This window comes from Rana temporaria, chromosome 12 (genome assembly GCF_905171775.1).
Source record: "Rana temporaria chromosome 12, aRanTem1.1, whole genome shotgun sequence".
In the NCBI taxonomy this organism is placed as follows: domain Eukaryota; kingdom Metazoa; phylum Chordata; class Amphibia; order Anura; family Ranidae; genus Rana; species Rana temporaria.
In genome coordinates, this window is record NC_053500.1 from 119875465 (window position 1) to 120163822 (window position 288358).

A 288358-nucleotide genomic window follows, 5' to 3' on the forward strand; every position below is an offset into this window, starting at 1 on the left:
TAAGGCGCGCTCCCGCGCCGATCGTAATGCGCATGCTCCGTCGGGTAAATTACCCGACGTGCATTGCGCTAAATGAAGTCTCACGGACGTCATTTGTTTTGACGGTAACGTAAATGGCGTCCATCGCCATTCACGGACGACTTACGCAAACGACGTTAAATTTTCAAATTTCGACGCGGGAATGACGGCCATACTTAACATTGAGTACGCCACCTAGGGGGCATCTTTATCTTTACACCGCGTATCGCTTACGAAAACGACGTAAAATCACTACGACGGGCAAGCGTACGTTAGAGAATCGGCGTGACTAGTCATTTGCATATTCTACGCTGACCGCAAAGGAAACGCCACCTAGCGGTCGGCGTAGATATTGCAGCCTAAGATACAACGGCGCAGGCCGTCGTATCTTAGGCATGTTTAAGTGTATCTCAGTTTGAGAATACACTTAAACATAGAACGGCCTTAGAATCGGACTTACGTCGGCGTATCTGCTGATACGCCGGCGTAAATTCTTTGAGAATATGGCCCTTGGAATCTAACAGCTTCAATCTGAGAATTTCTACTGGCCAGCCTCAGGACTGAAATAAGACTTATTTTTCCTCCTTGCAATCTAGCCATAGGATACATACTGACAAAACCAATAATTTTTTTACATCTTAAAACGGAACGAAACCCATTGAATTAACAGTTTAAAAAAACAGTTACATTCCCGACACGTGCCAGGAACCCGTGACACTCCTTGTGCTCTCAACCAAACCGTGAAACCATCAAATGGCTGATGCCATAACTGATCACATGTGCAGCATCATGAAGATCAAACAGAGGCCAAGATGGCAGCTTCCTTGGCTGAAAACATTAGGAGGGTTTAGTTCCACTTTAAACTCAACTATACGAGGATATTAATTCCACAATAGGTTTCAAATGTGTGTTTGTGCTCTAACAGGGGTATTCTAATTACGTATCTGAGGCTTCTATTCAATAAACAGTGCGAGGAGTAATGTGCCAAAACCTACAGTAACCAATCAGAGTTCGGCTTACTGAAGTTTTCATTCATACCAATTGGATTCTGGCCGGTTGCTCTGGGCACAGCACTTTGTAGTTACTGCATTGCTCCTTGCACAGCTGTAGTCAATAAACCCAAATTATTCAAACACATTAACCAACCAAAGATTGGCTTTCATTTTTAATCTCTTTGCAAGCCATTAGAAGTGGAAATTATTTCGTAGGGCAGCGAAGGGAGCAATTATGACTGCATAACTACAGCAACCACATTTTAATAGATTCTTCTGACCTATTGCTCTGAGTTAATGACCTTTGCTTCAAGGTGTCGAAGTCGAAACGACCTCATTTCCTGTCTTTAAAGGGGAGGTTCACCCTAAAAACCACTTTCTCTAATTACACTGGCCCCCCACATTACAATACGATTATGCCTGTTATATTTTTTTTGATGCTGTACATACCTTCGTACAGCTAATTCACCCGTGGCTTCGGGGTTGCGAGTCCCGCGGGAGTGGGCGTTCCTCACATGCTGGTGATTGACGTTTTGACAAAAAAACAGCTCCCCCCGTCGCGTAAGCTGCGTCGCGACTGGCGAAAGGAGCCGAACGGCGAGTCGGCGCTATACTGCGCCTGCGCATCACCGTTCGGCTCCTTTCGCCAATCGTGACGCGGCTTACGCAACGGGGGGAGCTGTTTTTTTGTCAAAACGTCAATCACCAGCATGTGAGGAACGCCCACATCCGCGGGACTCGCAACCCCGAAGCCACGGGTGAATTAGCTGTACGAAGGTATGTACAGCATCAAAAAAAAACATAACAGGCATAATCGTATTGTAATGTGGGGGGCCAGTGTAATTAGAGAAAGTGTTTTTTAGGGTGAACCTCCCCTTTAAGGAAGCCATTAGCTCAACTAAAAAAAAAAAAAAAAACTGTGACCGTTTTTTTAAATATATACTACAGTGAATTTAAATAAAAAAAAAAATCAAAGACAATTTTATTATCCCTAACATTCTTATTAAGTCTTTCCCTGGTATTAAATGGGCCGCAAAGGAAAAGACCTTAGGTAAAATGGGGGTGTGTAGGTAGTTTAAAATCTCAGTTCATTAAAATAAGAAAGAAAAACTAAGTTTCCCCAAAAGACAGGAAAACGACAATAAAAACTATGAGAACTGTACAAACATATTCACCTCCAGTTGATAAAAAAATAGAGATATATCACAGCTCACGAACATATACAGATCTGTCAGCAGATGTGCCAATAAAAAAAAAAAAAAGAAAAAAAAATGTCTACTTGGACTTCCTCCGTTTGGATTGGTTGGAACTGGCTCCAGGTTCTGCAAGGAAAAAACAGTGGTTGATTAACTTCTTCACTGCCAACAGAAAACAGAGCACTGCCACTGGCTGCCCCCCTCCGGCAGTCAAGGGGTTGGCGTTGTAATCATTAGTAGCTTTGTAGCTCACATTGGGGTCCCTTTGATGTTTTCTGAGGGTGCAGAGAGCGTTTTATTGTGCCAGTGACAACTTACTGTATCCTTGCAAATAAGAACCAGATAGTATGTACTCTGTAGGGGGAAGGTCATCATCATCTATGGACCCCAACAGCACAACACTGCACCATGGTCACATTATACTGCAATATAAGTTACCTGCAAGCCATCAGTAACATAAGCAGAGCAATTTAGTAGAATTATGAATTCTTTGAAACAAACATGAATGCATTACGCATATTGAAGCAGATCGCACGTGATCTGCGACTCATAACAACCAATCAGACTTCATCAGTCAGTGTGTTGAATCGTGTTCTCTCTATACTATACCTACCAAAACACAGGGCTTGTAGGAGGGGGAAGGGGGAGCAGAGGCGGCTCTTTAATTAGGCAAATTAGGCGGTCGCTTAACCACTTAAGCCCCGGACCAATATGCAGCCTAAAGACCCAAGGGGTTTTTACAGTTCGGGACTGCGTCGCTTTAACAGACAATTGCGCGGTCGTGCGACGTGGCTCCCAAACAAAATTGGCGTCCTTTTTTCCCCACAAATAGAGCTTTCTTTTGGTGGTATTTGATCACATCTGCGGTTTTTAGTTTTTGCGCTATAAACAAAAATAGAGCAACAATTTTGAAAAAAAAGCAATATTTTTTACTTTTTGCTGTAATAAATATCCCCCAAAAACATATATAAAAACATTTTTTTTCCTCAGTTTAGGCCGATACGTATTCTTCTACCTATTTTTAGTAAAAAAAATCGCAATAAGCGTTTATCGATTGGTTTGCGCAAAATTTATAGTGTTTACAAAATAGGGGATAGTTTTATTGCATTTTTATTTTTTTTTATTTTTTTACTACTAATGGCGGCGATCAGCAATTTTTTTCGTGACTGCGACATTATGGCGGACACTTCGGACAATTTTGACACATTTTTGGGACCATTGTCATTTTCACAGCAAAAAATGCATTTAAATTGCATTCTTTATTGTGAAAATGACAGTTGCAGTTTGGGAGTTAACCACAGGCGGCGCTGTAGGAGTTAGGGATCACTGTGTATGTGTTTACAACTGTTTGGGGGTGTGGCTGTAGGAATGACGTCATCGATCGTGTCTTCCCTATAAAGGGAATGACGCGATCGATGCGCCGCCATAGTGAAGGACGGGGAAGCCGTGTTTACACACGGCTCTCCTCGTTCTTCAGCTCCGGGGAGCGATCGCGACGGAGCGGCTATAAACAAATAGCCGCGCCGTGGTCCCGGATCGCTCCCCGAGCGGACCCGACCTCCGCATGTAGCGGGGGGGGTCCCGATCGGACCCCCCACCCGCTAATAGGGGAGGACGTACCCATACGCCCATGTGCCTGTACGTGCCATATTGTGGACGTATATGTACATGGGCTGGTCCTTAAGTGGTTAAAGGGTCACTAAAGGAAATTATTTTTTTTGCTGAAATGACTGTTTATTGGGTATAGAGACATAAAAGTTAACTGATTCCTTTTAAAAATAATTAAAAATTGAATTTAATCTATCATATAATGTGCATCTAGTTTCACTTTCGGTTTTAAAGGTACATACATGAAGTACCGGGTGAGAGGTGAGTCGGGAAGACTCACAGAACAAAAACAAACAAATCCAGGGCAGTGTTTTGTTTTTAAAATGAATCTAATTGGTTCTGAGGAGTTTTAGACACACAGTAATGACAGCTTAGACCACCGTGAAAATCTCCCAGTACTGTGGTTATAAGGAAACAGGCAACCAGGAAGTGTGGAGATCACAGCAGAATTACAGCTACTTCAAAGCAAAAATGAACAATGAGGACATGAAACCAGTACTGCAGTAAGGTAAAGGAAGCTATTTAGCTAAAAAAAAAAATTCCTTTAGTGACCCTTTAAGGCCTCACACTCACAGGGGCCTTGCGGCTGCCTAATTTGCCTCACCTCAATCACCGTGTGCTAGATCCATGCAACTTTTTGCAGCCATTTTTATTTGCTTGAATTTTTTTACCCATTATGGTCATGAGTGGGGCCCCCGTGTCGAAGTTTAGCTTAGGGCCTCAAAAAGCCTAGAGCCGTCTCTGAGGGGGAGCAATAGTGTACTTGGGAGCAGCACAACCAAAATAAGAATGCGCCTTCTTAGTACATACAATGCCTTGAAAAAGTATTAATTTCCCTTGAAATTTTCCACATTTTGACAGGTTACAACCAAAAACGTAAATGTATTTATTGGGATTTTATGTGATAGACCAACACAAAGTGGCACATAATTGTGAAGTGGAAGGAAAATGATAAATGGTTTTCAAAATAGTTTTACAAATAAAGTGTGGCGTACATTTGTATTCAATAAATCAATACTTTGTAGAACCGCCTTTCACTGCAATTACAGCTGCAAGTCTTTTTGGGAATGTCTCTACCAGCTTTGCACATTTAGAGAGTGACATTATTTCCCTCATTCTTCTTCACAAAATATCTCAAGCTCTGTCAGATTGGATGGAGAGTGTCTGTGAACAGCAATTTTCAAGTCTTGCCACAGATTCTCAATTGGATTTAGGTCTGGACTTTGACTGGGCCATTCTAACACATGAATATGCTTTGATCTAAACCATTCCATTGTAGCTCTGGCTGTATGTTTAGGGTCGTTGTCCTGCTGGAAGGTGAACCTCCTCCCCAGTCTCAAGTCTTTTGCAGACTCTAACAGGTTTTCTTCTGATTGCCCTGTATTTGGCTCCATCCATCTTCCCATCAACTCTGACAAGCTTCCCTGTCCCTGCTAAAGAAAAGCATCCCCACAACATGATGCTGCAACCACCATGTTTCACAGTGGGGATGGTGTGTTCAGGGTGATGTGCAGTGTTAGTTTTCCGCCACACACACCGTTTTGCTTTTAGGCCAAAAAGTTACATTTTGGTCTCATCTGACCAGAGCACCTTCTTCCACATGTTTTCTGTGTCCCCCACATGGCTTATTGCAAACAGGACTTCTTATGGCTTTCTTTCAACAATGGCTTTCTTCTTGCCACTCTTCCATAAAAGCCAGATTTGTGGAGTACATGACTAATAGTTGTCCTGTGGACAGATTCTCCCACCTGAGCTGTGGATCTCTGCAGCTCCTCCAGAGTTACCATGGGCTGCTTCTCTGATTAATGCTCTCCTTGCCCGGCCTGTCATTTAGGTGGACGGCCATGTCTTGGTAGGTTTGCAGTTGTGCCATACTCTTTCCATTTTCAGGTGATGGATTGAACAGTGTCCTGTGAGATGTTCAGAGCTTGGGATATTTTTTTTATAACCTAACCCTGCTTTAAACTTCTCAACAACGTTATCCCTGACCTGTCTGGTCTGTTCCTTGGCCTTCAGGATGCTATTTGTTCACCAAGGTTCTCTAACAAACCTCTGAGGGCTTCACAGAACGGCTGTATTTATACTAAGATTAAAATTACACACAAATGGATTCCATTTACTAAATAGGCAATTGATTCCACTAGATTTTAGTTAGGGGTATCAGAGTAAAGGATGCTGAATACAAATGCGCACCACAATTTTCAGATATTTATTTGTAAAATTAATTGAAAACCATTTATCATTTTCCTTTCACAATTTTGTGCCACTTTGTGTTGGTCTATCACATAAAATCCCAATAAAATACATATTTTTTCTGCCTCTAAACTCTCCTGACTGAAAACGCTGCTAAAAGCCTATGTGTGCATGGACACATAGGATAACATGCAGGAGAATTTAGAGGCAAGGGAATATAAAAACGCCTGATGCCCCTAGAAGAAGCTTCAATAACACCCAATGTGCATGAGGCCTTAATGTTTTACTGAATCATAAAAACATCAATAAAGCGAACATGCAGCCAAAAATCACAAACAAAAAAATCAGCACAAGGAACATAGCTTACAGTCAGTAGGATGTGTCCCTTGTGCCGATTTCTCTTCTGTTAGTGAAATTCTTCCTCGGTCCTGTCAACCCTCACCCACCTGCTCCTGCAATCTTCTGGAACGGTGGGGGTTAATACAACTAACTGGCTTTCACAGGTTCTCATCCAGAGAGCCCAACTATGCTTGTCTTTTCTGCCCAGCTGCTTCATTCATTGAAGCCGTACTACAGTTTCTATGAATAAAAACAGGATCTATGAATGGAGGGGGTGGAGCTAGCAATCATCCACCCATCCTCCAATCATAGATTGTGTTCCATTCACAGGAAGCTGTAGTACGGCTTTTACGAATGGAACAGCTGGGCACAAAGGGCAGGCTTAGTCAGGCTGCTTTAAAGTGGTTGTATAGTGTTTTTATTTTTTTACTTGTACCTACAGGTAAGCCTATAATAAGGCTTACCTGTAGGTAAAAATAATATCTCCTAAACCTTTACGGTTTAGGAGATATTCCCCTCGCAATGAGCTGCTGACTGCAGCGGCGCTTGCGCACAGGGCATTCTCGGCTAAAGGCCCGGCAGATGCTGGACCTTGCTGGAAAGAAGTCTCACGCGCATGCGCAGAATTGATGACATCGCGGCTCCAGCCAGTCACAGCGCTGTAACCGCGATACCAGAAGGCACGCCGATGCAACATGTCAACTACCTCGGCGTGGACCAGGTGAGTAACCGATGCCTCGTTCTAAAGGTAAGTATTTCATAATGCCGTTTACCTTACATGTGACAAAAAAAATAAAACATTTTGACTATACAACCACTTTAATGGCAGCCTCATTAGCTGCGCAAACCCCTGTCGCCCCGGAAGACTGAGGAGGTGGGGAGGCAGGACGAAAGAAGATTTCACTAACCGAAGAGGAATCAGCACAAGGGAAACATCCTACTGACTGTAAATTATGTCCCTTGTATTGATTTTTGGACCACTTAAAAATACTGATCCAGTGTTGGCGTCCTGGGGAGATCAGACCAATAGAATCTTCAGTGTTATTGAAGACTTTGATGCCAGTGTCTACAATCCAGAGCTGGTGTGGGTCAAGTGACCCATCATATGTGCTTTAAGTCACATGATCCAGAAGTGCTGATAGTTGAGTGTTTACAATTAAAGAACCCACATTCTGCCTTCCTAATTTCTCAGTAATTTTCCAAAGCAGAAATAAACTCAAGGTGCAAGTCTGCTGTAGGCCCCTTTCACACCAGTGGACCAATTGAGTCCACCTGTCAGTTTTTCAGGTGACCCGATGGAACACCCATTGTTCTCTAAGGGGCGGCGAATGTCAGCACCCGCTGGGCATCCGATAAAATTCACAAAAAAAAGGATTTTTGTACTCACCGTAAAATCCATTTCTCCGAGTTCATAGACGGACACAGCCTTCATTGACCTTAGGGTTATGCTTCTTCCTACCAGGAGATTCCTGGTAGGAAGAAGCATAACCCTAAGGTCAATGAAGGCTGTGTCCGTCTATGAACGAAAAAAAAAAAGGGACGCCATGAAAAACGTTGCCCATCCGTCCAGCGGATCGAATGACAATCGGATGAAAACGGATGTGCAGTCTGTTTCCATCTGGCTGCCCCATAGAGGAGAGCGGGCTGTGTCTGTGTCCGCTTTGCATAGCAGAGCGGACATGGACCTCACATCTGCCTACTCAACAGGTATTTGTGCTGAGATCCCCGCTGAGCAGGCGTTTTCCACTTGGACAGATCCGCTCCATCTGAAAGGGGCCTTACATACCAATAGGCTTAAGACATCGCATCAAGTACAGTTGCTTGCTACAGGTAACACACATGACTTTCTATGCCAGTGCTTTCCCACAAGTTCCCATTATTAAAAACAGAAAAACATTCAGGCTGTGTCCTCATCAGTCAGATTTGGTCCCATGCTGGCTCTCCAACACCCCTATTAAAACCAAGCATTGCATCGGTGCCATCATTTTCAACACACAACTTTTAAAGTGGATTAGTCACCAGTGTACCTATGCAGTCACAAAGCCAGAGGAGGTGCATATGCTGTCTGTGCAGCTTCTTCTGCTTCATACTAGCCCACAAAGTAGAAAAAGTTTCAACATGGACAATCAATGGGAAGATAAAGGGGCGAAGTATTGGTGGCCTAGACATGTGTGGGGGGGGGGCTGAGCCAGGCACTCCATCCACTGTCGGACCTTTTAAGTAGAGGAACTAGACCCCAATCAGGAAGCTGAGCTGCTCCAAAGTCATCCTGGTAAGGTCATGGTGGCGGTGACGTCACGGGAAGCTACTGGGTCGACCAGGTATGGCAATGTGAAAATCAGCCAAAAGAGAAGTCACCGGCGAGCGACTGTCAGAGACACATATTAGCCAGGTGGAAACAACACTGGCCTCAAATATTCTCTTTAAACAGGCCCTTTGAATTAATATTTGTGGAAACATGACGCTTGCAAGCCACAGAATGTGACGAGACCACTTTAAAGTTCTCCTTTCTCACAGTCTCTGGTAGATCTCCAGCAGTTTCTCCACAACCATCCATCATCCTAAACATGTTGACCTTGCAACAACCCGCTAAAACACATCTTGTATATCTACTGCATATCAGTTGGCTGGTTTCCTTCACCTTTCGCGGAATTCGATGCAGCGCTGGGACGGGGCGCGCGCTTTCGCTGTCCACTCTCCAAGATGTCTTGTGGGATGGGAAATTCTTCCATTCTGGAATTCCTACGACTTGGGGGCCTGGACTTTTCTTCTGGCTCACTAAATGGAATGAGATAATATCAGTGAGCCAAGGACACCTTTGTGCAACATGTCTGTTTTACTGTGTTCTTAATATGTGTTTTATATCAGTTTCTCAACCATTTTTTGAGTCAAATCACCATTTAAAACTCTGCACCAGTCTTGAAGCACCCAATTCAAAATTGTAAAAAGTGAACCTACAATTTAACACGTGGCAGAAGCATCTACACACATAGGACACCCCACATTGAGGGTAGTTTATACTTGCAAAGCAGCATTTGTCAAAGTGGAGGTTCACTCTAAAAAACAACTTTCTACCATGCCATCCAGCATACTAGCGTCAGCTACAGTATGCCTTTATTTTTTCCGCTGTACTCACAGTTTAATCCATTAGTTAAGTTTCAGACTCCTCTCGGGGAGTAGGCGTTCCTATGAAGAGGGGAACATGGATGACGGCCGGCTATGGCGCGTCACGCTTCCCGAAAATAGCCGGAGTAGGACTCGGCTCTTCACGGTGCCTGCGCACAGACTAGGAGCTGACTGTGCAGGCGCCGTGAAAAGCAAAGTCCTATTTCGCCTATTTTCGGGAAGCGTGACGCGCCATAGCCGGCCGTCATCCATGTTCCCCTCTTCATAGGAACGCCTACTCCCCGCGAGGAGTCTGAAACTTAACTAATGGATTAAACTGTGAGTACAGCGGAAAAAATAAAAAATAAAGGCATATTGTAGCTGACACTAATATGCTGGATGGCATGGTAGACAAAAAATGTTTTTTTGTAGGGTGAACCCCCGCTTTAAAGCTGAACTCTGGGAGCCCAAGGCAAAGGTAGTTTTAATTTTTCCCCATAGTTCAGCTTTAAAGAAACGCAAAACGCTTCATGTTAAATGCTTGCTTTTGCTTAGCGTAGCTTTAAATTAAGTTGTTACTGACATTATCCCTTTCTCCCCTGGCAGGCAGAGCTCATCTCCTCCCTCTGTATCAATCCAGCATTGTACCAGTCTGCAGTTTCCTCTCTCCTCTTCCTGTATTCACAGGACACAAAGGCAGCAGCAGTAGCTATTGGCTCCTGCTGCTGTCAATTAAATCATGCAAAGGAAGTGGGGGGGGCGTGGCTGAGCCATGTTGTGCGTGTCTATGTTATGGACAGGAGAAGGGGACAGTGCTGGGTGGGACCCAAAAACAGGAGTAAAGCCCCTGCTCTGTGCAATACTATTGCATTCACTCATGCAATGTGGCAGGAGCCCCGTTGCAAAGGAAGCATTAAAGGGGTTATAACCCCCCCCCCTTTTTTTGTAAAAAAAAAAAAAAAAAGATACTGGCCCAGATTCACAAAGGACTTACGGCGTAACTCCACGTATGCCGTCGTAAGTCCGAATGTGCGCCGTCGTATCTATGCGCCTGATTCTTAGAATCAGTTACGCATGAATTTTGCCTAGATACGAGCGCTGTAAGTCTCCTACGCCGTCGTATCTTGGAGTGCATATTTACGCTGGCCGCTAGGGGCGCTTCCGTAGATTTACGCGTAGAATATGCAAATTAGCTAGATACGCCGATTTAGAAACGTACGTGCGCCCGGCGCATTGATTTACGTTGTTTACGTAAGGCTTTTTCCAGCGTAAATTTACCCCTGCTATAGGAGGCGTAGCCAATGTTAAGTATGGACGTCGGGACAGCGTCGAATTTTGCGTCGTTTGCATAAGTCGTACGCGAATAGGGCTGTGCGTAAGTTATGTTCACGTCTAAAGCATTGACTATTTGCGGCGTAATTTGGAGCATGCGCACTGGGATACTTTCACGGACGGCGCATGTGCCGTTCGTTAGAAGCGTCAATTACGTGGGGTCACGATTAATTAGCATACAACACGCCCCCCTACCAGCCTCCTTTGAATTACGCGTGCTTACGCCGGCCCATTTACGCTACGCCACCGTAACTTAGGACGCAAGTGCTTTGTGAATACTGCACTTGCCTCTCTAAGTTGCGGCGGCGTAACGTAAAAAAGATACGCTACGCCCACACAAAGTTACGCCGCCCTACGTGAATCTGGGCCACTGTATTTATTGGCGTATAACACTCACTTTTTTACCCTGGAAATAGAGGGTAAACTGTGCCTGCGTGTTATATGCAGGGGGCTGTGGAAAGTTTTTTCCCTGAAACTTCCCTCTCAAAGTTAGGGTGCGTGTTATACACCTTGTTTTGCACAGAGTAGTCCCGGGTGCCCTGCTGGCGCGCCACAGACTCAGACTGTCGTGTCACCGGATTTGATTGACAGCAGTGGAAGCCAATGGCTCCCTCTGCTGTCAATCTATCCAATGAGGAGAAAGACAACGGCTGGAGCCGCTGTGCTCATGCACCTCACTGGATCAGATCGGGCTCAGGTAAGAAACGGGGGGGTCTTGGGGGAGCTGCAGCACAGAAGGTTTTTCACCTTAATGTATAGAATGCATTAAGGTGAAAAACCTTGAGGCTTTACAACCACTTTAACCATTTCCCAAAGTTGAGTTTGAATAAACAGAATGCTTAAGGTACCACTAAAGACTCCTTGTACTTGTTCTGTATAGTTACTAGATCATGCACAATTAAAAAAAAAAAAAAAACTTTCTTTATAAAGTTCTCCGTGTGCGTCTTACACACTCTCCTCCCAGACACTGCAACACACAGTGAGAGGATTGCAGCAACAAAGGCAGTGCTGTCAATCCAGAAAGCAGTGGGCAGGACTAGGTGTGGCTATAGGCTTGTGAATCAAATGTGACAAATGCAGATTACACTGTATTGCAGTCAGACACAGCCTACATGAGAGTGGCAACTCTGCTCTGAATTCAGGAGCAGTGCAGCATTGTTGCCACACCATCATAGGATGCCGCATTAGCTGGATTTCACTGGGAGGTTCTACTTGTATTTATAGAACTCTGCAGGGGATCAAAGAGAAAAAAAAAAACTTACAACAAAGTGCTGCAACTCCCTTTTGTATGGGAGGTTGCAGGTCTATTTTAAATTGACCCAGTTGCCGAGTGAAGAACTCCAACAGTCCCCTGGACAAGACGGTTGTTTAAACAACCCCTCTGGTGGACACAGTATCACTACAGGACACATTAGCGTGTCTGTGTCAAAACACCCCTTTTTATATACAATTGTCCTCCAATTCATTAACTGAGCTGCCCAAAAACCCCACTGGGGAAAACTCCCATGCTGTGTCAAAATTTGCCTTCCGGGTGGCCCTTCGGTACCCTCCCTTCTGACTTCTTTCATAAAAGCTGTCAATTAAAAAACTAACCGCCGAACAGCAGCTGCTTCCAATAAGATGAAGCTGTTGTTCTGGGTTTTCTGCAGTAGCTGGCACTGCAGATTTGTCAATCTAATGTGTAAATAATGTGTAAAGCATGCATGGAGGAATCTAAGATTTTTTTTCCCATTCAGCCTGCAAAAAAAAAAAACTATCAGTGTATGGACAAGTTTAACAAAATATCTAGACCGTGATGATGTGCCTTCTTATTAGGGGTCCTATGGGATGGGAAGTACCCTACTATATTACCATTACATTGTTCTAGGATTCTTTTTTGAAAACTCATTTAAACTCAACAAAGCACACAAAAAAATAGCATAAAAACTCACCACTCCATATTCTCTGGCATATCAGCATCTGAAAAGAAAAAAGATTTTTTTTTATAAAACGATGCATGGCAATGTTGCAGGAAGACAATATTATTTCTTCTTCAGGAAATAAACCCATTGCCGTAACATTTTACCTTTGTTCTCGGGTGCATTCTGATTGTCACTGCTGGTCCCTTCCTCTGGCCCGTTATTCTGAGGAAAAACTAATCAAGAGAAGACGGGTAAGAGGAACATGGAAAGCAAATGTTCGTAGAACTTTCGCTGATTAAATTCTTGTACTTGGGTTATGCTTCACCTTAAGGAGAAATGGACACTGGCAATCAGAAAAGTTGTAAGCCAGATGGAGTATAACCCCTCCTCTACACAGGGGCATAACACAGGAGGGGTGGTTGCTGTGTCCCTTAATGGACTCAAAGAAAAAGATTTCATTGGAAGTACAAAAATCTTATTATTTTCTCCATCATACATTAAGGGACTCAGGAATTCAGAAACGGTCAAAATGTTCAAAAGAAGTCCAACTGAGAGCTGAGCAACGGCCATTGCCGACACTATGGCGGAATCAGGAACCATCTGCTACAGAGGACAAACAGAAGGACCAACGGCCATTGCCGGCACTATGGCGGAATCAGGAACCATCTGCTACAGAGGACAAACAGAAGGACCAACGGCCATTGCCGGCACTATGGCGGAATCAGGAACCATCTGCTACAGAGGACAAACAGAAGGACCAACGGCCATTGCCGGCACTATGGCGGAATCAGGAACCATCTGCTACAGAGGACAAACAGAAGGACCAACGACCAACTCTAAGACGTGGTGAAGACCCCTACAGCAGGGGTCCTCAACCCCCAGGCTGCAGACCGATGCCAGTCCATGGCCTGTTAGGGCCAGGCCGCTCAGATGGGGGTGGGTGGCAGGAGAGCTAGCCGGCACAACCTGCACTGCCATCCTCCCACCACCAGGGGGTGCCTCCTCCGCTTATCATGGCACCACTACTCCCCTCGCTCTCTGTGGTGACCTTACCTATAGAGAGGAAGGGTGAAAAGAAGAGATGGTAGGAGAGCCAAGCTGGCCCAGAGGTGACAGGCTGCACAAGCCCAAACCCTCCTGAGGTGACAGGTTGCCCCAACACACGCCCTTCCTCCCAGTGACTGCACGCACACACACCTCCCCCTGAGGTGACAGGCAGCACACCACCCTGCAGAGGTGACAGGCAGCACACCACCCTGCAGAGGTGACAGGCAGGCACACCACCCTGCAGAGGTGACAGGCAGGCACACCACCCTGCAGAGGTGACAGGCAGGCACACCACCCTGCAGAGGTGACAGGCAGGCACACCACCCTGCAGAGGTAACAGGCAGCACATCACCCTGCAGAGGTAACAGGCAGCACACCACCCTGCAGAGGTGACAGGCAGCACACCACCCTGCAGAGGTAACAGGCAGCACATCACCCTGCAGAGGTAACAGGCAGCACATCACCCTGCAGAGGTGACAGGCAGCACACCACCCTGCAGAGGTAACAGGCAGCACATCACCCTGCAGAGGTGACAGGCAGCACACCACCCTGCAGAGGTAACAGGCAGCACACCACCCTGCAGAGGTGACAGGCAGCACATCACCCTGCAGAGGTGACAGGCAGCACATCACCCTGCAGAGGTGACAGGCAGCACATCACCCTGCAGAGGTAACAGGCAGCACACCACCCTGCAGAGGTAACAGGCAGCACACCACCCTGCAGAGGTAACAGGCAGCACACCACCCTGCAGAGGTAACAGGCAGCACACCACCCTGCAGAGGTAACAGGCAGAACACCACCCTGCAGAGGTAACAGGCAGCACCAACTCCATGCAGAGGTAACAGGCAGCACCAACACCCTGCAGAGGTAACAGGCAGCACACCCCCCTGCAGAGGTAACAGGCAGCACCAACTCCCTTCTCCTCGGTCCGTAAAGGTGTTGTCATCACTGGAGCTGGTCCCTGGTACCGGGGGGGTTAGGGACGGCTTCCCTACAGGACAGGGGAATCTGTCAATGCCCAAGGTGAGGTCACAGAGGATCAACTGGATGCTCAAACCAGGACAGAAAAACCACTGCCAAGGGGAATGGGGACACCAAACCTACACTAGCAACAGTTGTGAGCCAAAACTACCAATAGGTGGAGCAACAAATATATGCAATAGGAGAGAGACAAAATAGGGTCACAAAAGGAACAATGAGATTGTTCCCAGGATAAAAAAAAAAAAAAAAGATCCTTAAAGGGAACATTGGACAAACAGGTGAAAAAAAAGGATTTTTGTACTCACCGTAAAATCCATTTCTCTGAGTTCATAGACGGACACAGCCTTCATTGACCTTAGGGTTATGCTTCTTCCTACCAGGAGATTTAGGCAGAATTCTACAGCACTTAAGGTGTTAAAAACTTTCCTTCATGCTGCTCCTCCCAGGGGGCGTGGCTCCCCCAGGCATAACCCACACCCTGCTTTAGCAGCCTCAGTTCGTAACAAGCAGTACAAACCAAGGAGGGGTGGGTGCTGTGTCCGTCTATGAACTCAGAGAAATGGATTTTACGGTGAGTACAAAAATCCTTTTTTCTCTTTCGTTCATAGACGGACACAGCCTTCATTGACCTTAGGGACGTCCCCAAGCAGTGTCAAAAAAATTCGAGGGGTGGGAAAAATAACACAGCAAAAACAGGTTACACCCCAAACAAAAACCGGAGTTACTCAACGGAGGAACTCCAACCTTAAACTGCCGCCTGTAACACCCTGCGGCCAATGGAGGCATCCGAAGATGCACTCACATCCACCATATAAAACTTTGAAAAAGCGTGGACCGACGACCAGGTCGCAGCCTTACACACCAGTAACACAGAGGCTTGGTGTCGGAAAGCCCAAGAGGCCCCGATCGCCCTGGTCGAATGCGCCATGACCCGAAAGGGGGGCGCCCGCCCTTCAGGGCATAGGCCTGAAGCACAATCCGTCGGATCCACCTGGAAATGGTGGCCGACGAAACTGCCAGGCCCTTACTGGGACCGGACACAGACACGAACAGCGAGTCCGACATCCGGAACGGAGCTGTCGCCGACAAGTAAACTCGAAGGGCCCGAACCACATCCAAAGAATGTAAAGTGGCCTCCTTCGGGTTCTTCGGCTGAGGACACAAGGATGGAAGAACAATGTCCACATCCAAGTGAAAAGCCGAAACGACCTTAGGGAGAAAAACGGCTGCGGCCGCAGCACCACCTCATCCTTACGGATGACCAAGCAGGGAGCCTTGCAAGACAAGGCCACCAGAACAGACAGACACCCGTCTGATCGAGGTAATTGCTACCAGAAATAAAATCACCTTTTGTGACAATAAAACAAAAAACCTCCCGAATGTCCTCAAAGGGAGCATCCCGAAGCACTGAAAGGACTAAATTCAAGTCCCATGGGGGTAATGGAGGGCGCACCGGAGGGGCCACCTGCCAGACCCCGTGACCCAACGCACGCACCCAGGAGTGCTATGCCAAGGGTCGCTGCAAGTAAAAAACAGCCAGAGCAGAAATCTGGCTCCTAACCGTACGTAAGGCGAGAGCCTGAACCACTCCCTGCTGCAAAGACAGCAGAATCCTGTACACAACGCATGTACGAGTGTGCCAGTTCATCTCCCCACACACAGAGAAGTAGGCCTTCCATGTATGAGGAAAAAACCTACGTGAGGTAGACCTCCGTGCAGGCAGCACGGTAGAGACCACCGAGCCCAATAGGCCTCGGTCCTTAAGCCCCTGGCTCTCAACAGCCACGCCGCTAAGGCCGGTGGCTGTGAAACAGGGTGGAAGATTGCACCCTGTAACAGAAAATCAATTCCCAGGGGAAGACGCTAGGGGGCGTCTGCCAGCAGACGCACCTGGTCCGCGTACCAGAAGCGACGCGGCCAATCTGGGGCAATCAGGACCGATAGAATCCCTACAGCTTCTACTCTGCGCAGCAGGCGAGGAAGAAGCTTCCGAGGAGGGAAGGTGTAAAGTAGGCGACAGCGACCCCAAGGAGCCACCAACGCGCCTGACGCGTCCGCCCACGGGTCCTTAAACCTGGCCACGAACCGTGGCACCTACCGATATAGAGACGGAACGCTAGAAGGTCCACGTCCGGAGTGCCCCACTTTCGGCACAGACCCCGAAACACCTGCGGGTGGAGAGACCACTCTCCTTGGCCCAGTGCAGTGCGACTTAGGTAGTCGGCTAGCCAATTCCGTATTCCCGGAATGTACCCGGCCGATAGAGCCGGAACGGACCCTTCAGCCCACCGAAAGGATGCGCGCGACCCCCGTCGCTGCAACAGAACTCCGTGTGCCTCCCTGATGATCAACCTACGCCACGGACGTGGTGTTATCGGACAGGATCCTGACCGGTCGGCCCTGTAGATCCAGGGACCACCTGGTAAGGCAAAGCTTGATTGCTCGGAGCTCCAGAACGTTGATCAGTAGGCAGGACTCCACCTGAGTCCAGTGCCCCTGGGCTGACTGGGTGCCCCAAGCGCCCCTCCCCAACCGGAGAGGCTGGCATCCGTCGTGACCACTGTCCAGTGGCCTGCAGAAAAATGACTTTCCGGCCCGAAGCACCGGAAACGCCAGCCACCATACCAGGGGAGACATGATCAGATGACTCAACTGAATCTGGTAATCCAGAGATGACGGAAGCTAGTCCCATCGTGACAGCAGTTCCCTCCGTAGTACCCTGGCGTGGAATTGGGCATACGGAACCGCCTCGAAAGAGGCTACCAACTGACCCAGAACCTTCCTGCAGAATCGCAGAGATGACCGCTTCTGGGTCGGCAACTGCTGCACAGCAGATAGCAGAGTCTGAAGTTTTTCCGCTAGGAGAAAAAACACTCCCGCCCCGGAGGAATCCAGGACCAGTCTCAGGTATCCCTGAGACGGAATCAACCCTGATTTCAGGACAATCCAGAAACCAGCCGAACACTCGGAGAGCCTGACACGTGATAGACACGGCTCCACCAATGCAGAGCTCGAAGAAGCTCGTAGGAGAATGTCGTCCAGACATCCCATGATAACAAACCCCCGCTGTCACAGCCGGGCCAGTATCGGTACGAGCACCTTGGCGAAAACCCGCCGAATGGGAAGGACACCATTGAAAATGGTCCCCCCCGACCGCAAAGCACAGAATCTCTGGTGGTTTGAGGATATGCAGGTACACGTTCATGACATCCAAGGATGCCAGAAAAACCTGACAAAACAAAACGAGGGACTTGAGGCCCAGGATCGACCGGGCCCCATCCTCCATGGGGACACAAACAGAATGGAGTAAAACCCCGAGACCGTTCCAACGAGGGAACCGGCACAATCACTCCCCTGACCAGAAGATCCTGGACAGCCCCTGACGGAGTCAACCGGCGAACCGGAGGAGGCCAGAAGCCGGAGGGAAAAAACCTGTTTGGCAGACAAGAGAGAAACTCAATCTTGTACCCCAAGGAAAACACTTCGCAATGCGAAGCCAGTCTCCCACCCGAGACACGGGCGGGAGCAGACCTTCAGGCGGAAGCAGGTATGTCCGCAGACTTGTTAGGCATGCGGTATCCGGTGCGCTGCTACCCCGCAGCGGGGATTCAAGCACCATGTAGACCTACCCCCACCGCACAGGGCGAGCGAAAAAACGCTCGGAGGTAGGCAAGGAGGGTCCTTGCACAGGGCGAGGTCCCTAGCCCTTCCCAAACCGTGGGAACAGCATGCGCTTACCACCTGTGGCATCCTCAATGATGCCAGTCAGGGAAGACCCAAAAGGACCGTTCACCCTTAACGGTGATCACCAAGGCCACCTTAGAGGTCCTTCTTCCAGCTCCTGCAGCAGGAGCTTCGCCCTTTTAGTCGGGGCCTGCCAGGGCCCCGGCCAGAGCCGGCCTCACCGCCGAACCCACCACCGTGAATAGGGAGCGGGCCACGGCCTCCACTCTCCTATCAGCGGGATCCTGAAATGCAGGAGCCCCTTCCACAGGCAATGTGGTGGCCTTGCGCAGTCTGGACACAGGGGGGTCCACTGGCGGAGGAGAGACCTACTTTTTTTTTTTTTTTTTTTAAAGCCCCCCTCAAGGGGGTAACTGGTTGCAAAGTTTTTTGACAAACTTTTTGCGGTGCATCCCATTCCTTGTATAACATATAGTCCAAATAAGGAACACAAGGAAACACTTCAGCGATGCGTGGTAGTCTGCTGGTACTGACACGGAGGTGTCTCCGCCACATCCTCAATTTTTAGAGCCTCACGCACCGCAGAAACAAGAGCTCCAACAAATTCTTGCCAGCAACTGACTGCAGCAGAGTCATCCTCACTATCCATAAGGGTTAAAACCCGCAGCCTCTGACATAACAGAACCAGAAAAAAACAGCGATTCTGTGTCATCCCCAGAAGCAGGCTTCAGGGAGGGGGCGCTTTTTTACCCCCCATCCGGGCACTAGCTGCTTCAAACCTGGCAAGAAACCCAGGACAGCCAACATAACAGATGTGGCAGGGGGAGGGGCATTAAGGGTTAACTCAGGCATAGCTTGAGTTCCATAGTGTCAGCGCTGAGTCACCCACCCTGCAAGGCAGGACAAAAAAACCCACTGGTCACCTCCTTGCTGCTATTGCAGAGCATGGGGGCCCCCGGTATTCACCACCCCACCCAGCTGCAGAGGGAGCTGAAAAACCTCAGGTGTGCTCCGATGTGCTGACTGTGATGTGTATTCACCTCATGGAAGATTCACAGCACTAAAACTGACCAGAGGCTGTGTCTCAGGGAAGAATCACATCGTTACCAAGGAGATTTCCAAGATGGCCACCATCTGAGGTAAAAATTACCTCATAGAACACAGCAGCACTGACTGCTTTGTCTGTTACCTCAGAAAAGAATCACAGTGTTACCAAGGAGATTTCCAAGATGGCCACCATCTGAGGTAAAAATTACCTCATAGAACACAGCAGCACTGACTGCTTTGTTACCTCAGAAAAGAATCACAGCGTTACCAAGGAGATTTCCAAGACGGCCGCTGTCTGAGGTAAAAATTACCTCATAGAACACAGCAGCACTGGGGGAGTGGCCTAATGATGGCGGAGTAGAAGCAAGTTGACTCCAGAGCTCCTCTAAGCCCCCGCTTACCTCCGGATTTCAATGAGCACTTGAGTGATTCCCTATGGCCGGAAAAAGTGTATCTTACCCGCCTGGCTGGAGGGAGTAGTGACGAGGTGGCTCCAGGATCGTAGCCTAAGAGGTGGACTGGGGATGAAGCAGGAGGAGAGAACCTCCAGACCCTCCAGAGTGCGCGGGCAGGCTGACATCCAGCAGTTCTTCCCCCAGACACGGGCGGCGGTGAATCGGATACGCTCAGCTGAGTCACGTGGGTGTAAGGAAGCGTGCGTCCCGCCGGCGTCCTTGTTCACCCACAGAGAGATAGCAGACCAAAGTGAGCCCTCCCAGGTCGGCGGTGACACGGACAGCGGAGCAAAAGGAGCAAAAGGTGGAGAGAGAGAGAGGAGACAGCCTGAGATGGAGGCACTACAGGGACTGCAAGAGGGAGAGCTGAGGTCTCTGAAAGAGGTGTTGCAGACCTTACCAACGCGAGCTGACATACTGGCTCTCCCTACACGCGCAGAGATGGAGGCGCTGGTGACACGAATGGAGGAGTCCCACCGGAGAGAGATGGAGTCGGTGCACGGGGAGATACAACATCTGACAGATAAGTTAACACATGTTGTTACCGAGGGGGGAATGTTGGAAAAGCGAGTAGCTAAACTAGAACAAATACAGAATACACATTCCCTCCAAGTTGATCTACTCCAGTTAAAGATAGAAGAGATGGAGGACAGAAGTAGACGCAAAAATTTGAGGTTCAGGGGGGTCCCCGAGACAGTGGGGTCTGAGGCGCTGCAGCAGTGCATAATAGCAATTTGTCAACAATTGGTGGGCCAGGGCCTCTCTCAACCCTTGGAATTTGAGCGTCTCCATAGAGCACTGGGCCCCCCCTCACTGAACCCCAATAAGCCAAGAGACGTGATTGGTTGCTTCTTGAACTTTTCACATAAAGAACTTGTGAGCCGGAAAGCTTGGGATGCAGGAGGTGTGATGTATGAAGGGTCTAAGATACAAATACTGCCAGATCTCTCCCGTGCTACCTTACAAAGGAGAGCAATGCTGCGCTTGGTTTTAGATAGGGTTAAACAAGCAGGTGGAACTTACCGTTGGGGGTACCCCATAGCGGTCATTATCAAGAAGAACACACAGTCATTTCATCTACAACAGCCTATAGATTTACCTGAGTTGTTTAGGTTTATGGAGATGGAGGAGATGGAGGTTCCAAACTGGCTACAACATCTACCAAACCGAGCCTACAATACAACAAACTTCACTGGGCCTAAGAAACCAGAGAGAATAGAAAGAGACCAGGGAAGAGCCGTGCCTACATAGGATATTCATAGGATATAAAGTCCCTATAACGCGATAGGACCAGTGACTATTAGAGGAAAGATGGGCTATTATTATTTTTTTTTTTTTGTGGTTTTTTTTTTATTTTTATGGACCAAAGTCAGGGGAATGATGGGCTAAAACTTTGTTGCATTTTTTCTCTGTCTTTTGGGGTTCAACCCCCTTTTTTTTTTTTTTACGTTTTTGTTGACGGGTCATAAGCTCAAAGCTTTCCTCACGGTAATTAGGGGGTACCTGAGCCATAGAGAGAGGGGTGGATTTTCTCCACTTCCACTAGACCACCGGCCACCGGCCACCTGCGTACCGTCCCCCCCCCTCCCCCCTCCCCTTTTTTTTTCTAAGGCACCTCCCTTTTTTTTCCTTTTTGTTTGTATGTTTATGTTAGCCTCTAGCCTGGGGGTATGTACCTCCTTGGAGACCCCCCACATGGCCTCCAGTAGTTCAACTGGTTTGTGGATGTCTGTGGACGGAGGTAGGGACACCATGAGGGGCTCATGGGAGAGACCGATGGACTCCGGGGCTGGTTCTAAGCTAATGCGGGTGGCTCCCCCCCCCCTCCGCGCCTCCTGTGGAAGGGGAACCAGAGGGAACCCCAACACTATCACATAGGAAACACTGTTTTTATTTATTTTTTATTGCGGATTAACGCTATGTTATAATGTCTCACTTTATTTAGATGTGTTTACCGGAGAGCTCAGGCCATATTAGGAGCTTGAGGAGCTTGAGGAGTTTGAATTTTCATTTATCAATAAGTCTCCCCTTAAGGTATTTTTTTTTTTTTTTGGGAGACCTTAAAGATGGGAGATGTTGTCCCTAGAGGATATACAACCTTAAGAGTGATATGAAAGAAATATCACGAGCGTGTTAGCACAGGAGTTTACGCGACACTCTGTTTGCCTTTTTTTTTTTTTTTTTTTTGGTTCTTGAAATTGTATTATATATGCACAATAATTATCCTGGTCCCCTCGAACGAGGAGACGAGAATACAACACAGTAGACCCTTGAGGTCAAACACAGATAACACAAGTAACATTTATGTAAATCACGATGTGGGTGTGTAAACACTGGGAAGGAGGAGAGGAGAGATGGGGAGAGGTGGGGGAGCCGCCACCTAAACCCCCTGAAATAGTTTGGGAGCACAGTATAGTGCTTCATATAATGGTCGGTAGATGGAGGGGGGCGGGCGAGAGGGTGAGATGCTTGAGGTCCTCCCTCGCTCTCGAGGGGCGTGTTCCCCCCTTCCCCCTGCCCCCTCCCCCCCAGTAGATCTGGGGGGGGGGGGCAGGGGATGAGGGGGAAGAGGAGGTGAGAAGTGGAATATTGGGAGGTTAGGGGGGTGGGGAGAGTTGACTAGGGGGGGTGGGGGGGGGCGGAAGGTTTAAGATGGGGGCTCGGGAAAGGAGGGAGGGAATTGAGGCTGGTAGGAAAATGGGACGAATCTATAGGGTATCAGTAAAATGGAGGGGCGGGGGGCGGAGTAGCTGGGAGTACAAAGTTTTGTGGGTTTGTATATAGTACTCTTGGGACTTGATTTTTTTTGTTTTTTTCTCTTTTTTTTTTTTTTTTTTTTGCTTTGTATATCTAAACTACTCTTAAGTGGGAATAATTAGACAAATAGATATAGTACTCTGCCGAATTGGTCCAATCCCCGGAATAGGAAATATCCACTGACCAATAGGGGTTGGGGGTCATAAGTGGGTTCTTTCTCCAGGTGAGACATAAGGGAAGGGGAGGGAGGTGGGAGGGAGGGTAGTAGGTGTGGGATCTAACCTAAAATATAAGGTGTCTTGTTTTTTGTTTTTTTTTTTTTTTTTTTTTTTTTTTGGCCATTCCTCTCTCTCGGTTCTTCACCTACCCTGCATCACTAGCGCATTTTTTTTTTTTTTTTTTTTTCCTCTCTTTTTTTGGTTGTCCTCTTGGTGTTCAGATGGAGGGAATACAAATTACATCTTTAAATGTCAGGGGACTTAATACCCCTGAGAAACGCAGGATGCTAATGAGGGATATGAGGTCCATGGGAACAGATATCGGGTATATACAGGAGACGCACTTTAGATCAGGTGGGCTCCCTATATTACAAAATAAGTATTACCCATATGTGTATCATGCGGAAAACCAAGAAGCAAAATCTAAAGGGGTTTCCATCCTGATATCAAATAGGATCCCATGGATCCTAGAAAATATATATCAGGATCCAAAAGGGAGATATCTCTTCCTAAAGGGGACAATAAGAGGGATCAAGGTGACTCTAGCTACAGTGTATCTACCAAATGTACAACAAGATGCATCTCTGAGGAAAATTCTGAGGGCCCTGATGGCAGTCTCAGAAGGTAAATTAATATTGGGGGGCGATTTTAATATCCCACTAAATCCAAAAATGGATTGCTCCCGGGGGACCTCGTCTGTTGCAGATGGAATCAGAAGGGGGGTGCTGGGTAGACTTTATGAGGCCCAGCTGGTGGACGTATGGAGAACGTTACACGGAGAGGAGAAGGACTACACTTTCTACTCCAACCCACATCAGGTATACTCTAGGATTGACCTGTTTATGGTACCCCAGTATCTGGTTTCATCTGTAACAGAGGTCTCCATAGGGAATATAACGTGGTCTGACCACGCGCCGGTGAGTTTATGTATCTCGTTGGCAGGGACGGAGTTGGCCCAGGAAAGAAGGTGGCGTCTTAATGAGAGCCTCCTACAGAATGAAGAAGTGAGAGAGGAAGTTGCCCGGGATATTACAGATTACTTCCAACTGAATGATACCCCTGGGAGTAACCCTGGGATGGTCTGGCAAGCCCACAAGGCAGTAATTAGAGGGACACTGATGAAACATGGAGCGAAAATAAAAAAGAAACGTGACCAACAAGTAAAGAATTTATTAACAGAGATTCAAACACTAGAACTCCAGCATAAAAAGACATTGACCCCTCAAATAGGTAGAGAACTGAGCCATCTGCGGAGGCAGATTACAGAACTGCTACGATATAAGGCAAAGGCAATTATACAAAGGGGCAAAAAAATAAACTACGAATTCGGGGACAAGTGTAGCAAACTGTTAGCGGGGAAGCTGAAAGAAAAGAATCAAGCAACGTATATCCCACAAATTAAGGGGCAGGAGGGGCACTTAAAGCGGAAACCTAAGGAGATAGTGGAGGAATTTGGTAGATACTATTCCAACTTGTACAATCTGGCTCAGACATCGGTGCCCCAAACAGAGATAGATGAGTATCTTTCAACAGCGGATTTAGTTAGATTGCCCCCTATTGCCCAGGCCAGCCTAGATATCCCCATCTCAATAGAGGAACTAGAGTCAACACTAAAAACTATGAAAGAAGGGAAAGCCCCGGGACCTGATGGTTATACGATTAGATACTACAAGGAGTTTTTACCATATCTGAGTGAGCAAATGACAAAAGTTTTCAACGAGATGGGCCGTTCTGCCGCATTCCCGCCGGAGGCCTTACTAGCTCATATTACAGTGATCCCTAAGGAGGGGAAGGATCCGGCGGAGTGCGGCAGTTACAGACCAATCTCGTTGTTAAACTCTGACCTGAAATTGTTCACAAAGATATTAGCCAGTAGGTTGCAGGTGTGGCTTCCGGATCTGATAGATAGGGATCAGGTAGGATTTATTCCTATGAGAGAGGCAAGAGATGGTACGATAAGGGCTCTGAATCTGATCCAGGGGGCATCTGGGGGGGGCATCCCTGCCGTGTTCCTAAATACTGATGCCGAAAAGGCTTTTGATAGAGTTAGTTGGAGGTTCCTGTTCTCGGTGCTGCGTCACGTGGGCCTAGGAGAAAATATGCTGGGATGGATTAGAAGCGTGTATACTGACCCACGTGCCGCGGTGAGGGTAAATGGGATATACTCTAAAATATTTACAACTTCAAATGGAACACGGCAGGGATGCCCCCTGTCACCATTGCTCTTTGTCCTGTCCTTGGAACCCCTTTTAAACAGAATCCGGCAAAATCCAGACATTCAGGGCATTCAGATAGGGGAGGGGAGTCATAAGGTAATAGCGTTTGCGGACGACCTGCTGTTTGCCATTTCAAAACCACATGTTTCTCTACCTATTTTGGTTCAAGAAATTGTAAGATTTGGAGAACTATCTAATTTAAAAGTAAATCAGACTAAATCTGAAGCATTAACTGTAGCAGTACCATCACAGATACGGATTACAATACAACAAAACTTCAGATTTAAATGGAAGACGGCGCTAAAATTTTTAGGTACCCTAATTCCGGCAAACATAAAAGAAACGTTTAAAATAAACTTTCCACCCCTCCTTAACTCTGTCAGAAAGCTTATGGAGAAATGGAAGATGGGAATACACTCATGGTTTGGCAGAAACAATATAGTGAAAATGAGTATACTGCCTAAAATAACGTATTTGTTTCAGACCCTACCGATTAAAATACCCATGACCTTTCTCCGGCAAATAGACACGACTTTAATGAGTTTTGTTTGGAACGGGAAAAGGCCAAGGATAAAAAAAGAGGTGTTGAAACTTCCAAAGAGCTGGGGAGGGATGGCAATCCCGGATATAGCTAAATATTATCAAGCAGCCCACCTGACGAGGTTGGTAGATTGGTGTAGAAATAGACAATATAAAAGGTGGGTTGAGGTAGAACAGCAGATCTCCCCAGTGGCACTAGGTAGGGCACCCTGGTGCTATAAATTACTACCAAGTAAGTTGAAGCAACACCCCTTGATAGGAGCGACCTTGTCCGTCGTTGCTAAAATATGCAAAAACTCTAAATTTTCATCTACATACTCACCCCTATGCCCGGTACTGGGGAATCCAGGATTTATACCGGGGCTGTCCGGAGCAATATATAACAAATTGAAAGGGAGGGGTAAAGTCCAGGTATCACATTTTTTGAAAACAGATAGGTGGCCATCAATGGTCGACCTGATGAGGGTAGGGGGAGAGTATGAGTTAAGTTTTTGGCAGGCGCTCCAAACTAGACATTTTCTAAGTACTTTGGGACACCCTTCCAATTTCCAGCGGCCACTGACAAAATTCGAGAAATATTGTGATGAGGAAGAACCAATACAGCGTGTGGGATCTAAAATGTATAAAATATTGAATGCTCCCCGGGAGGATTTTGTCCTTCCAGGAATCATTAAATGGGAAAGAGATCTGGAGATAACCTTCTCACAGGCCCAACGGAAACAAATAGTATTTCTGGCATTATATTCATCTGTATCAACACGTATCCAGGAATGCAATTACAAATTACTGTCGCAGTGGTACTACACTCCAGTAAAGTTGCATAAACTTTCCAACGAGAATTCAGAGAACTGCTGGAGATGTGGGCTGGAGCAGGGGACCCTGCGACATATATTTTGGGACTGCGTAAAGGTGAAGGATTACTGGAAGGAGGTGCGTAGAATAGGACAAAAATTTACGGAATTTCAGATTCCAGATGACCCAGCCTTCTTCCTCCTCCATAGCTCACAGATTCCAGTGGGGGAGTATCAAAAGTCGGTTCTCCGACATCTGATAAATACAGCAAAAATGGGAATAAGTCTCCAGTGGAGAGATAGCAGACCTCCCTCCGTAGCGAGATGGCTTAATAGGGTCAGGGAAACTGGAGCTATGGAGGACTTGATGCTTTCGTCTAGGAACAGAAGGGAACAGTACGTAGAAACATGGGCAAGTTGGAATAAGTTTATATATACAGAAGAGGGGAGGAGACTATCAGAAGAGGGACGAGAGGCGAGAGAGCCCAACTGATTAGAAGTTAGTCGAAGATGGGGAAGACTGGACGCGGGAGAGGATATATGAGTCGGGTGGAGGGGGAAGGAGAGAGAGAGGAATTTGGGTCTTTTTTTTTTTTTTTTTTTTTTTTTTTTTTTTTGTTGTTGTTGTGTTTGTTTGTTTATGTTTTTGTTGCTTGGTTTGTGATGGTGCTGTGTAGCTTGGGAGATCCCCACCTAAGGGGTTAGATATATAAGGGCATACTGATAACGGGGAAACAGATGGGAGGAGATGTTTGAAGTACATACACTTTGATCTAGAGGAGCAGACAAAGTAGGGCAAATTGATAATGAAGGTATTTAAGAGTAGGGTGGAAAATTAAGTGGTTATAATTATGTTTTTGGACTTGTGTTTGTTTACCTTCTGAAGAGATATTATGTCTAGACTAATGTAATGTATGGTTGTATTTGATTGAATGATAATCTCATGTGACCTTGTTATAAAAGAAAAAAGAAAAATAAAAGGAAAATGTGTAAAAAAAAGAACACAGCAGCACTGACTGCTTTGTCTGTTACCTCAGAAAAGAATCACAGCGTTACCAAGGAGATTTCCAAGACGGCCGCTGTCTGAGGTAAAAATTACCTCATAGAACACAGCAGCACACAGCAGCACCCCCCAGAGTAACAACACAGTCCCCCTAACAACACACGGGCCCCGGTGGTAACAAAGAAACCCAGGAGGCCCCCCTTCACAGCCACTACCCAGTCAGGGGAAGGAGGGAGAGGAAGGGGAGAGAGGAAAGCAGGGCGGACCCTCAGTCGACCTCCCCAGGGAAACCACCAGCCAGACCACTTACCTGAGTAAGGGGCCACTACTTACCTGTCCTGCGACTACCCGGCTGGAGGTATTCCAGACAGAACCAACGTCCGTAAACGGCATGGCTGTCGGCCAGACACACTGTGACAAAGCCATAGAGACCGGTCATATGTGTGCCCTAGAACCAAAGTTCCCCGGCCGCCCCTGGAGCAATGGGGCCTGTCGTGGACGTCCCAAAGCTGAGCTGAGGGCCGGCACACGCTCGAAGGCCGAACATGGGGGGACTACAAGAGTCGAGGACCCAGCCTGTCACCCAGTCGGCTGTTGATAGAAGAATCGCAGGATTCAAAAATGCAGGAACAAAATAATAAAAAAAAGCGAGAAAAATCGCCAGAAAAAAACTCCAGAGTCCAGGAACTCCAGAGATGGCCTTGACCTCCTGTCGTTAGGCAGAAAACAAACTGAGGCTGCTAAAGCAGGGTGTGGGTTATGCCTGGGGGAGCCACGCCCCCTGGGAGGAGCAGCATGAAGGAAAGTTTTTAACACCTTAAGTGCTGTAGAATTCTGCCTAAATCTCCTGGTAGGAAGAAGCATAACCCTAAGGTCAATGAAGGCTGTGTCCGTCTATGAACGAAAGAGAAAAGGCCTAAGCTTTATATCTACGGCCCCTGTAACTAGGAAAGGAAGGTTCCCTGAAGGAATAAGGCTGCCTGACAAGACACCCAATCCCGGTAGGAAATATTGAAGATGGAAAGAACTTTCAGGAACATATCCCAAAGAGATAACCAATAGACCTTAGGAACTGGAGATATCGCCAAGGGTACCAACCCCAAGGTCAGATAGCCTGAATAAGAGAAGTATTCTGGGGATATTCCCAACAGGGAGAACGTGCAGCAGGATTTCAACAATGGCTTTCTGCGGAGAGTCTATGGGAACACAGGTTCTTACAATGCCGGTTTCTTCCCATCATGCAGGAATGGGTTCCCCAGAATGGGGACTATAGGTTAAAGAGCAATAGTAAAAGGCAATACAGTGTCTTTTGGGAGACTGTGCGGTTGCGGCCCTCCAGCATAGAGCCAGGTCTTACAGCATTAAAGGGATATCCAACATAGTCCAAGTCAAGGGACCTACTCACAATAGCATTCCTTGAAGAAACTGGGACCAACTGCTCAGGGGAATCAAACTCAATTCCCAGAATGAAGACAACCCTACAAAAGGCGTCCTCCCAGGGTTGGGGGCACTCCATTATACATAAGCGACTGAAGGTTCATGCCAGAAACATGTTAGTCCATAGGGACCATCTGAATGTCTCATTTCAAGACCAGGCTCACAGAACAGCGAGGATAAATATTATTATAATATAAAAATCTACACATGTAGCTGTGACTTTTTAGAGTGGAACTTTAGTCAGAAAATAAAGTCCCGCTAGATCACTTCATGCTGAACCCTTTTGCAGGCATAGCTATGTAAAACATTAAAAATAAGTGCCTAGACTGTTTAAAATCCAGTAATCTGTCTCACCCTGCTCTGCACATGCTCAGTTGCTCTCCATTTTTAGGCAGTGACAAGTTTGTAGAGGCCGATTTACTGAAACTTAAAGCGGGGGTTCACCCTATCGACGGGAACATTTTTTTTTTTTTTATTTTACCTTAAAATCAGGCATTGTAGCGCGAGCTACAGTATGCCTGTCACAAATTTTTTACCGCCGTACTCACCTTGTAGTCGTCCATCGAAGATTCCGGGGAATGGGCGTGCCTATCGAGACGGAGGATGATTGACGGCCGGCTCTGGCGCGTCACGCTTCTCCGGAAATAGCCGAAATAGGCTCGGTCTTCACGACGCGTGCGCATAGCCTGTGCGCAGGCGCCGTGAAGAGCCGAGACCTACTCCGGCTGTCTTCGGGGAGAGTGACGTGCCAGGGCCGGCCGTCAATCATCCTCCCTCTCCATAGGCACGCCCATTCCCCGCGGGAGCCGGAATCTACGATGGACGACTACAAGGTGAGTACGGGGTTAAAAAAATCGGGACAGGCATACTGTAGCTCGCGCTACAATGCCTGTCTCGATGGTAAAATGTGTCGGGGGGGGGGGGGGGGGGGGTGAACTACCGCTTTAAAGCAAAATTAAACCCTCCTATCATTTACAGCCCAAAGGAAGCTGCTTCTGTTTGATCTGCAACTGCCATGGTGCTACACGTGATCAGTTATGACACCAACCATTTGATGGTTCGACAGTTTGGCTAAGGACACAAGCAAATGCAACAGCATTCCGGGCAAACTTTTTTGAAACGGTTAAAGAGAAGTTCCAGCCTGTAAAAACAAATACTGTAGCGGCTGACATTTAATATAATAAGGACACTTACCTGTCCAGGTATTCCACAATGTTGGCGCCCCTAACTGATTTGTTAATCGGCTTTGGGTGCAGGTAGGGGTGCAACGGATCGTCACCGATCCGTGATCCGAACGGGTCACCCCGTTCGGATCGACACACCATGCGATCCGCGGAGCGCTCCGGGGCATCGGCCGTAGGAAAGTCCCCGGCTTCGGCCTAGCTCCGGAGCGGCGGCCATCTTGCTCCACCCCAACCAATCACAGATCGGCAATAACAAATAACAGCTCAAAGCTATTAACTCCCTATAGCTATGCATGTCTGCTTTACCATCTGTCAAAATTCAGCAACTCCCCCTAGTGTCTGAAATATAAACTGCAATTTCACACTGACTACAAAAATGACAAAGAGGGTTTTGCTTTGCAATAGTATGTTGCTTCAAAATGCGTCTACACATGTTCACTCAGGTTTTTGTTCTGGTTTATTGAAAATCTAGATTATATCAATTTAGCGGAATATTATCTTTTACGCAAGTGGCCCGCCATTGGCCCAGCTAGAGCCCAGACTTGAATTCGACTTTTTTTCATAAATAATTTTTTTTTTTTTGCTGAGCCGAAAATGATCCGATCCGTGACTCCTGATCCGAGGATCGATCCGATCGGTGAGTTTTTTGATCCGTTGCACCCCTAGGTGCAGGTACAGGCATCTTCACCAAGGGAAACAGGAAGTGAAGCCTTGTAACTTCACAGTCTGTTTCCTACTGCACATGCATGAGGCATCACGCTGCGCTTTCTGAATGGTCTCGCTGTCTTCTGGGACCTGTGTGTCCAAGAAGGCAGCGGGGGTTGCCGTAAATTTCAAAGAATGCTGCGATCGTTGGCGCTATATAAATCCTGTATAATAATGCTCAACTGAAGGTACAGTAAATATCTCCTAAACCTGAACAGTTTAGGAGACATTCACACTGCATGCAGCCGGTGATGTTACCGACGCATTCGGTCTGAAGGGAAAGCATACCTGTGCCGTCCCTTCAGAGCTTTGTGCCGCGGTCCACGACCTTCCCAGGAGTGACATCATCGTGCCGCACCCAATAAGATGCCTGGAGGACGCGACCACGGAAATACGACCAGGTTAGATGGAAGCCCTGTCAGCTCGTCACTGGAGGGCTTTGGTCTAAGGTAAGTATTTCATAATGTGCTAGTATGCAATGCACACATTATGCAACTGTCTTGCAGAGTTAAAAAAATGTGCAGTTTACTACCACTTTAAATCAAAGCGTTTAGTTCCACTTTATGATTTACTGCTGTTCAGGGGCTCTGGGCTTTGGCAAAATGTCAGCCTCCAGCAAGCACAAACAGGAGCAATGCTGGAGGCAATTTAAAGCACACATTTACTTTGATATAACAAATGTCTGGAACAGCAGACTGATCCTCCAGATGCAAAGGGATATGCACTGCTTCACTAAGGTTTGAAACAACCCACTGAATATCAAGAGACTACAGTGACCTAAAAACAGTCTCTCCCAATGTAGACTGTTGGGACTTTGAATCGGAGACAATGACAGGAACTGCAGGACCAAAATATTTTATGAGCTCAAGAGTGTCAGGGACAGGCTCTGCAGGGGATGTTGTCGGAGCACACTTAGAGCCTGTGTCAGCAGAATGCTCCAGTAACCATGTAAAAACAGTTAAATACCAGTGGGCATGGGGAAAAGCCAGGGCACCATCTGACAGATGGCAACGATATAATAGGGGTTTCAGATTACTAGTGTCGGTCCCATTTGGAGATCATGGGAAAATGCCCCTCAGAACCACTAGGGGAGTGTGGGTTAATGTCACCCATGACAGCACAACTGTCCTTTGTCTTCAGGAAGATATGTTGTGCCACATAAAGTAACTAGGCCCAAAGTTAGACAAGGCCTCCCATATACAGGCAGCTGCTGCCAATGAGGGCTTCATGTGGCCTGAGGTGACCAACTCAATGTAGGCGACAGTGGAGTCCAGAGACTGGAGGCCCAAGTGGTGTTTCTGGAGCAGGAATAGTAGCGGCATAGTGCCTCCCTCAGGCTGAAAAGCTGAATGGCAAGCACTTGATCCCTTACCATGGTAAAACCAGCAGTAGGGGGTATTTAAAAATGTACCTAGTGGCACAAACAGTGAGGTAGCTCTTGGCGTTTCAGCCTGATCAGCCTTACTGGCCGAGTGAGTCGTCGAAGACACGTCACACCAGAGGCTGTGCCATGTCTCTGGAGCCATAAAGCACTCCACGGCTACCACAAATCACAAAGGTTTGGAAAGTGCCACAATGCAGAGCCCACTGTCCAAAGGTCACAAGTCAGAGAAGGCTTGTAGTGTCCAGAGGCCTACTCACGGTGCAAATCTTTGGAAAAAGGGTCATACCCGAGTCTGTGCCATGGCTCTGGACCCAGAAAGCGATCTGTGGCTAACTTAACCATTACAGTCAGGTATGCAAAGTGTCACAATGCAGAACCAAGTGCCTGAAGGTTGCATTCCAGGTTAGCTCTGCAATCACCCAGTCCAGCAAGGTGTGGGTATTGCCTCCAAAGCTATTGCCGAGGAAACGCAGACCCGAATATTTGCATATAGAGACCAGCTGAAGCGGCTCAAATCAAGAGGTCAACTTGATTGCAAGAGCAAAATGGCAAGCAAATGAGGTTAGACTTTTCTTTGCAGAGCAAAGAAACAACATTTGTCCTTCTGGAAACTAGCAGAAAAAACATGCTGGGTAAAGAAGGGGTTATACTGGGGCTGGCTTACAAACGTGTTTGCCAGTGTCCAACCATCCTGAAGAATGCAGCATTACCGGACTGTATTCAATGGACAATGGAGAACTACACATTTTGCACATCGCTGTGCACTCTGCATTCAGGGCACCCCTCAGTGTGCCGTCAATGCAGAGAGTGCTGTGCCGCGACTGACTTCCACGTGCATGCGTAGGAATGACAGTTGTAGCCTGGCCAATCAAACGTCTGGACAGCGAGAACAAGGAAGAAAGACCGGGTGAAAATAAAAGTGCCTGGTGCGAAGACAGTGCGCCACTGGAGGGCGCCGATTGACAATGCAAACTAGCACAGCACTGCCCCCCTCGGCTTATACTCGAGTCACCTTTTGCGCCCGATCTCCTGGACTTTCTGGACCCGGTACAGGCACACACGTAGCCCCACTCTTCCTCTACAAGTGTGCAAAGTTTGTTATCCGGGGGACCTATGGCTGGGGAGCACCGATTTTTTCAAAGCCGGGCACCCCTTCCTCAGACTCCCATGTTAAAACGGTCATTTCTCCAGTGACTTTGAGGGCCCAGTACCGGCCGGTCGTAGGTCCCCTGGACCCCAATCTTGGCACACATGTAGCCCCATTTCTCCTCTACAAGTGGGCAAAGTTTGTTGTCTGGGGGACCTACGGCTGGGGAGCATCGATTTTCCAAAGCCGGGCACCCCTTCCATAGACTCCCATGTTAAATGTCAGTCTAGTCATGGACACAGTGAGGCATGCACATGGACACCCTAGGCTTATACTTATAGTCAATACTTTTTCACAGTTTTTTGTGGTAAAATTAGGTGCCTCGGCTTATATTCGGGTCGGCTTATACTCGAGTATATACGGTAATCAAGTTTTGTTAGCAGAGTTTTCTACTGCTTTACTTTACATAAACTAATTTGCAATGACCTTTAGATATTGAAAAGTAAACAGCTGACATATTAGAATATTAAAAAAAAAAAAAAACACAGGCTTGGACCCGCCTCCTGATCTTTTCTATTGGCTCTTTACATGATGGGAGATCACTGACCAATAAACATAAGACATAAAATGGTCAAAAACGACTTTTGTACGGAAACGTTAGATATTAATTCCAGCTCCCTATATCACAACCTTTTTTTTTGATGTGCAGCTTTCAGTAAGGAAACAATCTGTCTGGGTATTCTTGTGTTCAGTTTGAATTGCTCAGGCTTGTGGCAAGTTTACTTCAAGCCGAACTTCATCATATATGTTATATGACCACGCTACATGAGCTAATAAAATATGTACTTACAGTGTTTGTCAACTTTTGCAGCCAAATTTGGGTAATATCTACTTTAGATTCATTACATGTTCCATTTAAATATAATAACAACTAAATATATTTTTAAAATCACTGCTTAACATTTTTATTTATTTATAAACCCTGCTTGGTTTTCCCCTTTAAGCTGAGGAGTTATCTTTACCATAATTAACCCTGTCGTACTGTGCTGGCGGGTCTCATCATCATTTGTAAACTAGTTGTGCACACTGTTCTGACAAAGGGTTAAAAGATCTCAATGCTTGAAGGTAATGCAGTAAAAGACAACTTTCCCTTATGCTGGGTACACAATAAATATATATATATATATATATATATATATTTTTTTTTGTTCAATCCAGCGGGCTGAACAAAAAAACTAACATACAGGTCGCAGTTATAACACATCCAATGTTAGTGCGGCAATCTCCTCGCTGAGCTATTGCGTTCTGACATGGGGACTGTCCCCTGCCAAAACACGTTGTGAGCGCTGAGCAGATGCTGGTTTTCCAGTTCGCTCGTTCCAGACGAGGAGCTGTACATACAGGCCAAAAGTCGACCAGTTCCTGCGTTTTTGGCGCGTGTGTACCCAGCTTGAGCCCAGGTTCACACTGAAAGCGGGAATGAAATTGTGCGAGTTCAGCTGAACTCGCACAATTTCATACCCATATGTCAATCCCGACTTCGGGGGCGATTTCAGAGACACCTGTGTGGGTTGTTGCACAAATGTCAATGAAAATCGCACGTCGATGTCGCCAAAAGTAGTACAGATACTATTTTTGTGAATCGATGCAGCGCTGATTGTTTGGAATGCGATTTGACATGTCAAATCACTCCAATATGAACCAGGGCTTAGTCTGTCCCATAATTACACATTTCGTTTTCGAAAGCACAATAGAAGCTGCCTATAGAATCCTATGTATAATTATTTTAGGTACTTTTTGTGAAAGTGAACACATAACATTTAGGGGTTGATTTCTAAAACTGGAGAGTGACAAATCTGGTGCATCTCTGCATACAAACCAATCAGCTTACAGGTTTTATTGTCAAAGCTTAAAGGGGTTGTAAAGGAATTTTTTCCCCCCTAAATAGCTTCCTTTACCTTAGTGCAGTCCTTCTTCACTTACCTCATCCTTCCATTTTGCTTTTAAATGTCCTTACTTCTTCTGAGAAATCCTCACTTCCTGTTCTTCTGTCTGTAACTACATACAGTAATGCCAGGCTTTCTCCCTGGTGTGGAGTGTCGTGCTCGCCCCCTCCCTTGGACTACAGGAGAGTCAGGACACTCTCTACTTTGCAGATAGAGAAAGGAGCTGTGTGTTAGTGGGCTTCCTGACTCTCCTGTAGTCCAATGGAGGGGGCGAGCACGACACTCCACACCAGGGAGAAAGCCTTGCATTACTGTGTGGAGTTACATACAGAAGAACAGTAAGACCCCTTTCACATTGAGGAGTTTTTCAGGCGGTACAGCGCTAAAAATAGCGCTGCTATCCCGCTTGAAAAACTCCTTCACTGCAGACTCAATGTGAAAGCCAGAGGGCTTTCACACTAAGGCGATGCGCTGGCAGGAGACAAAAAAAATCTCCTGTCAGCATCATCTTTGGAGCGGTGAGAGGAGCGGCATGTATACCGCTCCTTCCCATTGAAAACAATGGGAAACCGCGGCAATACCGCCCGCAATGCGCCTCTATAGAGGCGCATTGCGGGCGGTATTAACCCTTTATCGGCCGCTAGCGGGGGTTAATACTGCACCGCTAGCGGCTGATTCCCACGGCAATCCCGGCGGTATATCGCCACTATTTTCAGCGCCGTTGTACCGCCACCGCGGCTCCCGCCCCAGTCTTAAAGGGGCCGAAGTAAGGATTTATCATAAGAAATAAGGACATTTAAAAGCAAAATCAAATGATGAGGTATGTGAAAGGAGGACTGCACTAAGGTAAAGGAAGCCATTTAGGAAAAAAAAAAAAAATTGTACTTTTACAACCCCTTTAAATTGAACAAGCTGAAGTTAGAAGCGGATTGGCTACCATGCACAGCTGCTCCAGATTTAAGAAATCTCCTCCATAGTGTCAACTTTTCAAATTTGACTGCAAATGTGGAAATACACTTTAATTCCTTACAATGTAAGTAACTGAGCAGATCATTTTCCAAACAAAAGTGATTTGTGGCTCTTTGCCAGGGTGACAACACCGCTTCTCCATAGATACAGTATGTTGAGTTGGCATTGTCACCCTAAAACAGGACTTTATTGACAGATCACCATAAATAATAATTTAAAAAAAAAATTAAACAAAAGAAAACCAATGTAGCCACCGCACCTGACCAGTAATCTGCAATAAAGTACATTTTTTGTTTTGGGGGTTTAAATATTCTTTAACATTACAGAACATACCAAAATGTGAATGATTTTTTTTACTTTAATATATAAAATAGATAGCATACCTGTTTCTAAAATTTGTTCTGGAACAGTGTCATCGAAGGTGGCGCTAATTTGCTCAGCTAATGTGCCTGCGCTACTTTTTTCAGCCAATAGCATCATTGGTGGATTTGGAGACGGAAACGGCAGAAGGTCAATGGGACTGCTGGATGCATGGACGATTGGTTCCATGGACAGTGTAGAAGTGCTGTTACTCTCTGTACTGGTCAGGGATGGTGACCTTCCTGGTCCACCCACACCAGAGCAGCTGGCTTCAGAGCTTTCCATATGGTCTTGATTGGCAACTTTGCCTTGAACCACGGAAGGTGCGGGTAGGAACTTGCTGCCAGATGGGTCCATATTGCTGCCAACTGTTGGTGACAAAGTGGGCTTCATATTAACAGGTGAAGATAAATCAGAAGCAGAGCCAAGTTGAGTGCCAAGGTCATCTGAGCCGTACTGCATTTTGGCTGATGGTTGTGGGAGTGGGGAAGGAGACTGAGATGGTGCACGTTGGGCAGTCATTTGTACCGGGCTTGTGAGGGCTGGTCGGGTTGTAGGTAAACTGTTGGTGCTACTGGAAGGAACAGTAGATGTTGATGGTCCAGGGAACTGAACATTTTGAGGGATATGCAAAGGTCCAACAACTGCAACAGACTGAGGCATTATGTTAGTGTTGGGAGATGGCATGTTATTTTGCTGTGATCCTTTCATTACTTGGATAATAGAAGAGGAATTAAAAAAGACTGGAGTGATAAATTGTGGGCGTGTACTAGACTGTACAGGAGGCTGTCCTTCAGACACGATCACTTTGTTTCCAACATTGGCCATAGTGACTACAGTTGGTACCAAAGTGGGCTGCATCTGAGAAGACATCGAGGCTGACACGCTGGATGAAGGGGTTATAGGATTTGATGTTACAAAAACAGTTATTTGATTTGGTGTCATCGAACTGGAAGCAGCAGGGGGACCACCAGGCCTCTTCAAACTGTTACCTGGTAGGTTCAAGGGCACATTAGTGTTATTCTCCGCTGTGTCAGTCCTTGACTGGACATTGGATGCCTCTGCATAAGGATGGGTATTAGGCACACAAGCTGTATCTTTTAGCGTGTCCCCTGGCAAAGAAGTAACATCCATTGTTTTTGAGTCTTCTGTTGGTGGCAACATAATAGATGTTTCAGGAAGTGGACCCGATGGCTTGATATTAACATTGGGAGCACCAGAGTGGTCCAGTAGTTGACTTAGGGATGTTGGGGCATCTCTCATGGCTGGTGAAATGGCAGACAGATCTTCGGGGCGTTGAAGTTTTGATGCTTCTAGGAATAGGGCTTCCTTCTTAGCTAGCTCCTCTGGGGACACCATTTTCATTTCTTGGTGAACATCTGTTTTATGGTCTGCTACTGAGTGCTCCCTGTGGATCATCTGCATGGTTTGGTTCTCATTTTCTTGAATCAAGCTTGAACTTTCTTTGATTTCCTCAGAGGTAACAGCTGCACTTGGTATAGATTGTGTTGAGTATTGTCCCATTAAGGATGCTGTTTGAGGTGGTGGTGCAGATGGTTGGCCTGCCAACATGTTTCTCTGCATCTCCATATTATGTAATATTCCAGGGGTCTGCCCCCCAAGTACCATCTTAGGAGTCTTAGAGTTCTGCCTACCAGGACTTGGTGTTGTTTTGCGACTTGATGCGGGACTTGAGCGCCTACTATTGCTTGGACTTGCTCGTTTGCTAGCGCCACCAGTTGGCGGCTTTCCTGCTCCATTATCCATCTTATTCATGTGTGAAGCAAAATTAGACTGGTTGTTCACAGTCAACCCTAGAGGAGCTTGTCCAATTGCTTTTAGAGTAGTTGGATTCAGCCCTTGCTGATCAAAACCTCGATTGAGGGTGGGCCGAGGAGGTAATGGAATATTGATCTGAGGAGGAAAAAGACCAGCAATGGAGGCATTGAGTCTTTCTGGAGAAAGGCTAATTTCTGATGGCTCAGTACTAGGAGGGCGATTATTGGGTGTCTGAGGGTAGTAAGGTCTCGGACTTGCTCTGTTGGGTGTCTTCGGCCTTGAAGACTGAGATGGAGTCTGGACATTTTGGTAATGGTGCCCATGGGATCCACCCATAGTATTGGAGTGCTGCTGTTGAGGGCTTGTGCCTTGTGAAAGAGAGGAGGCAGTCCCTGGTTTAGATCCAGCCATCATCATTGGATTTTGAGGCATAAGCATATGTTGGGCCATATTGTTTTGAGATCCAGGAGCTGGGGGGAGCTCAGGAATGTCACCAAGTGAAGCAGCTGAGGATCCATCTCCCAGAGGTGACCCTGTTGGATTTTGCCCACTCTCTGGAAAGCCCATTTTTCTACCACTGCCTCCAAATGATGCACCAGATAGCATTGCCATTCTCTGCTTGTCAGGTGAAGGTGGTATGGAACCAGTACTTTGCAAATTCACCATAGCTTGCATGCTGCCTCCTTGCTGCATGGGCATTCTCTGAGCATCTGTGTTCATAGCAGCCCGGGGGTTAAAGATGTTCTGTTGCAAAGGAAGCCGAACTGTTTTCTGTTCCTGCTGCTGCTGATGCTGCTGCTGTTGCTGTTGCTGCATCATCAACATCATCATCATCTGCTGAGAAGGGGTAGGCTGTTGATTCTGCCCGCTTTGACCCTGTTGCTGTCCAAGCTGCATTAACTGAGAAGGAATCTGCTGAAGCTGTCTCTGCTCAAGTCCTTGTGTTGGGTAGCCTGAAATTAGAATTTAAACATAATTTATATTAATATAATTGTGTTTCTAGAACAAGCAAATGCATGAAACCTAGGAAAACAGGTTATTACGTATTAGTGAAGCAAAAATAAACAGAACTGCCCTGGAGCATGCACCTTCAAATTAGGTCAGCAATGGTAACTCCCAAATTTCTTTGCTGACAGGTCCCCTTAAAAAAAAAAAAAAAAGGCCACACCAACAGTGAGTTTGAATTTAATATTTCGGTGTAACTAAAGCTGGACACCCACAGACTATAAACATTTTGCCCACTAATCGGTGCCCATGGAGGACAGAGCAACAGGTTCAATTTAACCCCCAACCAGCACATTCACCTTCATTTCTCGCAGTTCTATTCAGCTTCTGGGAGCAGGACTATTATATTGGATATTGACCCTGTGCTGTCACAGAGCAGGTCACATGCTTCTCCATACCTTAAATACTGGGTATTTTCTTTATTCTAGGCAGCCAAACAGAATGGCAGCAATAGGCAGGCCAAGATTATTTTTGGACAGAAAAGGGAACTGGAAGGATATTTTCAAATTCTGTATATCAATTTCTTAATAACAAGCATTTTTGAAGAGCTCATTAACCACAAGCCTACCGCCTGCCGTCATATGACAGCAGGATGATAAGCCTCTCATTCTGAGTAAACGTCATATGATGTCTTCACCTTCCCGAGCCACTAGATGGCGCGCGCACCCGCCGAGTCACTGGGGACGCGATGTCCGCCGGGCACCTGCGATTGCCCAGTAACTGAGCAGGACCATGGATCTGTGTGTGTAAACACACAGATCCACGTCCTGTCAGGGAGAGGAGACCGATAACGTGTCCCTTGTACATAGGGACAACCATCGGTCACCTCCCCCAGTCAGTCCCCTCCCCCTACAGTTAGAGTCACTCCCTAGGGTACACATTTAACTCCTTGATCGCCCCCTAGTGTTAACCCCTTCCCTGCCAGTCACATTTACACAGTAATCAGTGCATATTTATAACACTAATCGCTGTATAAATGACAATGGTCCCAAAATAGTGTCAAAAGTGTCCGATATGTCTGCCACAATATCGCAGTCACAATAAAAATCACTGATCGCCGCCATTACTAGTAAAAAAGAAATAATAAAAATGCTATAAATCTATCCCCTATTTTGTAGCCGCTATAACTTTTGCGCAAACCAATCAATATACGCTTATTGCGTTTTATTTTAACCAAAAATATGTAGAAGAATACGTATCGGCCAAAACTGAGGGAAATATTTATATATATATATATATATATATATATAATATTTATTTTGGGGGATATTTATTATAGTAAAAAGTAAAAAATATTGAATTTTTTTTTTTTTTCCATAATTGTCGCTCTTCTTTTTATAGCGCAAAAAAATAAAATAAGATAAAAACCGCAGAGGTGATCAAATACAACTAAAAGAAAGCTCTATTTGTGGGGGGAAAAAAATATAAAAATTTGGATACATGTTGCATGACCGCGCAATTGGCATTCAAAGTGTGACAGCGCTGAAAGCTGAAAAATGGCTTGGGCAGGAAGGGGGTGAAAGTGCCCTGTATTGAGGCGGTTAAAGTGGCAGTAAAGTCTATGATGTTTTTTTAACAAATGAGTCCCCTGGCAGCTTTAAGTCATAATGTACTAGTATGCAAACTAGTACCTGCAAATAGCCCTCCAGCGCTGCGATCTCAACGCTCTCCCTTGTCACTGGCCACTCCTATCTTTGCCCAGTCTTTCCTTAGGGTTTGCGATCTTCAGCTTCTTGACTGGCTGTGCCAGGGCGAAAAAAAACACTCCTGTGTATGCGCACGGGAGTCACATCTCAGCAGCAGATACAGCGGGCCATAAATGTGGTCTGAGCTGCGCATGTTTGGCTCAAACTCAATTACTTGCAGATAGGCAGGGGGGAGATTTATGATAGAAGGGACCTCTGGAGTCTCTTTTGTTATAAGAACCCTGCCTGTCAGCGAGTTAAAAAAATAAAAAAGAAGATTTAACTGCCACTTTAACAGGGTCCACCAAAAATGGTTGGTAAGAGGTTGCTTAGTTTAATTCATTTTCCCCATACTCACCTGAGCCTGATCCAGCATTGTGCACGTCTGCAGCAGCTCTTCTCCTAAACTATATTATTGCAGTAACATTTAGTATTACCTGATATTTAAAAAAAAAATAATCTAAAAATGGGTAAAAGGCACACATTTACAGTTGTAATATTGTTGGTTCTCACCTGGTGGCCGGTTTTGGAATTCTGAGAGTTTCTGACCAGCATCTAAGACTCCTAATTGATCTCCAACTATTCCAGATTGATCAGAGTCTTCCATACGAGGTTCAGCAGCACTAAAAATAAATAATAAATTGGTTACAGATTTATGCATATTACCTGAACAAACACATCGTAGTACCCTTTGTAGCTTTAAAATTGGTTAACGAGAATTTATACTATTTTTATGGGTATTATCTTTTATTTATTTTTTAGGTTTATATATGTTTTGCTAAGGAGTGTGACAAAAACCACTCACTGCTTTCAGGCTTTCTAAGGGCGTACATTTTAGATTTCACTCCTCACTATCTATCATAGTTTTGGAGGCCATGAAATGTCAAGATAGCACAAAACCTGCCAAAAATGATCCCATTTTGGAAAGACACCCCAAGCTATTTGCCGAGAGGCATGTTGAGCACTTGATTGTCAGAGCCAAGGATGAGCTCCGACGTGTTCGCACACTGCATTTGCAGAGCCTGCCAGGAAGTCGGCACCGCGCTGCGCTAATCACAGGCAGGGAGACATTGTCCCGATGCTTGGCTGCAGAGATCGGGAAATGTCTCCCTGCCTGTGATAAGCGCATGGACTGTGCAAACATGCCGGAGCTCATCCTTAGTCAGAGCCTGCTTCAATCACTACCAAAAAAACAATTCGCGTTTGCAAGGATCAGGCGTGACTCTGCCAATGCCGCAGTTAAATGTTTTGTAAGTGACAGTGACCCATCCTGCATACAGGCGTCCTTTGTTTTTGGACTGCATCCACACAGGAGAATGCAGATGCAGTGGCTTTCACGGACACAGCTGCATGTCAATATTTGACATGAGGGCAGGATTAGGTGCACACATCCAAATGCTAAGGGGTAGATTCATATAGATTTACGACGGGCGTATCAGTAGATACGCCGTCGTAAGTCCGAATCCCCGCCGTCGCAACTTTAAGCGTATGCTCAAACTGAGATACGCTTAAATGTTGCCAAGATACGATCGGAGTTAGTCTCCTACGCCGTCGTATCTTAACTGCATATTTACGCTGGCCGCTAGGGGTGTGTACGCTGATTTACGCCTAGAATATGTAAATCAGCTAGATACGCAGATTCACAAACGTACGCCCGGCCGTCGCAGTAAAAATACGCCGTTTACGTAAGGGGTTTTCAGGCGTAAAGTTATTCCACCAAATACATGGTGCAGTCAATGTTAAAGCGGTGGTTCCCCCTAAAACAAATTTCTAACAATAGATTCGTAAGACCCGTTACACTGCGGGTAGGCTGGCTTTTTTTTTTTTTTTTTTCGTACATACCGAGATCTCGCCTTCTCGTCCCTTGGCGGTGGGCGTTCCTAGTTGATTGACGTTCCTCGGACGGGCGCATACGTGACGTCACGACTTTCCGACAGAAGCCGAACGTCATTGCGCAGGCGCCGTATAGAGTCGGCTCTATACGGCGCATGCGCAGCGACGTTCGGCTTCTTTCGGAAAGTCGTGATGTCACGTATGCGCCCGTCCGAGGAACGTCAATCAACTAGGAACGCCCACTGACAAGGGACGAAACGCCGAGATCGAGGTATGTACTAAAAAAAAAAAGCCAGCCTACCCGCAGTGTAACGGGTCTTACGAATTTATTGTTAGAAATGTGTTTTAGGGGGAACCACCCCTTTAAGTATGGCCGTCGTTCCCGAGTCAAAATTTGAAAATTTTACGTCGTTTGCGTAACTCGTCCGTGAATGGGGCTGGCCATAATTTACGTTCACGTCGAAAGCATGACGATTTGCCGACATTATTTGGAACATGCGCACTTGGATAGGTCCACAGACGGCGCATCTGCCGTTCATTAAAAACGTCAAATACGTGGGGTCACTAGTATTTTACATAGAACACGCCCACAACCAGCCCATTTTGAATTAGGCGGGCTTACGCCGACCCAGTTACACTGCGCCGCCGTAAGTTTCAGCGCAAGTTCTTTGTGAATACAGGACTTGCAGCTCAAACTTACGGCAGCGTAGTGTATCTGAGATACGCTACGCCCGCCTAATTCTACCTGAATCTACCCCTTAGTGTGCAAGCAGAATGGATGTCAGCACCCATCTGAACTAACCCAATGAGGAAAGTCCGCTGTTTTCCTGGTATCAATCTGTCCTGCGAGGACAATTGAAATCTGAAAATGTATGTCTGATAGGCTGCTATGTAGCAATACTCACCACTCTTAGGCCGGTCATAGACAGAGCAATTTTCTTTTCTGCAACTATGGGTTGCAAGAATGAAAAATCGCTCGATTTTCTAACAAAATGTGTTGATGAGGGAATCCCTTCCGCTCTGCGGAGCCATTGTGTTCTCCCGGCAGGGGGGGGTTGGGGGAAGCCATCCCCACCAGGAGCACATCACTAGCAACAATAACATGGAAAATTCGACAGGCTGGTTGTACTCAAATTGATCGATCGATTGACTTGGGTACATTCAGCCTGCCTATACATGGTTCAAATCTCATCCGGTTCCTGATGAACTATGGCCTAAGTCCCATGGTTCTCCACTATTAGCAATATCAATCTCATGCAAAACAGGTCAGCTTTCTTTTCTGCACGCTCAGCTCAGCTAATTAATACACCAACCACAACATATTCTTCTGCTTGTACTATTAATCACTTACTTCATATGTTCCTCCCCCCCCTGTTGGTTCTTTTTCTTCCTTGGTGGCTTCTTCTTCTTTGGCTTGGCAGCAGTCGTGTTCTGTTTGCTGTTTACACCAAAGTGACCAGCAGATATGTCACTCTGAAGAAGATTTACCAGAAGAGGGCTGGTCAACGTAACATCTTTGTTGACAGGGAAGTTTGAATTTTGTCCACAGGACATCTGATTTCCATTGCCACCTTGACCAAAAGGAGAATTGAAATTTAGGCCGTGTCCAGGAAAGTGTTGTCCAGGTCCGTTATTCCCAGGCATGTTCTGCAAGTGTTGAGGATGTTGTTGAGCCATATTGCCCGTTTGCTGCATGGGTAAATCAGACAACATATTCCCTAAGTCACCAGTAGCTTGAGAAGATTCTGCATGAGACTGCTGAAGATGCTGTCCTGGTCCAGCTTGTCGGAGGACCTGAGTCTGTATGTTGACACCCTGTGAAGGGTTACCACCCACTGTTCCCTGCTGGGAAATAGCCTGCCCTGAGAACTGAACCATGCTGTTGGCAAGACCAGAGGCTGGTCCCCGTATTATCTGACTAGCTCCTACCATGACACTCCCTTGGTTTTGGTTGTTAAATCCTTGTTTATTTCCCTGCATTATCTGCTCCAGTACAGCCTGATTCTGGGCTGTCATCATCTGACTGTGAGAAGGCATCATTTGCTTCGGGGGCGTCATCCTCTGGGGTGTCTGACCCATATTTTGAGGTCCTGCCAGCATCTGTCCCTGCGACATGAGCTGTGCTCTTGAAAGTACCAGTTGACCTTGGGCATTCAGAGGATTCTGTCCTTGAAGGTTAACCATTTGTCCTTGGGAGTTAATGATTTGTTGATGCATGCCAAGTATCTGGGACTGTGGTCCTTGCTGGCCCTGACCGTGCAGTCCACCAATACTAACTTGACTCACACCACCGCCACTGGTTTGCTGGTTATTCAGGTTGTTATTAAATCCAATCAGATTGGTCTGCATCATGTTGGCACCACTATGAGACCCTTGAAGCTGACCATGGGATGATCCATTAGCCTGGCCACCTATAAGTTAAGCAAATCATTAGTGTTACTCATCACAATTTATGCACAATAAACAGAATGCAGTAGGTGTCCATTATTATAAATAGGAAAAAAGTGTTCCTTAGCCAAAACATAATTTTTTCTTCTGGTCACTCCTCAAAAAATAAGCGTTATAGACACTTCCCCACAAAAACTCCCAAACGTGAACACACAATGAATACAAGTAAAAGCAGGGGTTAACGTCAGCGGAATGTGAAAATAATTAGTTAATCCTCAAATTATATGCAAATCTTGACTTTTTATATAAAAATTCGAGCTTGGCTCACCCCTCCACATATTTCTTAAGTCAGTTATCACAAATAACGACCAACGGGGAGGAGCCTCATGTGAAAATGAGCAGAACCAAGCTCAACACCTACTGGAAATGTAAATCATTCTATTTCACTTCCTCTGCCTGTATTTCCAGATCAACTGACCATTATGAAAATCAGATTGCATTAAACGCAACAAATGTTTGCATTTTTCATTTTATGCTCAGTCATGCTCACATACCAGGAAGTACGCTACTATTTTTCAGGAGAAATTCCAGACAAAATGTAGATTTTTGCGGCACTGCTTTAGGTACCATTAACATTTCTAAATGTTCCTTTTAGCCACTTGCCGACCGGAGTTAAACGGCGGCAGAACAGATCTCCTGTGACGGATCACGCACTTAGTATGCGATTCTGCACTTCCGGGTTTCGGTGCGCGCGCTGCTTCTGCTGTGATTAGTCACAGCAGAAGCTGATCAGAGGGTGCTGGTGTTCTGCCAAATAGCCAATTCATGGAGATCTCCAATAGCATAACCTGTTTGGATATTAAGACCATCATCAGTTTCATGAAACTTGCTGTGGTTGATGGCAATAGGTCTTACCTGCTCCCTGTCCAGCGTTGGTAGCTTGCTGCTGAGCTGTTCCACCATTAGTTGGTGACCCTGCATTGCTAGGTGGGGTCTGCCCCTGCAGAAAATTGGCATTTGCTTGCCCTGCTGAAAAGCCAGGCAGCATCCGCTTAGGAATTCCTGGGAGAGTAAAGGAAAAGCTCTGTGTAAAAATTAGATTAGTACTTTGCAATTTACACAACTAGTTTGTATATAAACCTTTAGTGGGTGAAATATACCCTTTGCTTAACCACTTGCTGACTGCCCTATAGCAGTTATATATATATATATATATATATATATATAAACACACACACACACACACATACATACATATGAATGATCCTGCACATATGTCTGTAGGGGGTAAACAGCACAGAAGGGGGATCTGCCTATTCAAACAATGTCCTCGCCTTGCCGAGCCACTAGAGGGCGCGCGCACCCGCCGTGTCACTGGGAACCCGATGCATGTGCCCGGCGGCTGCAATGTCCGCCGGGAACCCTCGATTGCCCAGTAACTGAGCAGGATCATGAATCACTGTGTGTAAACACAGAGATCCACATCCTGTCAGGGAGAGGAGACCGATGGTGTGTCCCTTGTACATAGGGACACAGATCAGTCACCTCCCCAAGTCATTCCTCCCCCCCCACAGTAAGAATCACTCACTAGGGTTCTATTGTTTATAGAGAAAAAAATTGCTCTATTTGTGGGTAAAAAATTATTAAAATTTCATTTGGGTAAAGTGTTGCATGACCGCGTAATTGTCATTCAAAGTGTGACAGCGCTGAAAGCTGAATAGTGGCTTGGGCAGGAAGGGGGTGAAAGTGCCCTGTATTGAGGTGGTTAAAAAGGTTCTCCACCCCATTTGATAAAAAAAAAAAAAAAGTCAGCAGCTATAAATACTGTAGCTGTTGACTTTTAGTAAAAGGAAACTTACCTGTTCAGGGATCCAGCACCAACCTCACTGGGACGGGTTCACTGGTCTTCAGGTCCCCGGCGCCAGAATGTTTACTGTGGGAAGCCAGCTCTGATTCCTTTTGGCTTCCCACTGCGCATGTATGAGCCACGCTATGCTTTGCGAGTGGTCCCGCAGCCTTCTGGGACCTATGACTTGTCTCAGAAGGTTGCAGGCAGGAGGGGGGTGGGAGAACTTCCTGTGGAATCGCTCCACCCCAAAAAAAGTTAAAAAAAATAGGGGGGAGGAGAGCATAAAGCAGAACTTCCCCTTTAAACAGCAAGATTCACCATAATTGGGATGAATTTGAGAAAATTCAAAAAAAAAAAACAGAATGAACAAGAATGACAATATTCTTGGGGTGGAGATTGTGACAGCACTGCCCATCCTCGTCCAATCAAAGGACATGAATGGCAGCTGTGCCAAGAGAGCAACCCCCTGTGGTCAGTGTGCAGTGGACCAAGCTGACACACCAAGTATGCAAAAGATATTATCTCTGGAGTTCAGCTTTTAAGACCCCTTTTACACTGGGGGGAACGGGCGTTAGCGGGAAAGGGCCACTATTTTTAGCAGTGCTTTTCTGCTGCTAACGGGGGGGTTTTTAACCCCAGCAAGCATGCGAAAAAAAGGGTTGATATCGCCCGTGTTACGGCGGTACTGAAGCACTTTGCAAGCGCTTCCACAGGGGGAAGGGGCAGGGCATTCTGGGAGCAGTGTATACACCGCTCCCGCACCACCCCAAAGATGCTGCTTGCAGGACTTTTTTTTCCCGTCCTGCAAGCGCACCGCCCCAGTGTGAAAGCACTCAGGCCTTTACACCAGGGAGGCTTGAGAGGTGCTTTACAGGCGTTATTTTTAGAGCTAAAATGCCTGAAAAGAGCCCCACTGTGAAAGGGATCTAAATGTTTCTAAGTTGTGTTGGCTTATGCGTGTTTGAAAAAAAAGATTTTGCTAATGAGCATTCATTGAACCTTACCTTACATGCATCAGTCTATAGCCAGCCTAAGCCTTTCAGCATTTTTACTAATATCTAACCATTTAAATACTCAAACACAGTTACCACGGCTAGATTTACAGTCATCAGGTCAACACGCTGTTTAAATCAGTCAGCTTTGTATGACATACCTGCATGAATACCCTGTGGACCCTGATTCTGCTGCATCATAAAGTTTCCTGCTGTGTTCCCCTGTGGTATCACACTACTGCGCCCCGGAGAGCTGACAGCCTGTTGTTGGAAACCCTGAGGCAATGAACTGCCTTGTCCTTGTCGTGGTCCCATGGCCTGTTGCTGGGTTTGGATCACTGTGGGGGACGATGCAGGTGAGCTCTGCTGGAAGGAAGAAGGAGATGAGGCCGGAGATTTGGAGAGATGGGGTTGCTGCATTGGAGTCATCACCCTCTGAGGTCCCCCCTGCATTGGTTTCATTGGAGGTGTGCTGAACTGATTTGAGTTAGCCATAGAAGGGAAATTAGAGTGAACTTGGGATGCCTGTTGGCTGCCAAATGGGTAAGGAGGGGGAGGGTGGGATGGTGTCTGCACTGCTGACAGAGACGGTCTCTGTGTAAATTGCTGCTGTTGCTGCTGTAATGGCCCTCCTGCACCCAATGCAGATTTCTTCCACTGTTGATTGGGAACAACAGCCCCCATATTTGCCTGAGCCGGGGGAGGCTGCAAGGCTCCTGATGCAAGCTGATTCCAGCCTGGAGGAACAGGGACCTGTGCAGGAGTTGCAAAAGGAGGACGAATGCCTTGAGAAACTTGCTGATGCTGCGGCAGGCGAGCCTGTTGCTGAAACTGCTGAAAGTTGGCTGGATTGGCTGGTCGGTTGCCTACAACTGCCTGCATTTGGTGGAGCTGAGGAGTCAGGGAACCAGACGGATGGCTCTGTTGCTGAACTGTCAAACCAGACACAAGGGGATCCATGGCATCTAAGGAGAGAAACACTTCATGAGGTATTGACACGTTTACCTTTTTTTCTAAATGTAAAACATCTAAGCCAACAAGCTGCAAACCTATGTTTTTTTCTACTAAATGTTTTTTTTATGCTGACAGGTTCTCTTGAAAGCTGAGCTCTGGGAAAAACATTAATTTATATGTATTTCTCAACAGCCACAAAGGATAAGAAAATACACTTTCTGTGCATCAGATCCCTGTGCAATGATATCACTGGGCTGTATATAGCCTGTAAGCTGTAGGAGAGACCCAGAACACCCACCCCTTACAGGCTGCCTATAGACAGCTACAGGAGGGCAGATGCAAGACCAGTCACCCTGCCCACAAAGAGAGCAGAAGTGACCAGTATTTATTTCAGAAAGCTCCTGCACAGAGGCAAAGTGCAGGAGTTATTTCCTGCTGAAATACTTTGTAGATCTGGGAGAAAAACATAAAAGGAGAAGTGATAGCATGCATGGTTCTTGTATTTGGACAATGCTTTATTAGCCTAGATTCTAGTTTTAAACAGAATACCCATAAAAAAACACAACAAAAGGAAAAAACAAGAAAACCTTCAGTTAGCCATATGAAACAATTCACTACTCTATTTCAACTAAGGATGAGCTCAGGCGTGTTTGCCACTCGCATGTGCAGAGCCCGCCCAATGCGCTACGCTAATCGCAGGTAGTGAGACATTTCCCGATCTCTGCAGCCGCGAATCGGGAAAATGTCTCACTGCCTGTGATTAGTGCAGCAGTGCCGACTTCCTGCTTCTCTGCATGTGCGGGTTGCAAACACGCCTGAGCTCATCCTTAATTGCAACAAGCTACAAAATGACAGGTACCCTTTAATCAGTTCAAACCCAGGCCAAATCTGACATTTCTCTTCTACATGTAAAAAGCTGTATTTTTTTGCTAGAAAATTACTCAGAAGAGACCCTATAGAATAAAATGGTGATCTTTGCAATTTGTTATGTCACATGGTATTTGCACATCGATTTTTCAAAACACAGTTTAAAAAAAAAAAAAAAATACCCTTAAATGAATCTTAATGCAAAAAAAAGCAACATATAACCCCCTTTATTTTTAAATCTAAAAGATGTGGTTGCGCCAAGTAAATAGATACCTAACAACTCATGCTTAAAAATTGAGCACGCTCGCAGAATGGAACAAAATTACAGTACTTAAAAATGTCAATAGGCAACGTTTTAAGAGTTACAGAGGAGGTCTCCAGCACTAGAATTTTTGCTCTCTAACGTTTGTGGCGATACCTCACTTTTGTGGCACGAACACCGTTTACTGATGCAGGAGCAACCTACGTACGCGGTTGTTGCTGTGTGTGAGCACGAAAGGACACCGTTTCTCCACATTCGATTCACATAGCAGGAGAATGCGACTGGCTCTCTATGGAGTTGGTTCACATATCTCCACAGCGGGTCTGGCGCGGTGTTTCCCGGAAAAACGTGTGCCTTTTTGAAATCGAACCTGAAACGGTGAACCAGCACGCACCGGACCCCTGCTGAGTGCCGAATGCGGCGACAGTGTGAACCCGGCCTTAATGTTTTTGCTTTTATTCCTATTACAAGAAATGTAAACATCCCTTGTTATAGAAATAAGGCATGGCATGACCCCAGATACCTCCTTTACCCTGGGAAGCATGAGATACATTTTTTTTTCTAGGGGAAAAAATGGCAGTGTTTACATTTGCCAGAGCCGAAAGTGGCATCAGGACATCACTTCCGGCCTTCCAGAGTCATAGAATTGGGCAGGGACTATTCGGTCCTTGGCATGCTCTGAGGCTTCCTCAGGCACGGAAGAGTGCAGGGAGGCACCGGAAGGTGGTGGGAGGGACGTCCCTTTCTGCTGCCTGTAAAAGCAATCCAGCGGATTGAGTCGCTAGGATGGCTTTTACATTGCAGGGAATCCCTAGCTGAAAAAAAAAAAAAAGGATATCTGGATGGTGCCTGTAGCTGCAAGCATCATGCAGATATCTCTACTGAAAGTCCACAACATCATATGATGTCATGTGGGCGGGAAGTGGTTAAGCGGACTGAAAAGTGTTTCTTTACAACACCTTGCTGTGAAGAAGGTCTTGGAGTCCTTGGTTGGAGTTCGGCATTGCCACCTACAGCCATCATAGAAGATGAAACATGGGGACCTTGGGACATCATGGTGCCTGCGGCAGCAGGGTTATTCATCCTGATGAGGCCTGGATGGTAACAGAATAGTCAAAAAATATTTTTAGTTATAGTAGTAATGTAAACAAAAAGGCTTTGAATTTCTGAATTAGCTGCTGTAACATACCTGCTCTGCCCTGAACCGCAAAACCTGGGTCAATTCTCATTGCGTTACTTGCTGCCATTGGTCCATTCATTCTAACCTCCTGTGCAGGGTTTTGAGCTAATGCAAGACTTATCGCCCCTTCTCCTGAAAAATATCAGCAGAAAGCAAAATTAAATCCATGATGGGTCATGGCGGGGAAAAAAACATGTAAAAAAACGTAAAATGTATGTAAACGCTTGGGACCTCCTACCATACAGTGCTATGAAAAAGTATTTGCCCCTTCCTGATTTTTTACATATTTGTCACACTTAAATGATTCCGCTCATCAGATAACCTTAGTAAATACAAAATGCAGTTTTTAAATGATGATTTTAAAGGGGAAAATAAAGCTGCCCAAGGCTGCCAGGCCCTGTGAAAATATAAAATCCTGCCCCCACCTTGCTAAATCATGAATAAACTGTGATTAACCACATTTTTTAGAAAGCGGAGTTAAATTGAACTTGTTGAATCAAGAAAATCACTTATAAGAGGGGTTGCCCCTCCAAACGTGCAAGCCATATTGGACACTGAAGAGTGTTACAAGCTGAGCGGTGTAGATCTGGTGGCAGTCTCACTTGTATACTTTGATATATCTGTCTATGTCATGCGTTTGTATGTATAATACTTGTCTTTATTCATTTAAATAAGTGTTACAGTGGTAACACGCTAGGCTGGTGCGCCCTCTCTCTCTCTGTTGATTTGTAAAGCTGTATGAAGGGATACCCACAGTCCTAAGAGGGCAGCAAGGCATGTCAGTGCTATTCCCATAAGGAGTAGACAACTTATCAGGCTCTAAGCGCAGGAGGTTGTTCTTGAAATCCACAGGTGTGATAACCCCCAGCTCTTCTTTTTGTGGCTCCGAAGAAACAATTAGGAAACGGCTAGGTTAACATCCAAAGGACACCATTTTTGTCCGCTCTCCTCCCTTTCTAGTTGTTGACCAAGAGGTGACGTGGAGCACAGGGGGGAGATATGCAGGGTGGACAGCTCTTTAAAGAATACTTGTCACAAAAAATAAATAAAAAAAACATCAAATAAAGGGATTTTTTGTCTCCTATGTGATGGGGAGAAAAAAAAGTTACACCCAAGCACATAAAATCCCCTACTCACCGTGAAACCTAAGGGGTTAATCCTCTGCATTGTGTAAAAAGGCTGTTTTTATCCTGTATGCACAGCTCCTCCCTCCTGCACTGTCTATCTGGGGAAGGTCAGCTAACACAGGGAGAGTAGCCGACCTGCACATGCTCAGTTGTGTCTTTTATGCTGGAGAGAACATTACTTGTTCTCAGAGCTAGCCAGGTCACATGATATTGACATCGCACATGTGGGTGTGTATACAGGCTGCAGTGGAAATCTCCTCCTACCTGAACTCTCAGCACTGGAGAAACTGTGCATTTTATCACTGACCATGCTATGCAGATCAGCCAAAAAGGTATTTGTGGCAGTATTTTAATGTAAAAAGAAGATTTATAAGCTGTGTTGGGGGGCGGATGAACTATTTTTATATTACTGGGTTTAGTAACACCAAGTCCAATAAGGTGCATACCACCTCGTGGACTTACCTCTTAATCACAACTGACAGTTTTATTGAGCACCGGGGGTACAGCTATCGGAGAGTATTAAAAACATAAGGCAATGAGGCGATATGCACCTAGTTGGACTTAACCCATAGTAATCTGGCATATTTTGGAAAGAGGCTCAATTCCTTGACTTCAGCTTTAAAGTAGAACCCCAGGCAGGTATAACAAGGTACAAATTAATACAGCTCCGCATTCATTAAATCAAAACTAAACTTCCCAGAAAGTTTGGAGGTAGAGTTTTAGACAGATGAAACATCCTTTCACTGTCCGGCCACAGAGGCTGGTAAGAAACAAAACCTGCAAGTGTCACTTTACTGCAGCAGAGACAAATCAGGCCTCCTGCCCTGCCAGGCAGGATTGTGCGGTTTGGCAGAGCTGTGTAAATCTCAGAACTGGATGAACAGAAATGCAAATCATTTGACAGGTAAAACAGCACCAATATTTGTACTTTATCTGTGTATTTGACTGCTTGCCTAGTGGTCAGCATTAAATGCAATGAAAGCATTATAGTAAAACACAGCTGTATGTGACCATTCATAATATTCCAACCTTCTATCTGGACAGACAGAATTCCCAGATCCCGCAGCTGCTGGTTGTTGCCCTGAGCCAGAAGACGCAAGCGCTCTGCAGCTTCCCTGGGGATGTTGAACGTGACCCGAACGCTGTTCCATGGTTCCACCTTTTTTAACTTCAGCTGGCCACACTCTAAGAGGCAAGATAGAAAATTATGAAATTAGGAAGTACACAAATCATGAAAATTGGGCCTTGTAAGTTAACAGTGTGATGTGAAGAAGCTTCTTGCAGTAACCAGATTCTAGCAGCAATGAAGAAAAACACTTCTCCTGCAAGGGTCTCCAAACTATGGCCCTCCAGTTGTTCAGAAACTACAATTCCCATCATGCCCAGTTATGTCTGTAAATGTCAGAGTTTTACAATGCCTCATGGGACGTGTAGTTCCACAACAGCTGGAGAGCCGTAGTTTGGAGATCCCTGTATACCATGGGTCTTCAAACTACGGCCCTCCAGTTGTTCAGGAACTACAATTCCCATCATGCCTAGTCATGTCTGTGAATGTCAGTGTGTTGCAATGCCTCATGGGATGTGTAGTTCTACAACATCTGGAGGGCCGTAGTTTGAGGATCCCTGCTGTATACCATCCAACATCAGCAAGACACAAAAACAGAGACAGAAGTAGCCTTCAGCAGCTATACACATTCAGCAGAACAAATGGGCACAGCTACAGTTGGTAGAGAAAAGTATCACTCCCCTTTAAAATAATCACATGTTGTTGCTTTGCAGCTTGAAATTAAGACAGACCCAGTTTTTGTTTTATCCAGCTCTATTTACTCAGTGCAACTTACAATATCCAAGTGGAAGATATAAACACCAACCATGCCAGGGGAAAAAAAAATATCAAAAACAAAATCACTGAGTTGGAAAAAGGATCACCCCCCCTTGTGTCAGTACTTTGTTGAATTATCTTTTGCTTTAATTATTTAGTCTGTTGGGATTTGTCTCTACTAACTTTTCACATCTAGACTTTGCAATATTTGCCCACTCTTCTATGCAGAACTGCTCAAGTTACGATAACTGTGATGGTGACCATTTGTGGACTGCAGTCTTCAAATCATTCCACAGATTTTCAATGGGGTTCAAGTCTGGGCTCTGACTAGCCCATGCAATGACATTCACCTTTTTCTCCTTCAACCATTGTGTGGTCATTTTGCTGTAGGCCTCTTGGTAGCATCTGACCAGTTTCCTCCTGGTTCTTTCATCCAGTTTGGAGCAAGGTCCTGATCCAGGGAGAGTCTGTGTTGTACCAAATACCTTTCACTTCTTAATAGACTTCATTGTGCTTCTAGGCATTGATAAACCCTTTAAAAAAATAAAAATTGTATCCATCTCCTGACTTCTGCCTGTCCACAACTTTATCCTGAAGATCTTTTGACAGTGTCGCCACCCATAGTTGATTGTTTGCTTCAGTTAGGGCTCTTTCACACGGGCGCTTTTTTATCTATCCGTGTACGGATAAAAAAGGGACATACATTGGTCCCTATGAGATTGCGGGTGTTAGCGGATGAACATCCGTTGACACCCGATCTCACCCAGTTCCGCAATCCTCCGTCTGCGGATCGGATCAGGTGAACACGGACAGACGGACCGTGTTCATCCAATCTCCCCATAGAGGAGAGTGGAGAAAAGACAGGACGGTCCCTGCACAGTGTGCGGGGACCACCCTGTCATCCGCCAGGCTCAGCGGAGGTTCAGGGGGCGGATCATCACTGGTCCGCCCCGTGTAAAAGAGCCCCTACACTACCAGGGACCATGCTGAGCGAATCAAAGTGACTACAACTGATCACAGCTGAAAGTCAAATGGGTTTGTGTACCATTGAGAAGGTGATTAGCTACATCGTTTCTCCAATTTTTTTTTTCTGACATGTTGTTGTTATATCTGTGACTTGGATGTTATAAGTTGCACTAAGTAAATACAGCTGGATAAAACAAAAACTGTGGCTGTGTTCATTTCAGGCTGCAAAGTAACAAAATGTGTTTATTTTAAAGGTGATTCTTTTCTATACGCACTGTTTGCAAATGTTTTACTTTATTTGCAATTTAATCAAGACGTGTTTTTACTCAAAGGGGTTGTAACGCTTCATTTTTTTTTTTCACCTTAATGCATCCTATGAAGGAGCAGAAACTTTTGGGAGTGGAAGGAGATTTTAAGGATTGGAAGCATGCTCTTATTGACTTCAATGTTAAAAAAAAAGTGTTAAAAAGCTTAAATATTTTAAAAAGTATAAATAGTAGAAAAAAAGATGAAGAAGTCCAATCATTAGCTGAACGTTTTAAAAGTTGAATGGTCTTAATAGCTGAAAGTATGCAGAAGTTACGCAGAGCCAAACAACGTACGGAATAATAAAATTAAGAATAAAAAATGAATAACAATACCGGGAATGCTTGGAAAGCATTCCCACTAATTACGCCAATCTTAAAGTGGAGTTCCACCCAAAAATTTAACTTTTTGGAATCCTCTCTCTCTCCGGTGTCACATTTGGCACTTTTTGGGGGGAGGGGATCAGATTCCTGTGTAATACAGGTATTTGCTCCCACTTCCTGGCATAGATCACCGCGGTGACCTACGCCACTTCCTGCGCCTACACTGTCAGTGAAGACACGGGCAGCCGAGAGCCAAGCGACTGATCGGCTTCGGCTACTGACATCGCGGGCACCCTGGAAAGGTAAGTGCCCATTTATTAAAAGTCAGCAGCTGCGGTATTTGTAGCTGCTGGCTTTTAATATATTTATCTTAGGCGGAACTCTGCTTTAAGTGCCAACAATGATGGGGGAGCATTTGAAAAGAATTGATTATGGGACTGGAGCTCCGCTTTACCTTTAAAAATGCCATAGGGCATAAATTAAAGGATCAGTCCACCCTAATATATGACAGTTTTATTTCGATGTTGGTGAGTTTTGCATCTCTGGTTCTTGTTGGTGAGATTTCCCTGTTTTACAAATTTAATTTGATTCGTTTTTTCTAGGGTTGTCCCGATACCACTTTTTTAGGACCGAGTACAAGTACCGATACTTTTTTTCAAGTAGTCGCCGATACCGAATACCGATACTTTTTTTAAATGTGTCCCCAAATGCAGCCATGTCCCCCCATATGCAGCCATGTCCCCCACATATGCAGCCATGTCCCTCTAGCCATGTCCCTCACATATGCAGCCATGTCCCTCTAGCCATGTCCCTCACATATGCAGCCATGTCCCTCACATATGCAGCAATGTCCCTCTAGCCATGTCCCTCACATATGCAGCCATGTCCCTCACATATGCAGCAATGTCCCTCTAGCCATGTCCCTCACATATGCAGCAATGTCCCTCTAGCCATGTCCCTCGATGCGGCGGCACGATGCGGCAGGAGCGGCGGGGGGGGGGGGGGGGGGGGGGGGGAGTATTCTATTTAGGTATCGGGGGTATTTGCGTGAGTACGAGTACTCCCGCAAATACTCGGTATCGGTCCCGATACCGATACTGGTATCGGTATCTGGACAACCCTAGTTTTTTCATATGAAACATGTAACAGGAGTAGCCTGGAACAAGCGAAAGTGGGCGGGGAAAAACCAAACAGCAGGGACAGAGTCAGGATTTATGGAAGATCTTGCTGCTGGAGTATCCCAAACGGGGTTTGACTCACCCACCAGGCACCCTCTATAACTAAAATATTACCTTCGGGCGAACTGAACCTTCAAAGAAAATGGCTTACTTGCAAGATATGGAGGCTTACCCATGTTAATCAGCTCAGGCACTCCATATATTATCTTTTCCAGTTTCTGATGCAAGTCTTGGTCTTTTATATCCCCTTTAAGGGCAACAAAGATAGTAGAGTTTCTATCTTCTGCTCTGGGTTCATCTTCAATTCCAGAGTCTTCATCCCCATCAATTTCTAGGTCAGGCTGGCACAGAGCTCGGACCTGACTCTCTCTTGGGTCCATAGCTGGGTGTCCTGCAGTTGTCCGTCTCTATTTGGGGGGTTAAAAAATATAAACATTGGATCTTACAATCAAAACAAAGCATTTAATAAACCATTTTAACTGCAGAAATGTGTTGATGATTCTGTTACCGATTTGTATCCAAGTTCTCCTCCTACGTTTCTAAACAGCTTGCTCTCTTCAACAGAAAGGCCACTGCAGGCATCTTTAAACCAATTTGCAGCTGGAGTTCCTGGATGTACCCTATGAGAAAAATAAATACAAAATAAACATAAATATGAATATTATGTTACCTTGAATTAAGTTGCAAGAGTCAGTCCAAAACAAGGTACTGTCCATAGTCCCACTGCACACTTTCCTGGACTTTTCAGTAGTGGGTGATGTAGCAACTACCAGCTGGAAACTTGGCTTGTCATGAAACGCACATATTCACCAGCACACCGTGGATCATCAGATCGTCCAAAACATATACTACAGAAACCACTTGGATCTTTCTGCAATAAAAGTTTTCGACGATACCTGATGCTCCACGGTGTGTTGGCGAATATGTGGTTGGTTCAAGTCTCATAGGGCTCATTCACACCAGCGAGCCATGCTCTTTAACCACTTGAGGACCGCCCAACGCCGATATACATAGGCAGAATGGCACGGCTGGGCACAGGCACGTACAGGTACATTGCCCTTTAAGTACCCAGGCGTGGGTTGCGTGCACGTTACCCGGTCAGAAGCTCCGTGACCACGAGTCTGATCGCCGCCGGTGTCCAGCGGTTGGGTCACAGGAGCTGAAGAACAGGGAGAGGCGAGTATAAACAAACCTTCGGCTCGTCACTGATTATCTGTTCCTTGTTATAGGGAACGACGATCAGTGACGTCACATGTCCAGTCACGCCCCCCTACAGTAAGAATCACTCCCTTAGGGCACACTTAACCCCTTAGCGCCCCTAGTGGTTAACCCATTCACTGCCATTGTCATTTTCACAGTAATCAGTGCATTTTTATAGCACTTTTCGCTGTGAAAATGACAATGGACCCAAAAATGTGTCAAAAGTGTCCGATGTGTCCGCCATAATGTCGCAGTCAGGAAAAAAAAAAAAACACACTGATCGCCGCCATTACTAGTAAAAAAAAAAATTCTGAATAAAAAATGCCATAAAACTATCCCCCAAGTCGTCCGTGAATGGGGCTGGACATAAGTTATGTTCACGTCAACTAGGCATTGAGTGGGTGCAATTTAATTTGAAAATTCGACGTGATACTGAGCATGCGTGCGCATGCGCCGTTCGATAAAAGCGTAATTTACGTGGGGTCACATAACATTTACATACAACACGCCCCCTACCAACCCAGTTTGAATTAGGCAGGCTTACGCCGTATCAGATACACTACGCCGCCGTAACTTAGAGCGGAAGATGTTTCTGAATACGGGACCTGCCGCTCTAAGTTACGGCGGCATAGTGTATCTGAGATACGCTACGCCCGCCTAAAGATAGGCGTTTTTTAGAGAATCTGGGCCCTATAACTTTTGCGCAAACCAATCAATAAACGATTATTGCAATTTTTTTTACAAAAAATAGGTAGAATACGTATCGGCCTAAACTGAGGGGAAAAAAAACAAACTTTTTTTTATATATTTTTGGGGGATATTTATTATAGCAAAAAATATAGATTTTTTTCAAAAATTTGTTTGAGAGCCACGTCGCACGACCTCACAATTGTCAGTTAAAGCGACGCAGTGCTGAATCGCAAAAAGAGGCCAGGTCCTTTACCTGCATAATGGTCTGGATCTTAAGTGGTTAATTTTTTCTACAAAACTTTATTGAAATGTCACAAGTGACATTGCCATAGAGTTCAAATCAATGAAGCGGTGTAGGGATGCAGTGGTACGCGTTGCAACCAGCTGCACTGCATGCAGGACTTTTGATTCAGCATACACCATAGTGGCACTGTGGCTTAAACCGACATCATTGTCAACAAGGCATTATGGCTGTGCTAGAAATAATTTGCAGCATAGCATCTAGGAGGAATGAGCCCTAAAAGTGATTCAGAATAAGCTAAATTTAAGTCACAGAGGGCCTTATTGATCAAAAGTATCTTAAAAAAAAGTTCTGGATTTTGCAAAAGCTTTTTACATTCTCCTTCACAATAACCAAGGTTAACCACTTCAGATCCGGAAAGTTTACCCCCCTTCATGACCCAGCCATGTTTTGCGATACAGCACTGTGTTAATTTAACTGACAATAAAAATAATAAAAAATGCCATAATTCTATCCCCTATTTTGTAGAAACTATGGGCCAGATTCACAGAGCGAGTACGCCGGCGTATCTACTGATACGCCGGCGTACTTTCAAATTACCCGCGTCATATCTTTAGTTTGAATCCTCAAACCAAGATACGACGGCATCTGGGTTCGATCCGACAGGCGTACGGCTTCAAACGCCTTCGGATCGTAGGTGCAATACTTCGGCGCCCGCTGGGTGGAGTTTGCGACGTTTTCCGCGTCGGGTATGCAAATTAGCTTTTTCCGTCGATCCACAAAGGTACGCGCGGCCGTCGCATTCTCTTATGTCGTCGCTAGTCGGCTTTTCCCGGTATATAGTTAAAGCTGGTATTTTGCGGCGTATAGATAGACTTGCCATGTTAAGTATGGCCGTCGTTCCTGCGTCGAAATTTGAAATTTTTATTTTTTTGCGCAAGTCGTCCGTGATTAGGGATGGATGTAACTCACGTCCAAGTTCAAAAAATGACGTCGTTGCGACGTCATTTCGCGCAAAGCATGCGGGAAATTTCGAAACGGAGCATGCGCAGTTCAACCGGCGCGGGGACGCGCTTCATTTAAATGAATCACGCCCCCTAATCGCCGATTTGAATTCCGCTGCCAGAAATACACTGCGCCGCAGCGCAAAATCGTTGAGGATTTGAAATTACGCCAGGTAAGGTACAGCGGCGTAGCGTATCTCTGATACGCTGCGCGGATGTAATTCTCTCTGGATCTGGCCCTATAACTTTTGCACAATACAATCAATATACGCTTATTGCAATTGTTTTTACCAAAAATATGTAGAAGAATACGTATCGGTTTAAACTGAAGAAAAAAATTATTATTATTTTTTTAAAAATGGGATATGTATAGCAAAAAGTAATAAATATTGTATTTTTTTTTCAAAATTGTCACTCTTTATGTTTATAGCGCGAAAAATGCAAACCTCAGAGGTTATCGAATACCACCAAAAGAAAGCTCTATTTGTGGGGGGAAAAAATTATTAAAATGTATTTGGGTACAACGTCACATGACCGCACAATTCTCATTCAAAGTGTGACAGCGCTGAAAATTGGCCTGAGCAGGAAGGGGTGAAAATGCCCGGTATGGCAAGTGGTTAAATTTGCAATGCGTCTCTGAACTTGCTAGAAAATGTGATTACTCCATAGGCTGCATTCACATCTAGACGGACGAAATCGCGGCGTTTTGTCACCGCAAATCGCGGTAAAAATAGCGGCGTTTTGTACCGCGATTTGTGGCGACAAAACGCCGGTATTGTCCGCCTAGATGTGCCCCAAGATGACCCCCTCTATGGAGATGATTGCCATCTCCTAGCCGAACGCTCAAAGACGCCTGAAAAAAAGGTCCGGGACCTTTTTTCACGCGGCAGGCGACAGGCGTCCGGCGTGGAGATGTGAACCATCTCCATAGAGGGACATCTGTTTTCAGCCCTCTGGCGGCAGCGGCGTAGCGTTACAGGCGTAAAAACGCCTAGGTGTGAATGGGGTCTAGAGCCAATTCAATCTACGATACAACAGGCTATCGCCTGGTGAATTCTGCTTTGCCTAAATATAAGCTCATTCACGCAGGAAGAGCTTGCCACAAAACAAATTGACTAAAATATGGCAGAAAGACAAATTGGCGTCCTTTTTTTCCCACAAATAGAGATTTCTTTTGGTGGTATTTGATCACATCTGCAGGTTTTTATTTTTTGAGCTATAAACAAAAAAAGAGCGACAATTTTGAAAAATTTTTACTTGTTGCTGTAATAAATATCCCCCAAAAATATATAAAAAAAACTATTTTTTTCCTCAGTTTAGGCCGATACGTATTCTTCTACCTATTTTTGGCCCAAAAAAATCACAATAAGCGTTTATCGATTGGTTTGCGCAAAAAATTATAGCGTTTACAAAATAGGGGATAGTTTTATTGCATTTTTATAAAAAAACATTTTTATACTACTATTGGCGGCGATCAGCGATTTTTTTCGTGACTGCGACATTATGGCGGACACTTCGGACAATTTTGACACATTTTTGGGACCATTGTCATTTTCACAGCAAAAAATGCATTTAAATTGCATTGTTTATTGTGAAAATGACAGTTGCAGTTTGGGAGTTAACCACAGGTGGCGCTGTAGGAGTTAGGGTTCACCTAGTGTGTGTTTACAACTGTAGGGGGGTGTGGCTGTAGGTCTGACGTCATCGATCGAGTCTCCCTTATAAAAAGGATCACTCGATCGATACGCCACCACAGTGAAGCACGGGGAAGCCGTGTTTACATACGGCTCTCCCCGTTCTTCAGCTCCGGGGAGCGATCGCAACGGAGCGGCTATAAACGAATAGCCGCGCCGTCGTCACGGATCGCTCCCCGAGGGAATCCATCGCTCCCCGAGGGAATCCAACGCCCATCTGCCTGTCCGTGCCATTCTGTGGACATATATAGTCTTGCGGCGGGCGTTAAGGGGTTAAGTGGTTAAAAAAAAATGATTTCCCTAGCACAGCCCCCTCCCCTCATTGCACTTCATAGCTTTCCTCCTCTGGTAGTGTCTAATTACTCTCTGTGCTGGCCCAGCTCCTTCAGCCCACTCTTCACCTCCCTAGATAACATTTTATGTAGCTGTATGTAGTGAAGGGGAATGTTTTAATGGGTCACGATTGACAACTTTGAACCAGCTGCTGGCATCACAACCAAGATGGTGTATCCAGCAGAAGTATCAGGGCTTTAGGATGTCCACGCCAGGTACTTTTTACAGGTAAATAACATCCATTAAATATGTGAAATAATCATATAATCCTGTGGGAAGATTTTTTTTAAAATGATAGTCTGGCAACAGGGTTTTTTATTCTTTGGAGCTCATACCCACTGTTTTTTCTAAAGTACCCAGTGCCACCCAAGCACTGCTTTTCCAAATGCTGGGAATGGATGTATTCTAGCAGATGCAAATGTTCTCTCCGGCTGACATCTTATGAGCTGAACAGAGCTCACACTCAATGCCACACATGCATTGAGTGCTGAACGTGTCAGTACTGATTACAGGTCGACCGATATATCGGCCGATATTTGTGAAATCGGCATCGGCCGATTATTGTGAAAAAAATCGGCCGATTTGCGGCTACAATATCCGGCCCGCATGGCCGCCTGCCCTGCAGTACTGTACTGACCACCAGTCACCAGTGACCCCGCTCCCGCATTCATGTATGGCCCCTGCTCCTCACCGCAGGTCCTGGAAGTTTACTAGCGCGTACGGCAGCGCGTACGGCGGCGAGTAGGGGCCTGGCGTCACGTTCCTTCCCCCGCCCCCTGCAGCTCGCGGTCCACTCATTGCTCACATTGCGAGTAGGGGCCACGCCTGTCTCCCACGTCACTTGCGTGCCCCCGCCCCCTGGTTTCCGGGTCTTCTCCTGGCTCTCCTTGCGAGGTAGAGGCGTGACGTCCAGTGCGCGCCCCGCCCCCTGCTACTAGTTCCCGGCTCCTTATCTGATTCTTTCAGCATCCGCCCCTGCATTCTACCTGGTATGTGGCATTTTCCTTTTTTTAGTTCATTGATCTCTATTAATGGGCATATTAATTGTCAACACAAACACTGCTGGGCATATGTTAAAAGTCACGCTGATGGGCACTTTTTTGTGTTAAGGGGCACGCTGATGGGTATATTTTTAATGTGCGCACTAATGAGCATATTTTTTTTAAGAGGCACACTGATGGACACATTTTGTTGTGCCCATCAGAGTGCCCCTTAACATAAAATATGCCCATCAGCGTACACATTAAAAATATACCCATCAGCGTGCCCCTTAACATAAAAGTTTTGTTGTGCCCATCAGATTGCCCATTAACATAAAGTTTGCCCATCAGAGTGTCCCTTAATAACATAAAATGTGCCCACTGTTAAATTTTACGAAATGGGGAAAAAAAAATAAAAAATCGGCCCAAAATATCGGCCGCAAAAATCGGTATTGTATATCAGCCGCCCGGATTTCTAAATACAGGCATCGGCCATAGAAAAACCCATATCGGTCGACCTCTAGTACTGATACAGCGAGTATAGAGAAAAAAATAAATAAAAAATCACCCCCCAATCACATTTTGTTGCTTTGCAGCCTGAAATGAAGACACACAGTTTTTGTTTTATCCAGCTGTATTTACTCAGTGCAACTTGTAACATCCAAATGAAAGATATAACCCCAACATGTCAAAAAAATTCAATAAAAAAAAGTTGGAAAAAGGATCTCCCCCTTTCCGGGTGTAGCTAATCACCTTATGGCCAAAATGAGAATCACGATTTTTTTGCTTAGAATGAAGATCACGATTCTCACGGCGTAAAATCTTTTACATTTATACAAAAAAAAAAAAAAATGGGCTAACTTTACTGTCTAGTTTTTTTTTAAATTAATTAAAGTAATTTTTTACAAAAAAACTGCATTTAAAAAGACTGCTGCGCAAATACAGTGCAACATAAAATGTTAATAACATTTTATTCTCTAGGGTCTCTAATAAAAAATGTATATAATGTTTGGGGGTTCTAAGTAATTTTCTAGCAAAAAATAAATAAATGATTTTAACTTGAAAAGAGCTGTCAGAAAAAGATTTGGTGTTTAAGTGGTTCCTAACTTACTAACGTTCCTAATTTACATACAGAAGTTTATTCCTTTGATGTAAAAGTCAATGTGATTGATTCAATGTTTAGACTTAACTTTACACTGATAAAGAATGTTTTCAAAACTTGGCAGGCTGCCCAGACTTTGACTTTTGGCTGAGAGCAGAGAGGAAATTCTTTGCATACCAAAGTGCAGAGAGAAAATTCTTTTCATGTTAAAGATCTTGAAACCCTGTGTCAAGAATCGCAATGGGAAAAAGATTGCGATAACGATTCTTGGCGATTAATCGTGCAGCTCTACCTTAACGGCACACAAATCCATTTGACTTTCAACTGTGATCATTTTGATTAGCTCAGCATAAAAATAACTTTCCTGGAGCATTTCAGTCCCTGATAGTGCAACTGAAGCGAACAATCAACTATGGGTGTCAAGGCGCCATCAAAAGATCTCTGGGATCAAGTTGTGAACAAGCACAAATCAGGAAAAAAAAAGGCAAAGGCTTTATCATTGCCTAGAAGCACAGTGAAATCTATTATCAAGAAGTGGAAGGCATTTAGTACAACAAAGACCCTCCCTGGATGAGGACGTCACTCCAAACGGATAAAAGAGCCATGAGGAAACTGGTCAGAGAGGCTACCAAGAGAAGCAGTTGCAGGAATCGATGACAGCGTGGTCATTGTGTGCATGTGACAACAATATCACAAATTCGCCACAAATATGGCTTGTATGGGAGGGTTGCGAGAAAAAAGCCACCCCTCAAGAAAGACCACAGGCAGTCATGACTGAGCTTTGCCAAAAAGCACCTTGAAGATTCTGAGGTCACATGGAAAAAGGTGTTCTGGTCAGATGAGATTAAAATGTAATTATTTGGCCTCAACACCAAACGATATGTCTGGCGGAAATCCAATACAGCTCAACCTCCAAATAACTAATAAAGAATATTCCTACAGTAAAGCATGGAGGTGGTAATATCCTGGTATGGGGGCGTTTCTCTGCAGCAGGGACTGGAGCGCTTGTCAGGATAGAAGGAAAAATGGATGGGGCAAATGCATTCATCTTGAGGAAAATCTGCTGCCCTCTGCCAGAAAGTTGTCAATGAGAAGAAGGTTTACCTTCCAAAATGACAAAGACCGAAATTACACAGCAAAAAATACCGCACAGTGTTTGAAGGAGAAAAGGGTGAAAGGGTCAGAGCCCAGACTTAAACCCCATTGAAAATCTGTGGAATGACTGCAGTCCACAAACAGTCACCATCAAATTTAACTGAACTTGAGCAGTTCTGCAAAGAAGAGTGGGCAAATATTGCAAAGTCTAGATGTGCAAAGTTAGCAGAGACATATCCCAACAGACTAAAGGCTGCAATTATTTTTTTCTGACATGTTGGCATTATATCTTTTACTTGGATGTTATAAGTTGCACTGAGTAAATACAGATGGGTAAAACAAAATATATGTCTGTCTTTATTTCAGGCTGCTTAGCAACAAAATCAGTTTTTTTTTTAAAAAGAGGGGGGTCGATTCTTTTCTATACCTCCTGGTGTGGAGAAAGCCTCTTGAGGGGGGGGGGGGGGGGGGCGAGCAGGCAAGTCAGGACACTCTCTACTTTGCAGATAGAGAAAGGCGCTGTGTGTTAGTGGGCGTCCTGACACTCCTGCTCGCCCCCTCAAGAGGCTTTCTCCACACCAGGAAGAAAGCCTTGCATTACTGTGTGGAGTTACAGACAGAAGAACAGGAAGTGAGGATTTATCAGAAGAAGTTTTAGACATGGGTGTAATGTGAAGCATGTAAACAAACACCCAATTGCAGCTTAAAGTGGTTGTAAACCCTTACAGACCACTTTAACCTACAGGTAAGCCTAGATTAAGGGCCCTTTCACACGTGCGGACCGTATGTCCGCATTTTCATCCGTCCGTTGCGGATGAAAACGGGACATACATGGGTCCCTATGTGATTACGGATGTCAGCGGATGAACATCCACTGACACCCGTAATCGTCCGCCTCTGCAAAGATCTGCATTTGCGGACGGAAGAAAATCCTATTTTTCTTCCGTCTGCCGGATCGGATGAACACGGACATACAGTCAGTGTTCATCCGATCCCCCATAGGGGAGAGCGGAGGAAAGACAAGTGTGCGGGGACCACCCTGTCAGCTGCCAGCTCAGTGGGGATTTTACGGAGGATCGCCGCTGAGCTTTTGCGGACACACGGAGCGGATCATTACTGATCCGCCCCTGTGAAAGGGCCCTAAGGCTTACCTGTAGGTGCAACAAATATCTCCTAAACCTACACGGTTTAGGAGATATTTGCAAAAAAGACTGCACTGATGTCTACGGCGCAGGCGCACTGAGCGTGCCGTTAGTGAAGGCGATCACACTGTACCTGGCGGCACGCGCGGAAGTGATGTAATTGCAGCTCCAGCCAATCACAGCCCCGGAGCCGCGATACCCGGAAGTCATTTGGGTATCATGGCTGAGGAGAGGAACGAGAGTCGCTTCGAGGGCTTCAATATCAGGTAAGTAATTCATAATGAGCTAGTATGCTATGCATACTAGCTCATTATGCCTTTCTCTTGCAGGTTTTTTTTTTTTTTTTTTTTTAAAGAAACGTGTTAGAGGGTTTACTTCCTCTTTAAAGGGGTTGTAAAAAGTCCATGTTTTTTCACCTTAAAGCATCCTATGCATTAAAGCGGATCTCCCATGCCAAAACGTTTTTTTTTTTTTTTTGGGGTAGTTAAACAGTTAATGTCAAGACCTAAATAAACTCACGTTTCTCGTTTTAAACGTCCGTCCCTATCTGTTGCTGTCTGTTATCATAACTTAGATTTTGTATCGTCAGCCGTTGCCATCTTCACTGTGGGCATTAGAATCCCACCAGCAGAGACTTCCTGTTTGCGGTGATGCTGTAATCCCAGCATCCACCGCTGGATCTCGCACATGCGCACTCGCACCCGGGAGTATCGGCTTCAGCGTCTGAGTTTTTTGTAACGCCCGCCCTCCTTCCTTTGTTTGTTTGTTTACATCGCGCGTCACGTCCTGCTCGACGAAATCACGCGATGTTTCATCTACCAGGGCAGAACATGATAACAAGGGAGCTAGGGCACAAGCTCCCAGAAGACCCTGCGCGGGACAGGAAATAATGAAAAACCCGAAGGCTGCAGACCGGAAGCCCATACAGTTTATATGGTACTGTACAACTTTTTTAAATAAAAATATCGGTTTAGGCATTGTGTATCAGCGGGATTACTATTGAGATTATTAGGGTTGTCCCGATACCACTTTTTTAGGACCGAGTACAAGTACCGATACTTTTTTTCCAAGTACTCGCGGATACCGAATACCGATACTTTTTTTTAAATGTGTCCCCAAATGCAGCCATGTCCCCTCACATATGCAGCCATGTCCCCCCCATTATATGCAGCCATGTCCCCCCCATATATGCAGCCATGTCCCCCCCATATATCCAGCCATGTCCCCCCATATAGGCAGCCATGTCCCCCCCCATATATGCAGCCATGTCCCCCCCATATATCCAGCCATGTCCCCCCATATATGCAGCCATGTCCCCCCCATATATCCAGCCATGTCCCCCCATATATGCAGCCATGTCCCCCCCATATATCCAGCCATGTCCCCCCCATATATCCAGCCATGTCCCCCTTACCTACATGCTGCCGTGCAGCCGCTTGGTTAATACGGGCGGGGAACATTACAGCTTTCATGTGAATAGCTGTAGTGTTTCGCGCCGCGCATAGACACTCCCCCTTGCTCGGGATTGGACAGTTCACCCGAGCAAGGGGGAGTGTCTATACGCGGCGCGGCGGGAAACACTACAGCTATTCAAATGAAAGCTGTAATGTTCCCCGCCCGTATTAACCAGGCGGCAGCGGGGATGCGGCGTGGCGGCGGCTGCGAGTATCGGATGAGGCATCGGGGGGCATTTGCGGGAGTATAAGTACTCCCGCAAATACTCGGAATCGGTCCCGATACTAGTATCAGTACAACCCTAGAGATTATGTTTAAATTCGGGTGGAGCTCTGCTTTAAGGCATAAAAACTGACAGTAACCCCCCCCCCCCCCGAGTGGATAGGTTGATAGCAGCACAGCCATTGGCTCCCACTGCTGTCAATCAAATCCAATGACGCAGGGTCGGGCCGAGTCCAGCATTCTGGGTCCGTGGACGCGGATGCAAGCTAACCCCCCCCCCCCCAGGACAGCGCTTCTCCTAGGGGGGTTTACCGATGCGGGGGAGGGGCTACCGCCAGACCCCAGAAGTCGAAGATCGGGGCCACTCTGTGCAAAACGAACTGCACAGTGGAGGCAAGTATGATGTGTATGCTTTTTTTTAATTAAAACACAAAAGGTTTACAATCACTTTAAGAGGGGTGGTAAAAAAAACAAGGCTCAACCACACATTTTTTTACCACCATAATGGCCATCCATGCCTCTTGTGAGACAGGTCATGGCGGATCCGGTGACACCATCGCCCCATGGAAGCGGAGGGGTCACCTATGGAATTTAGTGTCCTCTCCGCTCCAGGAACAGCGGCTGGTGTCTGATCGGTTGCTATGGGCAACGCAGGCACTTTCCTCCAATCCCTGGGGCCCAGAAGCCTTTTTATTGATGAAATGTATACTCTGTGAGGGTGAATGCAATGTACACAAAGAAGGGAACCACATACTACATGGAGCAGGGTACACACAGCCTGCCAGCACCGTGCAGGTCACCACAACATCATGCTACTGCGCAACGTCCTCTGCATACAGGTAATACCTCACCCCCTGCTATTCATTCCCCTCCTCCTATACACACACACACGAGGCCTCATTTATAATGCACCGCCTTCCCCTCCTCCACTCTCCCCGGTACACCGGCGCCCTCACCTATGACCGGACCCTCGGCTCCTTCCGCTCCCGGGAACAACGAAAACGCAGCGAGGCCCAGATGACACCACTTGGCGGCGGGAATAGGGAGCGCCTTGGTCGGCCGAGGCATACGTCTAGGGCAAACAGAAAGCGAAGCGGGCAGCGACACCCCTGCAACAATGGTACGGCCCACTCGACCAATCAGGAGAGGGAGCGTTACGTCCCTTGCAAGGGCTTTCTGAGAGGGCGGGGCGGGGCTTGTTACAGGGAGTGGGCGGAGTTGGAATACAAAGTGGAGAGGGAAGCATCACTTAGGGACGGTGACGTGCTGCTACCTCAGTGTGCTCGGTGTCTGGTCCTCTATAGGGGGGAACCGGAGCAAGGCTGCAAAATAATAAATAATACATTCATTCCTGTATTAACCACATAAGGACCGGGCCTATTTTTCATACTTGGTGGTTACAAGTTACATTTTATTTTATTTTTTTTGCTAGAAATTTACTTAGAACCCCCAAATAATAATGTTTGGGGGTTCTAAGTAAATTTCTAGCAAAAAAAAAAGATACCCTAGTTAATAAAATGGCTGTCGTTGCAATACTTTAAGTCACATCGTATTTGCCCAAAGGTCTTACAAATGCAATTTTTAGGAAAAAATAAAAATGTTTTAATTAAAAAATAGGAAAACAGTAACGTTAGCCCAATTTTTTTATATATATTATGAAAGATAATGTTACGCCGAGTAAATTGACACCCAACCTGTCACGCTTCAAAATTGCGCTTCGCTCGTGGAATAGCAACAAACTTTGACCCCTAAAAATCTCCATAGGCAAATGTTTAAAAAATTCTATAGGTTGTATGTTTTGAGTTACAGAGGAGGACTAGAATTATTGCTCTCGCTCTACCGATCGCGGCGATACCTCACATGTGTGGTTTGAACACCGTTTTGATATGCAGCCGCTGCTCACGTATGCGTTCGCTTCTGCATGCAAGCTCGGCGGGACGTGGCGCGTTTACCACTTAAGCCCCGGACCATGTTGCTGGTCAAAGACCTGCCCACTTTTTTTTGCGATTCGACACTGCGTCGCTTTAACTGACAATTGCGCGGCCGTGCGACGTGGCTCCCAAACAAAATTGAAGTCCTTTGATCACCTCTGCGATTTTTACTTTTTTACGCTATAAACAAAAAAAGAGCGACACTTTTGAAAAAAATTCAATATTTTTAACTTTTTGCGATAATAAATATCCCCAAAAAATATATATAAAAATCATTTTTTTTCCACAGTTTAGTCCGATATGTATTCTTCTACATATTTTTGGTAAAAAAAATCGCAATAAGCGGATTCACAAAGCACTTACGCCGACGCATCTCGAGATACGCCGTGTAAGTGCAAATATGCGCCGTCGTATCTGTGCGCCGTGCCCACAAAACTAGATACGACCTGAAAATAGGCTTCATCCGACCGACGTAACTTTCCTACGCCGGCGTATCGTGGGCGCATATTTACGCTGGCCGCAAGGGGCGCTTCCATTGATTTTGTATTCACATTTGCAAATGAGGGAGATACGCCGATTCACAAACGTACTTGCGCCCGGCGCATAATATACGCGGTTTGCGTAAGTCCTACGCTTGGCGTAAAGTTATTCCCCATATATGAGGCGCAACTCATGCTAAGGTATGGACCAGGGAACACAGCCGTCGTATTTTCCGTCGTTTACGTAGTAGTACGTGAATAGGGCTGGGCGTAGGTTACGTTCACGTCGTAGGCTGTGATCCGTCGTATCTTAAGGAGTAGTTTTGACGTGATTCTGAGCATGCGCACTGGGATACATCCACGGGACGGCGCATGCGCTGTTCGTTTTAAGTACTTCAATGATGCTTGGCCCATCATTTGCATGGGGTCACGCCTCATTAGCATGGCTCACGCCCACTTCCACTTACGACGGCTTACGCCGAGGGAACCAAGTGCAGTTTGGGAGGCAAGTGCTTTGTGAATTCGGTGCTTGCCTCTCTGCGCTACGTTGGCGTAGCGTATATTAGATACGCTACGCCTGTATAAATATGCGCCGACGTATCTGAATCCGGGCCAATATCTTTTACTTTTTGATTTAATAAATATCATAATTTTTTTTTTTTTTTAAACTTTTTTTTTTCTCAGTTTAGACCGATACGTATTCTTCTACATATTTTTGGTAAAAAAAAATCGCAATAAGCGTATTTGATTGGTTTGCGGAAAAGTTCTAGCATCTACAAAAAAGGGAATAGAATTATGGCATTTTTTTTTTTTTTTTTACTAGACATGATGCGTACACACGATCGTTTTTCGGCATGAAAAAAACGACGTTTTTCAGCATGTCCAAAAAACAAAGTTTTTCCAACTTCATCATTAAAAACATTGTTGCCCACACACCATCATTTTTGAAAAATGATGAACAAAGCGCGGTGACGCCTTTGGGCTGCTTTTAGCTGATTCCTTGTTAGTAAAAGACGATTCGCGCTTTTCTGTCTGTTACAGCGTGATGAATGTGCTTACTCCATTATGAATGGTAGTTTTACCTGAACGAGCGCTCCCGTCTCATAACTTGCTTCTGAGCATGCGCGGGTTTTTAACATCGTTTTAGCCCACACACGATCATTTTTTACAACACGAAAAACGACATTTTAAAAAACGACGTGAAATACCCAAAAACGATGTGAAGCCCCAACACGATCATTTTAAATGACGTTTTTAAAAACGTTGTGTTTTTTTCATGCCAAAAAAATTATCGTGTGTACGCCGCATAATGGCGGCGATTTTTATTGTGACCGTGATATTGCGGCGGACATATCGGACACTTTTGACACTTTTGCTATTTACCGCTATATGGAGTAAGTTAAGGACTTTGGTGGTATTGTCCCTAACCTCCCTGGTTGGGACAAGGTGGATTAGGTGTGGGAGGTGTTGTTGCAGTCTGGAGGCCAAGATCTTAGTAAAAAATGTTTAGGTCCGTGTTTAGGAGAGAAATATGACGGTAACTCCCGCATTGGGTTGGGTCTTTGCCCTCTTTTAGTATAACCAAAATTTGTGCCAGTAGTGTGGAGTTGTGGAAAAATTTCCCAGATCCAAGACTGTTGTACAGGGTCACCAGATGTTGGCCAAGGGAAGGGAGTAGGGTCTTATAGTATGATGGTGAGCCCATCCGGGCCTGGGGCTTTGCCTGCTTTAGCACTTTTTAGGGCTAGTTGAATTTTGGGCAATGTAATGGGTTCCTCCAAAATTTCCCGCGTTTCCATTGATAGCGAGGGCATTAAGGATTGGTCTAGGTATTCTGTTGCGCTGTCGTGTGTGGTCGTTGTCTCAGTTAAATTGTATAGGGAGCTATAGAAGGTTCTGAATTCTTGTGTGATTTGTTGGGGTAGGGGCGCCTTCTGCCCAGTGGCAGGTAAGATATGCTGAATGTAAGATGCTGTGAGCTGTGCTTGCAATGTTTGGGCAAGGAGTTTGCCACACTTATTGCCTGATTCATAAGATTTCCTACGGCAGATTTGAATCGCCGCTTTGGCTTTAAATTTCAGGAGGTCAGTTATCTGTGAGCCAGCGCTGTCGAGCTCTATCCCGAGTTGCCTGGCAGGTGTTGCCTTATGGCATGTTTCTAGGGTCCGCAATTTGGCGAGGAGCGAGTCTAGTTGCGCAAGCCCTTGTCCGTTTCAGTCTGGAGCCGTGTTTAATGAGCACCCCCCTAATCACGGCCTTGTGGGCTTCCCAGACCACCCCGGTGTCACTGTCAGGAATGTTGTTTGTGTCAAAGTAGTGTCCTACTTCCTTGAGTACGTCAGACAGAACTTCTGGGTCCTGTAGAAGGCTCTCATTGAGTCTCCATGGAGGTCGCTGTCCCGTCTGTGTGTCACATAAGGCGTACCGGATACCTATCGGGCGTGGTCTGACCACGTAATCGACCCGATGGATGTGCCTTTAATCGCGTGTAGTTGTCCGTGGGGTATTAGAAAATAGTCGATGCGCGAGTACGTCTGGTGGGGTTTAGAGTAGAATGTGTAGTCGTGTTCTCCCGGATGGAAAACACGCCAGGCGTCAACCAAGTGTGCGGAGTGGAGTGTTGAGCCAATACGTTTGCGTGTGTCCCTAGAGGTAGAGGATGTCCCAGAGGAGGTATCCTCTGTTGGCATCAGTGGTATGTTCAGGTCGCCTCCAACTATAAGTTGTCCCTCCGAGAAACGAATGAGAGAGTCCATTCGCTTGAGGAACGCATCTTGGCGGTCGTTTCGAGAATCGAGAAGCTAGGGGGGCTGCCGCCGCAAATTAAGGTGGGGGGGCTTTGGGTGCTGAAAAGCAAAAAAAAATAAGAAAAAAGGGGGATGCCATCCGGGCCCCTGGGGACCACCGGGCCCCTTAGAGGTCGGGGGGGGTGGGGCTTTGGGTGCTGAAAAAAAAGGGGGATGCCATCTGGGCCCCTTAGAGGTCGGGGGGGGCTTTGGGTGCTGCCGAAAAATTATTTAATTAAAATTAAAAAAAAAACTTCCGCGCGACCCACGGCTGGGCAATTAAAGAGGACGTACAGGTACGTGCTTGTGCCAAGCCGTGCCATTTTGCCAACGTATATTGGCGTTAGGCGGTCCTTACGTGGTTAAAGTAACCTATTTGGAAAATAAAAAACAAACCTTTACAACCCCTTTAAGAGTATATTTTCTTCTGCATTAGAGTGACACATATGGACGGTACTATGGGTCATCGGATCTATGCTTTCCCTTCTAAAAACAAAGCCACACAAAAAGCAAATGTGTCATATTGTTTATCCTTCCAACTGAACAGATGCAAAATACACATAGTCAGCCCCAGTAATTACAGAGCATGTATTCTTCATACAAAGACAAATGGCACGTGGCATAGACTAAAAAGACATAATTTGTTCTTACAATATGTGCAAATTCAACGTCTTTACTTTAATTTTGTGAATAGATCTCACATGTGCAAAAAGCCATCACACTGATTTAACAGGTGTACATATTACTACAGCAATGTCATAGGTGTATTAACAGCAAGTAAAAAATATGTCACCAGTCTAACAGTTCTCATAGATGCTTTGCGTGCTTTGGCCTATGTGTGTGTTGGGTTCATAGGTTTTAAAATACGTTTTATGTAGAAAAAAAAGAAAAAAAATAATTTATCCAAAAGTACAAGACTATTTATAAAAAGGCATTATAGTCAGGTTAGAACTCTGTGAAATCTCTTTACAGAAACTATATTTTTGGGGGTAACAGGGAGAGATCACTAAAAAAATTTAAGTGCTTTACTTTTCCTATGTGATGTCAAGTGTTGTAATGTATTTGTATTGTATTTTCGGACGACAACTGTACTGACTAAACGAAAATCGTACGATCTGGTATCGTACGAGGAAAATTTTCGTGCATGTCCGATAAAATAATAATCGGATGAACTGTCATGATCGGCTCTCGAAAGCTCTGTACTAAAACGATCCGATTATCGTACGATTCTTCCTCGGACGTCATTTTTCGTACGATATGTGTACGGGCCATTAGGCTGATATCTCACGAGAGTTTCTGCCACTAGAGACAATCGCCAGTGGCAGGATCACTAAAAAGGCGGCCTTTGTGTCCAAATCGAATTGCTCCCTCTGTAGCCACGCGCAATGAGATGTCGCTGAATCTCAATCGTTAGCAATGGGAGCGACATCTTGCTGCTTCACCTACAAAGCCTCTTAGCGATACTGCTGCTGGTGATTTTGACAAATTGTCAATGGCAGGACCACTAAAAGAAAAGTCACCCATGTGACATCAGCCTTAAAGCGGAGGTTTGTGCTCGCTTGCAACAATGACAGTATGCGTTTTTTTTTCTTCGCTGTACATACCTTCGTACAGCTATTTTTCCCCACGACTTGCGGGTAGTGAATCCCGCGGGAGTGGGCGTTCCTATCCAGCAGGTGATTGACGTGATGACAAAAACGACCTTCCCCCCATCGCATAAGGAGCGTCACGAGTTGCCGAAAGAAGCCGAACGGCGGTGCGCAGGCGCCGTATAGCGCCGACTCGCCGTTCGGCTTCTTTCGGGTTGCCGAAAGAAGCCGAACGGCGAGTCGGCGCTATACGGCACCTGCGCACCGCCGTTCGGCAACTCGTGACGCTCCTTATGCGACGGGGGGAGTTAGTTTTTGTCATCACGTCAATCACCTGCTGGATAGGAACGCCCACCCCCGCGGGATTCACTACCCGGAAGCCAGGGAAGAAAATAGCTGTACGAGGTATGTACAGAAAAAAAAACCCGGCATACTGTCATTGTCGAGAGTCAGCTCAATGTAATGTTAGAAAATAGTTTTTAGGGTGAACGGTTGACCCCTGCTTTAAGCTAAAAGCTGGCCATACATAGGCTGATGATCAGATGAAAATCCAAAGATGGGCGCCACACATGCTACAATCGAAGGAAAAAATAAGTGAACCAACAATGCACTAGCTTAAAGGAACCTATTTAGAAAATATAAAACAAACCTTTACAACCCCTTTAAGAGTTACAACAATCCTAAAACATCTCTGCACCAAATCACAGTTAAAGCGGAGTTCGACCCTAAAAATTAACTTTCTATTAACAGCTTGCCTTTAATGTAAAAAAATCAAATAAAAAAAAAAACATTTTTTTTACTTACTTCTATCTGACTGTTCTTGGTCAATTATGCCCGGAACCCCGCTTTAAGAAAAATAATGTCTCAGTTTGGTACTCTCCAACAAACTCACACCCATCCCACATGCAACAGCATATGAGCCTGACATCTGGCCACACTGAGCTTTGAATTCTGGAAGGGTTGGTGCCACATGGTCACTAATACACAAAAGTGCTCTTTATTCTTCCTGGGGCTCCAGGCAGAGGAGTAGAAAGGTTTGAACAAGCACATTATGGTGCTACCAAATATGCTAATTCTCGAAGTTTGTAGAAAAAGAGAGTGCCTTGATATTGTTGACAGTCCAGATACAGTTTATTCATCACAGCAATTATTTAAGAATATCCAATGCAATTTGAAGTTTCCATGGCTTGGCGATGTTGGACTGGATGTGGTGGTGAGCAAAAATGTTTGAGAATCTTGAAGATAATATTGATCATTGGTTTAGCTGTTAGGCAGACCTTACGCTTTCTTCTAAATTGTAACTAAAGAATTTGTAAACTTTTTTGCCCAGACCTGAAATTCCAGCCAATCACCATTAAGCCCTTAAGGCCCCTTGGAACCCATAAAACGGGTTGGCTTTATTGTATACAATTACTGCGCTTAAAATGAAAAACGTCATGTAGCTTGTCAACAATATATTGACAGTCTCTTTTTCTATAAACTTCAAGATGTTAGGCCCCTATACACACGACCGAGTTTCTCGGCAGAATTCAGCCAGAAACTCGGCCGGAGCTGGATTCTGCCGAGAAACTCGGTCGTGTGTACACTTTTCAGCGAGGAAGCCGACGCGGAACTCGTCAGGCCGAAAAGAGAACATTTCCTCGTTGTTCAATGAGGAAAGACGGCCCCCCGAGATCCTCGGCGGCTTCCACACTGAACTCGACGAGGAACTTCGATGTGTTTGGCACGTCGAGTTCCTCGGACGTGTGTACGGGGCCTCATTCTATGGGCAAGTTAGGGCCCTTTGTACATTTGAGAGCTGCATTGTACAGAACTGTCACAGCAGATTGTCATACTCACCTTCGATGAGGTCCAGCACTCCCACCTCACCTTTTCGTATTACTTTTATTAGTTATAACTCAGTACAGTAAAAAAAATGATGTTCTGCGTGGAGTGGGCACGGTTACATGCCACACCAAATCTTTGCTGCAATTCCTGACCCTTCTCGTGGTGATTTTGTCCCACTTTAGTGAAAAGAACTTCCTTGTCCCCTCTACCCCCTTAGGCCCTTTTCACACCTGCGGACCGTATGTCCGCTTTTTCATCCATCCGTTTACGGATGAAAAAGGGACATACATGTATCCCTATCAGATGTTCATCCGCTGACACCCGATCTCTTCAGTGTCCACAATCCTCCGATTCTGCAGGTGGAGGAAAATCCTATTCTGCAGAGCGGATCGGGTGAACACGGACAGATGGTCCGTGTTCGACCAATCCAATCCCCCATAGGGGAGAGAGGAGATCTAACAGGGCGGTCTCTGCACAGTGTGCGAGGGCCGCCCTGTCATCTGCCGGCTCAGCGGGGATCAACGGAGCGACCCCCGCTGAGCAAACGGATACACATGTACGGATCCTCACGGGATCCGTTCATGTAAAAGGGGCCTTAGGACTAGAACCTCAGTCTATTCTTATGGAGAATCAACAACTTAAAGGAGTTGTAAAGGAAAAACTATTTTTGCCTAAAATTAATGTCTGCAAGGTAGACAGACAGAATAGTGTAATGATTCTGTTAAAAAACTAGTAAATACCGATTAAATTCCTTCATCTATATCGCCTCCGGCGTTCTAGTTTCTGTTCTCTCATTCACTTCCTGGTTTGCATCGCTCGTTCATGTAAGAACTACATTTCCCAGTATGAATTGCGGCACGCCCAGTAATTCACACCTCCTTGAAGTCTCTAAGGCCGCGTACAGACGAGCAAACATGTACGATGAAACCGGTCCGCCAGACCGTTTTCACCGTACATGTCTGCCCGGGGATTTCTGTATGATGGCTGTACTCACCATCATACAGAAATCCGCGCGTAAACAATACGCGGGGCATGGCCGCGCCGTCGCCCCGACGATGACACGGCGACGTGGGCGGCCCTGCCAGTTCAATGCTTCCACGCATGCGTCGAAGTCATTCGACGCATGCGAGGGATGGCGGGCGCTCGGACATGTACGGTAGGTCTGTACAGACGGCCGAACATGTCCGAGCGGACAGGATTCCAGCGGGCTGTTTCTAAACAAGTTTGGAAATATTTGCCCGCTGGAAAAAGGCCCGGCGGGCAAATGTACGCTGGAATCCTGTCCGCTCGGGCCTACACATGACCGAACATGTCTGCTGAAACTGGTCCGCGGACCAGTTTCAGCAGACATGTTCGGTCGTGTGTACAGGGCCTAACACGTAGAGAGCGTCCTGCCACACAGATGTAGTTCCCAGGAGGGGGTGAGCACGTTACTGACCCCCGGCAGTAAAGCCTCCCTTCATGGTGGTCAGTAAAATCAGACAAGCAGGAAGTGAACAGAACAGAGAAGAAATAGAGCAACTTCTGAGCAAAAACGAACAATGAGGAAGTGAAAAGAGGAATGTCTGCAGGTAAAGGAGGCTTATTATGAAAAAAAAAAATTCCTTTACAACCCCTTTAAGCCTTGCACACACAATGAGAATATCAGACGAAAGACCGCCTGTTTTATTTTTTTATTTTTTTGCATGCTAGTCTCTATATCTAAAATTAATGGAGGTTGCTCAACTTACAAAAATAGAACTTTGTATTGCATTTTAGGACGAAAACTGTACTGATTAAATGAATAGCGTACGAGAAAAATGTGTTTGTCCCTCCGGATAATATCCGATAAACTGTCATGATCAGCTCTCAAAAGCTATGTACTAACACTCAGATTATCGTATGACCGTACGATTTTTCATATGATCGTGTGTGCTAGGCTTTAGAAACACTGCAGGCTTTCTTCATCCTACACTTGTATTTCATTTCTCCTGCTGCAACAGGGAAAGTCTCCCTCCATCCTGCTGTATAAAATAAAAATAAAATGAATGGTCCATCAAGAAAGTGATGCCGGTTTTTCCGACGAGAAAACTGCCATTTTATAGATTGGTCGGGAAAACCGGTCGTGTGTATACTCCATAGCAGTTTTCCCGACGAGAAAACTGGCAGCAAAAAAATTAGAACCTGCTTTCATTTTTCCCGTCGTGTTTCCCGTCAGTCTTTTTCTCGTCGCGAAAACCGCGTAGACTTTTCTGATGGGGAAAAAAACACCATGCTCAGAATCAAGTATGAGCGCTCGTTCTGGTAAAACTAGCGTTTGTAATGGAGATGGCACATTCGTCACGCTGTAACGGACTGAAAAGCACGAATCGTCTCTCACCAAACTTTTACTAACACGAGGATCAGCAAAAGCAGCCCAAAGGGTGGCGCCATTTGAATGGAACGTCCCCTTTATAGTCCCGTCGTACATCTTGGACGTCACCACGCTTTGATCGAGCGTTTTTTTGTTGACTGAACGTGTGTATGCAAGGCAGGCTTGAGAGGAATCGCGTCGGGAAAAACGTCGGGTTTTGGCATTTCAGGAAAACCGGTCGTGTGTACAGGGCATCAGACCTTCTAGTAATGGCTACAGCAGGTGGCAGGATTTTTGAATTCAGCCAAAATTATCACATTTTGCTAGGGGTAGTGATAAATCTCTTGGGAGACAAAATGGAAAATTTTATCTTGAATAAATATCTACCAGTGTGTGGCCAGCATAAGGGTCTAAATAGTTTCTAAAGGCAGATAATATTTTTAGTTTATTCTGATTAAAGAAACATTATAGAGATTGCAGGTTTGGTCTTGGAGACACCGATAGACGTGTTAAAATCCATAGTAGGAGTTCAAAGGGTTTTGGCTTGTTATCTGCATCGTTTCTGCTTCGTACAGCAAAATTGTGTACATCCGACCAGGTTTTGTTACAAAATGGTGGCAGCTTCTGCATCGCTACTTCGAGGGTCTTTGATACCGATGATCAGATCGTTGCTCCTGCGTGAACCATGGACCAAAGACAGGATGTGGGTCTGGTCTAGCTGGTGTCCTTTCAATTCCAGGCCCTGGGTATCGTTTTCTGGAAAAGCACCTATTGATAAACATATTTTTATTGTCATTTTTCAGAGATGCAGAAATACAAAAGATTGTTACCTAGTCATATTGCACCAATTGCCAACAGAATCTGGCCACAGTTTAACCTGCCCAGCGGTATTCCCGAGTCTGGCTTGGGGTGGAATTTCAGCACCAATAGCGGTAACCGCGACCCAGACTCGGGATCGCATCGCAGGATACAGGCAGGGAGTTACTTACCTTGCCCCTGGATCCTGCGATGTCTCCCCGCTGTGTGATCGAGCTGTGTCCTCGCTCGATTCGCACAGTGCCGAGTGCCGCCGAGCTCCGTTCTCTGCGACGTTACGACGCACGGGGGCGGAGATCGGCGCCAAAATCAAAAAAGTTAAAACACTGCAATCTTAGGCCCCGCGGACCAGTTTCAGCACACATGTTCGGTCGTCTGTACAGCCGAGCGGACAGGATTCCAGCGTTCATTTGCCCGCCGGGCCTTTTTCCAGCGGGCAAATATTTCCAAACTTGTTTAGAAACAGTCCGCTGGAATCCTGTCCGTCGGACATGTTCGGTCGTCTGTACAGACCTACCATACATGTCCGAGCGGCCGCCATCCCTCGCATGCGTCGAATGACTTTGACGCATGCGTGGAAGCATTGACCTTCCTGCGTCGCGCACGTCGCCGTGTCATCGTCGCGGCGACGGCACGGACACGTCACCGCGCTGTCTGTCCGCGCAGATTGCCTCTCATTTCTGTCTGATGGTGTGTACAACCATCAGACAGAAATCTCCGACCGGCAGGGCTTTTTTTCAGGGGGAACTTGGGGGAACTCAGTTCCACCACCTCTGGCTAAGACTCTTTGGTGCCTGCTCACCACAATCACTTGTAAACACAGAAATCTGGTTTCTGTGTTTACAAGTGACAGCTCTGCACTCTGTGTGTAACCCCTCTGAACTCTGCACTCTGTATGTAATTCAATCCTGGTATTTAATGCACCTTTAAGACACTTCTACTGTTTGTGAAATCTGATCGGGGTCGTGGTTGAGTTCCTGCACCTATTTTCTGAGAAAAAAAGCTTTGCCGACCGGACATGTCCGATGAAAACGGTCCGGCGGACCGTTTTCAGTGGACTGTCCGGTCGTGTGTACAAGGCCTTACTGATTACAGTACTGTATGAAATAAATACACACCCCCTTTGTCCCTAGTGGTCTGTCCAGTGTCCTGCATGTACTTTTATATAATAAAAACTGTTCTTTCTGCCTGGAAACTGGAGATTGTCCATAGCAACCAAAAAGTGTCCCTTTATGACAAAAGTGCTTTTAGACCAGCTAGAAAACAGCTATAATAAATTATAATCACTTGCAGAATTGAACAATAGCGATTTGTGGGGAAATTCGCCATCAAACACTAAAGCCTCGTACACACGATCAGTCCATCCGATGAGAACGGTCTGAAGGACCGTTGTCTTAAGTTAACCGATGAAGCTGACTGATGGTCCGTCGCGCCCACACACCATCGGTTAATGAACCGATTGTGTCAGAACACAGTGACATAAAACACAACAACGTGCTGAAAAAAACGAAGTTCAATGCTTCCAAGCATGCGTCGACTTGACTCTGAGCATGCGCAGGTTTTTAACCGATGCTTTTGCATACTAACGATCGGTTTTGACCTATCGGTTAGGCGTCCATCGGTTAAATTTTAAAGCAAGTCCCTTTTTTTTTAACCGAAGGTTAACTAACCTATGGGGCCCACACACGATCGGTTTTGACCGATGAAAACAGTCCTTCAGACCGTTGTCCTCTGGTTATCCTATCGTGTGTAGAAGGCCTAAACCCCTAGATTCCGGCGGTGCCGTTGACGGCAATAGTCAAATCACATGTCAAATTGGCCCGATGTGAACGGGGGCTTATTGCCAAAGCTTAATTGAACAAGCTGAAGTTAGAAGATGATTGGTTACTATGCACAGGTGCGCCAGATTCTGAGTGCTACAGTTTTAGTAAATCCCCCCCATAATGTTTATACATCTTAAGCCCTGTACACACGATCGAATATCTGATGGAATCTAATCCGATGGATTTTTTCATCGGCTATCCGATGAAGCTGACTTTCATCAATCTTGCCTACACACCATCGGTTCGATCGTGTCAAACGCGGTGAGGTAAAACACTACGACGTGCTGAGAAAAATGAAGTTCGATGCTTCCAAGCATGCGTCGACTTGATTCTGAGCATGCGTGGATTTTTGACCGATGGACTTCCCCACAGACGATTGTTTTTTTCTATCGGTTTTTTAACCATAGGAAAAATTTAAAACAGGTTCTATTTTTTTCACCAATGGAAAAAAAAAACGATGGGGCCCACACACGATCGGTTCGTCCGAAGAAAAGAGTCCGTCGGTTTTTATCAGACAAACCGATCGTGTGTACAGGGCTTAAGAGGGGCACAGTTTGTCATGTTCACCCTAGGCTCCAGGTGACCTTGTCCCAGTGTCCTGCCGAAGATGTTCCCCCGGCGGATTTGGACCCCCCCTGTACTGCGCAAGCATGGCGATTGCGCAGTACAAACCTCAACCAAGCCTACGAGCCTCCGAAAATAGCCGAACATGTAGAGAGCTGAGAGTCAGCTCTACACTGCACAATGACTATCACACATATGCCGCATGCTCCCGATGCTAGTGCTACTCTGCAAGGGGCGGGGGTGATTGTTATAAAGTATATGTCTTAGCGGGGCAAGTTGATGGCCGTAAAACCCGCCCATCTGACTTGTGCAAATCCGCCCATCAACACGCCCGCTAAGACATGTACTTTATTGTTAAAATCACCCCTGCTCCTTGCGGAGTAGCACTAGCATCGGGAGCGTGCAGACATATGCCATAGTGATTGATCATGCGCCGTGTAATATTCGGCTATTTTCGGAAACTAGGCGCCGCGCCTGCACAGTACAAGGGGGTCCTTATCCGCCGGGCGGAACTTATTTGGCAGAGCATCGGAACTGCATACTGTACGTCACGGACATACTTTTCAGCTGGCAGTTAGATCATGCCTGCACAGTCCACAGCCCTCTTATTTCTAAGGTCATATAAACACAGTAGAATATACACAGTACTATGGACAACTCACTATCAATTTGCAGAAGGTTAGTCTCGAGGTCTGGATGCAGCCGTCCTTGAGTTATGCTTTCGCTCAAATTCTTGTTAAATGATAAAACATTTAGAAGGACCTGTAAGTAAAAAAATTAAGCTGGATAGTAATTTAACTAAGACATTCAATAAGTAAATAAAGACTTATTAGGACTGGAGCTAATTTACTTCTTAGTTTGGTTGCTTGGTTGACCCGCAATCTTCCACACATGTTCCTTTGCATTAGAATAAGGTGACCAAATTTTTTTAAAGTGGAGGTTCACCCTATACATTTTTTTTAACAATGCATCCAGCACCGTGCTGCATATAAAATGTCACTGACCTTTATTTTTTTTTCCCCATAGATATCGTTTAGCCGTGGAATTCACCGCGGCTTCCGGGTAGGGAATCCGGCGGGAGTGGGCGTTCCTATTGACATGCCAATCAATTGGCATGCTAAACGACGGCACACACAGCGCGTCACGACTTCCTGAAGGAAGCTCGGGTCGGCTCGGCTCTATTCGGCGCCGAGCCTCTATTCGGCGGCTCTATTCGGCGGTGACATTTTATATGCAGCACGGTGCTGGATGCAGTGTTAAATTTTTTTTATAGGGTGAACCTCCACTTTAAATTAAATTCGGGGACATATTTTTTTTTTACTAGTAATGGCGGCAATCAGCGACTCTCTGCCCATTGCCACCGCCGCCTCACAACCTGTCAAGTCTTATGCCCTGTACACACGATCGGATATCTGATGGAATCTAATCCGATGGATTTTTTTGTCGGATATCCGATGAAGCTGACTTTCATCAGTCTTGCCTACACACCATCGGTCAAAAATCCCACCGTGTCCAACGCGGTGACGTCAAACACAACGACGTGCTGAGAAAAATAAAGTTCAATGCTTCCGAACATGCGTCGACTTGATTCTAAGCATGTGTGGATTTTTGACCGATGGACTTTCACACAGATGATCGTTTTTTTCTATCTGTTTTTTATCCATAGGAGAATTTTAAAACATGTTCTATTTTTTTTCACTGATGGAAAACAAACCGATGGGGCCCACACACGATCGGTTTGTCCGATGAAAACGGTCCATCGGTCCGTTTTCATCAGACAAACCGATCGTGTGTACAGGGCTTAACTCTCCGGGTCCCGGCTACTACTAGGTGGGGAGCGGAGGAAGATCACTCCACCAGGGAAGGCAATGAGATAAGCAGGCAGGCGGCTGGCCGGGACTTGAGCCAAGGCAGAAGAACATGCGAGTGGAGCTGAATGGGCATGCGCCCCAAACTGAAGAAATATTCCCTCCGCTCTGACCAGCCCATGATCATCAGAAAGGGGCACAGATAATGGGAAAAAATAAACGCCCGATGTGTGTAATTCAGATTTTTTTTTTTATTCTGCACTGACTATCTTTGAAATTGCCCCAGCCCCTGTTCAAATCCAATCCGGGGACAAATCCGGGGACAGACTTGGTCCGGGGACAGTGTCCTCAATCCGAGGACTGTCCCTGGAAACTGGGGATGTCTGGTCACCAGGGCCGGCCTTTGGGGTGTGCGAGCTGTGCATTCGCACGGGGCGCCATGGGCAACAGGGGCGCAGTACGGCCATCACAGCTCGCAGAATGTGAGTCGCAGTCAGTTACTCACATGATCATCACAGGAGTCGAACTCCTACGAGTCACAGCAGAAGGCGCTGCTAGGTCCCCCTGCCCTGGGACTGGGTAAAGAGCAACGCATCGGCTGGGGCACCTGAAAAAAAAATGGCTGCTGCCGGCCCCGACAGGCACACTGCGCATGCGCCGCTGCTGCTCGGGAAAGCCCGAAAACGTTCTGCTATTCTTGGGCAGACGGCGCATGTGCAGAGGTGTCTAAGTGCCAGGCGGCACCATTTTTAAATGCAAAGCCGCACCGTCCACCGAAAGGGAAGTCACACTGAGCCCCTGGCCCTGCATGCATCTACTTTTTCAGATTTTTATAGCCAGCCTACACACAGAAGGGGGAGGAGGACATAAGTGACTTAACATAAGAAAGAAAAAAAAAGAAAAAGAAGTAAAATACAATTATTATTTGTTACAAATATTTTTTTCCTCTTTGAGTATGTTTAGGTGACCAGGGGGAGAGGGGTGAAGATGGGGGGGGGGGGGTCACAGGATTAGCTCACACAGGGCGCCTGAACACCTAAGGCCGGCCCTGCTGGTCACCCTACATTAGAAGCCTTTTTGTGATAAAACTCTCTCATAATTATGGCCATCAGAAACCTTCTAAAGCTTCATAATAGCTCACAAATGTCTGGGTGAGCATCAGCTGAATTATCCACTGATTTCTTGTATCTTTCAGAGAATCCATTAAGTGAGATTTCCATCAAGTATTTTTTGCCTCTGTCCCATCAAACAAGGGCATTTCTGTACTGCAGGTTAACTATTGGATTATTTCTTTCATTCTACATTATAGAAAATCTACAGGGACATCGTGAGGCCTTCAATTGTCTCTGTAATGCCTCGTACACACGGCCGGACTTTCCGAGACAAAAAGTCTCTGAAAGTCCGGCCGTGTGTAGCCTCCATCTGACTTTTTTTGTCGAAAATCCGACGGACCTTAGATAGAGAACCTGTTCTCTTTTTGTCTGTTGGACAGGGGTCACGGCGGACTTTTGCACGGTCAAAAGTCTGACCGTGCGTACAAGGCATAATAGCTACCACAGAACAAGGAGAAAAACATGCAGCAAAATGCCCTGAAAATAGTGATTCAATGTCTGTCTGGGTACACAGAACACACATTTTGAATCGTTTAGTCGACTTTGGCCTTTAACCACTTGCCGACCAGCTGCCGTCGTTATAAGGCATCAGGTCGGCACGATCCTGCGAACCATCGTAGCTGTATGTTGATCCCTTTAAGCGGGATAGCAGGCGCGCTCTTGCCCGCTGCATTGCGAGGGAGTCGATGCTCGTGACCGGCGGTCACGATGACTGTCGACCGCGAGCGATCGCGGGCATGAGAGGTAGAACAGGGACGTGTGTATGTAAACACACACACATCCCTCTTCCGTGAGGAAAGACAGATCGGGAGTTCCTAATAGCTAGGAATCACGATCTGTCATTTCCTCTAGGTCCCTCCCCCTACAGTTAGAAACACACTACGGGACACAATTAACCCCTTGATCACCCCCTAGTGTTAAACCCTTCCCTGCCAGTGATATTTTTAGAGTAATCAGTGCATTTTTATAGCACTGATCGCTGTATGAATGACAATGGTCCCAAAAATGTGCCAAAAGTGTCTGATGTGTCCGCGTTACCTGACAATTGCGCGGTTGTGCGACGTTGTACCCAAAACAAATTATGTCCTTTTTTTCCCCACAAATAGAGCTTTCTCGGTGGTATTTGATCACCTCTGCGGTTTTCATTTTTTGCAGTGAAAGTTTTGAAAAAAAAAAAAAAAACACAATGTTTTTTACTTTCTTCTATAATACATATATATATATATATATATATATATATATATATATATATATATATATATATATAAATAAAATAAATCGCAATAACCCTATATTGATTGGTTTTCACATAAGTTATAGCGTTTACAAAATAGGGGAAAGATTTAGGGACATGTTTTTAAATGGTTTTTACTAGTAATGGCAGGGATCAGTGATTTTTAGCAGGACTGTGACATTGCAGCAGACAAATCTCACCCTAAGGAACACATTTTGGTGACCAGTGACACCAATACAGTGATCAGTGCTATAAAAATGCATTGATCACTGTGTAAATAGCACTGGCAGGGAAGGGGTTAACACTAGGGGGTGATCAAGGGGTTAAGTGTTCCCTAGGGAGATGTTTTCTAACTGTCAGGGGGACGGACTGACTGGGAGTAGAGAGAGATCGCTGTTCTTGATCACTAGGAACAGCTGATCTCTCTCTCTCTCTCCTGCCCTGTCAGAACAGGGATCCGCCTTGTTTACAGCGCTTCTGCTTCTCTTTTAGCGCGATTGCGGGTGGTCTCCGGCGGCGGGCATGCGCCCCCTGTATCTAATGCTTGGAGAGACGTACAGGTACATCGGTTCGTGCAGCCGGGCCGCCCTATCGCAGTATATGTGCGGTGGGCGGTCCGGAAGTGGTTAAAATAGTTTAAAAAAAATGTTTTAACTCTTTTGCCTGTAATGCCATCGCACATATTACCTGAATATGTTACCAACATTAAATATTAAAGAAAAAAAAAAGTGTTTTTCTTATTTTTTTGTTTTTTAGCAGTTTAGTAATTACACCCTATTCATCCTTATGTAAAGTGCAATACATGTTTAAACTTTAATGTGCTATTATTATAGGATGGAGGTGGAATTGTGTTGCTTATTTAGAAAAGGCCAGCAGAGCAATGTTAATTTCGTCATCAAATTTCGATTTAGTTTTAGTCATAGTCTTTTGACTATAATACCATTTTAGTTTTAGTCATCTGAATTGTTTTAGTTTTAGTCGTATTTTAGTCAACTAAAAGCAGAACCATTTTCAGTTGCTTTACAAACCAGTTGACTGAGTCATTTGTCAAGCAGGCACGATGTTGGGTTTATCTTGATTTGTTCTTTAGAACAATGCCAATAGGAAACAGTGATATATGTTAAAAAGGCTATGGGTCTTAGGAAAAAAACAATCATTCTGCCAAACCTGAGTAATGCCAGAGAGTGCCCGTTCTCCATTTGATCCTCCGAGAGAAAGGTAGGTACCACAAAGACCATGTGCAGGCCTCACCACAGTGGGAAGCAGGAAAGAGAGGGGCCTTTTCCCAGGTTCAACAATGTTCTGCTGCAGATAAAACAAGTAAAATATTAACCAGACTTGCAAGTCTTACAAATGTAGCACCTCAGCAAAATAAAGTACAGTGAAACCTCGGATTGCGTTTAACGTGGATAACGAGCGCTTCGCAATACAAGCATTTTTTTTTTTGCGAGTGTTGTCTCGCAAAACGAGCAGGATTCAAGCCACAGCGGTGTGCAGTACCGCATTTGGCCAGAGGTGCGGGGGCGCCGGAGCCAAACAGATCAGTTCGAAAAAGAAAACTGGGAAAAACTCTGTTCCCGAGCCTTCCAAGGTTTTCCGAGTTGGATGTGTGGTTGGGATCACAAGTTGACTTGCTGTTGAATTAGGCTGCATTAACGCAACAACGAATTATGCCGAAGGCATCCGGGAATTTGCTTTTTGCGATATAATTTATTTCGGATTCGGTTTTATTCGTCATTGCTTTGTTCAGAAATTTGAATGCTTCCGAACCTCCGAAAGTTGCTAAATTCGTATGAATTTCGATTCGCTACGAAACTAATTTCACAAGCCTATTATCCGACAAAAACCTGTCATCACACAATTGTTGTCGGAAAATCCGATAGTGTGTACGAGGCTTTGAGGGATTGTAAAGGTTTGTTTTTTTATTTTCTAAATAGGTTCCTTTAAGCTAGTGCATTGTTGGTTCACCTAACTTTTCCTTCGAGATCTCCCTTCTAAATGTTTTTTTCTTTGTCCGAATTTCTCACTTCTTGTTCCTCATCAGTAATCTAGCTTGCCCCCATCATCCGAGCCGTTCTGGCTGGGGGTTAGTCAGCGTGCTCGCCCCCTCCCTTGGGACTACATCCCTGCGGAGAGATGCACAGCGTCTCCCCGCAGGAATGTAGTCCCAAGTGAGGGGGCGAGCACGTTGACTAACCCCCAGCCAGAACGGCTCGGATGATGGGGGCAAGCTTACTGAGGAGGAACAGGAAGTGAGAAATTCAACAAAGAAAAAAACATTTAGAAGGGAAATCTTAAAGGAAAAGGTAAGTGAACCAACAATGCACTAGCTTAACCACTTAAGGACTGCCTCCTGCACATATACGTCGGCAGAATGGCACGGCTGGGCACATGTACGTACAGGTACGTCCTGTACTAGTACCCAGCCGTGGGTCGCGGCGCGCTCCCGCGACCCGGTCCGAAGCTCCGGGGACCGGGACCGCGGGTCCCGCGGACCCGATCGCCGCTGGAGTGCAGCGATCGGTCCCCGGAGCTGAAGAACGGGGAGAGCCGTGTGTAAACACGGCTTCCCTGTTCTTCACTGTGTCGGCTGCATCGATCGTGTGATCCCTTTTATAGGGAGACACGATCGATGAGGTCAGACCTACAGCCACACCCCCCTACAGTTGTAAACACACACTAGGTGAAACGAAACTCCTTCAGCGCCCCCTGTGGTTAACTCCCAAACTGCAACTGTCATTTTCACAATAAACAATGCAATTTAAATGCATTTTTTGCTGTGAAAATGACAATGGTCCCAAAAATGTGTCAAAATTGTCCGAAGTGTCCGCCATAATGTCGCAGTCACGAAAAAAAATCGCTGATCGCCGCCATTAGTAGTAAAAAAAAGAAAAAATATAAAAATGCAATAAAACTATCCCCTATTTTGTAAACGCTATCAATTTTGCGCAAACCAACCGATAAACGCTTATTGCGATTTTTTTTACCAAAAATAGGTAGAAGAATACGTATCGGCCTAAACTGAGGAAAAAAAATGTTTTTTTATATATTTTTGGGGGATATTTATTATAGCAAAAAGTAAAAAATATTGCATTTTTTTCAAAATTGGCGCTCTATTTTTGTTTATAGCGCAAAAAATAAAAACCGCAGAGGTGATCAAATACCACCAAAAGAAAGCTCTATTTGTGGGAAAAAAAGGACGCCAATTTTGTTTGGGAGCCACATCGCACGACCGCGCAATTGTCTGTTAAAGCGACGCATTGCCGAATTGTAAATACCCCTTGGGTCATTTAGCAGCATATTGGTCCGGTCCTTAAGTGGTTAAAGGAACCTATTTAGAAAAAAACAAACAAACCTTTACAACCCCTTTTACTCTGTCCAAAAGTTGAAAATGTTTTGGCTTTAGTTACACTTTAAAAGTAACTACCAAACATTATCAAATATACCCAATGTTGTAGTTGTGTTGCATAAAATATAACTTACAGGATTTGGGGAAGAGCTATTGTTGCTCTTATTGCTCCAAGAAAAGTCCAGGATCTGACTGTTGAGAAGGATCCCTGATTCGGTCATTATCATACTGCCAAATGGACGGTTTATTGAGCTACGGGGAGAAAAGATATGAGAGGAAATAAGAAAAGAGTTGTGTTCTCTGGGACAGCCAGTGTCACGATCACTCACCTGACCACAGCCACAATAAAGTCATCAGGACCAATCACTAAAGCCTGGCTAGCAGACGGGCCGACGTGCAGGGTGTGGAAGGGCACATAATCCTTAGGGTTGGCAGCATGAGATTCATTGATCTTTTTCCGGAAGAAGCTGGATTCCGCCTTACTGACAGAAGAGAATTTTTGTAAGATCAAAAGAAAAAAGTCTATATAAGTGTGCCAAAAATTACCGTATATACTTGAGTATAAGCCAGGTTTTTCAGCACATTTTTTTGTGCTGAAAATGCCCCCCTCGGCTTATACTCGAGTCACCTTTTTGCGCCTGATCTCTCGGACTTTGGGGACCCGGTACCGGCCGGCCGTAGCTCCCCTGGACCCCAATGGCACACATATAGCCCAACGCTTCCTCTACAAGTGTGCAAAGTTTGTTGTCCGGGGGACCTATGGCCGGGGAGCATCGATTTTTCAAAATCAGGCACCCCTTCCATAGACTCCCATGTTAAACGGTCATTTGGTAACTTTGGGGACCCGGTACTGACCGGCAGAAACTTGTCACACGTGTAGCCCCAGTTCTCCTCTACAAGTGTACAATGTTTTCTGTCTGGGGGACCTACGCCCGGGGAGCACCGATTATTCAAAGCCGGGCACCCCTTCCATAGACTCCCATGTTAAACATAAGTCTAGTCATGGACACAGTGAGGCATGGGCACAGTGAGGCATGGGCACAGTTTTTTGTGGTAAAATGAGGTGCCTCGACTTTGAAAAAGGTTCCTGTACTACTTTTTGCCGATTTCATTGTGACTTGCAAAGACTCCTGTTGTATGAAATCGCAAGCTGCAATGAAATTGGCAGTAAAAATTGCACTGATGTGTGGCTTTGAAATCACGCTGAAGTAGCCCAATTTCAAAGCCGCACCGGTGTGAACGGGGGCTTAGAGAGAACCGGTCAAGAATCGTAATTTGCATAAATCAGAATGAACACTCTTGAAGGCCAGCTGAAATAGTGGTTTGGAATTGTGGGTCGTGCATTTCCACTAAGAAAATAATGTATTTTAATTTAACCACTTCCATACCAGGCACTTACGCACCTTCCTGCCTAGGCCAATTTTCAGCTTTCAGCACTGTCGCAATTTGAATGACAATTGCGCGGTCATGCTACACTGTACCCAAATGAAATTTTTATCATTTTGTTCCCACAAATAGAGATTTATTTTGGTGGTATTTGATCACCTCTGCAATTTTTATTTTTTGCGCAACAACTAAAAAAATACCTACATTTTTGAAAAAAAAAATATTTTTTTTTCTGTAATTTTTTTTTGTAAATAGGTAAGTTTTTTTCTTCAATTATGGGCACTGATATGGCGTCACTGATGGGCACCGATGAGGTGGCACTGATGGGCACAGATGAGGTGGCACTGATGGGCACCGATGAAGTGGCACTGATGGGCACCGATAGGCAGCACTGATGGGCACTGATAGGCGGCGCTGATATGCTGCACTGATGGGCATTCATAGGCGGCACTGATGGGCACTCATAGGCGGCACTGATGGGCACTCATAGGCGGCACTGGGCACTCTTTGGCGGCACTGATGGGCACTCATGGGTGGCACTTATGGGTGGCACTGATGGGTACTTATGGGTGGCACTTATGGGTACTTATAGGTGGGCACTGGGCATATATGGGCACTAAGAGGTGGCACTGATGGACACTGGGTGGCACTGATGGACACTGAGGGGTGGCACTGATGGCATTGCTGGGCATCAATTCAGTCAGTGCCCATGTTGCCAGTCAGTGCCCATGTGTTTTTTTTGCCTATTTTTGCTCTATTGAGCCCTGGGGGGCACTCCCTGGTGGTCCAGTGTTGGCATCCGAGGGGGAGCTGCGCTGATAGACATCAATAGACGTCCAGTCAGGATTACAGAACCACTTCCTGGACGTCAATTGACTATTGACCGGGCGGGAAGTAGTTAAGCAAAAAAAAAAGTTCCAAATCATAGCATATAAAAAGACAGGACTGTAAAGAAAAAAACTGTGTCAGAATTCAAGGTTGATTAAAAAAAACAGGAACTTTACCTATCAGGGATAGATACACCCCTCACATTTATGTTAATATTTTATTATATCTTTTCATGTGACAACACTGAAGAAATGACACTTTGCTACAATGTAAAGTAGTGAGTGTACAGCTTGTATAACAGTGTACATTTGCTGCCCCCTCAAAATAACTCAACACACAGCCATTAATGTCTAAACCGCTGGCAACAAAAGTGAGTACACCCCTAAGTGAAAATTTACAAATTGGGCCCAATTGCCCATTTTCCCTCCCCAGTGTCATGTGACTCGTTAGTGTTACAAGGTCTCAGGTGTGAATGGGGAGCAGGTGTGTTAAATTTGGTGTTATCCCTCTCACTCTCTCATACTGGTCACTGAAAGTTCAATATGGCACCTCATGGCAAAGAACTCTCTGAGGATCTGAAAAAAATTATTGTTGCTCTGCATAATGATGGCCTAGGCTATAAGAAGATTGCCAAGACCCTGAAACTGAGCTGCAGCACGATGGCCAAGACCATACAGCAGTTTAACATGACAGGTACCACTCAGAACAGGCCTCGCCATGGTCGACCAAATAGGTTGAGTGCATGTGCTCAGCCTCATTTTCAGAGGTGGTCTTTGGGAAATAGATGTATGAGTGCTGCCAGTATTGCTGCAGAGGTTGAAGGGGTGTGGGGGGGGGGGGGGGGAGCCTGTCAGTGCTCAGACCATACGCTGCACACTGCATCAAATTGGTTTGCATGGCAGTTCCAGAAGGAAATCTCTTGAAAAAATGATGCACAAGAAAGTCCACAAACAGTTTGCTGAAGTCAAGCAGACTAAGGACATGGATTACTGGAACCATGTCCTGAGGTCTGACGAGACCAAGATAAACTTATTTGGTTCAGATGGTGTCAGGCGTGTGTGGCGGCAACCAGGTGAGGAGAACAAAGACAAGTGTGTCTTGCCTACAGTCCAGCATGGTGGTGGGAGTGTCATGGTCTGGGGCTGCATGAGTGCTGCCAGCACCGGGGAGCTACAGTTCATTGAGGGAAAAATGAATACCAACATGTACTGCGACATACTGAAGCAGAGCATGATCCCCTCCCTTCAGAGACTGGGCCGCAAGGCAGTATTCCAACATGATAACGACCGCAAACACACCTCCAAGATAAGGTGACCAGATTTTTCAAATGAAATCCAGGGACATATTTTTTTTTTTTTTACTATCAATGGCAGCAATCAGCGACTCTCTGCCCATCGGCGCCGCCTCACAGACTGTCAAGTCTTACTCTTCGGGCCTGGCAACTACTGGGTGTGGAGTGGAGGAAGATCACTCCATCGGGGAAGGCAAGGAGATAGGCAGGCGGCTGGCCGGCACTTGAGCCAAGGCAGAAGAACATGCGAGCGAAGCTGAATGGGCATGCACCCGAAACTGAAGAAATATTCCCTCCGCTCCGACCAGCACATGATCGTCAGAAAGGGGCACAGATAATGGGAAAAAATACACCCCCCCTAAGCTAGTAGGAAAAGCGGGGTGTGTAATTCAGATATTTTTTTTTAATTCTGCACTGACTGTCTTTGAAATTGCCCCAGCCCCTGTTCAAATCCAATCCGGGGACAGACTTGGTCCGGGGACAGCAGGCCCGGACTGGCCATAGGGCATACCGGGCATATGCCCGGTGGGCCGCGGCATGTCACATCTCCCCCCCCCCCCAGTGCACTCTCAGCTGCGGCAAACTCTGCAGTCGGATTTGCGGGAAACTCTGCGTTCGGATCTGCGGCAGGCCCCGTGGCCGATTCCGCGGCCGACAGCCGCATTTCTATCTGCCAGCCAGGGTCCCACTCCCTACTCTGAAGGCAGCGAGCTGGGCTGCTCCTTTTGCCGACGCTGCTCACTACGGCTGGCTCCACGGCCACCTCCGTGGCCGTCCAGCCAGCCTTCTGGATCTGTTTAGCTCAGAAGGAGGAAATGAAGAGGACAGGTCATGTGACCGTGAAGGGGGAGGAGTTGGAGGAGGCCTCCTCTGCCTGATGTCGTAAAAGGTGCTGGACTGCTGGAAAGGTAAGTGACACTATGCCAGCCTACAAGTGTTTTTTTTTCTTGCCTGCCAATGTGTTTTTATTTAATTTTTTTGTATCTTGGCTGCCAATGTATTTTTTTTTTTTTTGCATCTTGCCTGTCATTTTTTTTTCTGTATCTTGGCTTCCAAAGTATTTTTTGTGTATTTTGCCTGTCAATATATATATATTTTTTTGTATCTTGCCTGTCAATTTTCTTTTTTCTGTATCTTGGCTACCAATGTTTTTTTTTTATCATGCCTGTCAATGTTAAAATATTCATAATAAAAGCATGCTGAGTCTTAGTGACCCCTTTCACACTGGGGCAGTGTGAGCGCTAACAGTATAGTGCTGCTAGTTTAAGCGGCGCTTTACCGCTGTTAGGCTACTTTCACACTGAGGTGCCGGCTGTAAAACGCCGCTTTTTTTAGCGGCACTTTACTGTCATTTTTGCTGCGCTTTTTGGTCGCTAGCGGGGTGCTTTTAACCCCCACCAGCGGCCGAATAAAGGGTTAAAAGCACCCGCAAAGTGCCACTCCTGAGGTGCTTTGCAGGCACTTTGGCGGCGCTGCCCATTGATTTCAATGGGCAGGGCCGCTCCTACAGTGCCTCAAAGATGCGGCTTGCAAGACTTTTTGTTACTGTCCTGCCAACGCACCGCTCCAGTGTGAAAGCACTCGGGCTTTCACATTGGAGTGAAAGGAGTGGCTCTTTCAGGGCGCTTTGCAGGTGCAATTTGTAGCACTATAGCGCCTGCAAAATGCCTCAGTGTGAAAGTAGCCTTATAGCAGCCCTTTGGCGCCACTAGCAGGTACTTTTAACCCCCCAGAAGGGGTTAAAAGAGTCTGCTTTTTAACGCTGCTTTCAAAGTGCTTTTATGGTGCTTTGAAAGCGGTACCCATTAATTTTAATGGGCAGGGGTGGTAGAGGAGCAGTGTATACACCGCTCACGTACCTCCCCAAGGATGCTGCTTGCAGGACTTTTTTTCCCATCCTGCAAGTGCACCACTCCAGTGTGAAAACACAGAAGAGGCAGTTTACAGGCGCTATTTTTACGGATGCTGTGTAGCGATTTGAGTGATGCTGAACAAAGTTTGAAGGACCCCTTTCACACCTAGACCGTCCCGTGGTAGCGTTAAAGTGCCGCTTTACCGGCACTGCAGCGCCACTTTGCGGACGGTAGCGGGGCGCTTTTAACCCCAAAGAAGGGGTTAAAAGCACCTGAAAAGCGGCGCTGCCGAATCGCTTTGCAGGCGCTTCGTAAGAGCTGCCTATTCATTTAAATGGGCAGGGCGTTTTGGGAGTAGTGTATCCAAACCATCCCAAAGATGATGGTAGCAGGACTTTTTTCCCGTCCTGCAAGTGGATCGCCACAGTGTGAAAGCATGCTGGGGAGGTTTGAGAGGCACCTTTCAGGCACTATTTTTAGCACCTCAGTGTGAAAGAAGTCAAAGTGATGGCATCAGTTAGACATTGTGTGAACAGTTATTGTGCCCAAAAGGTGTCCTGAATTGAGCCCACGTTCACATTGGGCCGATTTGACATGTCAAATCGCATGCCAAATTGGAGGGTATTGGCGGCAATAGTACTGTCTGAATCAGTGTGACGCCGACTTTGCGTAGTTCCTGTACTACTTTTGCCGACTTCGGGGACGATTTGAATAGACATCTGTGCATGAACCCGCACTGATATCTGTCAAATCGACCCCCCTCGATGTCGGACTGCATTACCGCACAATTTCAAACCAGCAATGCAGTCTGACTTCGGGACACCTTTTGGGTGTATATATATATATATATATATATATATATATACACACACATATACCCCCCGCTTCCCAGGGCTGTCTTTAACATAGGGCATTAGATCGTATTAGATTGTATTAGATCCGCAGTCAGTTACATTGACTGAAACAGGCTAAATATAACTAAAATACATATGCCGGGTACAGACGAGAGGATTGATCCGCAGATTTGGATCCGATGGAGTGTACTCACCATCGGATCGAAATCCACGCCGAAATCCCATCGCGATGACGTGTCGCGCCGTCGCCGCGATGATGACGCGGCGACGTGCGTGACGCTGTCATATAAGGATACCCACGCATGCGTCGAATCATTACGACGCATGCGAGGGAGGGAATCGGACGGATCGATCCGGTGAGTCTGTACAGACCACCGGATCGATCCGCTGAAGCCGATTCCAGCGGATAGATTTCTTAGCATGCTAAGAAATTTATATCTGCTGGAAATCGGTCGGCCCAAAAAAAATCAGCGGAAAAAGATCCGCTGGGTTGTACACACCAGCGGATCTATCCGCTGGAACTGATCCGCAGATCAATTCCAGTGGATAGATCCTCTCGTGTGTACGGGGCCATAAAGAAACCGGTTGCCATTATTGGTAATTTGGTTTTTAAAAAAAAAGGGCTTCTCAGCTTAGAATGCCTGGGCCTATTTTTTGTCCCAGTCCGGGCCTGGGGGACAGTGTCCTCAATCCGGGAATTGTCCCCAGAAACCGGGGATGTCTGGTCACCCTACTCCAAGATGACCACTGCCACAAGCATGTCTCCAGACCTGAATCCTGGGAGCAGTGGGGGACTTTTTTCATTTTCAGGGTGTAGGTGTGTGTGGAGGGGGGGGGGTGTCGTTGGGGTTGTAGGCATGGTTGGGGGGCTGTCAGGAGGGCCCATGATTTCCAACAGTGGCCCCGCATGCCACCATCTTGCTTCTCCTCATTGATCAGAGGCTAGCTATCTTTTTCGGGTTCAGGCAGCTGGGTTCTGGTGATGTTCACATCTCTGCCATCTGAGGGAGTAGGATTCCCTACTCCTGGAATATGTGACATAGAATCTCAGGAAGCTGAGACAGCAGGAACATGTCATTTTTGCCTAGCTGAGCCTGAGAACGGTAGCAGGTGTTTTAAGTTTAACCACTTAAGGACCGGACCAATATGCTGCTAAATGACCCAAGGGGTTTTTACAATTCGGCACTGCGTCGCTTTAACAGACAATTGCGCGGTTGTGCGACGTGGCTCCCAAACAAAATTGGCGTCCTTTTTTCCCCCACAAATAGAGCTTTCTTTTGGTGGTATTTGATCACCTCTGCGGTTTTTATTTTTTGCGCTATAAACAAAAATAGAGCGACAATTTTGAAAAAATGCAATATTTTTTACTTTTTGCTATAATAAATATCCCCCAAAAACATATATATATATATAAAAAAAAAAAAATCTCAGTTTAGGCCGATACGTATTCTTCTACCTATTTTTGGTAATAAGCGTTTATCGATTGGTTTGCGCAAAATTTATAGTGTTTACAAAATAGGGGATAGTTTTATTATTTATTTATTTTTACTACTAATGGCGGCGATCTTTTTCGTGACTGCGACATTATGTTGGACACTTCGGACAATTTTGACACATTTTTGGGACCATTGTCATTTTCACAGCAAAAAATGCATTTAAATTGCATTGTTTATTGTGAAAATGACAGTTGCACTTTGTGAGTTACCCACAGGGGGCGCTGATGGGGTTATGTGTTCCCTGAAGTGTGTTTACAACTGTAGGGGGGTGTGGCTGTAGGTCTGACGTCATCGATTGTGTCCCCCTATAAAAGGGATCACTCGATCGATGCAGCCGCCACAGTGAAGCACGGGGAAGCCGTGTTTACATACGGCTCTCCCCGTTCTTCAGCTCCGGGGAGCGATCGCGAGGGGGCGGCTAGAAACGAATAGCTCCTGATCGCTCCTGAAGCCACGGGGACCGCCACATGTACCGGGGGAGGGGGGGGGGGGTCCCGATCGGACCCCCGACCCACGTCTAGGCAGGGACGTACAGGTACGCCAATGTGCCTGTACGTGCCATTCTGCCGACGTATATGTACATGCGGCGGTCCGGAAGTGGTTAAAAATAAAATACAGGGCCAAAAGAAAAATTACTGATTTAAAGTGTTAAAAAACCCAGCACCCTGCATTTACTATATCTGGTCTCCCACAGAACATGTGGACAGGTAAGTGTCCATTTTTTAAAAGTCAGCAGCTGCACTATTAGTAGCTGCTGGCTTTTTAAAAAAAAAATCGAGTGCACCTCCACTTTAAGTGGTTTGTCTCATCCATGTAAACTGATACATTCTGCTGGAGAGCTTGTAAAAAACAACAGACTTGCTGTCTGGATCACCAGATGAAAATAGAAGAAAGAAAGTCTAAAAAAATAAATCTAATGCAGCCATCACATCTAAGAACTGGTAAGCTGCAATATAATAGATGTTTGCGTTTATGTTTAATGTCGCTTTAATAATTACACACGCTCATGCAGTTATAGAGACTTGTCACTAGAGGTAGCTGTTGCTATGGTATGTATTTTACTACTAGATACTGTACTATATATCACTAAATTTACTTGATCACTTTTTATTACTATTAAAAGTAAATGTGAAAGTTATTTTTCTCCCTAAAACAACCATTAGTGGTCAACCCCCTGCAGGGACCAGCAGAAATGACTGACACATACTGTATGGTAACTGTCTGAAAAGCTGAATTCCGTGGGCTAGATTCACATAGGTTAGCGGATCTTTAGATCCGCGTAACCTATCTGATTTACGATCCGCGGCCGCAAGTTTTTGAGGCAAGTGCTTTTTTCAGAAAGCACTTGCCTGTAAAGTTGCAGCGGCGTATCGTAAATCCCCCGGCGGAATTCAAATTCTGCGGGTAGGGAGCGTGTAAAATTTAAATTAGGCGCGTCTCCGCGCCGAACGAACTGCACATGCGCCGTCCGCTAAATTTCCCAGCGTGCATTGCTCCAAATGACGTCGCTAGGATGTCATTGGTTTCGACGTGAACGTAAATTACGTCCATCCGTATTCGCGAACGACTTACGCAAACGACATAAAAAATTCAAAACTCGACCCGGGAACGACGGCCATACTTAACATAGGATACGCCGCATATTGCAGGGGTAACTATACGCCGGAAAAAGCCAAACGCAAACGACGTAAAAAAAATTCGCCGGTCGGTCGTTCGTTTCTAAATCGGCGTAACTCCTCATTTGCATATTCCTCACGTATACAAACGGAAGCGCCACCTAGCGGCCAGCGTGAGATTGCAGCCTAAGATCCGACGTGTAAGTCACTTACACCTGTCGGATCTAAGGAAGATCTATGCGGAACCTGATTCTATGAATCAGCCGCATAGATCCGACCGTCGGAACTCAGAGATATGACGGCGTATCAGGAGATACGCCGTCATATCTCTTTCTGAATCTGCCCCCATGTAAATAGCTAGGCACAAAGTTGAAATACATAGAGACAAATCTTTCACCGCTCCAGGTGAGCCTCATGTATCATTAAGGGCTGTTGAACCACCAGGGTGCTGGTGATGCTGATTGTAGCAAATGGACGAAAAAAACTCTGGACGGCCGCACTCCAAAATGACTAAAACAAAGTTGGTCTTTATTTTCAAATGCACATGCATTCACCGCAAGCAACAGGTACAGTATAGGCCGACGCGTTTCACGCTGTACTTCAGCGCTTAGTCATGGCCTTGACTAAGCGCTGAAGTACAGCGTGAAACGCGTCGGCCTATACTGTACCTGTTGCTTGCGGTGAAGGCATGTGCATTTGAAAATAAAGACCAACTTTGTTTTAGTCATTTTGGAGTGCGGCCGTCCAGAGTTTTTTTCGTCCATTTGCTTGAAATACATAGACATGAGCTGCTGTCAAATAACAGGCTCCAATGCACAAAAGACAACATAGCCAGGCTGATGACCTCACTATTCTCTACAACAATTAGACAGCACAGCTTGGTCCTCGCTTGAAACCAGCATGTCATTGGAAAATGTTGGTGTTTCAAAGTCTTGATTAGGAATGAGCTTAAAGGGGTTGTAAACCTCAGACAGGAAATATGAACAAAGCATATCCCTCTATAGTGTGCACTTTGTTCCTCTGCTATCAGCATGAATCACTTCTAACAAGTTTTCCTGACACCATGAGAAAAAAGGTGACAGGGGAGGGGCCTCCAGCAGATTGCCAGCCTTAGCTCTGTTCCTGTGAGCTGTGTGGATGGGGGTGTTTCTCTTCCCTCCAATCAGCTCTCCTCACTGAGCTCTGCAGAGTGTAACTTCAGTAGACATGTGCATTCGCTTTCGTCCGAATGCATTTTCGTCCGAATTTCAGGTATTTTCGTTATCGTTTTAACAAACGATAACGAAAGCACAGAAAACGAAAACCGAAAGATCCGACATAAACAAATGCTTTATTTTCGTTTTCGTTGCAGTCGAATGTGCCTAACCTTAACTCTATTAGTCCAATATTATTCTACATGAAGAGAAAAGATTTGACATTATAGAGACACGAAGAAGATTCGACATAGAGAGAAATATTCGACATAGAGAGACATGAAGATTCGACATAGAGACAGTTCCGTTGCTCCGTCGAATCTTTTTTTTATTTTGTTGAATCTTTCTTTTTTTTTCTTAGAACATTCGACAGACACCATAAGCCTTCAATGACAGATTCAACCTTAATTTGGATTTTCGGACGAATGCATTCAATGCCGTCACCACCATCTTGCTACACCCTACACTACCCTTGTATGCTACCGCGCATGTGTCAAAGTCTTTTAGAGCATGCATTGGTTTACCTGGGGACAGGTAAGCATACACACTCACGGTTTTCTCGTCAGGAAACACTCTGCCGAGAATCCCGAAGAGAAAATAGAGAGCAGGTTCTCTATTTTTCTCGTCGGGATTCCCGTCAGTTTGCTCGCCGAGAAAGCATACACACACACGCACGGTTTTCTCTGCAAAAAGCTCTCCCAGCAGCTTTCTTGTCAAGAAAACCGTGCGTGTGTACGAGGCTTAAGGATCAGTCCATTTACCAGCCACATTCTTTTACATGGCTGAGCTAGCCCCATAGTCATTACTGTATATGCAGCCTAGATGTATTAGGCCCTTTTTACACTGGGGCGGGAGGTGCGGTGGCGGTATAGCACCGCTATTTTTAGCGGCGCTATACCGTCCGAATTGCGGCGATATTCGGCCGCTACGGTGCGGTTGTAACCACTAGTGGACGAAAAGCGGTATAGCCGCGGTTTCCCATTGCTTTCAATGGGAAGGAGCGGTAAACACACCGCTCCAAAGATGCGGCTAGCAGGACTTTTGGAGCGGTCCTGCTAACGCACCGCTCCAGTGTGAAAGCCCTTGTGCTTTTACACTGGGGAAACAGCAGCCGCTGTTTAGGGTCGGTTTGCAGGCGCTATTTAACGCAATAGCGCCTGAAAACTGCCCCAGTGTGAAAGGAGCTTTATAGTAGTAGATAATGAGAGCTTAATTGGGTTTAAATCAGGTGACTGGAGGAATGTTTCTGGAAGAAACCAATTATATATTTATAAGAGACCATAAAAAAGGGATTAACTCCAGAGATAAAACGATAATTCTCCCACTCTACGAGACTCTGGTCCAGCCGCACCTGTAGTATGCCGCCCAGTTCTGGGCACCAGTCCTTAGGAAGAATGTACTGGAAATGGAGCGAGTACAGAGAAGGGCAACAAAGCTAATAAAGACCATCTGGGGCTCTTGATGAGTTCTCAGCCCCCACAAATGTTGGATGCCCCGTTTTAACCAGCTATGTGCTTATGTCGTTCCAGATAACCAATGTAATGCATGCCTGCTCCTGATGAGCGACCAATAGTAGCGAAACGCGTAGAGCTCTATATCTCATGCATCAATGTATTATCACTGCATTGCTATGTGATGTCATTTCCATTTTAACATGTGATATCTATTTTATGTCTTAATTAATGCAGTACAGCTTGATGTACTCATTGCATTTATATATTTGGGTCACTGCCCACGTACCTTGTCCCCCAACTAATCTGTGAAACACATATGTTTATCTATTTCTTTGATAGTGCAATATAGTCATGGACGGTGCATTATGTGAAGATAATAAAATATTTAAACCTATTCCAGATTTATTATCTTTGGTTCATTCCCCCCATCTATTGCAATCAGTTTCCCGCACATGCTTCATTTAAAGTCCCGCACTTGTTTCTCTTCTCTAAAACTCGACAGAAGTATTTACTCCATCCAAAACTGAAAAAAAAAACCTTTTGGGGTTTAAGTGAAAGATGCATGTAACACATAAATAGCAGTATTCACCTTATTAATTCTGTAACGTAGCCAGTGACAGTAAGGTCAAATGAAGGATCGCCCAGCTTGCTGGCACAGCCCAGAGCAATTTTTAATGCCTGTAGTTTAGAAAAAAAATGAAATCAAATATATTGTATATATAAACATATTACACACATAGGGCAGCCATCAGAGATACAGCTTTAGGCCTGGGATTCCCAAGGCCTGAGCATCAACATTTCCAAGGGCCTGCCCACTGGCCGTCCCACTGAATCCGCCCATTGGCCATCCCACGAGTCTTTCAGTGCCACTCACTTTTATTTTAACACTCCTACAATTTATTATATGAAAATTAATCCAATCCAGCAAAGAGACATCCCAATCCAGCAAAGAGACGGTGCCATATATTCATCAAAGAGACATTCCTATCCAGCAAAGAGACATCCCCATATAGCCAACAAAGAGACAGCCCATGTATTCACCAAAGAGACATCCCCATATATTCAGCAAAGAGACAGCCCAATCCAGCAAAGAGGCATCCCAATCCAGCAAAGAGACATCCCCATATATTCAACAAAGAGAGAGCCACATATATTTTCAGCAAATAGATATTCCCATATATTCAGCAAAGAGAAAGACCAACCCAGCAAAGAGACATCCCAATCCAGTAAAGAGACATCCTCTTATATTCAGCAAAGAAACATCTCAATCCAGCAAAGAGAAAGAAAATATGGACAGCCGCACTCCAAAAAACCTTGATGGTTGTCTTTATTAAAAAAAAAAAAGGAAAACTGCTATGATTAAGCACTAATTTATAGTGCGAAACGCGTCAGGGTTTTACTCCCGTGTTGTGTGCTGTGACTTGTAGTGTAGTTTTCTTTTTTTTTTTAAATAAAGACAACCATCAAGGTATTTTGGAGTGCGGCTGTCCATATTTTCTTTTTCCATTTGTTGCCTTGTGCATTGCCAGCACCCTTGATCTCCTGAGACCATACTGATCACCCTAACACAATCCACCTGGAGTGGTGACTTTCTTTCTTTTAGCCCTGGTACACACTGGGTACGATTTGGAACGATTTGAGATGCGATTTGACATGTCAAATCGCATCTCAAATCGGCGGCAATTGTCGGCAATGGCACTGTCCTAATCAGTGCGACGCCGCATCTGCGATTTCAAAAAGTAGTTCCTGTACTACTTTTTGCGATTTCGGGCCGCGATTTACATTAAATTGCGGCCGAAATCGCGGCAAATCGCGGCAAAATCGCGGCCGCGAAATCGCGGTAAAATCGCGCATTTTACCGCGATTTTGAATTCGCAGCAGTGTGAACCTAGGCTCAATCCAGCAAAGAGAGGGTCCAATCTAGCAGAGACATCTCCATATATTCAGGAAGAGACATCTCAATCGAGCAAAGAGACAGCCCAATGCAGCAAAGAGACAGCCCAACCTAGCAAAGAGACATCCCCATCCAGCAAAGAGACAGCCCAATCCAAAAAATAGATAGTCACAAACAGCCCAGTCCAACAAAGAGACAGTCACACCACAGGCCCACATCCAGCAACGTTGTAAATCAATTTACCATTGTAATGTCTAATAACGCAACTCTTCCACACAGTTGGCGCCCAAAACAGCATCTGGTCTGCAGGGAAAGGCAGAGTGCAGATGATATCACTCCGCCTTCCCCCTGCAGCTGGAACTAAGTGAGCTTCATCGAGTGACGGGTCACTTAGCGGCTGCCCTGCTTTAGCAGTTTCTAGTTACTACAACAGCAACAACTCGGTCTTGTTGGTTGGGACCCAGGTGACCGGGCCCCTCGGAATGCCTGGGCCCCCTAAATGTGTATGGGCTGTCTCCCCCTAATGGTGGCCCTGCACACACACACACTGCTTTTTTATATTATTTGAGATTACACAAATAAGAACAGTGTCAAACTGGTCATACACGTGGAATATTTATCAAACTTTAGATTCCTTTTTTTCTTAAATTGCTGTTTTAGAAGGTTTGATTTTTTTTTTAATCATTAGTAGAGACAAGTTTTTAATTGTGAAGGAATAATGGACTTTATAGGCACCAATGGTCAACATAGAATGTAAAAGAAGTTTTTTATTGATACAAGCCCAGAGCCCTGGGTAGTTGAATCAACAATTACAATATAGAAAAACAATATTAAAAAACATATAATTGACTATATTAAAAACATTAGTAAGCATAGAATATCTCTAAAATGCTAATAACCCATAGGGGTTGTACAAAAAACCACAGATAGTCCACATGGGACAACAACAACAGTTGATGAACGAACGTAGGCTTCAATTGGTGTGTTTTTATACATATGCTCTACATGTTTCGCATGTTACTGCTTCTTCGGGAGCTTAAAAAGAATATTTTCTGGAAGGAAAAACATAGACTATTATTGGTTTCAGATTTTAATTTAACATTGTATATTTTGTGAATCAGAATAAGTAGTGTTTCTTGTGCAAAAAAGCACCATAAAAAATGACTCAGTTTGCCAAGAGCCGCCAAACCACCTCCCCTTCCACGAGGACCGGCCCGGTTACTTGCGTTGGCTCTGGCAGGCGTCATCTGACGCCCATGGAGCTTGCGCTGTCCGGGGATTGGCCCTCGTGATCTCTGGTCGGAACACGTGATGCGGAAGTCCCATCCGCTCACGTGATCGGAGACATGCAGGCTTATAATGGAGCAGGATCCCCAGGAAGCTGCACGTTTGCTCCCATAGACAGTGCGTGTGAGACAACAGGTGTACCTGGACATGGTAAGCACTCTTTTATGGGTCTCTTTCTTTTTCTTTTGGTAGCGGTGACTGACATTATTGGCTATGTTTATAACAGCCCTCATTTAGACTATTTTTTGTTTATTCATCCTTTCTCATACAGATACCATCTCATACCACTACAGTTCTGTTCTAATGGTCTGGTCCGGTTTTTTACAATTGCTTTGGGGATTTAACCCCTAAGGGCATTTGCCTTTTTTACTCAAAAAGGTGCAGTGTATATACATTATTGTGCACTGCTTCCTAACCCTTGAACCAGCCCTATACTGACTGTACCCTGTACTTTGGGTATGTATATCTATATATATATATTTTTTGATTCGGGTTGCTATATGCATTTATATGTTGCGCAAGCCATAATAATTTTTTACTAGCACTATCTATTTCTTTATTTACCAGACCCTACCCCAGTTCAAACTTTGTCCGAAAAACTACACCTTTATCCACTCTGTTATCTGGAAACTGTTACCACATTGATCCAGAGATATCGTTGGAACTTTTACACATATACACAACAATTTTTTCTTACCTATCATTGCTGATGGTAGGTTTATTTCACTTTTTTATTTCTTTTATTATTATATTATCTCGTCTCTCTATACACACAAAATGGTTCACTCTCACTTTTTCACTGGTGATGTGTGGAGCTTCGCTATCACCTTTCCCTGACTCTATTACCACCGCTAATTTGAGGTATATATATATATACTATTTTCTTCTTCTTGCCGCACTATCTAGGCATATCCGTCACTACTCGCCACTTTCTCTATTCTGGCGAGGACGGTGCTATTTCTTAACACCTCTGACTAACTATGTGGGTATCTGGCATGTCCCTACACCTCCCTCACCTTTGATCCCTTTGGTTGCACCGGTGGTTTGGCGGCTCTTGGCAAACTGAGTCATTTTTTATGGTGCTTTTTTGCACAAGAAACACTACTTATTCTGATTCACAAAATATACAATGTTAAATTAAAATCTGAAACCAATAATAGTCTATGTTTTTCCTTCCAGAAAATATTCTTTTTAAGCTCCCGAAGAAGCAGTAACATGCGAAACATGTAGAGCATATGTATAAAAACACACCAATTGAAGCCTACGTTCGTTCATCAACTGTTGTTGTTGTCCCATGTGGACTATCTGTGGTTTTTTGTACAACCCCTATGGGTTATTAGCATTTTAGAGATATTCTATGCTTACTAATGTTTTTAATATAGTCAATTATATGTTTTTTAATATTGTTTTTCTATATTGTAATTGTTGATTCAACTACCCAGGGCTCTGGGCTTGTATCAATAAAAAACTTCTTTTACATTCTATGTTGACCATTGGTGCCTATAAAGTCCATTATTCCTTCACAATTAAAAACTTCCACTCATGCTAGGACGCGGCACCGCAATACCTTAGGACACCCATAGTCCATCCTATGGTTGGTGTTCCTCTATTTTCTTATTTCATTCTTAGTAGAGACAAATCGACATTCATTTTTGACCACAGTGACAAGAAAATTCGAAGGAGCAGGATGGAATTTTTTCTTGAACGAACACTAATAGCTAGATTCACGTACCTGTGCCTAACGTAAGGCAGGCGTAGCGTAACTCATATACGTTACGCCGCCGTAAGTTAGAGAGGCAAGTGCTGTATTCACAAAGCACTTGCGTCCTAAGTTACGGCGGCGTAGCGTAAATGTGCCGGCCTAAGCACGCCTAATTCAAATTGTGAAGAGGTGGGCAGGTTTTATGCAAATTAATCGTGACCCGACGTGATTGACGTTTTTTACGTGGACATATCCCAGTGCGCATGCTCCAAATTACGCCGCAAAGACTTATTGGTTTCGATGTGAACGTAAATTACGCCCAGCCCCATTCACAGATGACTTACGCAAACGATGTAAAAAATTCAAAATTAGACGCGTGAAGATTTTCCTTGTATTCCTGTTCCAGTGACAACTGCAAAATTGTGCATTTCTCATCACTTTTTGCCCCATGACAATAGTTATTAGGAGGTGAATCTCCCCACTGGGGACACACATAGCTTAACAAATAAAATAAAAATGAGAGGGGTTTCAACATTTCCCCACTCTATTTCTGAAGTTAGGGAAAACTGCATTTTGGTTTTAGACGCAATGAGGTTAATTGGCAAAAGAAAATTTCTCCACAGCTTAGTGAATGAGGTGAAAATTTCACCCTGCAAAGTAAACCCAGTCACCAGTGGCGGCTTGTCTATTAGGGGCACATGGGCGCTGTCCCCCCTATTATGCCTCCTAATCTACATGCGGGGCACCGGACGCATGGATTCCAATAGGGTTTATTTTTAAGCACATGATTAGAGCCAGAGGCTTCCGCTGTGAGTATCCTCCCTCCTCCTCCTAGGCGCCTGTCCTTCCAACCAATTGGGTGATGGATCTCACGACCCACTTCCTGATTGGCCAGAAGCAGAATCAGTGTGACAATAGTGATTATTCATTTACTATTGTCAGACAACTGGGTGTGCTCATGGCACAGAGCCCACCCAGTTGTCTGGGGCATGAGATCTGTCACCCGATTGGCTGGAAGGACAGGCGATCCTATTGGACGCCTAAGCGGAGAAGGTAGTAGACGCACAGTGGAAGCCACTGTGATGAAGAGAACGAGGAGACGTGATGAAAGCCTCCACCCGTAGGAGCGCTGCCTGAGGGCATCCTTGATGGGGTAAGTGCTGGATGACGACTGACCGCCTGACAGCATGGGGGGTGTGGGGCTGGGTGCCAGGTGACCACTGCCACTCACATAAAGAGATTTTTCCTTGCACATGATTGGAGGATTGAAGTCAACAGAGCTTCACCTCATTCGCTAAGCTTTGGGGAATATGCTCTTTCAAAGTGACAGGCTATTTGCCTTTAATAAATCAACCCCAATATATGAGGTTTGCAGAAAGTCAGGTACATAGCACTCTGCGTCTCACCTCTGCTATCCAGTGTAAGGCGTTAGACCGAGACGTGTGCTTGGTAAGATTTGCCCCTTCTAGAATGTTGAGGGCACTTATAAGAGCAGGTCCTGCATGAGGAGCTGGAGGAACAAACACCAGGTGACCTGTAAACAAGGAAACAGATTACACATATTAGGAATATATAAATTATATTCTTATTTATTTTTTTTTTTACGATAATGTTAATTTATATACGGTAGTTACATAGCTAGTCTGTTTAAAAAAAGATCCATCCAGTTTAACCAATAAAAGGGGGAAAAAAAATCATATAATTTTATACACACAGGCCCAGATTCTCGTATATGGGCGTAAACCTGTGCGGGCGTAACGTATCTGATTTACTTTACGCCGCCGCAAGTTTTACAGGCAAGTGCTTTATTCACAAAGTACTTGCCTGTAAAGTTGCGGCGGCGTAGCGTAAATCACCCTAATTCAAATTAGCCGGGTAGGGGGCGTGTAGCATTTAAATTAGGCGCGTTCCCGCGCCGAACGTACTGCGCATGCGCCGTCCGGAAAATATCCCAGGGTGCATTGCTCCAAATGACGTCGCAAGGACATCATTGGTTTCGACGACGTGAATGTAAATGGCGTCCAAGCCCATTCACGGACAACTTACGCAAACAACGTAAATTTTAAAATGTTGACGCGGGAACGACGGCCATACTTAACATTGGTTGCCCCTCATATAGCAGGGGCAACTTTACGCCGCGCAAAACTAACGTAAATGACGTAACTTCACTGCGTCGACCGCGTGTACATTCGGTAATTCGCGTATATTGCTAATACTCGACGGGGAAAACGACGGAGGCGACACCTAGCGGCAAAAAAAATATTGCATTTAAGAGCCGACAGCGTAAGAGCCTTACGCCTGTCGGATCTAATGGATATCTATGCGCAACTGATTCTAAGAATCAGTCGCATAGATACCCCGGCCCAGATTAGGATGTACGACGGCGTACATGGCGTTGCGTCGTCGTAAGCCCTTTGAGAATCTGGGCCACAGTCCTCTACCCACAGTTGATCCAGAGGAAAGCGAAAAACCCAGCAAAACATGATACAATTTTCTCCGGAAGGGAAAAAATTCCTTCCTGACCCCCGAGAGGCAATCGGATATTCCCTGGATCAACTTTACCTATAAGGCTGCTTTCACACTGGGGCAGGGGCAGCGTCGGCGGTAAAGCGATGCCTATTTTTAGCGGCGATTTACTGTCGTTTTTGCAGAGGCTTTCAGCTGCTAGTTGGGTGCTTTTAACTAGCTCCGTTCCCGATTGGCAGAGCAGTGCTGAAAAAGAAAGAGCCCCCTGAGCTCTCAAGCCAGAAGGCATAGCCAGTTCTAAGCAGAGGCATTCCCCGCTCTGCAGCACGCCCCTTTTATGTCTGGCTGCAGGGTGGGGAATGCCTCTGCCCTTCTGCTGCAATCGGCTAGTTCGCTCTTGTAGCCCTGCCGGCCCTCCTCTCCAGTTCGTTCAAGTGGGTGACATCATGTGACCAGAGATGAGGACCGGCGGCGAGCACCAAAACAGGTAGCTGTGCCACAGCAACCCTTCTAACCCTCCAGTACTGTGCCCTCTAGACCCTCCTGCGCTCTCATCTGTCCTATTAATCTCTGTACACTGCCCTACATCCTACTGTGCTCTGTACACTGCCCTATATCTTACTGACATTTGTATACTGCCCTACATCTTACTGACCTTTGTACATTATCCTGCCTACTACTGACCTCTGTACACTGCTCTACATCCTACTGACCTCTGTACACTCTGTACACGGCCCTACATACTACTGACTTCTGCACAATGCCCTACATACTACTGACCTCTGTACACTGCTCTACATCCTACTGTGCTCTGTACACTGCCCTATATCTTACTGACATTTGTATACTGCCCTACATCTTACTGACCTTTGTACTTTATCCTGCCTACTACTGACCTCTGTACACTGCTCTACATCCTACTGACATCTGTACACTCTGTACACTGCCCTACATACTACTGACTTCTGCACAATGTCCTACATACTACTGACCTCTGTACACTGCTCTACATACTACTGAACTCTGTACACTGTCCTACATCCTACTAACCTGTGTACACTGCTGTACCTACTACTGACCTCTTTACACTGCCCTACATACTACTGACCTCCGTACATTGCCCTACATCAGGGGTGCCCAACCTTTTGAAGCACGAGGGCCACTTAAGCGACTTGGTAGCTGGTCACGGGCCACAATCAGCGGAGTGAGTGGATGGCAGGTCCGTGTCCGCTCTGCATATGCAGAGCGGACACAGACACAGCCTAATCGGATTGGAGGTAAGACACAAGTCGGTTTACATCTGCCACTCCTTAGAGGTGAATGGCGGGTCCAATTGGGTCGGACTGACCGTGTGAAAGCAGCCCATGGCTGCTTTCACACTAATGCTCTGCGGTTTACCTGCACCGCCGGTGCAGTGCAGTGTACCTTTGGCTTTCCTGCACTTTGCAATAGACTTCTATTATATTCTGCAGGTTTGGTGCACTTTCAGAAAGCTCACCAAACTCGCAGGTAATAACAGAAGTCTATGGCTCAGTGCAGGTAACCCGCAGGTGCACTGCTCTGCACCTGCGGATCAGTTTGAAAGCAGCCCAGTAACCAGTGCAGAACAGATATGCCCATATATACACTGTGATTTTAGTATTACACTGACCTTTAATAACAGTATTCTATTCCATCCTAGAGCAAGAGGTCGCGGGCCACATCAGAGGGCGTCGCGGGCCACTGGTTGGGCACCCCTGCCCTACATCCTACTGACCTCTGTAAGCTGCCCTACATACTACTGACCTCTGTACACTGCCCTACTTCCCAATGAACTCTGTACACTGCCCTACATCCCAATGAACTCTGTACACTGCCCTACCAAATTCTGAACTTTGGGGGCTTGATAGTTGTTTAAAAGAAAAAAGTCGGTGGCACCCCGGTGATCTTTGATCTCCTCCATGTTGTCATGGTAGATCTCTATTTCTCAAAGGTTGCCTACCCCTGATATAGAGGAATATGCTTCGTTTTTATTGCATGTCTGAGGTTTACAAACAGTTTAACTGCTTCCGGACTGTCTATATGCTACCCTAGCCTGCCCCTATACTACCCTAGCCTGTGTATATACTACCCCAGCCTGTGTATATACTACCCCAACCTGTCCCTATACTGCCTTAGCCTGTCCATATACTACCATTGCCTGTCTATATACTGCCCTAGCCTGCTCCTTGCTGCCCTATATAAAATAATGGATGTAGGGGCCTATTGGTAGGCATGATTTTTTTGGGGGGGTCATGGGAGAGTGGGGGGGGGGGGGGGCAGCATTTCATTCTTGGACCCAGGCAACACAATGTCTTGGGCCAGCCCTGACTTTACATGTGCTCACTCCATGTTGTGTGTTTGAATTGGGGTGTGTTTCCGGGGTAAGAAGGGAGCTTTAAAAAAAATGAATTGCTTTTATTTTTTATATAATTAATCTTTTTACACTTCTTTTCTGTATTTACCTTTGCAGGAGCAGCCTTGAGCTTGCTTTAACCCCTTGTATACTGTGCCGTTTATAAACATACATTGGTAGATAAGGGTTTGATCTCATTTATCCACGTGTGAGCCAAGCTACCATTTTCAGAAGAATGGGTAAGTAATATCATTGCCTCAGTGCAGCTCTTTTTTAAGACCTTTACGCAAACAAAAAATTTACTTTAAAGCCTCATACACATGATCGGACTTCCATCGGACAAATATGTGGATTTTTGTCCAAAGGGCGTTGGCCGTGAACTTGTTCTGCATACAGACGGCAGAACTTTTTCAGTCAACATACACGAAACTACGTGTTTTTTTCTGCTCTTTAGCGCCACCCTTTGGGCAACTTCTGCTAATGTTGTCTTATGGTTAGCATTGGTTCGGAGCATGTGGGTTTGTACTTTGGATTTTAGTCCGACAGACTTGTGTAGACACGATCAGATGATCAGACGGAACACATTTGTTGTCGGAGAATTTGAAGGCATAAACATCCAACATTTGTTGCCGGAAATTCCGACAACAATTGTCCGATGGAGCATACAGACAGTCAGATTATCCGACAAAACACGTCCATCAGACAATTGTTGTCGGAATATCCGATTGTGTGTACGGTAAGATGACCAGATTTTTTAAATGAAATCCAGGGACATATTTTTTATTTTTTTCACTAGTAATGGCGGCAATAAGCGACTCTCTGCCTGTCACTGCAACCGCCCGCCTCACAGCCTGTTAAGTCTAAAGCCTCGTACACACGATCAGTCCATCCGATGAGACCGGTCTGAAGGACCGTTGTCATCAGTTAACTGATGAAGCTGACTGATGGTCCGTCGCGCCCACACACCATTGGTTAAATAACCGATCGTGTCAGAACGCGGTGATGTAAAACACAACGACGTGCTGTAAAAAATGAAGTTCAATGCTTCCAAGCATGCGTCGACTTGATTCTGATGGTTAAATAACCTATGGGGCCCACACACAATCGGTTTTGACCGATGAAAACGGTCCATCAGACCGTTGTCCTCTAGTTAACCTATCGTGTGTACGAGGCCTTACTCTCCAGGCCTGGCTACTACTGTGTGAGGAGCAGAGGAAGATCACTCCACCAGGGAAGTGAAGGAGATAAGCAAGTAGGTGGCTGGCCGGGACTTGAGCCAAGGCAGGAGAACATGCGAGCGGAGCTGAATGGGCATTCACCCGATACTGAAGAAATATTCTTCTGCGACCAGCACATTATCATCAGAAAGGGGCACAGATAATGGAAAAAAATTCAGATTGCCCCAGCCCCTGTTTAAATCCAAACCCGGGGACAAAACTGGGGACACACTTGGTCCTGAGACAGTGTCCTCAATCCGGGGACTGTTCCCAGGAAACCGGGGATGTCTGGTCACCCTAGAGTACGGGGCCTTAAAGCAGAGTTCCACCCAAAAATGGAACTTCCGCTTTTCGAAAACCCCGCCCCCCTCCGGTGTCACATTTGCCACCTTTCAGGGGGGAGGGGGGAGTAGATACCTGTCTAAGACAGGTATTTGCACCCACAACCGGGAATACACTCCCCACTGTATTCTGGGAAACACACTGTTCCCAGGAGAGAGCGGGGACCAGTAGGGAACCGGGCAGTGAAGCCGCAGCGCTTCACTTCCCGATTCCCTCACCAAGGATGGGGGCGGGTGCAGCCGAGGGACGAGCGATTGCTCGGCCTTGGCTGCCGACATCGCGGGCGCGCTGGACAGGCAAGTGTCCATTTTTTTAAAAGTCAGCAGCTGCAGTATTTGCCGAACCTCCGCTTTAAGACTCTCATCTATAAGGGGAATTGATAAAACTGTGTAGATCACCTTGATAGACAGTTTGCACGGGCTTCCCCACAACAACCGTGTAGTTGCTGAAATCGTCTTCTGTCACTAGCCCACCTTGTGCAGTCACCTAAGAAAAAACAGACAGACATTCTCAGACCGTGTCATCATTTATAATTCACATTATATCACAGGGTAGTTTTAATATTTTTTGTTTTTATAATACGAGATAAAGAGTAACCAGATAGCACAAATCTTGTATCAGATTCTGGCGTGTCTAATCCCTGGTTTCAGCAGAAAGGTTATATCTATTCATAAAAGTACAAATCCAGTTTCTGACAAATGTGAAACTAAAGTCAGGATGGTGAAATCAGGAACCTTGTAAAATAATCTCAGCTGATTTTCTTTGCTGGGCCTTTGCAGGTTTCTGTGTCTGTTTTGCTCTTATCAAATGACATGGACATTAGAGCAGATTGACATGTTTAAAGTTTCAGTGTAAATACGTAGGTTCTCGAGATAGTACCTCTTAACCTTCCTAGCTGTATTCCCAAGTCTGGCTCCGGGTGGAATTTCAGTACCATTAGCGGTATCCCCGAGCCAGACTCGGGATCGCATTGCAGAATACAGGGGAAGTTACCTTGTCCCCCCCCTGGATCCTGCGATGTCTCCCCGCTGTGTGTCTCCTCGCTCGATTCACACAGTCAGGGCCGCCATCAGGAGGCCCCACCCCGAATCATCCATCCTTCTCCATCATCCTCATTCCCACCCCGGATCATCCATCCCTCTCCATCATCCTCATCCCCACCCAGGATCATCTATCCCTCTCCATCATCCTCATCCCCACCCCAGATCATCCATCCCTCTCCATCATCCTCATCCCCACCCTGGATCATCCATCCCTCTCCATCATCCATCCCTCTCCATCATCCTTACCCCCACCCAGGATCATCCATCCCTCTCCATCATGCTCATCCCCACCCCTGATCATCCATCCCTCTCCATCATCCTCATCCCCACCCCGGATCATCCATCCCTCTCCATCATCCTCATCCCCACCCGGATCATCCATCCCTCTCCATCATCCCCACCCCGGATCATTCATCCCTCTCCATCATCCCCACCCCGGATCATCCATCCCTCTCCATGATCCCCATCCCGGATCATTCATCCCTCTCCATCATCCCTACCCAGGATCATCCATCCCTCTCCATCATCCTCATCCCCACCCTGGAACATCCATCCATCTCCGTCATCCTTATCCCCACCCAGGATCATCCATCCCTCTCCATCATCCTCATCCCCACCCTGGATCATCCATCCTTCTCCATCATCCTCACCCCCACCCAGGATCATCCATCCCTCTCCATCATCCTCATCCCCACCCTGGATCATCCATCCTTCTCCATCATCCTCACCCCCACACCCATCATCCATCCCTCTCCATCATGCTCACCCCCACCCTGGATTAATCTATCCCTCTCCATCATCCTCATCCCCACCCTGGATCATCCATTCTTCTCCATCATCCTCACCCCCACCCCATCATCTATCCCTCTCCATAATCCTCATCCCGGATCATCCATCCTTCTCCATCATCCTCACGCCCACCCTGGATCGTCCATTCCTCTCTTGGAGAGGGAGGCAAATGATTCTGGGTGGGGATGAGGATGAGAGTTACATTGGGGAGAGGCATGCGGATGATGACTCAGTAGGATGGCCAGTGGGAGGATTCGGTAGGACAGCCAGTGGGCGGGCCCTGAGGAATGTTGGTGGTCAGTCCCCCGGGGGGCCCAGGCCTAAAGCTGTGTAAGGGGCCCCAAAATTTCGCCGTGCTCCGCTCCCTGCGACGTTGCGACGCACAGGGGCGGAGATCGACGCCAAATTCAAAAAAGTAAAAACACATAATACATACAGTATACTGTAATCTTACAGATTACAGTACTGTATAAAATAATTACACACCCCCTTTGTCCCTAGTGGTCTGTCCAGTGTCCTACATGCACTTTTATATTATAAAGACTGTTTTTTCTGCCTGGAAACTGGAGATTGTCCATAACAACCAAAAAGTGTCCCTTTATGTCAAAAATGGTTTTATACCAGCTAGAAAACAGCGATAATAAATTATAATCACTTGCAGAATGGAGCGATAGCGATTTGTGGGGAAATTCGTCATCAAACACTGAAAGTAATGACAGCGACAATTCTGCAACTGAGCAAATTTCAGTGTTTTTGATTTGATTACATTATTGAATCATTTTTATTATTATTATTATAGTATTATTTGTTATAATTATTTATAGTTATTTATTATATTATAATTTATGATTTTGTGTTTCAAACTTTATCATACTCGGGATGTCTACTAGACTCTTGTTTGGACAGATTTAAAGCGGTTGTATACCCGCAATGATTTTTTTTTTTTTCCCACCTGAAAGGCAAAAGCCATAACGAGCTAGTATGCACCGCATATTAGCTCATTATGAAATACTTACCTCGGAACGAGGTGAAGACAACTTACCTGGTCCACGCCGAGTGAGATGTCATCTTGCTTCGGCGTGTCTTCCGGGTATCGCCGCTCCAGCGATGTGAATGGCTGAAGCGGCGATGTCGTCACTCCCGCGTATGCGCGCGGGAGACTTCAACCCGGCAAGGTCCGGCGGCTGCCGACCCTTTAGCCAAGGATCCCCGCTGCGCATGCGCCGCTGCAATCAGCGGCGCATTGCGAGCGGAATATCTCCTAAACCGTACAGGTTTAAGAGATATTCTTTATACCTACAGGTAAGCCTTATTATAGGCTTACCTGTAGGTAAAAGTTAAAAAAACACCTATACAACCACTTTAAAGTGGAAGTAAACCCTCCTATTGTTTTCAGCCAAGGAAGCTGCCATCTTGGCCTCTGTTTAATCTGCAACTGCCACGATGCTGCACATGTGATCAGTTATGAAACCAGCCATTGGATAGTTTGACAGTTTGGTTGAGAGCACAAGCAAATGTGACATCTAGCATTTCCGGCATGCTGGGAATGTTAACTGTTTTTTTAACCTATGATGGGTTTACTTACGCTTGAAGTGAGTTATTTCTAAGAATTGCAGACCTACAATATAAAACGCCAAATTTCCATGCAAAATAATGGTACCGCTTTCAGCACCTAAAATCTGACATAATCATACCGCCAGGGAGGTTAATAAGACAACTCAAATAAGCATGATGTGGTTTGTCCTACCTCAGAAACCATTTCCCGTGTAACGTTGCTGTTGTAGAATGCTTCTACCCCTCTTGCTGCCACATCATGCAAAAGGGCTGCAAGGTCAAGCCTCCTGACAAAGGTCCCCGGTGTCAGAGGAAGGCCATGTGGGAAAAACACCTCTTGAAAAGTATTTGAGAGTCCATTTTCATTCAGCTCACTGATGGCCTTGGCTGACATAAAAAAAAAAGAGGCAGTTAGCATGCAGGTAATCCATTAGCAGCTTCTGTAGATTTATCTGTGTTTGTGTCCCTGTTGAGATTTTAAAGTGAACATGTACTTAGCCCACACCCTTGGAGCTCCTTCTGAATTTCTTCTTCTCTACTGCATTGGATCTTATATATGTGTAGGACTGGGAGAAGGGCATTAACCACTTAAGGACCGGACCAATATGCTGCTAAATGACCCAAGGGGTTTTTACAATTCGGCACTGCGTCACTTTAACAGACAATTGCGCGGTCGTGCGACGTGGCTCCCAAACAAAATTGGCGTCCTTTTTTCATCACAAATAGAGCTTTCTTTTGGTGGTATTTGATCACCTCTGCGTTTTTTATTTTTTGCGCTATAAACAAAAATAGAGCGACAATTTTGAAAAAAAAATCAATATTTTTTACTTTTTTTCCATAATAAATATCCCCCAAAAACATATCTAAAAAAAAAAATTCCCTCAGTTTAGGCCGATACGTATTCTTCTACCTATTTTTGGTAAACAAAATCGCAATAAGCGTTTACTGATTGGTTTGCGCAAAATTTATAGCGTTTACAAAATAGGGGATAGTTTTATTTTATTTTATAAATTTTTTTTTTTTAACTACTAATGGCGGTGATCACCGATTTTTTTCGTGACTGCGACATTATGGCGGACACTTCGGACAATTTTGACACATTTTTGGGACCATTGTCATTTTCACAGCAAAAAATGCATTTAAATTGCATTGTTTATTGTGAAAATGACAGTTGCAGTTTGGGAGTTAACCACAGGGGGCGCTGAAGGAGTTAGGGTTCACCTAGTGTGTGTTTACAACTGTAGGGGGGTGTGGCTGTAGGACTGACGTCATCGATCGAGTCTCCCTTATAAAAGGGATCACTCGATCGATACGCCACCACAGTGAAGCACGGGGAAGCCGTGTTTACATACGGCTCTCCCCGTTCTTCAGCTCCGGGGAGCGATCGCGACGGAGCGGCTATAAACGAATAGCCGCGCCGTCGTCCCGGATCGCTCCTGAAGCCACGGGGACCGCCGCAAGTACCGGGGGGGGTCCCGATCGGACCCCCGACCCACGTCAAGCAGAGCACGTACAGGTACGTACATGTGCCTGTCCGTGCCATTCTGCCGACGTATAACTACATGCGGCGGTCCGGAAGTGGTTAAAGTGAACTTGTGGCCTTGCCCCATTTAAAGTAAAAGATAGGTTTGCTTTAAAGTCCTCCTATCTGGTGGAAAAAAATCTACTCTACTAGGGTTGCCACCTCATCCCTTTAAAACTGAAACACCTATTAATTACACAGGTTCTGAGGCTGATTAAGGTGGTAAATAAACTCACTTGGTGCCTTATCTGCATTAAATTACAGTGGAACCTCGGATTGCGAGTAACACGGTTAACGAGCGTTTCGCAATATGAGCACTGTTTCTTTTTTAAATCCTGTCTCGCAAAACGAGCAGGAATCAAGCCACATAGGTGTGCAGTACCACGTTTGGCCTGAGGTGGGGGCGCCAGAGCCGATCGGAGCTGTTTGGAGCCGTTCCGAAATGCTTGGAAAAACTCAGAAATTCTCAGTTCCCGAGCCTTTCCGAGGTTTTCCGAGTTCAGCCGAGCTGTCCTCGGGCCTTTACGAGTGTTTTTCCCGAGGCTCTCCGGCGCCCCCACCTCTGGCCACATACGGTATTGCATACGATTGAAGTCAATGCGGAAACAAATTATTTTAGTTTCCATTGACTTCTATGGGGAAACTGTCAGAAACCATGAATCAGACTGAGACAGAAGTACAGTTAAGAGTCGGTTCACACAGGGGCGGCACGACTTCGGGGGCGACTCAGCAAGGCGTCCTGAAGACGACTTCAGAGGCGACTTGCAAAATGACTTCTGTATAGAAGTCAATGCAAGTCGCCCCCAAAGTCGTACAAGAACCTTTTTCTAAGTCGGAGCGACTTGCGTCGCTCCTATTAGAGCGGTTCTATTGAATAGAATGGGACGCGACTTGTCAGGCTGCTGAGCCGCCTGACGAGTCGCCCCAGTGTGAACGGACTCTGGAAGGGTGGGCTGGCTGGCTTTTTATAAGCATTAGCTTGTCCTTCAAAATTATCATTCACATGTCTGTAAATATTTCTGCACAGTTAGTGAATGATAATGGCTACAGGATGCATTTAAATGTTCATAATATAGAATTTTACTGCAAACTGAATATCAAACAATCTTAAAATCTAACTAATCTTTTTCAGTTTACAATAACATTATTTATGAGTACAAATGCACATAAGTCATAAAAATAGTAATATAAGCCAAACGAGTTTTACCAGTTATACCTGAGGGACTGAATGTTGGGAATTTTTTTTTTTTTTTCGAAAGAAGTATATACTAATCTAAATAAAACATAGTATATATACTATATTACCAAAAGTATTGGGACACCTGCCTTTACACCCACATGAACTTTAATGGCATCCCAAGGCTTAGGCCCCATACACACGGGAGGATTTATCCGCGGATACGGTCCAGCAGACCGTTTCCACGGATAAATCCTCTCGAGGATTTGCGCGGATTTCCATCCGATGGAGTGTACTCACCATCGAATCGAAATCCGCGCCGAAATCCTCTGGCGATGACGTGTCGCGCCGTCGCCGCGATTATGACGCGGCGACGTGCGCGACGCTGTCATATAAGGAATTCCACGCATGCGTCGAATCATTACGACGCATGCGGGGGATCCCTTCGGACGGATGGATCCGGTGAGTCTGTACAGACCAGCGGATCCATCCGTTGGGATGGATTCCAGCGGATAGATTTGATAGCATGTCATCAAATATTTATCCGCTGGAAATCCATCCCAGGGGATAAATATCCGCGGAAACAGATCCGCTGGAGTGTACACACCATAGGATCTATCCGCTGAAACCCATTCGCTGGGATTTTTCAGCGGATGGATTCTATCGTGTGTATGGGGCCTAAGTCTGTAGGATTCAATACTGAGTTGGCCCACTCTTTGCAGCTATAACAGCTTCAACTCTTCTGGGACAGGCTGTGTGGCGGGCGACAGCGGCGACGGGCAGAGAGTTGCTGATTGCCGCCATTACTAGTAAAAAAAAATATGTCCCCGGATTTCATTTTAAAAATCTGGTCATCTTACTCTAGTTCCTAGAATGTAGGGACCACTTTGGTTGAAGCACCTGTCCCCTGCCCTATCCCACCTCCTAAGCATCAATCTTGACACACTACCACTACCATGACCCGAGAACCACTGGCCAATTGACTTAGGACATGTGAGGAGGCAAGGCAAGGTGCTCAAATCATCTGGCGCAAGAAGTCTTAACATATCAGAGCTTTGCGGCTTTTCCGGGACAGTTGTGAAAGTTTCCCATTAACAAGTGACAGTTTCACTTTAATTCTATTATTATATAACTTTCCCCTTTCCAGATTGAGAAGAACTTACCTAAGACATCTAAGAGTGACTGCAGCCACTTGTCAGACATTTTGTGCAGTACAAACTCCCTGGTATAAACATCCCTACATTTATTGCTTCTAGAAGACTGCAGAAAGATTATTTCTGCATATTCTCCCAGTGGTTGCACAGGTTTTCTCCAGTTACGCTGGTTTTCTCCCACCCCCCAAAGACATGCTGGTAGCATTGCTCCCAACTGTCCCTGATTTCGAGGGACTGTCCCTGATTTGAAGCAATGTCCCTCTGTCCCTCATTCCTCCTCATTTGTCCCCATAGGTGTGCGCAGCCTATTGCATTAGGGTGTGCACCCCAAAGCTCAAACATATTTGCATGTGTATATACAGTATACTGATGGTGTCAGCAGAGCGGTGGACGGTGTCAGTAGGGCAGAGGACAGTGTCAGTATTTTTTTTTTTGTTTTTTTTAGGAGCCCCATTAGGGAGCTTTGGTGAAATATTGGGGGTATATTTCTGTGCATTACTGCATGTTTAACGCACTATATTCCAGTGTGTTACTGCACGTTTAATGCAGCATATTTCTGTGCATTAGTGCATGTTTAAAGTAGTATATTTTGGTGTGTTGTGTGCCGTTTAATGCTGTATTTTTCTGTGCGTTAGTGCCAGTTTAATGTAGTATTTTTCGGTACAATGTGCACCACACAGGGTGATTAGGGTGTGCCCAGGCACACCTGGCTCACCCTGTGCGCACGCCTATGTTTGTCCCTCGTTTTGGTCTGATCTATGGAGATGTATATAAAATGCACTTTCTATCTATCAAAAAGTGTTTTACAGTGCTAAACCTTTCATCTGATTTCTAAATTGCTGCATTTGTAAATTCCAAAAGCCAATATAAAGGAATAGTAGTGGTAAAAAAAACACTTGTGGGTTTAACCAATCTTATTTTTTTATATAGTTCTCCTTTAAGGGGGCGTGGCAAGGGGTGTGTCCTATGCCTGCATACTTTTGCTGATAGGTGTCCCTTATTCCCATCTCAAAAAGTTGGGAGGTATGTGGTAGGTAATTGGCACCTGTCCTAGTTTGGCTCTAGTATGTGTGTGTGTGTAGTTATGTAGATTGTAGGCTCCTTGAACGCAGGAACTTATGTGAAAATACAGTGTGTAATGACCGGTACACACAATGGGGTAGATTCAGGTAGGGGCGCGCAATGATACGGCGGCGCAGCGTATCGTATTTACGCTACGCCGCCGTAACTTACAGGAGCAAGTGCTGTATTCACAAAGCACTTGCTCCATAAGTTGTGGCGGCGTAGCGTAAATGGGGCCGGCGTAAGCCCGCGTAATTCAAATGTGGAAGGGGGGGCGTGTTTTATGTAAATAATGGATGACCCGACGTGATTGACGTTTTGTACGGACGCCGTCCGTGTACATATCCCAGTGTGCATTGCTTCCAAGTACGGCGCAACGACGTATTGGTTTTGACGTGAACGTAAATGAACGTAAATTACGTCCAGCCCTATTCGCGAACGACTTACGCAAACAACGTAAAAAATTCAAATTTTGACGCGGGAACGACGTCCATACTTAACATTGCGCGCGCCTCCTAATAGCAGGAACAACCTTACGCCGAAAAAGCCTAACGTAAACTACGTAAATAAATTGCGCCGGGCGTACGTACGTTTGTGAATCGGCGTATCTAGTTAATTTGCATAATCTATGCCGACAACAACGGAAGCGCCCCTAGCGGCCAGCGTAAGAATGCACCCTAAGATACGACGGGGTAAGAGACTTATGCCAGTCGTATCTTAGGCTAATATCGGCGTATCTAGCTTTCTGAATACAGAAAGTAGATACGCCGGCGCAGCTTTGGAATTACGCGGCGTATCTATGGATACGCCGGCGTAATTCTTTCCTGAATCTACCCCAATGAGATTATCAAATGCATGCTAGTCTCATTTTAAAAATAAAAGAGGTTACTAAAATTTTCATAGGACAGAATAAAAATTCTGAAGTGATGTAATGTATTGTATTGTATTGTATTGTATTTGTATTAAATTTTTGGACAACAACTGTTCTAATTAAATGAAAATGGTACGATCTGGTAACATACGAGAAAAATGTTTGTGTTTGTCCTTTCAGATAAAATCAGATGAACTGTCATGATTGGGTCTCAAAAGCTGCGTACTAACAATCAGATTGTTGTACGATCGATTCGAAAAATGTATTTTTTATACGATTTTCGGATTGTGTGTGCGGCCTTAATGCTCTGCATAAATTGTTTATAGGTATAAATACTTATAAAAAATAAAGTAAAATAAATCTGGGAGTTTGTGATCAGACCACTCCGGTAGAGTTTGCAGTAAAGTTTCCACTGATGTAAATCCAACACTTCTTCTCATTTAATCTTACCTAAGTCATGTGTTGTATTGAATCCACCACTTGCAACTTCAGCCACTTTAGATATAAGTTCTGACCACGGTAACCTGGAGAAATGCATGGAGCTTAATTACAGACTGCAGAATGAATCCTGAGAAGGGCTGAACTGCTCTTTTAGAAATACAGACATTTTTCAGTTACTTCTGGTGAACAGCATATTAAAGTAATTCATTCAATTTCCTGAGCATATAAATTTAGGGGTACCTTTCTAATCTGCTCCATCAATTGTTTCAAGCACATTCATTCTTTCCCAAAAATGTACAGCCATAGCAAACTAAATTATTGATATGCAAATCTTGACTTTTTCTCAATGGTCAAAAGCGGTGACTCAACCCTTTAAACATGACACGTGTCTCTGCAGGCATGATAGCGCAGAGCACAAGGAAAAAGGCAGAGGTAAGATGCATACAGTGTATATATATATATTAGGGCTGTGGAAATAAAAGATTAATTAAAGATAAATTCCTCGATTAATAGTTAATTTTTTTGATCGATCAAAATTCTTTTGATCTGTGCTCCGAACGGGTCACCATATGCAAATCGGCACACCATGTGATCCCCGGAGCTCCGCTGCTGCCTTGGCCATAGGAAAGGCCGCGGCTTCGGCCTAGCTCCCGGAGCGGTGGCCATCTTGGTCCACACGGCGCCGGCCTAGGTGAACCTAGAGCTGCGCGCTGACATCATCACCCGGCCTCAACTGCTCGTGTTTGGCCGGCTTCTCTGGTAAGACTAAGCAAGCACTAATCTTCCTATACAGTGGGGGAGATGTGGACCATATTACAGTGGGGGAGATGTCTGTGGATATTACAGTGGGGGAGATTGTGGATATTACAGTGGGGAGATGTCTGTGGATATTACAGTGGGGGAGATGTCTGTGGATATTACAGTGGGGGAGATGTCTGTGGATATTACAGTGGGGGAGATGTCTGTGGATATTACAGTGGGGGAGATGTCTGTGGATATTACAGTGGGGGTGATTGTGGATATTACAGTGGGGGAGATGTCTGTGGATATTACAGTGGGGGAGATGTCTGTGGATATTACAGTGGGGAGATGTCTGTGGATATTACAGTGGGGGAGATGTCTGTGGATATTACAGTGGGGGTGATTGTGGATATTACAGTGGGGGAGATGTCTGTGGATATTACAGTGGGGGAGATGTCTGTGGATATTACAGTGGGGAGATGTCTGTGGATATTACAGTGGGGGAGATGTCTGTGGATATTACAGTGGGGGTGATTGTGGATATTACAGTGGGGGAGATGTCTGTGGATATTACAGTGGGGGAGATGTCTGTGGATATTACAGTGGGGGTGATTGTGGATATTACAGTGGGGAGATGTCTGTGGATATTACAGTGGGGAGATGTCTGTGGATATTACATTGGGGGAGATGTCTGTGCATATTACAGTGGGGAGATGTCTGTGGATATTACAGTGGGGGAGATGTCTGTGGATATTACAGTGGGGGAGATGTCTGTGGATATTACATTGGGGGAGATGTCTGTGCATATTACAGTGGGGAGATGTCTGTGGATATTACAGTGGGGGAGATGTCTGTGGATATTACAGTGGGGGAGATGTCTGTGGATATTACAGTGGGGGAGATGTCTGTGGATATTACAGTGGAGGGAGATGTCTGTGGATATTACAGTGGAGGGAGATGTCTGTGGATATTACAGTGGGGACTGGGGGGTGGTGATCCGAAAAATGTATGTGTGTTATAATCAATCGAAATTAGTCGATTAATCGATTATAACAATATAAAAAATATTTAGATATCAGTGGCGGCTGGTACTAAAAAAAAAATGTTGGCGGCGGGGTTGCGCAAACAAACCCCTCTAGGTCTGCACTCACCAGAGGGTGCCTTGCATTCCACAGGACGAGAAGCCGGAGACTGGAAGTTCAAGTAGCTTTCTTCTTTGGCAAACTAACTTTGGGGGGGGGGCACTGTGTCCCTTATGGACCAGCTGCCAATGTTAGATGTTCAAAATAGTAACAGAGTTAATGTCAAGTTAACCAACACATGCTGACAATACAAAAATTTGTCTGGGCAGGTAGGCATCACTGACCACGAACCACGTGGTAAAAAATTGTCAATAAAGGTTGGTTTTTCGGGTGGAGACACTGGTGTATGCAGTCACTTTTCTGACAATTAATAAATATGGCAAGAGGAGCTAAGTGCGGAGTACAGATGATACATTTTTTAATTTCTTGGGTGGAGGGTGGAGATGGACTATAGAGGCCGGCACCAGGATTGTCCATGTATTAGAAAGGCAAGTCTTGAGCAGAGCTATGGCTTTGGGTATGTTCTTATCACTGACCTCTGATAACAAAGAGACTCTCATTCAGGACATAGTGACAAAGGGCCAGATTCACAACCAGCGGGCGCAACGTAACTTTTCCGATGTAAGTTACACTGCCGCAAATTGCCCAAGTTAGTGCCCGATCCACAAAGCACTTACCTGGAAATTTGCGGCGGTGTATCCTAAATCAGTCCGGCGCAAGGCGGGCCAATTAAAATGGGGCGAGTCCCATTTAAATTAGGCGCGCTCCCGCGCCGGATGTACTGCGCATACTCCCGACGCTATTTTCCCAACGTGCTTTGCGCGAAGTTACGTTGCGCCGAGTTTTGTGAATCGCGACGGGTAAAAAAGAGTTGCGGCGGGAAAAATAAAAGATTTGAAAAAAATTCAAAACCGACGCGGGAACGAAGGGTATACTTTTGCATGGTAGAGTACCTTTACACTTTTGTAAAGGTACCCTATCTTTGCGACGGCAAACTAACACTTACGGCGACTTAACAAAGGGAAAAAGCTTCGTGGATCTCCGTAAGTGCTAATTTGCATACCCGACGCTGGTTTACGACGAGAACTCCCCCCAGCGGCGGCCGCGGTACTGCATCCTAAGATCCGACAGTGTAAGTCCATTACACCTGTCGGATCTTAGGGCTAGCTAAGCGTAACTGATTCTATGAATCAGCCGCATAGTTAGAAACAGAGATACGACGGCGTATCAGTAGATACGCCGTCGTATTTCTTTTGTGAATCTGGCCCAAAGTCTCCTGAAATCCTACCTCTATCCTCATCTTTGGCACACTTCCCTGCCACTCCATTGCCCCATTAGAGCTCTCAGTAAATGTGCAGTGCTTCTAGCTTGTGACCCCCTCCCTTGATTCAGTGTTTGGGCCAGAGTAGCCTGTCGTTAGGCCCAAATACTAACAGCTGAGAAAGCTGAGGACACCACGTGACTTCTGACACCACATGATATATCCAATTCTTGTTAAATGCCGAATCAAGATTAATGTTATAGACTAGAGTGAACTTCATCTCTGACTAGCCCAGTATTCTCCAGTAAAAGTTGGTTTCTGAATACCTGTTCTAGAGACAACTGTTGCTTTTTGCGCTGTGTGCTAAACTATTTTAATTATACACCTACTGTATGATTATCACATACGACGATGGTTTTAATATGTTAAAAAAATTGGACCCACATCTCTACTTACTTTCCATACATCTTGTGTGCTTTATCCATGCCTTTCAACATCCCAGGAATGCCAACCAAAAGGCCAGGCTGGTATAATCAGAGAAAGGAAAGAAAGGTCACATATGTATTTCATGGAAATGTTATTATATTTTTAGTAACCAAAAGTTTTCATTATTCATTATTAATGTGTTTAAAGCTGAATTCCAGGTTTGTTTGTTTTTTTGCATAGTCATGTTGGTCCAGCTTGAACGAATGTAAGTACAGTATACATATTCCATACTTGGCTGACCTCTGTTGAAGCCAAAACTCACTAGTAGCTGCTACTAATACACTGATCCTCTCTGTTTTTCGGGTCCCACGCCAAGCAGCTTCCCTGCTGCATAGTAACCACAAGGGGCTGCTCACTTGGCACAGGCACCAATCACAAGGCTCCTTGCATTTTTCTCAATGAATGCAAAGTGTTCTCTGATTGAAAGAGGTGGAGCAGTGACATCACAATCAGTGATCAGGATTGATCTGCCTGTCTTTTATCATTGAAGTTTCCCCTCTGAGTTGCTATATTGACTTTGAAGTGGTTGTATAGACAAGGTTTTTTACCTTCATGCATTCTATGGGAGGGTGCTGTGAAGGGGGCAGTGGACACTGCTTTGGACAGGGCCACCCCCATAGCAGTGCCCACCCTTATAGCAGTGTCCTCTACCACCCTTTACACCCCCCCTCCAATCCCTGTATTCTGAGCGTAATGCACTCCTGATCCTGGCATTCTGAGTATAACGCACGCCTGATCCCTGCATTCTGAGTGCATCGCACGCTTAAACCCTGCATTCTGAGTATAATGCATTCCTGAGCCCTACATTCTGAGCATAATGCACTCCTGAACCCTGCATTCTGAGCGCAACGCATTCCTGATCCCTGCATTCTGAGCATAACACACTCCTGATTCCTGCATTCTGAGCATAACGCACTCCTGAATTCTGCATTCTGAGTGTAATGCACTCCTGATCCCTGCATTCTGAGTGTAATGCACTCCTGAACCATGCATTCTGAGTGTAATGCACTCCTGAACCCTGAATTCTGAGCGTAATGCACTCCTGAACCCTGCATTCTGAGCATAACACAATCCCAAGCCCTGCACTCCCTTTTTTTTGTGTTCATTGCGTTTGCGGTCTACATTTGGGGTTAAAAAATAACCTGCAGTAGATCACAAAGGCAGTGTGTTTTAAACACGGTGCAGGAAACACACATGGAACATGTCTTTCTGGCATCGCCTTCTGGTGTGAACCGGTCCTAACATTAGGACAATGTGCCTGTGATCTTTGACTTCATCTGTGTTGTTCAAGTAGATCTCCATCACTCTAAGGTTGTCTACCCCTGCTTTAAAAGTTAACTGCTTGTTTAGTCTAGGGGACAGTAAAAGCAGTTTTAAGTAACTGATCCTCTGCTCCCCCAGCAGACGGTGCTTCCTCATTCTCTGGCAGTACTGTCTCTCAACATCAGGACCTTAGACCACTTGGAGCATGGAAGAGAAGATGCCATGGAGACCAGTCTAGCAGCACAGAAGAGTGCAGGATTTGCTAGGTAAATCTACTTTTCCATGCCCCCTAGACCTAAATGAGCTGTTAGCCCTTGCAGTTTGGGCTCAGCCTTACTGCAAGGGAGAGTCTTTAAGTTTCCTAGAGTTGGGCCTTAAACTTCAATAAACATATTGAACAAAAAAACTTGACAGATTCCACATTTTGCTCCTCTATAAAAATCCATTTGGGCGAACTCAACAAACCTAGAGGCTCAAGCCCACAGATACTTCATGGCAAATGTCAGAGTTGCCATACTTCCAGTCTGGACTTTCATAAGAGTACAGCTAAGCAATGAATATCTACCTTATTCCTCCAGTACTGTAGAAGTTCATTATGGATACCAGAAGGTGCTGTCTCCCGGAAATCAATGACATCTGTCAGGTTATTTCTAATGTCATGAACGAGCATGACGCCCCCTCTGATGAAGACAGAAAATAACAAGCACATGCTTACACAATAGTCTAAGAAGGGAAGGGCAGTAAGAAAAAAACAACTGTATAAAGCAGTAATATATGAAAATACACATTAATACTACCAGTCTTTCTGAGACGCAAAAGCATACATTTTACCTACTGTAAATGTTTAAAGTTCAAACCCAGGATTTTTTGTTTTAATTTGCCCCCGCTGTGTGCATAAATGAAGCTTGGGATAGAAGACCTAGCGTATCTTCACCTCTAAACTCCCCCTCTCGTCCTGGATGAAGATTAGGCACTACCTCACTTCCTTACTGAATGACGCCCAGCCATATTTGATCTCTTCCTGTGAGCCCAGGCAGTCATGGACACACCCCCTGCAGCCTCCTGACTACAGGAAGCTGGTTGAGTCATTATACAGCCTGGGCTCACGACCCCAAGCAGTAATGCATGCTAAGATATGAACAGCAGAACTCACGTGAAAAACATTCCAATATGGGAGCACTGCTAAACCAGCCCACAGCTTGCTGGCAAGAGAAAGAAGTGATCACAGCTTTTAAGGACATTTTTAAGGTATGTATAAACTATGTTTTAAATAAACACATGCAGGGAGGTGTACAGCGAGAAGATGGAAAATATATTGTACCATAACAATGAAGCATGGCTTCACAGTTAATAGGTTATACTTGATCATTTTCTAGATAAGCAAGAACAAGTAGACCAGCATTGGATATATTATGTGTAGCGCTTATACAAAATGAGAAATAAAACCCAATTGATATATGATGGTGAGTGGATATACCACTAAAAAGTGATGTGCTCACTGTGACAACTACAATAACTATAATTGTAACGTTAAATTCATACAAAATTGAATATGAGAAACTTAAAGTCCATAGATAAATAAATATAAAGTGCACCAAGTGCTGATAAGATGACTCAGAAGAGAGAACATCAATGACTTTCAAGTGACTCTTGTAGGCAAAAAATCGTGACACCTTGTGTAGAATGTGCAGACCCACCACCGGTAAAAGTGTGAGCTTACCAGAGGGAATGGACTCAAGGGAACTTACGTCTCCGTGAGCGTAAGGCCTCGACAGAATCCATCAAGAAACTTGGTGGGAGAGCTTTTTTGCCGAGGAAAACGGTCGTGTGTACGTTTTTCATCTAGGAAACTGTCGAGGAACTCAGCGAGAAAAAAAGAGAACAAGTTCTCTTTTTCCTCGACGGGAGTCTCAATTTCCTCGTCGTGTTCCTCGTCGGGCTGGTTTTCGACGAGAAACTCGAGCGTGTGTATGCTAAGAAACCCGCGCATGCTCAGAATAAAGTATGAGACGGGCGTAAAAGTAGCATTTGTAATGGAGATAACACATTTTTCATGCTGTAACAGACTGAAAAGTGCAAATCGTCTCTTACCAAACTTTTACTTAAAGTGGAGGTTCACCCTATAAAAAATTTCTAACACTACATCCAGCCCAGTTCTGCAAATAAAATGACACTGACCTTTTTTTTTTTTTCCCCTGTAGATAGCGTTTAGCCATAGAATTCACCGCGGCTTCCGGGTAGGGAATTCCGCGGGAGTGGGCGTTCCTATTGACATGCCAATTGACTGACATGCTAAACGACGGCGCACACAGCGCATCACGACTTCCCGAAGGAAGCTCGGGTCGGCTCTATTCGGAGCCTGCGCACCGGTGCCGAATAGAGCCGAGCCGACCCGAGCTTCTTTCGGGAAGTCGTGACGCGCTGTGTGCGCCGTCGTTAAGCATGTCAATCAATTGGCATGTCAATAGGAACGGCCACTCCCGCGGGATTCCCTACCCGGAAGCCGCGGTGAATTCTATGGCTAAACGATATCTACAGGGAAAAAAAAAAGGTCAGTGTCATTTTATTTGCAGAACTGGGCTGGATGTAGTGTTAGAAATTTTTTATAGGGTGAACCTCCACTTTAACACGCAGTAGCATGAGATTAGCAAAAGCAGCCCCCAGGGTTGTGCCAGTGGAATCAAACTTCCCCTGCCGTTGTATGTGTTGTACGTCACCGCGTTTGAAAACGAGGAGATTTTGTCTTGACCGTGTGTACACAAAGCAAGCTTGTCGAGTTCCTCGACAAGCCTAACTAGGAACTTGTCGAGGAAAACGATGTGTCTTTTCCGACAAATTCCTTGGTCGTGTGTACGAGGCCATACAGGCATAGGTTGTTATAACCAATGAAGTGAAAGCTGAAAAGTCCTCAATGGATATATCTCTTAGCCTACAGACATCAGTGGGAACAGAAGTAATGAATCCACAAGGAAAATGGTTTTGGGTACGTGATGTGAACTTGCCCCAAGTTTAAATCAATGGTATGAGGAGATAAAAGAAAAAAGATGGCCACATCGCGTAATCTCTTTATAAAAAGTAAATCAAAAATTATTGCAGCTATTAAACTTACATTTTAGCTGGAATTTCAAGCGCATTTATAAAAAAAGGTGGCAGTGGAATCCTCCCGAAGCGTATCGTGTTAATACACTTCGTTTCGTGTTAATACACCCCAGACGAAGTGTATTAACACGAAACGTGTCGGGAGGACTCCACTGCTGCCTTATTTTTATAAAGCTCGGGAACCGGGGCACGTGCCCGGCAGCCGCGATGTCTGCCGGGCACGCGCTATTGCCCGCAATCACGGCAGGACCATGGATCTGTGTGTGTAAACACACAGATCCATGTCCTGTCAGAGGTGAGGAGACCGATGTGTGTTCCCAGAACAGAGAAACACACATCGGTCTCCTCCCCTTGTGACTCCCCTCCCCCTACAGTTATAATCACTCACTAGGGAACATATTTAACCCCTTTATCACCACCTAGTGTTAACCCCTTCCCTGCCAGTCACATTTACACAGTATTCAGTGCAGTTTTATAGCACTAATCGCTGTATAAGTGTGAATGGTAAGTAACTGGTAGGAAAACTATTACTAATGTTTTAGGTGTCCTTTAACGAGTGGCATTTGCTGTGTGTTTCTTCAGGCCAACATCTCAAGCTCTCCTAAATGCACCTATTATGTTACAGTTAATGGATCCTTATTTGAGATAATCATATATGGAATGGAGAGGTTGTTACTGGCAGAGTTACAAGAAGCAAAACAGGATTATAACATTCGTAGACAAGAAATGATCCCTATGACGGTGAGAATGAGCATATCTCTACAGAGATATATGACTGAACTAACTTTGGGTTTACAGACATTGTGCCTGATTTTTTTAGCTGATAACCACTTCCATACCGGGCCTATTCTGGCACTTCTCTTCTTCATGTAAAAAATCATATTTTATTTGCTAGAAAATTACTCAGAACCCCCAAACATTATATATATATTTTTAGCAGACACCCTAGGGAATAAAGTGGCTTTCAGTGCAATTTTTTTCTGGCACAGTATTTGCGCAATAATTTTTCAAATGCATTTAAAAAAAAAAAAAAAACGTTTCATGAATTTAAAAATAAAAAACAGTAAAGTTAACCCAATTATTTTGTATAATGTGAAAGACGATGTTACGCTGAGTAAATAGATACCTAACTTGTCATGCTTTAAAATTGTGCACACTCATGGAAATGCGCCAAACTTCGGTACTTAAAAATCTCCATAGGCGACGCTTTAATTTTTTTTACAGGTTACAAGTTTAGAGTTGCAGAGGGGGTCTAGTGCTATAATTTTTGCTCTAGCTCTAACACACGCATCGATACCTCACATGTGTGGTTTGAACGGCGTTTACATATGTGGGCGGGACTTACATGTGCGTTCGCTTCTGAGCGCGAGGCACTGGGCACAGGGGCGTTTTAAAAAAATTTTTTTTACTTAATTTTTTTTTATTTTTACACTTGTTTTTACTTTTTTTTTTATCGCTATTATTTCTATTACAAGGAATGCAAACATCCCTTGTAATAGGAATAGCATGTGGCAGGTCCTCTTTATGGAGATATGCGGGGTCAATAAGACCCCACATCTCTCCTCCAGGCTGGAAAGCATGAGATCAGGAAAAAAAAATTGTCGCCTGAAAAAAAGGATATCTGAATGATGCCTGTAGCTGCAGGCATCATTCAGATATCCCCCCCTAAATTCCAGGACGTCATATGATGTCCTACGGTAGGGAAGTGGTTAAACATGCTTTGGGGGGGGGGGGGGCGTTTCCCTGCTGCAAGTTTTTAAAAGTGGGGGGTCAAACGGAAAAAAAAATTGGCCCCTGGGGATCATCAGGCCCCTTATATGTGTAATGCCTGTACCCCCTGATGGCGGCTCTGGGCACCACCGAAGTTGATACTGATAGTCGATTGTGCACAATGTAAGGGAACAAAGCTTTTCTATTTGCCTTCTGCTACTAAAACATTAGCTTTCTCCTCAGTTCAACAAAACAATGACAAAAAAAAACAGAGGTTAGCAGTGAAATCCAAAACAGCGAATAAACTGCTTTGCACTTACCCTCCAATGCCTGATGTGTGGGGATTAACAATTCCCAGACAAAGAGCGGTGACAATGGCTGCATCAACGGAGCTCCCTCTTTTCTCCAGCACCTCAATACCCAAAGCTGTACAATGGGAAGCATCACTCACCACTGCCCCCTGGTGGAAAATCTGAAAGGGGCAAACACCAACACATGCATTTTGTGTATTATTACATTGTGTCAAAATTTAGTGTGTCACAAAAACATAAGATTGTACTATTCAAGAGCAAAGAGAGTCAATGCAGAAAATATGTTTTGATTTTAATACCAAGTGCTGTCAAATTAGCACCTTTTATCCAAGCTCCTTTGCAGAAAAGCTACATAGAAGGTGCACAGTCAAAAATCTCAACTCCGCTCAAAGTTGGTTTAGTATTTTGGTTTTAATGTTCAACTCTAGTTAAAACTTTTATTTTTTTTAGGACTGAATAGAGCAATAAAAGGTTAACACCTGTTTTTAGATTTTTGTCTATGTGTCTCTTCTGGAGGGATTTCCCCACACTTCTTGTCTTGCAGGGAGTGAGCAGACATCTCCACAATGGGACAATATTATATGCAATTGGTCCATAATTGTACTATTAAAGGGGTTGTAAAGGTTTGTTTTTTATTTTCTAAATAAGTTCCTTTAAGCTAGTGCATTGTTGGTTCACTTATTTTCCTTCGATTTCCCTTCTAAATGTTTTTTTTCTTTGTCTAAATTTCTCACTTCCTGTTTCTCCACAGTAAGCTTGCCCCCCATCATCCATGGGGGTTAGTCAGCCAGAACAGCTTACTGAGGAGGAACAGGAAGTGAGAAATTCAGACAAAGATAACAAAGAAAAAAAACATTTAGAAGGGAAATCAATGCACTAGCTTAAAGGAACCTATTTAGAAAATAAAAAACGAACCTTTACAACCCCTTTAACCACTTGAGACCCGCGCTATTGACAAAAGATGTCAACAGCGCGGCTCTCAGGTGCGCGCAGCGGGTAAACACTGTGCAGCCGCATCGCTGGGGAGCCGATGCGTGTACCTGGCGGCCGCGATGTCCGCCGGGTACACGCGATCGTCGGTGACACAGCCGGTAACAGCAGGGACGTGGAGCTCTGTGTGCTGTTAGAGGAGAGGAGACTGGTCTGTGTCTCTTGTACATAGGGACACAGCATCGGTTACCTCCCCCAGTCACCCCCCTCCCCCCACACAGTTAGAACACATCCAGGCTACACATTTAACCCCTTCCTCACCCCCTAGTGTTAAACCCTTCCCTGCCAGTCACATTTATACAGTAATTAGTGCATTTTTATAGCACTGATCGCTGTATAAATGTGAATGGTCCCAAATTTGTGTCGAAAGTGTCCGATACGTCCGCCGCAATATCGCAGTCCCAATAAAATCGCAGATCGCCGCCATTACTAGTAAAAAAAAAAATAATAAAAAAAAATCATAATTCTGTTCCCCATTTTGTAGGCGCTATAACTTTTGCGCAAACCAGTCGCTTATTGTGATTTTTTTTTTTTTTTTTACAAGAATACGTCGAAAAATACGTATCGCCCTTAACTGAGAAAAAAAATAGTTTTTTTTTAAAAAAAAAATTGGGATATTTATTATAGCAACAAGTAAAAAAAATATATTTTTTAAATTGTCGCTCTATTTTTGTTTATAGCGCAAAAAATAAAAACTGCAGAGGTGATCAAATACCACCAAAATAAAGCTCTATTTGTGGGGAAAAAAGGATGTCAATTTTGTTTGGAAAGCCACGTCGCACGACCGCGCAAATGTCAGTTAAAGCGACGCAGTGCTGGAAGCTGAAATTTCGCCTGGGAACGAAGGGGGTTTATGTGCCCAGTAAGCAAGTGGTTAATAGTACAATTATGTAACATTTGTATATAATATTGTCCCATTGTGAAGATGTCTGCTCACTTCCTGCAAGACAAGAAGTGTGGGGAAATCCCTCCAGAAGAGACACATAGACAAACTTTAAGTTTGAGTGGAAGACAGCGCTGGACTGATGCTGCTTGGGGCTGAAGAGTTGCAAGCTACTGTGTGGAGGGTATAAAGGAAATTGCTTCCAATTTTCCAATTCCAATTCCAAGTTGTATCCTAATTGTAGGTGATAGACTCTGTTAGGGTCTAGGGCTGCTACCTTTCTATAAATGACAATGGAAGCATTGCACAGGAAACACTTGGGTGATTGAAGAGGAGCGACCGATGTCCAAAAAAAGTCTAATTTGATTAATTATATTGTTGTTTATTGAAGATAAACAAATAGAGTCAACACGTTTAGTGCTTTTATATAGAGAGAAAGTTATTTTAAATGATACATTTATCATTTAAAATTCAAAATGTTTTAATTTTAATATACCATTTGCAGTATGATTTTAGAGACTAATGCCCTGTACACACGATCGGTCAATCCGATGAGAACAGTCTGATGGATTTTTCGATCAGTTAACCGATGAATGTGACTGATGGTCCGTTGCGCCTACACACCATCAGTTAAAAAACTGATCGTGTCAGAACGGGGTGACGTAAAATACAACAACATGCTGAAAAAAGTTTAATGCTTCCAAGCATGCGTCAACTTGATTCTGAGCATGCATGGATTTTTAACCGATGGACGTGCCTACAAACGATTGTTTTTTTTCTTTCGGTTAGGTATCCATCGGTTAATTTTAAAACAAGTTTCACATTTTTTAACCGATGGATAAATAACCGATGGGGCCCACACACGATCGGTTTAGTCTGATGAAAACGGTCCATCAGACCGTACTCATCGGATTGACCGATCGTGTGAACGCGGCATAAGAGGATTCCAATTAATCTTTAAACTATATTTAACAGCACAGATTTTTGCTTTGCACAAAGCAACGTCGCTCTTTCCCCTTTACTTATTTCTGTTTTCAGTGTTAACTTGATTTATATTTGTTTATTTGGTCTCTATGTTAATTATTTGTTAACCATTTGCAGATTTTCTCCTGAAGAAGCGGTTCTGAGACCGCAAAACTAGTTGAGATATGCAATCCGTGAACAATCATCCCAATGTGATTTTCCACTTTTGGGGACCAATATGCTGGTGACCTATATTGATTGTTTATCATGCATTTTTATGTGTAATTGATTATGTATACTTTTATTCTTTCTTAGTTTTATATTAATAACATTTTTCTTTTTTTTATCGACTATATAACTTGAATTCATATCAATCAAACCAGTACCGTAATAGTCCATCCCTCTCTGTCTGTGGGGAACCGGTTGGGGATCGGTTTCCTTATTTTTCTATCACTGTCAAACAAGATACTAAGCTAGCTACTGCATTATTCTGAACACTCAGCTTTTCTGAGCTGAACCGGGGAAATTACAAATTCTTTTAGTGCAAGTTATCTCATTGAAGTAGCAATAATGATCAGTCCAATTTTAAAGCTGTCTGATTAATCATTCTGGGCATGTGCATGAAACAAAATTAAGAGATCTTCATATGATTTGACCAAAAATAGTCCAGTCCAGAATCTGTCATCTCATTCTATGCCCAGCTTTATGTTGGCTGCACACAAGTACAAAAAAATCGTATAAAGGCTGTGATCGTATAGTGGTTAGTACTCTGCGTTGTGGCCGCAACAAACCACGGTTCGTATCCGGGTCACGGCACCAAAAAAAAAATCGTATGAAATGGGCAGGGCCGCCATCAGGGGGGTACAGGCAGAAAACATGTAAGGGGCTCGGTGGTCCCCAAAGGCCCGGCCGGAGCCCCCCCGTTTTTTTACAATTTTTTAAAAAAAATTCTTAATTATTTTTTTTTGTCATCTCCCTAACCACCCCCCACCTAAATTTGCATCGGCAGACTCCGTCCCCCCCCCCCCGCAGATCAATTCGCGGTGCAGCACCCCCCCGCTTCTCAATACACGGCACTCCGCCGTTTCTCAATTCGCAGCACACCCCCCCAGCTTCTCAGTTCGCGCCACCCCCTCCCCCCCCCCGCTGCCTGAAGCTGCGTAAGGGGCCCCAAAATTCCTGATGGCGACCCTGAAAATGGGTTTTAACTTACTAACACTATCCAAAAATGAATATCAATATCATGTACATGTGTGACCATAAAAGTTAGTCTAAATGCACCAATTATGCGAGTGCAAAGCCAAATGGGCTAAGAAAATAATTCACTAGAAGCTACACATATGGTAAAGTACGGTTCCCATTTTCTAGTTGCTAAATTTACTTTTAAAAGAGAACATGTGGCTTTTGACATCATTTTCAACATTCTTACCTGAGGATCTCCAAAGTAAATCTGCATGATGAGTGCTATTGTGACACCCATAGCGAAAGTGACACAGGCAGTTATAATGATGGTAAGGCCATCCCGCCGGCAGCTGCACTCCGAGCTGAAGGGGTCTTTGACGGTTTCACGGAGGGGGGAGGCATCCTGGCTTCCCATCTCAGAAGACGAGGATGGCAGGCGTTGCAGACGGGCTGATTTGAGGAAGGCGTCTGGGTCTGTGAAAACAGGGGTACCACGGAAGAGAATTACTTTCTATGAACAATCCAGAAATTCACCATCACAATCTTATTAATATTTAAGGAAGATTATCCCTTAATTTATATTCCATATGGCAGCCAAACTGAATTATTTGAAGTCACCTGTCCTGCAATGCTTCCGTCCCTCTAAACTCCTTCAGTTTAAGATTAAAACACCAGTCATAAAGACCTGTTATTACGAAGAGATATCGGATTTCTACAGTAAATCCCTCAGTTTAACTCTTTTATACACAGAGAGCAGTATTTTTAATTAAAGCTGGAATAAGTGGAATATCTTAGTTGCCTGTCTGCTATGCTAACCTTATGACTTCAAAACATTCTCATTTGCTCTAATGTAACCCAAAACTTTAGGTGAAGCACCACTCCACCGCTAAAAGGTCCATGTATTACTTTATTCCAATAAAAGTTTAGGGGATAATCAAAAGAATATCCAATGGGGCAGATCCTCAAAGAAATTACGCCGGCGTATCTGTTGATACGCCACGTAATTTAAAATTTTGCGCATCGTATCTTTGTTTTGGTATCCACCAAACAAGATACGACGGCATCTGTGTTAGATCCGACAGGCGTACGCCTTAGTACGCCGTCGGATCTAAGATGCAATTTTCTGGCGGCCGCTGGGTGGCGTTCACATCGTAATCCGCGTCGAGTATGCAAATTAGCTTTTTCCGACGATCCACGAACGTACGAGCGGCCGTCGCATTCTTTTACGTCGTTTCCGTACGGCTTTTTCCGGCGTATAGTTAAAGCTGCTATCTGGTGGCGTACTCAATGTTAAGTATGGCCGTCGTTTCCGCGTATAATTTTGAAAATGTTACGTCGTTTGCGTAAGTCGTCCGTGAATGGGGCTGGACGCCATTTACGTTCACGACGAAAACAATGACATCCTTGCGACGTCATTTGGAGCAATGCACCCTGGGAGTTTTGACGGACGGGGCATGCGCAGTTCGTTCGGCGCGGGGACGTGCTTCATTTAAATGAAACACGCCCCCTACTTGCCGCATTTGAATTCCGTGCCTTTTACGCCGCGAGAAATACACTACGCCGCCGTAACTTACGGCACAAATTCTTTCAGGATTCAAACATTTGCAAAGTAAGTTACAGCGGCGTAGCGTATCTCACATACGCTGCGCCCATGCAAATGTATGAGGATCTGCCCCATAGTGTTTTGGTTGAAAACTGAAGCTTGAAAACAATGTAAATGGACTAGAAGTGAACTGGACCTTTCATGGTATTTCTTCCGGTGTCTCAGGAACCTTGTGTAGCATGTTCTCATTTCTGTGCGCACGTGCAGGGACATGAGCATAGAAGCCTCACAAGATGTGCACGCACGGGCCTTGGCGCATACATACATGCAAGGGTGAGCCCACAGATCTTGGTGCCTGGTGGCCTTTTTTAAACCAGAGGTCTACCTAGCCTCATTACTGGATTGTCTTTAGCTCCTGATCCATGTGTCCTTTAATCTTGAACCTGCTGTTCTTGTTACTGATCTGGCTATGTTTATGCTTCTCTTTGGATTTCCTTCACCTGTTTTGCCTTCCGCTCATCTGTGTTACCAACCCCAGCCTGGACTTTTGACCATGACTCTGCCTTCTGACTTTGTACCTCGTTGCCAGTACGTTGCCGACCCTTAGCTGTCTCGAACCTGGAACTTGACTGTGATTCTGTACGTATCTTCCTGGCTTCTGCCGAACCAAGCTAGTGACCCGGTTCCATACGTCTTCAAAACTCAAAATCACTGCTCCAGCTTAGACCCCTTTTCACTCTGGGGCGTTTTTCTGGTGTTTTTCAGGGGCTTTGGCATTAAAAAAAAAGCCTGAAAGAAGCCTCATCTGCTTTCAGTGCTTTCAGAGCCCTTTTACATTGCCAGCACCCGAAAAACACTGGTAAAGCGCTGCTAAGACCCCTTTCACACTGGGCATTTTTCAGGCACTTTGGTGTTAAAAAAAGCTCCCTCAATGGGAAGGGGGCTTTAGTAGCGGTGTATTCAACGCTCCTAAAGCACTGCAAAGAAGCCGCTTGCATGACTTTTTTTGACGCCCTGCCAGCGCAGCGCATCAGTGTGAAAGCACTCGGGCTTTCACATTGGGATTGCAGATGCAGCTTCTTTCAGGCGCTTTACAGGCGCTTTTTCTAACGCTAAAGCGCCTGAAAAACACCCAGTGTGAAAAGGGTCTTACTGCCACCTGCTCCCTTTTGCTACCCTAGCAATCCCTGTTCTCACTACCAGGGGTGCTTGGATGGGAATTGTGCAAGAGGCCATCCTCGTCATCTTGGGTTTCACAGTCAGGAACATGGTACTGTGTGATTACCAGTAAAGGTTTTATCAGCTGCTGGTTTGGCAGGCTCTTTTTCAATCCCTAGCCCGGATAAAGGGTTGTTTTTGGACACCCAAAGCACTTTGGATACTCTTTGTATTGTCCTGACTTTTATTGGAATAAAGTTTTATCTGGACATTTTAATAGTGGCACAGAGCTTCTGTTTACATTTTGGTTACATTATATAACAAGCCAAGGGGACCATGATGAGCCTTTGGGGTGCAGAAGCCACCTGCCTGGGAACCAGTTTACTTACATCAACATCAATAAGATAGCAATACCAGTCAAGCACTATTTTCCACTTTCCTCAACTACCAGAGTTTTCTTGCTGTCTGTGTCCCCCACTACGGAGATTCACTTCTCTATCTGTCCTGGTCCCCATTCTCTGTTATAAAGTAATGGAAAATCCCAAATTTTTGAGTTATCAGGTCAAGAGAAATCTTTCAAGAGATAAATCTTGATGCCAATTATCTAAAGCCTCGTACACACGACCGAGGAACTCGACGGGCGAAACACATCGTTTTCCTCGTCGAGTTCCTTGTTAGGCTGTCGAGGAACTCGACAAGGCAAGTTTCTCCATTCCCGTCGAGGAAAAAGAAGACATGCTCTCTTTTTGGCTCAACAGGATCATCGACAGTTTCCTCGTCGAAAAATGTACACACGACCGGTTTCCTCGGCAAAAAAAAATCCCAAGTTTCTTGCTGTTTTTTGCCGAGAAACTTGGTCGTGTGTACGAGGCCTGAGAGAGCTTTGGAGAGATTTCCACTTGCTTACTTATATTTCCCAAATTTTTGAAAGGGGGGAGAGACACGTTATAGCAGAAAGTGTGTAGGCAAGTATGTAATGGATGCACCAATACAACACCCCATCATGAACATGAACAAATAATATGTAAAAATTATTGGCTAAAGCTTAAATGTAATCGGTTTATACTTTTGGCTTTTCTAGTGGGAGCTTTGCTTTCTGCTGTTTCTCTGGAACCAAATGAGAGGTGAGATCTCACTAATGTTACAAAGAGAGAGTTGAAGGCTCATTCACACCATATGGTGAGCTGACGCTTATCACGCTGTATGTCAACGTGTGTTGGGTTAAGGCAGCCAGTTCAAAGTGAATGGTCCACTAAAGCACCAAACACAGCAAAAACGTTTCTTGGCAGCGCACTGCATGTTGTGCTGCAATGCACATCTGTCACCAACGTGTGTTGGAGCAACAATCATAATAAATAACACTGCATTACATTAAATGCATGTAACGTGCATTACTGTGCATTGCCGTAATGCTATAGTGTGAATGGACCCTTGAATCTGATTAGGATGTTAACCATTCCTTACTCTATCCAATATGAAAATGGCTTTATATAAACTTTAAACACAGTGGCCCAGATTCTCAAAGGAGATACGACGGCGTATCTCCAGATACGCCGTCGTATCTCTGAGTCTGAGCGGTCGTATCTATGCGCCTGATTCTTAGAATCAGTTACGCATAGATTTCTATTAGATCCGACCGGCGTAAGTCTATTACGCAGTCAGATCTTAACTGCATATTTACGCTGGCCGCTAGGGGCGTGTACGCTGATTTACGCCTAGAAATATGTAAATCAGCTAGATACGCGAATTCACGAACGTACGCCCGGCCGGAGCAGTACAGATACGCCATTTACGTTAGGCTTTTCCCGGCGTAATGTTACCCCTGCTATATGGTGGCATACATGCGGCGTACCAATGTTAAGTATGGACGTCGTTCCTGCGTCGAATTTTTAAAAATTTACGTCGTTTGCGTAAGTCGTCCGTGAATGGGGCTGGACGTCATTTACGTTCACGTCAAAACCAATACGTCCTTGCGGCGTACTTTGGAGCAATGCACACTGGGATTTTCCACGGACGGCGCATGCGCCGTTCGTGAAAAACGTCAATCACGTCGGGTCATGGTTAATTTACATAACACACGCCCAACTCTTCACAATTTGAATTAGGCGGGCTTACGCCGGCCTATTTACGCTATGCCACCGCAACTTTCTTTTAAGAATACGGCACTTGCCTGTAAAAGTTGCGGAAGCGTAACGTAAATAGGATAAATTACGCCCGCACAAAGTTACGCGCATCTACGTGAATCCGGGCCAGTGTAATATTCTACATACACTATCTCCCAAAAGTGAGTACACCCCTCCTATTTTTGTAAATATTTTATTCTATATTTTCATGTGACAACACTGAAGAAATGACACTTTGCTACAATGTTGTGTAGTGAGTGTACAGCTTGTATAATTAGTAAATTTGCTGTCCCCTCAAAATAGCTCAACACACAGCCATTAATGTCTAAACCTCTGGCAACAAAAGTAAGTACACCCCTAAGTGAAAATTTACAAATTTAGCCCAATTAGCCATTTTCCCTCCATGGTGACATGTGACTCGTTAGTGTTACAAGGTCTCAGGTGTGAATGGGGAGCAGGTGTATTAAATTTGATGTGATCGCTCTCACTCTCTCATACTGGTCACTGGAAGTTCAACTTGGCACCTCAGGGCAAATAACTCTCTGAGGATCTAAAAAAAAAATGTTTTGCTACATAAAGATGGCCTAGGCTATAAGAAGATTGCCAATACCTTGAAACTGAGCTGCAGCACAGTGGCCAAGACCATACAGCGGTTTAAAAGGACAGGTTCCACTCAAAACAGGCCTCTTCATGGCCAAAGAAGTTGAGTGCACTTGCTCAGCGTCATATCCAGAGGTTGTCTTTAGTGCTGCCAGCATTGCTGCAGAGGTTGAAGGGGTGGGGGGTCAGCCTGTCAGTGCTCAGACCATATGCCCCACACTGCATCAAACTGGTCTGTATGGCTGTCGTCTCAGACGGAAGCCTCTTCTAAATACAATGCACAAGAAAACCTTCAAACAGTTTGCTGAAGACAAGCAGACTAAGGACATGGATTACTGGAACCATGTCATGTGGTCTGATGAGACCAAGATAAACTTATTTGGTTCAGATGGTGTCAAGCGTGTGTGGCGACAACCAGGTGAGGAGTACAAAGACAAGTGTGTCTTGCCAACAGTCAAGAATGGTTGTGAGAGTGTCATGATCTGGGGCTGCATGAGTGCTGCCGGTGATCTGACGATATGCTATCCTCCGACGGAAATCACTGAACCTGAGCAGCTGTAGCAAGAGGTCCAGGGCGACGTGGAATTTGCTGTAAGTGGCCAGTCGGCCTCACGCCCTTGCTCCGCTCGGACGGCTCGCTGCGCTCGCTCAGCCTCCTGACTCTTTTTTTTTAACATCCTCAAATCCACTGGGATGTTAAGGAATGAGTCTGGATGCCGCCCGAGGTTCGGAGATTTCCGTGGGCTTCGTCTGCGCCCGCGCAGTCAAGCAGGGAACCATATAGGGGAACTAGATCAAAAAGACACCGGCACTGGGGAGCTACAGTTCATTGAGGGAACCATGAATGCCAACATGTACTGTGACATACTGAAGCAGAGCATGATCCCCACCCTTCGGAGACTGGGCCTCAGGGCAGTATTCCAACATAATGACCCCAAACACACCTTCAAAATTATTTGGTGGTGGACTGGCCAAGCATGTCTCCAGATCTAAACCCTATTGAATATCTGTGGGGCATCCTCAAACGGAAGGTGGAAGAGCACAAGGTCTCTAACATCCACCAGCTCCGTGATGTCGTCATGGAGGAGTGGAAGAGGACTCCAGTGGCAACCTGTAAAGCTCTGGTGAACTCCATGCCCAAGAGAGTTAAGGCAGTGCCGGAAAATTATGATGGCCACACAAATTATTGACATTTTGGGCCCAATTTGGACATTTTCACTTAGGGGTGTACTCACTTCTGTTGCCAGTGGTTTAGACATTAATGGCTGTGTGTTAAGCTATTTTGAGCGCAAATTGACACTGTTATACAAGCTGTACACTCACGACTTTACATTGTAGCAAAGTGTAATTTCTTGTGTTGTCACATGAAAAGATATAATAAAATGTGCAAAAATGTGAGGGGTGTACTCACTTTTGTGAGATACTGTACTGTATATTATTCACAGAGCAGTGTAAAGCTTATACATCAAAGCAACCAATCAGATGTTGTCTTTCAGCTGTTCAGGATGGTCTGAAGTTTGAAGTATAATGTCATATTTGTTCTTTTGAATAACTTCACTGTATATGTTACTCCTCTGTTTTATGTCTAAGGCCACGTGTGAATTTATATTAAATAAGCACAGCTAGTACCAGGTATCTGTATTCGAGTGGAGGTGCATTCTGAACATTCCATTTAATAAATACCTCTTGAACCCATAAAGAGATTGTGCATTGCTTACAGTGAAGATATGAAAATGTTGGCACAGAATGCAAGTTGACCCTGTGGCATCACATCACAATGACGCAAACAGTGCAGAGATATAGAGATAGGGCACAGAGGGTGGTCAGACAGACATACAAACAGAACAAAATGATAAACTCTACTGACTGGTTGTGTACCTGCCTCCAGCCTCAGGTAAGACACAAATCTATTTTTTTTTTAGCATTGATAACCTTAAAGGGGTTGTAAAGGGACAATTTGTTTCCCTAAATAGCTTCCTTTACCTTAGTGCAGTCCTCCTTCACTTACCTCATCCTTCCATTTTGCTTTTAAATGTCCTTATTTCTTCTGAGAAATCCTCACTTCCTGTTCTTCTGTCTGTAACTCCACACAGTAATGCAAGGCTTTCTCCCTGGTGTTGAGTGTCGTGCTCGCCCCCTCCCTTGGACTACAGGAGTGTCAGGACGCTCTCTACGTTGCAGATAGAGAAAGGAGCTCAGGACGCCCACTAACACACAGCTCCTTTCTCTATCTGCAACGTAGAGAGCGTCCTGACACTCCTGTAGTCCAAGGGAGGGGGCGAGCACGACACTCCACACCAGGGAGAAAGCCTCGCATTACTGTGTGGAGTTACAGACAGAAGAACAGGAAGTGAGGATTTCCCAGAAGAAATAAGGACATTTAACCTCCCTGACGGTATGATTATTTCATTTCATTATTTCATTATTTGCAAGGAAATTTGGCGTTTTATACTGTAGGCCTGTAATTTTTAGGAATAACTCAATTAAATCTGACCAAACAAGAGTCTAGTAGGCATCCCGGGTATGACATTTTTTTAAAAACAAAATTATAAATTATAATATAATAAATAATTATAAATAATTACAATAAAAATGATTCAATAATGTAATCAACTCAAAATCACTGAAATTTGCTCAGTTGCAGAATTGTTGCTGTCATTACTTTTATTTTTTTATGACGAATTTCCCCACAAATCGCTATCGGACAATTCTGCAAGTGATTATAATTTATTATCGCTGTTTTCTAGCTGCTCTAAAACCATTTTTGACATAAAGGGACACTTTTGGTTGCTATGGACAATCTACAGTTTGCAGGCAGAAAGAACAGATTTTATTATATAAAAGTACATGCAGGACACTGGGCAGACCACTAGGGACAAGGGGGAGGTGTATTTTTTACATACAGTACTGTAATCTATAAGATTACAGTATACTGTATGTATTGTGTTTGTTTACCTTTTTGAATTTGGCGCCGTTCTCCGCCCCCGTGCGTCGTAACGTCGCAGGGAACGGAGATCGGCGGCACACAGAGGCACTGTGTGAATCGAGCGAGGTCCCGCTCGCTCACACAGCGCGGTGGCATCGCTGGATCCAGGGACAAGGTAAGTAAACCAAGCCTGTGGATTCAGCGAGCCTGAGTCTGACTCGGGGTTACCGATCGTAGCCAAAAAATCTCACCCCGAGTCAGACTTGGGAATACCGCCAGGGGGGTTTAAAAGCAAAATGGAAGGATGAGGTAAGTGAAGGAGGACTGCACTAAGGTAAAGGAAGCTATTTAGGAAAAAACTTTTGACACATTTTTGGGACCATTGGCATTTTTATAGCGATTAGTGCTATAAAAATGCATTGATTACTATAAAAATGACACTGGCAGGGAAGGGGTTAACACTAGGGAGAGAGGATGGGGTTAAGTATGTTCCCTGGGTGTGTTCTAACTGTAGGGGGGGTGGACTCACTAGGGGAAATTACTGATCGCTGTTCATGCATTTCTCCTCTGACAGGCCCGGGAGCTGTGTGTTTACACACACAGCTCCCGGTTCTCACTCTGTAACAAGCGATCGCGGGTGCCCGGCGGTGATCGCTCAGGAGCTGGGAGAGATGACGTAGATCTACGTGCTCTCGCCCAGCAGAGCCGACCTGCCGCCGTATAGTTATACGGCGGCTGGTCAGCAAGCAGTTAATTTTCCTTCCATGTGATTAGGTATTCTTTGCAAAGTGAAGCTTTACCTTATTTACTAAGCTCTAGAGCAGGAAAGAAAAAAAAACAGCATTTTGCCTGCACATGATTGGATGATGGATGTCAGCAGAGCTTCTGCTTATTTACTAAGCTCTGGGGCAACTGTATATTTGTATTTAGTAAATCAACACCTATTGTACGTAATGTAATTGCTTGCAACTGTATAATTTGTATATGGATTTGTAAATAAATACTGTATATATTCGAGTATAAGCCGAGTTTTTCAGCACATTTTTTTTGTGCTGAAAATGCCCCCGTCGGCTTATATTCGAGTCATCTTTTTGTGCCTGATCTCCAGGACTTTGGGGACACATGTAGCCCCTCTTCCTCTACAAGTGTGCAAAGTTTGTTGTCCGGGGGACTTACGGCCAGGGAGCACCGATTTTTCAAAGCCAGGCACCAATTCCATAGACTCCCATGTTAAATGATAATTTCTCCAGTGACTTTGGGGACCCGGTACCGGCCGGCCGTAGACTCCCATGTTAAATGTCAGTGTAGTCATGGACACAGTGGGGCATGGGCATAGTGAGGCATGGGCACAGTGAGGCATGGGCACAGTGAGTCATGGGCACAGTGAGGCATGGATCCAGTGAGGCATGGGCACAGAGAGGCATGGGCACAGTGAGGCATGGACACATTGAGGCATGGACACATTGAGGCATGGACACATTGAGGCATGGGCACATTGAGGCATGGGCACAGTGAGGCATGGGCACAGTGAGGCAAAGTGAGTAACAGTAAGGCATGGGCACAGTGAGGCATGCAGATGGACACCCTAGGCTTATACTCGAGTCAATACGTTTTCCCATTTTTTTGTGGTAAAATTAGGTGCCTCGGCTTATATTCGGGTCGGCTTATACTCGAGTATATACGGTACTGAAAAATTGTATTACATAGCTCCTAATAGTTCCTAATTTTTAAGAACTGTTCCTTCTTCCTCTACAAATATCTTAAATTTTGGGGCAGATGCATAAAAAAATGACCAAAAGTGTTATACTGCACTGAATCTTTCATCCAGCCTCTAATGCATTGGTTGTTTTTTAAAAACTAGCAGTGGCTGTCAGAATACCCTCACAGCGGCTTCATCTGATTGTATTTTTCAATTGAAGGTTGTTGGACAGGAGGGGGCTGAAAGGGCCACCCACAAAGCGAATGTTGTTGGTCCATCAGGAACTAGCTGAAATCTATACAGTGTATGGACAGCTTAACCACTTGCTGACTGCCTCACGTACATATACGTCGGCAGAATGGCAGAGGCAGACAAAGCAACGTACCTGTACGTTTCTTTGAATCTGATGCCTAGCGGGAGCAGTGATCACCGTTGTGTCACTTGTAGCCCAGCCCCTTCATAGAATCACTCCCTAGCACACACTTAACGCCCTTCCTTGCCTCCTAGTGGTTAACCCCTTCCCTGCCAGTGTCATTTACACAGTAATCAGTGCATTTTTATAGCACTGATCGCTATAAAGTCCCAAAATAGTGTCAAACGTGTCCGATGTGTCCGTCGTAATATCGCAGTCACGATAGAAATCGTAGATCACCGCCATTACTGGTGAAAAAAAAAAGAATAATAAAAATGCCATAAAACTATCCCCTATTTTGTAGAGGCTATAACTTTTGTGCAAACCAATCAATATACGCTTATTGAATTTTTTTTACCAAAAATATGTAGAATATATATCGGCCTAAACTGAGGAAATTAATATTTTTTTTTATATATTTTTGGGGGATATTTATTATAACAAAAAGTAAAAAATATTGCTTTTTTTTCCAAATTGTCGCGCAAAAAATAAAAACCACAGAACTGATCAAATACCACTCAAAAGTAAGCTCTTTTTGTGGAAAAACAAGGTCATCAATTTTGTTCGGGTGCAACGTCGCACGACCGCGTAATTGTCAGTTAAAGCGACGCAGTGCAGAATCGCAAAAAATGGCCCGGTTATTGGGCAGCCAATTCTTCTGGGGCTGAAGTGGTTAACATAAGGGGTTTGATTTACTAAAACTAGAGCACTCAGACTCTGGTGCAGCTCTGTATGGTAGCCAATCAGCTTCTAACTTCCGCTTGTTCAATTAGGCTTTGCCAATAAATCCTGGAAGCTGATTGGTTTCTATGCAGAGCTGCACCAGATTTTGCACTCTCCAGTTTTAGTAAAACTTCCCCACTCTTTCAAAAGGCTAAAAAATACTATAAAAATCTCCTAAACTAAAAAATAAATTCATAGTTAATAATTCTCTTTAATTCTCTCTGGCAATAGAAGGGACTTTTACGACTTAGGCCCCGTACTCACGACCAAACATGTCTGCTGAAACTGGTCCGCAGGCCAGTTTCAGCAGACATGTTTGGTCGTGTGTGGGCGCGAGCGGGCCGAATTCCAGCAAACATTTGCCCGCCGGGCCTTTTCCCAGCAGACAAATATTCCTGGACTTGTTTTAAAACAGTCCGCTGGAATCCTGCCCGCTCGGACATGTACGGTCGTCAGTACAGACCTACCGTACATGTCCAGGCGCCCGCCGTCCCTCGCATGCGTCGAATGACTTCGACGCATGCGTGGAAGCATTTTAAAGGCGGGCCGCCCACGTCGCTGCGTCATTGTCGCGGCGACACCGCGTCATCGACGCGGCGACACCGCGGACACGCCCCGCGTATTGTTTACGCGCGGACTTCTGTACGATGGTGTGTACAACCATCGTACAGAAGCCCTCTGGCAGACATGTATGGTGAAAACGGTCCGACGGACCGCTTTCACCATACATGTTTGGTCGTGAGTACCCGGCCTGAAGTATACTGGTACATATTTGAGTTTAGTGTCACTTTTACTGTGGACAAGCAGGGCCGGCCCTATGATGGGACCGGGTGGTACCATGGGTACCAGGCAGCAGTTTTAGGCCCCGTTCACACCTAGGCGTATATACGCCTGTAGTGTGAACGCCGCTGCCGCCCCGACACGCCAGAGGGATGCTTTAGCATTGCCCTCTATGGAGATGGTTCACATCTCCACGCCGAACGCCGGACGCCTGACGCCTGCCGCCTGAAAAAAGGTCCCGGACCTTTTTTTCAGGCGTCTTTCGGCTTTCGGCTAGGAGATGTGAACCATCTCCATAGAGGGGGTCACAGGCTGCATTCACAATCGCGGCGTTTTGTCGCCGCGAATCGCGGTACAAAACGCCTCTATTTGCCGCCGCAATTCGCGGGACAAAACGCGATTCAGTACGCTATAGTGTGAATGCAGCCTTAGGGGGGCAGCATACTGATGCCCGCCAGCCCGTTCCGCTACCCAAATAAAATTGATGTCCTTTTTTCCCCACAAATAGAGCTTTCTTTTGGTGACATTTCATCACCTCTGCGGTTTTTTATTTTTTGTGCTATAAATATATATATTTTTTAACTTTTTGCTATAATAAATATCCCCAAAATTTTGAAAAATTTACTATTTTCTTCAGTTTAGGCCAATATGTATTCTTCTACATATTTTTGGTACCAAAAAAAAAACACAATTAGCGTACATTGATTAGTTTGCGCAAAAGACATTGTGGCTGCCGGCAATTCACAGGTCCCTTTATACTTCTGGATACATGCCATGGCAGGTCCTTTTATACGCCTATATGCATGTATAGAGCCATGACAGGCCCTCTTCATACATCTATAGAGCCATGACAGGCCCTCGTTATACTCCTTTATACATGTATAGAGCCATGACAGGTCCTCTTTATACTCCTATATACATTTATAGAGCCATGGCAGGTCCTCTTTATACTCCTATATACATGTATAGAGCCATGACAGGTCCTCTTTATACTCCTATATACATTTATAGAGCCATGGCAGGTCCTCTTTATACTCCTTTATACATGTATAGAGCCATGACAGGTCCTCTTTATACTCCTATATACATTTATAGAGCCATGGCAGGTCCTCTTTATACTCCTATATACATGTATAGAGCCATGACAGGTCCTCTTTATACTCCTATATACATTTATAGAGCCATGGCAGGTCCTCTTTATACTCCTTTATACATGTATAGAGCCATGACAGGTCCTCTTTATACTCCTATATACATTTATAGAGCCATGGCAGGTCCTCTTTATACTCCTATATACATGTATAGAGCCATGACAGGTCCTCTTTATACTCCTATATACATTTATAGAGCCATGGCAGGTCCTCTTTATATTCCTTTACATGTAAAGAGTCTCGACAGGTCCTCTATATACATGTATAGAGCCATGACAGGTCCTCTTTATACTTCTTTATACATGTATAGAGCCATGACAGGTTCTCTTTATACATCTATAGAGCTATGACAGGCCCTCGTTATACTCCTTTATACGTGTATAGAGCCATGTTAAGTACTCTTTATAGTCCTATATACATTTATAGAGCCATGACAGGTCCTCTTGATATCCCTTTACATGTAAAGAGTAATGACAGGTCCTCTTTATACTCCTTTATACATGTATAGAGCCATGACGGGTCCCCTTTAGTTATCATGATATAAAATAATGAATGTGGGGGCCTTTTGGTTGGCGTGATTTTTTTCTGGGGGGGGGGGGGGCAGCATTTCATTCTTGGTCCCAGGCAGCACAATGTCTTGGGCCGGCACTGTGGACAAGAGATAGTTAAAGAATAACTGAAACACTCCTAATGTGGTTGATTTAATCTCAGCAGCCCTAAATTATTAATTCATTTGCAGTACATGCTTTTAATGAAATTTTGGCATGACTGTATAAAAGAAAAACGCAGAGGGAACGAGGAAGAGAGAGCATGCAATGTATTCCCATGTTACAAGAAATTCCCAATCCCCAGTTATATGTTCTCTTTGCTTATCCTCAAAGATAAACAGTGAGCTCTTCTCTTTCTATACCTCAAGCCTGTCCAACGTTGCAGTTTTAGATATACCGGTATCTGTTTTCTCCCCTAAAGCCTCAAATCTATGTTTTTTTTACATCTGTCCCTGATATGTCTGAAACCAACATGCTTCTGATGTGAAAATCCCAAGATTTTAGCTGCCCCGCCTCTGCACTGCCTCCTGGCGTGGTGGCCATCTGTAAGCCCAGGGGCCCCATAGTCTTCTATTGCCCGGGGGCCCCATGAGTTGTCAGTCCGCCCCTGCTTAGGCCCCTTTCACATTGAGGAGTTTTTCAGGCGGTACAGCGCTAAAAATAGCGCTGCTATCCCGCCTGAAAAACTCCTTCACTGCCTATTCAATGTGAAAGCCCGAGGGCTTTCACACTGAAGCGATGCGCTGGCGGGAGACAAACAAATCTCCTGTCAGCAGCATCTTTGGAGCGGTGAATACAATGGGAAATCGCGGCAATACCGCCCGCAATGCGCCTCTATAGAGGCGCATTGCGGGCGGTATTAACCCTTTATCGCCCGCTAGAGGGGGTTAATACCGCACCGCTAGCGGCTGATTCCCGCTGCGATATACCGCCACCGCGGCTACAAGTCTAATGTGAAAGGGGCCTTAATGCAGCAGAAGAAAGACACATCATGCATACTTCCCTTCGATTTCTGAAGATGTCCAGCAGTGCCATCAGCACAGTACTGGAGGAAACCAGTCAGACCCAGGTACACCCATCTCCTGTCTGGAGAAGTCTGGCCAGAAGTGGTTTTCATGGAAGAATTGCAGCCAAAAAGCCATACCTCCGACGTGTAAACAAGGTTGAGCAACTCAACTATGCATGAAAACATAGGAACTGGGCTTCAGAAAAATGGCAGTGGGTGCTCTGAACTGATGAGCCAAAATGTGAAATATGTGGCTGTAGCAGGAGGCAGTTTGTTTACCGAAGGGCTGGAGAGCGGTACAATAATGAGTGTCTGCAGGGAACAGTGAAGCATGGTGGAGGTTCCTAGCAGGTTTGGGGCTGCATTTCTGCAAATGGAGTTGGAGATTTGGTCAGGATCAATGGTGTCATCAATGCTGAAAAATGCAGGCAGATACTTATCCATCATGCCATACTATCAGGGAGGCATGCGATTGCCCCCAAAGTTATACCACAACAGAACAACGACCCCAAGCATAGCCACTGTCATTGAGAACTATCTTCAACATAAAGAAGAACAAGGAGTCCTGGAAGTGATGGTTTGGCCCCTACAGTCTCCCACTGAGTCCTGATCTCAACATCATCGAGTCTGTCTGGGATTACAGAAAAAGAGAAGAATTTGAGGCAGCTAACATCCACTTAACCCCCCTGGCGGTGTTCCCGAGTCTGACTCGGGGTTAGATTTCTGTGCTGCGATCATTAACCCCGAGTCAGACTCGGGCTCGCCTCGCTAGATCCACAGGCATGGTTTACTTACCTTGTCCCTGGATCCAGCGATGCCACCGCGATGTGTGAGCGAGCGGGACCTCGCTCAATTCACACAGCGTCCTCCTGTGCGGCCGATCTCCGTTCCCTGCGACGTTACGACGCACGGGAGCGGAGAACGGCGCCAAATTCAAAAACGTAAACAAACACTATACATACAGTATACTGTAATCTTATAGATTACAGTACTGTATGTAAAAAATACACACCCCCTTTGTCCCTAGTGGTCTGCCCAGTGTCCTACATGTACTTTTATGTAATAAAAACTTTTTCCCTGCAAACTGTAGATTGTCCATAGCAACCAAAAGTGTCTTTTTATGTCAAAAATGGTTTTAGAGCAGCTAGAAAACAGCGATAATAAATTATAATCACTTGCAGAATTGTGCGATAGCGATTTGTGGGGAAATTCGTCATAAAAAAAAAAAATAATGACAGCGACTGAGCAAATTTCAGTGATTTTGAGTTGATTACATTATTGAATCATTTTTATTATAATTATATTATTATTTGTTATAATTATTTATAATTATTTATTATATTATAATTTATAATTTTGTTTTTAAAAAAATTTCATACCCGGGATCCCTACAATACTTTTGTTTGGTCAGATTTAAGTGAGTTATTCCTAAGAATTACAGGCCTACAATATAAAATGCCAAATTTCCTTGCAAATAATGGTACCGCTTTCAGCACCTTTTTTCTAAAAGAATCATACCACCAGGGAGGTTAAGATCAGTGGTTAGTCCTGTAAGATGTTTGGAACAACCATAGGTGTGCGCACAGGGTGTGGTCGGGTGTGCCGGGCGCACTCTAATCACCCTGTGTGGTGCAGATTTCCCCTGTTTAAACCCCTAATTTTTCACCAAAGCCCCCTACCAGGGCTCCTAAAAAAAAAAAAAAAAAAAAAAAAAACGACAAAAAAATGTTATTGTGAAAAAAACTACTAACACCATCCACTGCCCTAGTGATACCAATCTCTACCCTACTGACACTGTCCACTGGAAAAAAAGTACAAACTGCTAGGACTTCTAAACTTTACACACAAAACTTAAAAAAATGGCGTATAGATACAGGTTAACTTCTTCATCATACATTGGGGTGATTTAGTAAAACTGGAGCACTTAGAATTTGGTTCAGCTGTGCATGGTAGCCAATCAGCTTCTAACATCAGCTTGTTCGATCAAGCTTTGACAATAAGGGCCCTTTCACACAGGGCGGATCAGTAATGATCCGCCTCCGTGTGTCCGTCAGCTCAGCGGGGATCCCCTCAGTAAAAACCGCCCTGTCTTTTCTCCGCTCTCCCCTATGGGGGGATCGGATGAACACGGACCGCGTGTCCGTGTTCATTCTATCCGATCCGCAGACGGAAGAAAAAATAGGATTTTCTTCCTTTCGCAAAATCGGATCTTTGCGTAGGCGGGTGATTACGGGTGTCAGCGGATGTTCATCCGCTGACACCCGCAATCACATAGGGACCAATGTATGTCCCGTTTTCATCTGCAAACGGATGGATGAAAATGCGGACATACGGTCCGCACATGTGAAAGGGGCCTTAGGCCCCTTTCACACTGGGGCGGGATGTGCTGTGGCAGTATAGCGGCGCTGTTTTTAGCGGCGCTATACCGTCTGAGTTGCAGCGGAATCACGGCGGTATTCGGCCGCTAGCGGTGCGGTATTAACCCCCGCTAACGGCCGGAAAAGAGTTAATACCGCCGGCAATGCACGTTGCCGGCGGTATTACCGTGGTTTCCCATTGCTTTCAATGGAAAGGAGCGGTGAAGGAGTGGTAAACACACAGCTCCTCTCACCGCTCCAAAGATGCTGCTGGCAGGACTTTTGGAGCGGTCCCGCCAGCACATCTCCTCAGTGTGAAAGCCCTCAGGCTTTCACTCTGAGAATGCAGGGCAGGAGTTTTTCAGGCGGTATTTCGATGCTATTTTTAGCGCTAAAGCGCCTGATAAACTCCTCAGTGTGAAAGGGGCCTTAAACTTGGAAGCTGATTGGTTTATATGCAGAGCTGCACCAGATTTTTTCATGCCCCAGTTTTAGTAACTCTCCCCCAATGTATTTGCCTATATTGCCAATAAAAATGTATCTAAAGCTAAAACAAATGTTGCAATGTTCTGAACCATGTTTGGTTACAACAGTGTTACAATGTGCTACATTTAATGACTGTAAAAGAAAGGAGGAGAAAAGGATAAAACGTTTACCACATATCTGCCCATGGGATGCAGCATTTATAAGGTAAACTTTCATTTGCATTCACCATTAATTCAGAAAATGATAATACATTTTTGGATAAAATACCACTTTAAATCTTTTTTTTTTTTAAGTTTACTTTTCTCTGTGTTGTTAAAAGGATGGTTCACCTTTACAAAAAAATAAATAACTGCCTATGCAGGTAAGGGAAGTTTGTAGATTAAAACAAACTGTGCAGCTCTGACTAAAAATGAATAAAGCCCTTGCTGTACATGTAGGCCATTTACATACCTTATAAAGCCTGACTGAAATACTCCCAGGATGTTTCTAAGTGAGGCCTAGTCATCTCTGCTCACCTAGTCCATCATCTCTTTCTCTGATCCAAGCCCCCTCATATGCTTTTTCTCTCCCCTGATGAAGTAGCTCTAAGAGCAGCATTTGAGAGTTCATCCCTGTGATGGAGGAGGTGAGCAGAGATGACTAGGCCTCACTTCAACATCCTGGGAGTATTCCAGTCAGGCTTCATAAGGTATGTAAATGGCCTAAACCTATATCAAGGGCTTTATTCAATTTTAGTCAGAGCTGCACAGTTTGGGGTAGATTCATAAAGAAGTTACGCTGGCGTATCTATTGATACGCCGCGTAACTTCTAGGTTGCTCCGGCCTATCTTTTTTCTGTATTCAGAAAACAAGATACGCCGGAATTTGGCTAAGATCCGACTGGCGTAAGTCTGTTACGCCGTCGTATCTTAGTTGCATATTTAGGCTGGCCGCTAGGTGGCGCTTCCGTCGATTTCCGCGAGGAATATGCAAATTAGGTAGTTACACCGATTCAGAAACGTACGTCCGCCCGGCGCATTTTTTTACATTGTTTACGTTAGGCTGTTTCTGGCGTAAAGTTACCCCTGCTATATGAGGCGTATCCTATGTTAAGTATGGACGTCGTTCCTGCGTTGAATTTTGAAAATTTTACGTCGTTTGCGTAAGTCGTCCGTGAATGGGGCTGTGCGTAATTTACGTTCACGTCGAAAGCATTGGCTTTTTGCGGGTTAATTTGGAGCATGCGCACTGGGTTACTTTCACGGACGACGCATGCGCCGTCAAAAACATAATTTACGTGGGGTCATGTTTTATTTGCATAAAACACGCCCACCTCTTCACAATTTGAATTAGGCGCGCTTAGGCCGGCAGATTTACGCTATGCCGCCGTAACTTAGGGCGCAGGTTCTTGGTGAATACAGAACCTGCCTCACTAAGTTACGGCGGCGTAGCGTATCTGAGATACGCTACGCCCGCAGAAAATTAAGCCAATCTACCTGAATCTACCCCTTTGTTTTCATCTACAGATGCCCCTTATCTGCACAGGCAGATGTGGTAAACGTGGACTATCCCTTTAACCGCTTGCTGACCGTCCAGTAGATATACATCGTCAGAATGGCACGGCTGCGCAAAGCAACGTACATTGTTTTGAATTTACCGCCGTGTGAGCACGCGCGCCCCTGCCGCAAGTAGATATATATCGTCAGAATGGCCACGGCTGCGCAAAGCAACGTACGTTGCTTTGAATGTGCCGCCGTGTGGGCACGTGCGCCCCTGCCGCAAGCTCCGTGACCGTGCCCGCAGGACCCGCGGACTCGATGTCCGCTGGTGTCCCGCGATCGTATAACGGAGCTGCAGAACAGGGAGATGTCTGTGTAAACAAGGCATTTCCCTGTTCTGCCTTGTGACAGGACACTGATCTACTGCTCCCTGTGATCGGGAGCAGTGATCAATGTTGTTTCACTGGTAGCCCAGCCCCCCACAGTTAGAATCACTCCCTAGGACACACTTAACCCCTTCCTCGCCCTCTAGTGGTCAACCCCTTTCCTGCCAGTGTAATTTACACAGTAATCAGTGCATTTTTATAGCACTAATTGCTGTATAAATGACAATGGTCCCAAAATAGCGTCAAAAGTGTCCGATGTGTCCACCATAATGTCGCAGTCACAATAAAAATCGCAGATCGGCGCCATTACTAGTACAAATAATTATAATAAAAATGCCATCAAACGATCCCCTATTTTTTAGATGCTATAACGTTTGTGCAAACCAATCAATATATGCTTATTGCGGTTTTTTTTTATTCTTTATTTTTACCAAAAATATGTAGAAGAATACATATCAGCCTAAACTGAGAAAAAACTTTTTTTTATATCTTTTTTGGGGATATTTATTATAGCAAAAAGTTAAAAATATTGTTTCTTTTTCAAAATTGTCGCTCTTTTTTTGTTTATAGCGCAAAAAATAAAAAACGCAGAGGTGATCAAATACCACCAAAAGAAAGCTCTACTTGTGGGGGAAAAAAAGGAGGTCAATTTTGTTTGGGAGCCACGTCGCACAACCACGCAATTGTCAGTTAAAGCAACGCAGTGACGAATCTGGTCAGGAAAGGGATAAATTCTTCTGGGGCTGAAGTGGTTAATGAAGAATCTTTCCAACAAAGCGGCGGTAAAACCTGATCGGGGGTTCTAATCTTTACCCACTCCACCCAAAAAATTATATTTTGGCTATAGATACACTATAATATTCTAAAACTGCATATAAAACGGAAGAACAATCAGTATTATTTCACATGGTAAGGGACAGTAACCTATTGCAGTCTATCAGAGATCTTCTTTTATTGTTCGGTTTAATTCTAAATATAAAGCGTTACAGCACTTGCATACTATATCACTACCTGGGCACTTATTATTCTAATAACAATTCTACTATCACTAATTATATATTATTATACCTTATTAATGCAAGTTATATTTATGATGATAATCACAGATTGGGCAATAAGGCAGACGGCTTGTATATGTGATGGATACCCAACACTCTGCTCTATTCGGTAGGTTGACAGATACACTAGTAAATGTGATGAAGTAACAGCTACACTAGAACATGGTATAGGCAGATGTGTAGCAAATATCATAAAGACAAAGGGTCCACCGGTACAAGTGTTGGATGAAGGATGCAATGGTACATGCAATGGAGATACAGGATCCAATGGTACATGCGATGGAGATGTTGAATGCAATGATATGTGGGATAAAGATTTTGGATTCAAGGGTACATGAGGTGGAGATATTGGATGCAATGGTAGATGAGATGGAGATTTTGGATGAAATGGTACATAAGATGGAGATATTGGATGCAATGCTACATAAGATGGAGATATTGGATGCAATGCTACATGAGATGGAGATATTGGATGCAATGCTACATGAGATGGAGATGTTGGATGCAATGGTACATGAGTTGGAGATTCTTGATGAAATGATACGTGATATTGAGATATTGGATGCAATGGTACACAAGATGGAGATTTTGGATGAAATGGTACATGGGATGGAGATATTGGATGCAATGCTACATAAGATGGAGATGTTGGATGCAATGCTACATGAGATGGAGATATTGGATGCAATGCTACATGAGATGGAGATGTTGGATGCAATGGTACATGAGTTGGAGATTCTTGATGAAATGATACGTGATATTGAGATATTGGATGCAATGGTACACAAGATGGAGATTTTGGATTGGAGGCAATGGCACAGGAGATGGAGATGTTGGATGCAATGGTACATGAGATGGATATTTTGAATGAAATGATATATGAGATTGAGATATTGGATGCAATGGTACATGAGATGGATATTTTAAATACAATGGTACATGAGATGGAGATATTGGATGAAATGTTACATGGAATGGAGATATTGGATGCAATGATACATGCAATAAAGATGTTGGATGCAATGATACATGAGATGGAAATATTGGATGCAATGGTACTTGAGATGGAGATTTTGGATACAATGGTATATGAGATGGAGACGTAGGATACAATGGTACATAATATAAAGTTGTTGGATGCAATGATTCGTGAGATTGAGATGTTGGATGCAATGGCCCATGGGATGGAGATGCAGAATACATTGGTACATGAGATGGAGATGCAGGATACAATGGTACATGAGATGAAGATGTTGGATGCAATGGTCCATGGGATGGAGATGCAGGACATAATGATACATAAGATGGAGATGTTGGATGTAATGAAACGTGAGATTGAGATGTTGATTGCAATAATATGTAAGACAGAGATACATGAGGTGGAGATATTGGATGCAATGGTACATGAAATGGAGATATTGGATGCAATGGTACAGGAGATGGAGATGTTGGATGCAATGGTACAGGAGATGGAGATGTTGGATGCAATGATACGTGAGATTGAAATATTGGATGTAATGGTACATGAGATGGAGATATTAAATACGATGGAGATATTGGATGTAATGGTACATGAGATGGAGATATTAAATACGATGGTACATGAGATGGAGATGTTGGATGCAATGATACGTGAGATTGAAATATTGTATGCAATGGTACATGAGATGGAGATATTGGATGTAATGGTACATGAGATGGAGATATTGAATACAATGGTACATGAGATGGAGATGTTGGATGCAATGATACATGAGATGGAGATATTGGATGAAATAGTACATGGGATGGAAATATTGGATACAATGGTACATGAGATGGAGATGGATGCAATACATGAGATGGAGATATTGGATGCAATGATTCATGAGATTGAGATGTTGGATCTAATGGTCCATGGGATGGAGCTGCAGAATACATTGTAAGAAAATAAATAACTGCACATCCAGGAATTCCGATTGCCTTATATTGTTCAAAGTGATGACACCAAAGACACCAACACGAGGTCACGTTGACGCGTTTCACACAAACATCTTGTGCTTAATCATTACAGTAATGATTAAGCACAAGATGTTTGTGTGAAACGCATCAACGTGACCTCGTGTTGGTGTCTTTGGTGTCATCACTTTGAACAATAAAAGACAATCGAAATTCCTGGATGTGCAGCCATTTCTTTTCTTACAAGTTTCCCACGGAGGCGGGCCGGGACAGGCACGTGACGAGACATTCCACCTCAGGTTATCATCATACACCTGGAGCAGCAGCTCTTTTTCTTTGCAGAATACATTTGTACATGAGATGGAGATGCAGGATACAATGGTCCATGGGATGGGAGATGCAGGACATAATGGTACATAAGATGGAGATGTTGGATGCAATGGTCCATGGGATGGAGATGCAGGACATAATGGTACATGATATGGACATGTTGGATACAATGGTCCATGGGATGGAGATGCAGGACATAATGGTACATGATATGGAGATGTTGGATACAATGGTCCATGGGATGGGAGATGCAGGACATAATGGTACATGATATGGAGATGTTGGATACAGTGGTCCATGGGATGGAGATGCAGGACATAATGGTACATGATATGGAGATGTTGGATACAATGGCCCATGGGATAGAGATGCAGGACATAATGGTACATGATATGGAGATGTTGGATACAATGGTCCATGGGATGGAGATGCAGGACATAATGGTACATGAGATGGAGATGTTGGATACAATGGTCCATGGGATGGAGATGCAGGACATAATGGTACATAAGATGGAGATGTTGGATACAATGGTCCATGGGATGGAGATGCAGGTCATAATGGTACATGATATGGAGATGTTGGATGCAATGGTCCATGGGATGGAGATGCAGGACATAATGGTACATAAGATGGAGATGTTGGATGCAATGAAAGGTGAGATTGAGATGTTGATTGCGATAATATGTAAGACAGAGATGTTGGATGCAACAGTACAAGAGATGGAGGTGTTGGAAGTAATAGTACATGAGCTGGAGATGTTGGATGCCATGGCACACGTGATGATGACAATGTGGTGGTGCACGAAGTGTCAATTCAGGATTCATTGGTTATTATGGTGGAGCTGGAGGACGCAATGATACAAGTGTTATGAATATATTATGAGAAGTGATGAAGATGCAGCGCGATCAGACTGAGATGTAGGATATATTGGTATTATGATAAGCAATAATAAACACGCAGGATACAACGGTGAAGGTGCAGTGATAGAGGAGATGGGGATGAAATGGTTAATATGACAGAGATGGAGGATAAAGTTGTACATGTGATAAGGATGCAGTGTACAAGGGATGAGGATGGTACATGGGATGGGATGGAGATACATTGGTACAAGGGATGAGGATGATACATGGGATGGGATGGAGATACATTGGTACAAGGGATGAGGATGGTACATGGGATGGGATGGAGATACATTGGTACAAGGGATGAGGATGGTACATGGGATGGGATGGAGATACATTGGTACAAGGGATGAGGATGGTACATGGGATGGAGATACATTGGTACAAGGGATGAGGATGGTACATGGGATGGGATGGAGATACATTGGTACAAGGGATGAGGATGGTACATGGGATGGGAAAGATGGGGATACATTGGTACAAGGGATGAGGATGGTACATGGGATGGGATGGAGATACATTGGTACAAGGGATGAGGATGGTACATGGGATGGGATGGAGATACATTGGTACAAGGGATGAGGATGGTACATGGGATGGGATGGAGATACATTGGTACAAGGGATGAGGATGCTACATGGGATGGGATGGAGATACATTGGTACAAGGGATGAGGATGGTACATGGGATGGGAAAGATGGGGATACATTGGTACAAGGGATGAGGATGCTACATGGGATGGGGATGGAGATACATTGGTACAAGGGGTGAGGATGGTACATGGGATGGGATGGAGATACATTGGTACAAGGGATGAGGATGGTACATGGGATGGGAAGGATGGAGATACATTGGTACAAGGGATGAGGATGGTACATGGGATGGGAAGGATGGAGATACATTGGTACAAGGGATGAGGATGGTACATGGGATGGGAAGGATAGAGATACATTGGTACAAGGGATGAGGATGGTACACGGATGGGGATGAGGCTGTATCGGTACACGGATGAGGATGGTACATGGGATGGGATGAGGATGCAGTGGTACACGGATGGACATAGGGATCGGTACACGGATGATGCAGCCTTCCTTCCTTCCTTCCTCCATCCATCCAGCCAGTTACCCGCATCATGCTCCCCTAGGAAGGTGTCCTCTTCCCCGGTTCTCGGTCCCGGCTCTCCCCCGGTCTCCTCCTCGGGCAGGCGGGGGAAGCTGGTGATGCTCATATAGTCCACCGGGGAGTAGGAGCCCAGAGATCGCCCGGGGCCCGGATCCGCCATCTCCTCCAATCTCTGATGCCCAGGGGGAGGTGGGGAGAAGGAGAGCCAAGCAAGCACGGGAGAGGGCGGAGCCGGTGACGTCACCGAGAACAGCTGCTGTCCGGACTGTCACATGTGGGGACATGAATTGTGTGTGACGTCACGACCTTACTTCCCAATGAAGGAAAGACTAAAATGACGACATATGTAGAGCTCATAAGATTGTATTTGCAGACCCACTATCACTGGTTATCATAGCCTGTATTTTTATTTATTTTTTGTGGGACTTTATTTGAATGATATGTATTTGTGTGTATATTTATCTCTTTTTGCTCCTGCCAAAAGTTAACAAAAGACCCCCGAGTGTATGGATTGTGACCATCATACGCAATGCTAATATGGGAGCAGATATTGGCAATTTATTGGTAAATCTGAGCTCTGAGACAAGCAAATAGTGTGTAAATACAAGAGCCCTGTGTATTCAGGAACTTCCTGTAATAAAGACCGGTCACTGCTGCGCTCTCTCCTTGTGCAGGATGACTGGTCTTGTCTCCGCCCCCTCAGCCTGTAGTGGGTGGGGCCTGCTTGGAGCCTCCCACAGCTCTGTTCTCTGTTCAGGCTATGTACATCAGAGTGAAGTTTCTTGCCGAGAAAAACGTTCGTGTGTACGAGGCTTTCAGGTTTCGCATCGGAAAATCTGGCCAAAATCTCGACGAGAAAAATAGAGAACCTGCGCTCTATTTTCTCGTCGAGGTTCTTGTCGGCCCGTTTCCCGACGAGAAACCCGAGAGTGTGTATACTTACCTGTCGCCGTGGAAACCCACGCATGCTTGAAATTACTTTGACGCATTCGCGGTAGCTTCCACGGCATAGGTAGGGTGAAGCAAGATGGCGGCGACGGCATCAAATGTGACGAGCGCATGCTCGTCGTATGCGATGACGTCACTGCGTTCTTGCCTTTCAAGAGAACCGTGGTTCTTTTGAAATGTCGGGCGGCAAGAGATTATTGCCAAGAATCTCTTTGCGAAAAATGTTTTTTTACTGACGAGATTCTTGCCCGTGTGTACGAGGCCTTACTCTCATCTTTTGCCAAATTAAAATTACTGCTTATAACATACCTGTGTTACATACAGTCTATTGCTATTGTGATCTCTATTTGAACCATTAATAAGCAGTCTGCTAATTACTGTGATTTCTGCTTTAGTTGAGAGTAATTACATAAAGTACCTCATCTGGGATATGACGTTCATAAAGTCCATAAATATGTCACTTGTACATAACCACTGTCAACAAAGGCGAGGAAAAAAAAATATCAATTATGTTCCCGTTTAAGCTGATTTATGGGCAAATACTGCACTTTTTCTCCTCTGCTCTTGCTCCCTTTCTCTCCCTTCTGCCTTCTGCCCCTGGGGGGCAGAGCCCCCAGCACAGGGGTCTCCTACAGATGGTTGGACCCTGCACTCGGCTCCCAGACTGCCAGGCTTCTGAGTATTTATGTTTTTTCTCCCCACCTTCTGGGCTCTGCTCCTCAGGGACTGGTGAAATACTCAATAAATATTCAGGCTGCAGCCTCTGTCTCTCCACCCAGTAGTGTATTTAGGTTTTGTGCTGCCTGACTAAACTCGTGCACCCCCTAATTTAAATATGACCCACCCCTTCCTGTCAATGCCACTCCCTTTTCTGTTTAAGACCCACCCTGAAATTTTTGAGTGGGGACACTAGTTCGTAAGGCCTGGGGGTATGGGCGTCTGCTCCATAGGGCAAGGGGGGGGCAATTGACCCCCCTAAAAAATAGAGAAAGTGTTGAAGAGAGGCACAGTGAGCAGAGTGAACCTGCTGCCTGTGCCGTACTGATAGCTGATCTGAGGTACTGAATGGGATGGGGGGAGGGGGGGGGTGGTCCGTCTGTGCTGAAGGGGGTTTGTACTGAATGGGGGGTCCATCTGTGCTGAAGGGGGGTCTGTACTGAAGGGGGGGTCCATATGTGCTGAAGGGGGGTCTGTACTGAAGGGGGGGTCCATCTGTGCTGAAGGGGGTCCATCTGTGCTAAAGGGGGGTCTGTACTGAAGGATGGTATGTGCTGAAGGGGGTCCATCTGTGCTGAAGGGGGGTCTGTGCTTAAAGGGGGTCCATCTGTGCTGAAGGGGGGATCTGTGCTGAATGGAGGGGTCTGTGCGGAATTGGGGGTCCGTCTGGGCTGAATGGAGGGGTCTGTGCTGAAGGGGGGGTCCATCTGTGCTGAAGGGGGGTCTGTACATTCTCTAGGCTATATTTATATGGGCATGGAGTGAAGCTGAATTATCTAAAGAGCTATTTCACACTGCCAGCTGGCCGCATTATCGGTAAAACGTGGCGCTTTACCATCATTTTAGCTGCGGTATTCGGCCGCTAGCAGGGCCCTTTTAACACCTGCTAGTGTTTAAAGAAAGGGTTAAATGCAATTGTGTATCGCCGCTGCAGAAGGGCCCCCCTCTGAAAAAATTTCAGCGGACGCCCATGCCTAGGGGGTAATGGATTCCCTTAATTTCTTCTAACTTCCTGTTTGGCTATGGGGCAGGAAGTGAAGGGAAATCTCTGCAATGGGACAGGGATGGTAAGAAATAAACTGACTGGGGCTATAACCCTCGCTTACTTTATCCAAAATGAATACAAAAAAAGTGTTGTCTATAGTTCTACTTTAAGCAGAAATGTATGATCATTTTATGGAGAGGACCAGTGGCATCTTAAGAGCATTATAGGCCCCCGGGCAATACAGTGCACTGGGGCCCTGTCTACACAATCGTGCATGAGAATTTACTGACAAAAATCATGAAATTTACTGGCAGAACCACATTTTTTTTACTGGCACTGCAAAAAAAGTACCTACAATTACAGTTTTACAAATTTCTTCATTGACATGAAGGTTAGGTTACTATAACCCAGCCTGCTCAGAGTTTCCTCTTACATCAGAGTCTGCAGGATTCCCCCAGAGTCTACAGTTCTGACCCGCTGCTCTCCACCATTTTTTACTGGGGTCGCTGGGCAGCCGATGGGGGGCCCCCCAGGCAAGTGGGGCCCCCGGGCAACTTCCCAGCGTGCTCAATGGAAAAGACAGCCCTGGAGAGGACTAAGTAGATATAACCATGCCAATGGTGCAGCATAAAACATACTGTATAGCACAGAAAGGAAGGTTTGTGGTCCAGGCTGATAGGACAGCCAAAATTAGAAGCAGCTTGCATTACACTAACAGTGTAGCACAAGCCGGTGGGGACTCTTTCCGTGCTGCCCTAGGCCTTGTTGGCCTAGGCCAGGATACAGCGTTGCCTCCACCCACTATGTTCTGGAAATATCTAGAGAGTTCCAGAAGATAGGGGGAGGTAAGAGAGCCACAGTCTTTGAAGCACTGCACAGCCTTCTAAACAAAATTAACACATGCTCCTCTGCCTACAGGAGAACCAAACTAAATTTAAGTACACTAATGAGAGTGCTACATAATATACAGTATATTCCCACCTCCCCCCTGAAGAAGTGAAATGCATTAAGAACCTGCATTGCCTCCCCATCACAAGTTGATACATGTGGACAGCTCGGTATACAATTGTATCTTATGAGCATTTCCAGAAAGACATTCAGGCCCCTTTCACACAAGTGTCCCTTTTGTTTTATGAGTTCAGTCATGTTTTTTTAAAGAAAAATGGATTCAGCTTACATCGGTTTTTCATCAGTTTTAAAAAAAAAAAATTTGCATCTGCTGCCAATGCAAAAACAGATGCCTAAACGCACTGCTTGTCCGTTTACATCCGTTTTTTTGTCTATTCCATTTTTTAAACAGAAGAAATATTGGGCTTTCTTCCGTTTTGAAAAATGAATGTTAACAGAGGTGGATGTCAGCACATGTCAGCAGGTGTCAGTGGATGATTATCCACTGATATCCACTTGCCCATAGAAATACGTCGATATGCGCTTTTCAGATTGGTGAAAAACCGTCAAACAGAACCGCGTGAAAGGGGCCTTATGGGTTGTAAGTCAAGGTTTGGATAAGAGAAAGAATGTTTTATTACAATTTTAACCACTAGCTGACGGCCGTACGACTTTGTACGGCCGCAGCGCGGCTCCCAATCTCTAACAGGCCGTCTTTTTACGGCCGCCCCTTTGCACGTTCCCCGCGCGCGCTCCCGAGCGCGCAGCGGGGAACTGCTGTGCTGGCCGTGTCCCTTGGACACAGCCAGTCACAGATCGCCGTGAACGGCCAATCGGAGCGGCCGTTTCCTAGGCGATCTGTGCGGCCAATGAGAGATGATCTCATATGTTTACATATGAGATCATCTCTCATTCCCGGCTCTCGCAGACAGCGGTGCTGTCAGGGGAGAGAGGAGACGGATCTGTGTCTCTTGTACATAGAGACACAGATCGGTCACCCCCCCAGTCACCCCCCTCCCCCCACACAGTTAGAACACTAATTAGGGTACACATTTAACCCCTTCCTCACCCCCTAGTGTTAACCCCTTCCCTGCCAGTCACATTTATACAGTAATTAGTGCATATTTATAGCACTGATTGCAGTATAAATGTGAATGGCGCCAAAAATGTGTCAAAAGTGTCCGATGTGTCCGCCATAACGTCGCAGTCCCAATAAAAATCGCAGATCGCCGCCATTTCTAGTAAAAAAAAATAAAAATAATTCTGTCCCTTATTTTGTAGGCGCTATAACTTTTGCGCAAACCAGTCGCTTATTGCGATTTTTTTTGATTTTTTTTACTAAAAATATGTAGAATACGTATCGGCCTAGACTGAGGATAAAAAAAAAACGTAAAAAATTTAGCTATTTATTATAGCAACAAGTAGAAAAATGTTTTTTTTTTCAAAATTGTCGCTCTATTTTTGTTTATAGCGCAAAAAATAAAAACCGCAGAGGTGATCAAATACCACCAAAAGAAAGCTCTATTTGTGGGGAAAAAAGGACGTTAATTTTGTTTGGGAGCCACGTCGCACGACCGCGCAATTGTCAGTTAAAGCGACACAGTGCCGAATCGCAAAAAGTCCTCTGGTCAGGAAGGGGTTTAAGTGCCCAGTAAGGCAGTGGTTAATTGATATTAATAAAGTATTCAAACAGTAAATAAATTGGTGTACAGTTTGTACTTTACATGTTCCATATTATTGTTCTTGTGATATGGGCACACAAAAAATGTTCTTCTAATTTTGCCATCCATAAGATATAAAAGTACACTGAGCACAGTACCAGCATGAAGGTAACACAGCAAAGCCATCAAGAGAACGGCATGTGTATTATTTCCTCATGTTTCATCTGAGCTGCCTCCTCACCATTACATAACTAGTCGTACAACAAGAAATCCACATCAGGAATTCTGCCTAATGTTATGGCTTGGTTACGGATGGAAAATTGTTGGTGTGAGCTATTTCAGCTTGTTTATTCCTGTGTTCGTAATTTTCCTTACCTTTGGATAACCCTTGCAGGGAGAGTAATAGGGTGAGGTAAAAGTAATAGTAATAACACAGCTACTAAAAGTAATAACACAGCTACTAATATAACACAAACTTATTTGTATATGAAGGCTCCCATACTTGTGCAGGAAAGCATAAAGTTGACATTTCATGCAGGGGATGCAGAGTTCAGGGGCTGCAGAGTTCAGGGAATGCAGAGTTCAGGGGGTGCAGAGTTTAGGGGGTGCAGAGTTTAGGTGGTGCAGAGTTTAGGGGGGGCAGAGTTTAGGGAATGCAGAGTTTAGGGGATGCAGAGTTTAGGGGGTGCAGAGTTTAGGGAATGCAGAGTTTAGGGGATGCAGAGTTTAGGGGGTGCAGAGTTTAGGGAATGCAGAGTTTAGGGGATGCAGAGTTTAGGGGATGCAGAGTTTAGGGGGTGCAGAGTTTAGGGGGTGCAGAGTTTAGGGGATGCAGAGTTTAGGGGATGCAGAGTTTAGGGGGTACAGAGTTCAGGGGATGCAGTGTTCAGGGGCTGCAGAGTTCAGGGGATGCAGAGTTCAGGGGGTGTAGAGTTCAGGGGGTGCAGAGTTTAGGGGGTGCAGAGTTTAGGTGGTGCAGAGTTTAGGGGGGGCAGAGTTTAGGGGGTGCAGAGTTTAGGGGATGCAGAGTTTAGGGGATGCAGAGTTTAGGGGGTACAGAGTTCAGGGGATGCAGTGTTTAGGGGGTGCAGAGTTCAGGGGATGCAGAGTTCAGGGGATGCAGAGTGCACAGGATGCCGAGTTCGGGGGATGCAGCGTTCAGGGGATGCAGAGTTCAGAGGCTGCAGAGTTCAGGGGATGCAGAGTTCAGAGGCTGCAGAGTTCAGGGGATGCAGAGTTCGGGGGATGCAGAGTTCAGGAGATGCAGAGTGCACGGGATGCCGAGTTCGGGGGATACAGAGTTTGTGGGATGCAGAGTTTAGGGGCTGCAGAGTTCAGGGGCTGCAGAGTTTGGGGGGATGCAGAGCTTGGGGTAGCAGGGCAGCAATCACAAATTTTGGGGCCCCTTGCACAGCTTTAGGCAGGGCCCCCCTCTCAGGTGGGGGGCCCTCCTCTCTGCTGCCGCGGGATGATAAGCTGGGGGGTTGTGGTAAGGGGGGGTTGGTGCTGACGAACAAAACAAAGTCAAGTCAAGTCTTCTCTTCTCTCCCCTGCCGCGAGTTTCTAAAGGTGGGGTCAAACGGGCCCCCTACAGGTGTAATGCCTGTATCCCCCTGATGGCGGCCCTGTGGGGTAGTGTAGGGGCAGGGATACAAGTGAGATAAAATCAGGTACAAATAGAGTATTGGGAGATATTGGTGATGCAGAGCGCTGGGTAATGGGGAATGCAAGAGATATCGGTTAAAGGGGGGGTGCAGGGGGTTCAGATTTGGGGGGTAGTGTGGGTACAAAATGTGAGGTGGTGGGCAGGGCCACAGAGAGGGGGTACTGGGGAAGGGTAGTGAGGCCCTGTCAGGGGCCTGTGATTTCTAATGGCCCTGGTTGTTGTATGTACAGTAGAATATAGACTGCACAAAACAAGGCAAGCCAGGGAGGATAAGAGTGTCCAGAGCAGCCTAATGCTACTATTTTACCCAATATCATTTTCAGGTCTCAGGGAACCCCTGCTAAAATCAACCAGTGGCAATAACACTCCTCACATTGGGTCAGGCGGGAAGAATGCTCCCTGGCAAGAATTCCACCAATACAGACATCTAAAACATCATAGGTGTAATGCCGTTGGCTGTACCAAGTGGCGTTGATCCCAGGAGTATGCTGGCACCATCAAATAGGAGATCAATCAGCCACGGATCAAGGAACCCCTAGAAACCTGCAAAGGACCCCTAGGGTTCTACAGACCCCTAGTTGAGAATGGATGGTCCAGAGACTTCTGTGTCTGTGGTCTATCTCTGTATATCTATATACCTATCTATCTACCGACCTCAGTGGCAGCTGGTCCTCGAAAATGTGTGTGTGTGTGGGGGGGGGGGTCAGCAAATAAACCTTGCACTACCCCAAGGGCGCTTGCTGGCACTAAGGAACCCTAAAACTCCCTGGCCAATCAGGTCTCGTATTAATTTTTTAATGTCACACAAGTGGGTGGACTCGGGGCGCCGTGCTCTGCACCCCAAGCCCACCCTTTTTTAAGCAAATTAGAGCTTCCGTCTCTAATCACGTGCATCTAAAAACAAAAACCCTTTGAAATCCATGTGTATAGCACCCTGCAAGGAGATTAGGGGCCGGGCGCATAGATTAGAGGGGCGATGCCCCTAATGAGCTATCTATCTCTGTAGATATCTATCTATCTGTCTATCTCTGCAGCTCTATCTATCTATCTATCTATCTATCTATCTATCTATCTATCTATCTATATTTGTAGATCTATCTGTCTACCTGTCTATCTCTGCAGATCTATCTATCTATCTATCTATCTATCTTTGTAGATCTATCTATCTATCTATCTATCTATCTATCTATCTATCTATCTATCTATCTATCTATCTATCTATCTATCTATCTTTGTAGATCTATCTGTCTACCTGTCTATCTCTGCAGATCTATCTATCTATCTATCTATCTATCTATCTATCTATCTATCTATCTATCTATCTATCTATCTTTGTAGATCTATCTATCTATATATCTATCTATCTAACTATCTATCTATCTTTGTATATCTATCTCTGCAGATCTATCTATCTATCTATCTATCTATCTATCTATCTATCTATCTATCTATCTATCTATTTATCTATCTATCCATCTATCTATCTATATATCTCTGTAGATCTATCTATCTATCTATCTATCTATATATCTATCTCTGTAGATCTATCTATCTATCTATCTATCTATCTATCTATCTATCTATCTATCTATCTATCTCTGTAGATCTATCTATCTATCTATCTATCTATCTATCTATCTATCTATCTATCTCTGTAGATCTATCTATCTATCTATCTATCTATCTATCTATCTATCTATCTATCTCTGTAGATCTATCTATCTATCTATCTATCTATCTATCTATCTATCTATCTATCTATCTATCTATCTTTGTAGATCTATCTGTCTACCTGTCTATCTCTGCAGATCTATCTATCTATCTATCTATCTATCTATCTATCTATCTATCTATCTTTGTAGATCTATCTATCTATATATCTATCTATCTAACTATCTATCTATCTTTGTATATCTATCTCTGCAGATCTATCTATCTATCTATCTATCTATCTATCTATCTATCTATTTATCTATCTATCCATCTATCTATCTATATATCTCTGTAGATCTATCTATCTATCTATCTATCTATCTATCTATCTATCTATATATCTATCTCTGTAGATCTATCTATCTATCTATCTATCTATCTATCTATCTATCTATCTATCTATCTATCTATCTCTGTAGATCTATCTATCTATCTATCTATCTATCTATCTATCTATCTATCTATCTATCTATCTCTGTAGATCTATCTATCTATCTATCTATCTATCTATCTATCTATCTATCTCTGTAGATCTATCTATCTATCTATCTATCTATCTATCTATCTATCTATCTATCTATCTATCTATCTCTGTAGATCTATCTATCTTTATCTATCTCTATCTATCTATCTATCTATCTATCTATCTATCTATCTATCTCTGTAGATCTATCTATCTATGCTGTGCTTATCCCTTTCCTACCCTAATCACATAATATTTTATAATAAATGATGGGTGGATCTCATAGGTTGTTGCCTGTCATACTTGCCGTATAAATACAACTGTTGCACAGCAGTAATGACAGTGACAGAAGAGACTGGTTGGTCAGGTGAGTTACAAATTGAATACAACAGAGAGATTCTTATTGCTTAGATGTCTTAACCCTGCAGGTGAACTAACATCTAATTGAATGATATGGTATTTAGATACTCTACAAGTAAAAGTCCAGTTGTAAGTAGGATTTTTCTCCCTTTTTGTCTGTTAAATATACTATTGAAATAGTTTATATATTACTGTAAATAAAAAAAACTGTTGTCAGGTAGCAGAGATCCCAGTTCACTTCTGTGGACAACAGTACATCTCCCCTCTATGTTATGGAGATGACAAGAGAGAGGATGTGATCTGTAGCCCTTTTACACAATGTCTGTCTTGGAATGGCTTTTAGCGGGAAGCTTTAAAAAAAAAAAAAAGAAAAAGAAAACTCATGCCTAGGACTAGTAAGCTGCAATATATTACAATTTGTAGATATATATATATATATATATATATATATATATATATATATATATATATATATATATATACATACACACACACAAAAAAAAGGAAAATATTGCAGATTACTAGTCCTAGGCATAATATTTCTTATTATTCAAAGCTTAATTTTTAAATACTTATATACATTTTATATTTATTTATCTTTTAGTTTATTTATTTATATTTAGTGGCCGCCCAGATTCAGAAAGATTAGCGTATCTTTCTGCGGGCGTAACGCATCTCATATGCGCTACGCCGCCGTAACTCAGTCAGGCGAGTAGTGTATTCTGAAAGATCTTGATGTGGGCGTGTTTTATTTAAATTACTTGTGACCCCACGTAATTGACGTTTATTACGAACGGCGCATGCGCCGTCCGTGAACGTTTCCAAGTAATGCTTTCGACGTGAACGTAACTTACGTACAGCCCTATTCGCGAACGACTTACGCAAACAAATTAAAATACGACGCTGTTCGTACGTTTCCGACGTCCATACCTAACATGACTTACCCCTGAGGGGTAACTTTACGCCGGAAAAAGCCTTACGTAAACAACGTAAAAAAATGCGCCGGGCGTATGTACGTTTGTGAATCTGCGTTTCTACCTAATTTGCATATTCCTCGCGTAAATCTACGGAAGCGCCACCTAGCGGCCAGCGTAAATATGCAACTAAGATACGACGGTGTAAGAGGCTTACGCCAGTCGGATCTTAGCAAAATTCCGGCGTATCTTGTTTTCTGAATACAGAAAAAAGATACGCCGGCGCATCCTAGAAGTTACGCGGCGTATCAATAGCTACGCCAGCGTAACTTCGTTCTGAATCCGGGCTATTATATTTATATAGTATTAATACAAATGAAGAAAAAAAAATCTTAAATTATATTTAAATAAGCTTTAAATATATTTAAATATCTTTCAAGATTATATTTCTTCGTTTAAGATTTTTTTTGAATTTTTTTTTTTTCCACTTAGAAAAAAGGCCAGGCCCTACATGCAATTTAGTAAATAGACAGTTTTTAATCCATCTTAAATAATAAATTCATTATACTTCCAGGTACCACAACAATGACCAACATGAATCCAGCACCTAAGCCTCGGAAGCCATTTATTGTCCTGAGAGAGTTTACGACTGGCAAGCACAAAGTGGCCCCGGGGTCCATAGGTTTCTTCCTAGACGGTGAACAAACTCGTGGGCGTATCCTGGATCTGCCATCCCGCCCAGAAGTATCTGTTAGGAGGAATGCTGTGCATGTTCTGGGAAGGAGAGACTCCGCCTTCTTGTATGGGATTGGGTCACTACCACGGCGGCTTCATCTCCTCTCCAGTGATAAGTTATTTGCTGCTGTGTGCGGATTACAAGTTAGTGATGTCATCAGAGTCAGATACCAAGGTTATGCCGCAGTGGGAGTGGCCACCGCTATCTGGGAACTTTCTGCTAAATCAGGACTCTGTGAACTTACCAAGTTATTGATAGAAGTGCAGTTACTGGTGAGTAAATGGTATAAGCATTCATATCAAGTAATTCACATGTAATTAAATGTATTAGCTTGTACAGTGTGTATTACAGTGTATGTGGACACAGTTTCACAGTTTGTTACATACACTATATTGTCAAAAGTATTGGGACGCCTGCCTTTACACGCACATGAACATTAATGGCATCCCAGTCTTAAGGCTCATACACACGGTAGGACATCCAACAAAATTTCCCTTGGATTTTTGTCCTAATTGATTTGTCCGATCACACCCATAGCATACACACGCTCGGACTTTTCTGCAAACTTTTCTAACACTTTCCCAACATCACATGGTTTTACTTGCTCTTTACCGCCACCCTTTGGTTAACTTCTGCTATTGTTGGTTGAGTTTAACATTGGTTCTGAGCATGCGCATTTGTACTTTGTCCAAAAGTGTACAACTTTTCGGAACAGAAAGTTGGTCCGTTCACAGACCCAACTTTTTGTCCGATTGAAGCCAAAAAAGTTGGTCCGATGGAACGTACACACGGTCGGACAAATACGAAAAGTGCCGGATTTTGAAGTTGGTTGGGCAAAAGTCCGACCGTGTGTATGGGGCTTTAGTCCGTAGTGTTCAATATTGAGTTGGCCCACCCTTTGCAGCTATAACAGCTTCAACTCTGAGGTCAGGCACTGATGTTGGACGAGAAGACTTGGCTCACAGTCTCGCAGTCCCACCCCAAACTCGCTCATCCATGTCTTTATGGACCTTGCTTTGTGCACTGGTCCAAATCATTTTTATTTAGTAGAGGGGGGATTATGGTAAGGTGTTGGTTTTCAGGGGTTGGGCGTGGCCCCTTAGTTCCAGTGAAGGTACCTCTTAAGGCGTCAGCATACAAGACATTTTGGACAATTTTATGCTCCCAACTTTGTGGGAACAGTTTGAGGATGGCCCCTTACTGTTCCAACATGACTGCGCACCAGCGCACAAAGCAAGGAAGTGGGAGCGGGTACCTGTCAAAAACAGGTACCCGCTCCTTTCCCAAAAGGTGCCAAATGTGGCACTGGAGGGGGGAGAAGGCAAATTAACAGAGCTTTTGGGTGGAGCTCCGCTTTAAGTAAATTAGCTGATGGATCATCAGTATTCCTTAAGTCCCTGCTGAACCGACATACAGTTCAGACCAAAAGTTTGGACACACCTTCTCATTCAAAGAGTTTTCTTTATTTTCATGACTATGAAAATTGTAGATTCACACTGAAGGCATCAAAACTATGAATTAACACATGTGGAATTATACATAACAAAAAAGTGTGAAACAACTGAAAATATATTTCATATTCTAGGTTCTTCAAAGTAGCCACCTTTTGCTTTGACTACTGCTTGGCACACTCTTGGCATTCTCTTGATGAGCTTCAAGAGGTAGTCACCTGGCGCAGCATCCCATCACTCTCCTTCTTGGTCAAATTGCCCTTACACAGCCTGGAGGTGTGTTTGGGGTCATTGTCCTGTTGAAAAATAAATGATGGTCCAACTAAACGCAAACTGAATTGAATAGCATGCCGCTGCAAGATGCTGTGGTAGCCATGCTGGTTCAGTATGCCTTCAATTTTGATTAAATCCCCAACAGTGTCACCAGCAAAGCACCCCCACACCATCACACCTCCTCCTCCATGCTTCACGGTGGGAACCAGGCATGTAGAGTCCATCCGTTCACCTTTTCTGCGTCGCACAAAGACACGGGGGTTGGAACCAAAGATCTCTGGTTTGGACTCATCAGACCAAAGCACAGATTTCCACTGGTCTAATGTCCATTCCTTGTGTTCTTTAGCCCAAATAAGTCTCTTCTGCTTGTTGCCTTTCTTTAGCAGTGGTTTCCTAGCAGATATTCTACCATGAATGCCTGATTCACACAGTCTCCTATTACCAGTTCTAGAGATGTGTCTGCTGCAAAAGGTGGCTACTTTGAAGAACCTAGAATATGAAATATAAGTTTCACACTTTTTTGTTATGTATAATTCCACATGTGTTAGTTCATAGTTTTGATGCCTTCAGTGTGAATCTATAATTTTAATAGTCATGAAAATAAAGAAAACTCTTTGAATGAGAAGGTGTGTCTGTACTGTAGATTCGAACCATGTATGGGGAGGTGATTGTACCCAAGTCGATCCATCGATCGACTTGGGTACAACCAGCATATCAGATTTTTAGGATGCGATTATAGCCAGTAGCCACTAGCAATAATCTCCATGAAGAGATGGCTCCCCGTGCCCCCCACCGGGAGAACACAATAGCTCCATAGGAGGGATTCCCCCATCAACACTGACTGGATTGATGGGGGAATCGATCTATGGTTGCAGAAAAGGAACTTGTATCATCCATGACCTGCCTTAAAGTCAGCCATTTTTACATTTTGTTTTCGATATAGTAAAAAGATTAGAAGGATTGGAAAGCTGCTTGTTCCTCCTATAACATAGTATTAGAAGAGCAACCTTTTACATACAGATTAAATGCTGTAATTTCCCATGAATTCTGTGATCAATCAACTTCTTCTATACTTAAACGTATCTCAGTTTATTGCTTTATATTACCTTACTAGAGCTTAGCAATGGCCATGGTATACTAGACTAGAGGATGGCCTACATCAGGGGTGCCCAAACTTTTGAAGAACGAGGGCCACTTATGCAACTTGGTAACCAGTCAAGGGCCACAATGAGCGGAGCGGGCGGATGACAGGTCACGGCTACTCTATAGGCCCTCTGATCCGCCCAGATGAAAGGGGACAAATTCCCTTCTGTTTTTCGGATTGGAGGTAGGCGGGCGTAAACAAACATCTGTCGCTCTATAGAGGTGAATTGAGGGTCCCATTTGGTCGGGCTGATCATGTGAAAAGGGCCTAATACTGCTTTCACACTGATGTGCTGCAGTTTACCCACACCGTGGGTGCAGCGTAGTGCACCTGCGTCTATCCTGCGGTTTAGCTGAACTTTACCATAGACACCACCTGTGGCAAAATCCAGGGCTGTAGAGGAAGCATCGGCTTATGGGGCTGTGCTCCACAGCCGCTTTCTTCCTCTACCACCAGCTTCATTCACAACATGGATGCTGTGGTATGGTGGGTCGGCAACCTGCGATCTGGGCTTGCCAACCCACCATTTCAGAGCAGGAGGTCGCGGGCCACATCAGAGGGCTCCGCGGGCCACTGGTTGGCCACCCCTGGCCTACATAAAGACTCTACACCCAACTGGATCTCTTACCTCTGACAGAGTCCAGCATCCTTCAACCTTGTTTCCTTAGCAGGTTTCCAAGTTTAACCAGGACAGAAAGTGAGAAAAAAATATTTTATTACAGTAGGGGGGAACTGCACTTTTGTCAACTTTTTATTGCCATCTGTGTCACTGTAGGAGATTCCCCTTTGCTTCCTGTCCCTGAGTCAAGAAGTGAGGTAGAAACCTACAGAATGTGGATGCAGACAGTGATAATAAAGACTAGACAGGGGTTCTAGGGGTTTGGGTAGAGCAGAGAGGGATTACTGTAGAACGAACACCTGTGAGGTTTTTATTGCTGTCTGTGACTTCATTGGGAAGACTCACCCTCTATATTTGTCCTGATGACCCTCATCACCAAGAGTAAAAGTGAAAGATAATCCCAAGTTTTTACTAGAACAGGAATAGAAGGGAATTCTTCCAATTGGGACACTAGTTCTGGTGACAACTAGGGATTTCTCTCACTTCGGAGGGATTTCTTCTCACTTCCTGTTTTGCCTATGGAACAGGAAATGAAGAGAAATCTCCTCAATGGGACAGAGATGGCAAGAATGACAGTGGTTATAATCCTTCCTTTGTCTATCCAGGCCCAGATTTCCTACAAGGCCTCCGAGGCCAGGCCTCGGGGCGGCAGCGACATGGAGTCCCCCGACGCCCGGAACATACAGTTAAGGGCGGTAAGTTGCTTTCTAGCAGGACTAAATGTAGTGTGGGGGAATCCGCTTGCTCGTTAACAAGTGATTGCCGCAATGTTGCCGAAATCACTTGTAAAATGTGTGCTGCCGTCCGTCCTCCCCTCCCCCCCCCCACATACCTCTCTCTGCTGGCTCTGTCTTCGGAACTCTGTCGAGTCTGTCTCCTGTCCCTGCCGCCGATGTACACAGTGAGAGGAGTGGGCTGTGCTCTTCCCATCTCAATTGAGACAGGAGTTCTAGCACAGTGCAAGGACTCCTGTTTTGGAGGTGACAGGGTCAATAAAGAGAACCTGTCACCTCCAATTGCTATCACACAGTGAATTGTTTTCTCCTGTGTGATAGCAATAAAGTTAAGTGAAACAAATTTGATAAAAAAATTAAATAAAAAAATAATAAGAAATAAAAATTAAATTAATAAAATAAACAAGTAATTTAAAAGTAAAGAATAAGAAAAATAATATTAAAAATAATAAGAAAATTATACAAAAAAAAAAAGTAAACGACAAGCTACAAAATAAAAAAAGTGATAAAAAAGTAAAAAAAAAAAAGAATAAGAAAAATATTTGAACTAACCGTGCCGCCCCTGCCATCCAGTTGCCATTCTCCATTGATTGGGGGGGGGTTTGGTTGGCAGATAGGGGGTGCATTGCGGAACCTGGCCTTGGGGCGGCAGGGAGAGCAAATCCAGCCCTGAGTCTATCCAAAAAATAATAATGTTTTTGACTTTAAAACAAATTCATAGGTATGGATAGAAATCTGGTTCTCTTCTCCACATTTTCTGCTTGTACCGCTTACATCAGCCTTACTGGACAGAGGTCCATCATGTAATCCAGAAATTCACTGATCGTGAGCTACCTGCGCTCTTTGTTCTGAACCACCACCGATTCTCGAGTAAGACCTGCAGACGTTCCATTTTATCCCTCCTGATTGCAGCGCCAAAGGGCTGTATTCCACTGTTTTGGAAACAGATGCAGGCACCGTCTATAGTCGCTTTGCTGAAAAAAGTAGTTGAAATTAATGAGATGGAGGACCTGGTGGCCACGGAGAAGGTTTGTCTATTCTGGGAAAGTAAAAACTTGAATTAAACCCCCTCACTGGGCGTGTGCTCTGGTGGGTCTCTGGGTTCTGTCGGTTTGGTGGTACAGCTGGTTCCCTTTTCTATCCCTCCCTTACCTTCTCTTTGTCCTTCCCCTGAACATTACAATACCTCTTAAACAGGATCATGCTTACATACTTACATTTTTTATTGAATAATTTTTCCATTCTTCAGTGTTAGAAACATTTATACAGTACAACAAAAATTTAGTGCTTTAGTGCAGCAAACACAGAAAGTTAATATTTCTTTATTGGTACAAATATTAAAATACAATGTCAAAATAAGGAAAAAAAATTAAGTGCTGTTTAAAATATGAGCTCTGGTATCAGTAACCCCAAATAATCCAATCAATAATGTTCTGAAATAACACAAGTAAGAGTGATGTATGGGAATTTCCAAAAAAGATTCCCGCTTAGAAGGATCCAACGCGTTTCGAACCTGCTAAAAATAACATCCTCAGGGGGATTAGGACATCTAGATTTGAAGCATATATTGTTATAGCAAATACAAAATAACAATGTGACAGTATGTACTATTAGGTAGATTCACGTAGGGGCGCCTAACTTTAGGGCGGCCTAGCCTAGTCTTTTTAGGCTACACCGCCGCAAATTAGTTAGGCTAGTAGTGATTCTTAAACCACTTACCTGCTAATTTTCGGCGGCGTAGCCTAAAATGAGCGGGCGTAAGCGCGCCTAATTCAAATGACTTGGAGGGGGGCGTGTTGTATGGAAATGAGGCTTGACCTCAAGTTTTTTGACGTTTTTTGACACTGCGCATGCACCGGGCGACTAAATTTCCCAGTGCGCATTGCGGCTAAGTAGACCGTACAGGCCTATTGATTTCGACGTGTACGTAAACGACGTAAATCCCGATTCGCAGAAACGACTTGCGCAAACAACGTAAAAAATTCGAACCTCGCGGCGGGAACGGCGGCCATACTTAACATTGTTATTCCACCTCATAGGTGGAATAACTTTAGGCGGCCTATCACTTACGGAAACAACGTTAATCGACTGCGGCGGGCTCGCGTTCGTTCGGGAATCGTCGTAAATGCTCATTTACATCATCTACGCCGGCCGCAATGGAAGCGCCACCTAGCGGTAAGCCAAAACATTGCAATCTAAAATAGGACGGCGCAAGCCGTCCTATCTTAGATATGTTTAAGTGTATCTCTGTTAGAGAATACACTTAAACATAGGTCGGCTTAGATTCAGAGTTAGGTCGGCTTATCTGTAGATAAGCCGGCCTGACTCTTTGTGAATCTACCTATATGTTCCTTATTGGTTAGATATTAGGTATCGTATCTTACAAAGTGGGAGATTGAACACCAACCAGAGCATACTGAAACCAAAAATTCAGAACTGTTTCCCAGCTTACATATTTGTGGAGGCAGGGAAGTGGCCCCTCTATGGCCCACAGGGGACCATGTGTGTACACATTGGAGGGGGGGGGGGGACAACACAGAAGACAAGGCACATCTACAATCAAAGAAGTATAAGATATCCATGTGTATGTACACACAAGGGTTGGTGTGTGTAAAGCAGTACTGTAAAATGGTCTAAGCTTACCAAACTTAAGACGGTATTGAAATGAAAATTCTAGCAGAATAGTATGCCAATGAGAGGTCTGGCTATGTGTGGCAGGAGATTATGCAAGTGTATATAGGTCTAATGTTATATCTGCAAAATATCCATAAATATAGGACGGTGTAAGGATCTACACTATATTGCCAAAAGTATTGGGACGCCTGCCTTTACACGCACATGAACTTTAATGGCATCCCAGTCTTAGTCTGTAGGGTTCAATATTGAGTTGGCCCACCCTTTGCAGCTCTAGCAGCTTCAAGTCTTCTGGGAAGACTGTCCACAAGGTCTGGGGTTGTGTCTATGGGAATGTTTGACCATTCTTCCAGAAGCGCATTTGTGAGGTAAAGCCCTTATGTAGACGAGAAGGCCTGACTCGCAGTCACGACACTAATTCATCCAAAAGGTGTTCAATCGGGTTGAGGTCAGGACTCTGTACAGGCCAGTCAAGTTCCTTCACTCCAAACTCGCTCATCCATGTCTTTATGCACCTTGTTTTATGCACTGGTGTGCAGCCATGTTGGAACAGGAAGGGGCCATCCCCAAACTGTTCCCACAAAGTTGGGAGGATGAAATTGTCCAAAATGTCTTGGTATGCTGATGCCTTAAGAGTTCCCTTCACTGGAACTAAGGGGCCAGACCCAACCCCTGAAAAACAACCATAATCGCCACTCCACCAAATGATTTGGACCAATGCACAAAGCAAGGTCCATGAAGACATGGATGAGCTAGATTAGGTTCGAGGAACTTGACAGGCCTGCACAGAATCCTGACCTCAACCGTTAGAACACCTTTGGGATGAATTAGAGTGGAGACTGCGAACCAGGCCTTCTCACCAAACATCAGTGCCTGACCTCACAAATGCGCTTCTGGAAGAATGGTCAAACATTCCCATAGACACACTCCTAAACCTTGTGGACAGTCTTCCCAGAAGAGTTGAAGCTGTTATAGCAGCAAAGGGTGGGCCAGCTCAATATTGAACCCTACAGGCTAAGACTAGGATGCCATTAAAGTTCATGTGCGTGTAAAGGCAGGTGTCAAAATACTTTTGGCAATATAGTGTAGGTGCACTCTGTCCTCTATGCTAAGGGGGGGCTCCTACATGCTGCCAACACTGGATCAGCATCATGGCATGGGGGAGACATCATGCATCTTAGCCGGCGGTGCATCATCGGGAGGCCATGCATGAATCTGATGATATCACAAGGGAACATGGTGTTGCTGGACCCAAGCAGTGTCTGCAGAGAAGAGGACCTCAGCTAGACAACGCCTGATCCGCTAGGTGGGTGAATATCTGAACTGAGGACAACCCTAGGTCATGTAAGCAGGAAAAAAATAAAATATGGGGGGGGGGGGGTGAAGTTCCACTTTACCAGTTGTCACTGGAACAGGTATCCTCCTTGGAAATTGTTCCTCTAGTTTGGTTTCTGTGGCAACTGAAAAGCTTTCATCTTCCCCACTTTCCATCCCATTAACAACAGTTACCATGACAAATTGTGAGTGTGGATTCTCCCTCCGAGGGGAAAGAAAGCAACAAGGACATGGCATAGGTTCTTTAAAGTGATTGTAGAGTTTTTTTTTAAAATAACAAATATGTTATACTTACCTGTTCAATGGTTTTGCATAGAGAACCAGCTCTACTGGGGTCCCCTGCCAACTAACTTGGCTCCTCCTCTTCTCCAAGTGCCCCATAGCAAGCCATTTGCTCGTTCGGGCTCAATCCCGAGCTGGACTGTGTGTGTCTACAGATACACACACCCAGGTATGGCCCCGCCCTTCACTTCCTTCTCACTGCATTTGACTGACAGCAGCAGGAGCCAATGGCTGTTGAGTCTCCTGTGAGAAGAGAGAAAGTGGAGAAGAGCTGCTGAAGATGGGCACAGCGCTGGATTGAGATAAGGCTCAGGTAAGTGTTTAAAGAAGGGCTATGAGAATACAGTAAGGTAAAAAAAAAATTGCCTTTAGAACCTGGTTAATTCTAGAACCCAGAATTTAAAAAAAAAAAGGTTTAGGGTGGAGTTCTACTTTACTTTATTCCTGGTCTTCGTTTAAAATCACTAGATTGTTGGATTTTCTATATTGATATACTGTATTGTATGACCACCTATTAATACGTTGACACGTATGACACCTATTATTATGTTGCAGGATGGGGAGTGCTTAAGTAATGTCACACCACTGTTAAAGATTGATGCTGGTGAAGTTCTGGCCGTCAGCTCTAGTGTACAGCGCCATCCACAGTACAGAGACTTTGGACACAGACTGGATGAGAAAGGTGAGTTTGATTGTTAGTTTATAGTAATGCTATGAAGAAATGCTATACATTGCTAATATTGACATACTATATATAATATTTATTACCGTATATACTCGAGTATAAGCCGATCCGAGTATAAGCTGAGGACCTAATTTTACCTCAAAAAAACTGGGAAAACGTATTGACTTGAGTATAAGCCTAGGTGGTGAGAATGCAGCAGTTACTGTAAGCGGAAAAGAGGGTCAACAATGTCCATTTGCACGTCTCACTGTGCCCATTGCAACCTCACTGTGCCATACCTCACTGTGCCCATTGCAATCTCACTGTGGTAACCTCACTGTGCCAATTGTCACTGTGCCCATCCTTACTGTGCCAATCCTCATTGTGCCCATTGCAATCTCACTGTGCCACCTCACTGTGCCAATTGTCACTGTGCCCATCCTCACTGTGCCAATCCTCACTGTCTCCATTGTCACTGTGCCCATTGCAGTCTCACTGTGCCATACCTCACTGTGCCCATTGCAGTCTCACTGTGCCCATTGCAGTCTCACTGTGCCATACCTCACTGTGCCCATTGCAGTCTCACTGTGCCCGAGTACCTGAATTCTTGACAGGCGTCCATTTTTTTAAAAGTCGCGGCTTCCTCCTGGCGTTCCGTTCCGTGATAGGCATTTGAAACTCTGTTCCGCCTATCACGGAGGTCCTCTCATCCTCGGACTCAGTTTCCCAGCAGACACCGTGTTCAGTGTTTTTTGCAAATCACGGACATTCTTTCATCCTCGGACAAGAGGACGTCCATGATTGGCGGAACACTGAACACAGTGTCTGCTGGGAAACTGTCCGAGGATGAGAGGACCTCCGTGATAGGCAGAACATAGTGTTAAATGCCTATCACGCAACTGAACGCCAGGAGGAAGCCGCGACTTTTAAAAAAATGGGGTACACTGACTCGAGTATAAGGCGAGGGGGGTATTTTCAGACCTAAAAAAAGGGCTGAAAAACTCAGCTTATACTCGAGTATATACGGTACTTAAAGGTTAACTCCACTTTTGTGGCGAAAAAAAATATTGCAATAAAAAAATATATATATAGCATATACAATTGGGACAAAAGCCATATTGTAATTATTGTTATTAAAAATTACATTTCCTTTTCAATCTGCAGCGCTGTAACTTTCTGCAAAATTTAGTGCAATATGGCAATATGAGGCCTCGTACCGGATTTTGGTCTGATGGTTGTACACACCATCAAACCAAAATCCCCGCGGACAGGATACGCGGTGACGTGGCCACGCCGGACAGTGGACAATGTCAGTAGGGCAGTGGATGATGCCAGTAGGGCAGTGGACAATGTCAGTAACGCAGTTGACAATGTCAGTAGGGCAGTGGACGATGTCAGTAGGGCAGAGATTGGTGTCAGTAGTTTTTTTTTTTTATTATAACTTTTGTCCCACTTTTGAGACAGGGAAAAGGACTGAGGACAGAGATTCCCCTGCCTCTTTCTCTTCATCCAAGCAGCAGGGGAAATCTGTACATTACAACATGATTAGGGTGTACCCAGGCACACGTGGCACACCCTGTGCTCACGCCTATGAGTGTAGGTGCACTCTGTCCTCTATGCTGGGGGTGGACCTGCATGCTGCCTACCCTGGATCAGCATAATGGCATGGGCGAGACATCATGCATCTTAGCCCCAGAGCTTCAATGGTTGTTATGGTGGAACTGCATGCTGCCTACCCTGGATCAGCATCATGGCATGGGCGAGACATCATGCATCTTAGCCCCAGAGCTTCAATGGTTGTTATGGTGGAACTGCATGCTGCCTACCCTGGATCAGCATCATGGCATGGGCGAGACATCATGCATCTTAGCCCCAGAGCTTCAATGGTTGTTATGGTGCTGGTAGCAGCCCACATCATGAAGCTGATTCAGGGCAAACTGTGTCCAGTATTCGCGTCACTCCAGGAGAACCCAAACAGCACCCCAGGGTGTCACAGCATGCCAGCTGAGAGATGCTGCTCTAAAATAAGGATTACCTTAAAGGGGTGGTTCACCCTAAAAACTACTTTTTCTTATTCCACTGCCCCCCCACATTACAATACGATTAAGGCTCTTATTATTTTTTCTCATGCTGTACATACCTTAGTACAGCATATTCACCCGTGCATCCGTGTTGCGAGTCCCGCGGGAGTGGTCCCGCGGGAGTGGGCGTTCCTCACATGCTGGTGATTGACGTTTTGCCCAAAAACGAGCTCCCCCCTGTCGCGTAAGCTGCGTCACGGTTGGCGAAAGGAGCCGAACGGCGAGTCGGCGCTATACTGCGCATGCGCATCGCCGTTCGGCTCCTTTCGCCAATCGGCTTACGCGACGGGGGGGAGCTCGTTTTTGGGCAAAACGTCAATCACCAGCATGTGAGGAACGCCCACTCCCGCGGGACTCGCAACCCGGGTGAATATGCTGTACTAAGGTATGTACAGCATGAAAAAAATAATAAGAGCCTTAATCGTATTGTAATGTGGGGGGGCAGTGGAATAAGAAAAAGTAGTTTTTAGGGTGAACCACCCCTTTAAAAAAGAAGATTATAGCAATGCATAGTAGATGGTATATCTGTTATTTTGGAAACCCCTGGCGATTTCATAACTGAAGAAGAATATGTTCCTGTTCTGTACAATAATTTGCGTGATATAACAAATACAATATACAAAATGTACGTCAATGTAAATGTTCCCAGAATCCCATCTAGCGATGTCACGTCATTCCACTGTCATGCCATGAAACAGGTATGTCACTCCCTGAGAAACCTGTACACGTGTTTAGGGATAATTAGCTTTTAATTGCTTATTTACATCACTGTAAGCCGCAAAGGCATTTAGAACTGTTATTACTTCTAGCCTAAACAATAAATCTCTCTTTTCAGATATCTGTCATTTCAGAACTAGAAATTCTTTTGTTCCAATTGTTACTTGATTTTATAATCAGTTTATGTCCAAAATAGCCCAGTAATGAGCGACTGTTTTTAAATGATGCCGCTATATCACGTATTTAAATCAGAACTTTAAAATGTTTAACCCCTTCCATACAGGGCATTTTCACCCCCTTCCTGCCCAGACCAATTTTTAGTTTTCAGCGCTGTTCCACTTTGAATGACAATTGAGTGGTCATGCAACACTGTACCCAAACGAAATCTTTATGTTTTTTCCCCCCACAAATAGAGCTTTCGTTTGGTGGTATCTGATCATCTCTGCGGTTTTTATTTTTTGCGCTATAAACAAAAGAAGAGCGAAAACATTTTTTAAAAATACAATGGGCCAGATTCAGAAAGGAGATACGACGGCGTATCTCCGGATACGCCGTCTTATCTCTGAATGTGCGGCGTCTTATCTATGCGACTCATTCATAGAATCAGTTACGCATAGATTTCCCTAAGATCCGACCAGCGTAAGTGTCTTACACCGTCGTATCTTAGGCTGCATATTTACGCTGGTCGCTAGGTGGCGCTTCCGTATATTTACGCAAGGAATATGCAAATGAGCTAGATACGCCGATTCAGAAACGTACGTCCGGCCGGCGCATTTTTTTACGTCGTTTACGTTAGGCTTTTTCCGGCGTAAAGTTACCCCTGCTATATGAGGCGTAGCTAATGTTAAGTATTGACGTCGTTCCCCCGTCGAGTTTTTAAAATTTTACGTCGTTTGCGTAAGTCGTTCGCGAATAGGGCTGTACGTAAGTTACGTTCACGTTTAAAGCATTGACGATTTGCAGCGTAATTTCGAGCATGCGCACTGGGATTAAAAACGTCACATACGCGGGGTCACAGTTAATATACATAAAACACGCCCACATTATCCACATTTGAATTAGGCGGGCTTACGCCGACACACATACGTTACGCCGCCGTAACTAAGGGCGCAAGTGGTTTCTGAATACGGAACTTGCGCCCAAACTTACGGCGGCGTACCGTATCTGAGATACGTTACGCCAGCAGAAAGATAGGCTATTCTATCTGAATCTGGCCCGATATTTTTTACTTTTTTATTTAATAAATATCACAATTTAAAAATAAAATAAACAATTTTCCTCAGTTTAGGCCGATACGTATTCTTCTACATATTTTTGGTAAAAAAAATCGCAATAATCGTATATTGATTGATTTGCGCAAAAGTTATAGCGTCTACAAAATAGGTGATAGATTTATGGCATTTTTATTTTATTATTTTTGTTTTACTAGTAATGGCGGCGATCTGCGTTTTTTTTATTGTGACCGTGACATTGCGGCGAACACATTCGGACACGTTTTTGGGACCATTTACATTTATACAGCGATTAGTGCTATAAATATGCACTGATTACTGTGTAAATGTGACTGGCAGGGAAGGGGTTAACCACTAGGGGGCGCTGAAGGGGTTAAAATGTTCCCTAAAGTGTGTTCTAACTGTAGGGGGAGGGGGACTCACAAGGGGAGGAGACCGATGTGTGTTCCTCTGTACTGGGAACACATCATTGGTCTCTTCACCTCTGACAGGAGGTGGATTTGTGTGTTTACACACACAAAACCACACTCCTGCTGTGATCACCGGCAATCGCGTCCGCCGGGCACGCGTGCCGGGTCACGAGCGGTGCAGCGGGCGCGCGCGTGCGCCCTGGATCACCGGGAACAAAGGACGTCATAGGACGTCCACTCAGGTCGAGGGAGGGATCCTTCCGGTGTCATTTTACAATGCGCCGGTAAGGAAGGAGTTAAATTATGCGCCCCACCCCCTCTGCACTTTTTTTTTATGGTTGAATATCTTTTATTATTTTCACAATGAAAACATGAAGTAATGGCTTCATTGTAAAAATAATAAAAGAAACATAATAATGTTTATTTTATTATTAGAATTTTTAGGTAATAGAATGACATGGTGGATAACTGACAGTTCACAAAAAAAACTCATTGAACATGATACAACAGTAGCATGTTGAATCAAGAGGCAAATTCATTGGAAGGGGGGAGAGGGGGGGAAGAGGATAGGGAAAAATATGGGATCAGGGTCAGGGGATAGCAGGCTCTGCTGGTGGGGTATTCCTAAAAATCCTAAAAAAACAGGGTCATCGGAGATACCGTGTTTCCCCAATAATTAGCCTGAGTCTTATATTAAAGTGGATGTAAAGCCCCTCTCATCCTTTCTAAACTTCTGCCATAGTGCTGATCTATAAGGATATAGATGCCTCCTACATGTATCCTTACCTGTCCAATGTCTCCCCTCTGTCTGTTATAAGAACTGAAAAACTGCAGATTCTGTGGGTGGGTCTGTTGTCTGGAGCTCGGTGGGTGGAGTCGTGATGTCAATAGACTCCCTGCCCTCCTCTACACTCCCCTTGTCAACATGCATTTTGTCCTATAAATTCCTTACACTAAATTCTGCTATGATCACTAACATCCAGTCAAAATCCAGAAAAGTAACCACAAGACTTCAGAAAAGGAGCGGGGGTGGGAATTAAAAAATGAATGCCTGTCTCCAGGCTAGTGCATGAGATATGTAAATAAGCTGTCACTCACAGCAAGGGGGCGGAACTAAGGTTTTTCTAAAATGTGATGAAAGTTCTGCTTTAAATGAAAATAAATCTGAAATACAACACCACTGTCTATCACTTCGCCCTCCCAAACTTTTGATTTTTTTTTTTATTACTTTGAACATACAATCTGTGTATCAGGCAAAAACTAAGCGGGAAACTAAGGCCCAGATTCTCAAAGGCGTTACGACGGCGCAACACCATTTGCGCCGTCGTAACTCCTCATCTGGCCCCGGCGTATCTATGCGACTGATTCTTAGAATCAGTTACGCATAGATACCCATTAGATCTGACAGGCGTAAGGCTCTTACGCTGTCAGATCTTAAAAGCAATTTTTTTTCCCGCCGCTAGGTGTCGCATCGTCGTTTTCCCCGTCGTCTATGCAAATGAGGTAATTACGCGAGATTCCCGAACATACGCGCGGGCGACGCTGAGAATTTACGTCGTTTCCGTAGCGTACGCGACGCATAAGGTTGCCCCTGCTATTAAGAGGGGCAACCAATGTTAAGTATGGCCGTCGTTCCCGCGTCGAATTTAAAAAAAATTACGTCATTTGCGTAAGACGTCCGTGAATGGCGCTGGACGCCATTTACGTAAACGTCTAAGCAAATGACGTCGGGGCGACGTCATTTAGCGCAATGCATGTCAGGTAATTTACCCGACGGAGCATGCGCAGTACGCTCGGCGCAGGAGCGCGCCTAATTTAAATGGTGCCCGCCCCATTTGAATGGGGCGGGCTTGCGCCGAGAGATTTAACGATACACCGCCGCAAGTTTACAGGTAAGTGTTCTGAGAATCAGGCTGTAAACCTGTAAACCTGCGGCGGTGTAACGTAAATCACATACGTTACGCTGCCCAGGAGCAACGTAAATGTATGAGAATCTGGGCCTAAAATTCCATTTTGCTTCTCGTCATCTTATTTTACAATAAATATTGGCTAGGATTAATGATTAGAGAACTGCATTATTACATTTATTGATTTAATTAATTGTATCTGCCAAAGGCTCAGTTTTAAATAAAATAAAACACCTGTTTCATAGAGCTACCGTGTTTCCCCGAAAATAAGCCTGGGTCTTATATTAATTATGCCAACAAAAGACACAGTAGGGCTTATTTTCGGGGTAGTTCTTTCCATGTAATGTGCTGTCGTCTCTCCCCCTCACCCTCCCTGCCTGTCAGGAATCCCCAGTGTTAACGGAGTTAAAATGCTTGTACAATCCTATAATCTATTACAGTATTATATAATGTACAATGTGTGTGTTTCTGTAATATAATTGTGCCAAATACCTTTGTTATAGAGCCGCTCTGTGCTTCTGTTACCCGCCGGAGCTCTTTTCCCCGCAATTATATTACAGAAACGTACACATTGTACATTATATACTACTATAATAGAGTGGATTATAGGATTTTACAAGCATTTTTAACTAGGGCTTATTTTCAGGGTAGGGCTTATATTGCAGCCCTCCTGGAAAATAACGCTAGGTCTTATTTTCAGGGTAGGTCTTATTTTTGGGGAAACAGGGTATTTGCAAGAGGAATCTGTCTTTTCCTACATTCCTACCAAGGAACGTCCTTTCTCCTGTTGATCTTTGTGGAATAGATCTGTTAATTGGGTTATAGCAACATTTAGAAACATCGGGCCATATTCTCATACATTTCAGGCGGCGGAACGTATGTACTTTACGTTACGCCGCCGCAAGTTTAAGTGGCAAGTGCCGGATTCCCAAACCACTTACCTGTGAACTTGCGGCGGCATCGCGTAAAGTCCACCCGTGTAAGCCATCCTAATTCAAATGATCCAGGCAGGGGGCGTGGATCATTTAAATTAGGCGCGCTCCCGCGCCGATCGTAATGCGCATGCTCCGTCGGGTAAATTACCCGACTTGCATCGCGCTAAATGACGTCTCACGGACGTCATTTGTTTTGACTGTAACGTAAATGGCGTCCAGCGCCATTCACGGACGACTTACGTAAACGACGTTCAATTTTGAAATTTCGACGCGGGATCGACGGCCATACTTAACATTGAGTACGCCACCTAGGGGGCATCTTTATCTTTACGCCGCGTATCGCTTACGGAAACGACGTTAAAACACTACGGCGGGCAAGCGTACGTTCGAGAATCGGCGTGAGTAGTCATTTGCATATTCTACGCTGACCGCCACCTAGCGGTCAGCGTAAATATTGCAGCCTAAGATACAACGGCGCAGGCTGGTGTATCTTAGGCATGTTTAAGTGTATCTCATTTTGAGAATACACTTAAACATAGGAAAGGGACTTACGTAGGCGTATCTGTTGATACGCCTACGTAACTTGTTTAAGAATATGGCCCATCATATCTAAGTGATCATACTTGCCATTCTCCCCATCATAGATATTCACAGCGTATTGGAGGACAGTACAAAGGATCACCCCCCTGTACGTGAATGTAATGTTCTAGACAAGATGGTTGGATTGAGGAATGGGATCCAGGGACACTACAATTCCTGCTACCTAGATACCACCCTTTTCAGGTAAGGTCCACAAAATAATTCTTAAAGCTAAATTCCAGGTATGGAAATTTGACATAGTTACAGTATGTATGTACAATATCTGTGGGATCCCCATTAACCACTTGCTTACTGGGCACATATACCCCCCTCCTGCCCAGGTGAAATTTCAGCTTTCGGCACTGCGTCGCTTTAACTGACAATTGCGCGGTCGTGCGACGTGGCTCCCAAACAAAATTGACGTCCTTTTTTCCCCACAAATAGAGCTTTCTTTTGGTGGTATTTGATCGCCTGTGCGGTTTTTATTTTTTGCGCTGTAAACAAAAAAGAGCGACAATTTTGAAAAAAATACAATATTTTTTACTTGTTGCTATAATAAATATCCCAATTTAAAAAAACAAAAACATTTTTTTTTTCTCAGTTTAGGCCGATACGTATTCTTCTACATATTTTTGGTAAAAAAAAAAAAAAATCGCAATAAGCGACTGGTTTGCGCAAAAGTTATAGCGCCCACAAAATAAGGGACAGAATTATTATTTTTTATTATTATTTTTTTTACTAGAAATGGCGGAGATCTGCGATTTTTATTGGGACTGCAACGTTATGGCGGACACATCGGACACTTTTGACACATTTTTGGCGCCATTCACATTTATACTGCGATCAGTGCTATAAATATGCACTAATTACAGTATAAATGTGACTGGCATTGAAGGGGTTAACACTAGGGGGTGAGGAAGGGGTTAAATGTGTACCCTAATTAGTGTTCTAACTGTGTGTGAAGGGGGGTGACTGGGGGGGTGACCGATTTGTGTCGCTATGTACAAGGGACACAGATCGGTCTCCTCTCCAGAGACAGCACCGCTGTCTCTGTGTAAAACGGCAATGAGAGATGATCTCATATGTTTACATATGAGATCATCTCTCATTGGCCGCACAGATCGCATCGCAAACGGCCACTCTGATTGGCCGTTCGCGGCGATCTGTGATTGGCTGTGTCCAAGGGACACGGCCAGCACAGCAGTTCCCCGCTGCGCGCTCTGGAGCGCGCGCGGGGAACGCGCAAAGGGGCGGACGTCAATTGACGTCCACTTGGATTTTGGGATCCGCGCTGTAGCGTCATTTGACTATAGCGCGGGTCCCAAGAGGTTAAAGTTGGAAAACAATGTAGTAGGTACTGATACCCTAGTGATCTCCACTAGCTTCCATGGTCTTGTGCCAAAAAGTTGCCCTGCTGCATTGTGAATACAGAAGGTTGTCTGCCTCGCATGGGCACCATTCAGGGCTGGGAAAACGGGTGGGCAAAAGGGGTGACTGTCCTGGGCACTGTGGTATCATGTGAGGTACAGGGGAAATGGGGGGGCATTGTGTTGGGAGGGGGAATCTGGAGGGTGGCAGGGGATTAAGAATTGTTCTAGGAGGGGAAATTCGGGGTGTGTGCTAGAAATGGTAATGTGGGGGAATTTTTGCTGGGAGGGGGAATGGGGGGGTTTGTGCTAGAAGAGGTGATATGTTAGACAGGGCAGGGAATTTGTGCTAGGAGGGGACTTTTTTTGGGGGGGCAGTATTTGTGCTAGTAGGCATGATTGGGGCTATTTATGCTAGGGGGTTAAATTTGTACTAGGAGTGGGTTTTGGGGGAGAATTTGTGCTGGGAGGGGGATTCAAATTGGGGGGAGAGGATTTGTGCTTAGAGGGGAAAATGATTTTAAGTGAAAGTGATTTTTTTTATTGGGGGGGATTTGTGCTGGTAGATTTGGAGAGATAAAGGATATGATCTTGGAGGGGGGGATAGGGGGGGGGGAATTTGTAGTAGAAGAGGGAATTTATGGGGGTAGGCATTGAGATTAGTGCTTGATTTTTTGGGGGTGGATATTTGCTGACACATAATGCTCATACTTTTTGGAGGGGCGCAGTTTGGTTCGTTTGCCCTAGATGACGTTGTCCTGGCACCGGCGACATTCATTGAACACTTTGCATTTTATCAATAAATGTAAAGCTTTCTCTGATTGGACAAGGTGGAGAAGAGGGGCGGTGACATTACAATATCCACTTCATACAATCAGAGAACACGTTGCATTCATTGAGAAAATGTGAAAGGACCGTGAATGGCACCCATGCCAAGTGGTTGATCCCCTGTGTTCAGTAAGCAACAGGGCAGCCACTCAGTGCTTACTACAGTGATTTCCAGCTTGGGGTAGGATTATGCTGGAATGGGACATACATAATTATATTGGTCCAAGCTGGGCCAATGTAACTATGTCAAACTAGCCTTGCCTGGAATTCATCTTTAATACTCAAACACTCACAAACCTTAAGCTGTGAATTCAACATTTCTGTTTTCATTTTTCACAGCCTATTTGCTTTCTCTTCTGTTCTGGATCCCATCTTACGCTCTCCAGATGTCTGTGATGCCAAAGTACAACGCATCCTTAGGGAGGACATTGTGAACCCCCTCAGAAGGTGAGTTTGTGTTTACAAATGTACAGATTTAGTTGTGATATTTCGGAGGCGCATTTGGGTGTTTGGGACAATTCCAATCAGTCAACCTAATGCCCCGTACACACGAGCAGTTTTTCCGACGGAATTTCTCTCAAGCCTGCCTTGCATACACACGGTCACACAAAAGTTCTGCAAACTTTTGACTGCCAAGAATGCGGTGATGTACAACACTACAACGAGCCAAAAAAATGCGTCGACTTGATCCTGTTTTTTTTGCGTTAAATTTGTTAAAATTGCATACAGACGAACGGTTTTCCCGCTAGGATTTTTTCCTGACAGGAGAAAAGAGATCCTGCTCTCTTTTTTTTCCAAGAGTTTTCCTGTTGGAAAAAGTCAGATGGAGTATGCACACGCATACTTTTCCAATGGAAAAAACGGTCGTGTGTAGGGGCCATAAAGCTTTTTAACTCATTAGAATGCTTTTCAATGAAACTATAATTTTTTGATTGATCATTTTGGTATTCTTTAGCCAGTTATTATACCAATTCTTCTTAAAGTGGAGGTTCACCCAAAAACACAATTTTTAACATTAGATTGAGGCTCATTTTGTGAAGGGAAATCGGGTGTTTTTTTTTAAATCGAAGCCGTACTTACCGTTTTAGAGATAGATCTTCTCCGCCGCTTCCGGGTATGGGCTGCAGGACTGGGCGTTCCTATTTGATTGACAGGCTTCCGACAGGCTTCCGACGGTCGCATACAGCGCGTCACGATTTTCCGAAAGTAGCCGAACGTCGGTGCGCAGGCGCCGTATAGAGCCGCACCGACGTTCGGCTTCTTTCGGCTACTCGTGACGCGATGTATGTGACCGTCGGAAGCCTGTCAATCAAATAGGAACGCCCAGTCCCGAAGACCATACCCGGAAGCGGCGGAGAAGATCGCTCTCTAAAACGGTAAGTACAGCTTCGATTTTAAAAAAAAACACCCGATTCCCCTTGACAAAATGAGCATCAATCTAAGGTTAAAAATTGTTTTTCGGGTGAACTCCCGCTTTAAAGCAGTTGTCAAGCAGAAGAAATGCCACACACCAAGATTGCAAATAATATTCTTCCTTGTTAATCTGAGATGTTTAATGCTAGGCAAAGGCATTGTGGTTTGACAACTTGGTCAGAACCATAACTGAGTTGTCACCGTCAGTCAACTACTGATGATAGGCAGCCGGTACACCATTCTGTGCATTTAGTTGACTATAGAAAGATCAGACAATTTTCTCTGCTCTTTACCGAAAGGTGTAATGAGCTTTTATATGAGCACCATTTAGTTTGAGACATTGTCTATGGCAATTGGCGATTCTCTGACAAGTATCTCATCACATGTCTCGTCATGTTGTAGGACTGGATTTGTACATGCTGAGAATGTCATGAAGCTCAGAAAACTGCTGCGATGTGATTCCTTTGTTACTGAAGAGAAAGGTTTGTTCTACGTTGTCTGTCATTTCTTGTATAATATACTAAATAGTTGACTCTCTTATTATTCCTAATCCATCGTTTTCTGAGTAGCAATTAAGATCAAAGTTCTATTTTCAGATGTTGTTGCGCTAGGCACTAGTAATAATAAGGAACTAATTGATGTGCCTCATAAAATTGCCCTGATTGTCTCAAAGTGCACCACCTTCTACTCTCGGGCCAAGTCCTGCTGTGCTACCGATTGTGGGAAGGCAATCTATAATCTATAAGTAGATTTCACGTACTTCTACTAGCAGTAATAGGATAGAATAGCCATATAGGTTCTAATGAGTGTGCAGCACCTTACAGAAGTTATTCACATGTCTTGTTCCATCATATATCCAAAAAATACGAGGATTATTACTCATTTAGGACAATGGGCCAGAAAAAACATCCAAGTGTATAGTGCAAATATAGGTCAATAATATAGAGTCATTTAGCTAGATTCACATAGAGTTAGGCCGGCGTATCAGTAGATAAGCCGACCTAACTCGGAATCTGCGCCTTCCTAAGTTTAAGTGTATTCTCAAACAGAGATACACTTAAACCTAGCTAAGATACGATAGCTTGCGCCGTCGTATCTTAGGGTGCAATATTTAGGCTGGCCGCTAGGTGGCGCTTCCATTGCGCTCGGCGTAGAATATGTAAATCAATAGATACGCCTATTCACGAACGTACGCGCGCCTGTCGCAGTATAGATACGCCGTTTATGTAAGGCATTTTCAGGCGTAAAGTTATTCCATCAAATAGTTGGACTAGTAATGTTAAGTATGGCAGTCGTTCCCGCGTTGAAATGTGAAAATTGTACGTCGTTTGCGTAAGTTGTCCGTGAATAGGGCTAAACGTAATTTACGTCCACGTCGAAACCAATACGTCCTTGCGGCGTACTTTGCCGCAATGCACACTGGGATATGTACACGGACGGCACATGCCCCGCCCTTAAAAAACGTCAATCACGTCAGGTCACCCCCCATTACCATAAAACACGCCCCCTCAGCCTAATTTGAATTAGGCGCGCTTACGCCGGCCGCATTTATGCTACGCCGCCGTAACTTAGCAGGCAAGTACTTTGTGAATACAGTACTTGCCTAGCTAACTTACAGCTGGGTAGTGTAAATACGATACGCTACGCCGCCGCAAAGATGCGGCGGTCTATTTGAATCCACCTAATTTAGTCCAACCTGCTTATATTGAGTCATTTAGTCCAACCTGCTTATATAGAGTCATTTAGTCTCAGGCTTTTTGGCCACCATCAGTGTAGTGTAATGTATAAAAGCCATTGCATCTATGGAATAGGACCTGGAACTTAACAAGACAACATCACCATACAAGTTATTTATTTATTTTTTACAAGTATTTATATAGTGCCAACAATTTACACAGCACTTACATATATGTATTGTACATTCACATCAGTCCCTGTCCTCAAAGTGCTTACAATCTAAGGCCCCTTTCACACTGAGGAGTTTTTCTATCGTTTTTTTATCCATAGGAAAAATTTTAAACATGTTCTATTTTTTTGCACCGATGGAAAAAAAACGATGGGGCCCACACACGATCGGTTTGTCCGATGAAATCGGTCTATCTGTCTGTTTTCATCGGACAAACGTGTGTACACAGCTTAACAAAAAGGATAGCTGATGAGCTATGGTCAGTGGAGTGCAGCAGTAAAGTTGAGAAGTATGCTATGTACACCGTTATAATTGCAGTCGGTGAAAAAGTGGACCATTACAGCTCCCTAAAGGATCTTTAACAGTCTGTCAATGTATTTAGTATCTTTCCCATCTTTGTTTTCATGGGAGTCAGACATAATTCTGACATTTTTAAATGTCAGAATGTCAGAAAATTGCTCAACCCCCAGAATCAGTCCAGGCAAATCGGTAGGTTATTACTTAATAAAGTCATAAGCCTTGTTCTTTGAGGAGCCTAAGAATTAATACTGTCTCATATAAACAATTGAGATGGCTAGAAGGCGTGGGTTAGCTGTAATTATATCATAATGTTAATGTGCCAGCTACTGTGTTTCAGATCCGGAAGAATTCTTCAATGCCTTATTACATGAAGTACTTGCTGTGGAACCACTGCTGAAAATACGGTAGGTCTATGGCTTGCTCAATTGGGTTTGACTTAACACCTATAGATATGGCTGACTCAACTGGTCAAGTTTTCCCAATGGGGTTTGACTATATCTGTAGATTTCGATGACTGAGATTTCTTCTAGACTGCCCAGCCATCAACATATTTGCAGGGTGACTGACAAATTTGGCCTATTCATCTGAGTATTATTTTAGGACAATACAAGAACTCAAGAGTTGTTGCAACCACAGAATCACTAAGTTTTCATTCACAGGTGGTTACACTTTCGATTTCTCATGGCCTGAAAAAGTAGCATATGGTAACATAAAAACCAACTAAAAGCATCCTATCCTTATTATAAAAGAAGTCATTAATCTATTATGAAGGCAGTGTAGAGTCTTTAAGACAAAGTCAAAATGGCCGTGCAGTGGGACACAACTTGTCACTGGCCAGGAGCCACTTACAAACAGTAGTAGAGAACCGTATTCTTGAAGTAATGCTAACAGCTTCTGCCTTGAGGAACAGAAATATGGCATGGCTTGTCAACACCCAAATAGGAGGCTTCCTTAGTGGGGATAGTGTAGTCCCTGCACTTTCCCTAATCCTCAGAAACTTTTCCCTACCACTATGCACTGTGACTGGCAGATAGAGAACCTGTCCCTATGCTAACCACTTAAAAATAGTGCACCAAACCCAGGAGCCAGAGTCTTATAGACACTGCCCTAACCCAAGCTGGCCATGGAGGTCACGTAGGGCACCAGCGTCCAATCGGGGAGCTGTCCCCCTTGTGACCTTAAGAAGTCATAGAGGAACCAAGTTCTTCACGACTTCCTTTCTCCCTTCTGCAATGCCGCTTCGGTCGAGCACCACCTACAGTGGGGAGTACAGACTGCACCTCACCTACATGGTGACAATGGTCACTTGTCAGTTGGGGAAATTAAGTTTCCCAGCAGGGACACAGACAGTAATATAAATCCAACAGAAAGTTTTATTTTTTTATGAGCAACCAACCCCCAGTCTACAATGTTTTTCATTGTTACCTTATCGTACTAGATCCCATCAGTGTTGGTTACAAGGGGCCAGATTCACAGAAGAGATACGACGGCGTTTCTCTGAAACGCCATCGTATCTCTCAGAGTATCTATGCGGCTGATTCATAGAATCAGTTACGCATAGATAGCCCTTAGATCCGACAGGTGTAATTGACTTACTTTTTTTTCCGGCGTAAGTACGTTACGCACGTCGCGATTCACAAACACGTCGCGCCACCGTATTTCGCGCAAAGCACGTCGGGAAAATTGCGAACGGAGCATGCGCAGTACGTCCGGCGCGGGAGCGCGCCTAATTTAAATGGTACCCGCCCCATTTGAATTCGGCGGGCTTGCGCCGGACATGTTTACGATACATTGCCGCAAGTTTACAGGTAAGTGCTTTGTGGATCGGGCACTAACACTGTAAACTTGCGGCGGTGTAACGTAAACGGGTTACGTTACACGGCCGCAATTGTATGTGAATCTGGCCCCAGTATCCCTACACAGAGTTTGTTTGATACATGGACTAGAACACTTATTGTTGTATTATTTTATTAGTCATAGGATTATATAAATCACATTTATTTATTTAATTATGTTATATTATAGATTTCTTGAAATTTATTAAAATGTAATTTTGTTTCACTATTTTGCAGTTGTAATGGCAAGTCTCAGGAAAGTAACAGCTATCAAATAATTGTGGAAAGAGATGGAACATTAAAAGTTCCCAGCGTCCAGACACTGCTGGAAAGATCATTTCAATCCTACGAAAATCTCAAGTTTGATCAGGTAAAGTCATCTGACAAAGTGTTCATTCCAGGACATTAAAGGGGAGTTCCAGCCTTTTTTTATGTTTATTAAAAGTCAGCAGCTACAAAAAGCATAGCTGCTGGCTTTTAATAAACATACATTTACCTACCCCACTGTCCAGCGATGCTCCGCTCCTCCCCCCCCCCCTCTCCGCCAGCGCCTCCATCCTAACTGTGGGCACTCGGCCGTGACAGCTTTCGGCTTCACGGCCAGGCACTCACTGTGCATGCGTGCATGCATGATTGGACAGGCGAGGGGCCGCCGTAGGCGATATGACCTATCGCCTAAGCAGTCCCTGGGTGGAAGGAGGAAGTGGGACAGGAAGTCCCACTTCTCCTGAAGCCCCCACTCCCCACCCCCAAAAAAAATTACATGCCAAATGAAATATGAAAATTACCTTTCCTTTGTGAACTGCAGCTCTGTAATTTTCTGTAAAATGCAAGGCAATATGGCTACCTGGAGGTGTTCTGTACACAGATGGTGTACAGAACGCCCCCAAGGTATGTTATTTCCTGCTTGTGTGATTGGCTTACTCATTTTCCCAGAAAACTGGAAATGAAGAATTTGGAGTGCGGCTGTCCGGAATTCTTCATTTCCAGTCTGCTATATGCATTACCTGCACCTGTGGTTCCTGAGAGGAGGATAATCACAAAACTGATCTGCTTGGAGCGGCAACTCCTCTTTTCCCTACCTGATTTTCCCAGAAGTCTGCACTAAGACACAAATTCAATTTTGTCCATCCACTGCAACAAAAATTGCATTTTTGGTGAGATATTCCCAAAGGTAAATATGTCTAAAGGGATGCAGAGCCTGCAATTTCCTCATTAGAGCCCTGCAGGTGTAGCAGCTGATTGACAATTATAAAACTACTCCCATCAGGCTCTGTACACGGACACAGACAAACAGACAGCTGTTTCTCCAGAAAAAGAAAAGGTAGAAATCTGCAACAAAGAAATCCTTGCAATGTACATAGATCACCCAGAGAGGAATAATTTATTCTGAACAAAAGTGGAGTTACTCTTTAACCACTTCCCGACCGCCGCATGTAAATGTACGTCCACAGAATGGCACGTACAGGCAAATGGGCGTACCTGTACGTCCTTGCCTTTTCGCGGGTCGGGGGTCCGATCGGGACCCCCCCCCCTACATGCGGCGGTCGGGTTCCCTCGGGGAGCGATCCAGGACGACGGCGCGGCTATTTGTTTATAGCCACTCCGTCGCGATCGCTCCCCGGAGCTGAAGAACGGGGAGAGACGTATGTAAACACGGCTTCCCCGTGCTTCACTATGGCGCTGCATCGATCGTGTCATCCCCTTTATAGGGGAGACACAATCGATGACGTCAGTCCTACAGCCACACCCCCCTACAGTTGTAAACACACACTAGGTGTACACTAACTCCTACAGCGCCACCTGTGGTTAACTCCCAAACTGCAACTGTCATTTTCACAATAAACAATGCAATTTAAATGCATTTTTTGCTGTGAAAATGACAATGGTCCCAAAAATGTGTCAAAATTGTCCGAAGTGTCCGCCATAATGTCGCAGTCACGAAAAAAATCGCTGATCGCCGCCATTAGTAGTAAAAAAAAAAAATGTATACAAATGCAATAAACATATCCCCTATTTTGTAAACGCTATAAATTTTGCGCAAACCAATCGATAAACGCTTATTGCGATTTTTTTTACCAAAAATAGGTAGAAGAATATGTATCGGCCTAAACTGAGGAAAAAAAATAAATGTTATATATGTTTTTGGGGGATATTTATTATAGCAAAAAGTAAAAAATATAGAATTTTTTTTCAAAATTGTCGCTCTATTTTTGTTTATAGCGCAAAAAAATAAAAACCGCAGAGGTGATCAAATACCACCAAAAGAAAGCTCTATTTGTGGGAAAAAAGGACGTCAATTTTGTTTGGGAGCCACGTCGCACAACCGCGCAATTGTCTGTTAAAGCGACGCAGTGCCGAATCGCAAAACCTGGCCTGGGCATTTAGCTGCCTAAAGGTCCGGGGCTTAAGTGGTTAAGCTTGCCAGGAGTGTGAAAGTCCCACTTCTTCAGGGCTATAAACATAAAAAACGTGACAATCATAGTCTTAACTAAAGCAATGTTAAAATACTATTTAAAAAATGTGCAAATAGGGATTAATATATAATGAGTCACATCGTATCAAATCATTCATAATTAACTCCAAATTATACAGGATAAAAATGGTAAATTTTCATCCTGTGGAATTTTCATCCTGTGTAATTGGGAGTTAGGTATGAATAATTTGATATGCTATGATTTGAGAAATTAGCATGGATCAAATACTATCATTATATCTTGAACTTTCTTAATATAAGATTCCATCTTATATAGACATGTCATTAACATGTGATCCTGAATGAAGTATATTGGGATGACAATAATCTTCTATTGAATAGACGAGTGTTTCTTTAGTCAAGGCACCCTTTAAAATGATGCACAATCTTGAGACAAAATTAAGGACAGTTTTGAGGCGCCCCATTCTATCTTATTCTGATAGTTTTACATATTGCAGCAACATCACTTCACATAGGACACAGGGCCGGCCTTAGGTGTTCAGGCGCCCTGTGCGAGCTAATCCTGTGGCGCCCCCCCCCCCCCATCTTCACTCCTCGCCCCCTGGTCACTTAAACATACACATAGAGGAAAAAAATGCCACCGCAGGTGTAAAACAATCGCGGAGGGGGGTGCCGGTCTGACACCCCCCCAGTGTGTGGTACCCGGGGGCAGCTCGCCCCCCCTTAGTACGCCTCTGGGTGGACGCAGGGCGCCCCTGTTGCCCATGGCGCCCTGTGCGGCCGCACAGCTCGCACACCCCAAAGGCCGGCCCTGATAGGACACCCAACGTTAAAGGTGATTTATTCTTCCAAAGCAAATACACTTTTGCAAACTGGTACTGACTAGTATTCCAGTGTTTCTCTTCTCCCTCAGTTTTTTTCCCATCGCTTAGCTAATGAGACCCCAAAGCTGATGGAAAGAGGCAAGGGAAGGTCATACAAGGGTGATATGCAGCCAACTGACATTTTCCTTATCATCTGATGATGTCATTGGTCCTTAGACAGTTGGCAGCAAGAAGGTTGCTTAGTGAAAACTTGTGGCTATGTGTAACTAAACCAACCACTGGCTTGTATACAATTTTGGGGCAATTTATAGGCATTTTGCCAAGGCACCCCTGAAGAAACCTCACGCCACCCCAAGGCTGGAATACACCAAATAGATTTTGATAATTATTTTTATTTACAAGCAATTTTTACAATCATAATAATAATATTAACATGAAGGTATTGCCGTATTTTTCTCTCCCTCCTCCCCTTTGTATTATTCCCCCTAGTTATATATATATATATATATATATATATATATATATATATATATATATATATACACACACACACAGGGCTTTTTTTCAGGTGGAACTTGGTGAAACTCAGTTCCACCACCTCTGGCTCAGACCCTTTGGTGCCTGCTCACCACAATCACTTGTAAACACAAAAGTCATGCTGGAACAGGAAGGGGCCATCCCCAAATTGTTCCCACAAAGTTGGGAGCATGAAATTGTCCAAAATGTCCAGGTATGGTAACTCCTTAATGGAGTTATAAAGGCAGAAGGTTTTTGTATCCTAATGCATTCAATGCATTAAGATAAACAGTCTTCTGTGTTTAGCAGCCTCCCCGGCACCTCCTAATACTTACCTGAGCCCCATCTCTCTCCCTCCTGATTGGCTGAGACACAGCAACAGCGCCACTGGCTTCCGTGGCTGTCAATAAAAGTCAGTTACCCTATCAAGAGAGAAGGGAGAGGGCAGGACTGAACAGTAGCTCCGTGTCTGAATGGACACACGGAGCTGCGGCTCGGGTGCCCCCATAGCAAGCTGCTTGCTGTGGGGGCACTCGAAAGGAGAGAGGGGCCAGGAACAGCGAAGAGAGACCCAAAAAGAGGAAGATCCAGGCTGCCCTGTGCAAATCCACTGCACAGGGCAGGTAAGTATAACATGTTTGTTATTTAAAAAAAAAAAGCAAGACTTTACAATTACTTTAAAAGTTTCCTTCACGGGAATTAAGGAGCCAAGCCCAACCCCTGAAAAACAACTCCACACCATAATCCCCCCTCCACTTGATTGGGTTGTTTTAAGGTTTACAGTCACTTTACAAAGCTCCAGATAGCCGGAAAAATCTGCCAGGAGTTCTAAGCCTTCTCTTTCTTTGCTGTCTTGTGTCACTTAAAAACAAAGGTTTGCTTTACAGCTGCAAAAGCAAAATATGTTGTCCCAAATATACAGGCACCTAACATCTTTTTTTTTTCCTCTAGGTTCCATCGTGCCTTATCCTTCAGATGCCAAGATTTGGAAAAAAGTTTAAGATGTTTCCTTATATTTTTCCTTCCTTGGAACTTGATATCACCAATATGCTCTACACAAGTAATTATGATTTTGTCTATATTTTTCGTATCCAATTCACACATGTGTGAACCCGGCCTAAAGCCTCATACACACAATACGATTGTTGGCCAACCAAGCGTCTGACTTTTGTCAAAAGAGCGTGTGCCAGAATCTTGTCTTGCATACTAACGGTACACAATTGTCGGGCCACACACACACAAACATAGTGACGTACTACGAGGAATTTTAGCTCTTGAGTGCTGCCCTTTGGGCCCCTTCTACTAATTTTGTGTTTGGTGAGCATTGATTCTGAGCATGCGTGTTTGTACATCCAACTTTTGTGGGACGGATTTGTGTTTTGCCTATACGAAAATCAGACGTCAAGTCGTTGTCCACCGAAAATTTACTAGCCTGTCATCCAACATTTTTTGGCCGAAAGTTGGACAACAATTGTCTAAAAGAGCGTACCAACGGGAATGCCGCGTACACACGATAATTTTTCAGCATGAAAAAAACGTCAATTTTTAAAAACGTCATTTAAAATGATGGTGTGTATGCGGCATAAGATTTTAGGACAACAGTCTGTCAACAGAAAATTCTCTGCCAACAATCGTATCGTGTGTATGAGGACTTTAGAGTCCGATTTGCATTTTATTATTCATGCACGTTGAAAAGAACCAACCCTTTTCTAAATCTACTGTTAAAGCCCCTCTGTCCCTTTTTCCTCCTCATTTGTCCTACATTTTGGTTGGATCTATATCGTTGGATATAAAATGCACTGCTTATCTATCAAAAAGTGCTAAATCTTTCATTCATTTTCTAAATTGCTGCATCTGTAAATTCCAAAAGACAGTATGAAGAAATAGTAGTTGTAAAAAAGCACTTGTGAGTTTAACCAATCATTGTTTTGTACAATTCTCCTTTAAGGGGGCATGGCAGGGGTGTATCCTATGCCTACATACTTTTGCTAATATGTGTCCCTCATTCCCATCTTAGAAAGTTGGGAGGTATGATGAGATAAGCTAGTCATTATACACTGTAAGACCCCTTTTACACTGGGGCCGCATTTAACTGTTTTGGTAGAGTAGCTCGTTCAAGTGATATGCATCCTAAAGTAGGGGTGCAACGGATCACAGTTGATCCGTGATCCGAACGGGTCACCCCCGTCGGATCGGAACACACTGTGATCCGCGGATTGCCACGGCTCCGGAGCTAGGCCGAAGCCGCGGCCTTTCCTAATGTTACGGCGGCGGCTCCGGAGCTAGGCCGAAGCCGCAGCCTCAGCCTTTCCTAATGTTATGGCCGCGGCTTCGGCCTACCTCCGGAGCCGCCGCTGTAACATTAGGAAAGGCCGCGGCTTCGGCCTAGCTCCGGAGCCGCGGCCATCTTGGTACACCTGGCGGCGGCCCTCCTCTGTTTACACCCACAGAGGAGGAGCCCGCACTCGTGGGACACACCGCTCGGGGAGTGTCTGTCGGTACTAGTTGGGGGGGGGGGTCAGTCACTGTACTGAGAGAAGGGGGGTCAGTCACTGTACTGAGAGCAGGGGGGTCACTGTACTGAAAGAAGGGGGGTCACTGTACTGAAAGAAGGGGGGTCACTGTACTAAAAATGGGGGTCACTGTACTAAGAAGGGGGGTCACTGTACTGAAAGCAGGGGGGTCACTGTACTGAAAGCAGGGGGGTCACTGTACTGAAAGCAGGGGGGTCACTGTACTAAGAAGGGGGGTCACTTTCCTGAGAGAAGGGGGGTCACTGTACTGAGAGGAGGGGGCTCACTGTACTGAGAGGAGGGGGGGGCTCACTGTACTGAGAGGAGGGGGGGTCACTGTACTGAGAGGAGGGGGGGTCACTGTACTGAGAGGAGGAGGGGGGGTCACTGTACTGAGAGGAGGAGGGGGGGGTCACTGTACTGAGAGGAGGGGGGGTGTCTGCACCGAGGGGGTACTATAGTTGGTGGGGGGGGCATGTGGATATTACAGTGGGGGAGACTTTTTTTTTTTTGTTGCCGATCCGAAAAATGATCCGATCCGTGACTCCTGATCCGAGGAACGATCCGAACCGTGAGTTTTTTGATTCGTTGCACCCCTATCCTAAAGGATATTGTACTTAGTTACTGAGTTGTAGTCTTTATCTATAAAAATGAATCATATGTTAATTTTAATTTTTTTTAACAGGAAGCCGGGTTTGTTGTCTCTGCCTAAGTCCTGCAGAGTATGAATGTGTTCAGTGTGTTGCAGACCCCCTCACCACAGATGGTGACATCCGCCAGTTCTGTCAATTTTGTGAAATGCAGGTGAGCAACGTCTAGCATCAGGGCATGCTGCAGTGGAATCCACAAGGCCATTTACTAGTTGTTGTCAGTCAGAGGACACAAGGGCCCTCTGTGACCTAGGGGCCTGTGACAGGAGTCACTTTGGGTGGGGTGTCCAAGAACTCCATTCTGATCTGTACTAGTCAGGCTCTCTTTACGGCAGACATAGTCCCGTCGAGGACAAGAGTTTGAACTCTCCAGTTTTATTAAATCGACCCCCATGAGGCATTAGTACAATGAATCTCCAAATGGGGCTACAATATAAGTGTATTGAAAAATGATTACAACTACTGTTCATCAATGTATACATTACCTAAATTTTTCAGCATATGACCATTGATAAAATATGTATTCCTTTAATATTTCAGGCTTGCACTCTCAAAAAGGTAGAGTCTAATATTTTACTTCTCTTTAACCCACCGTAGGTTCATTCACACAAACAGATGAGTGATCATAAGCCTGTTAGGCTGGACCCCCAGAGTGAAGCGTCAACCACACGGCAAAAACTGGAGTTGTTGGCAGTTCTCTGCATCAAGACCAGCCACTTTATCTCCTTTGTTAAATATGGACCAGGCAAAAATTCCTGGGTGTTCTTTGACAGCATGGCAGGAAAAATAGGTACGTGACATAGATACCAGAGTGGCTATTCCTATGCAAGAATGTATGCAGCTCCTGGGCTCTTTGGGAGGGGGAAATTTATATTGCACAAACTCGAACCGAAGAGTTACTTGGAAGTAAACAGCTCCCTTGTTTCCTAGCTCTTTATTGACCCTGCTTAAAGTGATTGTAAACTCTTTACAACCACTTTAGCCTACAGGTAAGCCTAAATTAAGGCTTACCTGTAGGCACTTGAAATATCTCCCAGACCTGCATGGTCTAGGAGATATTTGCAAATCACCATAGGGCGATTTCTCCTGCGCCGGAGTTAAAAAGGGTACGCTGTGCGGTTTCTATCTCGGGTCATGCTGGTAAAGGCAGTTCCCATGCGCATGCACGGGAGTGATGTCACGCGACGTTACGTGACTCCAGCCAGTCACAGTGCCAGAGTTCGTGGCCCCAGAAGGAAGAGGGGTAAAGAATGGCCGCTCGCTACTAGCCAGGAAGACCGGGACATCGCAGGCTTCTTCTACAGGTAAGTGTCACAAAATGGGCTACTATGCGATGCATAGTAGTCCATTATGCTTTACCTTTACAGAGAACAAAGAGGAAGTAACACCCATCAGGGTTTACTTCCTCTTTAATGTGGAATTCCGGCACATAACTAACTAATCTTGAGAGAGAGAGAGAGAGAAGCAGCGCCACTCTTAGTGCAGTATGTTAGTTAAAATTTAATGTTTAATAAAAGTAAGATCAACTCACATTTTGGTGAGATATAATGTGCATGGCATAAGTAGCTTGGGCTCCTGTAGTCCAGCTGGGCAGTGGTGGTGGTCAGCAGTTCTTGGCGGCTCCGGTGGTTCCCAAGGCTGAAGACGGTCACACAAGCACGTCAGCGGTGATGGGCAGGAGGCGTGGTCGAGCTCACGTTTGGAGCATGCGTGCTCCTTCATCAGACAGATATGAGCCGCCGGGAACTGCTGACCACCACAGCTGCCCACGGACCTTATTTTGTATAGTAAACGTTTATAGGGAACTGTGTCAAATGCTTCTGCAAAATCCACATTAAGTTAAGTTGTCCTTTAAATCTTACCCCGCACCCAATCCCTAGAGCTGCAGGCATTTACCCAAATACATACCTTTTGCTTCGCTCCTGAGATATTTACAGCCTTTGAGCAAAAAAGCCCAGCCTGTGTCCAGCCTACCCTGCTTGCCCCATACATTCTAATGACTGGGTCCAGCCATACATAGGAATGGAACAAGCAGCACACACGCACATTAGTTAGGAAAAATTTGTTTCCTTTAGTTTAGTTTCTTTTCCGTCCTGTTGATTCGTAATCATTCGTAATTTTGGTAAACGGGATTTTTCGTGTTCGGACTAATTCGTATTTTCGCAAGCGTAATTTTTCGTTGAATCAGAATGATTCGTATTAATGTAAGCCTTATTTTTATTTGATTTATAATTCGTACTTTCGGTAGAGTACATTGTTTTTTGTTGATTCGTAACTTTTTTTGGTTCATTGATTCGTAATTTTCTGTGTCTCTCTCACAATGGCGCTGCCTAACGTGCTTCAAATGGATTTGTACTTTTCTAAATACATTGCGGTTATTTGTAACGATTCGAAAACTCGTATTTTATTTCCGTTTTTGATATACGGCTATAGCCTCCGCCCATCAGGGCCGATCCGCTCTATAGGCTCATTATGCAAGCCACTTAGGGCCCCGCAAAGCTGCGGAGGGCCCCCAAATCACTAGAGGCCCCTTCTGGTGAGAAGTCATTTTCGGCCCCTCACCCTGCTTCTCAACTCGCTGGCTGCATGGGAGAAGAGGTAGGAAGGCAGCACCCCCCGCTTCTTACTTTAATGTAAGATTTCTGACAGCAGAACACTGTCGGCAATGTCACTTCCCCCAAACCCCCCCCCCCCCCCCCGATTCTCAACTTTAGTGTGACATGTCATTTTCGGCAGCACCCCGCCCCCCCCCGCTTCTCAACTTTAATGTGAAATGTGATTTTGCTTAGGGCCCCAGGGAGGTCAGGATCGGCACTGCCGCCCATGTACACCATTTTGAGAGGGAGTTCAGCATGGTGAGGGAGAAGCAGAGAGCAGAGCAAAGCAGAGCAGAGAGTGTTATTGTTGGATGTGTGGTTGGGATCACAACAAGTTGACTTGAATTAGGCCGCATTAACGCAACAACGAATTATGCCGAAGGCATCCGGGCATTCGCTATTTGTGATATAATTTATTTCGGATTCAGTTTTATTCGTAATTGCTTTGTTTGAGAATTCTAATTCTTCCGAACCTCCGAAAGTTGCTAAATTCATCCGAATTTCGATTCGTTATGAAACGAATTGCACAAGCCTAGAACTAAGCATGGTAGTAAATTTGTCCCTAAAAACACTTCAGCCCTCTGTACTGAGAACCAGTAAAGAGGGACAGAAAACCTGTTACCGTAAAGAGGGACAGAAAACCTGTTACCGTATTTATCTGCGTATACCGCGCACTTTTTTGCCCTGAAAATCAGGGCAAAATCGTGGGTGCGCGGTATACACCGATACAGTACACTCGTGTATCGTCGGGCAGCCCGACGATACACGAGTGTACTGCGCTCGGTATATGTCGGCGCAGTATTCAAACTCGGCGCGGGAAGCGAGGACACCGCAGAAGGACGCCGGACCCGACGAAGAGGACACCCGAAGCCGCAGACGGACGCCGGACCCGATGAGGCCGCCGATGGACGCCGCGCAAGACACCAAAACTGTAAGTACAAAAAATCTTTTTTCCACAGGAATTCGGGGCAACTTTAGGGGTGCGCGCTATACGCGGGAGCGCGCTATACCCCGATAAATACAGTACATATTTATAATAAAGACAGAGGGTTCAGTTGCAAAATGTATGTGTAGACTGTATTCTTCGTCAAGACATGCTATGTATCCAGCAAACCTGCTCTAATCTACAGTAGTACCTATTCTGGATCATACATACAATGAATACAGTAAATTAAAAAGCAAGCTAATTCGGAGGTTACCCCACTCGTACATAAAAAAGACAAGTCTAAAAAAAAAAAAAAGCAGCCCCATTCTATGGCTTGAGCAGTGCTAGGGATACACGGTTATTAATCAGTTAAGTAATATGTAAGGAATATTACCTTACAGGCTTTCTAAGGTGAACAGGTATTGCTGCAGTTGCTCAATAAAAGATGTTGCTACAGCATGCTTAATCCTTTGACTAGCAGAAATAACAAAGCAGTATAACCTTACCATTTAATATGGATTAAAGCAGAGCTGAGAAAACAATTGAAAAGTGTGTTACAGTGCTTATCCCATCACGGTAAAAACTGGATTAAAGCAAGCAGATTGGTGAAAAACACGGTTAGCTAAACAAGGCTATTCTTTCTTCTGTATAATTGTTTTGTCAAACTTTTACTGGTTGCAGCTAAACCAATGAGCTTGCTTTAGCTGATAACTATCTGATCTGATGTCATTCGTTTTGATAAGTATCTACTGCTATGTGTGATATCCTAGTTTATCAATAAAGTGCATAGGCGTGCTCAAGGGGTGTGCCAGGTGTGCCTGGGCACACCCTAATCGTGGGGTTGGCAACCTGTAACCTGTAACCTGGTGGAATTCTTAGGGTGCAATCTCTGATCCCATCAGGTAATACAAATTTCACTCTGTCGTGCTCCCCTTATGGTGTTGTACTCACCAGATTGTAGATATTACCAGCATTGTACGAATCCAACCCATACGACCAGTCTCAGCAGCTCTCCTCCAGGTGTATATTGGTGATATTCATTGGGTGTATGCGTGCAGCACAGCGGACATGCAGGGAAGCAAAAGAGACTGCATATGGTGTAAAACCCTTTATTAAGAAATACAACCCCTGCTACCCACATATGCTTACACAATAAAAAAGAATAAAAGCTTGTCACTTAGGATGCTGCATCTGCTCACTCAGAAATAAGGCTTATATTCACCGAATTGTCTCCTCCGTGAGTCCCGGGTAGATGCTAGCCTCTGTGCAAGTTAACCGTCTTGTAGCCACGCCCTGACGTGTTTCGTGATTGGCTCACGTCTTCAGAGGCGCCCTCTGAAGACGTGAGCCAATCACGAAACGCGTCGGGGCGTGGCTACAAGACGGTTAACTTGCACGGAGGCTAGCATCTACCCGGATTGGTGTCGCTGGCTTTAGCTGGCGGTGCTGATGAGTGTATTCCGATGGTGGGAAAGCCTCCCCAACTTTGGAATACAATGGCTTCCCCATCCACCTTGAGTGTGTGTGAATGGGGCAATCGATTAATTTTCTTTTGTTCAACCCATGAAACAATGAAAACACAGCAGGAACGATTGAAAAACGCGTCAAAAACACGTGTGAAAAAACACATCACCACATCCTGCATAGGTGTGAACCTAGACTTATGCCGCGTACACACAATCGGAATTTCCGTCAAAAAAAAGTTTGATGTGAGCTTTTGGTCGGAAATTCCAACAGTCTGTAGGAATTCCCGACAGCAAAAATTTAAGAGCTGGTTCTCAAATTTTCAGAGGGGAAAAGTTCTTGTCGGAAATTCCGATCGTGCAAAAAAACATGCATGCTCAGAATTAAGTCGACGCATGCTCGGAAGCATTGAACTTCATTTTTCTCGGCTCGTCATAGTTTTCTACGTCACCGCGTTCTTGACGGTCGAAATGTTGTGTGACCGTGTGTATGCAACACAAGTTTGAGCCAAAATTCAGTCGGAAAAAAATCCACGGTTTTCTTGTCGAAAATTTCCGATCGTGTGTATGCGGCATTAGCATTGTAGACATTTGATTACCTTTGTATGATTCTTGCAATTTAAGAATTCAGGCTACATAGGGCTTATCAAACGAAGGAAGACCTTATTGGTCTAACACAGGCTGAACCTATAACTTATTGCTCCTCCTTGTTAACGCTGTAAAAATTCAAGTCAATAACTGGGCTAATACCGTGTTTCCCCGAAAATAAGACCGGGTCTTATATTAATTTTGGCTACAAAAATCACACTAGGGCTTATTTTCAGGGAATGTCTTATTTATTTACGGTATGTACAATAATCTACATTTATTCAAATACAGTCATGTCATCATGACAATCTTAGAGTGGTTGTAACCCCAAAAAGAAAAAAATATATCCTGATCCTTTAAAGCATGATAGCCAGCACAGTGACCCGCCGTAGCTCTTCTTCTCCACTCTGAGCACTGCAGAGGAAGGGACCGCTGACGTTCGGGAGGAGAAGATCTCCAGCCAGTCACGTGAGCGCCCAGCGGCACTGTAAGTAAGGTATTTTCCAAAACAAAGTTACAAAAAGGAGACACACTGCACATTATATAATCTTTTTACAAAACGAATTACATGTTTTTACGACGACTTTAACTAGGGTTTATTTTCGGGGTAGGGCTTATATTGAAGCCAGCCCCAAAAATAACGCTAGGTCTTATTTTTTGGGGTAGGGCTTATTTTCGGGGAAACAGGGTATGTAGCATATCCAAGCAACTTCTTTGGCTCTTACAGGTGTCAGGATCATACCTCAGCTTTGATCTCCTCATAGGTAGAACAGACACTTTAACCCAACCAGCATGGAATGTGTCAAGGTAGATGTCGATTGTCCAAAGATGGGAGGTGTGATAATTGTGGAACAACCCTGTTCCTTTTACTATCACTATTGTTGGAAAATCTGTTTTAAGGTTTGAAGCCCTTAATTTACATGGCTGAAGCTGTAAATTGTTGTCAAATTGCCAGGGTAGAGATGTTAAAACAGCCTTTAGAACACAGATGGTGTAGAAGGTGCCCATTCCACACCCAGGCCGGATTTCCTACAAGGCCAGGCCTCGGGGCGGCAAGGCACCTCGGGGCGGCAGCGTAATGGAGTCCCCCGACAGCCAGAACATACAGTTAAGTGCGGGGGTGTAAGTTGCTTTCTAGCGAGACTAAATGTAGTGTGGGGGAATCCGCTCGCTCGTTAACAAGTGATTGCGGCGATGTCGCCAAAATCACTTGTAAAATGTGTGCTGCCGTCCGCCCCCGCCCCCCCATACCTCTCTCTGCTGGCTCTGTCTTCGGGACTCCGTCCTCCCCCCAGTCGCTGAGTCTCCTGTCCCTGCCGCCGATGTACACAGTGAGAGGGGTGAGCTGTGCACCCCTGTGCACAGTGCTAGGATTCCTGTTTTGGAGGTGACAGGGTCAATAAAGAGAACCTGTCAACTCCAATTGCTATCACACAGGAAATTGTTTTCTCCTGTGTGATAGCAATAAAGTTAAGTGAAAAAAAATGATAAAAAACATAAAATAATAAGAAATAATAATTAAATTAATAAAATAAGTAATTAAAAAGTAAAGAATAAGAAAAATATTAAAAATAAGAAAATTATACAAAAAAAAAAGTAAACGACAAGCTACAAATAAAAAAAATAAAAAAAGTGATAAAAAAGTAGAAAATAAATAAATATTTGAACTACCTGCCATCTGGTTGCCATTCTCCGTTGATTTGGGGGGGGGGGTTTCGGTTGGCTGGGAGGGGGTGCATTGCGGAACTTGGCCTTGGGGTGGCAGGGAGAGAAAATCCGGCCCTGCCCACACCAAGGATAGGATTATGTAACTAGCACAAGATGGTTCCATAACTTTGAAAAAAAAAGATGTTGCGTACAGAGATCAAGAGCTCAAGCTTAATCGTACACACAAACAAAGTGGGCACATTTATCACAGTGACTCACCTCTTATTCAACGAGTTCATCTGAGGTTTCTGTAAGACAAAGTTAGGCTCAAGGCAGGCAGCTACTGCATTTCTGTTTTGTTTGATAATCCATAGTGCTCTGGGAATCCTTTGTCATGCATTAAATGTTCATTTGTAAAACAGAGATTGTATACATATATTTAAAAAAAAATAATACATTTGAGCCAAATCTATTAATTCCCATAAAGTTTTCAATTGTTGGAATTTTCCTTATACTTAAAGCGGTGGTTCACCCTAAAAAACAAGTTTCTACCATGCCATGCAGCATACTAGCGTGAGCTACAGTATGCCTTTATTTATTTTTTTTGCGCCGCACTCACAGTTTAATCCCTTAGTTAAATTTCAGACTCCCCGCGGGGAATGGGCGTTCCTATGCAGAGGGAACTTGATTGACGGCCGGCTATGGCGCGTCACGCTTCCCGAAAATAGCCGGAGTAGGTCTCGGCTCTTCACGGTGCTATACGGCGCCTGCGCACAGACTAGGAGCTGACTGCGCAGGCTCCGTGAAGAGCCAAGTCCTATTTTGGCTATTTCCGGGAAGCGTGACGCGCCATAGTTGGCCGTCAATCATGTTCCCCTCTTGATAGGAACGCCTACTCCCCGAGGGAGTCTGAAACGGATTAAACTGTGAGTACGGCGCAAAAAATAAAAATAAAGGCATACTGTAGCTCACGCTAGTATGCTGCATGGCATGGTAGAAAAAAAATAAAACAATTTTTAGGGTGAACCCCCGCTTGAAAATGCAACTGTAATGGAACCATTTTATGAACACATGTTTTTTTTTTGTTTGTTTGTTTTTTTTTTTAAACAGGCAATGGAATAGGTGCAAATGTCCCTATGGTTCGAACCTGTCCACAACTTGGGAATTATTTGTCAATGTCGGAGGAGGAATTCAGTGCTTTAGACTTCACAAAGATGGACACCCTATCTAAGAGATTTTTCTCTGATAAGTACATGTGCATCTATCAGAGCCCAGAAAGCAGCAGGCAGAGCGGCTGATGTTCCATTTTCAGCAATAAAGAACAGTCTAGAAATAAAGTCCCTGCATTCTAGTGAATATTAGAGCTACAATAATATCTGATCTGAAATTTCAGGTGTGGCATTCGAAAATCTTCGCAGGCAAAACCTGTAGCTGGACTAACAACAATTTGGATTACTGCAGAGTTTGCATTAAAAAAATGACATTTCAGTTATTTCATGACTATGAAGTGATTATGTCCTCCTAGAAAAGGTTTGTGTTCTACAAAAGTATTTTGCTGTACATTGAATTTTTGTGTTTTATTATTATTTTATACCAATGCTCAAAATGTTTGGCTCTCTGTGATGCAAGCAGACATGAAAACCTGGAGGACATTCAAAGCAGAACTCCTCTTAATTTTTGTTTATAATAAGAATGAATAGCCCAGAAAATGTACAATTAAAAAAATAGATTATGCTGCAATAGTCCAAGACTGATCCTGGGTTATTTTTTACTAAAACAAAAATGAAAAAACAAAAAAAAAACATAAAACCCCCCAAAAAACAATTGCATTCTCATAGAGGGTATACACATCAATAACAATTCAATACATCAGAAAAGGGGGCACTTCAGACGTACACCCTATAGTTACATTTTATAAAAAAGTGGATTGCCTTCACCCAAAATTGAAAACGGACCAGCCAGACTAAGAGCCAGATTCACGTAGAATCGCGGCGGCGTAACATATCGTAGATACGTTACGCCGACGCAAGTTTTCATCGCAAGTGCCTGATTCACCAAGCACTTGCGTGAAAACTTACGCTGGCAGCCTCCGGCGTAAGCCCGCGTAATTCAAAGGGGCGTGTGCCATTTAAATTAGGCGCGCTCCCGCGCCGGACCTGCTGCGCATGCTCCGTTTCGAAATTCCCGCTGTGCTTTGCGCGAAGTGACGTCATTTTTTCGAACGGCGATGACATGCGACGTGCGTAGCGTACTTTCGTATTCCCGGACGTTTTACGCAAGACAACATTTTTTTTACATTTCGACGCGGGAACGACGGCCATACTTTAAACAGCACATACGTGTGCTGTCTAAAGTTAGGGCACCTAAAACGACGACTAACTTTGCGACAGGAAACTAGACTAGCAGCGACGTAGCGAATGCGAAAAACCGTCGTGGATCGCCGTAACTACTAATTTGCATACCCGACGCTGGTTTACGACGCAAACTCCCCCCAGCGGCGGCCGCGGTATTGCATCCTAAGATCCGACAGTGTAAAACAATTACACCTGTCGGATCTAAGGGCTATCTATGCGTAACTGATTCTATGAATCAGCCGCATAGATAGTCTGAGAGATACGACGGAGTATCAGAGATACACCGTCGTATCTCGGCTGTGAATCTGGCCCTAAATACCTTATTGCCGATCGGGAATTCCAACAAGAAAACCGTGAATTTCCTCTACCGGTTATATCTTTAATGTACATAGACCTAATGGACTTGTTATAATTTTTGCCTTTTACTATTTGATGTTGGATGACATAGGCGTGCGCACAGGGTGTGCCAGGTGTGCCCAGGCACACCCTAATCACCCTGTGCAGCCCAGATTCCCCCTACTGCCCTGGCTCACTTTTTTCCCCCCGCAGCGCTGCCAGCTTCCCTCCTCTCCTATCGGCTGTTGCTGCTGGGATGTTTATGGAGTGGGGAAGGGGACAGTAAATATGTCATTTACCGGCCCGGCTCCTAACCTTTCTGAATGAACACCATGAGCGATCGGTAGTGTGTGTTTGGGCTTTGGGGTGCACACCCTAATGCAATAGGCTGCGCACACCTATGTTGGATGACATTTGTGATACCATTTTGTACACTCTGCTTACCTTAAATAAAGATAAAAAACAAAAGAAAACCGTGGATTTTTTTCCGACTGAATTTTGGCTCAAACTTGTGTTGCATACACACGGTCACACCAAATTCCGACAGTCAAGAACGCGGTGATGTACAACACTACGACAAGCCGAGAAAAATGAAGTTCAATGCTTCCGAGCATGCGTCGTCCTGATTCCAAACATGTGCAGGATTTTTCTCCGTCGGAATTGCATACAGACAATCGGAATTTCCGACAAGAACCAGCTCTGAAATTTTTCTTGACGGAAATTCCACCAGAAAAATTCTGTTGGAGCCTACCCACGGTCGGAATTTCCGACCAAAAGCTCACATTGGACTTTTCTTGTCGGAATTTCCGATCGTGTGTACGCAGCATTAGAGTATAAAAAAGACAATAAAGCGTATGCAATGTGATCCCTTCCATGGATCTTGCCAGTCACGAGAGCTTGATCATATGAGTGTGAAATAAGTAAATTTTTTCTGTGATGTCGTCAATTTTTATGAATGAATAAAGAAACTAAGCATTGGATGGTGTGCAGTCATCAAATTATTCGGTATTCATGATTTTTCCCGTTTATGAAACTAACATTATATTTTTATTACAAAGCATGGAAAAGTTATTGACAAATTAAAGACACAGGGGTAGATCCACAAAGAAATTACGGCGGCGTATCTATTGATACGCCGGCGTAATTTCAAAATTCCTGCGTCGTATCTTTGTTTTGAATCCTCAAAACAAGATACGACGGCATCTCGGCTAGATCCGACAGGCGTACGTCTTCGTACGCCGTCGGATCTAAGATGCAATTTTTCGGCGGCCGCTAGGTGGCGTTCCTGTCGTAATCCGCGTTGAGTATGCAAATTAGCTATTTACGGCGATCCACGAACGTACGTCGGCCCGTCGCTTTTTTTTACGTCGTTTGCGTTCGGCTTTTTCCGGCGTATAGTTAAAGCTGCTATACTGAGGCGTACTCAATGTTAAGTATGGCTGTCCTTCCCGCGTACAATTTTGAATTTTTTACGTTGTTTGCGCGAGTCGTTCGCGAATAGGAATTTGCGTAGAATGATACCCCCAGAGACGGCGCATGTGCAGTTCCAAAAAAACTTTGTTTACGTCGGGTCACGACGTATTGACATAAAACACGCCCCCATTAGATCCATTTGAATTCCGCGCCCTTACGCCGCGAGAGATACACTACGCCGCCGTAATTTACGGCGCAAATTCGTTGAGGATTCAAACAAAAGCAAAGTAAGTTACAGCGGCATAGCGTATCTTACATATGCTGTGCCCGGCGCAGATGTATGTGGATCTACCCCACAGAGTTCTGTGAATGGGAGAACTACAACTACCGACAGCCTTTGCTGCTGTTGGCTTGTAGTTCTCAATTAACTACCAGGTTGCTGTGGAGCGCTCTAGATAATTCATTGCCTCTTCCTGTCAGTGTGTAACTGCCTGCCTGTACGAGGTACGAGCAGACAGCTTACACTGACCCAGTAGCATAGCCTGGGCACACCCTAATCACCCCATTAGCATTATCCAGGAGCAGCACCAGGTGGGTGGTTGGGGGTGCCAGCGGCCAGTGTAAATGCCCCCATTATAATGTCTAGGTTCAACTTTAGGAACACGTTACATCCGTATTTAGGGTGTACTGTAATATGCTCCCAATCAACTGTCTCCCACCACCAGAGCCCCCTTCCTGTGACAGCAGGTGGCATTAATGTGTTTTTGAACTTTGGGGTGCACAACCTAATGCAATAGGCTACGCACACCTATGGACAGTAGGTGGGAGTCCTGCATGAAATCTGCGATCTGCTGATCGTGGTTGCAATGCTTTCCACAGCTATAGACACTATACTAGTAATGGGGGGGATCAGCGAATTTTAGTGTGACACTGAAATTGTGGCAGACAATCTGGCGTTAACAGACACTGGCTGGGAGGGTCACTAACTGACACTGATGTTGCTAGTGACAGTGCTGTACTCATAGGCGTGTGCAGGGGGTGTGCCAGGGCACACCCTAATCACTATGTGAAGTGGGTCTTCTTCCATGGGGCTGCATATGTGCTTACCTGTGTTTGCATTATGCTGCCAAGCTGTCAACGACAGCTTGAGCTGTTGTACGAACGATCGACAGCCAGAAGAACTGTCTGTCAATCACATGATTGCTGTAAAAGCCTGTGATTGCCTATCACAGTAATCAATCATTACAGCCCAAATCTGTCACTCCTCTTGAATGAAAAAAAAGGTGCATTGGGGAGAATTTATCAAAACTGGAGCAGACAGAATCTGGAGCAGTTGTGCATGGTAACTAATTTAGATAGAAGCTGAATGTTTTTTTTTTTTTATCTTTTTAAGAAGCTGATTGGTTGCCATTTGCTCCAGATTTTGGCTGTGCAAATTTTAAGAAATATCCCTCCCTGTATTTTTTCTTTGTGGTTGCTAGAGAAGAAGACTATAAACAAAAAAAGTTCTGTATATAATAAACGAAGATATAATAACTATATCAGAGTTTGAGCATGTATTATATTATTTCTGGTCCCCACTATAGTACAAAAAAAACTAATAAAATACACACATGCTATTGCTGTAATTGTCAAAAAAATATTTTTGTTAAAAATGATGGGCCAGTGTTTCTTTGATTAAAAAATAAAAATAAAAAATAAATCAGTGGATGATCATTACCACCAGAGAAAGGACCAATTTTTCCCCTTTGACTGAAAAGTAAAGGCATCATGTGCTAGACTGTATTGCATACTAGCACATTATGTTAAACTCACCTGCAAACAAAGACCTCGTCGTCCCCGCTGGAGGCTGCATCCGTGTTCGCCTGTCTTCCTTCCGGGGGCCGCAGACTCCGGCTGTGTGATTGGCCGGAGCCCCATGACATCACTCTCGCGAATGCGTAGGGGAGCCGCCGGTCACGGCACAGGCTTCTGAAGAAACGGCACTGGCGGCCGTTCCTTCAGAGTACATACGCCAATGACATCATCGGCGGTGTATACAGTAAATATCTCCCAAATAGTGCATGATTAAGGGAGATATTTACAGTACCTATAGGTAAGTCTTATTCTAGGCTTACCTATAGGTACAAAGAATACATGAAGGTTTACTGTCTATTTAAAAAAAAAAAGTATAATCCACTTGGATATATTAAATTGTTGCGATGATTTGTAGTTTTAGTAACAACAAAACTGCCAAACTGGTTTTCAGGCAATAAAGTGGAAGAAATTCCTGTGAACAAAAAAGTGGAAGAAAGCTTTTTGGCCATAATTCTCTTCCGGGGTCACAGGAGTGCACTTACTTTTGCGCTCTCCTGTGACCCAGAGTCTGCTTATAGTAGGCTATTTCCCGCTGTCAGCTGACATGGCAGAGCTGCTCTAGGCTCTGGAAGGATCCTGATCATATTGTCGGGACCCGCTCCCACCCCCCTCCCCAGCAAAGCGCTCCAGTGAACATTGGAAGAGCAGAGAGGAGAGCAGTGACTGATAGTCACTGCTCTCCACTCTGAGCTAGGGTTGCCACCTCATCCCCTAAAACCCGAAAACACAGGTTCTGTGTCTGATTAAGGTGGTAATTAAACTCACTTGGTGTCTAATCTGCATCTGTGTAATTCATATGTGTTCGGGTTTAAAGGGATGAGGTGGCAACCCTACTCTGAGCTCTCCGAGAACTGAGAAATCAGTGATTATTGATCGCTCAGTTCTCTTGCTTAGAGCAGATGTGTGACAGCTGCAGCATCAGACGATACTGCAGCATAGGGGTGAGTATAGATGTTTGGTATTTTATATACCCCAAACATCTTTTCCTTTTTTTTTTAACAAGAAAAACCCCAAACTTCTTTAACTATTCTTAAAAATGTTCCCTCCATCCCCCTTTTACATATCCTTCATAAAAAAATAAAAAGATGTATACTTACCTATTTTTAATCAATGTAAGGCGCCACTTGTCAATGGCTGTGAATTCCCAGAGTTGTGACATCACTCATAAGGTTCCATGACTCAGCCATTGTCCATTGTTGGTGTTCCCTCTTCTCCCCTGCAGCAGCCGCTCACTGACATAGGGAAGCTGGAGTTGCGGGGATCAAGTGACCGAACCGTAGCAGATTCAAAAAAAGGTAAGTACATACATTTTTTTATACAGGTTAGGCAGGATAAGGAGGAGGAGGGGGAAGGGACATTTTTAAGAATGGTTATAGTTAGGCTTTTCTTCCACTTAAAGATTTGTTTTACCCTCCAGCATGAAGGGATTGAATGGAGTTAAAACTAACACACTTACCTGCAAGATCAACAAGTAATAAACCTGCTATTGACAGACTGCGTCATATATGTCAATTTTGATTTTGGCCATAGTTTCTTTAACGTAAGGAGGTTCTTTTATGGTTAGTCATTGTAAAAGAACAGAGAATATAAATAGCAGTTAAAATGCATTGCATATCAGATATCAGAGATAATTGCTGTTTTGCATCTCTAGTCATGCTGATTATAAGACTTATTGTTTAATTATACCTATATAGCAGTTTCTACTAAAAGAAAAAAAAAAAGGAGCAATGGAAAAATACACTGTTGCTCACGACATCCAATGTGCTAACTGGCCCTATTACACCAAAGTACTCTAGAGAGATATAAAAAACACTGTATGCTGTTATGTAATCATCACATATAACACATAAATTAGTGTATGAACCTGAATTCCACTTGGTATCGGCCTCCTATGATCCTATTTATAGCAAGGTTCAGACCAATGGAAGTGTGCAGTAGTAGGGGTCAATCAGGTATGCTGAATGCACATGTTGAAGAACATTCTGAACAGGGGCTGACTGGCAACTTTCGGCCCAGGGGGCAAGTACAACCCAGAGGCCCATGGTGCAGGCCCACCTCCTGGTCACCCTCTTCTCTGGCTCCTCCCACCCCCATTCCCAGGCAGAAGCTCCGCTCCAAGTACTCTCTTTCTCCCTGTGTAGGTCAGGCTAGACAGCGCCTGCTGCTCTTACTCTGGGTTCCCAAAATGGCTGGCATAGGGCATCCAGGGGCTACAGTGAGGAGCCAGGGCGGCTTGGTCTGGGCTGGCTGTGGTAGGAGAACCTCCAGTGGGGCACAGAGCTGGCCTCTGCTCAGACACGGCATACACCATCTATGCCATGGGACGGTCTATGCTCTGCCCTTATACTGCACTTGGTAGGACACCAGTGAGGAGTTTTTACTCCTCTTTACCAGAAATCCTTAAAGCATGTCTGCGGCAGAAGTGGTGGGGCCTTTTTACGAGTAATCAGAGTGGCCGGGGGGGGGGGGGGGGGCAATCGCCCCTGTGCCCAGTCCACAACTGATTCTGAAGGAGAGAACTTATTAGTCTACTACTGCTGCTTCAATATCTGCTCAAAGGCTAGGGGGTGGGTAGGTGACCAATGTAATAGTAAACTTAAAGTGGAGGTTCACCCGAAAAGTTAATTTTTAAGATTAGATTGATGCTCATTTTGTCAAGGGGAATCGGGTAGTTTTTTTAAATCGAAGCAGTACTTACCGTTTTAGAGAGCGATCTTCTCCGCCGCTTCCGGGTATGGGCTGCGGGACTGGGCGTTCCTATTTGATTGACAGGCTTCAGACAGGCTTCCGACGGTCGCATACATTGCGTCGCGATTTTCCGAAAGTAGCCGAACGTCGGTGCGCAGGCGCCGTATAGAGCCGCACCGACGTTCGGCTTCTTTCGGCTACTCGTGACACGATGTATGCGACCGTCGGAAGCCTGTCAATCAAATAGGAACGCCCAGTCCCGAAGACCATACCCGGAAGCGGCGGAGAAGATCGCTCTCTACACCGGTAAGTACTGTTTTGACTTAAAAAAAACTACCCGATTCCCCTTGACAAAATGAGCATCAATCTAATGTTAAAAATGTTTTTTCGGGTGAACTCCCGCTTTAACATCGGAGAATGCATGGTTAGCAACATGGCTGCACCGTGAACCAGGGCTGAATTAACCTAGAATTACATTTTTTTATTATTATTATTTCTTGATGCAAGAACGCCACCTCATTTAGCCAGTTGAGCAATACTAGAATAAGAGTGTTCATTTAAAACTATAGTTTAAGGCTGGATTAGCAGTACTGGGTTTAAGGACTATCATTGATCAGTATTTAGAAGGATGGCAGCTGGTCTATTACCTGTCATGTGGAAGAAGGGTAAGGCCTCGGCCAATAGAATAGAAGTATAATTTAGGTAGAAGGTAGAGCGTCAATTGTCGGTTGATATTCTGCTTTGATACTATTGGGTGTATTGAAAAAATTGTGCTATGGACTGCTGGGAAATCAGTAGGCATAGCTTAAATGGAAACATTGTAAATTTGGAAATATTTCCAAACATCCCATCACCTATGTGAACTACTTATGTAAAGAACAGTATTATGAGAACAAGACTAGGGCAAACTCACACATGACAACCCATACCATGTCCAAGTATATTTGACTCCTAAAGTCAAGTTGGGATTCCTTATGTGATCACTCAGGCTCAGTTCATTCTACTGAGCCCTGGTCAGCTTAAAGCGGATCTCCACCCTAATTACATCATTTGCTTAATAACATTGGCGCTATCTGTTATGCTAAAAACGGTTATTTTTTTTAGCTAAATGTGTACAGTACCTGTACATTACTGTACCTTCCGGTCTGCATGTATGCAGGAGTTTTCCGGGCATTGCATCACTTCCTGTTAGATGCAGCACGCTCTGGGTTCTTCTCTCTATAGCTCCCTGTGCAGCCGTGTTCTCACATCTCGCGCTATTTCGAAAGCCGCTGCTCCCCGTTGCTCATGCGCATGTGCGAGATCGAGCGGTGGATGCTGGGACATCAGCATCCACCGGAAGAAGGGAGTGCAGGCCTGTGGGCTTATGCCCACAGTTAAAATGGAACCAAAACGGAAGGAGGAATATAAGTTTATATTTAACACAGGATGGCAGTGGAGCAGCCGCAGGAGACAGAAAACGTGAGTTCAGCAAATTAGGGGCATTAACCGTTTAACTAGGCATTAAGAAAAAAATGTTTTTGGCGTGGGAGGTCTGCTTTAAAGAGGCAGGCTCGAGCGAGGTTCAGTTGGACTCAGGCACAGTATGCATCTGTGTGTTCCCTAGCTGTGCCCAAGCATGGGACCATCACAGATCACTAGAAACTCAAGGAAGCAGTGACCACTGTGGCCTGACTGCCAGGCGCAAGGTAAGCGCAGGCCAGCGGGGACAATTGTGCTCAGGCACGTTACAAGACAACTATGCCTAGTGTGATTGTTCGTGCCCTTAATAAAACAAGAGCAGTGACCATAAACACTGCCGCAAAAGCTGGACCTTAAATTAGGTGAAACAGGACTGGCAACCTTGGAACTGAAGTCCCAAAGAGATAATTAATTATATTTTACAGTGCCTTGAAAAAGTATTCATGCCCATTGAAGATTTGTTACACCCAAAAACGTAAACGTATTTTATTGGGATTTTATGTTATAGACCAACACAAAGTGGCACCGAATTGTGAAGTGGAAGGAAAATTATAAATGGCGTACAACATAAATATCTGAAAGGTGTGGCGTGCATTTAAATTCAGACCCCCTAAGTCAAGTCTTTTTGGGGATGTCTCTACCAGCTTTGCACATCTAGAGAGTGAAATTTTTGCCCATTCTTCATTGCAAAATAGCTCAACCTCTGTCAGATTGGATGGAGAGCGTCTGAATAGCAATTTTCAAGTCTTGCCACAGATTCTCAATTAGATTTAGGTCTGGACTTTGATTTGGCCAATCTAAAGGCCCGTACACACGGTTAGACTTTTTGCCAACAAACTTCAAAATCTGCAAGTTTTCACATTTGTTTACGCTCCATAGGACCAAATTTTTCGGGTTTCATCGGACAAAAAGTTTGGTCTGCAAACGGACAAACTTTTCGGCAACAAAAGTCTGATGGTGCCTAGTCCGACCGTGTGCACAGCAAGCCATCTGACTTTTGTACAAAGTACAAATATGCATGCTCAGAACCAATGTTAAAATCAACCAACAATAGCAGAAGTTAAGCAAAGGGTGGCGGTAAAGAGCAGAAAAACCACGTGATGTTGGGAAAGTTTTAGAAATGTTTGCAGAAAAGTCAGAGCGCGTGTATGCTATGGGTGTAACCGGACAACTCACTTTGGACAAAAATCCAAGGGAAGGTTTGTTGGATGTCCGACCGTGTGTACGAGGTTTAACATATGAATATGCTTTGATCTAAACCATTCCATTGTAGCTCTGGCTGTATGTTTAGGGCCGTTGTCCTGCTGAAAGGTGAGCCTCCAGCCCAGTCTCAAATCTTTTGCAGACGATAACCGCTTTCCTTCTAAAATTGCCCTGTATTTGGCTTCATCCATCAACTCTGACCAGCTTCCCTGTCCCTGCTAAAGAAAACCATCCCCACAACAAAATGGAAGATTTCAAGGGGTATTAATACTTTTTCAGGGCACTGTAATATATGGTAACCTGCCATGAAAAGGGTAAAAGACCTATAGAATCATTAGTTATGTTAGTTCACACTCCTATACACACACGTATTGAACAGCAAACATGAGCATTTGTCCCTAATTATTTTCCACTGTTAGGTAAATAGCACAGCTATAATCTTCTCTATTGAAAACCCAAACAGGAGAGTTTCCCAATTTTATCACCACACCCTGCCTTAATTAGAGGACTCAACCAAAACCGCATTTTTGTGCCGTGTTGTTCCCCCCCCCCTCCCCCCCTTAGCTGACCTTGGTTCCCATGAAGAATTATCCAAATTGCATGCCTCACTTGGAACATTTAACCTATTTGTAGCTCCAACATTAGGACATAGCGGAAGTTCAATGGTATGGCAAGTGGAAGTGTATAGGACTCAACCAATCTATTAGTAAGCTGAAGAAATATATAAGCATGCTATAATAACTAATGTAGATGTAAACCCTAAATGCATGACAATTAATTAGTTTGCTAAAATACTATAATCACCAACTGCCATGTTTTTTTTGTCTATTGGTAAAATCAATTTTTAGAAATAGCATTAATAAAAGAATAAGGGCTCTTTCACACTGAGCGCCCGTACAGGTTTGTCTGTCAGTTTTTTTTGCGGACCTGAACGGGCGCTCCGTGCTCCTCTATGGAGCCGCGGATGTCATCGGTGACATGCCCGCTGACATCCGACCGGCCAAAGTGTGACGGAGGAAAAAAACACTTTTCCTTCCGTCTGGCGGATCGGATCGGGTGAACACGGACATATGGTCCGTGTTTATCCGATCCCCCCATAGGGGGGAGCGGAGAAAAGACAGGGCGGTCCCTGCACAGTGTGCGGGGACCGCCCTGTCATCCACCGTCTCATCGGGGGATCAACGAAGCAATCCCCGCTGAGCAAGCAGAGGTGCATGGGGCGGATCATTACTGATCCGCCCAGTGTGAAAGAGGCCTAAAATATTAAAATGTACCTATTTAACCCACTTCTTGCCCTAAAACGGGCTTACTTTGCTCGGAGATGGTACAGGGACATCCTGATCAAGCAGCGTGTTCTGTGATTGCCAAGGCTCAGCTGATCACAGATTGGGATAAAGGGCCCTTTACCACGTGATCAGCTGTCAGCCAATCACAGGATGTAAACAAAAGGCGGTTATCGGCTTTTCTTGAAGAAAGCAGATAACTGGCTCCTGTTAAAAGGGACATCGGCACTGATAATCAGTGCCCTTCAGTACCACTCAACAGTGCCACCTCAATGAAGGAGAAAATGTAACTGTTTACAAAGAAAAGAAAAAAATCCCCCCCCAAAATATATATTTTTTTTAGGCAATTGGTTAAAGCGTTAAACAAAAATTTTTTTTTTATAATTTTCCTTTAACCACTTCCATACCGGGCACTTACGCACCTTCCTGCCCAAGCCAAATTTCAGCTTTCAGCACTGTCGCACTTTGAATGACAATTGCGCGGTCGTGCTACACTGTACCCAAACAATTTTTTTTATCATTTTGTTCCCACAAATAGAGCTTTCTTTTGGTGGTATTTGATCATCTCTGCGGTTTTTATTTTTTGCTCTATAAACAAAAGAGCGACAATTAAAAAAAAAACCACAATATTTTTTACTTTTTTATTTAATAAATATCACAATTTTTTTTTTAAAAAACGTTTTTTTCCCTCAGTTTAGGCCGATACGTATTCTTCTACATATTTTTGGTAAAAAAAAAAAAAATAGCAATAATCATATATTGGATTGGTTTGCGCAAAAGTTATAGAGTCTACAAAATAGGTGATAGATTTATGGCATTTTTATTTTATACATTTTTTTACTAGTAATGGCGACGATTTGCGATTTTTTTACTGTCACCGTGACATTGCGGCGAACACATCGGACACTTTTGACATGTTTTTGGGACCATTCACATTTATACAGCGATTAATGCTATAAATATGCATTGATTACTGTGTAAATGTGACTGGCAGGGAAGGGGTTAACCACTAGGGGGCGAGGAAGGGGTTAATATGTTCCCTAAGATGTGTTATAACTGTAGGGGGGAGGGGACTCTCAAGGGGAGGAGGCGGCTGTGTGTTCCTCTGTACTGGGATGGGAACACACATTGGTCTCCTCCCCGCTGACAGGAGGTTGATCTGTGCGTTTACACACACACACACACACACACACACATCCACACTCCTGCCGTGATTACCGACAATCGCGGGCACCCGGCGGCAATCGCGACCGCCGGCTCACGAGCGTCGCCACGCGCGCCCTAGATCGCAGGACATCATATGACGTCCACCCAGATCGAGAAGGGGTTCCTGCCGCCGTCATTTCACAATGACGCGGTAGGGATGTGGTTAAAGAATGTTATGCAGCACAGTGCTTGTGCAGTGAAATTTGGCCCCTTCTAGCGCCTAAAAAACCTGGCTGATCATTACATCGCATGAGGACAGACTGGGCTCGCTGTTCTCCACCGGCCCATCCCAGATGATGTCACATCCAGGGTGGACAGGAGAGGCCAGTGGGGAACAGTGTGCTACAGCAAATAGTATGCCAGCCACTTCTCTGCCTATCTCTACCAGTCAGCTGCTTGCGACTGGCAGGTAGATCGCCTCTGTACCCCCCCGGGTTCTCTTGCGGAATCTCAATGGAGAATTACTGGTTTATACAAGTGCAGTCATCGCTTAGCAGAGGCAAGATTGCTGCATTTTGCTTTTTCAATTCCAATCATTCGTGCCTTGTGAATTTGCCTTATGCCTAGACCTACACAAATAACAAAGAAAAAGAAACCAGAGTTCAACAAATCAGATCTTTATTGTAAAACACATTCATTCCAGGTTAAATTAAATCTTGTATCAATACTGTGTAGGTTTACCGGAGAGCAAAACCTCATCCATATTCCTTCCAGTGTTACTGGAATAACAGTACTGTGGATGCAAAGGGGCAGTATATTATGAAAATGTCAGGTCATAAAACCGTACAAAAAAAAACAAAAACCACTTGGGCTGGTTATTCAGTTACATGGAAGTTAGACAATCTTTCAGCTGTACATGGTTTATACAAAAAAAATTTGCAGATGCTTTTAGAACTGAAAGCCTGGTCAACCCATACTTAAAATATCTAGAGTTCTGATCTAGATGCTGGAGCATTTATACTTATTGGGTCCATTCCACATCCCAGGCCGTCGTCGTAAGAAAACCATGGACACGCTTATGATCTCACAGTAGAAAATGTCATCTTTTCCTTTGAGATGAATAAAAACTGTGTGCCAGCTCTAGCCAGAGGACGCAGGAAAACTACTTCACGTACATTTGGCGATGGTCCACACCTGCAAAATGATCCTCACAGGTCTAGGGCACAATTCACTGGTATTTAAAAAAAAATAAGAAAAAAAAATATTTGCCGATTCCCCTTTGCTGTCAATGTTCTTTGTAGGTTTTTATTGTTCTGTATTAAAAAAAATACGATGAATCATTTTTTTCCCCATTGACAATGAGGGAATTTGGCAAAAAGGGATGTTAGAAAATTGTCAATCAAAATGAATAGCTGTGTAAAAAATGACCCAGACAACCTATAAGAGAAGGAAAAAAAAAAAAAGAAAACACTTAGTTAACAATCCAGTCAATATAAAACAATATTATACAGAAAATAAATTGCGCTTGGAGGACAAGTGTAGCTGCTGACACACCAACTGACAAAAGTTGCCCAAAAACCCAACATAAAAGTATATATCTCTCTATCAATACATAACACACACACACACACACACACACAGTATATACTCTAGTATAAGCCGACCCGAATATAAGGCGAGGCACCTAATTTTACAAAAAAAAAAAAAATAATTGGAAAACTTATTGACTTCAGTATAAGCCTAAAGTGTCCATCTGCATGCCTCACTGTGCCCATGACTACACTGACGTTTAACATGGAGCTATACATGTGCCTAGTTTGGGTCCCCAAAGTCACTGGAGAAATTACCGTTTAACATGGGAGTCTATAGAAGTCTCTTTGAAAAATTGGTGCTCCCCAGCCAACAAACTTTGCACACTTGTAGAGGAAGAGTGGGGCTACATGTGTGCCAAGGGGTTCAGGTGACCTACGGCCGGTCGATACTACCGGGTCCGCAAAGTCCGGGAGATCAGGCGCAAAAAGCTAACTCGAGTATAAGCAGAGGGGGGCATTTTCAGTATGTATGTATGTATGTATGTATGTATGTATGTATGTATGTATGTATGTATGTATGTATGTATGTATATATATATATATATATATATATATATATATATATATATATATATATATATATATATATATATATATATATATATATAAGTTTGCAGACAGGTAACTGGTAGATCGCGGTCTGGGCCATTCCGAAGTGCAATGCAGAGGCACTACTTGTAAAGTTAGAGCTGTAGTAGGAAACAAGAGCTGCATAAGCCAATGCCTCCTTTGTAGCACTGTATACAAATATTGCAGCTCTAGCAGAAGTTATATGCCCTGTCATGATCATTGGGTGTAGCACCTGCCAAGTATGACTTATTTGAGTGATGGAGACCACTCTGCAAGTGCCCTGCAACCTTATACAGTACAGCAAACAAGGGTTTAAAGCTGCCTCAAACGCTAAAGGAGGTAGGGATGGGGGGGGCGCAGTAAACTCAACCTCCTCCCCCCAACTTTACGTATGAATGAGCCCTAAGGGTGCTGCTGTGGAATGCAACCAAGGGCTTATTCACAACTGCAGCAAGCACTGCTGCTCCTCTGAAAAGTGATCCGAGTATGTTCAACATGTATTGAGGCGGCGAAATGTTGCCTCCTCACCACCTGATTTAAACCCACAATTGCCGTGCAATGCATGCGACTGACTGACACGGTAGTATGGCAATTCGATTGAAATCGGGTGTGAGGAGGTGACACTGGGCAACACTATGCCTGGTGAACTTTGACTTCTCCCATGTTGTTCAGGTAGATCTCCACCTCTTTAAGATTGCCTACCCCTGGTATACAACATAACAGTGATAGAATAAGCAAGTGTATAATGGTAAAGTGAATAAAGTCCAAAAGTGTAGAAATTTAACTGAACATGTCCCAATAAGAGATCACCCAAAAGTATGTCTATGTTGTGCAAAAGATGATCTGCAAGTTGTGACCTCAGTGTTTCATCACCACATTTAAATGGTATGAGCTTACCAGAACGTGTGGACTCTCAAAGTAAAATGAGTCAAAATGTGCTTGTGTCGTCAGCCCCAGACGACGTCAGTTATGACGAAACGCGTCAGTGGAGTCTGATGTCATTGCGTACTTGGATCCAGCAAGTGTCCTTCACGATCCCTGGACTGAGTGTATATACCTCGCTGTTAACTGCATATAATGAGTGTTTAAGTAAAGTTTATTTTAAAAAGTTACTAAACGGTTTTACACTATGGAGTTTTGTCCCATGTTCCTTTACATATGCTGATATTATGGGATGTTGGTGGCAGATTACCCTGGTAACCCACAGAAAAATTGCTTTGAAGGAGTCCTTTCCAGTAGTGAAAGTTCTATCAAGTGGCAGTCTTCCGTTACACAAGCACATTTGACTTAATATAAGGGTCCATGCGTTCTGGTAAGCGCATACCATTTAAATGTGGTGGAAGACAGAATGAAGTCATTGCTTACGGATCATCTTTTGCTAAACACAGACATAATTTCGGGTGATCTCTTGATTGACGTTTGGGACTGGTTCAGATTACTTTCTACACTTTGGACTTTATTCACCATTATATACTGTACTTGCTCATTTGATCACATTATCACCATTAATGTTGTATACGATTATCATTGTTGTTGTACAACTTCCGTTTTGTTTATTACTATTATATATAGTGCTGCACGTACTTATATACTGTTATACCTATTTTGCAATTGGTTTTTGATGCATTACTAAAGCTGGCTATAGACGTTTCCGGAGGAACCCGGCACAGATTTGAACCATGCATGGGCAGGCTGAATGTACCCAAAATGTTTAATTTATCAACTTGGGTACATCCAGCCTGCTTGATTTTACATGCGATTATTGCAAGCGGCTTGTATAGCCGCTAGCAATAATCCCCATCTTATCCCGGTGGGGATGGCTTCCGCGGCCCCCTCCCCCCCCTCTGCAGGGAGAACACAATAGCTTGATAGCAGGCGGGATTTCCCTGTCAATACCATCTGTGTTAATGGGGAAACCCGTGGCTGCAGGAAAAAAAAATTGCTCTGGCTATGGGCTTCTTCACACTTGGGAATGTGGTCAATACCGATTAAATGCAGAAGACCCAGTGGGGGTTCCTGGCGATAAGCTGTTGGAGGCAGCCCCATTGAAAGCAATGGAAGGCCGACAAGCTCCTGTAGCTAATCATGGCCACTTGCAAGTAATTATTCATGGATTGATTACCTGAAATGCTTGGCCTTAGATCATGTGATCAATAACGGTCCCATTCACAAGTTTGAATAGGGTCTAAAGCTATATCTGCAGGATACTAGTTATCACTCAAGGTTACTATTAGGCCTTGTACACATGGGCATCAGTTTGCATAAAGCGATGTGTACAGAAAGCTGTAACAAAGCATTTGTATAGTTATCAGTCAGCTTTGTTAAAGACTTCAAAGAAACTGTCACCTTGCCCTTACATGGCAAATGGCACCCTGACCCCTTACTCCCACTTTACCTGCACTTCCTCCTCTGTTGTAAGTGGTATTAGAATGAGGGGTGTTGGCTAAATGGGGGGATCAGTGATGTCACTCCCTTGGGCATGTGGCAGTGCTTAGATCAAGCAACTGGCTACAAGGACAAAGCACGTCACAGATTGCATGCACCTCCATCCCCAGAAACAGAGTGTTGCCGGTGTCCTGTAGAGAAGTGCCCCCATCGAGAAATGACCGGGTGGAACTGCGCATGCCACAGAACAGCTGAGTTTATGATCAGCTGTTGTCTCGTGTTGCCGAGGCACGTTCATGTAGGTGAGGGGCGGATTTTTAAATGATGGGCAGCGCAGAGTGCGGAATTTTTATCGATGGCCAAAGAAATCTGAAAAATGAATCTTTATCTGCCATTCTTTCTGGACGATTGCAGGGCGTGTTTAGTCAATTGAAGGGCGGCTTTTTCTATATTGGATAGAAGATTTCTTTTGCAGCTTTGTTCGTTTTGTTAGTTCGATAAAAATTCCGCCCCCATCACTTAAAAATCCACCCCCTTCATGCAACCATCCACCCCTTTTTACTATGTTCTGGTGCATTTTTGATGCATTCCAGTGCGTTTATGCGTTTTACTGCTTTCCAGTACAGTCCAGTGCAGGAAAAATGCAGCATGTTTTTTTTTCTGGAACTGGAAAACCTTGTAACTGACCACACTGGTGTGCCATTGAAAAACCATATAACCTACTATCCATGCGTTTTTGATGCAGAAAAAAAAACGAAAAAACGCACTGGACTGCATGTGGTGTGAACTGGTCCTTGCTGAATAGATATTTACACAGATATACAAGCATTTACAGCAGAGTGGCTTAAGTTACATGTAAGGGATCAACAGTGTGAACAAAGTATGTAGCATAGCACCATCTTGTGGTCACAGTAATTATTTTTCCTAACCTACAGCAATCCACCATAGACAAAGAAAGCCAGTCTCTCAAGCAGGGTTCCTTCAGAGGTTGCTAGAGGTTCTTTAGGACATGATCCATTTCTGTCTCTCAGATGAGTAACCACTGATAACTATGATCTTTTTAGCCAACTGCAGGGAGCCATACGTCCCAGGGGCCCACAACTGTAGGGAGCCATACGTCCCAGGGGCCCACAACTGTAGGGAGCCATACGTCCCAGGGGCCCACAACTGTAGGGAGCCATACGTCCCAGGGGCCCACAACTGTAGGGAGCCATACGTCCCAGGGGCCCACAACTGTAGGGAGCCATACGTCCCAGGGGCCCACAACTGTAGGGAGCCATACGTCCCAGGGGCCCACAACTGTAGGGAGCCATACGTCCCAGGGGCCCACAATTGTAGGGAGCCATACGTCCCAGGGCCCACAACTGTAGGGAGCCATATGTTAAAGTAATTGCAAAGCTGTGTTTTTTTCTTCTTCAAATAATAAAGAGGTTATACTCGCCTGTTCTGTGCAACAGAAGCAGCACAGGGCAGCCCCAATCTTCCCTTTCTGGGGTACCTCCCCCCAGTGCTTGTGGCTACTCCTCTTCGAGTGCCCCCACAGGAAGCGGCTTCCTATGGGGGCACCCATGTAGGCCCAGTCCCGAGCCTCCCTGTCTGCGCCTTAAGACACACAGCGTGGCTTGGCCCTGGCGCCTTGTCACAGAATTAGATCAACAGCCGCAGGAAGTAATGGCTCCCGGCGCTATGACTCTGCCCTGTGAGGAGAGGGAGAGCTGCTGGTCTTGGGCACAGCATTGGATGGAGATTGAGGTCAGGTAAGTATAAGGGGGGTGGAAGCTGCATAGGTGTTTTTTTACAATAATGCAGAGAATGAATTAACGTTAAAAAAAAAACTTAAAAGGACATGTTTACCTTTTGTAACATGTTACACCCATATTCAGGGCGTAACTGGTTACAGATGCACCGGCCCATGCTCCCCCCATTTGGACAGGTAGCGGGGGATAACCCCATTATGTTACTGGTCGATTAATCGATTATGAAAATGGTAATCGATTAATTTCTTAATCGATTCGTTGTTTCGGCCCTAAAGACAACATTAGCAGAAGTTGCCCAAAGTGTGGCGCTAAAGAGCAAAAAAAAAAAAAATAAATAAAAAAAAGTTCTGCCGTCTGTATGCAGAACGCCCTTTGCACAAAATTCCACGTATTTGTCCGATGGAAATCCGATCGTGTGTACAACTCTTAAGAGCGGGCTGTTGCTTCTGCCCCCCAAAGCTCCAATGAGTGCTGAAGGAGCAGAGCTAAGAGAGGTGACCAACAGTCCCTGCTCTCCTTTCCCAGCCGACCAAGAATTGAGCGATTAGTAGTCATGTGATCACTCGGTTCGCGATCTTACAGCCAACGTGGGACAGTTATAGCTTCACAACAATGCTACAGCATGGAGGCGAGTAGGTGTCCCCCCCCCCAAATGGCACACTACTCCTTTAATAATAGCAAACTGCTCCACATAAAACACACACACACACACACACACATTATATACACACACACACACACACACACACACAGGAGTTTCCAGAAAAGAGCATAACAAAAAGGCAAGGTACAATGGGCCAGATTCACGTAGAATCGCTACACCGCCGCAAGTTTTCATCGCAAGTGCCCGATTCACCAAGCACTTGCGTGAAAACTTACGCCGGCGGCCTCCGGCGTAAGCCTGCGTAATTCAAAGGGGCGTGTGCCATTTAAATTAGGCGCGCTCCCGCGCCGGACCTACTGCGCATGCTCTGTTTTGAAATTCCCGCCGTGCTTTGCACGAAGTGACGTCATTTTTTCTAACGGCGACGTGCGTAGCGTACTTTCGTATTCCCGGACGTCTTACGCAAGAAGAAAACATTTTTAAATTTCAACGCGGGAACGACGGCCATACTTTATACAGCACATAAGTGTGCTGTGTAAAGTTAGGGCAAGTAAAATGACGACTAAAATTGCGACGGGAAACTAGACTAGCGACGACGTACTGAACGTGAAAAACCGCCGTGGATCGCCGTAACTGCTAATTTGCATACCCGACGCTGAAATACGACGCAAACTCCCCCCAGCGGCGGCCGCGGTATTGCATCCTAAGATCCGACAGTGTAAAGCAATTACACCTGTCGGATCTAGGGGCTATCTATGCGTAACTGATTCTATGAATCAGTCGCATAGATACTCTGAGAGATACGACGGCGTATCTCCGCTGTGAATCTGGCCCAATGTTTTTAAAGTTATGCAATGTGAAGATGTAATAAATATGATGCAGGAATTCTCCCAGTTTGGCTGCAAAAGTGGAAATACACGTCAAGACAAACCGGCTCAATCTGCAAAGCTATATAGAGGTTGGACCATTCTGACCCCTCCTATAAATTTACGGTCATAAACAGCACTTACCAGCCGTTACCATGATGGTGCATGTGACCAGCTATGACGCCAGCCACTTCAGGTGGGCTTGGGTCCACTTTAACACAAACCTCTCTAAATGAGCAATGCAAGTATCATTTTCAAACCTCAATAGACTTGGCTAAAAACAACTGTCATTTCTTAAAAATAAAAAAAGTTTTTAATATTATGGAGTAATAATTTTGTACAATATCTTGTACAACAACTGTCTGAACAGTCACACAGAGGCCCATTTTTAGTGCACATCTGTTAATGAATGGTTGCTTAGAATGCTTGTTAAAGTGTAAGTTCACCTTTTTTTTTTTTGTAAAGTGTGCACCCACCTCCAGTAAGTTGCTGCACTTACCTCCATGGGCGATTAGCAGTCACCGCCCATGCAACTGGTGCAGTGATCTGGGTATTTTAAAGGCCTGCCTTTGTCCCAGTCTTTCCAAAAAATAATTATTGGTCAAAATGGTGACATACCAGCAAATGACCAATCAGAATCATTCTGATCCATTCTGGAAGCCATAAAAAAAAAAAGAAAAAAAAAAAAAAAAAAGAAGAAGGAGGACGTAGGAAAAAGAGCAGGGCCTTCAAATCCACAGACTGTTGCACCTTGCATGGGCAGCGACAGCCAATCACCTACAGAGGTAAGGGCATGATCCTGAGCCCCTTGACGCCTATAGTGACGAAACACATAGGGCGGAGTGTCATGTCCGCTCGATGAGTGGTTGAGTTCAGCTGTTCAATGTCTTATATGCGAGTACCTTTCTGTTTTAATAAACCTGTTGTCAAATTATACTACACTATGTAATGCCTCTACTTTATTCCCCATATGGACTATCCCCTGGCTTCATTTGTATGGAGTCTGGATGAGCTTTGATGTCGGCTGTATTACCCCTAGATAACCTTGGTGCAATTGAGCCATTTAAGACCTTGTGCGGTGCGAATTCCAGCTCTTATCTCTGCAAAGAGATAAGAGAGCTGTTCAGCGGATTATCTCCTGTATATATACACACACACACACACACACACACACAAGTGTATTGAGGAGAAGGAGAAAAATCCTGATGAGAACTGAACACATCTGCGAATCAGATGCGTGCCCATAGAAGATAATGGGCCCGAATTCGCACCTGAGCCGCACCGCAATGCCTAGAAAACGCACACATTTTTTGGGCAATGCGCAGTGCGAAAGCATCGCACATATGTGAACCAGCCTCATTAAAATCAATGCATTTAATAATGTTATGCAAATTGGATGCAGTTTAAGCCGCACTCAATTCGCATAGGTGTGAACCCGGCCTTAGAGTTTTGATATTCTTCACTTGCACTTTGGTCTTGTTTGCACTTTAACCACTTAAGGACCGCCTCCTGCACATATAAGTCGTCACAATGGCACTGCTGGGCACAAGCACGTACCTGTATGTCCTCTAAGTGCCCAGCTGTTGGTCGCGGGCGCGCGACCTGGTCCGAAGCTCCGTGACCGCGGGACCCGATCGCCGCCGGAGTCCCGCGATCGGTCCCCGGAGCTGAAGAACGGGGAAAGCTGTGTGTAAACACGGCTTCCCCGTGCTTCACTGTGGCGCCGTCATTGATCGTTGCTGTGAAAATGAAAATGGTCCCAAAAATGCGTTAAAATTGTCCGATGTATCCGCCATAATGCCGCAGTCACGAGAAGAAAAAAAAAAAGCCGATTGCCGCCATTAGTAGTAAAAAAAAAAAAAATTATTAATAAAAATGCAATAAAACTATCCCCTATTTTGTAAACGCTATAAATTTTGCGCAAACCAAATCGATAAACGCTTATTGCGTTTTTTTTTTACCAAAAATATGTAGAAGAATACGTATCGGCCTAAACGGAGGAAAAAAATAAATGTTTTTTTATATCTTTTTTGGGGGTATTTATTATAGCAAAAAGTAAAAAATATTGTTTTTTTTTTCAAAACTGTCGCTCTATTTTTGTTTATAGCGCAAAAAATAAAAAACCGCAGAGGTGATCAAATACCACCAAAAGAAAGCCCTATTTGTGGGAAAAAAGGACGCCAATTTTGTTTGGGAGCCACGTCGCACAATTGTCAGTTAAAGCGACGCAGTGCCGAATCGCAAAAACTGGCCAGGTCCTTTACCTGCGTAATGGTCCGGGTCTTAAGTGGTAAATACTTATTTTTATATTTTCGGTGATGTTTATGTGCACTGGCACTTTATTTCACATTGTTTTAAAGGGGCAACGCACTTGTTCAAAGCTTTGATGAGGGCCTTGGCAGGCTGGTTTTAAAGGACTAAAAAACATTTCAAATATCTTTTCTAATATATTTCAAGAATGTTTTTGTAAATCTTATACTGCTGTAGTAAAACAAAATGGCATACCCAGAGGTCTGAAGGCTCATTGCCAAATACAGAAAACAACGACACATACCAAAAATAGGGCAAACGACGTCATGAATCCCTCCTTTGTTAGCTCCCAGGTCCCTCCATACTCTTCTTCGTCTACATGTTGAAAGCTGCTAAAATATAGGTATAGTACTCCGGCATTTATTAGGCAGAAACTAGAAGAAAATAAGAAGGAGTATGGATTAAACCCAAAAAACTGTACACATCCTTAAAGCGGAGTTCCGGCCACAATTTCATATTTAAATATAAATACCCCTGTAATACACAAGCTTAATGTATTCTAGTAAAGTTAGTCTGTAAACTAAGGTCAGTTTTGTTAGGTTGTTACAGCATTTAGACACTTTATAAAATAGAAATTGACTGGGGCCATCTTGAGTGTGGGCATCATGAAGCCAGACTGAATGACTTCCTGGATTTTAGCCTTTCAGATCTCGAACATGCTCAGTGCTGCACAAGCAGTGTCAGATCAGGTTTCAGCACCTGTGCTGTCCAAGTCACATGATTCTTTGAGACTGGGGAGTGCACAGACTCCTGGAAAGTTACACCCACTACATTCCCAGGAGTCTGTGCGGTGTAGGTTAGGAAGCATTAAAGCGGAGTTCCACCCAGGAAAACAACATTTGGCCAAAAGTATTAAAAAAATAAAATAAAATAAAAGTGAAAAAAAAAAAAAAAATTATACTCACCCGAAATACCTGTTGCTATGCGGAAGTCCGTAATCTGCCTCTTCGGCACCGCGGAATTTTTTCTTCTTCTTCTTGTGAATGGGGCGCGCTGCTTTCTGGGAACTGTGTGTGTTCTCAGAGAGCAGCCGCCCATTCACAAGCCGGCACGAGACTCACACAGGCGTAGTAGGAAATGGGCAGTGAAGCCGTAAGGCTTCACTGCCTGTTTCCCCTAGTGTGAATGGCGGCGCGGGACCTGCATCGATCGTGGGATCGGCATCGGGGGGGGCCCATCAGCGCGGGCACGTAGGACAAGGTAAGTGTCCTTAGTAAATGTCAGCAGCTACACTGTTAGTAGCTGCTGACTTTAAAAAAAATAATAATTGCGGGTGGAATGCCGCTTTAAGCACCTAGGTGCAGGAAGTGGGAAGATTAACTATTCTGCCTAGCAACAACACTTTGAAGGCAAAAAAAAAAAAAAAAAATCGTAAAGGACTAATGACATTTTTTTTAAAACTACTGATGTAATGTTATATTTATGGGTGGAACTCCACTTTTATTCATAAATGTCTTTTATATTGAAGAGGATCTTTCCTATTGATGCATAAAAATATCCTTAACCACTTTAGCTTTAGGCCTTTTCTGTCGTATTTTTTTTTTTTTTGAAGCAGAGGCCTTCGAGAATAAATTGGGGGTGTTTACATTTTTTATGTCACACAGTATTTGCACAGTTGTTTTTCCAAACACAAATTTAGTTAAAAAAAAAAAATAAAAAAAAAAAAAAAATAATACACACAAAAAAAAAATGTTATTGTAAAAAAGACAATACATAACCCAATTTTTTGGTAAAATATGATGAAGATGATGTTATGCCGAGTGAATAGATACCAAATATGTCACTCTTTAAAGTTGCGCACTCCCATGAAAAGGCAACAAATTACGTAGATTTTACTATCTATTGGCGACGCTTTAAAAGCTTTTTACAGGTTACCACTTTAGATGTACAGAGGATGTCTGGCACTAGAATAACTGCCCATGATCACATGTGGTGATACCCCACATGTGTGGGGCGATCACTGTCTGTGTGCGTGCAGGACCGACATGTGCTCTCAGAGGGGGGGGGGGGGGGGGGGGCTTTTTTTTCCCTACACTACTGTTTTACTTTTTTTAATCACTTTTATTGCGTAAACATCTATAAGCAGGGTTGCCAGCCTCAGTAAAACCAGGGACAGTATGGCGGTTTTTAAAAAAACATCCCAAGGTTATAGCTGCCCCGTGCCCAGTGACACTAGAGGAGTAGGGTGGGATGATCTTTGCCAACAGACCCAGAGCTGACTAATCAGTGGTCTTAGAGCCGGCATAGGACAGCTGCAGCATTAGCCCAAAGCAAAAGTATGACGAGTATGTCTGTTTATTTTTATTATTCCCATTAATCTTCTTCAATGGGTATTTTTAACCACTTCAGCCCTGGAATATTTTACCCCCTTCATGACCAGGCCATTTTTTGCCATTTAGCACTGTGCTACTTTAACTGGCGGTTTCCTCAGTCATGCAACACGGTACCTAAATAAATAAATAAATAAATAAATAAATAAATATATATATATATATATATTACAAAAATAGAGCGTTCTTTTGGTGGCATTTGATCACCACTGGCTATTTTTATTTTTTTTATATTGCAAAAAAATAAGAAAAAAAGCCTTTATTTTTGCAAAAAAAGCTGGAACGAGTGTTTTTTTTTTTTTAGTTCTTTGGGTTTTTCTGCCTGTAGGAGCTTGAAAAAGCCCTAGTGTGCATGGACACATTGGTTAACATGGAGGGGAGTTTCTAGGCAGAAACAATGGGTGCCGCTTCTTTGAGCTGCAGCGTACATGAGCTCTTAAAGTGAACCTGTCACTTGGCTTTAGCTATGCAAACAGTTGCTCACAGTCTGTAAACTGTCATACATTCATCGGATTGTCAGCCCACAGTCGGAAAAATACTTACATAGCTATTCCCACAAATCCCTTCAGAGGAGCGATCCCCCATATCACCCCCAATATAATGGCCAGGATCTGCCGCATCCAGTAGATGACATCGAGGAATTCATCCTGTAAGGGAGAGAAAAGGAAAGGATGTAATATATATATATATATATATATATACATACATGAAAAGTTTGTGTGATCGATTGTGTAAGACAGTTGTCACGGCTCGGTGTAATTCTGGTGCAACAGCTGCAGGTGAGACATGCCGAGTCAGCGCCTGTCAGTAATCCCGGTGTGTACATATAATCCTATTTATGGGATGCACAAGACCAATGAACTCAAATCTTACTGAAGAAATGTTCAATTACTTCTGAAATGCAAAGAAACATTTTTTTTTCCCCTCCACATTATTTACTAATGGGGCGTTTTATAGAAATACGACATTCACCAACCATTCATGGCAGCAGTGTTAAAGCGAAGTTCCACCCGCGTTTTTTTTTTTTTTTAAAGTCAGCAGCTACACAACACTGTAGCTGCTGACTTACCTGTCCTAGGCGCCCACGATGTCGGCCCACGAGGCCGATCCCTCGATCGTTGCATCTCCTGGCACTGCCATGCTCACTAAGGAAAACGAGCAGTGGAGCCTTGCGGCTTCACTGCCCATTTCCTACTGCGCATGCGCTCTCTGGGATACACACAGTTCCCAGAAGGAAGCGCGCACCATTCCCCAGAAGACAACGTGAGGATGAAGACCAGCCGCGGACTAGGAAGAGGCAGATTAGGAAGATCCGCATAGCAACCGCAATTTTTGGTACGTAAAACATTTTTTTTTTCTATTTGTTTTTTTCCTATTTTTTTTAGGGTGGACCTCCACTTTAATTTTCGATTTAGTCTTAAGCCCTGTACACGCGATCGGTCCATCCGATGAAAACAGTCTGATGGACCGTTTTCATTGGTTAACGGATGAAGCTGACTGATGGTCCGTCGCGCCTACACACCATCAGTTAAAAAACGATTGTGTCAGAACGCGGTGATGTAAAACACAACGACGTGCTGAAAAAAACGAAGTTCAATGCTTCCAAGCATGCGTCGACTTGATTCTGAGCATGCGTGGATTTATAACCGATGGTTGTGCCTACTAACGATCTTTTTTTTCTATCGGTTAGGAATCCATCGGTTAAATTCAAAACAAGTTGGCTTTTTTTTAACCGATGGATAAATAACCGATGGCGCCCACACAGGATCGGTTTGGACCGATGAAAACGATCCATCAGACCATTCTCATCGGTTTAACCGATCGTGTGTACGCGGCATAAGTCTTGGGACTAAAATGCCATTTTAGTTTTAGTCCCATTTTAGTCTTCCGCAATTGTTTTAGTTATCTCCAGTACATTTTAGTCGACTAAAACTAATTTTAGTCGTTAAAAAAAAAAAAATCAAATGCATTAGTTAACATTTCTCTACAATTTCCAAACTCATTATGTACTGCGGGAGTGAAAAATCGAATACCTTATAATTTATGGTATTGAGGTATGAACCAGTGTTAATTTCGTTGACTAAAACATTTTATTAGACTAAATTAATATTATTTTATATAAATTGCCGGGAGGGCGTCAATAGATGTCCTCCCGTGCATGAGCTGCCTGCATGCGGCACGCTTTGTGATCAATGAGACTCGGTTGATCACAGATTGGAGTAAGGGACCAATCCGGGCTGCTTACCATGTGATCAGCTGTCAGCCAATGAAGGGAGAAAGAACCGGAGAAATCGGAAGACCCCCGAAGTCGGAAGAAGAGCCCCGGAGCTGCCTAATAAAATTACTTTAAAAACCTGTCTACTTGTCTAGTGTGTTTTTTTTTCTCGACACTTTTCCCCCCCCCAGGTGAATGGGTAGGGGTACGATACATATTTATTCACATAGGGTGGGGGGCCGGGATCTGGGGGCCCCCTTATTAAAGGGGGCTTCCAGATTCCGATAATCTGGCCAGGGTTGTCGGGAAGAGGCCCTTGTCCCCATCAACATGGGGGACAAGGTGCTTTGGGGTGGGGGGGCCCAAAGGGAGCCCCCCTGCTCCACCCCCCCCCCCCCCATGTTGAGGGCATGCGGCCTGGTACGGTTCAGGAGGGGGGGCTCGTTTGTCCCCACCCCCTTTCCTGACCGGCCGGGCTGCATGCTCGGATAAGGGCCTGGTATGCTCTTGGAGGGGGAACCCATGCCGGTTTTTTATTTAAAATTTGTGGTGGAGTTCCCCTGTGGGAGGGAAGGGTTTGCCTTAGAACAGGTTCACACTGGGGCGACTTCCTGTAAAGTTGCCTCACTATGAACGGGGATCCGACTATGGAAGCGACTTCCATTGAAATCAATGGGTACAAGTCGCCTAGAAGTCGGATTGACTGGGTGAATGGGTAGGGGTACGATACATATTTATTCACATAGGGTGGGGGGCCGGGATCTGGGGGCCCCCTTATTAAAGGGGGCTTCCAGATTCCGATAATCTGGCCAGGGTTGTCGGGAAGAGGCCCTTGTCCCCATCAACATGGGGGACAAGGTGCTTTGGGGTGGGGGGGCCCAAAGGGAGCCCCCCTGCTCCAACCCCCCCCCCCATGTTGAGGGCATGCGGCCTGGTACGGTTCAGGAGGGGGGGCTCGTTTGTCCCCACCCCCTTTCCTGACCGGCCGGGCTGCATGCTCGGATAAGGGCCTGGTATGCTCTTGGAGGGGGAACCCATGCCGGTTTTTTATTTAAAATTTGTGGTGGAGTTCCCCTGTGGGAGGGAAGGGTTTGCCTTAGAACAGGTTCACACTGTAAAGTTGCCTCACTATGAACGGGGATCCGACTATGGAAGCGACTTCCATTGAAATCAATGGGTACAAGTCGCCTAGAAGTCGGATTGAAGTAGTACAGGAACCTTTTTTCAAGTCGGAGCGACTGCAGTAGATTGCATTAAGACGGCGCCATTCACTTACATTGGTTTCTTCATGCAGCGCGACTTGAAGTCGGACCTGTGTGAATGGGCTCTTAGAGCCCAAGTGTAGTTGAAATAAAAACCAAAAAAAATAAACAAATCAGCACAAGGGACATAACTTGCAGTCAGAAGGATGTATGCTTTGTGCCGATTCCTTTGTAAGTGGCAATTTTGCACCCTCCCCCAACCCCATACAAGAAGATCCCTCCACCTGCTGTCACAATGGGGGGGGGGGGGGGTCAGGTTTGGGTGTGGACAGGTGCTTTAGTAGCATACGAATAGGAGTGTAACATAGAACATGTTACTAAAGGTGAACATATCCTTTACTGCATGGGTGCTCAACCTGCGGCCCTCCAGCTGCTGCAGAACTACAAGTCCCATGATGCACAGTTACAAGCATGACTTCCAAAGGCTGAGGCATGATGGGACTTGTAGTTCTGCAGCAGCTGGAGGGCCGCAGGTTGAGAACCCATGCTGCTGCAATGGGCACGTTAATGAGATTCACACATCTAAATAAACCCTAGGGGCTCGTTTACAAGAGCAATTGTTTTACCAAAACTAGTTAATGGGAGGACAAACCTGCACAACGCACTTCAATGTGTAGCCAATCGCACCGGCTTTTAGGTCCCGTTCACATATCGGCGGTTTGGAATCGCGGAGATCCCGCCTACAACTTTCAATTGGGGTAAAACGCACATTTGTGTACGTTCATTTCTGATCGGCACTCCAAACAACGCAATTTTGCTGGGATTGCGGCATGGGAATCGCAGGAAAATGGGCGGATAAAAAAGCACCTGGCTCCAGGCTAGAATTTGGTCCTACAGCTTCTTTGGAACAAACGCACATCGGACTCGCCATTCAAGTGCTGGGGCTGCCCTGTGTGTGTGCGCAATACTGCACTTTTTAACCCCCTCCCGCGCTACAGTCGAAAGACGGTTACAACGTTGCGCTCTCGTACTGGGAGGGTGTCCATGAACATCTTCCCAGAACCGTGCGCATCCTTCGGACACAGCTGACCACATGTAAACAAACATGTCCGCTATCTGCATTCCTTTCCTCCCGCGCTGTCATTGGGTGAAGACAGGGCAAGCGTGACAGGGGACATTTACACAGATAATCAGTGCAGCCCATCAGTGCCCTGGCCTCAATGCCCATCATTGCAGCTGCCCATCAGTGCCTCCGCCTCACTGCCCATCATTGCAGCCGACCATCAGTGCCGCCGCCTCACTGCCCATCAGTGCAGCCGCCCTATTAGCACCACCGCCTTACTGCCCAGCAGTGCCGCCGCCTTACCAGCGCCCAGCAGTGACGCCGCCTTACCAGCGCCCAGCAGTCATAGGGTGAAGACAGGGCAGCTGGTAACCAGGAAGCGTGACAGGGGACATTTACACAGATAATCAGTGCAGCCCATCAGTGCCCCGGCCTCAATGCCCATCATTGCAGCTGCCCATCAGTGCCGCCGCCTCACTGCCCATCAGTGCAGCCGCCCTATTAGTACCGCCCATCAGTGTCACCGCCTCACTGCCCATCAGAGCATCCGCCCTATTAGCACCGCCGGCTTACTGCCCATCAGTGCCCAGCCCTATTAGTGCCGCCGCCTTACCAGCACCCAGCAGTGACGCCGCCTTACCAGCGCCAGCAGTGACGCCGCCTTAACAGCGCCCAGCAGTGTCGCCGCCTTAACAGCGCCCAGCAGTGTCGCCGCCTTAACAGCGCCCAGCAGTGTCGCCGCCTTAACAGCGCCCAGCAGTGTCGCCGCCTTAACAGCGCCCAGCAGTGTCGCCGCCTTAACAGCGCCCAGCAGTGTCGCCGCCTTAACAGCGCCCAGCAGTGTCGCCGCCTTACCAGCGCCCAGCAGTGTCGCCGCCTCACCAGCGCCCAGCAGTGACGCCGCCTCACCAGCGCCCAGCAGTCATAGGGTGAAGACAGGGCAGCTGGTAACCAGGAAGCGTGACAGGGGACATTTACACAGATAATCAGCCCATCAGTGCCCTGGCCTCAATGCCCATCATTGCAGCTGCCAATCAGTGCCGCCGCCTCACTGCAGCCGCCCTATTAGTACCGCCCATCAGTGTCGACGCCTCACTGCCCATCAGAGCAGCCTCCCTATTAGCACCGCCACCTTACTGCCCATCAGTGCCGCCGCCCTATTAGTGCCGCCGCCTTACCAGCGCCCAGCAGTGCCGCCGCACCACCAGTGCAGGAGAAAAATTACTTATTTGAAAATTTTATAACAGAAACTAAGAACCCCCCATTTTTTGTTTTGTTTAGAAAAAAATTATAAAAAACAGCAGGGATTAAATGCCACCCAAAGAAAGCCACTGATGCGGCAGCACTGATAGGCCCATGATACAAATTTAGTTCGGGTGCAGCACAATTGTCATTCATTGTGGCCTGGGCAGGAGGAGGGGGGTTAAGTGCCCGGTATTGAAGTCGTTACATTGCTAGTGTGAACGGGCCTGTGAATGTTATAGTTGTTGGTAGATCTGAAGGAGGTCGTACAATCAGATTGTATAGTTGCACGGATTGTAATGTATATGGCCATCTAGCAGGTGCAGAACATGCAGCAGAGTCATTCTATCCCTCTCCAAGCATGCTGTATAGTGACCCCATGGTGACCCCAGACAATGCCTCCTATGGATCAGATCAGGACATCACCCCATTGGCTGTGTGCAGTCACCAGTGTCCTCTCCTACACAGAGCCCAGGCAGTGTATGGCCGGTGACATGTGTATGGCTGAGTACCTTGTCCTCCCAGGCGGCGTCTCCTCGCAGGGCTTTGCTCCAGGGGGACACTTTCACCTTCACCCCTCCATTGGACACAGCCGGCTCCTCTTTCCGTTTGGCTTGGTTCATTCTCCGGGCACTGGCGGGGGGAGCCCCGTGCTGGAAGATTCCAGGATCACAGGTCTACTAGGATGACGAGCCCGTCCTCTGACCTGCCCCGGAAGTGACGTCCATGTCCGGATATGGCTTTCCAGGCTAGACGCTCTAGACGCTGTGGAATATGTCTGCACCAAGGACGCCATTTTTGTGAAGACCGCCATTTTTGTGAAGACCAAAAAGAAGACCATGGGGAGGGTGCAAAGAGGTGATAGTGTAAGAGCAGGGGTCTTCAAACTTTCTAATCAAAGGACCAGTTTTCCGTCATTCAGACTTTTGGGAGGCTGGACTGTGGCCTTTAGGAGTAGAAAAGGTCCCAACATCTACAGGAAAAAAACAATGTCCCCATCATTGGTGTCATTGGGAGGAATTGTGTCCTTTCGGTGTCATTGGGAAGAATTTTGTTCTATCAGTGTCATTGGGAGGAATTGTGTCCTATCGGTGTCATTGGGAGCAATTGAGTCCCATCATTGGTGTCATTGGGAGGAAATGTGTCCCATTGTTGGTGTCATTGGGAGCAATTGAGTCCCATTGTTGGTGTCATTTCGAGGAATTGTGTCCTATTGTTGGTGTCATTGGGAAGAATTTTGTCCCATCAGTGTCTTTGGGAGGAATTGTGTTCTATCAGTTTCATTGGGAGCAATTGTGTCCTATCAGTGTAATTTGGAGGAATTGTGTCCTATTGTTGGTGTCACTGGGAGGAATTGTGTCCTATTGGTGTCACTGGGAGGAATTGTGTCCTTTCGGTTTCACTGGGAGGAATTGTGTCCTTTCGGTGTCACTGGGAGGAATTGTGTCCTATCGGTGTCACTGGGAGGAATTGTGTCCTTTCGGTGTCACTGGGAGGAATTGTGTCCTATCGTTGGTGTCATTAGGAGGAATTGTGTCCTTTCGGTGTCACTGGGAGGAATTGTGTCCTATCGTTGGTGTCACTGGGAGGAATTATGTCCTATCGGTGTCATTGGGAGGAATTGTGTCCTGTTGGTGTCACTGGGAGGAATTGTGTCCTATCGCTGTCACTGGGAGGAATTGTGCCCTATCGGTGTCATTGGGAGGAATTGTGTCCTATCGGTGTCACTGGGAGGAATTGTGTCCTATCGGTGTCACTGGGAGGAATTGTGTCCTATCGGTGTCATTGGGAGGAATTGTGTCCTATCGGTGTCATTGGGAGGAATTGTGTCCTATCGGTGTCATTGTGAGGAATTGTGTCCTATCGGTGTCACTGGGAGTAATTGTGTCCTATCGGTGTCATTAGGAGGAATTGTGTCCTATCGTTGGTGTCATTGGGAGGAATTGTGTCCTATCGGTGTCACTGGGAGGAATTGTGTCCTATATACCGTTGTCATCGGTTAACTGATGAAGCTGACTGATGGTTCGTCGCGCCTACACACCATCAGTTAAAAAAACTAACGTGTCAGAACGCGGTGACGTAAAACACAACGACGTGCTGAAAAAAACGAAGTTCAATGCTTCCAAGCATGCGTCGACTTGATTCTGAGCATGCGCAGGTTTTTAACCAATGGTTTTCCATACTAACGATCGGTTTTGACCTATCGATTACCAGTCCATCGGTTCAATTTTAAAGCAAGTTCTAATTTTTTTGACCGAAGGTTAACTGACCGATGGGGCCCACACACGATCGGTTTGGACCAAAGAAAAGGTCCTTCAGTCCGTTTTCATCGGTCTTGACCGTTCGTGTGTACGCGGCCTAAGGCTCGGTTCACATATATTTGAATCAAATGCGTTTTTAACCGCATCTGATTTGCATAACATGTGAATCGGACCGGCTTTCAATGGAAATTGAAAGCCCGTTCACACATGTCCGGGGTGGCCACAGTCCACTTCTGAAAAGGGTCCTGTGCGATTTTGGATCTGGTTTAGGTGCCAATTTAGGTAAAAATTCACACCTAAACCGCTTGAACAAAACCGCACTGGACTCCAGACCGCAAACCGCAGCCAAACATGTGCGAACCCAGCCTAAGCCCTGCTTCACACTGACTACGGGTTTTCTGCACAGATGTCAATGAAAATCACACCCCCAAATCGCCAAAAGTAGTACAGAAACTACATTTGGGAATCGGCTTGGTGCCCGCACCGATTAGGACGGTGCCATTGACATGTCAAATCGCATCAATGTGAACCAGGGCTGAAGATACTAAGGCTACTTTCACACCGAAGCGCTGGGTGCGCCTGCAGTAAAATGCCGCAATTTTTAGCGGCGTTTTACTGTTTTGTTTGCCGCAATTTTTGGACACTAGCGTTTTAACCCCACACTAGCAGGCGAAAAAGGCTTAAAACCGCCCGCAAAAACGCCTCTGTGCGGCGTTTTGCGGGCGGGTTGGAGGCGCTACCCCATTGTTTTCAATGGGCAGGGGCGCTATAGGAGCGGTATTTTTACCGCTCCTACCGCGCCTCAAAAATGCGGCTGGCAGGACTTTTTTAGCCTTCCGCGAGCGCAACGCTCCAGTGTGAAAGCCCTCAGGCTTTCACACTGTATAGAAAGCAGCGGCTCTATTCGGGGGCGCAATACAGTCGCTATTTTTAGCGCAATAGTGCCTGCATAGCGCCTCAGTGTGAAAGCAGCCTAATGCCGCGTACACACGACCATTTTTCGGGTTGTAAAAAATGAAGTTTTTTTTTATGTTATTAAAAACGATCGTGTGTGGGCTTCAGAGCATTTTTCGGGTTCTGAAAAACGGTCAGAAAAAAAAATTCGAACGTGGAGGGAGAAGGAAACACAGAGGGGGACAAGGAGGAGAAAGAAACACAGAGGGGGACACGGAGGAGAAGGAAACACCGAGGGGGACACGGAGGGAGAAGGAAACACCGAGGGGGACACGGAGGGAGAAGGAAACACCGAGGGGGACACGGAGGGAGTAGGAAACACCGAGGGGGACACGGAGGGAGTAGGAAACACCGAGGGGGACACGGAGGGAGAAGGAAACACCGAGGGGGACACGGAGGAGAAGGAAACACCGAGGGGGGACACGGAGGAGAAGGAAACACCGAGGGGGGACATGGAGGGAGAAGGAAACTGTCGGATGATTTAAAACAATCGATCATTTTGGCCGATCAACTCAGCTTGATTGAATCCGATCTAAATCTAAATCTGAAACCTGAATAATCAGAAATTATGGCTATTCGATTGCTTTGATCAAACCGCGGCACAGGTAATTAAATCATACCTGCCAACTTTTTGAGATGGGAATGAGGGACACCTATCAGTAAAAGTATGGAGGCATAGGACACACCCCCTTGTCACGCCCCCATAAAGGAGAATTGTACAAAAAAAACAAGATTGGTGCTTTTTTTTACCACTACTATCCCTTTATATTGGCTTTTGGAATTTACAAATGCAGTAATTTAATTGGATGAAAGGTTTAGCGCTGGAAAAGACTTTTTGATAGATAAAAAGTGCATTTTATATACAACTATATAGATCAGACCAAAATGAGGGACAAAGGGGCATTGCTCCAAATCAGGGACTGTCTCCCACCACTCACTACTGTGACAAATAACTGGTTGCTATGGGCAACAGAACACTTCTTTTCTTTTTTTTTAACCATGATACACTTTTCATTCAGCACTTCCACGACCTTTTACGCCCCTCCCCCTCCCCTCCATGACGGTCACATGTTGGTGTTTCACTGGCGGCGGTTGGCGCTGGTTTGAGTTCATCCCGCCCAGGCAAAAGGTTGTCACGTGGCGCGCAGCGGGCCAATCGGAGCTCCGCGTTGGTTTCTCAGAGCCAGAGCGTCGCCGTCTGCTCCCGGGCCCTGGAAAGTGTGGAGAGCGGGGACTGAGACGGAGGAGGCCCGGCCTTGGTGTGTGGCGGTAAGTGACGGCGAGGACACGGTGCTGGCCGGGAAGGGAGGTGTGGGGGGGGCTTGCTTATGTCTGAGGCGGGAGTCCTCCATGAGTATTGGGGGGGGGGGGGGGGGGCAGTGTGTATGGAGGTGCACTGGGGCCTCATTGGTGGGTGTGTGGCGGGGAATAGGCGGCCTGGAGAGCCCTCACATGGGAGGACATGCGCACTCGCAGGGGCTGGGGTGGACAAGCATGTGGCCAGAGAAGTCATAACACCTTCCAGTATGGAGAACTTCAATAAGGTGTGAAGTAGATGGAAAACTGACTCCTAACAACCCACCGCCTCATGATTCTCAGTGTCTTTTCTCTCTCATTTCTGTGTTCTTCAAAAAAAAATTGCAGTGAAAATGCTATATTTCTGTGTCTATTTGTGGTTACGTGACCTCTTAGCCCGGGTCCAGCGGAGTTTCTTAATGAGCGCCGGGGGCGGAGATCTCACACAATGATGAAGTGAAGTCACCGGGTCTGAGCGTAGGTGAGGGCAACGCAGTGGGTGGAGATCTCACACAAAGTGACATCACCGGGTCTGAGCTTAGGTGAGCGCAACGCAGTGGGCGGAGATCTCACACAAAGTGACATCACCAGGTCTGAGCGTAGGTGAGCGCAACGCAGTGGGCGGAGATCTCACACAAAGTGACTTCACCAGGTCTGAGCGTAGGTGAGCGCAACGCAGTGGGCGGAGATCTCTCACAAAGTGACATCACCAGGTCTGAGCGTAGGTGAGCGCAACGCAGTGGGTGGAGATCTCACACAAAGTGACATCACCAGGTCTGAGCGTAGGTGAGCGCAACGCAGTGGGTGATCTCACACAAAGTGACATCACCGGGTCTGAGCGTAGGTGAGCGCAACGCAGTGGGTGGAGATCTCTTACAAAGTGACATCACCGGGTCTGAGCGTAGGTGAGCGCGACGCAGTGGGTGGAGATCTCTTACAAAGTGACATCACCAGGTCTGAGCGTAGTTGAGCGCAACGCAGTGGGTGGAGATCTCACACAGTGACATCACCAGGTCTGAGCGTAGGTGAGCACAACGCAGTGGGTGGAGATATCACACAAAGTGACATCACCAGGTCTGAGCGTAGGTGAGCACAACGCAGTGGGTGGAGATATCACACAAAGTGACATCACCAGGTCTGAGCGTAGGTGAGCGCAACGCAGTGGGTGGAGATCTCTCACAAAGTGACATCACCAGGTCTGAGCGTAGGTGAGCGCAACGCAGTGGGTGATCTCACACAAAGTGACATCACCGGGTCTGAGCGTAGGTGAGCGCGACGCAGTGGGTGGAGATCTCTTACAAAGTGACATCACCAGGTCTGAGCGTAGGTGAGCGCAACGCAGTGGGTGGAGATCTCACACAGTGACATCACCAGGTCTGAGCGTAGGTGAGCACAACGCAGTGGGTGGAGATATCACACAAAGTGACATCACCAGGTCTGAGCGTAGGTGAGCGCAACGCAGTGGGTGGAGATCTCTCACAAAGTGACATTGCCAGGTCTGAGCGTAGGTGAGCGCAACGCAGTGGGCGGAGATCTCGCACAAAGTGACATCACCAGGTCTGAGCGTAGAAGAGCGCAACGCAGTGGGTGGAGATCTCTCACAAAGTGACATCACCGGGTCTGAGCGTAGGTGAACGCAACGCAGTGGGTGGAGATCTCTCGCAAAGTGATATCACCAGGTCTGAGCGTTGGTGAGCGCAACGCAGTGGGTGGAGATCTCACAGTGACATCACCAGGTCTGAGCGTAGGTGAGCGCAACGCAGTGGGTGGAGATCTCACACAAAGTGACATCACCAGGTTTGAGCGTAGGTGAGCGCAACGCAGTGGGTGGAGATCTCTCACAAAGTGACATCACCGGGTCTGAGCGTAGGTGAGTGCAACGCTGTGGGTGGAGATCTCACACAAAGTGACATCACCAGGTCTGAGCGTAGGTGAGCGCAACGCAGTGGGAGGAGATCTCTCGCAAAGTGATATCACCGGGTCTGAGCGTAGGTGAGCGCAACGCAGTGGGAGGAGATCTCTCGCAAAGTGATATCACCGGGTCTGAGCATAGGTGAGCGCAACGCAGTGGGTGGAGATCTCACACAAAGTGACATCACCGGGTCTGAGCGTAGGTGAGCGCAACGCAGTGGGTGGAGATCTCCCGCAAAGTGACATCACCAGGTCTGAGCGTAGGTGAGCGCAACGCAGTGGGTGGAGATCTCACACAAAGTGACATCACCGGGTCTGAGCGTAGGTGAGCGCAACGCAGTGGGTGGAGATCTCACACAAAGTGACATCACCGGGTCTGAGCGTAGGTGAGCGCAACGCAGTGGGTGGAGATCTCACACAAAGTGACATCACCGGGTCTGAGCGTAGGTGAGCGCAACGCAGTGGGTGGAGATCTCACACAAAGTGACATCACCGGGTCTGAGCGTAGGTGAGCGCAACGCAGTGGGTGGAGATCTCACACAAAGTGACATCACCGGGTCTGAGCGTAGGTGAGCGCAACGCAGTGGGTGGAGATCTCACACAAAGTGACATCACCAGGAGGTCCTGAGGGTAGAAGAGCGCAACTGGACGTGGCGGGTGGTGATTCTGAGGTTTGCGCTGGAGCAATCCACCATTTCAATAGCAGCTGAGCCGCTGCTCTGTGTGTCCAATCAGACTCGCAGCCCTGGCTTCACCTCGCTCCCTCTCTTCTTATTGGCTCATTGACTATGATTGACAGCGACGGGAGCCAATGCCTCCTGCTGTTGTAGAGTCTCCTCATTTCATCACAGCACACAATTGTATGTCACGGTACAGCAGTTCAGCGCTGTAAATAAAGTGTCTTTTGTGCACTTCAAATAAAGTTGAATGAAGGAACAGGGAAGAAAAAAAGGGCGTTGTGTGATGTGCTGAAACGTGCATCACGCCGGCTTCTGCCTCCATTACACTGCAGCTGGAACAAATACCTGCCATGCAATAAACAAGCGCGGTGTGCTGAGCAGAAGCTGTCTGTGTGACTGGGCCATAAAATATAAGTTTACCTTTTCTGGAAAAAAAAATAGGTAACCTCACCAAAAATTAGATAACCTCACCCCCTACCGGTCCCTCCTATACTTACCTCTGTGGGCGATTGGGTTCTACTGCCTATGCGGCCGGTGTATCGGTCCAGGGATTTAAAAGCCGCAGCCTTCTTTCCTTATGCCACGTACACATGATCGGACATTCCGACAACAAAACTGTGGATTCTTTTTTTTTTTCGACGGATGGTCGCTCAAACTTGTGTTGCATACACACGGTCACACAAATGTTGTCGGAAATTCCAAAGGTCAAGAACGCGGAGACGTACAACACTACGAGCCGAGAAAAATTAAGTTCAATGATTCCGAGCATGCGTAGAATTTTTGTGCGTTGAATTGTGTACACATGGTCGGAATTTCCGACAACTTTTGTTGTCGGAAAATTTGAAGAACCAGCTCTCAAATTTTTGTTGTTGGAAATTCTGACAGCAGATGTCCGATAGAGCCTACACACGGTGGGATTTTCCGACACCAAGCTCACATTGAACATTTGTTGTCGGAAATTCCGACCGTGTGTACGTGGCATTAAGGATGTTTGGATGATCAGAGTGATTCTGATTTGTGACAAGCTGGCACATGACCAATTAGACCACTCAGTATTGCTGTGATCTGTCCCGGGAAAGAAGGCCATGGCCCGGACCCCTGGCAAACTATGTGTGCAGTGACAGCTGATTATTATCTACAGGGGCAGGTGCAATGGGAACCAGGTGGGTGTGGAGTTTTCACTTGATTTTTTTTTTTTTTTTTTTTGTATTATTTTTTTGCCATCTGTGTCCCATTTGGGGAGATTTTCATTTACTTCCTGTGCCATAGCCAAACAGGAAATAGATGGAAATCCATTCAAAGTAAGAGTCTGTAGTTGTCACCAGAACTAGGGTCCCAATTGGAAGATTTCCTATCATACTCTTCTGGGTATAACCCAAAATTTTGGATTTTTATTTTATTTCAGTGATGATTGTAAACAGGACAAATGCAGAGGGTGAATCTCTCTAACAGGGGCTCAGATGGCAATAAAAAACTGATGGGTGTTCTAATCCCTCTCCACTCTATCCAAAACAAAAGAAAAAGTTTTGACTTTAGTTATACTTTAAGGAAACTTTGCTATAGCATTTGTTTTATTTTGCAACTTGTCTATTTCATTTTTCTGTCTGGGTACCATAAGGGAGATTCTTCACTTCCTGTCCTGGAGATGCACCTGGAAGTATGAGGAAATCTCTCAAAATTAGCTATCCCCCTTTTTAATTGTCATTGGAACAGGTGTCCCCTTTGGATCTGGTGTCCCGGTTATAGCGACCAATATCCCCCCCCCCCCTCATATTTTAGATGACTTTTCATCTTTTATTGTTTGTAGATGTATATTTGTCTTTTTTTCTTTTTTCTACGTTTTAATAGTAGCAATTCCTGTGGCCTGCATATACATATTGTATTTCTCATCACTTTCTGTTCTTTGACAGTCACCAGGACCAGTAGAGAGGGTGAATCTACCTATCAGGGAAACACTGGTAATAAGTTACAGGGGTTGTATTCCTTCCTTATGTCTACCCAAAAGAGGAAATATAAAAAAAAGTACATACGATTAGGACTGGGGAAAAAATCGTTGTGAATCGAGTTGGGAGGTCAAATCGATTCAGATTTTGACCAAATCGATTTTTTTTATTTATTTATTCCATAGGACCGGCGCTCCGTGGACTAGGCCTAAGCCGCGGCCTCGCCTAAAAAAATCCTGCTTGCCGCGATCCTGGGAAAAGGCGGGACGCCGCGGACTAGGCCGAAGCTGCAGCCTTTTCCCAGGATCGTGGCGAGCTGCGGGCAGGATATTTTAGGCGAGGCTTCGGCCTCTTCCTAGGATCGGGGCGGAATAGGCCAAAGCCGCGGTCTCGCCTAAAAACTCGGTGCCGTGTACATCAGAAAAAAAGACTTGAATTGTGAATTAAAGCGAGGGTTCACCCTAAAAAAAAAAAATTCTACCATGCCATCGAGCATACTAGCGCGAGCTACAGTATGCCTTTATTTTATTTTTTTGCGTCGTACTCAAAATAACCGAAATAGGACTTGGCTCTTCACGGCGCCTGCGCAGTCAGCTCCTAGTCTGTGCGCAGGCGCCGTATAGCGTCGTGAAGAGCAGAGTCCTACTCTGGCTATTTTCGGGAAGCGTGACGCGCCATAGCCGGCCGTCAATCATGTTCCCCTCTGTGTAGGAACGCCTACTCCCTGCGGGGAGTCTGAAACTTAACTGAGGGATTAAACTGTGAGTACGGCGCAAAAAAAATAAATAAAGGCATACTGTAGCTGACGCTAGTATGCTGGATGGCATGGTAGAAACTTGTTTTTTAGGGTGAACCTCCGCTTTAAGGTTTTTTTTTTTTTTTTTTTATTATCGCAGATTTTATGGCGCCAGCTCTACATAGGATTTTAGTAAAGCTGCCCATACATGATGGATCATTGGTCAGGAGAGGCCAGGGTTGATTCAGTAAAGCAAGTGATGTGATAGTCTTCACACATTATTCAGAAGAGACAGCCAGGCTTTGTAGAGTTGTTGAAAATATTTGAGCTAAAATATTAAAGTGGTTGTAAAGGCAGAAGGATTTTTACTGTAATGCATCCTATGTATCAAGGTAAAAAAAACTTCTGGATGCAGCTCCCTCGAAATCCGATCGTGTGTGTTGCTGGACAGATCAGCTTAAGAAAATGCAGAAATTAATTCTTAAAAAAACAAATTCAGCCGCCACATCTAGGGATTGGTAAGCTGTTGTCTTTGTTCCATTGAGGAGCTTTCATTTCCTTTTACAGAGACAAAACTGGAGGTGTAAATCTCTATAAAGTGAGGCCAATTCTTCTCTTGTCACGGAAACAAGTATACCTGTAGGAAAATTTCCCCTTGAACCCTGTTCTAGTGACAAGTGTAAAATGTTGGGTCTCCTGTAATTGTCTTTTGATGTTTAGCAGGACAAATAGAGTGACTCTACCTTGTGGGGACACATGGCAATTCAATGACCGGGGTTCTCATCCTTCGTGTTCCGTTCAGTTTGGTTCTACATACACTTTTCAGTAAAGCTGCCCATACACAATAGGAAATGATTGTACTTTAGGTTGGGGTGTTCTGACATGATCCAGTGAAAGTAAAGGGATAGGACCGTTTTCAAATATTTTTGACATTCAGGCAAGCATTTTCCAGAATTATTTTTTGTTCTGAAGTAGGACCGAAACAACTAATCGATTAATCGATTATGAAATGAATCGATTACAATTTTCATAATCGATTAATCAGCCAGTAGCATAATGGGGTTAAAAAAACCTAACATTAGCCCTTTATAGTACAAAAAAGCAAATCGCTACGGTAAATATTACTTTCACTGTCCCACAGTAAAAAAATGAACCCCTCACAGTAGCGATTATTTGCTCTTTTTGTACTTATTTTTTATTTATTTTTTATCCCCATTATGTTACTAAACATCTCAGGCCTGGGGGTCACACCTCTGTGTTTTGGTGCTTTTTGCAGAAACGCACTACAGTTAATTTACATGTTTTCCTATGGGACACGATCACATCCATGATTTTTTTTCAGCTACAGCGTATTTGGAAAGGGCGAGGACTTTTTAACGCAAAACGGTGCTATTTTTTATTGGTTCAATAGACTTCAATGGAGAAGCTGCCGAAAAGCATGTAATGTGTTTTTGCGGCAATTTGTGTTTTGTAATCTGCCCAACAACAAATTGGCCCGAAATTTTTATTTTTTTTAATGCTATTATGCGATTAATCGAAACAATAATCGTTAGTTGCAGCCCTATTCTGAAGTGTTATCAAACCAAAAACGTTTTTCTTTTGCTGTCTGTAACCTTTGGGGAGACTTCACTTTCTATTCCATAGACACAAGAGATAAGAGGAAATCTATCAATTTATGAATAACTTCTTCTTAGGTCTGGTCACACCAATGCAGGTTGCATATTTCAGGTGCAGTTTGCATTTTTCAATACACATTTTGAATCCATTTGAAGTCTAGGGAACCAAAAACCAGAAAAGTCCCTGGCACTTTCCATAAAATGCACAGATGTGAAGTACATCTGTAGAAAAAAAAAATGTTAAATGGACTGTAGTGTGTTTCTGCAAAACTGAAAATGCACTAAAAAATACACAATGTGAACCAGGCCTAAAACAGTTGTGTCCTGAACAGGTGTTTACAATAGAAGATTTCCCTCTATCCTTTTGACAACTGTAGAATGTTAGTCTGGCCGTACATTATACGATTTTCTTCAATTTACTCTAGATTTACCTTTAACCACTTAAGACCCGGACCAATATGCAGCTAAAGGACTTTGTCCCTTTTTGCAATTCAGCACTGCGTCGCTTTAACTGACGATTGCGACGTGGCTCCCAAACAAAATTGGCGTCCTTTTTTTCCCACAAATAGAGCTTTCTTTTGGTGGTATTTGCGGTTTTTATTTTTTGCGCTATAAACAAAAATAGAATGACCTTTTTGAAAAAAATGCAATATTTACTTTTTGCTATAATATCCCCAAAAAGATATAAAAAAAAAGTTTTTCCCTCAGTTTAGGCTGATACGTATTCCTGAAAATCGCAATAAGCGTTTAACGATTGGTTTGCGCAAAATTTATAGCGTTTACAAAATGGGGGATAGTTTAAGGCATTTTTATAAAAATAATTTTTTGCTACAAATTTTTTTTTTTTCGTGACTGCGACATTATGGCGGACACATCGGACAATTTTGACACATTTTTGGGACCATTGTAATTTTCACAGCAAAAGTGCTATAAAAAATGCATTGATTGCTGTGAAAATGGCAATTGCAGTTTAGGAGTTAACCCCTACTGCGCCCCCTAGTGGTTAAGTGTGACCTCATATGTGTTTCTAACTGTAGGGGGGCGGGGCTGGGCTTGTGACATCATTGATCGTCTTTCCCTATATCCGGTAACAGACGATCAGTGATGCTGCCACTGTGAAGAATGGGGAAAGGTGTGTTTACACACACCTCTCCCCATTCTTCAGCTCTTGTGACCGATCACGGGACACCAGCGGCAATCGGGTCCCGTGGAGTTTCGAACCGGGTCGCGGGCGTGCACGCGACCCACGGCTGGGCACTTAAAGGGGACGTACCCTTACGTGATTGTGCCCAGCCTTGCCATTCTGCCGATGTATATAGGGATTAGGCAGTCCTTAAGTGGTTAACTGTGTAGTACAAGGGCCTTTCTGATTGCATACAAATTTGAAATTATTTAGATTTGATCTCATATTATTATTATTATATGGTTTTGGGAAATCTGTAGTCAAAATTTGTATAATGTATGGCCAGCCTTAAGATTTCTCATCACTTTGACATGTTGACAAAGGACAAATAGAGGTGGGAATGTGGACAACAGTACACATCTGACAGGTTCTACTTCTCCCCCCCCCCCCCCTATTCCAAACAGGAAACAATTTAGGCTAGTGATGCACTAAAGTGGAGTTCCTACAAAGAAATTGGAATTTGGAATTTGCCACTGATGACTGATTTGCTTGTGTGACATGAACTTTTAAGTAGTTGGAAAGACAGGTGGATTTATTTATTTTGTTCCTTTTGGATGGAGTAGGGAAGAGTTAGAGCCTCTTCCAAGTGTTGCTGTGCTTTCCTCTGAGTAGTTTAACCCTCTTTCTCCTGGTGACCACTGTGATTGGAAAAAGAGAAATGGATATCAATCTCTATTCTGTGGACCACAATTGGTTAAACCAGAACCCCGTATTTCCTGTGACTGTAAAGTTTTATTGGTTGAATTGAATTCTCTGTCGGAGTGATCTGGCGGCTGTAATACACTGCAGTAGCTCGTGCTGCATATAGTAAGCTGTACTGTTTTTTCCTTCTGCATCTGGAAAGAAACAGTCGGTCCTTTTGGCATCTCAGCCATTCAGAAACAACTTGTATTATTTTTCTTTGTTAATGGGCAATAAATATAAGACCTATAGGTGAAGATGCGGGTGTGTATGTCACATTCTGCACCTCAGCCAATCGGAGAATGCCTTGTACAACGTCCACACTGGGTGGACTGACCTGTAAAAAGTAAGCATTCATTTGACCTGAGCTGTCCCAATAAAACAATTTAAAATGAAGGGAAACCATGGAGTTCTGGATTAAGATCTCTTTAAAAAATAATGCACCAAGCCCTGGTGTAAGATGGCAAAGTTCTAATAGAATGTTTCTATGCAGCCATAACATCTGGCTCCTAAGTCTTCATTTTTGGCAGCTTGTAGTCTTGAAAATGTTGGCCTGTTCATTTTGCTGCTATGTTCTTCACAGTGGCATGTGTCCAGCAGCTGGGGCGTGTGACTGTAAGCTAGTGCATTGCAAATTTCAGAGCTTTACGGTTTGTCTAAAGGTTTCAAAGTGGAGTCTGAGTTCTTGTTTTGATGAATGGAAGTCTTGCCCATCAAGGTTGTTTGCTGGGTGAGCAGTACTTCTTTTTTTTTTTTTTCGTTATGTAGTTGCCCAATATTAGCTGGAGTTTTTATTGTTTTTAAGTGTTAGTGCTGCAGAAGTGCACGTGTGATTTCCTCTGTTTGTAACATGAAAACTGGGCCTCCAAGTGCATAAACGCTCGATGGCCGCCAGCCCCCAATCTGTTCTGCTTCACTCTTTTCTTTTGCCTGCCAGGCTGATTGTGGGTCAGATGTTATGCACGCTTCAGTACTTGCCGGCCTCCTGCTGCAGTCTGATCATGCGCATCGTAATTTTTCTTCTATATACTGTGGGAGTTGCAGGCAAAGAATGGAAAAACACAACCTGCACTCCTAACCCCGTGTGTATAGCAACAGTTTAGGTAGGGACATGATGCACCCATGGGATTATCTACATCTCTATAACATTGCGGGCTGAAAAGAGGTCTTGAACGCTTAGTATTTTGCCTAAATGGATTTAAATAAAATAGCATCATGTCCGTTAAGTGCCTTTTTAGGTGGCCAGAGCTTTCCAGGGTGTTGCAAAGTACCGTGATCTCTGTAATTCTTAAGTGATTTTTACATGTTTACCTTTAAAAAAAATTCTATATTATTCATGATTTAAAAAATGTAGGGCTGTTACTGATCAAAATTTTTGTGTTCGATTAATCGTTTTTTTTTTTATCGATTAATCGACTAATTTCGATTAATTATAACGCACATACAGATCCAACTACTTTTAGCTGATGATCTTGCAGGCTGATTAAATCGATGTAGCTAGATAAACTGTAAAAAATGGTGCGAGTAATACCAAACGGTAACAAAAGCAGTCAAAAAACATGTAGCTAAGTATGAAACTGGTATAAAAATGTGTATAACAATGCCACTGCTGAACCCAGATGAGGAAAAGTTAAAGTGGGAGTTCACCCATAAAACATTTTTTTCAAAGAATCCCCTTAGATGGATGCTCGTTTTGTCTAGGGGAATCGGCTAGTTGTTTTAAAATATGATCCGTACTTACCGTTTTCGAGATGCATCTTCTCCGTCGCTTCCGGGTATGGGTCTTCGGGAGCGGGCGTTCCTTCTTGATTGACAGTCTTCCGAGAGGCTTCCGACGGTCGCATCCATCGCGTCACTAGTAGCCGAAAGAAGCCGAACGTCGGTGCGGCTCTATACTGCGCACCGACGTTCGGCTTCTTTCGGCTACTAGTGACGCGATGGATGCGACCGTCGGAAGCCTCTCTCAATCAAGAAGGAACGCCCGCTCCCGAAGACCCATACCCGGAAGCGACGGAGAAGATGCATCTCGAAAACGGTAAGTACAGCTCATATTTTAAAACAACTAGCCGATTCCCCTAGACAAAATGAGCATTAAGCTAAGGGAAAAAATTGTTAGGTACGGGTGAACCCCCGCTTTAACATCAGTCCGTCGGCATGTAGATGTCCCGTTGATAGAGGGAAGTGTAACAGCCCTTGCGTGTGGCAGATAGTAAGGTCCCGCCGACATGCAGATATGAAGGCACAGCAAAGGAGCCCTTCAGATGGACACGGAAAGCCACGCCGGTGGCCGTGACGTCACCGGATCTCCGACGGAACTCCCTGAAGCCAGCGGAGAGGTGAGTACAAATCAAAATAATTTTGTTCGATCAAAAAAATTAAAGATTAATAGATTAATTAAAAGTTAATTTCCACAGCCCTAAAAAATGGATTCCAGAACAATCCCAAAACCGTTCAAGACGAGAGAGTTGGAGGTCCCTGCTCACAAGAGCTTACACTCTAAAAAGGGAGGGCTAAGTGATGGAAAAGTTGGTAACTGTGGGCCGGTTCACACAGGCGCGGCTCGTCGGGCGACTTAGCCGCCTGGCAAGTCGCGCTCAGTTCTGTACAATGGAACCGTTCTAATCGGAGCGATTTCAAGTCGCTCCGACGTAGAAAAAGGTTCCTGTACTACTTTGGGATGATTTCAGGGCGACTTGCATTGACTTCAATATAGAAGTCATTTTGCAAGTCGCCTCTGAAGTTGTGTACAGATCGCTGTGCCGAGTCGCTCGGCAAGTCATGCTGCCCCCGTGTGAACCGGATCTGAGGGATGCTGTGTTCGAGAAGTTTGTTTGTCCAGATAGGTTTCGTTGAAGAGATGAATTTTGAGAGATTTCCAAAAGGCAGACAGAATAGGAAATCTCTTTATCAGTAGGGAGTTTGAGGAGGAGAGAGGCTCTGGAAATCTTCAATTGGCGCATGTGTGGAGGTGATGAGGGAGCTAGAGAGCAGAAGGTGGTTAAAGTGGATGTAAACCCACTCATCAGAAATAACGGGAATCTGCAATTATTAAATATGTAGCCTGCCATTGCCGTCGCTGAAATGGTTGGCTGCTTGGCTTTCTCTGGCTTCGGTGGTGACTGACCTGAAATAAGTATGTAGTCAGTTGGCTTCAATCTTTGAGCCATCTATTTTTTTCAGCCTGATAACCAGGCAGCTAAGGCCTATTTCACACAGGCGTGCCATCTGTCTATCCCTATGGGTGGCCGGATGTAAGCAGATACGTGTCCACCTATATTCGCCCATTCACGCTCAACATACAGAATGCAAAAAATTTGCATCCAGGTCCGCTTTTACTGACCGGACTATAGATGTGGGCAGATATTGCTGATGCATGTCGTGTGTGTGTGTGTGTGTGTGTGTGTGTGTGTGTGTGTTTTTTTTCCCCATCACAAGATGAAGTAAAAATTGGATCAGACAGATGTGACATTGGTTTCCTTTATGATCCAACACTGTGGGAAAAGGGCCTTACACTTAAAAAAACAAAAAAATTAGAGTTGATGACAAAACAAAGGTAAGGTATACACTTGCCACCCAAGATGTTGTGTTTTTTTTTTTTTGTTTTTTTAAGCGGAACTTTCCTGTATTTGACCATGAAACCGCTATTTAATTAATTTTTAATGTTTAAATGTAAACTCTCCCATCTCTCCATGCCTTATTCTGTTGAGAAAACACACCATTGCATTTCTGGCTGCGACCATCTTGAGTAAGGGCAGATGACTCGTGTAGCATTTACTTAAAGAGGAAGTAAGCCCTGATGGGGTTTACTTCCTCTTTGTTTCTCTGTAAAGGTAAAGCATAATGGGCTACTGTGCACCGCATAGTAGCCCATCATGTGACCCTTACCTGCAGGAGAAGTCCACGATGTTCCCGTCTTCCTCGCTAGTAGCGAGCGGCCATTGTTCTCCCCTCTTCCTTCCGGGGCCGCGAACTCCGGCTCTGTGACTGGCGTGACGCCACTCCCTCGCAAGTGTTAGAAACGATACAGCGTGCCCTTTCTAACTCTGGCGCAAGTGCAGAAGAAATCGCCCTACAACGATTTGCAAATATCTCCTAGACCGTGCAGGTCTGGGAGATATTTCAAGCACCTACAGGTAAGACTTAATCTAGGCTTACCTGTAGGTTAACCACTTGCTTACCGGGCACATATACCCCCCTCCTGCCCAGGTGAAATTTCAGCTTCCGGCACTGCGTCGCTTTAACTGACAATTGCGCGGTCGTGTGACGTGGCTCCCAAACAAAATTGACGTCCTTTTTTCCCCACAAATAGAGTTTTATTTTGGTGGTATTTGATCACCTCTGCGGTTTTTATTTTTTGCGCTATAAACAAAAAAAAGCAACAATTTTGAAAAAAAAAACTATTTTTTACTTGTTGCTATAATAAATAGCCCAATTTTTTTTCCAAAATTTTTTTTTTCTCAGTTTAGGCCGATACGTATTCTTCTACATATTTTTGGTAAAAAAAAAAAAAAAAAAATCGCAATAAGCGCTTACAAAATATGGGACAGAATTATTATTATTATTATTATTATTATTTTTTTTTATTTTTTTTACTAGTAATGGTGGCGATCTGCGATTTTTTTTATTTTTTTTTTATTGAGACTGCGACATTATGGCGGACACATCGGACACTTTTGACACATTTTTGGCGCCATTCACATTTATACAGCGATCAGTGCGATAAATATGCACTAATTACTGTATAAATGTGACTGGCATTCAAGGGGTTAACACTAGGGGGTGAGGAAGGGGTTAAATGTGTGCCTGTATTGTGTTCTCACTGTGTGTGGAGGGGGGTGACTGGGGGAGGTGACCGATCTGTGTCCCTATGTACAAGGGACACAGATCAGTCTCCTCTCTCCCCTGACAGGACGTGGAGCTCTGTGTTCACACACAAAAAATAGCGCTGCTATACCGCATGAAAAAAACCTGCCCTGTAGTGTTCAATGTGAAAGCCCGAAGACTTTCACACTGAAGCGGTGCGCTAGCAGGAGCGCTCCAAAAGTCCTGCTAGCCGCATCTTTACTGCGGTAGAGGAGCGGTGTGTTCACCGCTTCTATACCACACCTTCCCATTGAAATCAATGGGAAACCACGGTAATACCGCCCGCAACTAACCCTTTTTTGGCCGATAGCGGGGGTAAAAACCTCACCGCTAGTGCCCGAATATCACGGTAAATACAACGGTATAGCCGCGCTACAAATAGCGCGGCTATACCGTCACCGCGGCTCTATCCCCAATGTGAAAGCAGCCTAACGCATTTGGTGTGTGTGTGTGTGTGTGTGTGTGTGTGTGTGTGTTTTTTTTTTTTGTGTGTGAATTGACTACTTTTGAGACAACCGCATGAGTTATTTTAACTCAAATGTATGCTTTATTTATCTTTGTGTGAATTGACCCCTAAGTGCAGGTTCACACTACCACGACTTGGGATCCGACTCATGTCGCCTGACTTCAGAAAAGGTTCCTGTACGACTTCAGGCGACTTCTAGGCAACTTGTACCCATTGATTTCAATGGAAGTTGCCTCCAAAGTCGGATCTCCGTCTTAACTGAAGCAACGTTACAGGAAGAGAAAATAGTTTACTCAGGCAAACTCCTCCCTCCCACAGAGCTGATTATTCTGTGATTGGCCACAGCCAAAGTCGCCTGTCCTGGAGGTAACATTTTAAGTCGCGTTGTAAGTTGCTCCAAGTCACGCTGAAGTTGCCTTGCAAAGTCGCGCTGTAAGTCAGGTTGCCCCTGTGTGAACCGGCTCTTGGTGTCTGTGGCATAAACAGGACAGTGTTTTTTTTTTTTTTTTTTTTTTTTACAGTCCCCATTTAACATCATTTTATTACCTATTGATCTTGCCGGTAGAAACTTTTTTTTTTTTAACAGCCTAATTATGCAGCACAAGTGGCAGTTACAGGGCTGGGATAAACAGAGCCGCAGCATTCTTACCCATGTGATCAGCTGTGTCCAATCACACGTAAGCAAGGAGATGCTGTGTATCGACTCTCCTCACCTCATATTTGACAGTGTGAGGAGAGCCGATCCAATCGGCGCCATCTCCTCACAGGAGAGACTTGTATAGATAATCGGGGAACTGATCATCTGTGCCGTGATTACTGTGAGTCCACTCTGTCGCCCCATCAGCACCACCCCTTCAGTGCAGGAGAAAAATTACTTATTTACACATTTTTCTGACAAACTAAAACTTTTTTTTTTTTTGCAAAAAAAAAAAACGTGCTGATTACCAATTCCATACCGGGCATTTTCACCCCCTTCCTGCCCAGACCAACTTTTAGTTTTCAGCGCTGTTGCACTTTGAATGACAATTGCACGTTTCCCCCCCCCCCCCCCCCCCACAAATAGAGATTTTGTTTGGTGGTATTTGATCATCTCTGCGTTTTTTTATTTTTTTGCGCTATAAACAAAAGAGCAACATTTTGAAAAAAAATCTTCTTTTTGATTTAATAAATATCAAAAAAAAAAATTGATAGTTTAGACCGATACGTATTCTTGTACATATTTTTGGCAACATTTTTTTCCGCAATAAGCGTATATTAATTGGTTTGCGCAAAAGTTATAGCGTCTACAAAATAGGGGATAGATTTATGGCATATTTTTTTTTTTTTTTTTTTTTTTTTTTTTACTAGTAATGGCGGCGATCTGTGATTTTTTTTTTTATTGTGACCGTGACATTGCGGCGGACATATCGGACACTTTTTTGACACCTTTTTGGGACCATTCACATTTATACAGCAATTAGTGCTATAAAACTGCACTGATTACTGTGTAAATGTGACTGGCAGGGAAGGGGTTGACACTAGGGGGCACTGAAGGGGTTAATATGTTCCCTGGGAGTGATTTCTAACTGTAGGGGGAGGGGACTCACAAGGGGAGGAGACCGATCGGTGTTCCTCTGTTCTGGGAACACACATTGGTCTCCTCACCTCTGACAGGAGGTGGATCAGTGCGTTTACACACACAGATCCACACTCCTGGCGTGTTTGCCGGCAATCGGACATCGCGACCGCCGGGTCGCAAGCTTTGCTGCGGGCGGCGCCGTGTGTTCGCCCCCTAGCTGCCACGATGCACAGGACGTCCTATGACGTCTACTCTGAAAGACACACAGTTCCTGCCAACGTCATATTATTATGGCTCGGTAGGGAACTGGTTAAATACCACCAAAAGAAAGCTTTATTTGTGGCAAGAAAATGATAAAAAACTTATTGGGGTACGTCGTTGAATGACCGCGCCATTGTCATTCAAAGTGCAACAGTGATGAAAGCCGAAAATTGGCCTGGGCAGGAAGGGGTTGGAAGTGCCCGGTATTGAAGCTGTTCAAGTCCAAGACTTTACGTAAAAAGAAAAAGCTGCTGCGTTGTTGTATTGAGTTACATCAGGCATGTGGATCATTGGAATGCGTCATTTTGTGTGCTGGACGTAGCACACTATGTAATCACGGGATTGTTTTCTGTGACTGCCGGTGTGTGTTCTGCAGGTGATGCAACTCCATTCCGTTCAGTTAAATGCTACCTACCTATATGTACTGGGGAAGAGATCGCCCGCACAGTATTTTTCCACTCACTGAACCAATTCTGCTGATGGCAGAACACACTGTTCTGGTGTTACTTGGCTCAATGTCAGGCTCTTCCCAGTTTGGTGACTGGGATATGTAAAAGGAAGATTACGTACAAATGAGCATTGGGACATGTATTTGAGTGGAGCAGTTTTCTTGCTTTGTACTACAAATGAAGAAACGTATGTGTTGAGTGCTAGATCGCATTGTATCGCAAACAATTGTCTTTTTTTGCAAATTGTTGCATCTCAGGGCTTTTGATTTCTTGCAGTTTATTTGCAACCTTTTTTTCTCAAGTCGTCTTCCAGGACGGCACCTTGAGAGTAGACTGGCTCCACCTGACAGGAAACACAATCAGAAAGAGGTTTAAAAGCCCCGCCCCTCCCCGTGCACCTCAGTTATTGATTGTGTTTCCCACCAGCGAAACAGTTTGTTATTTTTTGTCAGACCTAAGGCCTGGGGCTGGTGGTCCCCCTCCGGGTACTGAGCAGTGGGTCCTGGGAGGCCGTCCCTGCCTCAGCTAAAGGTGTAATGCCTGTCCCGGGGGGTTTTCCCCGTGTGATAGGGGGGGGGAGGAAGATTGCAAACAATACCCCCCTTCTTTCCTTTCTATAGGAATCCCTGGGATAGTGGCTATCCCAGTACTCCTATTTGGCCATGTTCCCTCTCCTCCAGGACCCCTTACCTGCTGGGCGGGTGTGAGGGCTTCCTCAGCGTGGCTCCGGTGTACTGTCCTCCCGGGGACATTTTCGAATGGAGCCAGCAGTCGACGCCGCGTCACAGGCGGCGCGCGGTGATGACGAAGCTTCCGGTCTTCACCAAAATGGCGGCCGCCAGCGGCGTCGGCTCCTCGCTGTTCTCACTGCAGCAAGGAGGAGAGTGGCGCCTGCACAACTTCGCTATGGAGCGCGAGGATCGTTCGCTAGCAGCCGCTGCCGAGGACACCACCAAGGGTGAGTCTGCCTCAGAATGTCAGGGGGGCATATTGGACTGGGTCCTCTCCCCCCCCCCCTCCTCTCCTCTCACACTTGTATGTATGGGCTGTGATATATTTTTCTCTCCCCTTACAGGGGAGGAGGTTTCTGCCCAGGGGGAAGCTGCTAATCTCTCCCTAAAACACACTTCCAAAACCAAGAGGTGTGGTAACTGTAGCATTAAGCTGGCTGCAGATTACTCCAAACTTCTTTGTGCCAAATGCATACAAAAGCTGGCAGGAAAGGAAACTTCCCTTATTATGAAAGAATTCCTAAATGTCCAATCCCAAATGCTCTCCACATTAAAGGGATTTAAGGACACCTTAAAAAATAGGGCTGGGGTGGTGGCTCATTCCTCAGAATTTGGAGGAAGGCCTCCCATGGAACCAGACAAATCCTCTCGGGATAACCACGGATGCCAGCTCCTGGGGGTGGGGAGCCCACATGTCGGGTCTCCAGGCCCAGGGGCCCTGGGATCGACAACAAAGCAGGTCCTCTTCCAACTTCCGCGAATTATTAGCGGTCGGGAAGGCCTTGGAGGCATTCGAGGAGAGAGTCATGAACCAAGAAATACAGATTCTCTCCGACAACGCAACCACGGTGGCGTTCATAAATCACCAGGGAGGCACCAGGTCCCGTTCTCTCCTAAGGCTGTCCTTAGAAATTCTAGGTTGGGCAGAACAGAGAGTCCTCTCCCTTTCAGCAATTCACATCAGGGGAGTCTTAAACCTAGAAGCGGACTTTCTAAGCCGCCAACCCATCCTCCAGGGGGAGTGGGAATTAAATCGAGAAGTCTTCGACTGGGTTCGACATCGTTTCGGCAACCCAGAAATAGACCTCTTCGCGAACAGGAAGGTAGAAAGATTCTTCTCCCTCTCCCGGGATCAGGGATCGGAGGGTGTGGACGCGTTGGCCCAGGCCTGGACATTTCATCTGGCCTATGCCTTCCCTCCCCTGAGTCTGATCCCAAGGGTCCTACAGAAACTGAGTCGCTCACGAGGGAAGCTGATCCTGATCGCTCCCCAGTGGCCCAAAAGAGCTTGGTTCCCAATGTTAGAACGTTGGTCAGTTCTTCCCCCCCTTCCTCTTCCGGTCCGAGTGGACCTTCTGCGGCAGTGACCGATCTTTCACCCAGAGCCCGACTTTTTCAGTCTGACGGCCTGGTACTTGAGAGGTGGAACCTGCAGCGGAGAGGATGTTCGGAGAAGGTAATAAATACCCTTTTGGCTAGTCATAAGGAGGTCACTAGAAAGATCTATGCTAAGACCTGGGGGGTGTTTTCACGCTGGTGTGCAGCCAGGCAAGCCCCACTACCTGAAATATCTGTCATCCTGGAATTTCTCCAGGAAGGAGTTGATCTAGGACTAGCCACAAGAACCTTAAGAGTACAAGTAGCCGCCTTGTCCTACTTTTTAGACAAGAGGCTTGCCCTGGATCCGCTGATCAAGAGGTTCCTGTCGGCTAGGGATAGGTTATCCCCTATTCAGATCTCCAGGGTTCCCCCCTGGGACCTCACCTTGGTACTAGACCATTTATCCAAACCTCCGTTTGAACCGATAGACAGCATTCCGGTTAGGCTGTTGACATTTAAATTCTCTTTTCTTCTGGCTATTACTACGGCCAAAAGAATAGGAGACATGCAGGCGCTCTCAATCAAAGAGCCTTATTTTTGTCTTTTTGAAGACAGGGTAGTCCTAAGTCAGGATCCCCTGTACCTACCTAAGGTGGTAACGAAATTTCATAGGTCACAAGAAATTATTCTTCCTTCATTTTGCGCAAATCCACAGAACGAAAGGGAAAAGACCTTCCACTGTTTGGATGTAAGACGCTGTTTGTTGAGTTATTTGGAAAGGGTGAGCGAGTTCAGACGCTCATCTCACTTGCTAATTAATTTTTCAGGACAGAAAAAGGGTTGCCAAGCATCTAGAGCCTCTATATCTAGGTGGATAAGACAGGCAATTTCATTAGCATACATTAAGGCTGGCAAAACAGTACCTAAAGTCAAGGCACATTCCACGAGATCTATAGCAACCTCCTGGGCAGAGAGAGCAGGAGTTTTCAGTGGAACAAATCTGTAGATCAGCAACGTGGTCAAGCCAGAACACCTTTCTCAAACACTACCGTGTGGAACTTCTGTCACCCCAAGACTTGACGTTTGGCAGAAGAGTCCTGCAGGCAGTTGTCCCGCCCTAAAGTAGGCCTGAGGGTTACTTGCTTATCTCTCAAGGTGCCGTCCTGGAAGACGACTTGAGAAAATACCAGTTACACTTACGGTAGCTGTTTTTCTGTAAGTCTTACAGGACGGCAGGCCTATTTCCCACCCTGAGGAATTTATATGGTTTGTATTTTTATATACTGGTTCCCGTGCTCTAATGGTGGTTACTTTATCACTAACTGAGGTGCACGGGGAGGGGCGGGGCTTTTAAACCTCTTTCTGATTGTGTTTCCTGTCAGGTGGAGCCAGTCTACTCTCAAGGTGCCGTCCTGTAAGACTTACAGAAAAACAGCTACCGTAAGTGTAACTGGTATTTTATCTACAGCACGTGTGTCAAACACCAGGCCTGTGTGTCAAACCTGGCCCTCCAGGAAAGCTCTATGTGCATCCCCTGTCAGAACACAATACATACAGAAAGGAAGATTGCTCTACTAATGCTGGATAGTTAGTACGTCGGCTCCTCCTGAGCTGTCAGTTTTCCTTTTCATTCAGCCCTGCTGGGTTGCATTAAAAGAAACTAGTGTGTGCCAGCCTTTACCCTGCAACATCTAAGGCTCAGAACTCTATTAGGTAGATTCAGGTACGTTGGCGTAACTTTGCGGCGGCGTAGCTTAAGGAATTTAAGCTATGCCGCCGTAAGTTAGCGAGGCAAGTACATGATTCACAATGTACTTGCCTGCTAAGTTACGTCGGCGTAGCCTGAATCGGTGGGCGCAAGGGTGCCTAATTCAAATGTGTTTGAGCGGGGCGTGTTTTATGTTAATGGCGCTTGACCTCACAATTTTTATGTTTTTTTTCTTACTGCGCATGCGCCGGGCGCCTACATTTCCCAGTGTGCATTGCGGCTAAGTACGCCGCACGGGCCTATTGATTTTGACGTGGACGTAAACAACGTGATTCGCGGACGACTTACGCAAACGACGTAAAAAACTCGAATTTCGACGCGGGAACGGCGGCCATACTTGACATTACTATTCCAATAGGGCCTAGCTCTAACTTTACGCGGGCTATCTCTTACGTAAAAGTACTGCGTCGGCCGGGCGTACGTTCGTCAATTGGCGTATCTCCTCATTTACATATTATACGCCGACCGCAATGGAAGCGCCACCTAGCGGCCATCCAAAATATTGCAATCTAAGATAGGACGGCGCAAGCCGTCGTATCTTAGATATGTTTAAGCGTATCTCTGAGCATACACTTAAACATAAGTCGGCGTAGATTCAGAGTTGGGTCGGCTTAGCTACTGATAAGCCGGCCTAACTGTTTATGAATCTACCTAATATATGTGTCAATATGTCAATTGTGACGTCTGCTTTTAGCTTCTTTTTTGTAAATTGGAACTAAAAAACATTTCACCTAATGCAAGTGTTGCTGATTGTTGGGCATTAGTCTGCCGTGCTGCGTTTGAACTTTAAACCTTGTTCTTTGGTGAGTTTGTTTCTCTATAGAAAAAGGCTGTGATCAGAGTGAAGATCATTCAGTTTGGTGCTATGCCCAGAAGTATTTAATTATTCAACCCATAATCACAACTTCCACTGCCTGAACATTTTTCCTGCATACGTAAATATGAGCCCGGGATCTCCATGTACTGTACATTGATGAGGGGAGAAAAGTTCTTATATTTTCATTTATTTTTTGTAACTTTTTTTTGTACATTTATTTTGTGTGTAGGTTTTTAAACCTTTTTGCTGCATTTCAATGTATAATTCCTCCTCCCAACACCCTACAGCGGATATGGGTGCAGTGGAGCTTATTTAAAGGAGTTGTAAAGGGGGAAACATTTTTTTCACCTTAATGAACTGTAGTGTGTTTCTGCAAAAAGCACCAAAAAACAGAGGTGTGACCCAGGCCTGAGATGTTTAGTAACATAATGGGGGTAAAAAAACAAAAATTTGTACAAAAAGAGCAAATAATCGGTACTGTAAGGGGTTCATTTTTTTTTTTACTGTTGTACAGTGAAAGTAATATTTACAGTAGCGATTTGCTCTTTTTGTACTATAAAGGGCTAATTCTATTTTTTTTTTTTAAACCTCATTATGTTACTGGCCGATTAATCGGTTTATGAAAATAGTAATCGATTATGAAATTAATCGATAAGTTGTTTCGGCCCTAGTCTAATCTGTAATTTGATGCCTTTTGGAGATTTTTCCATCTTTTCTAGGCTTCGTTATGCACATTAATTCAAATTTTTACCTGGGGTGCCCAAACTTTCGATCCCCACTGTAGCATCTGCCATATGATTATGTCCCCTCCCCCAGGAATAATCACTTATGACAGGTTCCCTTTATTTGCTGTTGTAGCCCACAGTCCTTTTTAACCACTTCCATACAGGGCACTTGCGTACCTTCCCGCCCATGCCAATTTTCAGCTTTCAGCACTGTCGCACTTTGCGCTTTGCAATTGCGCGGTCATGCTACATTGTACCCAAACAAAATTGGCATCCTTTTTTCCCCACAAATAGAGCTTTCTTTTGGTGGTATTTGATCACCTCTGCGTTTTTTTTTTTTTTTTGCGCAACAACTAAAAAAAGACAAAAAAATTTGAAAAAAAATTAAGTTTTTATTTTTTTTCTGTTAATTATTTTTGTAAATAAGTAAGTTTTCTCTTTCAATTACGGGCACTGATATGGCGGCACTGATGAGATGGCACTGATGGACATCGATGAGCTATTACTGACGGGCACAGATAAGGTGGCACTGATTGGCGGCACTGGTATGCGGCACTGATGGGCACTCATGGGCGGCACTTATGGGTGGCACAGATGGATACTTATGGGTGGCACAGATGGATACCTATGGGTGGCACAGATGGATACCTATGGGTGGCACAGATGGATACCTATGGGTGGCACTGATAGGTGGGCACTGGGCACGGATGGACACTGTGGGGTGGCACTGATGGACACTGTGGGGCGGCACCTATGTTGCCAGTCAGTGCCCATTTGTGGGCACTGATTGGCATCTTTTTTTTTTTTTTGGGGGCATTTTTTTTCGTTTGCCCTTCCCTGGTGGTCCAGGGTGGGCTTCCCTGGTGGTCCAGTGTGGCGATCCGAGGGGGTGCTGCGCTGATAAACAATCAGCGCGAACCCCCCCTGTCAGGAGAGCAGCCGTTCGGCTCTCCTCTACTCGCGTCTGTCAGACGCGAGTGAGGAAGAGCCGTCAACGGCTCTTCCTGTTTACATCGTGATCAGCCGTGGTTGGACACGGCTGATCACGTGGTAAAGAGTCTCCGTGAGAGACTCTTTACCGAGATCGGTGTTGCGGGGTGTCAGACTGACACCCCGCAACAACTATCGCCGCGATGCGCGCCCCCAGGGGCGCGTAGCGGCTCAGAATCCTGAGGACGTCATATGATGTCCGGTCAGGATTCTACAACCACTTTGCCGACGTCAGTCTGTCATTGGCGGGCAGCAAGTGGTTAAAGCAGTGGTAGGTAACCTGGGGCCATCCAGCAGTTGCAGAACTACAAGTCCCCAACATGTCTCTGGGAGAAATTGTAACTGCCAGTCTTGCAATGCCTAATGGGAAATGTTGTTCCCCTGGTTGCCCACCCCTGCTTTAAAGCGATAAATATTTTTCTGAGCTGCTACCTTGTAAATCTTGTAAATAACTGTCACTGTAAGGATTGTTAAGCTGAAACATATGCAATGTGTTGCAATTTAAAGTCGGTTTGCAGCCTAAACTTTTGGGAAGGGGTTGAACCTTGGCCACAATACTAATGTTTTCTGGTGAGCAGATCTTCACCTTACTTTCTGTCCCAGTGACCCCTTCCAATGCAGGATGTAATAATGTGTGAGCATCATTCACTCCTGGAGTAGTGCAAGCTCAACCTGTGTGATGACTTGCAGGCTGGGCTCACAGGAAGTGGGCAGACTGATGAGTGATGGTCTGGCCTGTGCAGGACCTCCAGCACCGGACTGATGTCTGGGACAGCGCGGGGGGAGTTAAACTTGACAGATGGTGTCCTAAAGTTTTGAACTTGAGTTCCATTTTCTTGTGCTGCTACTACATTATTTTTTTTATTTTTATTTTTTTAAGTGTATTTTGTGCGTGTACTCGAGAGAGGAGCCAGGCTGCAGGAGTTGGGAGTAGGCAGGCCTGCCCCAGAGGCAATCTGCCATCTTTCTCCATGCCTCGGGTGGCAATGGCGGGTGCGTGAGGGGGTCCTCCCACACAGCCCGCCCTACCTGCTCCGCTTTGAAGCCCAAAGGGGCAGAGGGACTCCCTATAAGGGAGTGAGAGGATTAGCCCGCTCAACCAGCCCCGTTAGTCCTTCGCCTCTCTTTTTTAGAGACCGCGCGGTCAAAGTGCGTGCATGTTAACCCAATTTTGAGTGCGTGTAAGTGTGGTGTTTTTTTTGTGGGAGGGGGGTGGGCGTACTAAGCGCAGGCTTACCTCGCATAGCACACCCAGCGGGAGACAGGCTGAGACCACCAAACTCAATTCACATGTAGCCGAGACCGGGATCCGAACCCCTAGCTGCAGAGGTGAATGGCTTGTCAGCGCAGTGCCAATCGCGTTGAGCCACGACAGCTCTACATTTTTTTTTTTAATTACAGTTCCAATTATGTTGTTTAATTTTCTTCTTTGCCTCACTAGTAATTAATGGCTTTGTTGTGTTTTCTATTGCTAAAACCCTGAACAACATATTTTGTTTACAAAGTAATCTGATTAAATTTTTCTTCTTTAGGTCTGTGCCAAGTCAAGCTGAAGTCTTGTAGATCAACCTGCTCAAAGAGTAATGCCTTATCGGTGGTCATTCTGAATTAAGACAAACGCACACCACTTCCTTCCTTCTGTGGGAAGAAGAAAAACAGAAATCATGGCAAGCAAACGGAAGTCTACAACGCCTTGCATGATACCACTTAAGGTTCTAGCCCTCGATGGTGGCACAGACATTGCAGAAGAAGATGACAAGGACCAAAGTTCTACAGAGGAGCACCAAGATATACCACCAGCTGCAGATCTTATGGGTGACGGTCATGAGCTGCTCTCTAATGGACATGAAAATGTAGACGGTCTGAGTTTTTTTTGTAAATATTGTAATTTTGGTTCTCAGGAAACAAGCCCTTTTGTGGAACACATGAATACGAAACACCTTGACTTTAGGGACGATCCCTCGTATGTTTGCATCGCATGTAGCTTCTTGGTGAAAGATCCTAAGGAACTAGAAGCTCACAATGCAGATTCTCATCCTGGGGATCCAGATCTCTCCTGGACTGTGGCCAAGCATGAGAGCTACACTGTTGTGGAACAGAGTCTTGGTGGCGAAGGCATTGACCATGATGAACCTGTACGCCATGGTGACGAACTTGTCGATGACTACTCAGAAGTGTCTATTCTTAAAACCCCTATAATGAGGAATTTTAAAAATAAACAGGAGACAAAAAAAAATACCATAAAGGATAATGGTAACGGTGTAAGTGAGGAGCATTATAGAAGAGGCCGTTCAGGCACAAGGAGCGGAACAGCATTGATGAGCAAAGTAGCGAACAACATTGTAAATTCTTCAATAGTAAATGGCCCCATAATAGGAACAGTACCTGTCTTGCAAACTGGGGTCGCCCAGTATGTATCTATAAATGCAACTCAGCCTGTAATACAGCCAAAGATTCTAACACCAGTACTGCCCAAACAGTCTGCGCAAAAGTCTCATAGTTACCAGCTTCCCAATGAAAAGTCTCTTCCAAAAGTGATGATTCCATTGAGCAGCATTCCGACATATAATTTGTCCATGGATTCCAATTGTTTTTTGAAAAATTCTTTCAATAAATTCCCTTACCCCACAAAGGCTGAACTTTGCTATTTGACAGTTGTGACAAAATACCCCGAAGAGCAAATAAAAATATGGTTTACTGCTCAAAGACTTAAACAGGGAATCAGCTGGTCACCAGAGGAGATTGAGGACTCTAGAAAGAAGATGTTTAATACCATAATCCAGTCCATCCCCCAACCCATGCGGCAGCCTACTATAACTGTTTTGAATGCTCCTCTTGTAACCAATGCAAATAATGTTCAGCATCTCATCCATGCCACCCTTCCTAGTCAGATTGTCAGTCAACCTCAAGGGACTGGTGGCTTAATAGTAACTCAGCCTATTCTTACCAATGGAATTCAAGGAGCTGTTACTTCATTGTCTTTAGGAGTAGCGCCTCTTTCTGCTACTTATTCAAATGAGTTTGGTGAAGAGTCCTTTACAGCTGATGGAAGCTCCGCTTCATTATCAAGTCTTTATGAAAGCATTCGAATTAAAAAGTCAAGTCATCAGCTGAACGCCCTTAAAAACAGCTTTGGTAAAAGTCATTTTCCTTCCCATGGGGAAGTTGCGAGGCTGACTAGAATTACGGGCCTCGCAACAAGGGAGGTTAGAAAATGGTTTAGTGATAAACGCTATCACTTCCGCAACAGACCAGCCACCTCAGACCCCAACGAGCAGCTACTTGATCTCCATTCAGATTTGGCGTTTTCTGTGGGAAACGAGCACGATACCGATTTTGCACTTCCAGCAAGCAGCCATACGCCTTCACATACACCATCACATACCCCTAGGAGGCAGTCATGGCATCAGGCTCCAGACTTCACAACCACAAGATATAAGGAGAGGGCTCCAGAGCAGCTGAGAGCTCTGGAAGGTAGCTTTGCAAATAACGACACCCCTTCAGATGACGAAGTGACCAGGTTGCGAAGCGAGACCAAAATGACAAGGCGTGAAATTGACAGCTGGTTCTCAGAGAAACGCAAAAGGGTTGCTGAAGAACTCAAGAGAGAAAAGGCTTGGCATGAAAAGCATGATGAAGGAACTGAGAACGCAGAGGTCAAGACTGCTGAAGACGTGAAGGCTTCTAGTTCTCCAGTCATGGAGCGAAAAGTAAACCCAATAAAGATTAATCTAAAGGCTCTTCGGGTGACAGATACAGGTAACACAGACAGCTTTAGGGATGATCACAGAGATGGTGGTAGTAGGCCATTTACTCCTCACAAACCTAGAACTATTAAAAAGACTGCCCAGCAACGAGATCATTTAAGACAATTGTTTGTGGAAACAAAGTGGCCAGTCCAGGAACAGTACGATTACCTGGTAGAACAGACCGGACTGTCGCGCTCAGAAATTGTGCGCTGGTTTGGGGATGCCAGGTACTCTTTTAAAATTGGCCATTTAAAATGGTATGAGGGCTACAAAAAAACCTATTTGGAATCTAAGCCTGTGACTATGCAGCCAATCTTGGACTATTATAGCGAGCATCAAGAACTTCGTGAAAGTGACATTGAATATCTGTGTGATCAGACTGGTATGTCCTCAGATGAAATCCAGAGCTGGTTTTCAAAACGGCTGGTGGAAGTCGAACAAGGCGGAGATGAGGAGGGCGGAGATGAGGAGGGCAGAGATGAGGAGGGCAGCGATGACACCCATGGTGACACGGTTGAAAACCAGAATACAGCACAGGATTCTTTATCGAAGGTATCGGAAAACGGTGAATCCTGTGAGCCGATGACACATGAGTGCAGCACTGGTTCACCGCCAGAACAACCGCCATCTGTTATACCACTTGGTAAGAAATGATATCACTGTAGTTATCTGTGCTAATTGTGATAAAATCCTGTCTATGCTAGATTTTGCTGATTTGTATGCATGTTTTTGCTCTTTCTAGCCTATGTTATACTACAGGGGTGACCAACATTTTAACTTTCCTTGACCACATTGGAAGAGGAGTAATTGTCTTGGGCAGCATGTAAAATGCACCAACAATGAGAGCCGATGAGTAGAAAGTCAGGCGGATAACATGATACCGATCACGGATATAGATAATGAACCTATATGAGTAATGAAACTTTGTTTTTATTTCTTTTATTAAAGTAAGAGGTCAACATAATACTAGTGCAATATTTGACACTGTTTTTGATCCACTAACACAGGGGGTCTCCAAACTTTCTAAGCAAAGGGCTAGTTTCTGTACAAGCTTTTGGGGGGCCGGCCTGTGGCCAGTGTGAGTAGAAAATTCCCCCGGCATCAGTGCCTCATCGTTGATTTTAATGGAAAGAATAGTGCCCCATAGTTAACAATGAGAGGAATTGTGCTCCATCATTGGTGGCAGTTGATGGAATTGTGCCCCAGTGGCCAGAGAAAGGCAAGCAAAGGGCCACGTCCTCCCCCTTAGGGCCCTTTCACACGGGGCGGATCAGTAATGATCCGGCCCGTGAACCTCCGTTTGCTCAGCGGGGATCGCTCCGTTGATCCCCGCTGAGCCGGCGGATGACAGGGCGGTCCCCGCACACTGTGCAGGGACCGCCCTGTCTTTTCTCCGCTGTCCCCTATGGGGGGATCAGATGAACACGGAAGGAAAAATTAGGATTTTACTCCGTCTGCAGAATCGGATGAATGCGGAACCGGGCGAGATGTTCATCTGCTGACACCCGCAATCTCATAGGGACCAATGTATGTCCCTTTTTCATCTGTACAGGAAAGGGCCCTAAGCCCCCATTCACATCTAGGCGTTTTAACGCCTGTAGTGCTACGCCGCTGCCGCCAGAGGGATGAGAACACATGTCCCTCTATGGAGATGGTTCACATCTCCACGCCGGACGCCTGCCGCCTGAAAAAAGGTCCCGGACCTTTTTTTCAGGCGGCTTTCGGCGTTCGGCTAGGAGATGGCAAGCATCTCCATAGAGGGGGTCAATCTGGGGCACATATAGGCGGACAATACCGGCGTTTTGTCGCCGCAAATCGCGGTACAAAACTCCGCTATTTGTACCGCGATTTGCGGTGAATGTTCACCTTGTGTATTTTTTTTTTTTTTTCTTTCAACAAAGCAAAGTGAAACACTCCAAGAGCACTAACTGCTTGCAACACATGAAGATGGAAAATGCTTGTATACAGTATTTTATTTAGGCTGTGCTTGCACGCACAGCGTAGTGATGTGTTTTACTGCACTATAAAAATGCAGGTCACTGCTAGGACACACCGAAAACTGTTTCCTACGTGTTCTATTCACAGTGCAGCACACAGGTGCAGTGAGCTGCAATAAAATGCATACATGCTGCATTTTAAAGGTGCACTGGGAGGGAATGCATGTCACTGTACAGCAGTGCAGTGCACCACGCTGCTGTACAGTCACATGAAAGTTCCTACAAAAAAGGAGCTGTGTAATGCGCACCAAACCGCTGCCAGACCCTAAAGCCATGGTGTGCATGTGAGCCACTTGGGCTGCAAGGAAGTGTATTCCTGTGCCTGCTGCTGTGAGTCCTGGCCAGGAAGGAGCCATGCCCATGTGTAAGTGCTGGTGGGTGGAGTGAAATCCATTCAGATGCGGAGCCCTGGCCCCGATTGGCTGACTGACTTTAACAGCTGCGGGAGCCAATGGCACCACTGCTGTTTCAGTCAATCAGGAGTGTCCTGGACAGCTTAAACATTAGTGGAGAGTGATGGGGCTCAGGTAAGTAATTAGGGGGGTGTTGGGGTGGCTGCTACAAGGTTTTTTTAATCTTGATGCATAGAATGCATTAAAGGGGTTGTAAAGGTAAAAAAAAAAAAATCCCCTAAATAGCTTCCTTTACCTTAGTGCAGTCCTCCTTCACTTACCTCATCCTTCCATTTTGCTTTTAAATGTCCTTATTTCTTCTGAGAAATCCTCACTTCCTGTTCTTCTGTCTGTAACTCCACACAGCAATGCAAGGCTTTCTCCCTGGTGTGGAGTGTCGTGCTGGCCCCCTCCCTCGGACTACAGGAGAGTCAGGACGCCCACTAACACACAGCTCCTTTTGCTATCTGCAAAGTAGAGAGTGTCCTGACTTGCCTGCTCGCCCCCTCAAGAGGCTTTCTCCACACCAGGGAGAAAGTGTCACGTGTAGCCTCACTCCCTAGGGAACGCTTGACCTCCTTACCGTGCTGCCTAGTGGTTAACCCCTTCACTGCCAGTGTTATTTTCACAGTAATCGGTGCATTGTTATAGCACTGATCGCTGTAAAAATGAAAAATGTGTCAAAAGTGTCTGATGTGTCCGCCATAATGTCACAGTCACGATAAAAATCACTGATCGCCGCCATTACTAGTTAAAAAAAAAAAAATATATATTAAAGCGGTTGTATACCCGCATTTTTTTTATTATTTTTTTACACCTGAAAAGTAAAAGCCATGCACCGCATACTAGCTCATTATGAAATACTTGCCTTAAAACGAGGTGTAGGGAACTTACCTGGTCCACGCCGAGCGAGATGTCATCTTGCTCCGGCGTGTCTTCCAGGTATCGCTGCTCCAGCGCTGTGATTGTCGTCACTCCTGCACATGCGCGCGGGAGATTTCATTCTGGCAAGGGCCGTCAGCGGCCGGCCCTTTAGCCGAGGATCCCCCCTGCGCATGCGCTGCCGCAATCAGCGGCGCATTGCGAGGGGAATATCTCCTAAACCGTACAGGTTTAGGAGATATTCTTTATACCTACAGGTAAGCCTTATTATAGACTTACCTGTAGGTAAAAGTCAAAAAGTGGGTTTACAACCACTTTAATAAAAATGCCATAAAACTATCCCCTATTTTGTAGACGCTATAACTTTTGCGCAAACCAATCAATAAACGCTTATTGCGATTTTTACCAAAAATATGTAGAAGAATACGTATCGGCCTAAACTGATGAATTATATATATATATATTAAAGAAAAAAGTTAAAAATAGTGGATTTTTTTTTTAATTGTCGCTCTATTTTTGTTTATTGCGCACAAAAATAAAAACCGCAGAGGTGATAAAATACCACCAAAAGAAAGCTCTATTTGTGGGGGGAAAAAAAGGACATCAATTTTGTTTGGGAGCCACGTCGCACAACCGCGCAATTGTCAGTTAAAGCGACGCAGTGCCGAATCGCAAAAAGTGGCCCAGTCTTTGACCAGTGTAATGGTCCGGGGCTTAAGTGGTTAAGCTAGTGCATTGTTGGTTCACTTACCTTGTCCTTCTTCAATTTCTCTTCTAAATGTTTTTTTTTTCTCCTGAATTTCTCACATCCTGTTCCTCCTCGGTAAGCTTTCCCCCATCACCTAGCTGGGGGTTAGTCAGCCAGAACGGCTTACCGAGGAGGAACAGGAAGTGAGAAATTCAGACAAAGGGGGGGGGGGGGGACATTTCAAAGGGAAATCAAAGGAAAGGTAAGTGAACCAACAATGCACTGTGAGCTTATTTAGGAAATAAAAAACAAATCTTTACAACCCTTTTAAGCTTTGACTAAATTAACCTGGAAGCTGATTGGTTTCTATGCAGAGCTGCACCAGATTTTGTGCCGATGGAGAGTATTTCGGGCACATTAACCGGTTGCCGACCGCCGCATGTATATGTACAGCCACAGAATGGCACGTACAGGCATATGGGCGTACATGTACGTTTCCGCGGGTCGGGGGTCCGATCGGGGACCCCCCCGTAACATGCGGCGGTCGGAAACCCGCGGGGAGCGATCCAGGATGAGGGCGCGGCACTGGCCATCGCTCCCCAGAGCTGAAGATCCGTATGTAAAGACGGCTTCCCCGTGCTTCACTGTGATGGCGTATCGATCGTGTCATCCCTTTTATAGGGAGATTCGATCGATGACATCAGACCTACAGCCACACATTTATTATGGCAAAAAGTAAAAAATATTGATTTTTTTTCAAAATTGTCGCTCTATTTTTGTTTATAGCGCAAACAATAAAAACCGCAGAGGTGATCAAATACCACCGAAGGAAAGCTCTATTTGTTGGGAAAAAGGACGCCAATTTTGTTTGGGAGCCACGTCGCACGACCGCGCAATTGTCAAAGCGACGCAGTGCCGAATCGCAGAACCTGGCTTGGGCATTTAGCTGCCTAAAGCAGTGTTTCTCAACTCCAGTCCTCAAGGCGCACCAACAGGTCTTGTTTTCAGGCTTTCCATTATTTTGCACAGGTGATTTTATCAGTTTCACTGCCTTAGTAATTACCACAGCAGTTTCGTCTGAGGGAAATCCTGAAAACATGACCTGTTGGTGCGCCCTGAGGACTGGAGTTGAGAAACGCTGGCCTAAAGGTCCGGGTCTTAAGTGGTTAACAGGTATTTTGTGTACTTGAGTCTTTTAAACTAGGACTCAAACATGAGGTGATGTGCACACTTTATTGTTTCTGTATGTTCTATTTTGCCTGACATGCAATTTTATTTTTTTATTTTTTAGAAACGGACTGAGCACCAGCAAAATACAAGATGCTGTTAACCCAGAGGACTAAAGTGCCCCCGGTCTCCTTAGGGGTTCAGATGGCAATGGAGCGTCTTGTTTCTCACTGCTAGGTAGCAGGAAGACCTAATGGGCATCTTAGCACTACATAGAAAATAATGGGACCTTGTTGCCTTGATGCAATTTCTGGCCAATAGACGTTATGTTTTCTCTCATTGTATATACCATAATGCAGGTTTTCAACTTTTGCCCCTCCCAGTGACCCCCCCCCCCCTTTTTAGTGCTTTCCCACCCCCTCCTGTCCTGTTCACTGTATGTTTATTGGTACAGGCGCTTATTTATATAATGTCAGAATAATATAACCATTTCCTATTCACAGACTGATTTAATACAAAACTTTCTAGTTGGAAACCTGCTTGGACTAATGCTTTGTAAATAAAGATTTGTTTTTGTTTTTTTCCTCCCCTTGTTCTTCGATACAGAAATGGTGATTGTGTGCTATGCATATTTTGTATTTGGTAAGGGTATGGGCACCGGGGATTTGGTATGTGAGCCCAAGGAGCTTTATTGTATGCCGAGCTTGGCAATTTCAGCCGACGGAGAGCTGTACTAGGACAGGGTGACTGATCTCCTGTACTCACTGGGAAGACCTACCGGTGTATACAGGCAGGTGTGATTCTCATTGTCCTTTTAGGCCTCATTCACACTTGGTGGACTCCGTCGCTACTGTCGGCTCAGCGGGAGATCAGTCCGCAGATCTCCTCTGAGCTGACGGATGACAAGCTCCTCTCTGCTCACTGAGCGGGGAGGGGCTTGTCGGGCACCGCTGTGTCCTATGGAGCGATCTGATGAAAACGGACAGCATGTCCGTTTTCATCATATCTTACCCGATCCGATCCGCATGGACGGATGGGGACGTGGCCCCCATACATCAGTTTTTAGCGGGTCGGATGTCAGCGGACATGTCTCCGCTGACATCCGACGCTCCATAGCGATGCATGGAGCGGCCGTTCAGGTCCGTGACAGACGGCCCCGAACGGCCCTAAGTGTGAATGAGGCCTTACTACTTGTTGCACTGTGTTTGCTGAGTGAAGCACATAGCGGAGCTTCTCAGGGAAATGTAAAATACCTGCAAGTACTAATACAGTGGAACCTCGGATTGCGAGTAACGTGGTTAACGGGCAATACGAGCACTGCATTTCTAAAAATCCAGACGAGCAGGATTCGGGCCAAAGGTGGGGGGCGCCGGAGCTCAACCTGACCCCGGCAAACCTCTTAAAGACTCAAACTGAGTCTTTCCAAGGTGTACATAGGTCGGCAGAACTGGCCTTTCCGGCAGTTTCCAAGGCTCTCCGGCGCCCCCTGCCTCTGGCTGCATGCGGTATTGCATGCCATTGATGTGGAACAAATTATTTTTGTTTCTATTGACTTCAATGGGGAAACTCTCTTTGATATGCGAGTACTTTGGATTACGAGCATTCTGGAACGAATTATGCTCGTAATCCGAGGTTCCACTGTATGTCATATGAAGGCAAAACTTTTTTTTGTTTATTTCTCCTGTCAGATTCTGATTTTGTTGCCGGAGTTGTAAAGCAAATGGTATTGGACCGGTTGAAAACTATTCAATGACACGTTTTGTTTAAATTTCTTGGTACTGTTAATCGATCTATTCCAGTAGATTGACTTAAGGACTAATATTACATAGGAATGAGAAATTTGCAGTACCTCTTTGCCTACAGGGGTATATGGTACTGGAGTGTGTTTTTTTTTTTTTTTTTCCTAAATAATAGTACGAAATGTTATATATATTTTTTTATTTTTTAAAGAGTTTACATGGTAACATAGTCTGGTTCAAAAAAGACACAAGTCCGTCTTGTTCTAGTTTAGAAATATTAGTGTTCTTTTATTGTTAGTGGTAATCTCCACAGAGGACTAACGGAATATTATTAATGAGGCAGGCAATCTATTCTGCATCTCATCAGTGTCATGACTTTTTTTTAGGGAAATTGATAAAATGTTTGATTACAGCCGTAGTTTAACCCTTTTTAGTTTTTAGAAACTGAGCTTCTCTTTTCTTATTGCATGAATATGATTACAGCTGCCTTGCCTGTATGTATGTGAGGCACGGTTCACCTTTTATCCAGTGTTCTTGACTCCTTTCCAAAAGGAAGGCAGTTTCTTTCCCTGGAAGGTGGTGATGGTGATTGGTTGGATCACAGCGACTAATGATTATCCCTTTTACTGACTCCTCCTTCAGAGCATCAAAGGATGTAAACACTATATGGACTAGGCAGTTGGAGACTGGATTTATATGCAGAAGAAGCTGTCTGTTTGGGACTACTGTATTTATCGGGGTATTGCGTGCTCGGGGGCGTATAGCGCGCACCCCTAATGTGGACCCGCATTTCTGTAAAAAAAAAAAATTTTAGTACTTAGTTTTAGTGTCCTCGTCGGGTCCGTCTGCGGCTTCGGTGGTGTCCTCGTCGGGTCCGTCTGCGGCTTCGGTGGTGTCCTCCTCGTCGGGTCCGGGGTATGGCGTCTGTCTGCGGCTTCGGTGGTGTCCTCCTCGTCGGGTCCGGGGTGTGGCGTCCGTCTGCGGCTTCGGTGGTGTCCTCCTCGTCGGGTCCGGGGTGTGGCGTCCGTCTGCGGTGGTGTCCTCCTGCGCTGTTACCCGTCGAATCGCCGCTTCCCGCACTCAGTTTGAATGCCTGCGCCGACATATACCATCGTGCAGTACACTCGGCCAGGCTCGCTTTGCGCGTGCTCACGCTCTGTGACATTTATGCGTGAGCACGCGCCTGGCCGAATGTAGCCGAGTGTACTGCACTCGGTAACTGTTGGCACAGGCATTCAAACTGAGCGTGGGTATCGGCGTATATCGCGCACCCACAATTTCCCCTTATTCTAAGTGGGGGGAAAAATGCACGATATACGCCGATAAATACGGTATATTGGATACTTTACTAAAATTTATGAAAGCAAGCCTGTTTGCCATATTAAAGGTTACATTGGCCTAGCTCTGACCAATGGAACTCTGTATAAACTATACCTGGTGGTTGTGCCTGGAAGCTGGAATTTACTAAAGCAGACACCACAGTGATTTTTCACTTGTGTCCAGTGCTGAGTGGCTGTTCTTCTGCATTGTGAACACAGGAGAGGTCGGTTGCTTTGCATGAGCACCATTCAGAGAATATTCTCCATATAAAATAAATGCTAAGTGTTCTCTGAGGTGGAGAACATTACATCACTGCCCTGCCTCCCTACTTTGTCCAATCGGAGAACGCTTTGCACTCATTCAGACAATGCAGAGTGCCCTCTGAATGGTGCCCATGCTGAGCGGCTGACCTCTCCTGTGTTTACAGTGCTGGAGAACAGCCACTCAATATGGGGCCCAGAAGTTTGTGGAGTTCACTGGAGAAGAAGTGTCTGCGTTTCAGTGTGATTTCTAGTTTGCAGGAGTGTTGGCCAGGCACCCCCCCCCCTTTTTTTTCTTTCTAACAAACTTTTTTTGATGTGTCTCTTTTAGGCAGATTTTAACTAGAGTTTAATTTCCAGACTGTCAACTCATGTGATTGAACATGTAATTGCCATCATCCCTTGTAGCGTAAAAATCCTCTATTTGGAATTTAAGGCAATAAAAAAGATTTTAAATTGAATAAAATTCATTTATTTTACAAACATTTATAAAAAAAAAAGTTAATTGAAATTTCAGCATATTGAGTACAAATATTAAAAAGCATTGCATAGTGAAAAAAAAATAAAGTGATACTGTCCGCTACATAATTCGGTGACCACCGGTACAAACAGGCGGTGACAAGTGGTGGTTAACCGCTACTCCTTTTTTTTTTTTTTTATCGTCTTCAAAAATCCCAAATAGAGGTTCTTTACATTATTACAACCCCCCCCCCCCCCTGCTAAATACTTAAAGGGGTTGTAAAGGTTTGGCTTTTTATTTTTAAATAGGTTCCTTTAAGCTGGTACATTGTTTGTTCACTTATCTTTTTCTTCAATTTCTCTTCTTGTGCCCCTTTCACACTGGGACGTTATTCGAACGAAGCCTCATCTGCAATCCCAATGTGCTGGTAAAGCACCGCAAAGACTCTAATGTTTTAGGGCGTTTTTGCAGTGTGACAGGGTAAGGCATTTTTACAGCGCTTTCAATTCATTTCAATGTAGAGGGGTGTTTTTGGAGTGTTTTTTCAGCGCCAAAAGCTGCTCCAAAGTTGATGATGTTTTAACATTTGTAGTGATACTACTTTTAAAAGTCAGGAATTCAGACCCCACTAACAGGGAAAAATGAATTGGATGCACACAGGAGGAGGCTTTCTATTTAAAGCGGGGGTTTACCCACAAATAAAAAAAAATTAAATTGCATCTAGGAGAGCCAGCATACTAAGGACATTACATTTCGGCAGGTAATTTTTTTTTTCTTTCTCGGTACATACCTTTTATATCCTGATGTTGTCCAGGGCTTCCGGGTTCCGATGACTCTGGGACTGGGCATTCCTATTCTTCCGTACGATGATTGACGTCTTGTGAAACAGGTGACCTGTCGCACAACGCGCGTCACCAGACATCGGGAAAGAGCCGAGCTGCGAGTCGGCACTATACGGCGCCTGCGCAGTCAGCTCTACATGGCGTACAGTGTCGACTCTTAGCTCAGGTATTTCTGGAAATCTGACGCGCGTTGTACGTCAGGTCACCTGTTTCACAAGACGTCAATCATCGAACGGAAGGATAGGAACGCCCAGTCCCGCTGTCATCGGAACCCTGAGGCTGGGATAGGAACGCCCAGTCCCGGAAGCCCTGGACAAAATCCGGATATAAAGGTAAGTACAGAGCAAAAAAAAAAAACCTGCCGAAATAAAATGTCATTACTATTAATGTAAAAAAAACGTTTTTAGGGTGAACCTCCACTTTAATGGAGTTTTTTTTTTTTTAATTATAAGCACATTGTATATGCTTTTATGGCTGACAGGTTCACTTTACATCAACATTTCTCTTTAACAGAACAAAGTAATAGCTGAGTGGAAAATCTTGGGAGTGCAAGAATAGTTTTTAATATTTTTTTGTTTATTGTCTAATTGTAGCTGGAATGTTGCAAAGCACACTGAAGAACCCAGTGATGGCTTTGGGCATCAGTCATCACCTTGAGCCATAATTGACCTGGGGCTGTAGTTATTCTGTAAGGTTTCAATGATTGGTTACTCATAGCAACCGCTCTTTCTTTTCGGACAATAATTAATCATTTGTATTTTATTTCTTGATATAAAGCTGCTTAAAGTGGTTGTAAAGGTTCAGGTATTTAAAATAATAATAAAAAAAAAAAGTCATACTTGCCTCTCCTGTGCAGTTTATTTTTGCACAAAGTAGCCCCGAATATCCTCTTCTGGGGTCCCACGGTGGCTGTCTCGGCTCCTCCCCGCAATAGATAACCACCTCTGGGAAGCTCTCTCCTGAAGGGGTTACCTTGCGGGCACGTGCCTGTGTCATACACTCGGCGTCCATAGCTGCCATGTGTACGACTAGGCCCTGGTGCTCGCGTCATTGAATTTGACTGACCGCAGCGGGAGCCAATAGCTGCACTGTTATCCATCTATCCAATAAACGCAGAGACTCCGTGGAGAAGAGGATGCCGGGGACACGCAGAGCAGGTGAACTGGCTTAGGTAAGTAAAACGAGGGGGCTGGGCGGGGGGGGCCTGTGATTGCCAGGTGTTTTTTTTTTTTAATCTTAATGCAAAGGATGCATAAAGGTGAAAAAACACGAACCTTTACAACCCCTTTAAGGGATGAACCTTTAAAAACAAAATGTTTATATATAGTTTGATCAATTGGGCATCTTTTTATATCAGCTTGTTATTGTACAGTATTCACATAATCTGCATAGCAGTCATCACAGTATATTTCCAAATGCTTGCTTAACCAGAATTGAATGTCGCAAGTCTAGTCCTATAACTACCAGACACTCCCAAGCAAACAAGTATTCTTTAAAGTGTTGTAAAGGCAGAAATGTTTTTTTTAAACTTCTATGCAGTAAGGTAAAAAAAAAACTTCAGCATGCAGCCCCCCTAATACTTACCTTAGCCCGATCTAGTGATGTCCATGAGAGCCAAGGCTCCCCTGAGACTCTCCTCATTGGCTGAGACGCAGGAGCCATTGGCCTGCTTGCCAATCACAGCCAGTGAGGAGGAAGCAGGGGGTGGGACTGAACCAACAGCTGTGCTCTGGGGGATCTTGGCAAGGAGGAGGGGCCAAAAGCACCGGCAGGGGGGGGGGGGGGACCCGAGATAAGGAGGATTGGGGCTTCTCTGCAAAACCACTGCACAGAGCAGGAAAGAGATATATATATATATATATATATATATATATATATATATATATTTTTTTTATTATTTTCAAGAAAAAGCTGATCGACCTGGTACAATCAGCCTGCCCATACATGGGTTGAATCTCATCCGGTTTCTGAACTGGCCAGGATTCGGACCATCTATGGCTGGCTTAACAAGCTGAAAAAAAAAATTGCTATTCAAAGGTTCAGAAAAACAAAGCGAATGCCCCACCCATTGTGCAGTCCAGAAGTTGTGTGGCATGCTAAAGAGCAAGTGTTATTGTGTTGCCACAATGCATGGGAATGCACCTTTGCCATGTGTAATGTGAATGGCACCCCAACATATTGTACAGTAGAGCACAGCAACATGTTGTGCATTGCTTTGAATAAAGGGTTTCATATGATGTGGTGTGTTGGCAGCTGCAATGCACACAGACACACCGCTTTAGTGTATTAACCCTTAAGATGACCCGCGATACTAGATCAGTGCGCTTTGGGGTATGTGAAGGTGCATGGGACTGTTGCTGAATAAGCCCCACATTTGTTTGATGATTACGTAATCATTCATTTTTGTTCTTTGCTTGTTTACTTTGTGCTTTGCTATTCCTCTTAAAATGCACTAGTTCAAATGCTATGATGATGTTGAGTAAGGCTAACCATGCATTTTACAACTTTCTTGTACAATTTTCCTTATAGCTTTACCAAAAAAAATGTTATATGAGATCAAACCTAAAAAAAAAAAAAAAACACTTAGGTAGATTTAGAAAGAGTTAGGGCCGGCTTATCAGTAGATAAGCCGACCTAACTCAGAATCTATGCCGACTTATGTTTAAGCGTATGCTCAAACAGAGATACGCTTAAACATATCTAAGATACGACGGCTTGCGCCGTCCTATCTTAGGTTGCAATATTTCTGCTGGCCGCTAGGTGGCGCTTCCATTGCGGTCGGTGTAGAATATGTAAATCAGTAGATACGCCGATTCACGAACATACGCCCGGCCGACGCAGTACATTTACGCCGTTTACGTTAGAGATAGGCTGCGTAAAGTTAGAGCTGGGCCCTAGGTGGCGTTGCAAATGTTAAGTATGGCCGCCGTTCCCGTGTCGAAATTTTTACGCCGTTTGCGTAAGCCGTCCGTGAATAGAGATTTACGTCCACGTCAAAATCAATAGGCCCGTGCGGCGTACTTAGCCGCAATGCACACTGGGAAATGGCGCCCGCGCAGTTAAAAAAAATGTAAGGTCAAGCTCCATTAACATAAAACACGCCCCCTTACACACATTTGAATTAGGCGCCCTTACGCCTGCTTTAGACTACGCCGCCGTAACTTAGCAGGCAAGTACTTTGAGAATCAAGTACTTGCCTAGCTAACTTACGGCGGCGTAGCCTAAACACGCTAAGCTACGCCGCCGTAAGTTTACACCAACGTCTCTGAATCTAGCTATTTGTATCCAGTCTGGTAGGCCCTTGCACACTACATAGTTAAATGAAATTGTACAGGAAAATTGAATAATGTATGGCTATGGCTAGCTTAAGGTACACACCCCAGCAGTCACTTGATAGAAGAGTGGATCCTTCATCGCTACAGTTGCTGGAAATTTTGGTATATATTTTGGCAAATTTTGAGCATTGGGAATGGAGGGAAAAAAATGTGCAGTAATTATGTACGTTCTGTTAAGCCATACAGTTGGCATGGGAGTTGAATGTACATTAGCCTGAATTGTTTCTGTGCTGCATCAATGAGTCAAATGTTTTTGTGGCAAATACCTTGCTGCAAATGTATAGCCAGTTAAAAAAAATTTAAATAAAGTTTAGTTTTGGATGTCTGCCAGTTTCTCTTCTGTGGCTCCAGAAATGAGACCTCCTGTCTTCCCATTAGAGAGTTCCCACAGAACAATGGAACAAGGGACACAGATCGGTCTCCTCTCTCCCTGACAGGACGTGGATCTGTGTGTTTACACACACAAATCAACGTCCTTGTCTCTGTAACCGCCGATCGCGGGTGCCTGGCGGACATCGAGAGCACCAGGCAAGCGCATCGGCATCTCAGTGATGCGGCGGGCACGTGCGCGTCCCCCCCCCCCCCAGTGGCTGGAGGCCGTATATAGACGACCACCCGGCAATTAAGATCCACACTGCGGCCGTATAAAGTCGTACGGCCGTCAGGAAGTGGTTAAAGGAACCTATTTAGAAAATAAAAAACAAACCTTTACAACCCCTTTTAAGTGCATGAGACTTGGAAATTCTGGTGTAAAGATCTCCCACCAAAACTGCCAGCGGTTAGAAAAAGCTAAAGGGTGAAGGATAGTAACTGGTTTCCCTGATTGCCCACTGCTGACACCTTACCCACTCCGACTTACCCCTTCATTGTCTCCACTGGAGAGCCAAGAGCAATGGGTTTACATTTAGAGTTGTAGACTACACGGGACTATGGGCTCTTCCTCAGAGGCTCTGTTGTATCTCTAGGCACTGGGTGCTTGGAGGGAGTGCAGGAAAGGTTTTGGTCGCGGAGGGAGCATGCCATCAAGCGGACCTGTTACTTTGACCTAAGTGCGAACAAGCAGGTTTGCTTGAATCGAAAGCTGCCCAGATTGGAAAGTCGGCAGAAATAACATAATGAAGTTACATAAAAAGAGCTCCAATTTCCCTGCAATTGATTCAATGTTTTGTTACGTGAATGCAGTCTTCTGTTTTTGTTTG

The 288358-nt window shown here is 45.0% G+C and overlaps 5 protein-coding genes across 6 annotated transcripts; 2 read left to right on the plus strand and 3 right to left on the minus strand.

The window, feature by feature from the left end:
• Positions 1 to 1916: 1916 nt before the first annotated feature.
• Positions 1917 to 69254, minus strand: NCOA6 (nuclear receptor coactivator 6). Of its 2 annotated transcripts, XM_040330396.1 has the most exons (15): positions 69126 to 69254; positions 57520 to 57631; positions 57184 to 57418; positions 53446 to 53601; positions 51299 to 51421; positions 51069 to 51203; positions 48188 to 48991; positions 46101 to 46247; positions 44149 to 45208; positions 41478 to 41587; positions 37488 to 39227; positions 36519 to 36863; positions 12715 to 12742; positions 8988 to 9124; positions 1917 to 2332 (listed from the first exon to the last, which is right to left on the minus strand). In XM_040330396.1, the coding sequence occupies exons 3-15, from the start codon at positions 57389 to 57391 to the stop codon at positions 2286 to 2288; spliced, it is 5040 nt and encodes a 1679-aa protein (XP_040186330.1). In that variant the 5' UTR covers positions 57392 to 57418; positions 57520 to 57631; positions 69126 to 69254; the 3' UTR covers positions 1917 to 2285. The 2 variants fall into 2 exon arrangements, with proteins under 2 accessions (XP_040186330.1, XP_040186329.1); XM_040330395.1 differs by having other exon boundaries at positions 36519 to 39227.
• A 10281-nt stretch (positions 69255 to 79535) lies between these two features.
• On the minus strand, positions 79536 to 161608 carry GGT7 (gamma-glutamyltransferase 7). Its single transcript, XM_040330397.1, has 15 exons — positions 161389 to 161608; positions 136904 to 137130; positions 132648 to 132799; positions 128084 to 128198; positions 126226 to 126293; positions 122695 to 122768; positions 116652 to 116845; positions 113471 to 113558; positions 108080 to 108207; positions 102380 to 102468; positions 90149 to 90301; positions 89954 to 90071; positions 87638 to 87775; positions 82979 to 83078; positions 79536 to 79881 (listed from the first exon to the last, which is right to left on the minus strand). The coding sequence occupies exons 1-15, from the start codon at positions 161543 to 161545 to the stop codon at positions 79718 to 79720; spliced, it is 1965 nt and encodes a 654-aa protein (XP_040186331.1). The 5' UTR covers positions 161546 to 161608; the 3' UTR covers positions 79536 to 79717.
• Positions 161609 to 170657: 9049 nt separating this feature from the next.
• On the plus strand, positions 170658 to 212994 carry LOC120918701 (ubiquitin carboxyl-terminal hydrolase CYLD-like). The gene is made up of 12 exons (XM_040330398.1): positions 170658 to 170793; positions 172275 to 172708; positions 181464 to 181590; positions 189499 to 189637; positions 191968 to 192075; positions 193444 to 193523; positions 195585 to 195651; positions 197320 to 197452; positions 201811 to 201919; positions 204058 to 204176; positions 204620 to 204812; positions 212353 to 212994. The coding sequence occupies exons 1-12, from the start codon at positions 170763 to 170765 to the stop codon at positions 212538 to 212540; spliced, it is 1728 nt and encodes a 575-aa protein (XP_040186332.1). The 5' UTR covers positions 170658 to 170762; the 3' UTR covers positions 212541 to 212994.
• Positions 212995 to 225644: 12650 nt separating this feature from the next.
• On the minus strand, positions 225645 to 243858 carry RAB5IF (RAB5 interacting factor). Its single transcript, XM_040330400.1, has 4 exons — positions 243632 to 243858; positions 237941 to 238044; positions 235312 to 235441; positions 225645 to 226420 (listed from the first exon to the last, which is right to left on the minus strand). Exons 1-4 carry the CDS (start codon positions 243740 to 243742, stop codon positions 226379 to 226381), a joined length of 387 nt encoding a protein of 128 aa, XP_040186334.1. The 5' UTR covers positions 243743 to 243858; the 3' UTR covers positions 225645 to 226378.
• Positions 243859 to 247434: 3576 nt separating this feature from the next.
• Positions 247435 to 279786, plus strand: ZHX3 (zinc fingers and homeoboxes 3). The gene is made up of 3 exons (XM_040330401.1): positions 247435 to 247603; positions 271861 to 274720; positions 279328 to 279786. Exons 2-3 carry the CDS (start codon positions 271993 to 271995, stop codon positions 279336 to 279338), a joined length of 2739 nt encoding a protein of 912 aa, XP_040186335.1. The 5' UTR covers positions 247435 to 247603; positions 271861 to 271992; the 3' UTR covers positions 279339 to 279786.
• Positions 279787 to 288358: the final 8572 nt, after the last annotated feature.

Coding starts and splice junctions, on each gene's coding strand:
- NCOA6 (XM_040330395.1), bottom strand. CDS start 57,391: ATGGACCCAAGAGAGAGTCAGGTCCGAGCTCTGTGCCAGCCTGACCTA. Junction 48,992..51,068: donor AAGACCTTCTTCACAGCAAG/GTGTTGTAAAGA, acceptor TTCTCTCCTTAG/ATGCCATGGATCCCCTTGTG. Junction 9,125..12,714: donor ATGCCAGAGAATATGGAGTG/GTGAGTTTTTAT, acceptor CATTCCATTTAG/TGAGCCAGAAGAAAAGTCCA.
- GGT7 (XM_040330397.1), bottom strand. CDS start 161,545: ATGGCGGATCCGGGCCCCGGGCGATCTCTGGGCTCCTACTCCCCGGTG. Junction 102,469..108,079: donor CCTTACACTGGATAGCAGAG/GTGAGACGCAGA, acceptor TCTAAACTACAG/GCATTAAAAATTGCTCTGGG. Junction 79,882..82,978: donor TAACCTTCTGCAAATTGATA/GTGAGTTGTCCA, acceptor GTTTATCAATAG/GTGCTTTTCCAGAAAACGAT.
- LOC120918701 (XM_040330398.1), top strand. CDS start 170,763: ATGACAGTGACAGAAGAGACTGGTTGGTCAG. Junction 170,794..172,274: donor AGAAGAGACTGGTTGGTCAG/GTGAGTTACAAA, acceptor TTATACTTCCAG/GTACCACAACAATGACCAAC. Junction 181,591..189,498: donor ACACAGACTGGATGAGAAAG/GTGAGTTTGATT, acceptor TCCCCATCATAG/ATATTCACAGCGTATTGGAG.
- RAB5IF (XM_040330400.1), bottom strand. CDS start 243,742: ATGAACCAAGCCAAACGGAAAGAGGAGCCGGCTGTGTCCAATGGAGGG. Junction 238,045..243,631: donor ACGCCGCCTGGGAGGACAAG/GTACTCAGCCAT, acceptor TCTCCCTTACAG/GATGAATTCCTCGATGTCAT. Junction 226,421..235,311: donor CGTCGTTTGCCCTATTTTTG/GTATGTGTCGTT, acceptor CTTCTCTTATAG/GTTGTCTGGGTCATTTTTTA.
- ZHX3 (XM_040330401.1), top strand. CDS start 271,993: ATGGCAAGCAAACGGAAGTCTACAACGCCTTGCATGATACCACTTAAG.